The following is a 288,358-nucleotide window of genomic DNA, read 5'->3' as shown; positions in this document are numbered from 1 at the left end:
GTAGGAAGGAGGTTGAACGTCAAAGGATACCGGCACTACGGAGGGTATATTTTACTCTTATTTTTGTGAATTTATGTGACGACACCAATATACAGATTCTAGGTCAGATAATTTTAGGAAGATTTTGGATGCTGTTAAGGAATTTTATGTGCCACAGACTGAAGATGCAGAAATTTTTAAACAAGGTAAGTAGATATTTGCTTTGTGTACTGCTTAGATGCATAAGATGAATTTCCTTTTTTATGTTATTTTATTGTTTGATTTAAAATGTATTTTATTGAGATTATGTATCTTTTGTTTGGTTCTACTGTAGAATTGGGTGCTCCTTTGACTTTTAAGTGAAAATAGATCGATGTGTGATTGGACAAAGTCAAGGAAGTGTGTAATGCCAAGGGAGTGCGGAATGAGCAATGCCAATTTTTGCTTAACATTTTCAACGTTTGTGCAATTCTCTGATTTTTTTTAAGTGAAAAAAGGTCTATGTGTACATGGATACCAAGTTTGTGCAATTCTTTGACTTATCATTTTGCTTTTGTGTAGTGGTGATTTATGGCACAAAAATCGCTGCTACAGAAAGCCAAAATAACAAGTCAAAGAATTGCACAAACACCATATCCCCGTACCACCAAAAATCGCCATGGGCACTCGTAATTATATTTTTACCAACAATTTTAAGGGCTTTAAGGATAACATATTTTTAAACATCGTGAAAATACAAATAAAAAGTTAAAAAATCACCTTGGCTGCTGACAGAAGGAGAGGAATGTGATCCACTCTTTCCATTGGGTTGTCCAAGGTATGAAGCTGGAACCCATCCTTTCTTAGGTGTATCTAAAACACGAACATACCACCAACCAGCACAGCCTACTTTTTCCACTTCCACAGTTTCTCCTTCCTTTAGTGAAGCTTCCCCAACATCGACAGCTTCATAGTCACCCAGAGCCACATAACGACCACCAACCTAATAAAATACATTAATATACACCATAGATTGCAAGGAAAGCAAAGATATCCGATTCATCTGATTACTTTTACAGAAAATATATAATCAGAACTGTCAAAAAATATATAAATAATATAGAAAAATACATATCTAAGATTTATTTTAACAAAAAGATAATATATGTTAATACATATATTACCTTTCTGTCCACTGTGTCCACACAATTCCTAACCGAGCTTTTATTTCCTCTGGCCCAATTTTTGTTAAAACTTTTAAAACTTTTTGCTTAGCGTTTTCAACATATAACAAGTTAAGCACACACTAATTTAAAAAAAAAAAATTCTTCCAGAGATTTATTGAAATTTTAAGTCTTACTTTTCCAGTCAGTGAAAAGTTTGCTATTTGCCTATTTAGTCAATATGTCGCTTCACAATTATAAGCATGACCAATATTTCCTTCACGTTTTCTTCAGCTTACAGTTATCAATTCCGTTTCATTCAGAGATTGTTAATGTTCTGTAATGCTAGAAAGGATTTCATGAACTTTTTTCATAACTTTCAGAAGATGTACTTCTACCTCCAATCAGCTAACATTCCAGATAGAAGCCTCACTCATTTACAATCCTTTGAAGTCTACTGCAGAAGAAAAACTCTAAAACCAGTGTCTCACAGGTACAGGGACTGACGGATACGAAAATTTTGATCAAACCCATTTCATTGAATTACTACATCCACAACACGTTAAATGGATGAACAACGAAAAGTTCAGATATTTGCAAATAGGAATTCTGGCATTGAATAATTAATTCTTTTGCCAGTTTGAGTTTATAAGCTGCAGAGATGAATTTAATAACAGCAGATTTTCTATTGATTCTGTTTTTGTTTTGGTTCTTGGAAGTTTGAAAGTAATAAGTGTCTGAATTTATTAACCAGTGAGTTTAATAAGCAGCAGGCACTATATATGTCTATGATCAATGGTTGTGAAAACAAATTCAGCTGGTCAGGGTCAGGAAAGGCTGGGTCAAGAGTTTGGTAGACACTGCATATGTAACATGCTTCTATTAAAATTATGAGGAAGAGAAAATAAAACCTTTGTGCCAAATACAGATTTATAACTTGAATTCTGATTTTAAATCTAGCAAATATTTTAGCAGACAATTTTTGTTATGCTTCTTTGACTAGATTTAACTCGTTAAAATATCTACATTTCATAAATTTTTCTGGGTTAAAGATTTCTTCCATGAGATTTGTTCAGAGAAATGTTCCTCAAATAATAATTATTAAAGCACAAAACAGTACTAAAGATGAAAAATCTATAAAAAGAGATAGTTATGCATTTTCTAGAAAATTAGATTCTATTTCCATTCCATTTCTACAATACCTCAAAATTTTCAATATCTAAATAAGCAATTCTGAGCAATCAAAAAAGAAATCTATAATTTTATCTCTTTATATTAATTAACCTAGACTAATTACTTTATTTATCACTGTCACTTCATCAAGAATGTTTACTCAAAATAATCTATATTTTAAAATAGATTTTTAACAGATAACAAACTGTGAAAAGCACATCAATGGTTGAATGCCTAAATCTGCAGAAGATTGCTTTTTACAATCTGATTTCATTCTGCAAGTATAATAAACTGGTTAATCCTCGACAGACGCAAACATTCCGAAGCAGTTAGTTTTTAACAATTTTTGTATAATGGTACCTAGAGCCATCAAAATTTGACTAACGTAATCTTCCATAAAATATAGGCATGTGGAAGCCCTAATTTGAATTTGAAATTTGTTTTATTATTGATTTCGTATTTTGTAACACTTCAATGAATTTTTGATTACAAAACTAAACGATTTCAAAGCGAGCAATGGCAACGTTGTACAGGAAAAACATTTTTATTTCCAGTACACGAGACTGTGCATTGGAAATTATAAAGATATGATTAATTTAAAATTATTTTGCGATATTGCTCTTGAACTGAATTTTCAGTTTAAGAGCAAAGAACATGATGTTTAATAAATAAAGGTAACACACAATTTTTTTTTTTTTTTTTTTTTTTTGATCCTTTGGGCATAATTTAAAACCAAAAGTCTTTCAGATTTTCTTTTCTTTTATTCAATAAAAGAGTTATTCTAAGCAATTGGACCACTGTGTAAGTTTTATTTAAAGTGTCACAAGCCAAAAAAAAAAAAAACACTAGAAAGTTGTTCGCTGCTTTGCAAGAGAAATGGAGTAAGATTCCTGTCGAAACCTATCGCAAGTTGGTGGAAAGTCTTCCTCAAAGGGTTGCGAACATAACTGCAGCGAAAGGTGACCCCACATGATACTGATGGACTACTGAAACAGGATTAATGTACTAGTTAGGGGTGTCCGGTCATGAATGGCCATATATAGTCTATATGTATATATATCTCTCCTCTGTTATTTGGCTCAGTGAGCTCAGTTTCTTTATTCTTATACAGTTGTTTAAGAGTGGCTAAACCTAATTTGTTTACCATAGCAGGCATATTTGTTTACATTTGACACTTAGCAGAATACTGGATTTATTGCCAATCTATAGGAAGCAAGCTTCGCAACAACGATGTAATGCCTTCTTTTATTATTGTGAATTAAATTATGCTTAATCCATTATAGAATAATCATTTAAGTTATTAAATTAGCCCATATATTGACTCAGCAAAGCTTCCACAACAAATTCAATCAGTTTCTATATCTGCAGTGTCTTTTTGAAGAGTGAGACAAAATTAACTTCCAATTTCGTGAACCTAAAATTCTGTTATCTTGCCCGCTGGCCAAATTGCTTGTTTTTGCTAGGAAACTGTAATTTTAATTGTAATTTTTTTTCCTGTATCTTTCAATTTTTAATGAAATTCAAGGAAATAAGTGTTTCATATTAGCAGAAAATACTGTCATCGGTCTGTTTTGGACAGAGAAGAACGTTTACGAGTAGCGCATGCACATTAGGTAAGCAGCGCTGAATCGTCTGTGAAAAACTGTTTATTTTTTATTTGTTTAATTTCTTTTATATATTGTTTTAGATTTATCGTAGTATTTGAATAGAACATGCGGCAACCATTAGATAATTCTTCAGATAATATAATTTTTGTGCATTCCGAGTTATAAAATGAATGAGAAGTAACACTGTTAAATGAACCTAGCACGAAAGTATAGTGAATTTTAAAAAGCACATTTATTCTATTGTAGTTTATGCACTATTGATGAAGTAGATTTAACTCAAATCAATAAGTTTAAATAAAATTCAGGAAAAAATGTGTATAATTTAATATTCCGTAAAAGATGTACACTGTGCAAAAAAAAAGGGGGGACAGTTCTATATCTCCCGTTCTACTGGGTGACTGACGAAATTCAACTTGGGTTTTTCATGTCTCGAAAGCTCGACTTAGGATATGTATTAAATTTATATATAGCATTGTTCTAATATAGGTATTTTGACACAAAAACGGACTTTTTCTCAAATAACATACCAATTTTTTTTCCATATTTCAATTCTACGACTCAAATTAACTACAAAACTACCAAATTTTGTAAAAATTGCATGAGTAGTTTTTAAAAAATTAGCTCCTCAGTGTTAATTGAGCTTGGTATATATTTATTAATCTCTCTTTTTTTTTTATTAAACTTATTTGATTCTTCCTTTTACATTTCGAAATTCAGTTTCATTCCAAATAAAATTCCCCAATTGTTTATTATTTATTTTTAAAATTTGTATTTTTAAATAATTTTTATAAATTTTTCAAAAACATTTTTGAATTATAATCTTTTTACAGCAATTACTCATAATAAGGACTTGAGAAATACGTCAGTTAATTTCAAGCTCTCAAAACAAAATAATTTAATACATTAAAAAAATCCTAGACTATATAAATGTGTCCAAGAAAAAATATTAATAAGCTTAACAGACATATTAGAATCCTTTTAAAGCAAAAAATATAAATATATAAATTCATTCATGCCATGGTATTTTAAATAATATAAGTAATAAAAATATTGAACTAAATAAAGATAAATACAACTGTTCTATTTCCTTTATAACTTACTAAAAGAAAATACTTAACAAATAAAATCATGGACCTACCCCCTTTAAAGATCAACAATTATATTGAGACTGTTAAAAAACTTAAATATTGCACTGATTTCAAGTTGCTATAACATTAAAATTGAAATTAAAAACAAAATATCTATAGCCAACAGATGCTTTTATAGACTTAGAAACTAACTTAAATACAAATTCATAAGCATAAAAACCAAAATAAGTTTATATGACTTTGGTAAGACTTGTGGCTCTGTATGGAAACAAATGCTGGACACTTAACAAGACAGATGAAAATCTGTTACTGAAAGAAAATTCTAAGGAAGATCTTTGTACCAGTGAGGCAAAATGAACTATGAAGATTACTATACAACTGTGAAATCTATATCAAATACAGTGAACATGATAGTGTCAAAATTGTGAAGGCATTTTGCATTAGATGACTAGGCCATATTTATAGATTTGATGATGCATTTCCTAACGTTCTCAAAAATATAGGTGAAGCAACTAAAAGAAAGACCACCCACTAGATGGCAGGATAGTGTAAAAAAGAATTTAAAACTGATAGGAATAAACCGATGGGAACCTGTGGCACCGGATAGGGTCAGATGGAGAAAACTTGAAGAGGCAGCACTGACCTATAGTAGGTTGTAAAGATCAAGAAGAAGAAAAGAAAATACAGATTTAATTTTTTTATAAAATATCTAAAATAACTAAAAAACTACTAAAAGGTTATTTATAAACTAAATGAATAATCAGAGTTAAAATACTTTATCAATTTAATATTTATATTAAAAAGAATTCATTATTTGTCACCTCGGTTGTTATAACAAAAACATCGCCTTCATCATCCTCATCTTCAGTTTGGGAGAAATCATCAGCAGACGACCATCCATCATCAGAGTATGAAGTTCTTTCCTCTCTGCGATATGGAAGTGAAGCAACAGTGGCACGGCGGCCTAATTCTCCTGGCTGTCTTGTAGTTATAGGACTACTGCGGTAAGAGGCCGGCCCATTGTGCCAACTAAAACTACTGCGATTACTTCTTGATCTAAAATAAATTATTTACAATATCAGTATATCACAAAATAAATGATGAATGATATTATTAATATACAGAAATACTCTCTATAAACATAAATACTGCACAGAAACACTATACATACCATACTTATATACTGAAAAATCAAACGTTCTAAAATATTGCTAATGTTTGTGAATAAATATAGAGCCTTAAATATAGAATGGAATTTCAAAAATTTCATATTATACAAAAAGACAGTTTACAAATAAATTATTATTACAATATACTATTAATTGTTTCATTGAACATGCACATAAAAAGAGAGTTTCTCAAATAAATTTTTGTCTCTGAATTCACTACAGAGATGACACTTTCAGACTTTCCGATGATAATAAAAATTTATCCCAAATTTCACCTCTTATATATTCAAATAATTTAGCCATCCATTTTTCCATCCATTTTTGATGGTAATAAGGAAGATTTATCCAGATTTTATTGGCTATCTATTTGAATGATCCAGTCATCCAATTCACTTTTGAAACTGAATTTGATAATACCTTTCCCTTCTTTGATATTCTTATAATTCAAAGGAACCAGTTTTCAGCACTAGTGTTTATCATAAACCCTTTTCTGTTTGTTTGCTTCCCAGTGCTAAATCATGTCACCCATCTAAGCAAAAAATGGCTTTTTTCTACTATTATGTATTTTGGGCTCTTAAAGTTTGTTCCTCAGAATATTTGCTTTCTAATGAACTCAATTATTTGAAATCAGTTGCCATTGATAGAGGATTTTCTCCCATGGTCATTGATAAAGGCCTTTGAAAAATCTTCATTTTGATATCAAAGAAGACATTCCACTGTTAGGGATAAAATTAACAATCTTGTCATTTTCCCATTTTATCCTTCTGCTAGTTACAAAATTGTATGTATTCTTTAATAGTTATGTTCTGAAGTCATTTTCTTGCCAATCAATAAAATCCATGGTTTATTTCTTAAAGATTTCATTTGTAACTTTAATTTTTGGTGTCAGTGTGGTTTGAGATATATCAGATAAACTAAAAGAAGTGTTAAAGTTTCACATTAAGGAACACAAATCTTATGTCAAAAAAGGAGAAATAAATTAATCTTTCATATCTAATCATAATTAGAAAATTAATAACAGTTTTGACTTTGCAAAAATTATTTAAAAAGCTTTTCCAGTTAATGAATTGGATTTTCTTGAAGCTTTTCACATTCATAAAGATTTATCTTGTTTAGATAGTGACTTTAATCTAGACTTTCCTAATGCTTTTAAAATTCTAATAACTTATTTTTTTTTTTTATTATTTCTGTGAACAAATGGCACTACCTTCTCATTCAGTGTACTCCTTTGCTTTTGGTGTAAATATGGCCGTGGCTTTTCCCTTCATCGCAGATTTCCTTATTTCTGATGAAGAAAGACCTATACCTGTTCACCCTTGAAATCAATAGAGTCTTATTTAAAAACTATGCCAAATACAAGGTTGTTGTTTTGCCTAACTTTATGTTTCATTTTGTAATGTTTCTCTTCTCTTTTTATTACTATTTACCTAAAAAGTAAATTTAAGGAAATTAAAATATGATGGTAAAATGGCCTTATTTGCAATAAAACTTTCTTTGATGTGGTTTATGATCTCCACTGACATAAATGCAAACCCCAAATCTTGATTTCATAGACTTTACCAAAATGCTGTTCAAGAATTGAACATGGTAGTATGTAATATAGCATTCACATGCTTTACTTTTGTCCCTGATAATGAATATTTATTGAAACTTTCCACCAAATTTACTTAAGATTTTCCCTACAGCTATACAGAAGGTAGTAGGCAATAAATGAATCTTCCAGACATATTACATTCTAAATTTTTACACACATTCAATATATCAAAGTTTACTGTATTATAATTTCCTAAAAAGGGGCTTGTAACATTTCAAAAATATATTAAGAAACACATCTTTTCTTCTTAGAAATTAGGAAATCAACATATGCCACATTAAGTTTGCCAATTTGAGACAAACATGTTAGATGATATAACAGTTATCAGATCAAGAAATTCTAGATTGTGATTCATGATGCATAAGTAAAGTCCTTAAGGGCTTCAAAGAATGGGCTAAGACATTCAAGGGGATTTATGAATATCTATGGCAAAATTATAGAAGCTAATTAAATGGAAAACCAGTGCCAATAACTCTATTTTTATTTTAATAACACAATAGAAATTCCTAATGCTTTATATATGATTCCAACATTTTATTAACTTCACATAGTAAATAATATGACTGAATTGCTGATTTTATAATTTATCTTTCTCTAACTTTACAAAACTTGAAGACTGATAACTGAAGGTCTTCATTACGAATGATATTTTCCCAGCACGTATAGAGATACAATTATATGAATATTTCATATGTATTAAGGTAAGTAAAACAACCTTTTTAACTATAGCTATTCTACTAGAGGTATGAAAGCCTAAAATGAATGAAGCTTATAAATATATAGTGATGTATAAATCAACCTAAGCCTACAAATAAGATAAAACCAATATTGTCATCAATATATAATTTCTAAACATATAAAAGTAATAAATTAATTAAAACAATATGTATGTAATTTATAAATGAAGCATTTTGCAACAGTTCTGATTTCAGGCTTGGATTTAGATTTACAAAATGCTTTAGAAGCTTACATGAGAATATTCTCTTACAAACACATAACACACAATATTAAGCTATACATTATGTTCAATGATTTAGATACTTTAGACAAATATTAAATTATGCAAAACCATAAAAAGATCAAGTCAGATATATACCTGTGACTAACTATGGGAGACTGGCAAACGCCATTGATGTAGCTCAGTTTTTGTATTTTATCAGAATGTTGCTTCAAATTTTCATCTAAAAACAATTATGAATTATTTCTAAGAAAATGGCAATATATAAAACAATTGACACTATCCATAATTTATTATGCTACTGAAATGCAAAAGCATATTTTATCAACAAATTATGTTAGGTAAAATGATTCTAACAATTTTTACAGTTAAACCTCACTTCTAAGATTTTAAGATCATGTTCTTTTCATAAAAACAGCTTAAAAATTGTAAAAATTTAACCCAATTAATGAAAATAAAGAAATATTTATATTTTAACTGAAATTAAATAAATTTTCAATAAATTTAGGTATAAATAAAATATTTTTCAGAATCGATAGATTAAGTAAAAAAAGCTGAAAAAAAAAAAAAAGAAAAAAAGAAAAAAAAAAAGAAAATTAACGTTTTATTTTTAGATAAATGCAAACATACAACCTTATCTACTCAAAAGTCAATAATTTTGTATCGAATAAAATGTTTATCGGATATAGTTTTGGGCTCCAAAACTTGGAAATGGAAACACATGTTTAGTAACCCTCAAAATAAAACAGACACATTAAAAAATTATCATTAAAAAATTCTGAAATTGTTTTCTAACAAAATGTGTAATCTTCATGTGGAACATCATTAGTCACTTTCATAGTTTTAAATTTCTAGATTTAAAAGTTCTAGACTTCGATTTCAATACATATATTAAAATATCTAGATATTAGAAATATTTCAAAGATTTTTTAGCTTCAGAACCACCCTTTTATAAGTGTTAATTCTGATTGCTAATATATTATATTCGTATGTAGGAGGTACTAATCATTATCAAAGAGTCAAATTCCTAGGTCTTGTGGATTTTTGTTTTCAAATAGAAATTAAAACAAATAATTTAATGCATGATTTATTACTAACTTTCTTACTATTATGTTAAAATTTCTCTTCATAATGGATCGTCTTTATGAAGAGTTTGAGAACAAATGTATAAAATTATCTAAACAAGGAGAAAAGATATAAAGGCAAATCTCCATGAAAGAAAATTTTTCTCTTGCAGAACTCTCTTGAACATGACATTTTTTATAAGCAGCATTTTTAAAAGTAGATATTTTAATATAGAATTTTATTTTTTAAAATTCAATTAATTTTGTTGAATATTATAAATATTGAAAACACTGAATCAAAACAAATATTGCAAGCCCCTAATAATTATTTGAAGACTGAAATTTTGTCTAAGTCTTGGTTACACTATGAAAAGAATTAAAAATTATTTTTAAAGTGGATTTATTCAAACATAAGGTTTTAAAATTGACTTGGGAGCTAAGGAATCACAAAATAAATAAATAAATGTTAAATTAAAAAAAAAAGAAAGATAATTTTGAAAGAGATGATTAAAAAATTTTATGAAATCATGATTACAATTTTTTCATACATAAATATCACTATATAATTCTTTGAAACAGTTTTCTTTAAATCAAATCTCTGTTTATTCATTTATATCTTATTAATGAGACTAATTACAAAATTATATTGTATTTTTCCTCCAGAATTCTTTCCTAAAATACATTGAATTTTTCTTTTCTTTCAAAATTATGTAATTTCTCAAGAAATTTCTTGAAAAAGTATGTTGTACAAAATTCAAAAGTAAATTATATTTTGTTCTACAAATAAGAAAATATTACTGAAAATAAATTATCAAAATATGAGTCTGATTTTCAAACAGCAGAAATTAGAAATATCCAGGCAGCAAAAAACAATTGAAGAGACAATTAAAGGTATACTGAATATTCTAAAAGTATTTAAACATTTTCTTTTCAGCTCTCCTTCTCATTTTCTTATGTTTTACTACAAAAACATAAAGAAATGTTAAAAATTTTTTTCCATGATTATGAATTATAAATCAATAAGATGGAATGCTATGGGGATAATAAAGAATGCTTTAAAATAAACTAACTAAAATTCACTGATAGGCACAATACGAAAAAGGATTCACTAAAATTACTGAGATTTTATCAGCAACATTAAAGCTTGTTAGAATAATTAAAATAATTTCTAAACATGGCAAAGTTTTGGCAAAAGTTTGGTACATATATGGCAAAAGTTTGATACAGTTAATTGCATAAGAAATGCATAATTTTTTGTGCCCAAATTTAGAAAATGTTATCTATGAAATAAGAAACAGCTTCTTATTGAAAGTAAAAATAAAATATACAGATGAAACAATATGTAGTTCATATTTTCATTTCAAAAGATGGTGTTCAGCAAATAAAAAAAAATGCTGCCTTCACAGTCCATAGTAGAAATAAACAGCAGTCTGTGAGGACTCCAAACATCATTTTGCTTTCTTCATTTGTTACTCATATCTATCAGCACAGCTGAGATAGTCTCAGTATCCTTGAAGATGGTAAAGGAAATTCGAGGTCAAACTGGGAGATATTGCATTTAAATAAAATATCATACTGCCAAGCCTAAGGTATGCTTCAGCTTGCCCTGCCGATATTCTGATCTTTTTCCTGAAGCAAATATCTGATTGGTCACTAAGATTATTACACAGTCTTCTGAAAGCATTTTTAACCCTTTTGTGCTGACTATCACACATACATACCAGCAAGAAATGCCCTTATTTTCCAGCCACCATGCTGGCATGCCAAGCGTATTCTCAATCATTCCATTCTCATCCAATGAGCAGATTAGTGTAGGTCTGAATACATCTATCCTTATCTGCTTGAGTCAGCTCATGCGGCACCCAGCGATTGAACTTGTACTTCAAGTTTATGCGATGCATAGTTCGATTAATGGACATGGCACTAATATCTAACTCCTTAGCAAGCTCTTGAGTGGTTGTATACTTATCTTCTTCCACAAGTTCTCGCAGGCAGGCTTCATCAACATGAGTAGGCTGGCCAGAGCGCTATGCTTCTTGAATGCCATTGTCCTTGTTTTTCAACTTTTGGTATCAAATCTTCACAGTGTCATATGATACAGCATTAGTACCTAAAGCTGTATACATGATATGGTAATGTTCTGTAGCTGACTTTTTGCAATAGAACTGAAAGTAAATGATGGTTCTAATTTGGCAACATGATAGTTCCATTTCAGAAACCTTGTACTTAATGATAATGATAATGATACTTTTTTACAAATTTCACAACACAGTGTTCTAAAGCAAGTCTCTTTCTTTCAAAAAACCAAAAGTCATTTGACAAAATGTGATTAAACATGCCAATATGAACTGTGTGCGCAGACAATAATTGCAGTGGCAGGAAGCTTTTATTAAAACCTACTATTTTCATGTAAAGTAAAGGAAAAAGATTTTAACTGCTAATTTTAACATATATGATAGCTTAAGTAATAATCTAAAAAGTACCAAAACTTATGACATTAGGCTTATCAAAGCAAAATCCTCCATCCTTTGGGACAATTTCTTTCAACTCCTAACCACTCCGAGGGAACGTCTTATACAGAGGTGCACCATCTCACAAGGGTTAAAGTAACACTAGAGGATATGGCTAATCATGATTCAGCTCATGTTGAGGGCTTTATGCACAATATGTAGTTAATCACTAGGCTAGTAAACTGCAACTCCAATGTATGGGTATGCCTATTTGGGCCCTCCATTTCATTGTAGGGCATGTGACATCATTTTTCATTTTAATTCAGGTGGCATAGATGCATATTCTTATCATGTCTGGATCATCAGAGTGGATGTCCTCACTTAATTTGTTTTCTGCTGTTGCTCAAGGCACCATCTATTATCAGTGAGTAAGTGATTGAAAGTGGGTAAATGACCTCTGGCCCAAAACCAAACATCATACTGCCAGCCAATGGAAGACTGTGATTTGGTTGCATATTAAGTGGGATTGTATGTACAACTGTAACAGTGAAGTGTAATATTGATAACTAACATATTTACAAATAATCTGTGAAAAACTAAAAACAACATTACTGATAATACCAACAATAAATTAATAATCAAATATTAAATACACAGAAGTATTCTTTAGCTAACTTTCAAATATAAGTATAGTTAACTGTAATTCATTGTGCGAAAACATAATTTATGCATGCAGCAAGTCTCTAATTGAAAGTTTTTGAACATTTTGTTTACTTGCTTTGAGTGGTACATTTGCAGACTTAACTAGTCACATCCTTTTGGTTTTCCTGTTGGTTTGCTTTGGTTTATTTGATTAAGGCACATGAGGGCTATCTGTCTAAAGTGAGGGATGCCTTATGGAGGATTTCCTAAGGGAAATGGCTTGCATACACATTACACATTGGTAAAACCATGAAAACACCCAAGCAGCCAGCCCATTTGCAGGGATTCGAACCCCAGACCGACAACCAGTTTTCAGCAACTTAACTGCTTAGCTGCTGGCAGTTTTCCTACTGTATTTTAAGTACATCATAATGATTGAATATGATATCAGAAGAGTTGCATAATCCTTGGCTGATAAGCCTTCTTAAAAGAAGCAGACTTAATGACAGATAGAGGGCAGATCGTTAAAAACCCTCTGACACAAGTTATAAAACTGTAACTTTTGTAACATCAAGAAGAAATATTATTAAAAAAGTTTGTGCTTTTGTAACATCATGCTCACATTTCCTAATGGCTCGATTTCTGGTGTTAGCCTCCAGACTGTGACTTGTGAGTGAACCATAAATGAATTTCATGCCACTGTATGACCCACCAGAAGTTTATAACAAAAAAATTAAGAGAACTGAAATCTAGTGCTTATGATAAATCTCAGACTTTCACTTAATTCAATGTCCTCAAAATGACTTACAAAAGCACGGCAAAACTGAAAAAGTTCACGCTTACATTGTATTTACATGAACCAAAATGAACCCTATTTTATTGGCTGTTAATGATTTCATTACTGAAAAATGGCTAGTTTTAGATACGTCATATATTTAGAAAATTGGTTTTAAAATTAATGGGCAAACTCAAAGATTTATGTCCGTATTAATTTAGTCAAGTTTTTAAGTACAGTAAGTCAGAATCACGAAAACTTAGGTTTTATTTATTATTTTAAACATCATATAAAAATAAGTAATTTCTGAGCCTTCCTTAATCATTAATTTTTATTTCTTTTACAAATATATCTCTGATTCTGTAACATGTATGACATTTAAATAATCAAATATTTTTTAAACATTTTATTTTAAAAAATGTCTGGAAATAATTTTATCTAAATTAAAGAAAAATATATCAAAGAGTGTGCAACCAAAAAAAAAAAAAAAAAAAAAAAAAGTCTAAATGTTCTAGCATGAATTTGAAACAAAATCAAATCCAATTAAACAACAATAATATTCAAATTCAAAATAAGTTCAATTTTTGTTCAATTTTGGATAATTGAAATTATGAATTAATCATGAATTATTTTGAATAACATTCAGAATAAATTTGCAAAGAATCTCAAAAAGTGCATGAGAAAATCTTGTTTCTTGAGAAATGAAAAAATCAAGAAGTCAGAAACACTGCATGGAGGTTTTCATGAAAATAAATCTCACCTAGTAGCAAGCTCTTGTTTTTAAAATAAATATTAACCATCACTTGTATATCAGCTATATAATGTAATTATTTGTATAACTGATTTAAAATTAGAGAATATTTAAGTATATGCACAAAGTAACTGATTAATTCATAAATAATATATTAAAAATATATTGCACTAAGCTGATTCCTAAACAGGAAAAATTGAGAGTTGTTTACAAATTATTTATGATAAATGTAAATTAAAGAGATAAACTTACAAATTAAAAGTAAGTGAAAATACATAGCTAAACCAAATAAATAAGATAAAAAAGAAATCAAGTTACAAAAGCACCTGAATTTTCAGAATAATTATATTTCAAGATTTTTTCTTGTTTCTGGAACATTTGAAAATTATAATTTAATTAAACAACAAGACTGCATACAACTATACTGCATATTATGAATCATCCTAAATTTCAAATGGCTGCAAAAATTAATATAATTTATCATTTATCCATAAAATATAAAATACAGCTAACGCCAAATTAATATTGCTGTACTTTAAATAAACATAAAAAATGTCTTATGTCTCCCATATTAATACTTTAAATAAGTGCAATTATGATCATTTATATACATAATATTTTTAAAGAAAGGAAGTAGAATAAACATTTCAATTAAAAGTACAACTACATGAATAGTAAAAAAAAGGTTCAATTTGTTAATAATAAATTATTAAAAGTCCATCTCAAAATTGTGCATATTTTCCACAAATAAACGGACAGCATAGATCACAGTTTCTGTATAAATGTAAATGGATTATTACTGACTAAAACACTTTAATTTTAAGTGAGCAGCTCAGTCACATGATTAATTTAAATAATGTATTCAATCCATGTAATTAATGTTTGGACTGTCAAATAAAAGATGTCTACTATACAAGTTATTTTTCTCCTATTCACTATATCAATATCTATGTTTTTTATCAACTTTGTTTCATATATGTTCTTTTTATTTGTTTATTATTATTATAGCCAAATTATGCTATTTTAACTCAATATTACACTTGCTTTTATTCACCTCTGTAGATCTAAAAGTGAAAATATTACACTTGCTTTTATTCACCTCTGTAGATCTAAAAGTGAAAATATTACACTTAAAATGTTAGCTGATCACATCAATTAAAATTTTTAAAAAATTTGTCACAGTTACTATTCCATTACAATTTTATTATCACTTCATTCAGTAAAGTATTCAGTCAATCAGTATTATCACTTCATTCAGTATACAATTAAAGTAATAATGCAGTTCAGTAAAAATACTCAGACAGATTTCTCAATTTATACAAAATAACAAATAAATTAACTCTAAAATGCATACTAAAATGATGACAAATATAATTGCAACAACCTTTTAGATGTTCAAACTGTAATAGAAGAACTTTCTTAATTTCTTTCACCCAAACCTCTTTTACTTCAACTGAAGGTGCCTAAGAAAGTTTGATCAATAGAGTATTATAAATTAAAGGAAGCAATTAAAAAAATTTTCAACTTAGAAATTTAAACCTATCTAAAAATGTAGAATGTAACACATACATTTGATTTGAATATATAAAGAACTTGAGAAACTTAAATCAGAATAAAAAATTAGAAATATTTGATTTCATACTTTATAGTTAAAAGTATATAATCAATAAGACATTTGACTGTGATTTACAAGAAAGAAAATCACGAAAAATTGCAACTACAAGGAGAGAAAACTAAAACTAAGCACATAATTTTCCTTTCTCTGAAGCATTCAAACCTAATGTTATGTTAGCTATGTTTCATTATTTCTACTAAATTTTCTTACTGATTATTTTCCTATATATTTATCATTTTCTGCCAGCTAACTCAGCTGCTATTCATTAAATTGTTTAAGACAGTCTTTCATTTCATTTTATAAAAAATGTGAATGTGAATAGCACTTGAAAAAAAAAATCTGAAAAGTAACTTCTGTTTAAAACAGAGCCCACATATTAGTTAAAAAATTATAAAAGTCTGCTTTGCGAATAAGTTACTAATGACATTATTGCAGTAAAGGCCCAACTGCCTAGCATTCAACTAGCTGAAAAACTCAAGTAACTGAATTTTTTTTTTTAATAATTTCTCTCTTTTTTTTAAACATCCTATTCAAAAAATTAAGGAAATGCAAGATTTGTTAAGCTATGAAAAAGCGCAAAACAGAACTCTCAAAATCCCATCAATAACTTCTAAAATATGAATATTATTATAAGGCTCTCTTTTAGAAGATATACTTCTGACTCATCTTATTCCAAAAACTCATCCTTAGAATAAGACACACATCATAGAAAGAAAGGTGGGGAGTTACTACCAAAGAACTTCTAATGGGAACTTTGATTAAAAGTTCTCTGTTACTATGGCTACTGAAAGATTCCAATGCTCCCAATAGGCTAGCATGATAACCATGCCTGCCAAAAGGTGAGGGGAAGGAATCACTAGAGCAACAAGCTTTCTCAGTTCTATTAAATGCATTTTAGGCAAATGTCTTAAAATTATTTTAAAAACTTGGAATTTAACCTACTTTCCCCTTGACCATTTTTGACAAACAAAAACTGTTGCAAAATAATGTGATTTAATGACAATAGTATAAAAGCATAATGTCACCGCACAATCACAAGATCTTCACCTTAGTTTTATGTAAACAATTCATTTTTGATAAGCCAGTTTAGTTTTTTAAGAATATATATATAACTGGTATTTATCTGCTTGCTTGGAAAATGGTTACAAATTAGAATCTCCCTAATATGGAGTATTTTTAGAGTTACAGATTCCTAGCATCAAGAAAAATGTGTTTTATTGGAAACAATACATATTTTTATTTGAAAACCAATTAACAACAGCAAATGCAACATGAAAAATTCTGATATATGATTTAAGTTTTTTTACACGCTATATCTATGACTTGAATCTTATTCTAACTAAACAAAGAAGGATTTTTTTCCCTTCAACCTTAAAGCTTCCTCCAGAATGAATGGCCTATGTTTAGTGACACCTCTGCCAACTCTCATGATTTATGGTATTATATAATTGGTTAAGATGTTTTAATTTCTTATGCTGAAGGCTGACAAAATAAATAGGATTTTACATACAAAATAGATATTTTTTAATTTTACATAATTTTAAATGCAGGCTGATAACAAAGAAGATGACTGTATTTATAATTTTACACTGGAAATTTTTTTTCTTCATCCACATGGCTTTTCTACCATAAATTGCATTTTGTATATGCTCAACAACTGAGAACATGATTCTGTGCCATTCCATCATCCACATTGCTTGAGCTCAGCACCACTGCAGACATTGATGTCTATTACGTGGGGTCAATGGCAGTCTTCTTAACAGACGGCATGAGTGCAGGCCACTAGCTACCGATCGAAGGAAAATGGTTCTGGTCAATATGGGTATATACATCAAAAGTGTCTTGAACATGCTGCAGAATGGAGGAAGAAGTGGCCTGTGGGTGCACCACCACTTGTCAGTGATATCACTTTGACTGCAGCACCACTCGAACTTGCCTATTTCCTTGTTCCAACCATTGTTGACACAGCCGGTGCACTGTAGATGTGTCCAGGTGTGTGTCAGCTGAGATTTGCCATATGGACCAACCTGTCCTTCTCAGTCCGATAACCCTGCCCCTTGTAAAAATAGTCTGTCTGCTGAAAACTGCCTCCACTGACAATGGCCTGACATTCTCTGCTATTACAAGAGACAAGAGCAAATTCTCTACGATTTCCTTAGTAGAAATAATGGCATGAGAATTGAACATTCTACAGTTCCTTCCCTTATATCTTCTTCAACGAGTGTTGGAGAGCTGTGCATTTCGCAGCATTCATATAACTCAGTGACGTGTGTCTACTCGGAAATTTGCAGAATTTCCAGGCCACTCCTTTTTCATGCTGCATTTTCAATGTAGCATGTGTATATTTGAATATATACTATACAGCCCTTAAGATACATTAATATATGAAATAAAATAACACTTTCAAAACTTTTACTATGAGATTTATACTAATGTTTTGCTTTTAATATTTACATATTAAAAAAGAAATTAGATATTAATAAATCAAAAATTATTAAGTTTCTTTTTCATATTTAAATAGATATACCTCATCTAATTCCTTACCATCACTATAAGATTTCATGCCACTATCATTTTATACAATTTCAACATTTCTTTATCAAAATATTCAATTCAGTTTTGATATTCTTTCATACCAAAATAATTTCATGCTGATGTACAGAATTTTATATGCTGATGCATAAAATAACACTTCTGTTGTGCTATTTAATACATTTATATTCATATAAGAACAAAGGAAAAAACTAACATTATTTTTAAATATGCTTTGTCAAGTTTTGTTAACTCTAATTTTCAAACACTAAAAATATATTCCCTGTTCTTTATATTTATCTTAAAGTTTGATTATATCATTTTTTATCAAGACCATAATGTCTATCTCTAACATATATTCTGAATATTTATTTATTTTTTCATGTACATATAAATATAAATATACTTTCTAGCATAAATACACATATTTATAAGAAGTATTTTTATTATAAAAAGTTAAATTTTATTTAATAAATACTGCACTTAATAACCTAACAAATTTAGAATATTATATTAACAATGAAATTTTACTTTAGAAGATTTTGAGCATTTTAAAGGTGGTCTGGTGGTGTGGTGTATTTAATTATAGCAAAGCACACGAGGGCTATCCGCCTAAAGGGAGGGATGCCTTTCGTGGAGGACTTTCTAAGGGAAACTGGCTCGTATACACGTTACACATGGGGAAAACCACGAAAACGCCCATGCAGCCAGCCCGTTCGCGGGATTCGAACCTCAGACCGAACTACCAGTGTTCAGCGTCTTTACCGCTCGGCCGCTGGTGGGCTGAGCATTTTAAAGAAAAAATAATAATAACTATAGCATAATAAATTATAAATTAAAATTAAAACTTTTGTTGATATTTTCTGAATATATAACAAAATAGAACTACAAATTCAATTTACATAGTTTAAGGTACTAGATACATTTCTCACATCATTACAATAATACAGCTCAACATTAATCTGTCACTTAGGTGTGTGAACACATTTTCAAAATGGTTTCAGTAAAGGATTAAAAAATGTAAACATTGTGGAATAAAAAAAAATATTTTTCTTTCAAAGTGTTGCATGTAAACATGCTGTGGGTTGATGGGTATATTTTTGCCTTTTCTGAAGCAGAAAAGCATTTTCACTTAGCAATTCAAAACTATTATAAAACACAATATAAAAACTTCGAAGTGCAAAACATGCAAAACAATTAATCAGAAAGTGAATAAGCATCAGTCGTTACTTTTACATGCATACAAAATTTTATACAAACATCTGAAAATACAAGTACTTTTTCTAATGTGAAGACTCTGTTTACAACAACAAAAAAGAAAAAAAGTCTGCTAGTGAAAAAAGCAATTGTGTCTTCAAATATATCTGTAGCAATAATAAACAAAATGATAAACAAATATTTACAGCTTAAAAAGCAAAAATAAATAAATAAATAAAAATATTAAAATAAAATGCTCTTCAGCTTTTGGTGAAGCATATGGGTGAATTAAAAAAAATATTGCAGAGCCCCATATGAATACCAGTTAGCAAGAGCTAAGCAGAGATGTAATAATGAAACATAGGTTTGCTTAAATGACTGCAACAAAAATGTCTACCTATTATCAAACATGAGCTGAGAAAGATGTATAAACCTCGTTTCAATAATGCAAAGAAAGTTTCAATGAGAAGCTTATGGCTGTTGTAGATTTCATTTAAATGAGAAATTAAAAATAAAAAAAAAGCAGCAAAAAAGTGCTAAAATCAACTCATTGCGCTATCAGGAAAATATTTTGTGTCCAATATTTACAGAATTAGTCCCCCCCCTCATTTTTTGTTTTTTTTAAATCTTAGTGACCTTCAAAAAGTAAAACTAATATCAATCAAAAACCACCAATCATACCTAGAAAGTTATCACTGCATTCCTTAAAATAAATGACGACTGTTACAGGTTTAGCATATAATACCTTTTCAACATCATTTTTTCTCCATATACAGTACAGTCAAAAGTCGTTAATTCGGACACCCATAATCCGGACCTCAAAGCTAAAAACTTTCTGCGCATGCGCCGCGTTGGCACATGCGCACAGACGTTTTACGCGTGCGCGTAAGACCTTGACTACTGCGCAAGTGCAGAATACGTTTTCGCCTGCGTGTTTAATGTATAACGGACGGTGTAAGCTAAAATTATCTAATTATCTATTTCAGTTAATGTTAATGATTGCATTGTTCCTTAATCTTCGAATTGGGTCCCGCTTATTAATTTTTGCAGACTGTAAGAGCAATTTTATAAAAGTAAACTTGAACTTTCGATTATGTCAAATAGAATTTCCGATGCTGGAACTTCCAAAGGATCTACAAAACGAAAGTATGTTTCGATGTCCAACAAACAAAAAGTGGAATTGCTTCAAAAACTGGATAAAGACATGAAGAATGTCACAGAGAGGTTAGTGAAAACGAAAAAATTTCGATTGACAAGTTAGTCGGTATTCTCGGCACAGCAATTAACGGGACTTGAACAGCGGAACTTTGTAACTGAACAAGAAATTATGTCTTGTTATAGAATTAAAGAGAAAGTATGATCACATAAAACGAAGCAACTTAAACAACTTACATTGAAAGAAATGTTTAATAAATTAAACAAATAAATATTAAGCTTTTTTTTTTTTTTTTTTGTAAATTTTGATACCCTTTAGATCATAACTGTTCTTTATTTCATAAATTACGGTTTCATATTTTTAATTTTAGAATTTCTGCATGCCATATTACGAGATTTAAACTGATGATCTATAATCCGGAAAAATCGATAATCCGGAATCGCCGAAGTCCCGACGAGTCCGGATTAACGACTTTTGACTGTAGTTTGTCTATGGATTATAGTGACTTTGGCTCACTGAAAAAAAAAGCTGCTTTTTTAAGTACAAAGCCCAGCATCACCGAAGAACTCTAGCTAAAAAGTAACGGAAAGCATCACAGTTGAAACCTTTGAGAAAATTTTTTTCATTATGGAGAGCATGATGCAGGATTATAGTCCCGAAAAAGGTTTTCAGATCAAACATTTAAATAATAAATATTTACATTTTGAATATTCACTAAAGAGTTTTAAAAGTTTTACAGAAATGTGCTACTATCTTCTACAGTTAAAATTTTATCATGTTATAAAAGTTTCATTCAAGAGAATAAAATAAAATGCTTTAAAATTGTCAAAAATATTTAAAAAAATGTAGTTTTTTCACATAATTTTTAATATGCTACCGAATAATTTTTATTTAAACTCATTTTTAATATGTTTACAAAGAGCAAGATTTATTCATTAAGTGAAATTATGTAAAATGACCACTTGCACCTTTGATAGTTGTAAGTATTTTTCAGAACAATATATAAATGGTACTGAACATTGGTGACAATCATGTTCTTTAAGGTTATCACCACCACAAAAGACCACTGTATACTTATACAGTCAAAAGTCTTTAATCCGGACATCCATAATCTGGACCTCAAAGCTACAAACTTTCTGCTCATGCATCAACGCATAATGTGTTAAAGCATGCGCATAATACCTTTACACATGCACATATGCGTCTACGCATGCGCATAATACGTTTACGCATGTGCATTTAAAGTACAACGGACGGGGGGGGGGGCGACGTGGTGCGCAATGAACTGGAAGTTGATCTATCTTCAGGGCAGATGTTTTTATTTTATTCGGCTTATAATCCTTTACTAAATGTAGTAGTTCATCTCGATGTATTCCGTCTTTGATATGATTTAAATCAAATTCCTCATCATTATAAATATCATGAATACACATCAAATAGTTTTCTGGTTGTAATTTTCTAATTTCGACTATGCGTAATGTATGCTTTACGCATGCGTGCATTGAAAGAAATGTTTTATAAAAGTAAACAAATAAATATAAAGCTTTTTCTTTTTTTTGTAAATTTTGATACCCTTTAGATCAGGGATGGGCAAACTACGGCCCGCAGGAAGGTTCTATCCGGCCCGCGGATATAATTTTAATTTGCCGGTCAGAGGCAAATTAAAAGAAATATTCATATATTATATATCCATCTCCTTTTCTACTTTGTTTAAATATTATATTTTTTCTTTCTTTTTTTCAGAGAGCTGGTAATCCGTTTACATTCTCTATTTTTGTTCTACAAAACATAAATCGAAGGAAATAGCAAACACAGGCAGTTTTCAATCGGTAAAGTGTTAAAAGCGGAAATTATTTGTTAGTTATAATAGCTGTAGATTGGCACCAACAAGCGCTATCTTTTTCTTGTGGAGCAGACATATGGAAATTCAATATGGGTGAATTAGACCTCACATGTGGCAGACTGCGCATTTTAAGCTCCATCTAGCGGCTTTTTCTTTTGGCGCGAGTTCTAATATTATTGATTGCGTGTTGAAAGATTGTGGACATATAGCATCATTGTGAATAGTGGTGAAATTATTAAAAGTATAGCGTAGCTAGTGCTTGTTTGGGTTATTCGTAAAATATTTCAACCCCCAAAATGGCTACGAAAAAAGTAAAGTTGATTCAGAGTGCCGCGCTTTTAATGATGAATGGACATGGAAATATTTTTTTTCAGTTGTAAAAGATAAACCAGTGTGTCTTATCTGCAATGAAGCTGTAGCAATCTTCAAAGAATATAACATTTCCCGTCATTTCACATCTAAACATAAGAATTCCAATTACGAAGCAATGTCCAAATATGAAAAAAAAAAAAAAAAAAAAAAAAAAAAAAATGCAGAAAGTCTTTGTAAAAAATTATCAGGCCGGCAAAATTTTTTCAAGAAGGTAAACAGTATTCAAGAAGCAGCTACACATGCAAGTTACATTGTAGCATACAATATTGCTAAAAATAATAAAGCTCTCAGTGATGGGGAGTTCGTTAAACAATGCATGCTCCAAGTTTGTGATGTTTTATGTCCAGACAAGAAAAATAATTTTGAGACTGTAAGCTTATCTCGAAAAACAGTGACTTCTAGAATGGAAGCCATCGATAAAAATTTGGCATCACAATTAGAGTCAAAGATTGGCCAGTTTAAATTTTGTTCCATAGCTATGGATGAAAGCACTGAATATAAATGATACTGCTCAATTAGTATTATTTATAAGAGGTGTTGATGAGAACTTTGAAATTATTGAGGAACTGGCATGCATGCGTTCTTTAAAGGGAACTAGAATGGGATATGATATTTTTCGTGAATTTCAGGAAGGGCTTTTAACTTTGAAAGTGCCTATAACAAATATATGTAATATTACAACCGATGGAGCACCAAATATGATAGGAAAAAAATCTGGATTTCTTGGACTCTTTAATCAAAACTATCCCGGGAACAATGTTGTTTTTCTACATTGTGTTATACATCAAGATGCTCTGTGTAAATCTGCATTGAATATGAAACCCGTGCTTGATACAGTCGTGAAGCTTGTAAATACTATTCGATCTAGTGGGCTTACTCACAGGCAATTTCGAGATTTTTTTTCAGTCAGTGCAATCTGAATACTCTGATGTACTGTATTACATGAAAGTAAGGTGGCTTAGTGCAGGATGTGTTTTCGAGCAGGTTTGGCAGCTGAAAGACGACATTGTGTCGTTCTTCCATGAGAAACAGTGTTCTGCGGAGTGTGAAATGTTAGAAGATACAAAATGGCTTTCAGACTTTGCATTTTTCACAGATCTTCTTTGTCATATGAACAACTTGAATGTCAAGATGCAAGGGAAAAATTAATTTATCGACGATATTTGGTCACATCTCAAAGCTTTTAAACTAAAACTTAATATGTTTGCTGCGCAGCTAGGTAAGAACGACTTATCTCATTTCCCAAGGTTAAATTCAATACCCTCAGTAAATGAAGAGAACCTTAAGAATTATGAAGATAGCTTGAAAAAACTGCATTTTGAGTTCGAATGCAGATTCCAAGATTTCAGTGCCATTCAAGCAGAATTGGATATTTTTACCATGCCATTCAACGTAAATTGTGAAGCAGTGAGGTCAGATTTGCAGCTTGAATTAATTGAGTTGCAATCTAACAATCATCTCAAGCAATTGTTTCTAAATATGCCAAAGTTAGAGTTTTACAAATCATTATCGAAAGTAAGTTTCCCAAATTTAATATCTCATGCCCAGAAAATCAGTGCTATGTTTGCTTCATTTTATATATGTGAACAAGTGTTTTCAACTATGAACCTTAGAAAGAATTATTTCAGAAGCAGACTGACAGATGAGCATTTAGCCTCGTTCCTTAGAATCAGTACATCTCACTTCGAACCTCAATATAAGGAACTTTTAAAAATGAAATCACAATTTCATTCATCTCATTAATATATTAAATTGTAATACTTGTATATTGTTTTTAAAATTTTACAAAAATTCATCTTGGCCCGCCAAACTTTATTTTTTCGATTTTTGGCCCGCGATCGAAAAAGTTTGCCCATCCCTGCTTTAGATCATAACTGCTCTTTATTTATTAAATTATGGTTTCATTTTTTTAATTTTTATAATTTCTACATGCTATCTTACCAGATTTAAACTGATGATCTATAATCCGGAAAAACCGATAATCCGGAATCACCGAAGTCTCAACGAGTCCGGATTAAAGCCTTTTGACTATATTACCATTTTTAACAAATTTACTTGTAACATGTAAGTTGTATTTTATGTAATAAATTTGAAATATAATCATTACAACTGATCAAAGTAAATTAAACGTCTTACCTGTATTATAAATACCTGAGAACGCCCATGCAACCACAATTCAAATTTTCTTTTATCACCTCTATATCCTTTCATATTTTCTGTTAATCCTATCTGCGAGGTCTGGAAATATAAATAATCAAGAGCTGTTAAAAATAACTATTTAGAAAAAATTTGAATTTTAATTGAGGAATTTACTGATATTTTTTCTTAAATTACAATGATGCTACAAAAACAGTGAGCAAAAGAAATATTGAACTGAAAGTAATAAAGTTTTATTTTATTCACAGATTCTTTCTTTTTTAATTAATAAATATAATTTAAATCTCATTCCATAAATAGATAGTCATGCTGTTTTTATTTTGAATGACATGAAATGTTAAAATCTCAGGAGAACATTTGTAAAATACATTATTTCTATACCTTAATTTATCAGTAAGGTAAAGAAATAACAATTCAATAATAAATGGAAAGAGAATAAAAATCTCAGACTATATAGAGGAAAAAAAAAAAAAAAAAAAAGGGAGTGGTAAGTCTGGAGTGGAAGTCTTCAAATTTTTTATCTAATAAAATTATCAAAAGATGTCCTTAACCTAGTATAATAATTTCCCTTAAAATACTCATTTTATCAAAATCTGTCAGTGGAATAACTTTACTATTAAACTTATTTCCACTGAACTCGCTCCAATATTCAGCTATCATTTACTCTCTCTGTATATACATATAGATCACTCTTCCACTGACTTGCTCCAATATTCACCTATCTATTTGATGTTTTTATGCATATTATTTCAAGTATTAGTGTATCCCTCTACAGATTGCAAAAAGTATCACTTGAGCTGCTTCAGCTTTTGAAATATTGCATCCTGGTACAAAATAATCTTTGCTAATGATAAAACAGGACAATATTTTCTTAAGAAATATGTTCTTTTCAATGCATAAATAAATGCTAATATCACAGCTGAATTCACAGTACAACTGTGTCACTGGTAAGTAGGTTTAGTATACCAGGGCCCTAATTTGAACTAAAAATAATATTATTCTTTTATATTTTGTGATTTTTCTGGAATAAATTCATCTGACACCAGAATACACCCCCCCCCCGAAAAAAAACCTCAAAAGATTTAGAGTACCATATTTTGATCTGGGAAACAGAAAAATAGAGGAGAAAGTCTTTATACTTTTCTGATGAAATTTGGAAGGCTAAAAAAGAAAAGATTCATGAGAAGCAGGACTAATAATCACTAAAAGCCTAGGTTATTATTAAACATGACATTGTTTTGCTTTGAGGCAGCACATATTCTGTTATCACTTTAATGTCACTCAGCATAGGTCTTGGAAAGAGCATAGATGTGAAAACTATAATATATTTTTTTTTTTGTGTGTGTGTGCATGTGGCAACAGTACAAGACTAGTTTTAAGATTCTGTGTGCATGTGGTAATAGTATAAGTAAATAATGTTAGGGAAAAAAATTCAAACAACTTCACAGACTATAGTAGATAACTTATTCAGTTCTCTGTTAGCTAAAGGAGTGAAAAAGATTAATTCCAGCTAAAGAAGAAGTAAAGTTCAAATACAAATTATCATACTGCATAAGTCTTGCATAATTGTTTCTATGATCCATTTTATTTCAGTTGTAAATGTATATGAAATGTTGCATCAAACTGAAAGAGAAACACTCCAAAGTAAAGTTTTAAACTAAGCAAAAAAGCAATTTCAGATTGTAGAGACATTGGGTATTTTGGAAGCAGGAGAGATGAAAAATGAGCGACGCCTTCACCAGGACTCGAACCATGGGCTTCTCGAATATGCGCTGAGTGTGCTGACCATTACATTACGAAGGCATGCTAAGAAGATGGGAGAAATACCATATATACTCCCCCTTTTAAAGATAGACTGGGGTTTTAGGGGACGCAATCACCAAATCCTGGTGGTGAAGAATCATCATTCACCACCTTTTAGTTCAGGTGCCGCTGTAGAGACATTAGGTATTTTTGAAGTTGAAAAGATGAAAAATGAGCAATGCTCTCACCGGGACTTGAACCACTGATCTCTTGAATATGCATCGAGCGTGTTGACCTCTACACTACGAAGGCATGTTATGAAGGCGGGAAAAATACCTTATAAGGTTCATATTTAAAATATATGCTAACCTAAGATTGCTTTTTTGCTCATTTTAACACTAAAATGTTGCATGGTTAATTTTTTAATGAGTTTTATTCTGCTTCATTTTTTACATTAACAAAATACCATCTGATTATCCTAACATGATCAAAAATTTGTTAATATGTTCAACATTTTTAAAAGACATATTTAAATGAATAAAAATGCATTTTATTCATGAAAACATATAGATTTAAATTTGGAATATATCTAAAATAAAAATAGCATTTGGAAATTTTAATATACAAATCTATAATCAAGCAGTACTTTTAAAGTAAAATGATTGCCCGTTCACTTCATTAATAAAATAATACAGTACAAAGTCTTTAATCTGGACGTCCATAATCCGAACCTCAAAGCTACAAACTTTCTGTGCATGCACATATGCGTTTACGCATTCGCATAATACCTTTACGCATGCACGTTTAATGTATAACGGATGACATAAGCTAGGCTAAAATTATCTCATTATCTATTTCAGTTAATTTTGCAGATTGCGTTGTTCCTTAATCTTCTAATTGGATACAGCTTATTATTTTTTGCAGACTGTTAGAGCAATTTTATAAAAAGTAAGCTTGAACTTTCGATTATATCAAAAAGAGTTTCCGATTCTGGAGCTGCCCAAGAATCTACAAAGCTAAAGCATGTTTCGATGTCCATCAAACAAAAAGTGGAATTACTGCAAAAAATGGATAAAGGCATGAAGAAAGTGACAGAGAGGTTAGTGAAAAAAAAATTTCGATTGGCAAGTTAGTCGGTATTCTAGGCACAGCAATTACGGGACTTGAACAGCAGAACTTTGTAACTGAACAAGAAATTATGTCTGTTTATAGAATTAAAGAGAAAGTATTAGCACATAAAACAAAGCAACTTAAACAACTTACATTGAAAGAAATGTTTAATAAAGTAAACAAATAAATATTAAGCTTTATTTATTTATTTATTTATTTATTTTTTATTTTGACACCCTTTAGATCATAATTGCTCTTTATTTCATAAATTACGATTTCATATTTTTAATTTTATAATTTCTGCATGCCATCTTACCAGATTTAAACTTATGATCTATAATCCGGAAAAAAACCTAATCCAGAATCACCGAAGTCCCGACGATTTTGGATTAAAGACTTTGTACTGTATATATTTGAGTATAAAAATTTACGATACAAAAGTAAATATCTTAAATTAAAAAAGCATAAAGAGATACGACTGGAAAAAGTGTCCATCTAAATAATGTCATGAAAGTGTAAAAAACTGCATAAAATTTAAATGATTTTTTGGGGGAGGTTTCCAGAGTCACATGACAAATTTAACCATCCAAGTAACAGAATCAACTGCTATTTTAAATCCATCAAACATTTACTTAAACATTTATTTATGAATTAAATGGCAAATCATAAGGGAATTATACAGTAAAAATAAATGATACAACTTATTCTATCAATTTAAAGTTTGAAATGTGAATACGATTCTTTAAAAGGTGATGTTTAATATAAAATCAATAAATAATAGTTCATGTTGAGAATTCTTAAACTAACCTTTAGAGCATTTTTAAATGCATAACTAGGGTTGTCATCTCTACCATATTTCTTAGTAAAAAGAACTAACTGCTCGTATAAAAAAATGTAGCGCGAACGTGGCTTAAAGCGAAGTTCACGAATCCTTTCCTTTTTTCTTTCCATCCATACGCTAAATGCACTTTGAAGTAGAAGCTTTCCATAATCAGCCAAGCTGCCCTATAATACAAAAACTCCATTTTATATCGCATATACATTATTGTGGAGTCAGTTATACTTCGGCTTTACAGTACTTTTCTTATGAATTTATACATATTTCTAGAATTATACAATACTCCATAATTAAGATAAAGATTTTAGTCTATATAAATACTTCGTAACTTAAAATTTTAACTTTTAAAATGAAACATAGAGAGAGTTACATGAAATAAAGAATTAAATCTTACACAATTTTATAGTTTTGTGCAAAACTAGATTGAGAATTTAATTTGATAATCTAATCAAATTAATAAATGTATCTAACAATTAAATTGCACTAACTATAAAATATTTAATAAATATTAATGGTATCAAGAATAATAGGCAGCAAAAAGTCTTTTCACCTCAGTTAGCAGAAATGAACTTGATTAATATGTATTTAGTACAACATATTTGAATAACATCAAAATTTTAATTTCACTTTTGTCATAAGCATTTTTACTGTTGATACTAAAAAAATATTGTTTGACAATTTACCAAGCAGTAACACTGTTTCCCACTTTACACTTACTTTTAGGCATTTTAAAAACTTTTCTAAAAAAACAATTGCATTACATAATTCAAACACTTTTCAAAAAAACTTTAAACAAAGTAATTCAAACCTTGTTTGAAAAATTTAAATTATATTTAAAACACATTTAGAATAATTTATAATACATTGCTATTATTATTATGAGTATGAATGACTGACAAATGAATGAATGAATAATGTAAAAAATTACTTTCATGATAAAAATATTATATGATTTAATGTTTAGAATTTAAGCTACCCATATATCCAGATAATATTTTCTGCAGAGGAAAAAAATACAGAACTTACATAGAAACCTGTTATAGCAATTTGATGCATGCTATCATTTACATATTTCAAAACTTCTAACATAGCATCAACTGCTTCTTGAAGATCCGACTGGCCTGTATCTTCATCTACACACTTTAATAAATCCTGCAACATAAGACTATCTTTAGTAAAATAATCTACAATAATTCAGTATCAGAAACATAAAGAAGTTAAAAAAATACCTTTAAAAGTAATTGATACTTTGTTATCCTTTGGACAGGTTTTAATAAATAAGCTCCTAGAGGCAGCTTATGGCCTAAATTCCTTTGACATTCCTTTAAATGAAAGAAAAATAATAAGCAAGCAGATTTTAAGAAATCAAATTATTTCTTGCTTTTTAAAATCAGATTCAAAATCTTTTTTAGCATACTTTTTTTACAATATTTTGTGATTCTGTTCAATGATATATATGATTTCACATAACAAAAGTTCTTTATGTTAAGATTAAATTGCTTATAAAAATTCTCAAATAAAGAGCCATTCCAAAATTTTTATGCAAGGTGTATAAACGCTGCCCACTTTACAAGCTTCACAGATATGAACAAACTGCACGATGCTATACAATGCTATCATCACATTCAGGATGAAAGAAAAGGAAAACATGTTCTGACAATTTTAGACACTCACTTTCTTAAGAAAGTGACTTCAAAAATTGTCATCGGTGTATCTAACATGCCAATTCCCCCCCTTTCATACAACCTCCTCATCCCAAACATCCTCTTTACTTGTTGATGAGTCTTCAGAAGGCGACCATGTGAAGATTTACTAGCATAATCTTCACTCCATTCACACATGCCTCAAAGATAGTAATCCAAAGTAAATACTAGTATAATAGTATAGTGATTCTTATTTTATTTATAAATCTCTGTTTATACTAAATTTAAAATGTTTATTCATTTAGTATTTTTAATTGAAATGAAGAAGATTTAATAGTATTTATAGCTCTTATCTATGAAAATTGTTACGAGATATATGCAGTGAATTTAGTAACATTTTACAAACAAATTCATGCTGCAAATGGTCATTTAGAACATAACTCATTGGTAAGGTAGGGAGCATCTGTATATGCATCCTTTCAAACTCTCTGTAACACAGTTAGAAATATGCAAAAATGATAATAAATGTTACAGATGTAAACATAGACACATAAATGGTTGAGATAGTTTATAAATGGGAAAAAAAAAAAAAAAGGAAAACTAAATAAAAAATATGTAAAAAAAATTAAGTAATTTTCAGTATCAATTGACCATTTATGTTCTAAATTTACTATCATTCATATTCATAATTGATTCTCCTTCCCTTTGTGAAAAAATTTCAATAAAATAGAAAACTTGAACAATCGAGTATACCTTGAAAAATGGGTTATCATCGCCACACTGTCTACGTAAGGCTTCAGACTTGGGCTTGTTGAGACAGTAAGTAGTGTACAATTTATGGAAGGCATCCCGCTAAATATTTATAGAAATAAAATTTACATAATTGCTTCAAAATCTATCACACTGTAATGCCAAACAAAAATAATTAGTATCACTAACTATTTGAAGATATAATTTTAATAACAGTTAAACTTCTCACCCTGTTCACAAAACAATGCCCAACTAATTCTGGGGTACTACTACAGGCTTGGAGGTCTCTAAGGAAGACACTATGAAGAGAGGGAAAAAAATGAATTTTTACCATAATTTTAAATAATTATAAATTAAACTTCTATTTTGAGTATATGGAATCCTTTCTGCTAGAAATTATTCTTATTAAATTTCATTCACTAGTGTTTTCCAATACATGAATAAATAAATAAAGCTTCACTTCCAGAAATAGCATACAAAATGAAAAAATGTCTTTGTAAATAAGATAAAACAGTCTCAAAGTATGATTTTTTTTCAAACTGTGGTAGCAATAACTTTGTTTATTATCGTCAGAAAGTATATCTCAGAATATGAATAAACACCTTAACCAAATTCTTTATCTGAGTATTCAGAAATTAATTTTACAAGAAATTAGAAGAATATTTCAGAATACTAAAATATGACAAAACACTAAATTTCAGTATATAACACAGAGCAGTTATTTGTGTTCCTTTAAAATTTAAAATCAATAAGCCAAAAAAAGTAAATTATGCAATTTAAAATAAATTTTAAAAAATTGGCTATTTGAAAGATTTTGGTCTTGAAATTCATTTCTAGTGGATGTCTCAGTATGAAAAATAAAGATTCACATAATTTTTTTTTAAAATATGGTAATAATTATATATTGTTTCTCATAACAACACAATTAAAAGCTGAAACTCTAGGTCAATCAATGTAACAGAGAAGACAAAAGAAGACAAAAATTGCCCCTAAAAATTGGTATAATGTAAGTGCAATAAGAAGGAACAAACGGATGTCATCTCAAGAAGATTAAATATAATTTATTTCTGGATGATGAATTTTTTTAGCATATTATCTTTTAAACTGATAAAACACAAGGGGTGCTAAATACACCCCACAATTTTAGATATGTAACTACATCTCAAATAGCGGAGAACAGCTAGCAGAGGCTAAGCAATACATTGTCAGAAAGGCAAACTGATGAAAGAGAATGTGTAGTCCATTATGGTGCTAATTAAACTAATTAATAGCAGAGAAAGCTAGCAGAGGATAAGTGACATGTTGCCAGCAGGAAGGCAGAATGACAAAAGAGAATGTGTAATCCATTATGGTGCTATTTAAGCTTGGAAAGTCTTTGTTTTAATTCTGAGCAGTGACTGGGTTAAAGATTTCGCAGTATAGCAAAATTGCACGGAAAACATTACCTAGTTCTGAATTAGCTACATCATCAGCATTATTAAATCACATATATAGATTAATCTAGAAATGACGCAGTCAAGAGAAACAGCAGAGAAAGAATGACACAACATGAAGTAGTGTGGCACAAAATGGAGTATGGTTGAAGTAGGCAGGTATTTAATTAAAATTTATGAATTTAAAGGTTACCTGGTTCCTATTGTTACCTGGTTCCAATTGATGGTTAAAACATAATTTTTATTTTGAATAAAAACAGTTTTCTTGAGAAATACATTTCTCCTTAATTTGTACAACACTAGGGGTGCTAAATGCAGCTCTCAATTTCTATATACACAGCTTGCATTTAGTTAATAGAAAAAGAAGCTTAGTGAAGAGACATGACCTTTCTAAGCAGAGCAAACAGCAAAACAGTGACATAAGTAGCTGTCACTAATTATAATCTCAGAACACTGTTTTAATTCTGAGCAGCACTTGAGCAAAAATCCACAACAATGTGCTTACTGCAGGGAAAATGCAGAAGCCTTGATAGGGTTTGTGCTTTAATTGAAAATTAGAAATTTAAAGATCTGTTGTTAATTTGTTCCAATTAAGCTTAATTTGTTGATAAATTTTGGACACATTTTTATATCTTACATATATTTTATCAAAGGAAACAAGTTTTTTCCAGTATATACATGAACTATCATCTCTTATCAATTGTTTAAGTTATTAAATGCAGAAGAAAAAATCTGATGTGGGCACAGCATGACGTTCTTGTACAGCCTATTAAAAATTCTTTTTAGAACAAAAATAGGCTGATATTAAATATTGTTAGATATTTATAACAATAAACTGATATTAAATAATATTGTTGGATATTTATTATTAGACTAACTACATATATAAACTGTTATTATACACATAGTTAAATTTTGTAATTTGTTAAATATTATTTTTTAAAATTTAGTTGCTAAAACATGAATATTTTAACCATTTAAAATACTTCTGTAAATTGAAATATGTGACTATGACTAACCAGTGTGAAAATAAAGGTCAGGTAAGAGCTTTTGTGAAGGGTAAGTGGGTGGAAGGGTAAGTGGATATATGTGTAAGATAAAAAATACATAAATCAAAATTATAATTTAAACTAACAATAACCCCTTAATTTTCCCTCTCTATTCTAAAAGTCATAATAACTTCTCTGGACTACATCATTTCTAGATTAATTTACGCTGCAAAGTTTGCATAACACTGATAACTTAGTTAATCGGGAACCTAAACTCCAAGAACTGAAACTTTTCTAACATAAACCAAAAACTTTCTCTAAACAGACTGCCATATTGGGAAATGCATACTTTAGCCTCTCTTCTGTGTGCTGCTTGGACAGAATTTTGCTAGGCTCCCTTCCTACTGAAAAAGTATTAAAAATTTAAATGTTCTGGAAATAGGCATGAGAGTGCAAAGTTGAACTGTGGTCACAAATGTGAATTTAAATAAAAATGGAATTTAATCTTACTCGGCTGCCAAGTTTCTTCTTCAGTATGGATCTATGTTCTACGCCAAACAACACATTGCTACGTTTCTACGTCTGCGTTCCTACATCAGTACTTCTAAAATGTGCTTTCATTATATATATATATATGAGTTTGGTATATGACCAGCAACTGCAATTAAAAAAAGGTGGTACACGATCTGATATTATAACAAGCCCATAAACAAAATTTCAATGTTGTACGGCTAAATGTTATGCCAGACACATGCATTCATATATCTGCAAAATGCCCAGTGGTTTCCCTGCTAAGCAAGATTATAATTTTCAGAAAGTGGCAGAAAAAGGCAGGGTTGCCAGATTTAGCACGAAATCATTCATTTAGCAACAAAATTGGTGATATGTCATAGACAGAGTGAGAACATTCTACAATGCTTTCTTAGCAGTTTCTTTGGAAATATTTGTGAATTTCAGAGATTAATCTGGGAGCAATCGACCGAGTCGGGAGCTGTACTTTAGTGCTTTGTCAAGCTATCTTCACCATTACAGCCTGAAGGCTGTGTTGCTGATTGTCTCAGTGTGTTTATCATAGTTTTCGCCGACTGTAAACAAGTCTTTGGAACTCTCCTGTGTAATACTGGTGAATAAGTTGCGTTTTGATTCTTCACCAAGTATTATCGAAAGTAACTCCTAATTCACGAACCCATAGATCTCAACATTATATAAAAACACACAAATGTCACAAAAAAAAAAAAAGTCTCTTTTGAATCCTTTTCACAATCTGTTTTGGATGGTTTGGTTTAGCTGCTTATGGCAAAGAAGGACTATCTGCCTACGGGGAGGGATGTCTTCATGGAGGACTTTCTAAGGGAAACTGGCTCTTATATATGTTACACATCAGGAAAACCATGAAAATGCCCATGCAGCGAACTTGTTTGCGGAATTCAAAACTTGAGCCGAACTACCAGTGTTCAGCGACTTTACTGCTTAGCTGCTGGTGGGCCAATCTGCTTTGTACAAAAAAAAAAGTCCTTTATTCTGTCCATACGTCACAAAAACAAACTGTCAAAACAGATTTGAGAACAGTTAAAATGGACACTTCCATTAAAATATGATACCCAAAATTTTCCGTGATTACAATACTTCCTGTAATTTGAACAAGGAAGTAAAAAAAGGTTAAAAGCTTGGAATTTTAAGAAAAAAATTTCGATTTAAAAAAAAAGTTTACTCTGTTTATTACAACAGATAACATTTTTATAGAGTTTAAAAATCTTTAAACATGAATTAATTCTTACTTGCTGTGGAATGAATAGATATCCTCCATGTTTCCAAACAGGATGTCAGCCTTACCATAGAGAGAAGAAGGCACTAAATCTTTCATTGCACTATTGTTCATTTCTCGTTTATAACCCTGAAAAATTGCATGTCATTAGCTATATAATTTAGAATAAAAGTTTTAATGATATCTCTTGAAATAATTTTCAAGAAAATAATGATGATTTAAATTGCACAAGCAAATTTATACCTGCATTCATATTTATGAAGTACTTTTAGTACATAAAATAAAAATTAATAAGCTGGTTAGATTCAAGAAAATAATGATGATTTAAATTGCACAAGCAAATTTATACCTGCATTCATATTTATGAAGTACTTTTAGTACATAAAATAAAAATTTATAAGCTGGTTTAGATTAAATGACAAAGAATAATGATTCTCTAATTTATCTTCAAATTATGTAATTCTGGGTAATACACAATAAACAATGAATATAAATACAGTGAAATCTATAAAATATCTCATTTGTGGATATATTAAATAAAAGCTCTAAAACAAATAAGCTATTGAAAAGACAACAGAAACATTACAGGCTGTCATGCTTCATGCTTTTAGTTCTAAAGGTTACCTGAATTATGCTGTCTAGTTCTGTCACATACGCTTTCTCAGTCTCGATGAGCTCAGCCATAACATGACTAAGAAAAATATTATTCAGAAACATCACAAAGTGGGGAAGGAAAAAAGAGAGATTAATTGCTAAATAGATCCTATATTAGTTTTAAATGACATATATTTACAATATTTTTACTTTTATAATCCTTTCACATCTAAACAAAAAAATGAAATTTACAAATATTTTATCACAGTAAAATCAAAAAATAAAACTGCTTTAAATATGATTATTAATGATACAATTAATATAATTTCTATGACAATATTGATGTGATTTCAGTGCAATTTAAATAAAATGTGAAGTTTGGAAACACAGAAGATAAATTTGAAAACTGCTATTCAGTAGATAGACCATCATTTGCAAACTCTATAACATATATTAACTATTTATGTATATATACTATTTGCGTTAACATCTGTCATGACTGACAGCCTAAAATATATATACACATTTTAAGGGAATTCCAATAATTCTGTACTGAGCTATACAACATCTAGCATTAGAAACACCTTTAAATTAGAATACTTATGCAAATTTTCCTAATTACCAATTAAATATATTATAAACTAAATATATTAAAAATTATATCCATTAAAATTACTATTAAAACAAAAAAACTTATAAAAGAGTTTTTTGTTTTGCTTTTAAGTTATTCAGTTTGTTAAGCCATTACAAACTTGTTAAATTTGAAAGCTAAATTAAAGATGCTAAAAGGCAGCACATCATTTACAAGCTGCCTATTTGCAAACCATGCTGAAGGTTCCATGTTATGGCAATAAATGTGCATGATCACTAAATTTGTAAATATTACATCCATAGCAATGTAAGATAACATAGAGCAATATAAATAACAGTCCAAAACTTTTGGAAAGATTCCACTATAAACATTTTTTATTATCAAAAGTGGTCATATTTTAGTAATTAGTAATACTGATTATTATTCATCAAGTACATTGGGAGAGAATGAAATAATTTAGTCCTAAGAATTTATAAAAAGTGTAGATCAAATTAATTTTATACCTTTCCAAGCATTTTATTTTATTGAATATTTAAAGTTATATGACAAATATATGGTAGACTTTCCTAAAAGCTTTAATAATGAACAACTTTATTTCTTTATAGTTGTAACAATGATTTATAACACTAATTAAAACAAATTTACAGAGCTATATTTTACACCAAAGAACAAACATTATGCCCTTGATATGTTCCCCCCCCCCAGAATAGATGTTTAATTATATATAAAATGGAAGCTTTCAATATAAAAATAAATCAAGCAGAAAAGGAATACAAAATACTAAAGACAAAAGCATATAATTTTAAACAAATTTGCTTTCAAATAGTTATTCGTTGAATAGTAATTAACATGGACAGAAATGAATTGCATTCATTAGAAAAGTGTTGACTTAGAAAAGTTTACAATTTAAACTTTGTGTTGTAAGCTTTTAAGTACTAATCACTAATCACTTGAATTAATTTAAATTACTTTTTAAAAAATCAAGAAAGTATCAAGCAGAAGTGGTAGTTAGCTCATGTCTCTGAAGATCATTCACAAAAGTTTTAAAATACAAGAAACATTCTAAATTGCTAATGTTCAAGTAAAGTACTAGATAATGTAATTAAAGTCAAATTATTAAATAATGAGTCCCATTATAAAATACTTTTAAAAACAGAACACAGTTAAACAATTAGTTAAACAGATCAAGGCAAAGCAAGGACTGTTTGCCTAAGAGAAGGGAGTCTTTGTGGGTGATTTTTAATGAAAATTGGCTCCTGTTTATATTACACATGGGAAAATCACACAAACACAATGCAGTTGCCCATTCACTGGGATTTGAACTTGAATGGAACTACCAGCTGGAATTAAAACGCAACACACAAATGACAACATAAGAATTTCTAAAAATTTTATCAGCTCTAGATAATTTCTAGAAAATTTTAAAATCAGAAATTAATAATAATAAAAAAAAAAAAAAGAACAACTCTAAAAGGGAAAAAAATCAGAATAAAATTTACTGCAGAACAAAATAGCAGTCTAAAGAAATAATAAATATGCATTCATTTTTCAATTTATTTTAAATTTTAAGTTTAAATATTGAAGACAGCATTTCATAAGAATGCAATAAGCCACATAATGGCAGTTGAATGGTATTCATATTTTGAGAAAAGCTCATTGTCTGTGAACAAGAGGATGGAAATAGAGGCAAGATGATTCTCATCCTGCCTCTGTGTCCATCATTTGTAAAGAGTAAAAAGATACTCATAGCTTTCAGATGACTATGTGACTTAAGATACTTAAAAGAATGTCTTGTAATGCCTATGAGGTGATGCTTTCAGAAAAATGGCAGGAAAAGAGCAGTCTATACCATGATAAGGCTCATGTCATACATCTACACTGATAGCAAAACATTTTTGTCCTCTTCCCTCCAATAATAATAATAAACACCACTGATCCTTCTGTCCCATATTCATCTAATCTTGCTTCTAGTGATTTTCTTCCTGCTTTACAGACTTAAAGCCACTTTAAAATTGATATATTACAAGGATACATTGACATTATAGATATTAAACAAAACACAAATGAGAGTGCTTTACTGTATTCTAAAACAAATACCATAAGTGAAAACTTTACTGTATACATGTCTCTCTATTTAGCTAAATACAACGAAAGAAGCCAGAAAATAAAAGTGACTCATGTGAAATTAGACAAAATAAGAATTCTCAGAGCCTGATATAAAATTTAATACCTTCTTTTATTTTGGAGTATTTCCTGACAGCTTCTTGGTGATGGTGATCTAGATTCGCTACTGCAGTCAGGAACTTGAAGTAAATTATTCTGCTCACACGGAGGATCACCAAAGCGCACTTCAATTTTAAACTGAAATAAGACAGTCATAATAAAAACAGGTATAAAAATTAGAAGGCAATGTTATTTATTGCACTTTACAAACTTATGAAAGTTTTGTTCTCTTTATATACTAACACAGCCAAATGACTTTCAGCAAGTCACCTGCATACTACATTATTCTGCGTACCAGCACTTTTTTCTCCCTAACCAGTTCTTTCCATTTAAAGTAAACTGGTTATTAAATAATATCTGAGATCTGACTTTGGTTACCAAGTAGCATTTAAAGTTGTAGTATGAATAAAATTATTCATTGCCACTAAAGAAAACAGGTTTCTTTTTCACCAACCTTAACTTTCCCCCGATTTCGATACAACATACTTATAACTATAAGATGAAAAATTGTTCTGCTTTTAATTATATTTTCTATCTCTTTCCCAATAACCTTTTACTCTTTTATTTTTTATATCAACAACTTACAAAGCTTTTATTTTACTTAAACTACCTAATCTTTTTTGCTACTTAAAATAATTAATCATTACATAAATGATTTTGAAGGGTTATTTTCCTTAATTAATGCTTTCAAAACACTATTCATAAAATTATATTAATATATCCTGAAACTTATAATTTATCCAAAAAACTAAATATATATAAAAAATTATACAAAGCTAAATATAGCTCCTAATTCTCTGAAAGGTAACTCCACTTCACAAGCTCCAATTCAAGTTAATAATATTTAATTTACCACAAACACTCAAAACATATATTTTATTAAAGGATAAAATCCAATTCTATGAAAATTATGTTTATAAATGCAAAAAAAATACAAAATTACTACACACATTTCAAGAGCAATTTCTCCTCCAATTTTTCTAGGAATAGAACGAAAAATCTTATAAGCAAATAAGACAATCATTAAGGCTGAATATGAGTTGTAGTAACTAATGGTTTTGAAAGAATAAAATTTTCTACATCCATAAATACATAAGGCATTTCTAAACAAATAAACATATTGTCGCATAGAAACCAATTATCGGGCATCTTGCCGTTGATGGGTTTCGAACGCGGTACTTTCAGGTTTCGAGTCCTGCGTCTTCTCTGCTAAGCTATGAGGAGCTCGGTTGAAAACAGCGATTTTCGCTACAATATAAAATAAAAACACTATTATTAATCCATATACATCCTTGATTCTAAAATAAGGGTGAAATACAACTTCATCTCTTCTTAATCCAGTAGAATTCCCTGAGCCAGTCTCGTGAAGAAATAATAAATGTAAAATTACAAAAAATAAAATTACAAATGGCAAAATAAAATGAAAAGCAAAAAACTGAGTTAAAGTAGGATTTCCTACCACAAACCTGCCCCAAACTCACTCTACTAATATTACCCCTACATAAGGTACAGCAGACAATAAATTTGTAATTACTGTAGCAGCCCAAAATGATATTTGCCCTCAAGGTAATACATATCCTAAAAAAGATGTAGCTATAGAAAGTACTAAAATTCTTACCCCTCTTAACCAAACCTTATCAAATTGATAAAATCCATAATATAATTGACCAATATGAATGCATATAAATATAAAAAATAATCTAGCCTCATTAGCATGAACTACACATATTATTCATTTATAATTTACTTCCTGAATTATATGAATAATTCTATAAAATGATAAATTTACATCTCCTATAAAATGTAATGATAAAAATAAACCTCTAACAGTCTAAATAAAAATACTCCTAATAATGAACCAAAATTCCAAAAATATCTAATTCTTGAAGGTGAAGGTAAATCAATTAAAGGCCTATTAACTACCTCTACTAACTTATCTCTTTTATCTAATGATAATAAAATATCTCATTCTTTAATCTATCAAATTAACCCTTTTATCAGGCATATTTCTTAAAATCCTTGCACTGCTACTTCAATTATTCCTCTCACTCATACTGCTAATACTATTACAGCTAACACCATTCTAACTATAAATAAATATAATACCTTTTTTTATACAATTTTAATCTCATTTCATCCCCAACCACTACAAATTCCATCTGATTCCAATAACCTTTATATAAATATAAATAAATTACAACTGATAACAATGCTATTCCTACATATTCAAAGCTTCCATTAGGACATCTAATCTAGCTATATAAGTAAATAAAACTATTACTGCAGTTAATATGACTAGTAAAAAAGCATATCTATACCAATATAACCCTATTACAAAATATACCATCACTGAATAAAATAAAGTCACCAGAATCATTCTTATTACAATAACTATTGACTGAGAAGAACAAATAAATAATAAAGTTAAAATTAATAATAATACTATCAAAATTTATTCTTAATAATTTAAATAAAATATCTACTTTGGATGTAGAAAATTCTAATATTACCCTTATTAAAATCATCATGACTCTAAGAATCTTTAGAATATGTTGATGATGAAAAATCATTATTATAATACTTATAAGTTTAGAAATCCTTTTAATTTCATTATTTTCACTATTTTCTATTCTCAATCATTCCACTTCCTCAATATCTCTACTTATTATACTTTCATTAATAGTTAGAGCATCATTTTTAGGACTTAGTCTATTAGAATCTGATGTTCCCATAAATCTTCTATAAATACTTCAATTTGAACATTAACTTCTGATAAAATTAATCTTCCCTTTAATTTTACTTTTACCTTTCCTAAAAAACCTTATATTTTCCATTACAGTTTCTTCCTTTACTACACTATACATTATTACTAAACTTTTAGAAAATAAAGATAACATTTCTTCAAATAATTTATTTAATTTATATTTACTATCATTTAGAATAATCCTTTTATCTCTTATTGGATGTCTCCTTATTTTTATTTCCATCTCAAATTTTTGATTAATTCCACCTAAAATTTCACCTAACCTCATAATTGTTATTTTTACATTTTCCTTCTCAAACATATTTTCATTTTACGTTATATTTGAAACCACATTAATTTCAACTTTTTAAGTAAAATAAAGAGAAAACAACCAGAACGTCTCCAAGCAGGAATTTACCTTCTAATTTATACCATTACCTCCCTTTAATACTAGGAATCTTATATTATAAAAAATACTCTGAAATTCTACTTCTCTTACTCTAAATTTTAAAATTAACCTTCCCATAATCTTTATTTTAGCCTTTTTAGTCCTATATTTTCTCTTCCCCTACGGCTCTCGAAAGCCCACGTTGAAGCATAACTAGAAAGCTAAATAATTTTAGCCGCTGTACTTCTAAAATTTGGAGGATATGGATTAATCCATTTTATTCCTTTAATTTTCCAAAAACTAAATATATTCAGAGCTTGATTTATTAGAATCAGTTTAATAACAGCAACAGCTACAAGAATAAATTGTATCTGAAAAAAAGACATAAAATCTTTAATTGCTTATGTCTCTGTAGCACATATAGGTCTAGTTCTTGCAAGCCTAATAACATTTAATTATATTGGACTTACGGGAGCAATCATTATGATTATTGCTCATGGTTTATCTTCTTCAGCTCTTTTTTTTTTTTTTTTTCTTGTAAACTGAATCTATTCAAAATACCACTCTCGAAATATTATATCTTTTAAAGGATTAATTTCAATTTTTCCTAATCTCACTTTATGATGATTTTTATTTTTAGCTATCAATATTTCAGCTCCTCCAACTATTAATACTTTAAGGGAAATCTTTATTATATCTAGTCTTATCAACTGAACCCATATTGCTTTAATTATAATCTTCTTTGTTTCCATTACAACAACATTATTTTCAATTAATACATTCATTAATGGTTCTCATAATCTTTCAGAAATAGAATTCTCAGAAGAATCACACTCAAAACCTTTTTTAAGCTTATTCATTCATATTACCCCCTTAATTTTAATTCTTTTCAAAACAGAACTTATAAATCTTTATACTATTATCTTATTTAAAACACTGGTTTGTGGAACCAACAATCTAATTATCCCCCTTACTGCCATCTTCCTTAATTCCATTACCTTAATTTTTCTTCCTCTCTCTTTATATATATAGTAATTAACTCAATATTCATTTCCCTTTAAATCTCTCATTAACCTCTATTCCCTCCTTTTTATTTCCTGTTAATCTTCTATTCGACTGATTGTCATGTTTATTCTTAGATACAGTAAGTCTAATCTCTAGATTAATCTTAACCTTAAGAATATCTCACATCCCTAAAAAAGGAATTTAACCGTTTTTCCCTCCTACTCCTTCTATTTATATTTTCTATAATACTCATAATTTCAAGTGATAATTTAATTTTCATTCTTTTAGGTTGAGATGGACTAGGATTTTCATCTTATATTTTAGTAATTTAATATCAAAACTACCCCACAGCCGCATCAGGTTCAATTACTATCCTTTTTAACCGAATTGGGAATATTATAATTCTTATATCTATAGGTATAATACTTTCGTACTTAGATTGAAACTTCTCAATAAATAATGAATATTCATTATTTATTTTAATCTTCTTAATTATTGCAGCATGTTCAAAAAGAACCCAATTCCCATTTTCATGGATAAACATTAATTCATTTTCAGCTTGACTTCCTGAAGCAATAGCAGCTCCTACCCCAATTTCAGCTTTAGTTCATTCATCAACTCTAGTTACTGCAGGAATTTATTTACTGATCCGAGTTCTAAGCAACCCTCATCCAATATCCCTCATAATTATTATATCCATCTCCACAATTACTATTCTCATTGCCGGCTTTTCTGAAAACTGAGAACAAAATATAAAAACATTATTGCTCTTTCAACTCTTAGACAAATCGCTATAATACTCTTTGCTATCTCATTATTTTCTATTAATATTGCTTACTTTCATTTAATTTCCCATGCCTTGTTTAAATCAATAATATTCCTATGTGCAAGAATTATTATTCAATCATTATCATATCAAGATAAATGCCAACTAGGAATAGCTATATTTAATATCCTCTTAATACCCTGCATTTTAGGAATTTCTAACTTAACTCTCATAGGAATTCCATTCAAATCTGGGTTCTTTTCAAAAGATGCAATTATTGAAAATATGCTATCTTCTAAACTTTCCTCGACTCTTTCAATTTTAATAAACATATCTATTGGCTTAACAGCCTCCTATTCAATTCATAAATGTTTATTCTCTTTAAAACTTAACATAAAGTCTAATTAATCTGCCCTAACCAAATCTTTCTAATACCATTTTCCATAAAAATCTTTACAATCATAAATTTGTCTTTAGGAATTCTAATCGAATTGTCTTTATCATTCTTTAATTAAAAAATATATTAAATTAGGACCCCCCTTAATTTCATTATGATTTACCCATTCTATTTCTACTAATCCAACCAAACCTTTATTCCCAGCCATAAACACTTTCGCAAATAATGATAAATTTTGAAAAGAATCCTATGCACCAACTGAATTATTTTACCAATCTTACATCTCATTATCAATTCCAATTTTTCTTTCACTTTCATTTATTTCACTTATCTTTATTATCATAATAATCAATCCAATCATTTTAATAATTTATCTTTACAGCTTATAATAGAGCATTTTATTGAAGAAAAAAGGACTACATCTTCATTATGAAATAATGAAGTGATATTTCACTACTTTATCCATCACTTAAGTCGAAATTAAGCTGCTCCAAAGCTCCTCAATTTTTAGTAGCACTATCGCTTATAAGAAGTTAGCAGCCCCTTAACAAAACTAATCAAGGTATGAACATTTCATTGTAACTGATTGCAAATCAATTTCTAACCTTATACTTAATTTTCTCTCCATAATCCCTCACTACATCCTCACTAAATCTTCCACACAATCATCCATTTCCCCGATTCCCCCTGTAACCAGAAAAAAGGGAGAAACCTCCTCCTGATGGTGTGTCCTTCTATTTCATTAACAATGAAATCGCTTACAGCTTTATCTATTTGGCAGATCAGTGCACTAAGTTTAAGTCTTAGAAACAAGAACATCTATTCATTTTAATGATCCACAATAATATTCATATATTAATCCAACTAATAAAATCACAACAAACATATAAAACACTGTTACACCTATAACATCTTCTCTAATGAAAGGAACAGGTAATATTAATTAAATTTCCACATCAAAAATTAAAAATATAATTTCAATTAAAAAAAACGATAAGAAAAAATATATCCAGACTCCGACTTTATATCAAATCCACATTCATATGAAGATATAGTTTCTATATCTATTTTTACTTTGTAAGACATTAAAAGAAGAAAAAAAATAAACCAATATTAACAATACTAAAATTACTATTCCTACTAATACATATAAAAGTATTCTTCCTCTATTTAACTGGAAATCAAGTGTACTTATATAACTATTTTATGCTCCTCATCAATAAACAACCAAAAATTAAAATAATTAAACAACATCAACAAAATGTCAATATCAAGCAGCCGCTTCAAACCCAAAATAATATCTTCTAGAAAAATGTCCCTTACTGTTTGAACCCAAATTACAAATAGAAACAAAGTTCCAATAATTACATTAAATCCAGTAACTATATAAAATGTTTATCCATATACAGAACCACTAATTTTAAATCCAGCTATATAATATAATACTCAAAAGTTTGAAAGGATAAAAAATATAACATTAACATTCACGTAACAATCAATGATTTTCTTATTATTCCCCATTTTTCATTTAAAATAGATTGATGAGCTCAAGTTACTCTAATTCCAGAAGATAATACAGTCAAAAGTTGTTAATTCGGACACCCATAATCCAGAATCATCTATAATCCAGACCTCAAAGCTACAAACTTTCTGCGCATGCGTCGCGTTGACGCAAGACCTGTAGGGCTGCGAATATTACATGTGCAAAGGCCCAAAATACGTTTACGCATGCGTGTTTAACGTATAACGGACAGTATAAGCTAAGCTAAAATTATCTAATTCAGTTAATGTTGCAGATTGCATTGTTCCTTAATCTTCGAATTGGATCCGGCTTATTATTTTTTGCAGACTGTTAGAGCAATTTTATTAAAGTAAGCTTGAACTTTCGATTATGTCAAATAGAATTTCCGATATATGTTTACTAATATGTAAAGGATCTACAAAGCGAAAGTATGTTTCGAAGTCCATTAAACAGAAAGTGGAATTGCTGCAAAAAATGGATAAAGGCATATCCTTTGTTTATCTAACCATTCCGAAATCTGTTTATCAATTTCACGCTGCTCTGCGGCTGGGGTAATACTTACTGCTCTGCGGCGGGGGTAAAAAAAATACTTTTCTTACAATAAATAATAATATTCCTAATATTAATCCTCTTAATATTACTCTTGAATGATATACTTGAAATGTTCTTTCACAAATTACATCTCGTCATCATACTCTCGCTACCAACACCATTATTATTAATGCTGTAAATAATAATTCATGTTCACAAAATACAAACATTTGTACTATTCCAATAACTAGACATAATCTTCCAACTCTGGCTAATAACGGTCAAGGAGATATAGTTACTATATGATATCTATGAAAATACTTTATCAAAAGTTAATAATATTACAAAGCATACAATAACATTAAAATTCTAAATACAAAACCCTGAATTACAGATACACCAAACTCTAAACCAACAAAATTGTTTGTAATATTAATGTTGAAGCAAACCCTTCCCCCCCCCAACACTTAGTCTTCTAATTATTAATAACAAACCTACAATTAAATAACCAGCTATTATATTAGCTGCCAATCAAATTGATAAGGTGAAAGGCTGAATTAAATTACTAATTCTTTCAATTAATACTATTAACAGATCTAAAAATAAAGGGCACCCTTCGGGAACTAAATGAGCAGCACTAATTTAAAAGTCTTTTTCTTCATCCTATTAAAAAAAAGTAATTCAAAATAATTTCTAATCCTATTGTAATTATCAGATGAGCTGTAAAAATAAAAACAAAAGGAAATAATCCAATTCTATTTCTTACAACTAAATATAAAAAAGTAATTACACAAATATATACAATCCGTCAATAATTCGGATAAGATACTTCACTAAAAATTTTATTTATTTCCCCAGAAAGAGCTATTCAAATTCTATTATACCCTCTTTTAATTATAAAATACTTTATAGGAAAATAGGTACTATTCGGTTTCGAGGGCCGTAAAAAAATTGCAGCGAAAATGTACGCGCAAAAGCGCCGAATCTAGCAAATGTGCCCATTTAACAGTGCGCCAAATCTAGCACACGTGCTAATTTCAGATTGCGTAAGTTCATATAGTTCTATATTTCTTAAGACGCCATTGAAATACTAGTTTAATTTTTAAATCCTTTCTTGATTTTAAATCTTTTTTTATATCCTATGGATTTTCATGGGCAATTTGGGAATTGCCCATGATGAAAAGTCGGCGAGAATGAATTACATCTATTCTTGACACAATTATTCGCACATTAGTATTATAAGGGATAGTTAATGAATTATCTACATTCAACAACCAAAACATTGGTTCATCTTCTTTTGATACTATGTAAGAATCAAAACTTTTAAAATCTAAATCACTATATTCATAAGACCAATATCACTGATGGCCAACTACCTTTATAGTTAACTACAGAGACTCAACCTCCTCTATTAAATACAATAATCGTAATGACAGAAAAGCAATTACAAATAAAAAAATTGCAGGAAGAGCCGTTCAAATTCTTTCTATCTCTTGCCCCTCAAATAAACCTAAATTATAATTCCTATTCACATGTGAACTTACTAAAATATATCCAACTAAAACTAGCCATTATAACTATGATCACTATTATTCCCCATATTACAACAGGATTAGTAGTATCCTATTATAATATGGATTATAACTATAATCATCGTAGTACGATCATATTTGTAATTATAGTAACTGTGATCAGAGTTATAATTATAGCTATTTTTTCACTGTCTGGATATATCAATCATATTACTAATAGTCATTTAAAAATAAATTATAATAAATTATCAACTTGAAATCGATAAAAATAAGAGAATAAATTATAATTTTATCAAAAATGAAACAAATTATAATTTTATTAAAAAGAGTATTATAAAAGCTGAGTGTCGTTTTACATGGTGTTAACATTTAAGTTTTTATCACAGTTGAAAATACCTTAGGCACAGTCTTAGTCTTTCTAACAATTTTTCTTCTACCCTCTGGTGACTTTCCAGAAGGAGCTTGCAATGAAGTTGGTATAGATGAAATTGGTTCTGGAATAACAGCCTGAACAGGACCTTTGTTTCTTGAAACGATGCGCTGAAGACTACACTGCCGCTTTTCACACATCATCTGAACATCTTCTATTCGTTTAAGTACCTTAAAAAATAATTTTTCATAGTTAGACATGATAACTTCATTTATGCAAAATTATACTTTCTTTACAGATGAAACATAAATTTGGCAACTTGAATTTTTATAATTAGGTAAAATTTAACCTTACATTACATTATATTTGAAGAAATGCTCCCTGCCTCTCTTCTCATCAAAAAGTAAAAATATTTTCATTTCTTTAAGAAATTAATATCAGTTTGAGTGGAATTTTGTCTTTTCCCAAAAAGTCAGTTAAATAATAAATAGCAGCTTATTCTGCTAGTTTAGTCAAAATAATAATAAAATTAGACTTCAAAAAATTAAGTATAAATAAATATTAAAAAATTATATGACTACAGGCATTATTTCCTTAACTGATCTTACACTTATACAACCAATTATTTCTTTTTTTTCAAAATAACGTAGAATTTTTTACAAAAATAGTTACAACATTATAGATAAGTCCTTTCACAGAAAAGACAACACTAGAGGTATGTCCTTCAGTGCAGTAAAATGTCCAATTAACAAAATGTTCCTGATGTTTTTAATAAGTTCTATACCTCTAAAATTTAAGGAAATTTTTGTATTTAATTTTATGGGGCCAACTAAAATTAATGATTACTGTTTTACCACAAAAAAAGCAAATTTTATTTTGCGATTTCTCTCTGAATCTGATCAAAATCTTCTTAAAATTGCTTAACAGGCAGTGGAAAGTGATCATTCATATTTTAACATCATCCTGAATCTTGCACATAAGGGTATGAAGCATTTTCAAAACTTTTGATATACAGGAACCACACAAAATGCTACATCTTATATTCACAGAACTTTTCATTGTAAATTCTTCAGCATAAATTGAAAAACTTTATTACTGGAATTGCACATTGAAAATCAATAGTTAAAGAAATAGTTCCTAAGCACTTTCTTTGAATACTATGTACATATAACATGAATGTGTATGTATGAGTGTTGTATTCATATTATATTCATACTTAATTAGTTTGTATTATCAATTTTTTTGGGGGGGGAGGGTGTGAAAAATAAAACATCTTGTCTTTTACTTATGCACTCTAACTTTATACATTAAAATACAAAATGTAATGTTAAACACTGTATTAATAGGTAGTTTTGAAATATGATATACTAAATGATACAGATTTTACCTAACTCTAAAACTATACAGTTGAATTCTGCAATAATCAATCCCCAGATATAATCAATGAACTTTTTGGTCTCATCCAATTTTGTACACTATTAATATAATTTTATAGTGCTATAGCCTTGTAAAGTATGAAATTGGATATAACAAACCATGCTCATATCTCTAATTGAAATTATTTTGTACTTTGCATATTTTCATGAAAAAATTACTAATCCTTAAATAACCCACATTTAATATCTCAGCATCTACATTCCATTTAAAATAGAAAACAACTTTACATTACTTTTCTGTTATCTTCACCCCATTATTTTCAATGTTCTAAACAAAGTTTCTGCAAGACAGAGGTGTACCTAATTCTAGGAGAATCAGGACAAAATGAGCATATTTAAGACACCATACTATGGTAATAGTAACCACTGAATCAAAGAACATGAATAAGTTCTCTGATTCCATTCAAATTTCTTGACTGAGCTGCCAGACAGAGTTCTAATGAAGGCTGATGCTATGATCAAAATTTCTTCTATTCAGGGAAAGAAAAAGCAATGAATCGTGAGCTTTGGGGTATACAGTCAGTTAAGGAATTAAAATTTGACCTTTATCAGTTTGTTTTATTACATTTTAAATGCTAAGTTACATTCCTTCAATAACAGTTTTGCATTCTTCAAATCTTCTGCAAGATAAGATTATTCATAAGATATTCTTTAGGAAGCTTACTGAATTTTTGCTTTAAAACTATGGATAAAATTTTACCTGTATCATGCCATCAGAAAATTAAAGATTACTTTTGTACTCAACAGTTAAGCAAAAGTTAAAAGTAAATTCACAGTATTTTTTCTTATAAGCCCAAAAGGCTATTAATTTTGTTTTGACATTTTGTGTTGATTCACTTTTCAAACTGTTGTCACCAAATATTACAGCCCTGTATTATATTTAAAGAAATTAAATAATGAAGAATCTGCATAAACGTATGTATGTTTCTTGCACTGTGATAAAACAACGATACCTAAAGCCATCAAATTTTCAATAACATATTCACTGCATATGGGCATCTGAAAGCCCTAATTTGGAATTTGAAATTTGTTTTAATATCTCTTTCATATTTGAGAATTTTTTATCATTACAGATCAAATCACATTGACATTAAATAATTTCTGATTAACAAACTCAATGATTTCAAAACGAGGAATGGCAATAACATATGGAAAAGAGAAAAAAAAACATTATCTGCAGGGCACAAGTCTGTGCATCAGAAATTCTACAGATATGCTCATTTTAAAATTAATTTGCGATATTGCTGTTGAATTGAATTTTATGGCTTGAGTGCAAAGAACTTGATATTTAATAAATGAAGGTAACACACAAAATGTTAAAAAAAAAAACACCCGTTTGGGCGTAGTGTAAAATCTGAAAGCTTTCAGACTTTTTTCCTTCGTTTTTAGTATTTTTTGTTCTTACAGATAAAATAATTATTCATAGTTATTAATGGATAATTTGTGGGAAGGATCTGTACACTGATATTTAGATTAAGCAACTTATCATGCAAACTGATACAAGTATACTGAAATTGGAAAACAACCACCAATAAATTTAACAACTGTGAATTAATTTCTAATAATTATTGTAATTGAATGTCAATATGATTTGTTAAAATAAAATTTATTATTCATTTCTTATGTTAGACGCAGGCAGCAATGTTGCTATTTTCTTCAAGTCATCATTCAATTTTAAAATTTTTTACATGTTTCTTTTATTCAATCAGATATAACAAACCAAACTTCTGGTCCCTTGAAGTTCACTATAGTGGAGTTCAGCTGTATTTAAAGAATCCTAAAATTGCTAGCATTTTTTAAAACATGCAATAATCTTGGTGGAGCAAGTGGAGGAATTTTTCCAAAAGTTTCTCAAATAATGCAAGCTTCCTCTAAATAATTACCAGATTTTAAAATTCATTTAGATTCATTTTAAAATATGTAAAAATCTGATGAGCTTCCTGTTTCATTGGGCAAATTTCAGCAGGAGTTAAGGTTAGAATGTCATAGTTGTTGTCACTAAAAGAGCCATCCATTTTCAACACATACAAATGAAGTACATATGCCACATCAAGATTTTAAAATTCTAGTTTTGCATTCAATAATAAATTAATAAAATATTCACCAAATGTCTAAATGAAACATTCAGTAAATATAATACATGTATCTATAAGAACTTATATTTTACATTAAATCAAATAGAAAGAGAAAAGAAAATCAAGAAAGTCCAATGATTCTATGATCGAAGTTCTGTGATTGATTAATGGCACATGTGAATAAAAAATAAAGCTAGAATAAGTAAAACATGATAATAAAAAATACAAGGTTTGAAAATTAGATAGCCATATTGCATATGAGACAAATCATGTAGCGCATGCACACACACATACACACACACATACACACACACACACACACACACACACAAAAAAAAAAAAAAAAAAAAAAAAAAAAAAAATGTCATTCAGATGAAGCAGCTAAAGGCTTGATTTGATAACATATTATTTGTATTTCCGTATTTTTTTTTTTTTTTTAAGTTTCTGAACATTTTAAAATTATGCTATTAAATATTATGATTTAATATTGTACAGTCAAAAGTCGTTAATCCGGACTCGTCGGGACTTCGGCGATTCCGGATTATCGATTTTTACGGATTATAGATCATCAATTTAAATCTGGTAAGATGGCATGCAGAAATTATAAAATTAAAAATATGAAACCGTAATTTATGAAATAATGAACAATTATGATCTAATAGTTATTATGATCTAATCAAAGGTATCAAAATTTGCAAAAAAAAAAAAAAAAGCTTAATATTTATTTGTTTACTTTATTAAACATTTCTTTCAATGTAAGCTGTTTAAGTTGCTTTGTTTTTTATGTGATAATATATTCTCTTTAATTCTATAAACAGACATAATTTCTTGTTCAGTTACAAAGTTACGCTGCTCAAGTCTTATAATTGCTGTGTTGAGAATACCGACTAATTTGTCAATAGAAATTTTTTCGTTTTCAATAACCTCTGTCACTTTCTTCACTATCGGAAGCAAATTATAATGATGAGGAATTTGATTTAAATCATATCAAAGACAAAGTACATCGAGATGAAATACTACATTTAGTAAGGAATTATAAGCCAAATAAAATAAAAACATCTGTGCTGAACATAAGGATAGTGCTGACAGATCAACTTCCAATTCATTGCGCGCCGCGGCGTTAAAGATAAACAAAGTTTAGATAAACAAACGTTAAAGTTTAGATAAACAAAGGATATGCCTTTATCCATTTTTTTGCAGCAATTCCTCCTTTTGTTTAATAGACTTCGAAACATACTTTCGCTTTGTAGATCCTTTACATATTAATAAATATATATCAGAAATTCTATTTGACATAATCGAAATTTCAAGCTTACTTTTATAAAATTGCTCTAACAGTTTGCAAAAAATAATAAGCCGAATCCAATTCGAAGATTAAGGAACAACGCAATCTGCAACATTAACTGAATTAGATAATTTTAGCTTAGCTTATACCGTCCATTATACATTAAAAGCGCATTCGTAAACGTATTTTGCGCACGCGCACACACATATTCGCAGCCGTAAAGGTCTTACGCGCATGCGTCAATGCTACGCATGCGCAGCAAGTTTGTAGCTTTGAGGTCCGGATTATAGATCATTCCGGATTATGGGTGTCCGAATTAACGACTTTTGACTGTATAGCTAAATTCTGCAAGCAATATATAAATCATTATCATAAACATCAATAGTCAAAATTCTAAAAATTCATACATAAAGTCAAAAACCTTGCATGAAATTTGAATCTATGCATAAGAGATCACTAAGCATCACAGAAACAGACTAGAAATATTAAATACAAACCTGCTGAACAAGAGCTCTGGATTCAGGAGTAATTACCCCTTTAAATAATGAATGAATCTCCTTAGGGTCATTGAGGCGAAACTCATTTGAGCTTTCTAAAAAATATTCTATTTCACGTAAGGCAGCCTGAGCAAATGTTGGAGAGGAATATTTTTCTATTTGTTGACCAGCTAAAAGATTCACTCCTCTTGTACACCATTTATTTGCCTACATAAAACAATGCAAATTAAATAAATACAGCTCTTTTAATCAAAATAAAAGTTATTTTACATAACATTTGATATGCTTTAATAGCACAATTCCTGTGACACTCACTTCAGTTAACATTTACCAAATCATACAAACTTATCAAATTTAAATTATTTGATAAATCTTAATTACATGATGTATTTTAAATGATGTAATTACTATATCATCTATAAATTTACTCACCTTAAAATTTACAGCATAAAGACACAGAGTTTTGTGGAAAAGAACAGACATAATTAAACCTTTTTTACATTTCATAAACAAAAAATGAAAAATGGGAACTACAAGAAAGAATACTAAATTACTGATCATATGCTAAGCCTTTTCTTGTGGGTTATTGAGACAATTTTTAATGTATTAGAGTGATTTAATCACCTATTTTAACAAGAAGGAGCGAAAAAAAATCGGCTGGGTCTTATACTTCCTATTCCATATTAATGAGTCAATTTTCAACTTCCATAGTGTACTGAAATTTCTTGAGACACATTTAAGGTAGTGAACATGCAGGACAAATATATCCCAGCCTCCAGGAAAAGGTTAAAATGTAAGCTTACTGGAAATGTAATATTTTCTAATGAATAATTCGGTAATTTTTTCTGCACTTTATATGACAAAAAGAAAGACAAATGAAAGGGCAGTATCACTGCAGATGCTTTTGTGAAATATTGCAGGCTGCAATAAATCTAAATAATGTTTCAAATCTTCCTGAACAAATTTTAACTAATAATAATATATAAAGTTAAATATTTTAAAATAACTCAAATAATTCACATAGGTAAAGGTTTTGACTGCCTTCTTTAATGCAAAGAAATTGCTATACAACATACCTTGTTAGCCACACATATCTATCTAATAAAACTGTCTGATAAATGTTAACTTAATGATGTCAAAAATAAAAGAAAATAAAAGTAATTGATTAAATAATTAATTAATTAAGTACTTTATTAATAAAATAAAGTAACTGATTAAAATAGGATTAAAAAAATTCAGTATTTGCACCTTATTAAAAAAATACAAGCTTTTATCTGTCATATCCAGTACACTTATATTTAAAAATTATTTCTCTTGTGTTAGCTTAAAGAAAGTCTGACCAAAAAACATTTACCTAATATTATTCTTTTATATTCATTTTAGTTTTTGTCATTATGCATCCTTATTAATTTGTATGAAATATTAAAATACTGAAACTAGGAAATCATAAAATATTACTTTCTTGAGCTTTTTTAAAACATTGCTTTCAAAGATTAAAGCCAGTGAATGAAAAAGCATATTGTTGTTTTTTTCTCTTCTGACACCAGTTGTTACATTATTTTCTTCCTTCACGTTCATATGGGGTTCGTGTGGATTTGTAGTGAATAACGACGACATCTGATGAAGTATCGAAACACACTTTATTTAGCCAATATTAATCAGGACAGCTCCAAAACATGTTTTACAGTCGTTGATGAACTATTATAAACACGCTGACACGATCAGTGACACAGCCTTCAGGTTATCAGGCTATCGCGGTGAAGACAGCTTCACTGCAAAGCTCTTGACTCTGCTTGGTTGTTCTCGGAACTCCACGTACTCTCTAGACTCTCCATGCGATGCACTCGACAGGGTTCATAGCCACATTTTAGTTAAAAAAATAAGCACATATAAGCACTTTTCAAGCACATTTTAAGAAAAAAAATAAGCACCTGTCTAATTACATTATATACAACTGCATAACCTTAAAAATTAGACTTGTAATTTAAAATATGAGAAATGCAGTATTTATTAAGAGAGAATAAGCATTACCTCAACCATGGAAAATAATTACTTTATTTTTTAAATTTTAAATAACAGTTCAATTTACAGAACTAGTTTACAATGAGAGGAAAAAAAAAAACTATGCAGAACTAAACTATATTACAAGATTCAATGATGAAATTTCAGTTCAAAAAAAAAAAAGAAAATAAATAATAATAAGGCATATTTATTGTATTCACTTGGAACCTAATAATAAATACAATTTATTTTTCCACTCATACTGATATTTAAATAATTTAAATCTAAATTCTGAACATTCTCTAAATTTTCATCGTATATTAGTTTTCCCTTAACAGATATTACAAGCAAAGTAATTTAAGTAAAAAAGAGGAACATTTCTGAAATCAGAAGACAGAAATTTGCTTCATGCAGTCATCCTTTAACAGTAAAAGCTTAACTAACCCACATACTTGGATATTGGCGAATATTCGGACAGTCGAGCGTAACTTGAAAAAGAGGAGCGGAGGTGAGGTAGACTGCAGCCACTCTTTAGATTTTTCCGCTAAATAAGTGCTTTTGACATTTCGATATGTGCACCATATGAAAATAAACCAATGGTACTGAAAAATTTTCTGCTTAGCAAGCACAATAAAACTCTTTTAGGTGTTCATAAACAAATCTCAGACAGAACATCAAAATTAATTATCTCTGCAAAATATCGCAAACGTTATTGTGCAATACGTGCGCCGTAATTCTTCCCTATGTGGTATTACGCAATCGGAATCAACAGCTGCCGGTATTGGAAGAATAAAGAAGTAAATAACTGGGGTGTGTTTCATTCTAATTTTCAACACACGGCGTTAAATTTACGGAATAGAATCATTTTTCGCTTGTGTTGGCAGACTGCAGAACTTTCAGTCCTATTCAATCCAGATTGGAAAGTGACAAAAAAAAAAAAAAAAAAAAAAAAAAAAAAAAAAAAAAAGGTTCATTGCTTGTTTTGCAGCGAACTGTAACAGTTTCAATATTTGAGATTTTGCGGAGAAAGGGGAGAACCTCTCAATCTTCGTATTGTATAATGTATTGGCCAAAAAAATTAAATTATTTTGACTATTCGATTACTTTCCCTTTATTTAAGCCATTCCAAATATTATTCCTTAGAAAGCTAATCTGTGTTAAAACACAAAAATTTTTGGAAGTTAACTATACTTCAGCAGTTACTGCAATTATGTTATTATAAACATTCATACATATGCTCATAATATAAGCATAATGATCATAATAAACAAGAATATGAACTGACCAAGTGGAACGAGAATGCAAATTATTGAGATCTTGATAGAAATTCAAATGTGTGTAGTACTTGGGTGGGAGGAAAAGAATGACGAATGTACCGGAATTTTCTATTGCTTTCGCAATTCTTTGACCAATAGAACGACGGGCACCTGTCTGTACTCTTTGTGCACACCAAAGGTTATGTTAATGCAGAGAAAGGGGAAAAAGCTATTTCCAGGAGTATGATTGACCATCTGACATTCCACATTAGGAAGAAAAGTTGTTTATTTAGTTTCGGCTTTAGTACGGGGAAAAATAGCGCATTCATTAAAAAAAAAAGCACTAAAAGCAAAAAATAAGCACTAAAAACAAAAAATAAGGGCTTTAAAGAAAAAGTAAGCACCTATAAGGGCCTTTATATTTTATTTTTAAATATATTTTATTTTTATTTTTAAATATAAATAAAGGACATATAAGCACTTATAAGGACCGCTACGAACCCTGACTCGACGATACACAAGAGTATAGCTCTCGACTCAGCACAGTCTAAGACAAAACTCGATGATGCACTAAAAGACTCTCTCGATGCACTCGACGACCAACTCGGCGCTAGACTTCGAGATACTCGCTCAATGACTGACTATCAGCTCGCCAGATGAGGCACACACACACTAACTGACTGCAGACCAGCAGGGTTTATATAGCTTTTGGCTTGTGTTCAAGAACATTCTGGGCTAAACCGGTAAGAACTCGTTCCAGAAGGTTCTCCACCCTTCCATAGTATATCGCCAATTTTGTCGCCAAATGTGCGGTTTCTCGCCAAATATGGCAACAATGCCTTCCATTGCCATTTTACAGCAACCCTAAAACTATTTTGTGGGGAAGCCATCTCACCGCGCCTGTAAATTTTGCAACAATATTTCTTTGCCTTCATTAAAAAAAGCTACTTACATATATAAATCAAAAATTTCTCAAAAAAAGATATATTTTTATAAGAGAAAATTTTAATAGCTTATTTTTCAGTATGATATTTTGTGCCTTGATACACATTTCACATTGCTTAAGCAGCAAATCTATTCCCCAAAAAAGTAATCTGAAGATATTGTCTTTAATACATTAGATAAATGCTCTTTCACATCATCACTGACACGTTGCTGTTTTTTAATTGTTGAAATCATTTACAGTATCCATCTTGCAGTGACTTTGTTTGGGAAAAGACATTTGTGCAGAATGTGTAAAATAGTTGTTTTAGAGAGACAGGATTTTACTGATATCTCACTGACTTTTAATCTTATATTACTTGCTATTTCCTCATAGACACAAGCAACAATTTCTGAAGTCAGTGCCTCCAATGGCCAACCCTCATGAGAAACATTTCCTATGGATACTCCCCCCAAGTGAATTTATTTTGCTCATTCTTTCATGTACTATAGGAAGGAGACAAATCAGCATACACATAATCTAAGCATTGTTTTATTTCTTTAGGTTTAATACCTTTTTCATTGTTATTATAAATTTAATCACAGAACAATATTCGATTTTAAATATTTTAGAACAAACTAACACATTATTTCATTTAGTAAGAAGTCAAAAAAGAGAGCAAATGGTTTCTCTGATAAAACTTTCAAATGTATTCATTTAGTGATTACCACTACATGAATTTACTGTTAAATAATTTTTTATATGTGAGGCAGGCCAAAATGTCTTTGGAACTGCTATGTAAATTTAAATAATTATATAATAAAGAAAAATTAGTGGTTTTAAAGCCTGTTTTTCAATTATTAACTGCATTAACAAAGATTATACATAAAATTAATTAGGAGAATGCAAAATCCTTTTTTATGCTTTAATCAAAATTGCAAAAGTTAAAATGCAGAAATATCACATTCAATGACAAGTTTCAAAATTAGTTTCATACACTTTCAAAATCTGGTTGTTTTCTTTCAAAAATTCTATAATTTCAATTACATAACTTTGAACAATAAATATTCAAACAGTAAAAATCATGAAGTTAGGTATCACCAATAAGAGCATTTTTTCAGCCTGAAAAAGCAACAGAATATTTAAAAATAATAATACTTTTTCTATTCTTGCTTGAAGGTCTCTACTCTTCCTTAATATCTCTATACGAAAAGCTAGTTGCTGTCGAATATCAGCAGCAATCCTTTCAAGCTCAATACATTTTGGTGCAATGGAGTCTACAGCATAATGATTGGCAGCTATTAATTTTTCCCCATCTTGTTGTAGCTGATCAGCTTTATCCAAATCATCCTGTAACAAATATATCAGATATAATTATGAAAATATAGAAGCTAAAATGCTTTAAATTCCAATAGAATAGATCCAATAGAATAGATCAGCTTTAAATTCCAATAGAAAACTCACGAAAATGTGAGCATGTAAAGCAGCAACACCAAAAATTCACACAGAACGTTTTTACACCATCATGTTACATTTATTTTGCTCACTTAAAAAGCAAAAAAAGAAGGAAAATTTGAATCATTCCCAAGTATATTATTTCAAAATTAATATATTTTCAGTTATTATTAAAATATACACTAAAATAATTTATAAATAAATTAAATAACTAATAAATTCAAACAACTTATTAATGAATTATTTATCTAAATGAGATATATGATTAGTAAAAGCTACTTCATTATTCGGGAAAACACTTCATAGTACTCTTCATTATAAAAATATATGTCACAAAAAGTATCTTAAAAATACTTACAGGCCAAGTTTCATCAAATGAAAAATTTAAATTACAGTAATATTTTTTCATTTAATTTTAGGTTTCAGCACAATATTCAGTTTGCAAACAAAGAATTAATTATTTGTTAAGACCTGCAAAACTGATTTTTAACTGTAGCAAAAAATGCATGGAATGTAAAACAAACTCTATTCAGTATTTCTAAAGTTCATATTCTCAGCTATAATGGATTTCAGATCAGGTCATTACAAAAAATGCAATAAATATCCAGCATTTAACTAACCAAAATAACTCTATTCTATTTATTTATTTATTTTACCAAAAATTAAGCAGATGAGAAACCTTGTAAAGCCTTCATACAGAACATATCAACATATACAACTCAGAACAAGCAAAAGCTGTCATCATCCAGTTTGATTACTACCAATAATGAACAAACATGATGTCACAATACAATCATAAGGTCTTTACCTTGGTTTTAAGCAAACCTGATTAGCACTTGATAAGCCGTTTAAGTTTTTGTAAAGAGGGATATAAATAAGTTAACTAGTATTCATCAGTTTTCCTTTGCATTTTGAAAAAATAATGAAAAATTGATCAAAACTTGGACCAGTCCTAAATGGAACAGCATGCAGTAAAGTATTTACAAAATTTAAGGGATTCTGCATCAAGCAAAGTGTATGTTAATGGGAATGATATAGGACTTTATTTCAAAATGGATAAACAAGGGCCATACAGCACAAAAATTTATGACAAGCAATTTAAATTTTCTACATGCTAAATTTCCATAATTTCTATCTCTTGATTATCTAAAATAAAGACCAATAAGTTCTTTCAAACATTTGCTGGAACTCCTATTTAATATTTTTTTAACAAACACAGCATAGAATATTTCAGAATCAACTTACTTCAGTATCACTACGAAATCCTTCCAGAGCCGCAAGAAGTGAATCTACCTCTGAAACAGAATCACCTGTCTCTGGAATATCTGCTAATTCTCGAAGATTTCCAGAAAGAGTGACCTGTAACTAGAAAATTATCTATACTCAATTTATAATTCAAAACTATAAAAACTATACTATTAATTTTTCACTCAAAATTTATATTGAAAAGAATTAATAAAATACCAAACATGAGCAGCATTTTGCAAAAAAATATGAGCAATTAACTATACTCAATTTACAATTCAAAACTATAAAAAACTATACTATTAATTTTTCAGTCAAAATTTATATTGAAAAGAATTGGCAAAATAACAAACATGAGCAACATTTTCCTGATGCACTTTCTTACATCTAAACTTAGTTTTTTAGTAAAATTATATCTGTATCAAAAGTTATTAAGGACAATATTAAGAAATCTTTAACTGCCATGTGGCAATATAATGTGCACTGTATCAGAAAACTCTGAATCCTATGTTAATATCAAATGACAGAACAGTTTCACGAATTCAACTTTAAGATGCAGAGTGTTTAGAGTAAATCTGTATGCAGATCAGTTAAAATGAAGTAAGGTAACACTTCAAAAAATGATTAAAAAGTAAATTAGCTTTAAATTTATTGTAATTAATATTATTAAAAAACAACTTCTGAAAAATATTCAATACATTTAGGAGATAAATAAAAGAACTGTATTCAATATAAATGAGCTGTTAAATACTTGGATTTCTATGTCTAACAAAATAATTATTTTTAGTTAATCCAAAACATAAAAATTAAACAGAGCTAAAAATTTTTCTTTGATTTATTTTCAGTTTAATTTCTTGCACACTACCAGCCATTTTGCCCATGGATGTTACTAATTTTTAAGTAACAAATGTTCAGTGAATTTCAATATCAGGACAGGAAATAATAAACACAGTAACAAATAAATAACAAACTTTCATTCAATAGATTTAATTTAAGATCATTGCAATTTAGTTTGAAAATTCATTCATTAAAGAAGTCAAGCATTGCATAGAACAGCAAAACCTGCGTTTCAAATTTTCGTAATTCTAGAAAATGCTCCAGAACTCAGTGAAGCCCTCACAGCATTGCATCAATGTAGAGGTTTTATTCCTTTCACTGAACACCACTTCCTTTATGCAACCAATGGATTAAAGAATTATAAAAATATTCAAAGCCTATTATGTCAGACATATTTACTTCTTTGCAAATAAAGCACTGGATGAAGGAAAGTACCACACACTAATGGAATTTTGGAAGCAATTCAACATAAGACACTGAATAGAAATTATTAAACTCACATGGGAACAAATTTATTCATAAACAACAAATGCTTGCTAGCACCAGCTCTAGCCAGAAAGTGCCAAAAATTTTAAAGAATTTTCATTAATTGAAAATGAAGCCAAGAAAATCGTAAAAATTGCAAAAATAATAGGCACTGACAGATTTTCAGATAAGGAAGAAGGAGAAATCAAAGAATTAGTTGAGAAAGACATTTGGGAAATGAAAAATGAAGACCTGGATATCTTATTATACCAGCTGATGGTGAAAGCAGCAACAGTAAAGAAGATAAAGAGCATTTACTGTACAAGAAGTTAAATGAATTGTTAAAAAAGGCACGAGAATCATCTGATTTTGTAATAGACATAGACCCAAATAAAGAAAGCAGGGGACACTTTATGAGAGGTATTGAAAAACTTTGGACTCCTTATTGCAACCATTTAAAAGGTTGCATCAGATATTGTGCCAAGCAAAAATTCCCAGTTATTTAAAAAAAAAAAACTAACTGCATCTTGCATAATGATCCTATTTATTTAGTTATTTAGTAGTAACAGAAATCCTTTTAATTAGCATTTGTTTCATTTCCCCCTTTCAATTACAATAATATTTAGGTTTATATGAATTACATGTACTTTCTTGATCTGAACGATACCTAACCTATTTTTCCACATAGAAAGTTAACAATTCGAAATGTGATTTTGACGCACATGCAGAACTTAAATTCTGGCTCTGACACATGTTAATCTTTTAGATAAATTGTCTAGCTAGAGTGAACCAAAGCCCTAAATAAGAAAACTCCGGCATTTCTTTTATGTATTAGGCTAAAATTTCAGCAGAATTTTTTTTTTTTTTTTTTTTTTTGATTTCACAGATTTTATTTTAATGCTAAAATTAAATTAAAAATAGATACTAACTTCTGAATACATGCCTCTCGTTCCCTGGAAAACAAATCCTTCGATTGAGATTGAGACTTTTAAGAAGAAAAAAAAATGTTCCCATCACATGTCAAAGGGCTTATTTTGCAAAATTTGCAAACAATTTATGACAGAGGATAAACTTTTCATCCCAATGCTGGTGTCTTCCCATGGAATAGAGTACTAGCAAACCTTTTGGAACAACGTAACCATTTACAGAGGGAACAAATGGGCACTTTTTACTTTGTTTGAGCTAACACTTGGATTTGGGAAAACTTATTTCTCCTTCACATTCTGCTTGACAGCTAGAATTATACTGACAAAAGATCATGCTCAGGAAGTATTGCATGTTTCTCTCTTTGTTTTCATACTCATACATCCACTGTTAAAATTTCCACTATATTCTGTTATAGTTTATAGCATTCTCTCTATTCTCATTCGTGACATTTTAACTGTTTTTATTTGTGTGCTCGAAAAAGAATTGCCTTTGTTTTTCTATCATGCCTTGAAATAGTACATTATACTATATATTTAGAGCATAAATTCAACAGGAGACTTGTTGAGTTACATCTTAGTTTTTGAGGTGAATAGTAATTTCACAGCCCAAAATAATTAAAGGTCCAGTATTTTATTATTTAACCCTTTACCATCATTTAATAACTTATTTTTATTTATCTCTTTACATTTTATTGAATTCTAATATTAATTATTTAACTATGCCAATCATTAATTCTTTAATCATTTTAATTATTTAATTTTTTTAATAATTTTATCTTTTTAGTAGTCATTTTATTTACTCATTTATTCTTTTCCTCTTTCCTAATGATTTTCCTTAAGGTCCTGGCACATCTAATTTTAGAAAAATTAAGCCCTGTGTACATGCATGACATAATCCCTGCATTCAGCAAGGATTTACTGTATAATGATTTTAATGAAGCCAGCTACTGTAATTTCAGGAGTACAACTAGTAATTAATAATAATTTCAATGAATTAGCATTTATTTCTTTTAAATTGCTTATTTTTTTAATAATTAAATTTCTTAGTTTTTTAATAATGAATCAATCTGAAAAAAAATTAAATATCTTATGCTTTGCTGAATGATGACACTGTAGCATGGAAGATAAAAACATTTTATTTTAGGCAATGGCAACATATTTCTTTTAAATGACTGAATTTGTTGATTAAATTCAAAAGACAAATTTATTGCCTTTTGCTTAGTGATAACACCCTGTTTTTAATATCACTGAGCTTTCTGATTAAACTTGAAACATAGATATCTTATGCTTTGCACAGCGGCAATATAAAGCTTAATAATGCCAAGTTTTTAATTAAAAGTTAATTATATTCACATAAAATATAAAATAATTAAAAAACAAATTCAAAATTTGGACTTTGAGAAGTACTTGTTCAGAAGTAGGATTATGTATGTTCAAAATTTGGTGACTTCAGGAGCTTTAAAGAACATTTATACATACAGCTTCTTCATTACATAATGATACAGATCATACACAAACTTATAATCAACCACACATTTAGATTTAAACAAGTTGGTATATCAGATTTAAAGAGCACAACTGTTATATCAGAAAAAAACTAAATTTATATACATTACAACTTCAAGTTTATGCTAAACTAACTGACTAAATGCCAGACAAAAATAAAGTACTTAAGAAGTTAAAACTCTTATAATGTGAAGAGGATTTGGGTGATTGATCTAACCAAATCAAATCAATAATTACATAAATTTAAAAGCAAGTAAATTAATTCAGAATCAAAATTCAAAGTTATTAATTCTATATCTCTCTTAAAAATACCATTACTTCAAATAACCATAATTTACATACTCCCTAGAGATAGCCATAAATTCAGTGCATTAATACACAACCTCACAAACACCAGGGAAGAAATATTCAAACATATCAATCAATCAATTCCCCTTAATATTAATATATGAATAAATTCAATTAAAGTTCAATTACTATATTGGCATTCTTTAATAATTTGAATTTCTCATAAATCATTTCAATAAGTGGCTAATGCTAAGATTTTTGTGATGTATAATGTATTTGCGATGTATTATTTGCTTGGGCTTTTTATAAATAAGCCCAAGCAAGCAGAACTCCACGTTTCCAAGAACCTTCTGGTCAAACAAATGGACAGACTAAGCTAGACCACAAATTAATAACAAAACATACAAGATTTAATAAAACTCATTTATGAAATTTTAGATTAAATAAACACTAAGAAAGGAATAGCTAAATCTAGGTCTCTACTACACTTTTTCTCTTAAATGCCTAAACAACACACATTTTAAATCGCTAATTAAAAATAATTCACATTCTGAATAATGAACAATTTATCATTTTGCCCTAAAAGCAACTTCACTATAATTACCTATTCTTCATTACAAATCTAAATATCACAAATCATTAATTTTTTGTTACTGTACGACAATGTAATTAACAGAATTATTATTTCCATAGATACTTAAATCATTTTTAAGTGCAAGAAGTTTATGAACACATAATGATATAAACAACTGTAGAATATTTTTGCATTCTATGGGTTTGTGGATTTGAAATGATTGATGACAACACTTAATAAATAATCAAAACACAATTTATTCACTAATATTACACAGGACAGTTCCAAAGATGTGTTACAGTCATTGAAAAACTATGAAAAACACACTGAAACTATCAGCAACACAGCCTTCAGGTTATCAGGCTATAATAGTGAAGACAGCTTCATGGCAAAGCACTAAATTACAGCTCCTGACTCAATCGATCACTCTCAAGCTAATCTCTGAACTCGAAACACTACTACTGAACTCAACATATTCTCTACTCTGCGTACAGATATAGTATATATAGCTTTTGACCTGCCTTTGAGAACATTCCGGGGAAAAACGGCAAGAATTCATTCTAGAATGTTCTTGCTCTGTCTATGGTATATTGCCAATTTTATTGCCAAATGGGTGATTTCACCCCAAACCTGGCAACCCTACCTTTTCCAGCCACTTTCTGGCTACCCTAACCCTGCTTCGCAGGAAAGCTATCTTACAGCTGGGCATTTTGTAACAATACCAATTCATGGTAAGGGAGTATTCCAGAAAAAAATTCTCTCCCTGTTAAGAGCTAATATGCAAGTAAAACAAGTTAATTTTTTCTTCGTCAAGTGCACACAACAATTTGTTTAACTTAATTTTTGCTGAATCTGTCTCATTCTATTTTTGCATACAAGGAGGTCCAACTTATCATGAATTTTGGAACACAAGAACTTCAGCCACTGATTTAAATTGATATAGGAATAATGTGCACAGAAGAGGGGTTACGAATTCAAGATCTTCCATGCCCTCAACAACCGCTGTCTAAATGCTCTTCTGTTGGATATAAAAATGATAGCAGATAGAATCTTTATATTTCTTAGTCAGAAGATAAAGCATAAAAACCTTATTTTCAAAGCACATAACCCAGTGGTTTCCAACCTTTTCTTGCCAGATGTACCCCTTTCATTATTGTTAGAACATCACTCCCTTGCTTTTCCAAAATTTGAAAAATATATGTACAATTATTTAGATTTAGATAATTTTTAACAGCACAGCAGGAAGCAGGCCAAGTCAAGCTGATTACATTCCCCCCTGGAAATCTATGAAATTCCCCTAGTTAAGAACTACTGATATAACCCATTAAAAACCTTAGTCAAAAAATGAAGCAGAAGAATTTTCTAAAGACACTCAATTCCGAGGCAATCTTGCTGAGTAAGCTGGACTCACTGGACCATGCATCAGAATGGCTAAAGAGAAGAGGCAAACTTCGCACAAAGCAGCACCTTATTTAGGGAAAAAACAAAGGGATCCAGCCTGCTTGTGTGGAAATAAGGAAGGGGCAATCAAGCCCACAATGGGCAATATTGCCCCTTCCTTATTTAATTTAATTTTTAACCCACTGGCACTCAAATCCAATCTCAACCAAATTCTATTCCTGTAAAATCCTTCGAGGAAATCTCAGTTACCACACACATCAAATCATCATAGGCTAAAAGTAAACATAAAATTAAGTTCTGATCAGTTATACAAGATAAACTGACTCCATTTCTTGCTATTCCCCCCAAACAAACCAAAACACAACTGATGTCAACAGCTTGATATCAAAACTCCCACTGATGAGTCACCAAACACATTAGAACAAAATTCAACTCTTTACCTTTCAAAGTGGAATATCTCACTCTCCATATTTCAATTATCAGCTTAACAAAGCTCATCAATTCGCCATCTGATCACTAATCACTACTTGATTCTGTATTCACAAAAGCTCAAGAAGTGCAATTTATTTTTTCACACTGAAACTTTCCCATTCCAAACACAAAAGAAAAGTGATAAGATAACCTTTTAAACTGCTCGTCTCATTTAACTCCTATTCACAACACACTAAAAATTTTTGTTTAAGGAAAACTGAGCAAGTATTCAACTCTTGTTTTCTGTCCAGATGTTCAGAAAAACACTCTGTCTTCATGAGAAAACTAATATTAAGCACTGAAAATAATATAATGAAAACTTTTAAACGGTCCTTTGCTAATCTAGTTCAAACCATTTCATCTCTACATATAATAAAACAAAGAGTCTGTCTGTATGTGTCTGTCTTTTGTTTGCGTTGCGCGTAAACTAATAGACCCACGGCTATGAAATTTGGTACATAGGTGCATCTAGACAAGAGCCAGTGCACCTTGAAGCGATTTTTTCCAAATTCGAATTAGAATGTTTTTTATTTTATGTTTTGTGATGAAATTGCGTCATTTTGAGATATAATGGGCTATAGGAAAGCGAGATTTTACTCTACACACTCTATTTTCACATCGTCATGAAACATAGGCACTTAGCTATTTTACGAACTTAAAATAAATTTCGTGTTTCAATAAATCGATTAAACACAAATTTATTTAACAAAGTGAGCTTAACACCTTTTCAACAGGATTTTTTCTAAAAAAGTTTATGTTTAAAAATGTAGTTTACATTTCTTTGATTTCTGGACATGTTAAATTTTTATCCTTGCGACTTGCCTTTACCAGAAGAATTTTGGAAAAATGATAATATTTTGTATTTTTAAGAAATTTTTTAAATGAAGCTTCCAAGTACACTTTCTCACATCTCACATCTTTAAAAATGTGATTTTGGCAACAATTTTTCTTTCTTATTGTTGTTGATAGATTTTTGATGAAAGTGCATCATTTTGAATAGTTTCATTCTTTTAGAAATATGGGTTTGGCAAAAATTTTTCATTTGTTCTGCAGAGCAAAATTCTTTGAGGAATTTTTTGTTTTTTGAGGTTCTTTCATGTTATTTTTGCTTATTTCACTATTTGTAAGATATTGAAAAGTTGTGCATGATTTTTTTTTTCTTCAATGGAAAGTTAGTTAATTTTTTATTAGGATAATTAATATTTGCATTAAGGGATATAGCTTATTTCATTGTAATTTTTTTCTCTTGAAAATATAAGATAAAATATCATTAATTATACTTTGATTTTCAGATTTTTTTTTTTTTTTTTTTTTTTTTTTTTTTTTGTATTCTTTTATGTTATTTATTACTCATTTCACTGTCTTTAAGATATTGAAAAGTTTTGAGTGATTTTTTTAGGAAACAAAATTCTTAACCTCCTTTTTACCATTTGAGTTCTTAAGATTTTGCAAAGGGAAGTTGGTTAATTTATTTATTAGGATAATTAATATTTGTATTAAGGGATATTGCTTATTTCATTGTAATTTTGTTATACGTAATAACTTTTTTTTATGAAGTTGTTCTGCAGAGTAAAATTCTAAGCAGTTTTTAAATTTAACGTTTAGTGTTCCCTTCAACCATTTTTCCGGTACATTTAAAAGCCAAACGAAGGCTGGCAGCGAGGCTGCTAGTTTAAAATAAAATCCTCCACCCTCTAAGCATTATGGACGTAAAATTTTGTATAGAAGGAGGGTTTTCCAATTCATTCACACTTGAAAATTTTTTGCCAGATTCTAACGCATCCGATTTCAGGTTGGATGTATATTGAAAGTAAAGGAGTCAAGGTACAAAATTGAAGGATCCTTTTTAAATTATAATAAAGAAAATAATATTTATTCATGACATATTGGGAAACTTGTAAATTTCAGAAAAATAGCTAAAATCCTGAGAGAGTTAATAATTACTGATTTAAATTTTTGACACAACACAATTACATAATAAGTAAAAGTATTACCTCTTTGAATTCTTGTTCAAATTTTCTAAGTTCAAGGCACTGACTGAGCCGCTTTTCATGCTGTGACCAAAAGGAATCAAACCCTTTTTCTGTCTCATCAAGTTGCAACAGCAATCTAGCAAAAAGTAAGTATGCCATCATGCTCAAATATAGAATTATGCATTTGTTTAGATGTTTTAAAAGCATTTGAGAAATGAAATTTCATATAAAGATGTTTTTAACATATTACACTACAACAAAGAAAGCAGCCTATTGGCACTAATTTGCATAACAGATTGAGCATGGTATGACATGATAATGATAGCAATATAACACAGATGCAAATAAAAAGTGCACCCACTCAAAGAAAGAAGAAAAAGAAAAAAAAAAAAAAAGACGGTTGTATATCTCCTGCTCCTGCATTTTTCATGTCTCGAAAGCAAGAGTTAGGATATATATTAGATTTATATAGAGCATCATTCTAACATAGATATTTTGACCCAAAATTGGACTTTTCCTGAAATAATATACCAATTTTTTCTCCATATTTCGATATTCCACACCTCAGATTAGGCCAAGGCGCCAAGTTTTTTAAACATCACAGTTTTTAAAAACTTAGCTCCTAAATTTTCAGCTCTTCAGTATTTATTGAACTTGGAATACATTTATTGTTATATCTTAATATTAAACTTACTTGATTCCTTTTTTCGCAATTCAGAATTTACATTCAACCCAAATAAAATTCACACTTTTTTTAAATTTATATTTTAATTCGTAATTTTTTATACAATTTTTTTAAAAAAAATTGAATTATAAACTATAAAAATTGGTTATAGAATTATAACCTCTAAAAATTTTACTGTGATTTTAATACATATTTGTATGTGTACCTGCAAAAAAATAGAGTTTTATTCAAAATCTTAGAACATATAAATTAATATATTCACATTTTCAAGATTTTTAAAATTTGCCACCTTTGTTTTAAGCAATAATAACACCAAATTTGGTTCATAGATTTTGCTACATTCTTCAATGAATTGCCACAGTCATTTTTAACCTTAAATTTCCAAATTCTTACAGAGCATTAATCATATAGAATTTTTCTCAATTTTATTAATAATGCATAATTAAATATTTATTAATATTATACGAAAAGCTATATTTGAATTTAAAAGAATATTAATATTAAAGTTTTTTTATCTTTTTAAAAGTAAATTTTTACCTTCAGCATATTACTGTCTGCTACTTTACCTAATTTTATTTTTTATGTAAAGAAAAATTCATTTGCAGATTTGATATATTCATACACTAAAAATATTATTAATGAAACATGCTGTCTTCTAATACATAAATGTTTAAAAGCCCCAAATTTACTAGAACATAAGGTTTTTATCTTTTTTTCCGTGTACAGCAAAGGTAGCAAATAAAAATGATTCTGACGATGTTTTATGTCCAAAGATATTTCATGACATTTACTATATAGTAAATTTTTAAACTGTTACTTTAATTTGAAAGGGTCACTTATATTATCATAAAGAACTTTTTCTTAAAGCAAAATATATTTTGCGTCAACATGAAATTTAGAATAATCACATTTTTAGAAGCCAGACTGTGATTTGTCAAGATCTGAAACCTACTCATTAGTAATATAATAAAAGATGATTATTGCTACATTATTATTATTATTTCTGTTTCATTTACTATTATATTATAATTTAATAAAATTCATCTTGTAAAATACTTTCAAACATTTAAAAAGTTGCCCTTCTCTGTGGACATAATCCTAATTTTATACCAATCAAAGATTTAACATCTGCATTTCTGTTTCCATCAACTCCACTAAAAAGTAAAAATTAAGTGAATTAACTAACAAATGACAATCTAAGTAAAAAAAAAAAAAAGAGTATTGACAATTCAACTATTGGCACTCAATTTATACTATTCTTTCCATCCCTTCCATACAATGGAACAATGATAAAACTGCATAAAGCAATGAAGGCTAAATTAAAATGTCAGTTATACATCTTTCTCATTTATATACCTTACTTAAGTGGCACATTAAAAGATGTATTAACTGTGCTTCACTGTATATTCTCTTTCAATAAATGCAGTTTTCAGATACATCGTAGTTTGGGTCACAAAGTATTATTTTCAAAGAAATCAAATAAATAAAATCAAATTCTTGAAAATTTGTATAAATAAATGTACTTAAATACATAGTTCGAATGAATACATAGAAAACAATGCATCTTTTTTTTTAACTCATACACAATGAGAAGGAAAGTACCAGAAATTACAAATTTCGTCATGTGAATTATTATTGGTGCAACTGAAAAAAGTGCACCAAGATAAATTTTTGAATTTCTCCATAAGTTTCACCCTAAATTCTACGGAATTTTCTATTTAGATGGTTTAAATGCTGCTATGAATGCTTGAATTTAATCCAAAATGCTATTGTGTTTTGAATTATAAAAAATCATAAATTATTGCTTTAACTTTGCAGATTAAAAATAAATTTAATTGTCAAATCAAAATTTCTACACTATTTGTTAAGATGTAAAAATGATTATCCTCATAATCTCAGATACGCAGACAAAAAGGAAAGTCAATGAAAGCTAATCACCATCAATATATGAATTAATAAAATCTAACCTTTGTACAGCTGCTGCATTAATGAACCTATCGGAGCTTTTCATGTATGCAACACTTTGTACTGCAGGTCTTCTAATACAACTAAGCAGTGTTTCTCCATGCATGGCTGCATTCCGTATGTCCTCCTTCAAATTCTGATATTCACCTCCCTGATCTTCCAGAAGAGATAAGGTAGATTGAACATCATTCGGAAACTCGGTTTCCTGCAATCTTCGAGTCATTTCTCGCAGAGAAGAAGATATTTCTTGAAGATTACTCGTAAAATTCTCAACAGCCTGTGGCATAAAATATATTATAAACAATCTATTTTAGACCAAAAAAAAAAAAAAAAAGCCAATTCATAAGCCAGTTTAAAAAACACTAAAAATTCTTAAATATTTACATATTAGTTTAGCAATCTGAAGACATGTATGTCATATGTATCTTTTGCATATGAAATGAAGCTACTAAATTTTAATAAGGGGGGGGTAAAAAATTCTTCCTATCATCATACTTAAAAGAAAAAACCAATTTAACTTTTAAAATTTAATACATAAATAAGTTTTGCTAATTTTAAGATGTAAAATTAAATTAAAATAAGGAAAATGCATCATCTAATATTTAACTTATAATGATAAATAACTAATAAAATTACCACTCTTTGTTGAATCCATTCTTCATGGTTATAAGGTATGGTACCCCCTAAATCAACAGTTAATTGGCTGGGATCAATGTGATGATGTATATCTTCAACACTGCCACAAATCACAAGCTATAATTAAAAAAATAAATCTCTTAAATAAATATATGATAATATAAACAATTATAAACAAAGTCCCAAAGAATTTTAACAGTAGCATCTTTTAAGTGCATTTCAAAACATATTTGTCAAGTGGTTTACCTTGTAAAGTACAGTAGTGCTTCTCTGTTTGCAATTCAGTTATCTGCAGTTTTCAGCAGTGAAACCACCCAAAAAAATTAACATGTAAATTTTGAAATTTATAATATGGTACAATGATCCATAACACAGTTTAAACTTATCTAGTATATCTTGACATCAAACTGGGTGCACACACACTTAAATTTCAATCAGTATAAATAAACAGAGGGAATGGAAATATTCATTATGGAACTTCATGCATATTCTCAACCAATAAGGAGCAGCTTATATTCAAATGCTTTTTAACTCTCATTCTGACTCATGACCATAAATACATCAGCAGGGGATTATAGCTATCAATGATCAGGGAGTATGTGATTTTTCTTTCTTTATTTCCAGACCTAAACTTCTCTATTAAATTTCATTCACTCTTCTTCTAACATTTCTCCTATTCTCAACAGTACAGACTATACAGAATATGGATACTCAAAAAAGTATTGATGCAAAAATTCCCTCAAGCAAATGCATAGCTTCCAATCTCAAAACATGAAAAACTGGAAAGTTCTCATGTAAAAACCAGGAGTTTCTGGAAGTTTCAGTGTGGCATAGCAATGACATTTAAAAGAATTCCAAACTGACTTACATTCACTTTATTATGCATGACTCAGGTTACTAAACTATTTATAATATGATTCTGATTATAATACATATTAATATTTAACAGATGTTTTCAATTTTATCTTCGTTTGCTAATTTCATTTTGCAAATTTTTTTATACTTTTATACTGAGAAAATCCTGAGTAGAGAAGGAAAACTTATTTGCCAAAGTATTTTTTACATACAAAGAAAATAATTTTAACTATTAACGTACATACTATTGAATGGATAAATTTAATAATGCATCATGTACTGATGTAAAAAAAATCAAATACAAATATTAATTAATTAAACATTGCTTGAATTTTAAAACATTTTACAAATATCTACAGAACATTAAGGCAATTCAGGTCAATTTATTAAGGAAAATTATGCTGAAAATTATTAGTGGTGAGAAATGGAAATTACACAGTTTAAGTTTCAGCAATCCAATACAATTCATTTATTGCTGGGAAACATTTTTGTTAGTTTAAAACTTGGACAAATCAGTGATCTACTAGGAGACTGGGAGACATGATGATAGACCAGCAGAATTGGCAGTTATGCAGCTAATAGTAAGGAAAGAGGATTATGAAACCCTCATTTTTATTTCTCTTAAGATGATCTCAGTTAAAAATAAGACAGCTGTTGTGTGCTTTGCCTACATTAAATAATGCACTTTTTAAAAAGTTTCACATAAGGAACAATTAATAACTATCAGAAAAGGAATAAAAAGTACTTTTACTTGCTATGAAAAGTTAATAAGGGATAACAAAAAAGAGAGAAAGAGAGGGTCTTTTTTTACTTGGAAGAGTTTTTTAGTCATCTAAAATCTTTTTTAATACAAGCGCATCAACTAGTTTCATAATTATGATATGAATATATTTATGATATAGACATAATATAGTGTTACGAAATCTACAGGCGCAGTAAGGTGGCTTGCCCACAAAGCAGTTTTAGGGTTGCCATAAATGGCAAGGGAAGGAAGGAAGGGTTGCCACAGTTGGCAAGAAATCGCCCAATTGGTGACAAAATTGGTGATATACCACGGACGGATGGAGAATCTTCTGGAACGGTTTACCGGTTTAGTCTTACCGGTTTAGCCCAGAATGTTCTCAAACACAAGCAGAACCCTGCTGGTCCGCAGTCAGTTAGTGTGTGTGCCTCGTCTAGCGAGCTGATAGTCAGTCATTGAGCGAGTGTCTCGAAGTCTAGTGCCGAGTTGGTCGTCAAGAGCATCGAGAGAGTCTTTTAGTGCATCATTGAGTTTTGTCTTAGACTGTGCTGAGTCGAGAGCTATACTCTTGTGTATCGTCGAGTGCATCGCTTGGAGAGTCTAGAGCCATGTTTCCTAACGTGGGACCCATGCCCCACAAGGGGGCAATGTGACTGTTAAGGGAGGCAATTCGAAAATGGACTCCTGCAGAGTTTAAGGGGACAAAGGACTTTCTAAATGTGTTTCATGAAGTCAAAATTTTTCGAAATTTCATTTTTTATTCCCCAAAATAAAGAAAAAAAAAAGTATACGTAAAAAAAGTTTTTAAATTGTGGTGCATTTTAAATATTTTATAAAGAATTCTTGCTGTAGACATGGACATTTAAATTCTTTTAAAGACATTTAAATAACTGACACATTATGCTTTCCAGACGTTTTTCGCACATTTCAGTCAACAAATTTACTTTATTTTTTACTGTAGGAATGGCAACCGGTATATTATTCTTTCCTTGAATGGCAACAGTAGCTGCTTTCAGCTTTGTTTATATTGATCTTATATTTATTTCTTTCAGCCCTTAGTGAAATGAGGGGTGCAAGCAAGAAAAAACGTTTGTCAGTATTCGGAGGCATATTTAAAATATGATTTCATATCCGGTCCATAAACCGTCAACTTTTGTCCTTTTATGCCAATAACGCCTGATTAACAAATCAATGAAACTAGGTCATCTTGAGGCACATTTGAAGGCGAAACATAATGCTAATATTAATTCAGATTTGAATTATTTTCATACTTTAAGGAAAATTTTTGAAAAAAGAGTAATATTAAAGTGTCTGTTTACTGCTCATAATGCAACTGTTAACTGTGCTCTTGAGGCTATTTATCAAATTTCATTACTCATCGCTTAATCTGGGAAAAGCTGTACTATATTGAATTGAATCAAGCCAACAGTATCAGCATTTAAACCTGTTCTAGAAAATGATGACAAAGACGTTAAAGCTATGCCACTAAATAACAATACTATTTGCAGAAGAAAGATTAAATGAGTGAGTATATTGAAATACAACTTGTTGAAAAGCTGAAAACAAGAAAAGTTTCTTCGGTGCAAGTGGATGAACCAACTTTGAGAGACAGTGAGGCCGTACTTGTAACTTGTGTAAGATATATTCATAAAGGGGATTTTGCCGAAGAAATGTTCTGTAAATCATTAGAAAGCACCACTACCTCCAAAGATATTTATAGTAAGCTAAATTATAATACATCTTGTACTGCAGATGGTGCTCGTAATATGATAGTTGAAAAATAAGTAAAGAACGGAATAAGAAAAAAAGGTTGCTTAAAATTGATAAAAGATGAGAATCCAGAAATGCTTCTTGTGCATTGTGTTATTCGTAGAGAAAACCTGGTAGCTAAAAACAATTCGCCTGTTCTAAATGAAGTACTAAATTTAGTTATAAAGTGTATCAATGCTATTAAAGCTAGGGCCAAATGTGAACGTCTTTTCAAGTTATTTTATGAAGAACAAAATGAAGACTATATGAGACTTGTACTTCACACTGGAGTAAGAAGGCTGTCGAAAGGGAACTGCTTTGAAAGATTTATGGAACTATTTGATACTCTTAGTTATTTTTAAGCGACAAACCTGAAATGAAAAATCCGTTAACGGATGATAACAAGGCAATTGTGAGTTATTTAGCTGATACCTTTGAAAAATTAAATATATTAAATAAACAACTTCAAGGAGCAAATAAAACTTATGATGCAAAAGGAAGATATTTGGTTTCATTATCTTTGTTGAATTTTATCAGCCATATACTATTTACCACAAAAAGTTTGAAAAATCTCATTGGTTTCAAAAATGTGACGCGACTACCACTATACTTGTTATTGTCGATCATCTGAAAATTTTATCGGCTGATTTAAAAGATTCTGTAACTTAAAACAAATTGATTTTCTAACTTGGATGATGCAGCCAATGCTAGTGGATTTGGCTGACATTTCAAATATGTAGTAAAAAGAAGAACTCGCAAAAAAGCAAAACGATGAGTCAATTAAAACTTTATTTAATATAAAAGGAGCGATGACATAGCTTTGTGAGGAAAACAGAATCAGATATCCAAATGAACAAAATTTGCAAGAAAACTATTGTTACCGTTTCCATCTTCATATTTTACTGAATGCAGATTTAGTGCCATAAATGATTTGCTGCTAAAAAAAAAAAAAAAAAAAAAAAGAAAGAAAGAAAGAAAAGAAATCGGTTGGATATAATGAAACTCGGAGACTTGAGACTCAAGTTATCTAAATTGGAATCTGACATAAAATTTCTTTGCAGCAAGTATCAAGTGCAAGGAACTAGCTAAATTTAAATAATAAAAATTGCTAATACTTAAAATTAAAAGCTTTTACTAAAATCAGTTTTTCTTGAATTTTATTTCTCCATGTTTTGAGCAAACACAGTAAGTTCACTTACTGTGTTTGCTCATAAAATTTCGTAGTCATTTCTTCCTAAAAGCTATCATTCAAATTTCTTTCGTGAAAATTTCAATTTTTAAATATTAAAAATTATGTATATGGTAGGGGGAGCTTAAAATTTTTAGAGAGGATTAGGTGGGGCATAGCACAAAAAAGGTTGGGAAACACTGGTCTAGAGAGTACGTGGAGTTCCGAGAACAACCGAGTAGAGTCGGAAGCTGAACTCTAGTGCTTTCCAGTGAAGCTGTCTCCACCATGATAGCCTGATAATCTGAAGGCTGTGTCGCTGATCATGCCAGCGTATTTATAGTAGATCTTTGAAGACTGTAAAAGTGTTTTGGAGCTGTCCTGATTAAATATTGGTAAATAAATTGTGTTTTGATACTTCATCAAGTGTCATCGTTATTCACTCCAAATCTACGAACCCTGCCCGAATGTTAAAGAAAATAACATAGCAACTGGTGTCAGAAGAAAGAAAAACGTAACAATATATACATATGCAAGTATTAATAACAGTATTCCATATCACAGTCAGTAACTTTAATTCTATTGACATTAAATTTTCTTTATGAGGTACAAATAATTAGGTACAAAAAATTAAAAGGTTTAAATTAAGAGAATATTAACTGTGATGTCTTTTAGGATAGTATCAATAGATAAAATTTACCTCCCGTTATGTAACCTTGAAATAAATTACTATGTAACTTCATGATAATACTGTACCTTAGAAAAAAAAAATAAAAATCTTAATCCTAGAATAAAATTTTGATAATCAAAAATATTAAAAACTAGAGATAAATTATTCCCCTTGAATGCTTATTAAACACTTTTCCCAGTTCTATTGAAGTTTATTCTCAAAGTTGCACCTCTCAACAATAATTTTAAAAAATTCTAATTCAATTAAAATTCACATAAAATTAAGCACAGTATAATTCTACACGATAAATATTTTATAAACCTTTTTGAATTACTAAGATTTGAAGAGACTTGAATCTTATTTTCTGAGTTTTGCCAGTAAAATAGATCTACAAAAGCAGACACATGATGTATGAAAAAACACCATGGATTTTTTTCAATTAGTAACTGAAAACCCTAAGTGTATATATACTATGACAGCAGCAAAAAGAAATTTAGTTGGTATTAACCTCTTTTCATTTATTAATTTAGAAGTCAAATAACAAAAATCAGCATTATATTTTCAAATTTCCTGTGAAAATTTGAAAATATAACGCTGATTGTTGTTGTTTGACTTCTAAATTAATACTTGTTCTGTGTGTTTCTGTATCTCTTTTCATTTCTTATAAATTTCAAATCTGTGACTTTTTATCTCAATAATTCATTTAATTAATTACAGAAATAAGATTTTAATACTTGTGATTAAATTAACACAAAAATTTATTATAACAACAGGGAAAAAACAAACAATATTATAAAGATAAATATTAATATTATGGTAAATGTACTTACCCTAAACTCAAACTCTTCTCTAAAGAATTTATTACTAACTTCTGAAATAGCTTTCTGGAAAAAACCCAGTGGACGAAGGACAAATACCACTTGAATTAATCCTGGGAAATACCCCTATAAAGTAATGTATTATCAATATATGTAACAACTAGTTAAACAAAAAAAAAAAAAAAAAAAAAAAAAAAAAAACTTAAGGGATATGAAATTTTATTTGTAATTTAAAAAAAAAAATTACCGAGATTTTTAAAAGGACAGTTTTCACCGCACTCCATTTGTCATTCCTTCTGTCAATAACAAGAACAAATCCTAAATCTGCATCTTGCAACCTAAACATGTAAAAGAATTTTCTGTTATAAATTTAAAATCAGCTAAGCAATGATATATTGTTTAATTTTAAACATCACAATTTATGTCTAATATAAAATATAATGTTCTACAAAGACTATCTGGATAACTATCATCTCCTGCTGCAAACAAGATTAACATTTTTAAAAATTCTATAAAAATTTTTTAATTTCAGAGAAATTTTAAAAAATAATCATTTTGGGTAAAATTTTAGTTTTAATATTTTCTAATCTCTTCTTGGATCTCATCAATATCAAAGCATAAAAGTACCCAAAAGTAATTGCATATACAGTTTCACTACTGCTACAAAACAACTGGATTTTGCACTGATGCTTCAATCATTTAAAACTCACTCAGAAAAGCAATGAAGAAAAAACTGTTATGCATGTTTTATCCATGCAAGAAAAAATTAATTTAAGTTGCTGTAAATTTGAAATAAGTTGCAGCGAGCTAAGGGCTAAAAATCTTGCTTTTTTAATTTTCTGGAGATTATACTGAATATCTGCCTGAAGAATTGCGCCACTTTCAGGGAATATCAGTTGCAAAATACCTGTATGACATCATTTAAGTTAATAAATCACAAATACTAAAAATCTTGTGGGTTACAGAGGTTGCAATAGCAATAGGTATCAATCAATCAATCAATTTTAATTGACCTCTCCTGGAACAAAATGTAACTGAGATGACATCCATGATAAAACTCCGTATTAGGTGGGAGGGATGATCATTTCCACAGTTACATCTCTAAGAAGAGATATAAAACAAACTCAGCTTGCTATGCTTTGGAGGCCTCAATTCCACGGTGCAGACTTTGAAACGAACAAACTCTTATACCCCCAGGGCTAAAGTGGGCACCGGGCGCTCATCAAACCACAGGTTTCAGATATCACCCCAAGGGGAGGCACACTATGGACACTGTTATGACTGGTCATCGATAATGCCTCCGCCAGTACTATGTGGGCTGCCCGTCACCAGAGGACATTACCCAGAATACTCAGACCAGCCGAGCTACCAGTGCCCCCGGCTAAACGTCTTACGCCAATCCTCCTCGGTCTGATCATGTAAACGATCGTCCCCCTTGGGTTCTGGAACTGCCAGGTTTGTAATTATTGTTCCCCCAGAGTGCTACTGTCATGATAAGACCCAAGTCAGGGTATACAACCCATGGGATTAGCAATGGTTATGTCAGAAGTGTCATCTTCCATTTGGAAACAGCTGCCAAATAAAAGCTGCTTCTTTAAAAGTTTTGCAATACTTAGCATGTGTTCATACAAACAAACAGTAATGTTTTTTCCCCAGCTGGTAAACATACATATTAAGGTAACAATTTTTGTTTATGGATTTTCCTGGCGTATTTAATCACTTCTTTGCTGTTGCTTCAACAATAATCAGTCATTATATGTACTACATACCATATACCTTGGTATGTGTCTACATCACCCTAAAATCTTTGTGGAATTGTTCTCACTGCTCATCACTCATTGTAGCAAGATTTTTGGGGAAGTAAGCAAGCTAGCTATGTAAAAAATGCAATTTGATCCTCATGTTGCAAGCTTTCCAAAAACTAAAAAGTTGCTGGACAATTTTGCCATAATTCGGTGCTTGTGTATTTCCAAGGTTTCTGAATGCCAACCAGCCATTCTTTTGAAGTTTTGTTATTATTCTAATGAAACGTTCATCTTTAAGGAGCTGCTGAATCTGTGAACCATCAAACACACCAACCTTTACCTTTTCAAATGACAGGCTAGGAAGTGTCCAAATGAGATACTTGAAACAGTCTCCTTCAACTGGCAAAGCTTTAACAAATTGTTCCATGAGACCAGTTTCATATGTAGGGGTGGAAATATGGCTTTCTCTTGACAAGTGGCTGATGTAGAATGTTTGGATCACCAGGTTTCAGGTCAGATCTTGACAGCCAATTGAACTGTACCCAATGCTTCTCACGAGCTCTACTATCCCACAAACACACAAAAACAAGGATACTTAGTATATCCATGTTACTGGCCAAGGAGGAAGGAGACTATTTTAAGGTCAATACAGATGATTCATTAGTGCATGTGTTATTGAAACATATCAAAGGCTCTATATTTATGTCTTCATATTCTTCACACAAACAAACTGAATGACCTATTGGAATTGCACCAAATCAACTTCCACTGTGGAAGAAAGAGGGCAAGGAAGAAAGTTCCGTTTCAAGCTATTGATGAAAAAATTGCCATTGCATTGCAGGCTAGAATTCTCAACTCTTCCATTAAACCATGTACATTACGACAATACACAAATCAATGATCATTTTGAAAGTATTGCAGAAATGCACTGTTCCTTGAGCAAAAGTAGGATACCTTAGCTTCTTCTTTAACAAGTTTTTCTCATGCACTTTTAATGCTAACAGCTCTGAAGCCTTTTTGGATAACCCCAAATCTCATGACAAATCATTTAACTCATGCTGGTCACATCCCTAATGAATAGATTCATCCCTAATGAATTTCAAAATCTTCATCATTAGGGTTAATTCGATAATCATCAGAATAATATTCCTTTATTTCTAAACAGGGTCAGTCAATAGTAGAGCAGTAGTACTTCCTATGATCCATGCAGGGGCATGGACAAAGAGGGGCAGGGGGGACCAGAAGAGGTTCCTGGGCACAGCATCCAGGGGAAGCCAAACTGATGTTATAAAATTTTAGGATTATATATTTTCCATTCTTAGCAAACAGGAGGGGAGGCACGAAATCCTTCAACTGCCTCCAAACTTTGAAAACCCTAGGTACGACACTTGCTTCATCCCTGCTTGATGCTGCAGTGAGTGATCACATTCATAGAAAAAATTTGGTGTGGTAGAAGAAAATTAAATACAGTTTTGAAATCAGCATGCCTATTTAACTCAAAAACAGCTCAAAAATTGAATTCAAATTGTGTTACAAATTGATCCCCAGTGTATGCTGTCATTATGCATCGTGCCAGCCACGCAGTGTAGCAGCACTTACTTAAAGAACTTTGGACACTTTGTTTTTCTGAGGGGTTAGTAACGACCTCATACGGACTTTCAGAATTTCATCTTCTGGGTTGGAGTCGACCAACAAAGGGTCAATTTCATGAGCCCTAAAGGGACCAAACAAGGGTAAAGGTCATTAATAGACAGTTAGGGAATGGACTATGGTGTCAGATGTCACACTGTCATGGCACTGGAACCATGTTGCCATTTTCTTGTCTTTGGTGCATCTCCTCATCAAGTGAAATTAATGTATTCAATAAAATCAAATTGTTGTGTTTTCATCTGTCAAATAAATCGATGTCATATGAAGAAGCAAGTCAAAAAATAAGAAACGTATCTTTTCACATTTTTTATTGAAACTTAACAACACGTGCACAACATTACATCGGCATCCATAGCTCGCACACAGAGAAGAGAGAACTTGGTGTTGCCAATACGGTAAATACAAATGTACCAAATTAACACGCCTCCTTACATTTATATTTACTAATTACAAACAAACATAGATATAAGCAATCTTTTCATCTTTACCATTTACAATTAAGCATAGATATAAACAATAACATTCAACACTTAACACAAATTATTTTTAAAAAAAGTTTCTTTCATTAACTTGAATGTTAAAATCAAAGTTAAACACAATTTAGTTTACATAAGGACATTACCAAAATCTATTTCATTTCAAGCAAATATATTTAAATAAACATCACTTAAATGAACAGTATACAAAATTTATTTCAATTTCAAACCTTCTCTAAATTTCATAAATTTAATCTTTCCTAAAGACTTAGTAAAGATATCTGCAATATTTGATTCTGAATCAATCTTTACAATTTCAATTACTCCATTTTGAACATTTTCGTGAACATAATGATATTGAACTTCTATGTGTTTTGAATTTTTAGTGAAGTTCCCATAATTAGCAATGGCCAAAGCTCCTGAATTATCTTCATAAATTTTTAATGGGGTGACTTATATCAGCAAAAACATCATTCACAACATTTTTCAAGAAATTAATTTCTGTCACAGCCTCAGATAGAGCAATATATTCGGCAAAAGTGGAAGATTTTGTCACACAATTTTGCTTTTTGGATTTCCAGTAAATTGGATTACCAAATAATTCAATAACAAACCCAGTAGTTGACTTTCTGTCAACAATATCACCTGCCCAATCAGCATCAACATAACAATTCATAATATCAGTTTTAAGATTTTTACTATAGGTTAATTTTAGATGTTGTGTTAAGTACAAATACTTTAAAACTCTCAAAGCATATTTGAAATGTGTCTCATCATAACAATTTTGAAATCTACTTAAATAATTTACGCCGAAAGATATGTCTGGTCTAGTACCATGACTAATATACAAGAGTGCTCCTATTAGATTTCTATATTTGACATTTTGATTTAAATTAGATTGGCTTAGTTTAAGATTAGTCTCCATTGGTGTATCATAAAGCTTTGAATTTTTAATACCATACAGTTTAGCTAAAGATTCAATATAATTTTCCTGACTCAGTGTTAAGATATTACTTTTCTCATTATCATATTCAATATCAATTCCAATGTAGCTTTTTACTTTATTTAAATCCTTCATTTTAAATTTTTTATGAAGTTGTTCCTTAATATCATTAATTACCCAAGTATATCTGCAACATATCAACAAATCATCAACAAATAAAAGAATATATACAAATACATCATTTTCAGATTTTACATAAAGACAATAATCATATTTACTTCTACGAAATCCTAGACTCTCAATATACTCGTTAAAGCACTCATACCAAGCATGAGGGCTTTCTTTCAACCCATATAGTGCTTTCTTTAATTTATACACTCTATTCGAATTATCATTATAGCCTTGTGGCTGTTTAACATAAACCTCAGACACAACATAACCATTTAAAAAGGCAGTCTCAACATCCATTTGATGAATATTTAAATTATACTGACAGGAATATGAAAGTAACAATTTTAAGGTTTGCATCTTGATGACAGGGGAGTAAGTGTCCTCAATACTATCTTTTTGCTGAAAACCTCGAACCACTAATCTAGCTTTAAAAACATTACCTGGTTTTCTTTTGAATACCCACTTCACATCTAGAATTGCTTTATCCTCTGGTTTAGTCACTAGTGTCCAAGTGTTATTTTTAACAAGACTGTTCATTTCACTGTCCATTGCCTCTTTCCAATGTCCAGCCTCACTGCATGTTGTCGCCTCCTCAAAGTTACCTGGAACTGTAGCATCACAAAAATTTGCACTAACACAGTAGTACCCGAATTCTTCATGAAATCGAACTGGTGGTTTGATTTGCCTTCTTGGTCTCATTCCAATTTTTGTTTCATCTTCATTTATCACACTGTCCTTGGAGTTATCATTACTCGATTCACACGGCACTTCTTGAGGTTCATTCTTCTTATTTGTATCATCATTCTTATCTTCATCATCACAACCTACACACATTATGTCTTCTTCAATAATATCAACATGTCTGGCAACTATTATTCTGTTATTCATCAAAACTCTGTATCCAACTTCTGTATACCCAAGTAAAATTCCAAATTCAGCCTTTTTATCCCACTTCGACTTTCTCTTTTCTTCTGGTATTCTTACATACACTCTACTTCCGTATAATTTCAATTCATTAGCAGATGGTTTCCTATTGAAAAATATTTCATATGGTGTCTTCTTTACAATAGTATTTGTTAATGTCCTGTTTTTCAAATAAGCAGCAGCTTTAATTACTTCAGGCCAGTAACGTCTGTCAACTTTTGCTTCGGCTAAAAGACATCTTGCCATATCCATTATAGTTCTGTTGTAACGCTCAGCAGTACCATTTAATTCGTGTACATAGGGTGGGCATGACTTTATCTTGAAACCTTTTTCTCTTGCAAATTTGTATATCTTGCTATTGATATATTCACTATCATTATCACATCTTAGTTCTTTGATAGTCTTCCCTGTTAAATTTTGAATTTCATTTACATATTCAATTAAGCAATCAGAGACTTGATCCTTAGATTTGATACAATAAATTTTTGCCAACTTGCTATAATCATCAATAAAACTCACAAAGTATTTCTCACCATTACATCCAATTGTTCTGTGAGGTCCATTTACATCTGTATGTATAATCTCCAGAATATCTTCTGCTTTTCTTCTATTGTTCTTGAATGGTAAATTGCGCATTTTATTTTCAATACATATGGCACACTTCATATATTCGGTTTCTATTTCTTTAGGGATTCCTTCTAATAGCTGATCTTTGCACATAATATCCAGATATTTAAAATTTACATGTCCAAATGAACGGTGCAATTTTTCTTTTAACGTTAACTTATTGTTGGTCAAATTTGCAAATATTTTACTATTTTTAACATAACTCTTTACTTTATATAATCTTTCTTCTTTCTTTGCTACTGCTACTAATGAACCATTGACATCATATATTTTAGAAAACTTTTCTTTGAAAACTATTTTATGATTATCAGTAATCTTCGAATAACTTAATAAATTTGCTTTCATTTCTTTTACATAAAATACATTCTTCAATGTTACAATAGATTCAGAGTTATATACAGGAAAAGAAACTATTATATTGCCAACCTTTGTAGCTTTCAAAATCCTTCCGTCACCGACTTTCACTTGAATAGGATCCTTCAAAGTGACTTGCTCTTTGAAATTCATCACTGTTTATAATGTGATCTGTGCATCCGCTATCCAGAAACCAATCGATTTCATTTTTATTCGTCACAGTATTTGCACTGGAACTTGTCATGTTACTTTCAATAACAGTGGTGTGAAAACTATTGCCTTGATGAGTGTTTATTCTCTGGTTAGAGTATGCTCCACGTTCACGATGTCCACTAAAAGCACAACTACGTCCTCGATTGTTTGAAGAACTTCGACTGCGATAATTAGCGGAGCCATTACCACGATAGTTCCTTTGATGGACATGCCAACAATTCTTTTTAATGTGACCAGGTTTTCCACAATTATAACAGACATTCCCTTGTGGACCCGATTTGCTTGTTTCGATTTTGAACACATTTGATTTTTCTGCTGGTGCACAATCTTCATAATCATTTTTCTCTTCAAGTAATTTTGATTTGATTTTGCTCTTTAGGTAATCGACTGTTCTGTCCTTCTCTGGTAATACATCTATTAAGTCACCAATGTGACTGTAATTTGAAGGTAATGCTCTTAGCATATAGTTCAATTTTTCTTGTTCCGTCATGGTGGCGCCGGCATGTTTCAGTTCGTTCACATACTTCTTAAAATCATCGAAAAATATATTTACATCAGGATAATTTTTTAATTTCACACATTCTAAGTTATTTCGACAAACAATTTGTAGAGCTGTTGAAGTTTTTAAATACATTGCATCAAATTTCGTAATTATATCAAATGCAGTCTCACACTCATGAATATATTTCAACGGTTTGTTTGTTATGGCACCGTAAATGTAATTTGTAGCTTGGATATCCTTTTCTTCCCATTTTTCCAAGTCATCGTTTTCACTGACTTTTCGCTGAACCACATCTTTACACTTTTTAAATTGAAGAAATTTCATCATACGCACTTTCCAATTAAAATAATCCGAACCATCAAATAGTGGTATTCCGATATCGTTGCTTCTTGTACATGCCATTTTTACACTAGTACAGGTAACTTTTAAAACAAATTATAACTACTAAATTCTTCATTCATATTCACAAACCACGAGAACTGCTACCATGTCAAATAAATCGATGTCATATGAAGAAGCAAGTCAAAAAATAAGAAACGTATCTTTTCACATTTTTTATTGAAACTTAACAACACGTGCACAACATTATATCAGCATCCATATCTCGCACACAGAGAAGAGAGAACTTGGTGTTGCCAATATGGTAAATATAAATGTATCAACTAACATCATCGAGTAACATCATGCATGTTGACGATTTAATCTCTGGAGCAGATGAAGAATCAGAAGCATTCGAGGAATCGGAACATATTAAAAGCATACTGAAAGAAGGCGGATTTAACATGCAGAAGTGGAAAACGAATGAAACGAATTTACAAAGGGTATGGAATGAAGAAGATTTTTTACACAATTCGACTTGTTCTAAAGTACTGGGATACATATGGAATAGGTCAAATGATACATTTTTGATAGAAATTGAAGATTTGGTAAAAGCTGCCAAAAGGATAAATAACATACCAACTAAAAGGGAAATCTTGAGATTTGTAGGACGTTTCTTTGATCCACTCGGGTTTTTAAATCCATACACCATTCGAGCTAGGATTTTATTACAAGATTTATGGGAACAAAAGATAGCCTGGGACACTGAAATACCAGAAAATATCAGAAAGAATTGGCAATGCTGGTGTGATGAATTAGATCATATTTCTAATCTGGAAATACCAAGACATCAGTTTGCAGGTACTGGGAAAAGGGATATAAAGGATGGTCTACAGTTACACTGTTTCACAGATGCGAGTCAGAAGTCCTATGGGGCTGTTCTGTATTTTCGTTATTCGAAAAATGGAGTCATTCATACAAGTTTCATTGCATCAAAATCATGAGTAGCACCTTTGAAAAACCTATCACTTCCCAGATTGGAATTGATGGGTGCCTTGATAGGCTCCCGCTTGTCAAAATATATCCAAAAGAAACTTCGGGAAATTGATTTGATTGTATATATGTGGACTGATTCTAGTATAACGTTACACTGGATTAGAAGTGATGTGAAAAGGTGGAAGCCATTCGTTCAGAACAGAGTGAAGGAAATACAGAAGAATTCAGATGTCTTGAACTGGAGATATACGCCTGGTGAACATAATCCAGCTGATTTGCTAACTAGAGGTGAAAATGTCAAACATCTGAAGCAGAATAGCATATGGTGGGAAGGGCCCACGTGGTTAAAGGAAGACATGGAACACTGGCCAAAACCGAATTTATGTTCCACAAAGAATATTGAAGATTCCAAGAAAAAAAAGAAAAACATCAAAGGAAGTTTTCATAAATTCGTGTGTTACCGAACCTTCCAAAGATTTATTTAAAACCAAAAATTACAGCAATTTACATCGAATTTACCGAATTACAGCGTGGTGCTTAAGGTTCATCAACAGTGCTCAAAATACCTCGAAATTATCAGGATGTTTGCAGGTTACCGAATTGGAAATGGCAGAAACTTATTGGATCAAATGTGTTCAGAAGCGAAATTTCACAAATGAAGTACGGGCATTGAAGAAAAACAAGGAATTGGGTTCAAAATCAAAACTTAAGTCCCTCAGTCCATTTGTAGATGAAAGTGGTGTAATTTGTGTTGGTGGACAGTTAGAAAATTCAAATTTGGAATACAAACAAGCACATCCAATCGCGTTGCCTGACAAAGATCATTTGACTGATCTAATTATTCTTCACAGTCATCAGGTGGTAGGGCACGGAGAAATAGCAGATACTTTAAATCAGATAAGAGATAAATTTTGGTTGCTGAAGGCTCATCGAAAAATTAAAAGTGTTCTGTACAATTGCAATGTCTGCAAAATATTTTGAACTGAACCTGTCATGCAAGATATGGCACCTGTCCCACCAGACAGATGCTGAGAAGCCTTTCCGTTTGAAAACTCCGGAATAGATTACGCTGGTCCACTGTACGTCAAAAGTGGAAGAGAATTATCTAAGACATACGTTTTACTGTTTACCTGTGCTGTAACTAGAGCCGTGTATTTAGAACTTACAGCTGACCTTTCCACAGAAAAATTTTTTCGTGCATTTAGACGGTTCATAGCGAGAAGTTTGTTCCGAATAGTGTATACCGATAACGCCAAAACCTTTAAAAGAGCGAAAAAAGAATTAGAGCTACTGAACGAGGTGATGAAAAGCAATAAAGTTCACGATGAGTTCTCTAAGCAAGGAATCAAATGGAAATTTATAGTTGAGAGGGCGGCATGGTGGGGAGGTTTTTGGGAGCGTATGGTTCAGTCTCTTAAAGCTGTTCTGAAGAGAATCTTAGGCAAATCATCCTTGACATTCAGGGAATTAGAGACAGTCATAACAGAAGTGGAAGCTATATTGAACTCCAGACCTTTAACATTTACATACTCGGATCTAGGAGAGCCAGAATCTTTGACCCCTGGTCACTTCTTAATAGGAAGACGATTACTATCATTGCCGCAAGGAAACTCTAAATTAACTTCAACAAAGGAGAGTCTTACACGTCGATTTAGACATCAACAGATACTGGTAAAAAGAATCTGGCAAAAATGGAGGCAGAATTATTTGATGAATTTAAAATCTACTCATCATTCCAAGCTGGCGAAAACAGGAACCTGTTTGAAGAGAGGTACTATTGTATTAGTGCATGAAGATAAAATTCCAAGGCTGATGTTAAAGATGGGCATCATAATGAAAGTCTTTACTGGGAGAGATGGCAAGGTGAGAGCCTGTGCTGTCCGCTTGCCCAATGGCCATACGATTAAAAGACCAATGAAACTACTATATCCGGTGGAGCTGGAATGTAATAAGGACAATTACAGCAGTTGTCCTTTCGGGCAGGAGGATGTTGCAACTCAACTCTTGCTGAGATCCGATGGCTGAGTGATATCATCTCGAACTCTGAACTCTCGATTAGAGATCACGAGAACACGGAACTGAGAAGTAGCACGCTGCGTCGTGCGAAAATTAAAACCTTTTTAATTTATGTAAATATTCTGTAACCCGTTTGCATCTTCATTAAATATGTTTGTGTAAAGAAAGTATTTATCATTTATGGATTATTCCTCTCAAGATTTTGAAGATAGAGATGCACAGAAGAAATCAGTTTCAGCCCTGTGGCCCTGGCAGAACCCATTGGAACAAGGTAAGCAGTTTGGTTTTACCTTGATTAAGTTAGAAGTAACGATAACGATAAGGATATAAATAACAATATTGTGGCGCCCTAACGTGGGGCCATTGGGTTGAATTTGAACTGAAATTTAATAGATTTTGCATGGATTAGAAAAATTAAAAAAGAAATGATCTGCTATAAAAGCAGTAGTTACGAGGCTGATAAATAAGATAGAAACAGAAATTGCTAATGAGGGGGATAAAAATGTAATTGAAGAAACAGTTGCTCAGTTAATTAGTAAAGAAGAACTAATCTTAGCAGATAATGTTATTGAAACTTTAATTGATGTAGTAAATTTAGAAGATGAAATAATGTCTAGAGAAGAGTATAAAAGTAAAATTATTGTTTGGAAATTACGCACGAAAAGATATTTAGATACTAACCCACATAGCACTAATTCTACTTCATATGGAAGTGTCACTGAATCGCAAAACAAAATTAAACTCCCCAAATTGGCCCAGGTTTCGGGCAAGATTTGAGACAGCTGTACACGAAAACTAAAGTCTACATGCGGTAGATAAATTTAACTATTTAAAGTCAATTCTTACTTCTGATGCAGAAACTGCAAACAAGGATTGATGTTAACAGCAGAGAATTACGAAAAGGCTGTGAAAATATTAAAAGATCGCTTCGGACGCAAAGAACTAATAATAGATACCCATATGAAATATTTATTAACTCTGACTCCGGTTAAAAGGTCTTGCGATGTGACAGCAGTTTGAAAATTATATGATCGTTGTGAAGTACAAATTAGAGGAACTGTAATGCTAAAATTCTGTTATAACTGGTCATTGTCTTACTAGTGTTTTCCAATTAAATTTATGGAACACTCTATATTTTAAACAACATAGAGTAACACTTAAGTGCTTTAAGTATAGCATATAAAAAATGCGATTTGATTGTAAGGGAGAAAATCTTGGAATTTGGAGTCAAAATGCATTTAAATTAAAATTTTAATATTTCCAGAGAAAATTCAACAACCTATCCTTTTTCCACGTCACATATACAAATACAATCCACCTTTATATGCATCTATCAGAAACTAAATAGTTTTAATATTATTAAAGTATAGTGACACTACCAGATCCTTAATTGCTTGCAGTGTTAAAAATAAAAAAAAAAAAAAATAAAAAAAAAAAAATTAACATACATTTTTATAAGCTCAACGTGAGTCTCCTTAGAATACAAAACGTGTTAATAACGTCAGGAGTATAAAGACATTATAATAGGCATGGCATGCATGGGTGGCCCAGTAGAGTTCAGCAACATTAAAATAGTCAGCAACAGAGAAGTGTTTGCCTTGAAGATGAGGACACAACAAGATACCATTAAAACTCACACAGTCTCCTGTAGAACAGAGTGGGTAGTCGGGAAAGGAAACAACACCGATGTGGTCAAAATGTCCATATAAAAAGTTGTGAGCAGTGTTGAGTCTAAAGTTTGCAACCGCAAAGGTGCCTCGGAAGGTCTTGAATAGTTCTAGATAGAAGATTTTTCCAGGCCTTTCTTGTGGCTTAGGTATTACATAGATTTTTGACTGTCCCCTTTATTTTACTTTTTATCATGGCACAAAGCTCTTTTGAAAGGGTAAGAGTAAAATCGTTGAGGCAATTCACAAATCTCCTTAGCAAGCTAATCAGCATGTTTATCACCTGGGATACTGCAATAGCTAGGGATCTAATGATAAGTAATTTTCCAATTTGAATTCAGACTATTGCTGGCAAGATAACTGTAATATTTTTCTGGCACCAGCAAAGAAAGCAACAATAAATATTGTAATTTGAAAGAGTAAAAGTATTTTACAAATCTTTTGAATCAGTGGAAAACTATCCGATAATTATTGGTTTATGTATTTCTTTTTTTTCTAAGTGCATTTTAATAATAAGAGCTTAATTTGATGAAATGGCTAGAGTAAATACAACTTTTTGAAAATGAATATTTATATGATTTTTCTAATCAGTTTGTATTTGAATGGAGTTAACTGCCAACCATTCAGAATATTTAGCAAAACATAGTTTGTTGATATATTATCTGCATCTTAGATTACATATTTTTATTAACTCTATGACGACTCTCGGGGAAGCCTGTAACCCCTAAAGAGTGAGTCCTCAGGTGGCAGATAGAGGAACGCTTCCATTGGTTTTACTTTAAGTGGTGAAGAGAAATAAAATACTTTCCATGGACCAACAGGCAGAAGTCCAACCCTTTGGGCAATGGCCTCCTTTCTATGATGAGTTTAGATAATGCACTTCTCTAGTGTTAATTGACTTCCAGAAAGAGGACAAGAAAATAAAAAGCTCTGCCAAAAAATTGCTCCAGGAGGCAAGAAGGTATAGGATAATAAAAATGATACAGATATGATGCATTTTGAAGATGAACTGGAACAGTTCATTATTTTTAAAAGAGGTTGGAGACAGAGTTATTTTGGTCATGTATTTTTACATATTTCTCCCTTATCAGGCATTGAGGTAAGTATTATCAATCTTTCTAAATGTAAAAATTATTTAAAAAAAACTGTTTGACTATTCCAATTTGCAATGCATCTGAAGAAAGATTTTTCTCTGTCTTAAAAAGAGTGAAAAAAAAAAAAACTATTTAAGAAGTATGATGTAAGAAAAAAGATTAAACTGTATGGTTCTAGTATATATGGTTATTGAATAATATTGATATTTCGAAAATAATTTATGAATTTGGCAGCAAAACGTCAAGGAAAAAAAGTAATAAACCTTTTACTTAAGGGTCATCTAATAATTTAATACAGAACTATTTTAATTTAAAAATATTCTATTAAACATTTTAGCAGTTTGAAGTTTTACTTTTCTTTGCCAAAGGATACTTAATTTTGAATGCCAAAGGATAATTAATATTAATCATTGATGCACAAGAGGAAAAAAGGTCCATATTTCACTCTTTCAAATTATTTTAACAAAGTACATAAACCACATTTTTGTTATTATCGCTTTTATTAAATACACTAAAATGTAAATTCATATATACCTTAGGGAATTTTGAATAAAAAACTAATTTTTTGCAGATATGCTTAGAAACATCTACTTTAAGATGATTTTTAAAATGTTATAGGTCATAATACAAAAAATGTTTTCAAAAATTTTATAAAAATATTTAAAAATACAAATGTTTACATGCATGCACAAGTTTTGATATAATTTTCATTTTAATGTATTGTAGTCTTGATATGCAAAAGAAATAATGGAAAAATATTTAAAAATAAAAATATGAAATCAAAGTTTCATTAAATTATTAATACTTTTGAATCTTATGTGTATTTCATTATTTATTACACTGCAGCACTAACTGCAATATAAGCACATAAGTACCTAAACACTTTCTTAAGAGCTCCATAAATTTTATCATCAGGAGCCCCCAACTGGCTTACCCTGCTCGTGATCTTTCTAACTATCTGCACACGTATAAAAAGTCGGCAACTCACTGTGAATTTGTAACTTAGTGAAAACCATATGTTTGACTATCTTTAAGGCTCATACGAACTGTTTTCTTGATAAATAATAACATAACAAAATAAATAAATAAAAAATGTTATAAGCAAAAACAAAAGTCTATATATGGTTGACATTTACATTTTTACAGCTGTTCAACTGCACTGTTAGCAAAATGACAACTGAATGTAAAATGTAATCCCCATGTACTCAATCATAATGTGGTACGTTGCACAAAAAAAAGGGGGGGCAATTCTGTATCTCTCATTCTACTGGGCCAATTCACGCAATTCAAATTGCGTTTTTCATGTCTTGAAAGTGTAACTTATCACATGCATTAGATTTATATATAGCATTATTCTAACATAGGTATTTTGACACAAAATCGAACTTTTTCTGAAATAACATATCAATGTTTTTATAAATTTTGATTCTATGTCTAGATAGATTTGATAATTTATGCCTAGCTATTCAATTTTGTAATTTCTGGAGAGAAATTTATGGAGAAATTCAAAAATTTATCTTGGCACAATTTTTTTAGTTTGTGTCAGGAATAATTCACTTGGCAGAATTCTTAATATATAGTAACATACTTACTTTCCTTTTTTTCCATTGATGCACAAGAGGAAAAAAGGTCCACATTTCACTCTTTCAAATTATTTTAACAAAGTACATAAACCACATTTTTGTTATTATCGCTTTTATTAAATACACTAAAATGTAAATTCATATATACCTTAGGGAATTTTGAATAAAAAACTAATTTTTTGCAGATACGCTTAGAAATATCTACTTTAAGATGATTTTAAAAATGTTATAGGTCATAATACAAAAAATGTTTTTGAAAATTTTATAAAAATATTTAAAAATACAAATGTTTAGAGTAAATATTAAAAAATGAGCAAATTATTTGGATTAACCCTAAATTTCGTATTCTGGAAGAAAGAATCAAATAAGTTTAATAAAAAAGAGATATTAATAAATATATATCAAATTCAATTAACATTAAGGAGCCATGATTTTGAGAGGTAATTTTAAAAAAAAATAGTCTATGCGATTTTTACAAAACTTCGCAGTTTGGTATAATTTGAGTTGTAGAATTGAAATATGGAAAAAAAAATTGGCAAGTCATTTCAGGAAAAGTCCAATTTTGTATCAGAATACCAATATTAAAACAATGTTATATATATATCTAATACATATCCTAAGCTACGCTTTCGAGGTATGAAAAATGCAAGTTGAATTTCATAAATTGGCCAAGTAGAATGGGAGAAATATAAATGACCCATTTTTTTGGGGGGAGGGGGGGGGAGTGTACATGCATGCACAAGTGTTTATTATTGCAATTATACTCAAAAGTACACCAAAAACATGGCAGTTTTATTGAATGGTGAAACTGGGGGTGTTATTAATCAAGTATTTAATAATCTGAAATGAAGATTAACAAGAACCATATTTTACTAGTCCCACCTCAACAATAAACTTCAAAACTTCAACAAGAGAACAAACTTCCTTTAATGTGTACAAAGATATTTAAAAGTGATATGTGTAGTATGTGATATTTAGAAGGAAGAGGAGGAAATAAATTTAATAACTCATAGCTGGAAATTCTGCTACTTTTGCTTCAGTTTGTCAAACTATTTCAAACAAATCTATCTTCATAAGATTTGCATTACACATATATATATGAAGAAGATGTGCAAGTCTTTGAATAAATTTGAAAGAATTAAAACAAGTAAACAACTAAAATGCATATCACCATATGTAGCTTTTCTTAGAAACCATAATTGTGAAAGCTTACGTAGGCACATTGGTGAGGTACAGAATCAATTTATGGTAGTCTTCATCAGAAAGACTCCAGAAAGTTCCTGTATCAGGAAAGATGATGATGGGATAACCTTCAGCTGTTCTGCCACCTGAAAGAAGAATAAAAAAAAAATTTTATTCATAAAATTGTAATAAAGCATATTTTGAAATATATTTCAAACTGAAACATCTTCTGCAAAACATATATGCAGCTTTATTAAAAATTAAATTTAATGATTTATCAAAGTATTATAAAAATTATGCATCTCTAATATGCTGGTGAGAATATCTAAAACACAAAGCCCATTAATTTGAATAGTCATATTTTGTACTTTCAAACAATGGTGTTGTCGCACAATCACACACGTTCCCGAAATTCATTCACTAACTTAAAAAGCAAAATATTCTTATTTATTTCAATCTATAGATGTTATTAAAGTAAGAATTTTAGTTACTTTATTTAGCAGTATTACATCATCATTTGTTGAACTGTCACCATAGATTTTTATGATTCCAAAAAAGTGTAGTTTCCTATTATTAGCATCATCTCTGAAAATTGCCAAATATTTTCTCTCACATTTATTACTTATATTTCTCTTAAGTGAGACTAATTCACTATTTATGCGAATGTAAAAAATAGAAAAAAATAATTTAGATGAATAAATTTTTAATCATCATATCCCAGATTGCATTGGCACTTATAATTTATATTTTTTCATTAAATTGTCCTACTGCTTATGCATTTTAAAGGTATGAATACATGCATACATATACAGACATTCCACACCCTACAAACTTCTGCATATACAAACCTGTTCTCAAAGAGTGAAATGTCTTTCTTTCATTCAAAAATTCAAAAAAAAAAAGTCTGGAGCCTCATATTTTTTGAAAGTCAAGATCCAAATTCTGAGAGATTTTGCTAAGGTAAATCTAGTGTACATGATGCCATACAGTGCTATAATCTTATTTACAACAAAAGAAAATGAAAACATGTTCAGACCAGTTAGATACTTAGTTTCTTAAGAAAAACACTTCAGAAATCAGTGTTCTTGGTCCACCTAACATGCTAACTCCTTTCACCTCTCATACAGCCTCCTCATAACAAATGTTCCTTTTATTTACTGATGAGTTTTCAGAGGGCAGGTCAGACACTGATTCACCCAACCCATGGAAAAAAAAATCTACTAGCTGCATCCTCGCCTATGACATGCCTCAAAGACAATTTTATCCAATAATCCAAGGTATATATTGCATAGTAAAATAATTTTATTTATTTATAATGTACTGAATTTAAAATTTAAAACATACATTATTTTAGTATTTTCAATTGTTCATGTGATAACATTTATACCTCTTATCTCATGAACATCATTAGGAGGTATGCATAGCAAGCCTAGTTAATATTTACAAACAAATTCATGATAATGCTCATTCGGAACATAGCTCATATACAAGTTCGGAAGCACATGTAAGTGTGCAGCTATTTATATAAAAAATGAATAAATGCAGCTATTTATATAAAGAATGAATAAATACAAAGCAAAAGCAGTTGAAAACCTAATCTAATTTCATGCTGATAACAGCAACAAGTGTTGATAATAATGCAAAATAAAATAAAAAATTTGTTTAAAATTCAACACATAGTATTCAGTCTGGAATACATCACATGCAAAACCAAAAAACCCAGAAGCCCAATGGCAAAAAGCATAATGGCAAACTTCAAGAGAGGGGGGGCAAAATATGTCTTAACTAGAAATGAAATATGAAACGTACATCTTTCGCTACAATATCGTCAGGAGATTGGTGCAACAAAATAAGCTAAAAAAAGCCTGTCTCTGAATTGACAAGACACAAATTAAAGTTTAAAATTTAAAAATGATCTTAGAAAAATATAAAAGTAATTTGTGTTTTTATCAGTTTAACCTCTATATGCCGAAGTAAGCATAACAAAAAATTGCAAACTTATAGCATTCAAAAACATAAAATACACATATTAAAAAAGATTGCAAAATAACAGACAAATTTTAAAACTTATTTTTACTAGATTGGGTCCAAAAACAAAACTACATACAGTGTTTATTTATTTAAAGTGCCACTGCTTTATGCCAAAAAGTGAAATTATAAATTTTTGGCAATGCAGTCTGACTTTTCCATTTGAATTAAATGGCATCTGATGATGATTCATAATTTTGTGACAAAACTTCACTGAAATAATATTAATAGGAAAGTACTGAAAGAAACAGTTTAATCAGAATGTATTTGCAGTGGTAATTTTCTAACATGAAAAAATATAAACTGGAAATTTGACTGAATGTGAATATTGCTCGTAGATCTGACTTTGAGGTTACTAGTTACATTAAGCAATTATGCCAACTTAGCTTAGGGGACTTTCTAACAGAAGGAATTTGCATTCATATTCTGCCTGGGGAAACACACACACACAGAAGAGATATGCATTTAACGTATTCATTTTCTGAGAACTGAGCCCGAGATGAATTACTAAAGTACATTTTCAGCCAGCAGTTAGCCTTTAGAATACATTCCGAGCCAAGCTTCAATGTGCAGTCATTTTTCAACTGGGTTAATTTTAACATTGCTGTACTTTTGGCAGAAGATGAAAATAATTCCGTTCTAGTCATGGCCAAAAAAAACTGCAGCTTAGACATTATGGAATGGTGAATGATCGGATGGAATTTTAGAAGAAACACGACCAGCTTGATTAAACATCATTTATTCTTGAAAACATCATTTATTCTTGAATGACGAATTTCTTAACACATAACTGTTAGAAGACTAGAGGTGTTAAACATGCCCCATAACTTTAGATATGCAGATATATTTTAATTAATGGTGAATACCTAGAAGAGGCTGAGCGACACAAATGAATTTTGAAGAAGTCCCAAGCTTTATTTTCACACATACGAAGCCATTTAGGTAGACATTTATCTAATCATAATGAATTACAATAATTCTTGTATACACAGATAGAGGGATACTAAGTCATTTTAGGCAAGTGGGCTTAGCAGCGGAGATATGTTAGCAGTGGCGAAGCTAGGGAAAGGAATGATGTAGTTCTTGTGCCAAGAGTATTTACACAGTCAAAAGTCATTAATCCAGACTTGTCGGGACTTCGGCAATTCCGGATTATAGATCATCAGTTTAAATCTGGTAAGATGGCATGCAGAAGTTATAAAATTAAAAATATGAAACCGTAATTTATGAAATAAAGAACAATTATGATCTAAAGGGTATCAAAATAAAAAGAAATAAATAAATAAATAAAAAAAAAAAAAAAAAGCTTAATATTTATTTGTTTATTTTATTAAACATTTCTTTCAATTAAAGTTGTTTAAGTTGCTTCATTTTATGTGATAATACTTTCTCTTTAATTCTATAAACAGACATAATTTCTTGTTCAGTTACAAAGTTCTGCTGTTCAAGTCCTATAATTGCTGTGTCAAGAATACCGACTAATTTGTCAATCGAAATTTTTTCGTTTTCAATAACCTCTGTCACTTTCTTCACTATCGGAAGCAAATTATAATGACGAGGAATTTGATTTAAATCATATCAAAGACGGAGTACATCGAGATGAAATACTACATTTAGTAAGGAATTATAAGCCAAATAAAATAAAAACATCTGCTCTGAAGATAAGGATAGTGCTGACAGATCAACTTCCAATTCATTGCGCGCTGCGGCGCTTCCCCCCCCTCGCCGCCGCAGAGCAGCGTGAAATTGATAAACAGATTTCGGAATGGTTAGAGAAATAAAGGATATGCCTTTATCCATTTTTTACAGCAATTCCCCTTTTTGTTTAATGGACTTCGAAATATACTTTCTCTTTGTAGATCCTTTACATATTAGTAAATATATATCGGAAATTCTATTTGACATAATCGAAAGTTCAAGCTTACTTTTATAAAATTGCTCTAACAGTCTGCAAAAAATAATAAGCCGGATCCAATTCGAAGATTAAGGAATAACGCAATCTGCAACATTAACTGAATTAGATAATTTTAGCTTAGCTTATACCGTCCGTTATACATTAAATGCGCATGCTTAAACGTGTTATGCGCATGCGCAGCCATAAAGGTCTTACACGACGTCTTACGTCAACGCGATGCATGCGCAGAAAGTTTGTAGCTTTGAGGTCCAGATTATAGATCATTCCAGATTATGGGTGTCCGAATTAACGACTTTTGACTGTACTAAGTGTGATGTATAAGTACAGCTAATCTGTGATTGGTTAAATTTAGATTGTAATATAACATGGAAGGATCTAGAATTTGGGAGAACAAATGAATTTAGTAAGAGAGCACCAAATCTAGAATGCTAATTTTGAGATCACCAATTATTTTTAAAGCAGATATCGTATTTTGTTATCTTACATATACAGCTAATCTGTGATTGGTTAAATTTAGGTTATTATATAAATATAACATGGAAAGATCTCAAATTTGGAAGGACAGATGAGTTTAGTGGGAGAGCACCAAATGTTAATTTTGAGATTGCCAATTATTCTTAAAGCATCTATTGTAATTTGTTATATCATACATATGTATATCATTTTATATATTGCATTGCTTTACTATAGGTATTTTGACACAAAATCGGACTTTTTCTGAAATGACATGCCAATTTTTTTTCCATACTTCGATTTTATGACTCAAATTACACCAAACTGCCAAGTTTTACAAAAATCCCGTTAGTAGATTTTTAAAAATTAGCTCTCAAAGTTCTAGCTCCTCAATGTTAATTGACTTTGGCATATATTTATTAATCTCTCTTTTTTTATTAAACTTATTTTATTCTTTCTTTCACGTTCAAAATTTACTAAATTTTAAACCTCCATTTTTTATGATTTATTTTAAAAATTTGTATTTTTAAATAAATTTTATAACTTTTTCAAAAAAAGTTTGAATTGTAATCTATAAAATTTTTACCATCATCTTAAAGTAGATGCATTTCTAAGCATGCTTACAAAAAATAAGAGTTTTTTATTAAAAATTTCCTAAGATATACGTGAATTAACGTTTTGAAATTTCGCATAATTATTATAAGCGATAATAACGAAAATGTAGTTTACGCACTTTGTTAAAATATTTGAAAGTATGAACAATGATCTTTTTCCCTGCTCGTACACAAAGAAAATTATTTATTAAGAAGTTCGCCAACTGAATTATGAAATTTATCTTGCCGCAAACTGAAAAAATTGTACCAAGATAAATTTTTTAATTTCCCCATAAATTTCCCACAAAAAGATTACAAAATTTAGTATCTAGGCACAATTTGAGTCATAGAACTGAAATATGGGAAAAAATTGGCATATCATATCAGAAAAAGTCCAATTTTTGTGAATATACCCATATTAGAACAATGCTATATATAAATCTATTATATATCCTAAGTCACACTTTTGAGACATGAAAACCGCAATTTGAATTTCGTCAATCAGCACAGTTTAGAATGGGAGATATAGAATTGCCCCCTTTTTTTTTGAAAAATTTTTTATGAATTACATTGCTATAAGTATATGAAAGTTATGTTTGAAGCTGTTGAAAAGTAGATGTGTCCCTCTTGGGTTTATAGCACCTTACTGTGCTCATATTGCTACAAAGAACGTTTTAATAAAGATTATATGTGGAAACGCTGCAAACTTTCTACTACTAAAAAATACTGCCCCAGCTAAATTTTTATTTTATATGTATATATAATTATCTTATGGATCTTCAACATTATGAATAAAACTAGAAAAAATATTGGGAAAAGTGCAGTGCTTCGTGCATTTTGAGAAATCACAATCTTGAAAGTAACAAGTTAAAGAATTGCACAAACTCGGTATTCATATTCACATCCACCTATTTTCACTTAAAAAAAAAAAAAAAAAATCAGAGAATTGCACAAACTTGGCACTGCATACTACCTTGACTTGTCCATATACACATCGATATGTGCCATATACAGTGTCTCACAAAAGTGATGGGACACTTGTGCTTTACGAAAGGAAACTGTAGTAAAATAAATTAAAAAAAACATGTAAAAATTTTTTGTGGGTGTGTTTCATACTTAAATTTAGTAACAATTCTTACATAACATACATTTTCTCAAAATATTAAAATAGTAATTTAATAAAAATACAATTGTTTAGAACGGAGCAAAAAATGGCTCACATAAGTGCTGAGACACTTACTTTTCCATCAAATATTTATCCAAAAATTTTACTTCTTAAAATGTTTTAATATTCTGTTGGATTTCCTTTTACTTTTAAAACGTGATTTAATCTTCTTGGGATGGATTCGACTAATTTTTTTGTGATTTCTGGAGTGATTTTACCCCATTCTTCTTGAAGCAATGATTTTAATTGTTGTTTTGAAGAAATGGTGCGTTTGCGAATTCTTGATTCCAATTCTTGTCAAATATTCTCTATGGGATTTAAGTCTGGAGATTAAGGTGGTGTTTTTATTATTTCAGGACAGTTTTACAGCAGCCAGAGTCTAACGTTCAAAGCAGTGTGCTTGGGGTTCATTGTCCTGGTAGAATTTAAAATCGTTATGAAGGATCAATTTTCGTGCTGAAGATTTCAAATTTTGATTTAAAATGTCAATATACTTGTACTGATCCATTATACTGTCAATGATAACAAGATTACCAACTCCAGCGGACGACATACACCCCATACCATAACTCCTCCTCCACCATGTTTTACTGTTGGCACCAAGTTCTGTTTGCGAAATTCTTTCCTGGGTTTTCTCTACACCAAGATTCTACCGTCAGAACCAAATATATTAAATTTACTCTCACTAGCAAATATAACTTCATTCCAGTAATCAGAGTTCTTATTTATGTTGGATTTTTCTAAAGCCAGTCTGAGTTTTCTATTCTTTTCACTTACGAAGAATTTTTTCCTGGCTGCTCTACCGTGATATCCAGCAGATCGAATTACTCTTCTAATAGTCTCAGGATTAACAATTACTCCATATAATGCTTGTAAATCAGCAGCAACTTTAGGAGCACTCATTCTTGGAATTTTTTAAATATTTTGAACAATAATTCGCTTTATTCCATTGGATAGCTTTGATGGTCGGCCAGGTCTTCTTTTATTCTGAATCATATGATTCTTTTTATATCGTTTAATGATATTGAAAACTGTTGAATGACTCATGTTAACTATTTCAGCAGTTTTTCTAATAGATTTTCCATGTTCAGTATGCAAATTAATAACTAATTTTTGAATTTCAGGCAAAGTTTCTTTTCGTTTAGCATTCATGGCTGCACAGAGCTAAAAAACACAAAAATTCCAAAACAAACTGGAGAGAAATACTACAGACGATTTTATAAATTATTGCCAATTGCTTTTGAATAAAAATAAAAACCCCCAAAAATATTTTTATTGTAGTACGTAGTAGTATCTAATGGTGTCCCATCACTTATGTGAGCCATTTTTTGGTCCGTTCCAAACAATTGTATTTTTATTAAATTACTATTTTAATATTTTGAGAAAATGTATGTTATGTAATAATTGTTACTAAATTTAAGTATGAAACACACCCACAAAAAATTTTTACATGTTTTTTTAATTTATTTTATTACAGTTTCTTTTTGTAAAGCACAAGTGTCCTATCACTTTTGTGAGACACTGTAAGTGGGTGATTCTGCATCAACTTAAATATAAGAAGCCAAAGAATTGCACAAATTTGGTATCCATGTACCCATCAACTTATTTTCACTTAAAAAAACATCAAAGAATTGCACAAACTTGGCATTGTGCACTCCCTTTGTCCCTGTACACATCGACACGCGACAGATATGTGGGCGATTCGCCACTTTACTCAAACTATTAGCTACATTCTGGTAATAAAATGGGTTTTAATACTAAATATTTGTATACTGAAATTCTTACATGTGCATGGAGAATGTCAAATATTATGACAACAAAGTAGATCATTCTAAGAACTTTAATCACGTCAGCCTATTGCTAATCCTATGGAAATGTGTTGTGAATGTATTTACAGTATTTTATGTTATATATAAGACAATAACCAAAAATTTTTTATTTTAATTTTCTTTTTTGATTGATAACGGAAAATAATATGATATAATAGCAAACACTATGTAGTTAGAAGTCTAGGCAGTGGAATATTTCATTACACTTAATTAGTAGTTATACAAATTTTATTGTGACAATTCCAAATCGAGTTACTTAATTTCAAATGACAATGATACAACAACCATTTTCAGTATTATCCTCACAATTATTTAAGCGATATATACATTGCACACTGAAATTACCTAGGTTATAAAAGTGAGGCAAAACGAAAATGCACATTCAAATCATTTACCCAAACTTGCATTCATGATAGCAATTTTACTCTTGACTGAAATTACCGCCAATACCTCTGTAGCACAGGGCTAAATTGAAAACAAATAAAAAACACATTTTGCAGATATGCTCAGTCTTTTTGCCGTCTGTTAAAAATAAGTGTGTGTGATTATGGCAAAGCCTCGAGGGCTATCTGCCTAAGAGGAGGGATGCCTTCGTGGAGGACTTTCTAAGGGAAACTGGCTCGTATACACGTTACACATGGGGAAAACCACAAAAACGCCCATGCAGCCAGCCCGTTCGCGGGATTCGAACTTCGGAGTGTTAAAAATAAGAACTACAGAATTCGCAGAAAACTTACATTTGCAATTTTTAACTATCTTATTATAACTATAACTAATCTTATTTCCCTTTGGGGATATAGGTGGTAAAAAAAGGGACCAGGTTTAATTATGACAAAGGAAAAAAGGAGAAACTTTATGATACATACATTTTGTGCTCATATTTATTCTTCCTAACAGTACACATATAAAGGTTTAAAAATGTAAGGGCCGGATTGTGTTCAGCCAGATCATGCTATGAATATTTATTTTATGAAGTTATACTACACAACAAATTTCAGACCTCCACTACTTCATCATAAATCCTTTCTTATTCCATAAAATCGATTTATCTCCCATCTATCGCAGCTTATATTACTTCAACAGTAAATCAATATTTCTCCGTTCATTACATAGTTGTAAAAGTAAAATGGGATAAGGTTCGGAGAACAGCCTTAACGCCAAAATGGGGAGAAACAGCTTATTATGGTAGACCACGTTATGGTTGTCATCCGATGACGTACTTCTTCTAGGAGGACAGCGTGATACTTTATCCCTGCTAAGGGATTATCCGTAGAAGCAGATCGGCATACGTAGTATTATGTTTATATTTATTATACGTAAAATAGTATTATGTTTGCTATTTGCTTACCAAGCAAAGAGTATTAAATTAGAAATAGCACATAATTGAATAAAATATAAAATATTCAATGATCCAGTGTTTAATGGAAGATAGAAGAAGAAAAAGTCTAATAAAAAGTCTTGAAACTTCAGTTGAATTTTTTGTAAGTTTTAAGTAAAATCTAGGCTAATTTCTCTGGTATCCAATTGTTCTGTTTATTTCACGCACCTGGCCGATGCTATTCGCACCACCGGTGCGATTAGCCGCTTAAGCTATTCGCACCAACATTAACCACGCATGCGCATTGAATTGTCAGATCCGTCAATTGAACCCCATCAAAAGGAACGAATTCTGTGTATGCGAACTGTTGTAGTGAATCTTTTTTTAAAAAAATAGGCGGGTTTCTACCTTGGCGTAGTTTATCATTTTTTAAGTGTTGGCGACTTTAAAAAGTTTAGAAAGGAAAATGGGTTCCTTTTCTTGTAAAAAGAAGGAACACATTTCCTTTTATTAAAGTATACATAAAAAAAAAAAAGGGGGCAGATTTTTATGTACGAATGTTTTTCCTTTTCCTTAACGGTTTGAATAGTTTAAATGTCTGATTTGAGGGAGGGACAAAATTCTGTTTACATTTTTTGTACTTCTTAGAATACATTTAGCTTTAAAGATGTGTTTTGCGCAATCCAGACTTTAATTCATTCCTCTTTGAAAAATTTCGTCCGATAAAAGATACTAAAAATTAGACAGAGGATTTCTGTGTAGAAAATTTAGACATAAAATAAGTCAAAAGCGATCATTATATCAACTATTAAATTATATCAACTATTAAATGAATTATTCTGTATGCCTGCTTATTTTTTTTTATGGAAATACTTGGCATTTTCAGGACACAAAAAGTGCTTCAACGAACTTTGAAATATTAGTACAAACACATTAATCAATTAAATTGATATAAATAATGGGATGTAATTTAAAAGAAAGAAATAATTTAATGTAAGAGATTTAGATTTAAAAATCTGCACACACAAATGATTCATCGGATTTTTATTTCATAAATAACTTTGATTTTGAAATATGGCATTTGAACCTATAAACCTGTGTGGATACTGAAAAAGTGATGAATGAAAGAAAATTATCATTTTCAGTAAGCTTTCTTATTGAATAATAAATTCTGACAGTCCTATGCTATAAGAGTAGGGTCTAAGTTTGCATAAAAATTCCTCTGTTAAATAAAAGAATTTAATTTCTGTAGCCTTTTTGTCAATACACTAAAGATTTTTTAACTAATTACTCGTCCTCGCTTGCAATTAGAACCATCATTAAATACCTGTTTTATCTAATCATTTCCTGAACATTATCATGTATATAGATTGATCCCGTCTTTGTAACTAATAATTATTACTTGCAAATTATTCTCTTGCTGGTGAACTATTAACAACATTCGCTCTCACTACCGCCTGCCTTACCGAAATTGGCGTAAAATGCTGGTACCTGGGCTGATTGTGCGCATGCGCGGACATAGGTGGTGTGAATAGCCTGTTAGCTGCACGCACCCAAGCTGAACTTCCTCCTGCAGTATTTTGTGTATTCCACACATCCAACCTCATCATAATTGTAGAGGTTTTTCTGATAGCTTACACGAGTTCTTTTTTTTTTTTTCTTTTTTTTCAAGTGTAGAGAATTTTTTACACTGCTGCCGGTAATTTTATGCAAATCAATCATTGTTTGAAGAAATGCTTAATGGTTTTCCGACATAAAAGCGCCGGCATCCATATACAGGTCAGTTCCTAACTTGAAAAATAAATAAATAAATAAATCTGAAAGGTTTCAGGTTTTAAATTACGTCCAAAGGGAAGTTTTTTTAACGTTTAGTGTGTTAAGTTTATTTATTAAATATCATGTTCTTTGCACTTGTACCATAAAATTTAGTTCAATAGCAATGTCGCAAAATAATTTTAAAATGAGCATATCTTTAGAATTTCCGATACACAGCTCCGCGCGCTGGAGATAAAAAGTTTTTTTTTTTTTTTTCCCACCCGTACAGTGTTGCCATTGCTCGCTTTTAAATCGTTTAGTTTGTTACTCAAAAATTCTTTTAAATTTTACAAAATATGAAATCGATCATAAAACAAATTCCAAATTTCAAATTTGGGCTTTCAGATACCAATACTCGCAGTAGGATGACGTCATTCAAAATTTGATGGCTCTAGGTACCATTGTTTTATGACAATGCGAAAAATATACATACATTTAGACAGATTCCGGATTACTGAATATTTTCAAATATAATACAGGGCGATAATATTTGCTGGCAACAATTTGAAAAGTGAAACGGATTTCAGAGAAACGGAAACATTCAGAGTGATTCGACGCAAAATCGCAAAAAGAAAACAATAGTCCCTCAGGGACAAAGCCCGTCTGGACTCATAAGTAAATAAAAATTCAGAAACCTTCAGATTTTACATTACGCCCAAATGGGTTTTTCTTCAACGTTTTGTGTGTTACCTTTATTTATTAAATATTATGTTCTTCGCACTTAAATCGTAATATTCGATTAAAAAGCAATATCGTTAAATAGTTTTAAAATAAACATATTGATTGTTGTATATCTTTACATAGATAATTTACAAAATAGAGTGAATTTTAAAGAATACATTTATTCTATTGTGGTTTATGCGCTGTCGGTGAAGTAGATTTAATTCAATCCAATAAGTTTTAATGAAATGCAAGAAAAAATGCGTATAATTCAATATTCCGTACAAGGAAGTCATGTGGTGTACACATCAGATTTTTTTATATTAGGTACCCAGATTTAGCCTACAAAGCCACAAACTTATGTACTTTTTTTCATAAGGTTCCTTAATACTAACAAATTATAGTTTAACTTTTTCTAAAATGCATTGAATTTTTGTGTAATGTTTGTTTTTTAAGAAATGTAACACATTGAATAAGTTGATAGTAAAAATCTCAAATATACTGTATTTTTGAAAAGGTTAATATGTAATTTTTAAAATTGTTTTGTTTATCTAATAAAATCTAGAATTCTTTCCCAATTTCAACGCATAAGAAATGTACATAATAAGTATGGAAAGTCTTCCAATTCTTTATAGTACTTGATTTATATTTGATTTCCAAAATAATACTTTCTCACAGAAGACTAGGTGCAATACTTTTACAAACATAACAATTGTGAAGGATTAATGTATGTAACAAATAGATTTTTAGAAAAAATGTCAGTAGCATAACATGAGGTCAAATATGATAAACTTATTATTTCAAATTTATCGAAAGAATAGCAACATGATATTTGTGTATTTCATCTACATCAGTTTGGACTGCAACAGATACACACACACACATATACTAGTACATCACTGCTCAAAAAAAAAAAAAAAAAAAAAAATGGTACAGTCCTATATCTCCCGATCTACTGGGCCGATTGACAAAATTCAAACTGCGTTCTTCATGTCTCGAAAGATTTATATATAGCACTATTCTAACATAGGTATTTTGACACAAAATCGGACTTTTTCTGAAATAACATACCAATTTTTTTACATATTTCGATTCTACGACTCAAATTACGCCTAAATATGAAATTTTGTAAAATTTGGAGCAAAATTTACGGAGAAATTCACAAATTTATGTTGGCACTATTTTGTCAGTTTGCGCCAAGAATAGTTCACTTGGCGAACTTCTTAATATATGGCAACCTAGTTTCCTTTCCCGTGAGAGGGAAAAAAGTCACCATCGTTCCTTTTCTCCAAATAATATTCTTTATATTGTATTTTTAATTATAACTTATTATTTTAAATAATTTTTTCTTTTTCGAATTTCATTTTGGTTTTTTTCGAATAACCGTTTTAAAAATTTCTATTTACCTATTCGAATTGTGTAAATAAAGGTGCAGCATTTATTTTTTTTCAAATAGTTTTCTTTATATACATTTTTTGTCATAGTTATTATTTTAGGTAATTTTTAAATTCTTATACTTTTATTTTAATTGTTTGTGTTGCATTGTCTCTTCAGATAATTGTTTTAAAATTTTCTATTTATTCCTTCGAACTGAGCATTTTAAATAAATTTTCCAGAATTTGATTTTATTTATTTGAATTGCGTTTCTTTCGGAGGAATACTTTGTAACCCAGATTACGATGCGTTTGAAAACTGAATATATTAAAAGAGCAAATACAGTAAAGCATAGTTAACACGCCTTTCAATGTTCCGTTCAGAAAAGATATATATAAATAAGAGTAATGTATAACCGACATTTTAACTTAGGATGACTTGCATACACTGCTTTAAACACTTTTATCATTGTGCTCATTGCTTTACACCATTTTCTAGACATTTTAACTATAAACAAAGTATAGAGCAAAGTCCAAAGGATAAATAATTTTAATTAAAAGATTTTTTGCTAAATGACAAAGAAATAAAACTGTCCAGCAGTGTTTATTCTTCACCACCGAGTAACTCGATTCTTATATCGGCTGAAACAATCTAAATCATATTAAACATCATGTTTTTTTATACAATCTATAACGCGAGGGAAAAATTAGCTTCTTAAAACATTTTTTCTAAGAAGATTAATATAAAAGATTATATTTATATATATATATATTTAAAGCTGGGACTTGAATCAAACTGTCAAACTTTTAAAGTTTAATTTACATAGTGGTTATAACTAAAGTTCCAATTTGAAATGGTCATAAAAGGAAAACTACCGGACCAAATGTTATCAAACTTGGGAATCGTGTAAAGGAGGTTTATGAGAATTTATTTTCCGCGGAAAAAAAAGAGTTCAAAAACTCACCACCAGGGGGAAAATGGCGCTGTATACAATATTGTTAAATGAAATAAGACACGAAAACATCTGTTTAAAATGCGTTTAATATTTTCCGAAACGTGTTACAAAGCAGGTTCAATGTAGCGTCCAGCATTTTCCGAAAGTAAGTTAAATCCTGTTACTGCATTCTCGACGGCAGCTCTTAGCATATTAGGAGGAATGTTACGGACATGTCAGTGTATCACATTTTTCATTTCTGCCAAATTGTTTAGATTATCACCATAAAGAGTGCTTTTGAGATAACCCCATAGCCAAGAGTCACAGAGGTTGAGGTCTGGTGGGAAGAGGGGAAGTGTTGGCTTATAAGACTTTCATTCGTGAAATGTTGCCTAAGTAACTGTGTGACACACGTGAGGTGGGGCCCAGCCCTGCATAAAAATCGTAGTATCTAAAATGCCACATTACTGCAGTTCATGTATCACGAAACATTTTAACATTGACTCTAAGTGAGCTGCAATCACAGTGGTCCAGCTGTCGACTGCTCTTCAGAGAAAAATGGTTCAGTTATAATACTAGCTGTCATTCTACACTAAACGGTGTGGAATGACTGCTATGCAGTCGAATGCAGTAGGAGAATGCAATGGAACTAGATAGATAACATGAGAGATTTCTTTGGCCCAAATCGATTAAAAGCGTTTTGAATCAGTATCTTCATGTTTTAGTGCCGAATTCAGACTTCAAAAATTACTAATTAGCGATCTGTAAGAAAACGACTTCCAGATTGTACGCACTTGTGCGAGTGATTTGCGATCTCACATTTTCTAATCGCTAATTCGTGGTTTTCACGGACGAATTTCTCACTTACACGGATGGCGCACTCGACTTTTATCGAATTTAACGCCTTTAAATGGTAATTTGCCTACTTCAAAGTTTCTTAAGGGTATACAACATATTAAACCCGTGTAACAAAAGGTTAAGTTAGATTCCGACCCATATTTCGTTTAACAATATTGCATACAGCGCCATTTTCCCCTGGTGGTGAGGTTTCCAACTTTCTTTTTTTCGCGGAAAATAAATTCTTATGACATCCTTTACACGGTTACAAAGTTTGATAACATTTGATCCAGTAGTTTCCCTTTTATGACCGTTTCAAAGTGAAATTTTAATTATAACCACCCTGTATATTATTAAATTTTAATTTGAAGCTATGCGTTATATGTATACCATGCGTAAGATCTTCGCTTTTATGGAAAAAATAAAGAATCGAAGCAAATATACTTAGGATGTTAGACCAAAACTGAAAAATTTCCCCTCCCTCCGAAAATAAAATATTGAAACTTCGACCATGAATTTATTGAATTATCGAAATATTGAATTTGACTTATCTTCCAAGTCCTAGTTCCGACAACAATTCCGTCAAAAATTCCGAATTACTGAAGCTGAAGTAAAAGGTTTAGTATATATTCACTCTATGTTAATAAAGTAATAAGAGGGTAACAAAAAATAGATTATAGAATTTACGCTGATGCAACTATTTGTCTGAATGCACAACATGTAATGGAAGAAAAGGCTTGTAGAGATCTGTTTTTGACATGCCTCTAAAAGTAGATGCCATACTCCTTTTGTCTCTTCAATGTCAAAAAACTTTCCTTTGAGAGGCCTTTAGTTTTGGGGAGGAAAATATCATAAGAAGACAAATTTGAAGAACATGCAGGACAATTGAGTACACATACTTATTTTCGGAGCACAAGCGGTTCTCCGATTGGTTATTGAATAATGAAAATATGCATTGTCATGCAATACAAAATATTTGGAATACGTTTTCTGACTGAAAACGTAAGATTAAAAGTCATCTGCTTAATTCACAGCCATTTACAAGTCAATTACTCGGGCAATTGCAGAATCGTTTTGATCCTAAGCTTGTAAGACAAACGTAATATCACAGGATTTAAACACTTCTCTAATCTTCCGAGAACGTTCCTTCTTTAGCTCATATTCCAAGAATATTAAGTGAATACAATTACTGCAAAAGAAATTGAATATTCATTTGCACTACGGCTTGGTAGTTTACTAACAAGTTAACAAAACTTAAATTCTGCTTTTTGTGTCTAAGAATACAACAATATTTTAAATATTTACAAATAAAGTATTAAATTGGAGATTTAATTGGAGCCTCACCAGTTGCCTAGCATTTGAAGATTGTTGAATACTAATTGTTTGTTGCGAAGTCTAACCCAGGCTTGCATGGTTGGTTTTCGTAGTTTTCTAGGTTCTCTTTACAAAGGTTCTCTACGAAAGCATCTTAATGAAATAGCTCCCATGTTCTTTCTATGTTCAAATAACCAACTAACCTAGTTTAAGCGCGATTTCCAAGGGAAGTTACTAGCAAAACCCGAATACTCATAAAAAATCATGTAGCTTGCCAATCGGGAGTAACATAAAAGATACGGCGCCAATAATTGAATTGCTGTTACGGTACGCTGTTTCTAGACTTAGATGGTCATTCCTTAATTAAATAGCCCACCAGCGGCCGAGCGGTAAAGACGTTGATCATTGGTAGTTCGGTCCGAGGTTCGAATCTCGCGAACGGGCTGGCCGCATCGGCGTTTTCGTGGTTTTCCCCATGTATAACGTGTATACGAGCCAGTTTACCTTAGAAAGTCCTCCACGAAGGCATCCCTCCCTTTAGGCAGATAGCCCTCGTGTGCTTTGCCATAATAAAATAATCCAATCCAATCCTTAATTAAATATAATTGATTTGTAACTTCTACTGGAACTTACGGTAAGAATTGAAGTGCAAATAAATAATATTGTGTGCAATCTTGATTAATATAAAATTTAAAATATTTGCATAGAAAAATATTTGCATTCAGACAGAAAGTTTTTTGAAATATTTGCAATTACTTTATAAGAAGGATTTATTAATAACCGTAATAATTACTAATTATATTACTGATGATTAGGATCCAGTTCTTGACAATTACATTCTAAATTAGAATTTTAAGGATATAATGAAAATACGCTACGCACAAAAATACATTTTAGGATAAAAATGAGTTGGTTTTTTATGTTTTAAAATTTCTTAAATTCATTTAATAAACATCGTATCCTCGTTGTTAATTGAATCCTGAATGTTGGGTGGCGTTTATAGAGTTATTCTTACTTGTCCACAGAATCTGCTGACTTATCCAGCCATTAAGTAGCTGCAGATCATTTCTACATAACCATTGAACTTCCATTAATTCAGTCTCTAGAGGGCCGTATGTTTATATGATAATTTGACTTTTATAAAAATGATTATTCTAAATATTATGTTTCTATAAAAATATACTGTGCTTTAAAAATGTGGATGATAGTATCAGCCGCTCTTTCAGCCACATCAAAAGCAACAGTTTGTTTAGAAATAAATTATGCAGTTAATGTCATAAAATTCAAATAAATATCAAACGAAAATTCTTAGTTTTAGACAATTCGATTTAAACGAAGTAAAGTAGCAGACGATAAAACGTCGAAGGTAAAAATTTACTCTTATTTTTTTTTAAAAAAAAGGAAGATAGAGAGAAATTTAAAAAAACTAGTTAAAAATTTGAATAATATCATCTATAATTTAAAAAAAAATAGCTTTTCATATAATATTAATAAATATTTATTACGCTTCATTGAGGGAAAAAATGTTATATAATTAATTCTCCGTAAAATCTTACTTGAAATTTAAGGTTAAAAATAGCTGTGGCAATTCACTGTAACAAAAATCCATAGACCACATTTGGCGTTATTATCGCTCAAAAAAAAAAAGATGCCAAATTTCAAAACTCGAAAATATGTAAATTCGTGTATATCTTAGAAAATTTTGAATAAAAAAGTCTAATTTTTTGCAGATATGCTTAAAAATACACCTACTTTAAGATGATGGTAAAACTTTTATGGGTTATAATTCAAAATATTTTTCGAAAAATTTATAAAAATTATTTAAAAATAGAAATTTAAAAAATAAAACACAAAAAATGGATAAATTTTATTTGGAATGAACCTAAATTTTGAAATGTGAGAGAAAAAATCAAAAAAGTTTAATAAAAAAAGAGATATTAATAAATATTTGCCAAATTCAATTAACATTGAGGAGCTAAAATTTTGAGAGCTAATATTTTAAAAACTACTCGTACGAGTTTTACAAAACTTGGTATTCTGGCATAATTTGAGACGTAGAATCGAAATATGGAAAAAAATTGGTATGTTATTTCAGAAAAAGTCCGATTTTGTGTCAAAATACCTATGTTAGAATAGTGCTATATATAAATCTAATATATATCCTAAGTCGCGCTTTCGAGACATGAAAAACTCAATTTGAGTTTTGTCAATCGGCCCAGTAGAACGGGAGATATAGCACTGTCCCATTTTTTTTTCTGAGCAGCGTACCTTCAAAACATTGTTTTGATTTGAACGTTAAATATGGGTATCAAATAAATATCTGCTCTCTGATCAAATAAATATCTGTATACTTACAGATAAATAATATATTTATCTCTAAGTATATAATAAGGCTGTTTCATTACGAAACTTCTTTTTAATCAGTTTAAATATCAGTCACGGAGTTCGCTCAAGTATACCTTTCCATTCGATTGCATTAGATAAACATGTTGCAAAGGCGCCATATTTCTAAATAATGGGAAGCTTCAGTAAGATGACTGTTTAAGGAAACTCATTAGAAAGATACACCTAACTTCATTTATTTAATAAGATTTCTCAGTAGAAAGATATTTATAGGTGAAATTTGCTTTCCGGTGTAAATCAGAGCAAATAGTAGTTATCCCTTCCAGACAGAGGATAACACACCTAATAGGAAAACCATTTTTAAATAAGCTTCTGAGAATTGTTAAAGATTAAATACTATATAAATTATTAAAAATGCTGAGTATTTTAATGAGGAAGAACAGAAAAGAATGGATTGAGTAAGTATATTCTATTTGTTATGATATCGTCTTATTAAGTTTTCCTTCTTGTTATTCGTCCATTCATACATAATACTTTCTAAAGAAGAACGCGAAAATATATAAATGAAGATGTACAAAATAAAACAGCATGGGAAGAAAGGCCCAGAATATGTAAAGAATTGTAGTAGAAATTTTTGATAATTTTTTATCGCTTGGTTGCTGTATTTTCGTTTATTGCATTACAGCAGACTAGCTTCAATTGCTGATGGAATATCAAAATTCTGGAGACTTGAATTTGTTTTGTTTCAGGATAATTCACATTAAGGATTATTTATTGAGAGTTTAATTCAAAATTAGAAAATAATTATTTCATTCTTTTAAGTTATGGTTATTATCATAAATATATTTGACAGGCAGTTATGTTTAACATTTCACTCTTATTTAATCCACTTTGGAAAAACTCGACAATACTATATGACAAAGGGGCTGGATGTTTTCGTGGAGGTCTTTTTACAGGAAACTGACTTGTATCTTCTTTATACATAGAAGAAAGCACATACACACTCCAAAAACATCCATACAATCAAACTCTCTTACTCGGCTAGAACCCCAGTTGAACTGGCAGAACGGTTTTACTCACTAGATAACCATTTCTTAAACCCCCTTTTAGGATCGCTGCCCAAGCTGAGCTGAAGATTAAATTTACATATTGCAAAATACTACTAAGCGGATCATAAATAGCGGTTTCGCACTGGAATTTCAACATTCAAGTTATTTCAGAATCAAAATGAGCCGTAAATATAACTAACGTCTTGCGCCACACAGACGTAAAAAGAATAAGGTCGTAATCGTAATGTGCCATCGTGATCAACCATGATCATCGCGATATCACAGTTCTACCTATGATAACTGACAAATGTTTGACCCGAAAATTTCAGTAACCGAGTATTAGCAATGGTTTAATGATTTCTATTTCGAATTTTCAATAAATAATTGTATTTCAAGAAAAAAGCAAACTGCGACAGTAATAAGAAATAAAGGCCATGAAGTAAGAATAATAACAGATTTGAGATTTAAATTTTTTACACTGGCAATTAAATTCAGTTTTACTTTGAATTTAATTAACTAATCATCATTTAATTTAAATGATGATTAGCTATGCTTTTTCATTTCTTAGTTTTCGAAATTGCATTGCAAAAATCAGGATATGCAAATAAAAATTTACATGAAAGTAGAAAATGTGGTTAAAGATATAGCATCATATTCGGCTTTCTGAGCATCTAACCAATATATTCCTCTATCCTGGAGCTTTGCCCAGTTGTTACTCAAAGCAGTTTGATTTAAGATGCGTTATATTATGGCACTTGTCAAATTTCTGGTGTAAATTATCGGCCTTAGAAGTCAGGTTTTAGAGTTGAGGTCTAAAAGTCTCAACTCTCTCTTTCTCAAAGTTGAGGTCTTCTAAACCACAGAAAACATTAACCAAAGGGTAATCCTACGTATATTTTATATTGCTCTTTTTATATCAACTAGCATGTATGTTTCACTTGAATAATTAATTTCTCTTTCTGATTAATTTTAGCAACCACTTGCGAAGAACAAAATGAGCTCTTAATTTCACACAATAGATAGAAAATACAAGATGTGGTACGATTAAGTCGTTGAATATTGGTAGTTCGACTGGCGTTCAAACCATGGCGGATGTGCTGCTTACCAAGAAATTTTCGTGTTTTTCTCCATGTGTAACATAAATACGAGTCAGTTTCTATCAGACGTATGAAATAATTTTTGTCAACTACTCGCTATAAACAGTCCTCCATTAAGGCATCCATATTCACTTCAGATAATCTTATAGAACTTTGCTATAACCTAAATAATCTGATTTGATGATCATGCTAATTTTTTCTCATACTGAAGCCTGTGATGCTTTAATTAATGTTTTATTTATCATAAACTGTGTTAACTGCTTTAAATTAACCAAATCAGGATTTTTTTCTGTTAGATTTCCTTTTTGAAATTTTTGACATCAGTTTAGAAGCCTAAATATGTCAGATCGCTTTAGTAAGACGTATTATTTGTAACTGTTTTACATATAAGTACAGAGAATCTCATGACGGCGAACTCTAAAAGTGTTTCCTACAACATAAATAAACAGGCTTTTATACATTTGCCTCTCTAATCCAACCATCTATATAAGTGGCCTAAAAATTGCTTGAAGCGGCCGTTAGTGGTCGCATTAGAAAAGTCTCATTATATTTGCATTTTTGTGGCATTTAATAATTTCAGTTACATGTCTGCCTTATAAATTATAATAGTGATTTTTCAAGGTCGTGTAACAAATTTCAATATAAATTAGAATAGTAATAATATTTTACTTTCCATTCGGATTATTGTATTCGTATGAAGGCCTTGAATCAATTGTTGATCATTATTTTGTACGTATGCTTGTAGAGTTGCGCGCCTCCAACCTGCACGCAACAAAGTGGTGACTGCTGAAACTGGAAATTAGACAGAGTCTTGAGAAGGGTTTAAGTCCCTTTTTATTAAACTTTAGAAATTACAAATGCGTGCTCTTGACGCTCACAAACTACCCCGAACCGGCGGTAAAATAAAAATAAGAAACTAAAAAGAGATACTAACAAATAACTAACTACGAGGCTCTCTAAACGTAACTAACCTCACCGCGTTTTACAATACCGCTGATACTTCAGCAAACTCTGAATATTACGTTGAAAGATTAACAATTTGCCTAGGCAAGCACACAGGCCGAAACGCGTGGTTCTTCAATTTCTGACTAACTACCTCCACGCTCGTGAAGTAAGAAAGCACACTTCGAACTCGTTTCCTTTCTATTTAACTCAGAATACTTCCGCTGATAATTTGAATCCTTACGCGTTCTACTAAAATTTACATACTCTGGCATTGGCAGTTCCAGGGCAAAGTAAGGCTTGACAGGAAAGATAGTTTAAACTTAAAATAACTGTTAGTTAAAATAAATATAAACCCTACATGCTATTGCAAAAATTTAAAAATTCTTAATTATGATATTTTCCAATATTCGGGCTTTAAATGTCCAAGTTATTTAATTTTATGCTAAGATTTAAACGTTGTGCATTTACAATAAGAAGATCTTAATTCTGGAACTTTTTAACATCTGAAGCTGGTTAAAACTGGTTGAAATGTGTTGCAGTCGCAGTTCGTATGCAAAACCATTCTCGCACTGATTTGTTTTATGCTTAATTTATAGCATTTTCCCTAAGTAACCAAATTTTAGATTTATATAATTTTTTTTAAATTGTGAAAATAAACAAAAAGAAAGGAGAAAATTTTTCTTTCTTACATTATAATTATTTTCAGTTCATCTTTTATGATAATTAGTGTATTTTTCCATTTTTCTCAACTGTCAAATGTTGTTGTATTTCTAAATATCTTTAGATTATTTACAGTCCCTGCAATTTTAGAGTTTTTATGTTAAACTCTAAAATAGTTATTAGAAGAATTATTAGAAGCATTTGATGTAATTAATGACGCACGTCGCCCATGGATTCGCAAATTTTGAATTTTTAATATTGTTGCAAGCACTTGAGCAGAAAATTCGTCTTTTCTAGCAAATTGCAAATTTTAAAATTCAAAAAATTCAACTCCATCAATCCAATTTTCAGACTCAATTAAAGGCACTGAAGTTATTTAACATTTAAGAACTCTCGGTGATTTAGAACTCCCCGGAATTGGTACTCAAGAAATGATTTCAAAAATGCTCTTCTACATCTATTAATAATTGTTCTATCCCTTGAATAGCTAGTATCTACTGCATTTTCTCCTCATTTCCTCTTTGGTGGTTATTTGAATCATGGCAAAGCACGGGAACTGTCTGTCTAAGAGAAGGGATGCCTTCGTGGAGGACTTAACGAAGTATGAGAAAGGGAAACTTGATTGTATTTACCTTACACATGAAGAAATAACTAAATTATCTTCCAACCAGCTTGTTTGCTGGGATTTGAGCCCCTGTCGAACTATCAGTGTTAAGCGACCGCCAGAGTCGTAGCTAGGGTTTTCAGAGCCCAGGGATAACTGAAGATTTCGCGCCCCTTACTGCTTGCCAAGGATCGAAAACATTTAATTCTACAATGTCGTAACATCAGTTTGGCGTCCCTTGGATTCTGCCCCCTCTTGCCCCCTTCTAGCTACGGCCCTGGCGACCGTTGGAGCGCTGATGAGCTGCATTATTCTGCTTAAGAATATAGAACACAAATTACTGTCAATTTTATTATATCATCAGTGTTTGCTAACTTTCCCTATGAAAATAAAATTGTTAGAAATATGAGTGAAAAGACATGTAAATATTTTGAATTTGGATTCAATTTAATCCCCTTCATGTAACATATAATGCTGTAATTTACGTAATAGCATTTAAAATTTTTGAATATATTAACACAAAAGGATACGGAAATGCTGTTACGGCATTCGACAAAATATGTCTCGTTTACGTATATACCAATCTCTGCAGAAGGAAGAAAATTATAGCCAATGCAGAAAATTTCTAAATTCAATTTCGCCAGATAAATTTTACATAAATTAAAAAAACAATTTTCAGTACACATAAATAATTAATTGAATGAATGTAAATTTTTACTGCAGAATACATAAACTTATTTTCAGCTCAATGTAAAACTGCCCACGCAATGTTCCCACGCAAAATTTATATTATAAGAAAAAGTTAAATGTCTGTTATGTCGAATATTTCTTCACTTAGATTGCAGAGACATTCGATGTTTTATGGAAGCAGGAGACTTGAAAAATGAGCAACCCCCTCTCCGGGAATCGAACCGCGGATCTCTGGAATACGCGCCCAGCGTGCAGACCACTACACCGCGAAAGCACGTCAAGAAGGCTCAAGTCTAAAATTTATGCATATTTAGTATTAATTCTATATTTTGCATATTAACATTTAAAAAATGCCTGAATAAATTACTCCTGGACGGTTGTGTATAAGCCTATGGCTTGTTTGATCAAGTGCGACTCATTTTTAAAGTATTGAGTTGTGTACTCGCTTGAAAAACCTTGTGTATTTTGTGTTTCTTGAAAAATCGGCAATACTAAGTATGATTGCTAAATATTACATTCTTTTTAAGGGAACATTATAGTATAATAATAAGAATATTTTCTCCTGGGATATACTTTTATCAATGATATGTTACTGTAGCGCAGTTTTGCTAAATTCCTATAAATCAGTTTTAATTATTCTAAGCTGATTTACTAAGACTTGGAATGATGCTCAAAGGCCGGCGCTAGACGTTTTGCCGCAAGGTGCCTGCTTTACAACTTCAAAATTCTGCCGCCCAGCTCTTTCCAAAGTTCTAAAATTTAGCGTTCTCTCAATTCTGCCGCCCGGTGCGGCTGCACCGATTGCATATGCTCTGGCACCGGCCTTGATGATACTAGGAATGACTAGGAAACGATAATTCAGATAATACTTATTATCTGAATTGTCATTTACTCATAAACATGATGCTTATTAAAAATTACAGATGTTTTAATTAATAACAACCTTAAAAACTGGTTGATAGTAGCTTTAATTTTGACTCCATACACTTCAACAATTAAAAAAGCCAAAAGATAGGAAGTTTCCTTGTCAGCTCCTTTTGAGTCCTTTTCTAATACTGCTAAAATTCTGCATGATATTTGTTTTAGAACTGCTAAGAAACTGCTAACAAAATTTTAAATACAAAAGTTATGCTACAATTTTTAGTCTGAAAAGTAATTAATTCAGACTTGAAAGCTCTTGAAACATAGAACTAGAGCTCAAAACAATAAGAATAGAATTTTGCATTCATTTTTTTAATTATACAATTGTTGCTTCATTGATAACAATGTTATAAATAGTTCATTTAGAATTGCACTACAATTGCTGCATTAGAATTCATATTTCTTACTAATTATTTAAACATGAAAGATGAGAACTATAATATTTATATGTACTTTTTAATCTCCAAAGTCATAATAAAGTTTTCTCATAAATAGGAAATTGACTGTTTTCAACAGTTTTCACCTCTTCGTCAAGAAACATTTCTTTTACGGTCCTAATTAAAAATTACAGAACACAGAACATAATCTATCTCACGAAATTTGCTAAAACAAATTCTTTCGCATTAATTTTGAATTTTATTTAACTCAAATTTATTCAATATTTCGAGTTCTGGATAATCAAATTAGCGGTATCATTCTAAAGCTGCAAAATGTCATTAAGAAGCTCAGCTTCGTTTTTAATGATTCATTTTACCACCCCACTGGGGAAAAAAAAATATCTGAGTTTTCAGATTTTCAATTACGTCCAAAGGGCGTTTTTTTAATGTTTTGTGTGTTACCTTTATTTATTAAATATCATGTTCTTTGCACTTAAACCATAAAATTGAATTCAATAGCAATGCCGCAGCATATCTTTAGAATTTCCGATACACAGTTCCGCGCGCTGGAGACAAAAAGGTTTTTCCCACCCATAGAGTGTTGTTATTGCTCCCTTTTAAATCGCTGAGTTTGTTACTCAAAAATTCGTTAAATTTCTGCAAAATATAAAATCGATAATAAATCAAATTCCAAATTTCAAATTTGGTCTTCCACATGCCCATATTCGTAAGAGGATTATGTCATTCAAAATTCGATGCTCTATGTACCGTTGTTTTATCACAATGCGAGAAATATACATACATTTATGCAGATTTTTCGTTATTTAAAGGAAAATCTGAAAGCTTTCACATTTCATATTGTGCCCAAAAGGATTTTTTTAACGTTTCGTGTGGTACCTTTATTTATTAAATATAATGTTCTTCGAACTTTACCATAAAATTCAATTCCACAGCAATATCACAAAATATTTAAAAAGCGCAAAATTTGAGAATTTCCAAGACACAGTTTTGGGCGCTGGAGATACATTTCTTTTTTCGTACAGTGTTCCCGTTGCACGCTTTTAAATCGATGAGTTTGTTAATTAAAAAATTCGCTAAAGTTTTACAAAATTGGGAATAGCTAATAAAACAAATTCCAAATTCGGAATTCCAAGTGCTCATGTTCGGTTGGAGGACTACGTTATTCAAAATTGGATGGCTCTAGGTACCGCTGTTTTTTTAAAATGAGGGAAACATTCATGCATTCATGCAGAATCTTCATTATTTAGTTTCTTTAAATATAATGCATGGCAATATTTTGTAGCAACAGTTTGAAAAGTGCATCAACGCAGAAAGTGAAACCACGCCAAATGTCGTTTTGAGACTAATAGCCTTTGGGTCTAACGCCCCTTTGGGCTAAAAATAAATAAATAAATAAATAAATGTTAAATTAGCAAGTTAAAAATCGGAAATAGCAACATTTAACCGATAAGAAAGTCAGAACTCCTTACTACCTCGCTCGAAAAATGCAATTTTGAATAAAATTATAATTTTGCTTCTTTATTAAATTATTCTTGTAACAGGGTTTGCATGAATGGATTATATTCTACTACAAAAAATTTTTTATACCAATAAATTGCCACAGTTAGAGACAGAAAGTACAGTAAACCCTTTCTAAGATGACCACAGGTTCATAAGATTTTGGGCTTTTGCGAATTAAGAGAAATAGCTCTCAGCACCGATGTCCAAGTTCTCAGAAATACTGATCATCATAGGAAAATAATCACCAGAAGAAAGTTCACTGTTCACATTCTGAAGTGCATTATTCTATAAATGAAAGTACATTAAGCCGTTTCGATTGCGTGTATGACCGTATCTATTTATATATAGGAAATATTTTAATATAAAATAAATATAGTGTAAAATATACGTTACCGTTAAAGCGTATAATTAAGTTATTTCCTCGAATAAGTAAGTATTTGGCGGGGGGAAAACTAGCCAAGCCGGTTTAGCTAATTATTTTAAAATAACTATATTAATTAGTATAGAATATAATATTCTATAAACTAACTAATGACAAATGCCGCTCAGACGGTGTAGTGGTTAGGGTAGCCAATTGTGATACCTAATGGCTTGGGTTCGAATCCAGCGGAATGCATAGTTCTAATTGTCCGTCCCTTCATAGGAGGCAAAGGTGGCCCACCTATTAGGTGACTGCATAATAAAGTGACAACTGCTTCTGGTCAAGTCGGCTGAGGGACCATCATTCATATTAAAATTAAAAAAAAAAAAAAAAACTTAATAACAAACAAAAAATCTCAAAGGTTTCAGGTTTTAAACTACGTCCAAAGAGGTTTTTTTTTTTTAACGTTTTGTGTGCTACCTTTATTTATCAAATATCATGTTCTTTGCACTTAAACCATAAAATTCATTTAAATAGCAATGTCGCAAAAGAATTTTAAAAAGAGCATATCTTTAGAAGAATTTCCGATACACATTTACGCGCGCTGGAGATAATTTTTTTTTTCGTATAGTGTTGTCATTCCTCGCTTTTAAATCGTTGAGTTTGTTAATCAAAAATTCGTTAAAGTTTTACAAAATATTAAATATATAATAAAACAAATTTCAAATTTGGGCTTCCAGATGCCCATATTCGCAGGAGGATTACGTCATTCAAAATTCGATGGCTCTATGTACCGTTGTTTTATCACAATGCGAGAAATATGCATATATTTATGCAGATTTTTCATTATTTAATTTCTTCGAATATAATGCAGGACTCTAACATTTGGTGGCAACAGTTTGAAAAGTGATTCGCCGTTTATAGTGATTCAACGCAAAATCGCAAAACGATAAGAATAGTCCTCCAGGAACAAAGTCTCTTTGGACTTTAAAAAAAAAAAAAAAAAAAAAATATGAAATGTTTCAGATTTTAAATTACGTCCAAAGGGGCGTTTTTTAACATTTTGTGTGTTACCTTTCTTTATTAAATATCATGTTCCTCGCACTTAAACCATAAGATCCAGTGCAACAGCAATATCGCAAAATAGTTTTAAAACGAGCATATCTTTAGAATTTCCGATACAGAGACTCACGCGCTGGAGATAAAAATGTTTTTTCTGCACAACGTTGCCATTGCTAGCTTTGAAATCCTTGAGTTTGTTAATCAAAAATTCGTCAAAGTTTTAAAAAATAGGAAATCGATCATAAAACAAATTTCAAATTTCAAATTTGGTCTTCCACATGCTCATATTCGTTGGAGGATTACGTTATTCAAAATTCGATGACTATGTACCGTTGTTTTATCACAATACGAGAAATATACATACATTTATGCAGATTTTTCATTATTTAATTTCTTCAAATATAATGCAGGACTCTAACATTTTGTGGCAACAGTTTGAAAAGTGAACCGACATTTATGAGTCCGACGCAAAATGCCAAAACGAAACTAATAGTCCTTCGGGATTCAAATCCCTTTGGACTAAAAAACCGCCTAATGATAAACCGTTAAAGTGGGAAAAAAAATGACACTATAAAATATCTGCCGTTTTATAAATTAACTGATGATAAACCGTTAGTGTTTAGAAAATTATATTTCATATTACGGATAGATTAAATAATAACGGAATGCATAATATAATATTATTGCTAGATTCGTTAAACCGTAATAAAAAATAACAGACTATGCTACGCCAATAGTTCTGTTTAGCAGCTTTCGCGTGCCGTCTTTACTGACAATTCGTCATTTATCAACACTTTAATGTGAACAAGCTGTTAGCTTCCAATTAGAGATGGATGAAATTTGGTTTAAAGACCGGCAATCATTATTTAACAGAGGAGAAACATTTGCTCCCCGTGAATTCTTTCCTTCCGGGTGACGTGGGTCGGTTTCCTTAAGGAAACGGGTGAAGCAAACCACGGGGGAGAACATACGATTTTCCCGCAGGCAAGTTGGAAAACCTGCTATCGAAATGACCTTACTCAGCTGCAGCCAGCTCAACGTCTTACCCTTAAAACCTCCCTCAAGAGAGCTCGCTATAACCCTGCCCGTTTGGCAGGTTTCCCCATCTCCAATCGGCGACATTATTTGGCGAGATTTTAGAGTTCCTTTCTTTTCTTTCCTTATTTTCCGAGTGACATTTTTTCCGTTCCTTATTTTCCGGAGACATTCTTTCCGTTTCCCTTTTTTTCCGGGTGACATTTTTCCGCACCCCGAGACAATATGTCACTTCGACCAGAATTGAAGCCCCGTATTTTGTTGTGATTAATAGCTTATTCAGAAATTCTTGGTACAAGCCTCATAAACTTGTAAACTCTAAAATCTTAAACCACATAAACGAGCCTCCTTGGTCTTTGATTTGCTGTGGCACTGATCAGGGGGATGAATTAGAATATTTTTCATAAAGATATTTATGTCTAGGCAGATATGCTTCGAATATAGAGCTGCAGAAGATATTTACTTGCTTTTCTTTTCCGAATCTTTCCTGAATTGCAGAAGCAGTTTTAAAAATGGCTATTCAAAAACTAATTGAAAGTATGAGCTTTCATAGCAAGATAAAATAATTCATTCAACAAACAAGGATGATTTATCGTTTTGTACAAATTAAAATCCTTTTTTAAGGGAAAAAGTAGGCGACAGTGTTTAGTAGGATAATCTGTCATTATATTGCTTATAAAAAGACCTCAATGAAACGTGTCAGTGATTGAGAACAATCATTTAACTCTTAGCTCGCAAAATATGGGAAAGTATTCATTGGTGAAACTGATAAAACCGAATAACATATGAACGTGCAATTATGTTTGACTTGTTAGTGATCTGTAATCTTTTTGAAAGTAAAACCTCTATCTGAGGAGATTTTTTTTTTTTTTTTTTTTTTTTTTCGGGTTACGCATTCTGTTGAATTTTTGTTTATCACATACAATCATGCCAATCTGCGTATATATAATTAACTACTAATGTAGAATTGATAAAATATTAAAATATTATTCTAGTTAGTTTCTGCTTAAATAAAAAATTTTTCATACTTTTCATAGAGCTCTAACAAGACTAATTCAATTATATTAGCTAATTAATTAATAATTACCTAATTATGGAATATTACTGATACCAACTGATTTACAAGTATGAAAAGCTCATTTGCAGTAGATATTTTCAGTTCAGATGGAGAATATTTTTTAAAATGTCAAGAAAAACAATTTTTCTCTACCAGTATGTAATACAAGACATTAGAAACTGTTTGATTAATTAGAGCGCAGCATTAAATAATCATAGTAATTATCATGTATATATGTTACAAATGAAAGTGATTTTAACACGTGCTTTTTAAACACATGACTCAAATTTAAAATTAAGATTTTAACTATCAAGAAGTATGTTTATTACTTTTAAATCGCTCATTCTATAATTAGTAACAGAGATTAAATTTGAAAGATAAAAATGCTTCATATTTTGCCGAATAACTACATTCTGAGGCTTGACTGTGCATAAAAACGTGCAGGAGATAAAGGTCAAATGTTCCTCGCAGTTTAGTCTAAATTTTAGGAGTGTAAATTACTTATGAATCTTTAAAGTCGGGTTCCAATTAAGAATCATTTCGTGTCTTTTCTGGAAAGCATTATAGGTGAACTCCAAACAACAACTTGTGCATCAGCATATCAACTATCAAGATCAAGATAAAAAGGTTATGCTCTTCCCAAAGCTCGAATTCAGTGACGTCACTTGACTTACAGAAATGGAAGAAACAAATGTATAAAGCAAGTAATACCCGCCACTTATTAAAGTGACTGAGTAATAAAATCATTTGAGTTCAATTTTCTAGGAACCAAAACAAATGTATACCAGTTATAAGAACCACCTGTCTATCTTCTAACTGACAACTATACGTGTAGGAATTACACAGGAGAAAAGTTAAAAATACCCTTTATTAAACTTCACAATTCACAATGCGTCGACTTGACGCTAACACACTACGCTTCACTCGGGCGGTAACTCAAATAACAAGAATTAAACTAAAATTTCGAAGAAATTAACAACTAGTAGAAATCACGTTTACAGGGCTCAGAAAACTCTTATTACTTAAAATCGAGTAAAAAAAACTAGTGGCAGCAAGGTAATAGCCGTTATACCACGTAAACCAGCAATAAATGCAGAAATATAAGCTCAACATACAGAGGTAACGACGTTTGCCCGAAGTCTCTCACTTTGCTTCTAGAACTCGGTATTTAAACTTTTTCTCCTCGAGGTAGAATTTGCATTACTTCACACGCTCTACCAAATTTAAATACTCTGGCATTGACAATTAGGGGCACGATGGCTTATAGAAAAGAACATAAATTAAATCGGTTACTTAAAATAAATACAAATCCCTACACAGTCAATAAAAAAACTGCCGTTTATTAAGATTATCGTGTTTTATCTTAGTAGAGATTGTAGAGATGTGTCTTAATGCAAAGTATAAAGATAATATGCCTAGTTTTACATCCAATTACTTTAATTAAATTGGAAAATGTATTAGTTTAGCACATATACCCAAATAACAAAAATAAACATCAGATATAAGTTGCTTCGCATAGATAGTCAAAGGAAAGACTCCATCCCCCAGCAGTTACTTCTGAGCCCCCATGAATAGATTAAGTGTCCTCTGGAGGCTGTCCGGTGGGACGCCACTCCCTCCGATTAACCTATGGGGACTTTACATGTCAGACATCATCCATCGCCGAGCATTGACCGGGCATCTCCCCTGGACAGCCCTAATAAATCGACCGTGTAACGTCCCCACCGTCAAGGTCACAAACAAGACAATACCAGTACGGTCCCTGCCAAGCCTGAACCAACCACCGAATATACGATGGCTCTAGTCCTGTGAAGACTGATTATTTACCCTGCAGGCCGAAGCTGTCTAGACAAAAGTCCAGTAAGTTGTTTGTAAGAATCCCGGTCTCCTCCCATTAAATGGTCGGTTCCGGAAATTCCACCCAGTCGGACCACAGGGATGGTTGTCCAACATCATTCGCCCAGGCCAGCACAGCCGACCTGGACGCCTATTCTATGATCACTGGATCTGTCTACAACTTGAGCGAACAATATTGACTCAAAAGAACCGGTATGGACAGCCATCCCAACTTATCGGAGAAAGCCATTCTGTGGTCCTCAGTTGGAGGGCGGGTGGGTCCATTTAACTTTACTGGAAGGGGACAAGGCTTCAAGGAGCTTTAGACCAATCGCAGTACAGACGAGTGACGAAATAGCGCGCGCTGGCTGAAGTTCTAGGAATATTCTTCCATTATTTCACTAACTCACACGCTGCATTTGTAGTTCGAAAAAAAAAAAAAAAAAAAAAAAAAAAAAAATTGCATAAAACAGTATTATGACCAACAAGCAGTAGAATATGCTGCTGTGTTATGTGAAAGAAAATCTCGTTTTTTTAATGGGAAAGTTAACGCAGGAATTTAGAGCTAAGAAATAAAGATATGGGATACCACGAAAGCAATGGTAAATAGATAAGAATAAATGAATTAAGCTTACTTCAAATCCTTTTAGAAATAAACAATTTTAATTATTTAAATTTATAATATGATTAATTTACATTAAAATCTAATAGCAAACTAAATTTTTTTTTTTTTTTTTTTTTTTTTTTTTTTTCATGTTTACATTAAAACTGTTTTCCCGCAATTTATTTTACAGTTACTATTCGAAAAATATTTCTTTAAATAAGAAATTAGAAAGAAAATATTTCTTTCTTAATATTTCTTCCCCTTTTTTATTTTCTTTTTCTATGAAAATTATTTCTTTCAGGAAAAGAAATAAAATTCATTCGCTATTACAGTATGGCCGATTGCTCCTGCATTCAATTATCACACACGCATCAAAATGCTTTATTTTAAATAATTTATTCTATAATTAACATGAAAGAAAATTATTTTTTCAATATAAAATACATAACCAAAATTAAACTAATCTATCCTGTATGTGTGATTAATTCGTTTTGCAATTTTTGTCACACAATTACTAATACCTTTTTTTCAATATTACATTGCTGTTATTTTAATTGTGTATATATATAAGAACTGCTCAGTTTAAATATTCTTCCTTCTCAAAAGATTTTGTTCTGTGAAAATAATTAAAAGATAGTAATATTTTCACAATGGAAGTACTAAAGTAAAAATAATCAGTGTAGGTCTCCTGCAGTTCAAGTCCTTATCAAACCAGCGTTTCGACACATTTTAAATAGAAAACTAATAATAATCAATATCTCTTTTACAATATAAAAATGAGAATGCTATGAACGGTATTTTTATTATTTATTTATTAATTTTTTTAAGTTTGCAAAGAAACAATGATTTTTTAATACTATAATAGGTTACAAAAGTACTATTCCATGAACAAACCCTCAGTCTTATAGCATTGTTACTTTATAGCATAATACCATAATAATACAGTATAATTCTGCTAACAAGCCCACCAGCCGCCGAGTGGTAGAGTCGCTGAACGCAGGTAGTTTGGTCCGAGGTCCGAATCCCGCAAACGAGTTGGCCGGCGTTTTCGTGTCTTTCCCCATGTGTAACGTGTATACGAGCCAGTTTCCCTTAGAAAGTCCTCACTTAGAAACCAGTTTTAAAACGTATTAAAATTACACACACACACATACACACACACACACAAAAAAAAAAAAAAAAAAAAAAAAAAAAAATCTGAAAGCCTTCAGATTTTATATTACTCCCAAAAAGCCGTTTTATTAACGTTTTGCGTGTTACCTTTATTTATTAAATATCATGTTTTTCGCACTTAAACCATAAAATTCAATTCAACAGCAATATCATATAATTAAAAAAAAAAGCATATCTTTAGAATTTCCGATACATAGTCTCGCGCGCTAGAGATGAAAATGTTTTTTGCCATTGCTCGCTTTGAAATCGTTGGGTTTCTTAATCAAAAACCCATAAATGCTTTACAAAATATGATATATGAAATGGATAGTAATACAAATTCCCAGTTCCAAATTTGGGCCTCCAGATGCCTATATTAGGATGAAGGATTACGTTATTCAGAATTTCATGGCTCTAGGTACCGTTGTTTTATCACAGTGCGAGAAACATTCATACATTCTGCAGATTCCTCATTATTTAATTTCTTTAAATATAATAGAGTGCGATAATACTTGGTGGCAACGATTTGAAAAGTGAAACGCCATTTATCGTGAAACGCTACAAAATGGCAAAACGAAATTAATAGCCCCTCTGGGCTAAAACTTATTTTTAAAAGTATCACACTAATAGTAGTATAACTACTGAAAAAATATTATAAATCTATTTTATAGTTTTATAATTATTATTATTATTAATTTTTATTTTACAGTAGTGTGAATTTCGCGTAATAATGAACGACATTTTTGTGTTCACAGTATTATTCGTAAGGTATTTAACTGTTAGATTTTAAAGTAAACGTAATTCTTGCTGCACATAAATCGAGTAGAAGCTTATCGGATGTCTATATTTGTATTAAATGAAGAAGGTTTATGTGCTTGATAAACTTATTATCTTCTACATTTTTAAAGCGTACAATTACAATTTATATCTATAATTTCAGGAATAGTATAACCTTTCTTTTAGTAGAACTTGCGTTCTTGTTTTCTGAATGTGGCTCCAAATACTCTATCAGTTCATCCCAAATTAAAATAACTATAAATTTTGGCAATCTGAAATACGCAATGAAAACATCTTTTGGCAGAGCAAAAGCATCAACATATTTTCTATAAATTCGCCACCGATTCAGAGATCTACGATCGTATTCTTCGTTTAAATATGAAAAAATCAGCGGCGAAAACACATATAAAGCCATTGTCTACTTAGTACGTCAACTGGACAACCCTGATTGACGACGCGGCAACATTTTTTCACGCGCTTTCGACAACTTCCGTACTCAGAGAATATAGGATGTCGGGCAGACCTGTTTTTTACTAGCAGCGACATCTGGCGGCCCACAACTTGCTGTCGACTCTCATAGCGTAGAATAACCGTCCTGGTTACCAGCAGGGGCCACGAGAAGGCCGATGTTGAACTAGGGGAGGAGAGGCTATAAGGTTCATTCGTCACTCCCCCGGCAGCTGCACCCGCTCTCAGATTGAATCCCGTGTTTCCTACCGCCAGCGGTCAGTTCCGGAAATCAAAGAATAATCACAGGCGGGAATCTGCATTGTTAGCAAGTATGCTAGTTGAAGAAATGCCTGTCGGCATTACACGATCTGAGCGAGATCAACTCGATGCTTACAATGGCTTCCAGAGATTAACTGTCGAGGGTCAGTCACAAATTCTCTCCCATGCAGGACGAGAGGGAGAAAGCTGGTAGAGCCATCTCTTGGATTAGGATCCTCAGTTTCAAATCAACCTCAGTTTCAAAAATAAAAATACACAAAAATTCTAATTTGTGAAATAAGGCGCTACCATCATCTTTTTCTTGATAATTATACTCCCTACAATAGCCAACTGTTGTTAAGTTTCTGCAAGTGGTTCCTACGCCTTCGGATGTGGTCAAGTGGAACAGCTGGAAATGCCTCAGACGAGGGAGAAAAGCCATTTGGGTTAGTATATTTCTTATAAGGTGCATGGTGAACATACGCAACTATATCGGCCCCCAAATCACGTGATCTCTGACGATGTCATGTGCTACATTTTGCGACTTTTCGATTCTTCAGCTACTTTAGTTGAAAAATATCTAGTAACACTGGTCTCAAAGATCATATTAATACCTTTACCAGTTTATGGGGGAAAAATATTTCTTGTCAAGAGTAAACAGTTTTAAAAATTAGGAAGAAATTTTGAAGATTTTCAGAATTTACCAGTTATGATGGCATGACGGGCACGAAGAAGTTCAGCTACATCTTTAACGGTCAACTGGCAGCCAGCTTCATCCATAGCTTCATCTGCAAACAGAAGAAAAAGATCAAAATTATTCCTAAAGTAAATTATCGCTATGATGCAAAAAAATTAACAATTTATTGCTTAATATTATTTAATTTACAAACAATTTTAAATAGGAAACTAAGCAAAGTAATAAGAAAAAATTATTTAATGCATACTTATGAAAATATCTATGACTTACAATTAAATTAATTTTACTATACTCCTATCAGCCCCTATAAACAAAGCAACAATGCTGCAATACTTTTACTGAAGTGACGATGTTTACTGCCACTATATAATACGATTTTGGTTTTTACATTTTTACAGCACCTCGTATCAAAAGAGTATAAAAATTGTCTTTTAAATATTTATATTTTGCTTATAAGTGCTTTGTTATGAAGACTCATCGCCGGAAAAATAAGGTTACAGGGGCAAATCCATAACTAGATAGTGTAGAGAATGTTAGTTTTCTTAGAAGCGAGAAAACTGTCTCCTTGCTGAGATGTAAATGACTTTGAATTTTCTAACTGCGAACTATTTACATAACAAAAGCACGGAAGCATGGAAGAAGGTTATAATTTTTTACCTTCTTCACCACGTACCTTCTTCACCGCTGGAGAGAAGTAAGAGACCCAATTCACAAAATTCAGGTGGTCTTGAATTATTGGCTATTAGCTTAATTCGGGTGACATTAAACTTTCCAGAACAAGGGACGAGAAAAGTCAAAATGTACTCTCGACAGCAATCGAATCATGGATGTTCCAGTTTGATAGTTGGTTACGTTAATCACTTATACCATGAATGTACAAGATATTTTCCCCTTCCTTCTACCATGTCTACGTGATGTAACGATAGCACACTCGTCGCGTATTCGAGAGGTTCAAGGTTCGAGTCCCGGCGAGGGCATTGCACATTTTCCCACTCTCCTCCCCCCCAAAAAACCTAATGACTGTACAAATGCAATATTTAATTTTGTAGCAACATAAATATCGTATAATTCTGTCTTTTGAAAGAAAGGCATGATTCTTCCATTATTGGTGTGATAGTGATAGTTAAATTCGTTTAATGTATTCTGTAAGAGAAACACAGCAATATATTGTGAATTAGACTCTTCTCGAGATTCAGCAGATTCTTCTAGCAGATTTATTTTGCAGCGCCTGAACTGAAGTTATTTATAGCAACGGGAAAAGTAAAGGTACCTGATGGAAGTGTTTTATAAGATATATGGCACCTAAAAATGTACACTTCCACTGCTTTATACGTTTCTAGATGTTATTATGAATTTTGTTTATTGTAAATAGTGTTATGTAAATTCTTATGTATTTTATTTTTGTTGTATATAATTATTGCATGTTATTTTACTGTGAATTTGTATTATCCTTATTTTTAAATTAATGTATAATATTTAATATTGTTATACTTTACGGCAAAGCTCCCTTAAGTTTGGCAGAATATGTGTTACAGTTAAAAGGGCGCGGTTATATTTCCGTTTCTCACGCGTAGGCTTCTTTGGAGGTTAGAGGTCACTGTCCAGCTGCATTTTTCCCCTTCTTTCGCGGGGGTTGAAAACACGTGTTTTTCTCCTTCAGAGGCGAATAGTTCTAAGGAGCGGCGATTTTTTGACAGAGTTATAGGTTGGAAACATTCTTCTGTTGCGTGGGAAAGAAAGGGTATGTCTTCTTGTAGAAAGTTCTGAATTTCTGAGAATTTCAGTGGCGATTTATGACCTTTCTTCTAGTTGGCGAAAGGGAGTCCATTTTCCTTAAGATTGGCTAAATTTTTAATTTTAGTTTTGTTTGAACCAATAGTAATTTGGAGGCGTTTCTTGGAGAGTGTAAACCGAGGTTTCACGGTTGCACGGAAAAAGGAGGGATCTTTTTGGACTTGAAAAAAAAAAAAAAAAGCGATTTTTAGAGAAGACTTTTAAGAGGGTTTTTGGAGCCTTAGGGGTTTGCTACTTTGACGGCGGCCCCTACGGGGTCGGCCGCGGTCAGTGAGGTGCTGAGGAAAAACGCGGCGGTTCTTCGGTGGTCGACCGCGGTATACAGTTAAGTTTTTATCTCCGAGATTTCTGGGTACGGAGGGTCCGAGACAGTGTGGGTGCTCGACATGTTTGACGGCGGCGATTCTTGCGGCCTATTATTTTCAATTTCGTCGCTGAGATTTCTTTTTCCCATTTGTGGAACAGTCTGAACTGCTCGTTCGTGCTGGAGTATCTATTTTTCTTTAGAAAAGATGGAAATATGGAAAGTCGTCATCGCCTGAGGTCTGCTTTGGTCTTTTGTCTCCAGTTTCGACCTCTTTCTCTTATCTTCAGTGGAACTTCGAAAACGGGAAGATGATTGAGTGAAAGTGCTGCTTAACGGAGGAATTTGAAAACTTTAAACTGGAACTATGAAAAGGCTCCGGTTCCGGAAAACAACGATGAAGATTTGGCAGTTATTGTTTCGGGATTTGTAATTTAGATCGGGGCAGCTCCCTGAGTCTCTCAAAGGTGGTACGCCGATTTCGTGAGTGACTTTTTAATTTTCATTGGTGTTTTATTTTGATGCATAATCCTTTTAAATTTGGAAATGTTTAATACTAAAGCAAGAGTTGACATGTTAAGTAGATAAAAATTGAATATTTTTACCAAATTTCTAGCTGAGAAAGTAATTTTTTATTTAATGTTTAATAGTCAGAAGTCAATTGAACTAATTGGAGAAAGTGAATCTTTGTTTTAATGGTTAAGTGCTATGTTCAATATGCTTTATTCTAAATTAGTCCTTTTTAAATGAATTTAATCTTCTTAAGTTCCTGTTTAAAATGATTAAGAACTGTGACGTGTTTCGCTATGATTTTTGTATTAATGGATTAATGTTAAATATGAGATTGATTTGAAAAAAAAAAAAAAAAAACTATGAGTAACTTTAAAAGATATTTGTAGGGGTAGTCTGGCCAGCTATCTTAAGTTATAATGTTTGGGAATTTTCAATAAATGTGTTTATTATCTTTAATATTGTATGTTTTTTTTGTGTGTATTAATTGTGGTCTACTGTAGGTCACCCATGTGATCCTTACTGAAACATGGTTTTTCAACCGAACCTGGGTAATTATATTGCGGTAGTAGAAAAAAAAAATTTTAGTCTTGGTGAATATACGATCGGTTTGCTGAACTTATTTTGAGTTGAAGAGTAGACTTTCTTAATTGGGAGATTGTATCTTTCCCCGGTGTTTTGAAGAGTTCTGTGTGATATTTGAAATGTTCAAGGTTTAAGCTTATCTCTAGATTTAAGATTGAAATTTATGTGTTTTCAGGTTGGAGATATAAATTAGTTTTCATTTAGTGAGAGATTGCCTGTTAAAGATTTTGTTGTGGAAGTGCATAATTAATCGTGATTCTACTTAAACACCAGGGAGGATATCTTTCTTTGATGTCTCTTAGATTTTAAAAGTTTTGATTATGTATGTACAACTTTAGTAGTTTAGTAGTTTAGAGTAGTTGTTTTTTTTTTTTTTTTTTTTTTTTTTTTTTTTTTTTTTTTGTCGCGGCACCAAGGAGTCAGCTTTAAAGAGATAAAAGTTAAATGAAAAATATTATTTTTTTTTCTACATAACAATAGTTGAGTGGAATTATATGTAAAATTGTAGTGTTTCAAGTGTAATATAACATGGAATGACTCAAAAATGTGAATCTTCGCCAGAAAGATAAGGTTACAGGGACAAATCCATTTAACATTAAGGTAAATGGCTATCTCACCCAGTTTGAGAGATAGCGCCAAGCTGGCGATGATTTTAGCGACTTAATTTGGTCGCCAAACTTGGCGATCATTTGACGACACCATGGTTCGATGCTGTATAAGTCTAATTGATCTTATCCCTATGTGTAACTGTATCCGGCCTTATATGTAACTGCAACTATATAAGCCTTCCAGCAATTTCGAGAAATCGAAGGAACTGCAGATTTTTCGTCGGTTCTTGATAGTTTGAAGTAGTAATTATTGATTGTACTCTGTCATTCTGAGAAGAGCTGGAAGAGAAATATTGTAGAAAGTTCCAGAACAGTAAATAGGTTTTTTTGTGAAAATAAATTTTATGAAGCTATCATCGGTTGGGTGTGCATTCAATCCATTACGAACCCGTACGCACGTAATAATATTTATCATGAATATAGTCGGGAGATCATTAGAAACTTTAAAATGGTGGCATTCTTTATCAGTATTGACGCTACTTTTCAAATTTTCTCTGTTTCTAGAATAGCACCGAGAAAGTGTTGATACTATCATTGCATGTAAAATTGAACTTGATGAAATAATCGATCAAAAATTTTGAACGAATATTAGCAGAACAAAATGAGTTCTTCCCCCAGAAGGTTCTGGATTTTAAAAATCATCAAGAAAATTGCAATAAAAATATGAAAATAGATAAAACAAAAAAGCAATTTACAATACAAGTTTAAATTTCGTTAAATTTATAAACAATTTCTCCATTCATTGCTAAAAAAAATGTTAACTCTAAAAGTTTTACAAGAATTATGCTGTTATGTCCCACAATGGTCGTTATTAATATATGCATATTAAATTTTTGTTTTCACATTAATATACTATGAAAAGTTATCTGTATTCTTATCAGCAAAAATTAAATTTGTAATTGGAATTACAGAAATATTCTGCGATTGTAGAGCCATTAAATTATTTGGAAGCAGGAGATGTGAAATGAGCAACGTCTTCGTCGGGAATCGAACCACGGACCTCTGCAATACGGTCCCAGCGTGCAGACCAGCACACCACGATGTCATGCCAAGAAGGCGGGAGAAATACCTTATATACTTACAAGTTATAAATACTGGAATAATCATAATTTCTTCGAAGTTTTATAACATATAATAATGTTATCCACCTAGGAAAAATAAAAAAGGTAAGGTTTATTTCCTAATGTAAAATTTCCCCAAAAGCGATTGATTGCTGATTGATTTATCAACAAAAACTACCCACAAATTCAAAAGTTTGTAAAACGATGTAATACAGTAGAAATCTGGCAATTCAGTATCTAACAATTTGAGTACATCCTATAATCCTGCATCCTGTTGTAAGATAGAGCTACTCTCATTTAATTATGTATTTATACTCGACAGCTGTTCTTTTTGCGATTTTAGCTAGAGCTTTGTTTAAAACTTTACGTTTATGTATCGTTTGCTTTCTTTTCCTTTATTTATAGACAACATTTTCGACATTTTAAAAGGTATTTACAAGGGAGTAAAACGGAAATATATGTGACTTCATCAATTTACTAAAAGCTGACTAACCGTATAAAGAGGAAAGCATTATAGTGGAATAATATAGAATCATATATTCTGTTATTTATGAAGATTAATTTTCTATCTGGCCCTTCTTATTACTCAGCAAACATATAAATGATTCGCTGTAGAGGAGGTAAATGGCTTAGGTAGAGATGAGCTTAGAACTGAAGAAACTGAACAGTTTCATCAGGAAATAAATTTGTCAAAAGCTCTCAAATAGATACTTAATAATTTTAAAATAAGGCATGGTTTCTGTTTATTAGACATTTTAAGTGAACCAAAATCTACCGATAAAGATTCTGAATGTGAATATAAGGAAACGCTCGATGGCAAGAATAATTTATTCACTTGTCAAGTATACAACGCTAATGAGATCATGGCATTTTATAGCGTTTGATAGATTCTACATTAATACGGTTCTAAGAACGATTTTAAACTGAAGAAAGTTTAGCTGTCCTATATTATAGAAACGCTGCTTCTAAAAATCATGAACTTATTTTTTATCGCAAAGTATCGAAAATCCAGATCGTAATTTAGGGGTCTGTTGATTTGCCTGTAGATTCAATCAAACATTTGGATGATGGTGAAGCAATCGAAAAGAAGTGTTTCTACCACTTTTGTATCAGTTGTTAAAAAAATAAATATGAAAGACTTAGCCTTCCTAATAGCTCTAAAGTTCTGCCGCTTTTGGATAACCGAAAAGTCGTATCTTACAGCTTCTGAACTTAAGCAGAATATAATTCTTTCTGCTATATGTGATAGACTTACTCCAATCTTAATCATCAAGGAGTTTTCCAAAATTTTAAATGCAAATGTAAGAATTTGTTCGGGCATAAATTATCAAATTTTGTTTGCAGTGTCAAGGTCTTCCTTATTCAAATCAATGCAAAAGATGAAATTTCCACGGCAGTTATTGCTTGGAAACAAATAAAAAAACACAACGTTTCAAAAAGCTTCGCTGAAATCATGATCAAATGACATGAATTTTAATTTGAAAAACAACTCGCTAATTTCTGATAACTAATTCTCTGCATTAGAATATTTACCAGAGTATCTAAAATCATAGACAAATGATTAAAATAAAAGTGTTGAAATAAAATTGTTAAGCTTCATTCCTTATTAATTTTAAACAAAATTTCTTCTTTTAATGACCTTATCAAGGTTTTGATACTTCATCAAAAATAAATAACTGGGAGCCCAAGCCTCCTTATATAGATCTTCCTTCTTCTTATAATTAACTTAAACTATATACATCCTTACTGAAATGAATAAAAACGTATTTATTTCACCATTTACGAAAAAAGGAATTTTTAAATGTCTTTCTTGTTAGGATTCTTCTTACAATAGAAAAATTTTAAAAACTGACATCAAAAGCCGTCAAAAGTCTTTTTTCAGATATTTAAGGCCCATTTTTTGCTTTTTTTTTGTTCAGTTCAAACTTCGTGATACACTTGTTCGCCATACTCGAAGTGTTCTCCTATTGAAGCTATTTTTAACGATAACTTCCTGATGTTACATCAGATGGGTCTTCTCCAAATTTTTATTTTGAGTGGCTGTGTGAGAAACGAAAATAAATTCTGCTTTATAAAATAGTTAACATATTAATTAAATTTTAATAACAATTTTGAGCTTATTTTTTCCTTATTTTACTACTCAGTTTTCTTCTATAGCGACTTACAGGGTAGCCCAGCTGAAATAAATAACTTCCAAATAATGAGTTACAGTAGAGGAAGGAGAAAAAAAAAAACGTGGAAAGTTTTAATATTAAAAACATTATCGGCCGTGTAATGACTACATTTATCTAATGCTCTTTCATTCGCACTTCGCCGTATTTTTTGAACCAATATTTATTTACTACCGTTATCAGCATAATAAATGTTGCATGAAAGATGATATATTCTTTTCGCCAGGTACGCATATGGAATCTTTCATCTTCAGGTTTCTGAGACTTTCTTGATTAAGAGCGCGTGATTAATTATTCTCGGTCAGCCTTGCTATCTGCATGAACATTAAAGGGGACAGTTCAATCAATTTCTAACATTCAGCCGGAGCTAATCTAAATATTCATGAATGCAATAGTTTTGCTCTTAATAGCACAAATAAATTCAATTTGTTCCGTTGTTATGTTAATATTTGGCAATGATTACCTTTTAAAAAATGTAACGATAAATATTTGAATAGTTTTTTATAGATCGGTACTTGAATTTATTGTAATGTTAAAATACGCAAGCAACATTCAATTTATACACTTATAGTGAAAATCAGGAAATCTATGCATTAAAAGTTCTGATAATTTTAAAAAGTAAAGATAAAATATAAACAATTATATTTATTTCAATTATAATTTGTAAGACACGAAAAGTGAAAGAATGTGATATTTACTAAACGTTAATGGGCATATCATCTCGGATTAAGGCTATTAAAATAAAAATAAAATATTTTCGGATGGGATATAGACGTTAAATCTAAGTACTTCGCAACAATTTTGTATCCAGCTACTGTCTTTTTATGTGGGCGGTTTCATAGTTTTCATCATGTTTCGCAATTATGGTGCATTTTATCTCTGATAATTCTCCACGAAGGCATTTCTTCCCATAAGCAGACATCTCTAAGGTACTTTATTCAGAATAATATAATCCAGTACTTAAGCGAAATTTAAATATATGCGATCCAGATATCTTTACCAGCTAATAAGCTTAACAAAAATCACATATTGAAACGGGTTTATTAATATTCCAAAGACGAGAGTAAAATTAATGCTATCAAAACGAATTTGATATCAGATATTTTGCACTAAAATACAATTTTTTACCAACAGTATTAGGTAAAGAGCATTATTCACGCTGCACAGTGTACGAATTTACGAGAAAACTGTGCTGAAGAGACGTGAAAGGTTAACGGAATAGGATTTTGTTGGAAGAAATAAAAGCAAAGGTAAAGGAATTATTTTCCCGCAACTACAAACTCTTTTTCATGTTATTAAACTTAATGAATGAATACAGCAGTAATTTTCTAGGTTGCTAAAGATAACTCAGTATTAGATTCTGAAAACACACCTCTATGAACTTTCCACAATACTGGTTGACTTAAAAATTTATGGCACAGCATTATTTCTAACCGCAGCTGATGGCTTAAGAAGGATTCAAGAATACACTCATGTCCATAAATTAAGGATGATTCGGAGTCACGCGGAAATCCAACTTTAAAATAAACATATCACCTATAAAATCACTACACACATCTTCAAGAATCTTATGCAAATTTCAGGAAGTAACCAGATGACACCGATGGTACGTCACAATGACGAGAGTGTAAGAGAGTGATATATAAGGAATACAGGCAAAGAAGTAAAATTGTTCGCAGGGCGCTTTATAAGCATTTCAGTACAATAGTTATGACAATTCAGTACAATAGTTATGACACAAAGGACGCATTTGGAGAATTTTTTACGTGGTAGAATTATCGGCCGTCTGGAATGTGGGCGTACCCAACTGGAAGTATCAGACGAACTTGGAATTGCCCAGAGTGTCATTTCCAGGCTTTGGCAACGATTCCAAGATGATGGTAATGTGAGTAGACGTTACAGCACAGGTCGCCCCAGAGTTACAACGCCGAATGAGGACCGGTATTTGGCAGTTACTGCCAAAAGAAACAGGCGGAGCACAGCCTCAGGCTTTAGAGCTTGTGTGATGTTTTTCCGACGAGTACCGGTTTAGCTTGCAGTTTGATTCTTGCCAGACTTTCATATGGAGAGCTCCAGGTACCCGTACCACCAAGAAAACATCATTGAACGACACCGTTACGGTGGTGCAGGAGTGCTCGTTTGGGGTGGAATTATTCTGGGTTCCAGAACTGACCTGCATGTTCAAATTGGAACCATGACAAGCCAAATAAATTCTGGTACAACATGTACGTTTGTTTCGGGGCGCCATGGGCGTACAATTTGTGTTTATGGATGACAACACCCGTCCTCACCGTGCAAAAATCGTAAGCGAATGCCTTCAATCGGAGGATATCACCCGTGTGTACTGGCCAGCATTCTCACCGGACTTGAATCCAGTAGAGCACGTGTGGGACATGCTTGGCCGACGAGTTGCAGCTCGTCAACCTCCTCCTACATGTCTACCGGAGCTTCGGAGAACATTGCTTTTTGAGTGGAGTAATATCTCGCAAGATCAGATGGATAATTTGATATTCAGCATGCCTAGGCGTTGTACGGACTGTATTGCATCGTCTGGGAGACATACAATGTGTTAACAATCATACCAACCATGTAATATTGGTTTTTTGTAAATAGGGTTTTTTTTGTAATTTGCTCCAGGGAGAAAAAATCGCTAATTTTTTTAATAATATCAAACATACAGCATCTTATTTTGCTCTTTACCTTTTGTTTAATAAATAAGCTTTACAAATAAGTCAAATTTATTTTGCTTCTAACTCTGCCTGATTTTGCATAATACTTAATTTATGGACATGAGTGTAATTCTGGGATTACTAGGAAACCATTAGAATATGCTATGTAGAAGGATAATTCCCTTTCTTTACAGTCCGAAAGCTGTCGCTGTGATACAGAGCCAAGGAAGGACACTTCGAAAGACGGAATCAGGCTTAATCATTAGTATGTAGAAGCTTATGCAAAATCCTGTTTTGAGTTGGATTGAAGAGATTACAGTATCGAGATTATACTGTTAAATGCAATTTCAATTTAAAGCTACGTAGTTGAAAATCTTTAAGCGTCTGTAAACACTTCGCAGACAGTGTTGTAAATAATTACTAAGAAAAAGTACAACTACAGTTAAGTAGGATACATATAAACACATTTTCATAAAGTGATTCTTTTATCTTTTCAATTGATAAAAAATTCATATTTATGTGTAATAAGAGTTTTCATAATACTTATTACTTTACTTACTGCAAATACGGCATACTGCTTTGTTAAAAAATTTCGTGTAATTGGTTTCACATGTATTAAAACGTTTAATATTTGAATCTGAAGTTAAAAGACTTAAGCGTGCACTACAGGTGCAGGTAGAAACTAGGGCAGCACCTCTGTAGTATCAGAACTGATTGAGGTTGAACCTAGTTAACTGTTAAGCTTCTGCCTCAATTTTGAGAAACAACACCTCGAGGAGGGGCTATTCTAGAGTCTCCCACCCCTCTCACCAAACCGTTTTGCTGCATGGACCGTCTTGAGCGCATTTTGCCGCATATGTGCTATATGCTGACAATATCCATGCCTGCGTCGAGATTCGAACACGGTTCCATATGTGTGGTAGTCAGCGGCTTTAAGTATTGTATATCGGCTGGGCAGCATATATACTTCATAGTATACTTCATGGAACAAACGAGTTAACAGATATTCGGGGTAATTTTAAGATTTGACCCAATCCAACTGAAGTGAAGCTGAGTTAAATCGTGTAAAAACACTTCCTTGAGAGGGAAGGAGACATAATAATGCATTGCTAAAACTTCCAATGAAAAGAGGGTTTGATTAAGTAATCCTAAATTATTTCTATTAATAAGTACCCTAACTGGTGTAAGCCGATAAAACAAAAAAAGGAAGAGCATAGCTAAGCTTTGTACTGCTTTAGAATGTTTCAAAATGGTTGGCTCGGTTTCAAATGAGCATAAGTCTGCACCCCATAACACAGTCCGTTTGATGTGCATCAAATGAAAAGTTAAATCTCCGCGTTCTAGTATGACCTCAAAATGCAGAAGTTACGGTGTATGGAAAAGACTTCTATGGCATTGGATCCGCCGGCAGTAGATCCGATGTTTTACTGATATTTTTACCGGATTTTATCTAGTGTTATGTTTCTAGTCACCAGATATTTCCTTGAAGTGGTATTTGAAAGATCGAAATTTGTGATACCTTTCTTATAAAGTAGCATTGTCTTAATAACCGCACTGTTGCGGCTCTTACGAATAGACCTGGAGAGAGTATATGCTGTAGTAAATACAATGAGAATTCGATTAATTAAGGAATTCACACATAATTTCCTGTAAACGAGATCTAGGCAGTTTCTCTTCCAAATCACGTATTACTCGTCATTCTACAAATATAAATTTCAAAAGCAAAATTATTTCTAAAACGGATTAACATTTTTGAATATATTTGTGGGAATAAATCTATATGAGTACATTTACTGGTTCACTGGTTTAAAATTTTCATTAGTGCATAAGCTGATAAACTGCCTTTAAACATTCTGTGCACAAACACATAATATAACATTGTGCTCTGCATTATAAAGCACAAAAGATGACATCAACATCTTATGTCTGCTTTTCATACGCTATTCCTTCGAGTGATTTCGCAAATGGGATTATCGGGATGACGCTATTCACTAAAGCTCACCTCTTTTAAAGATAAAAAAATTACCTTCTTTATCGACGCTTTTATCCTTTATATTTAAAGTTTTGTTCTTAAGCAAGCAACTCCTGACACTATAATCTTCATCAAAAACTACCTCTTAGCATTATCCCAGCGGGAAAGATGAGTAATTTCACTGAAATGTCAACAACAATGGAACCGGTGGATCCTTGCCCACATCTACTCTTATTAACAACTTGTATGTGCGAAACTAGCCAGCCATTCACCGGTTGCTCATAAAACCTAAGGAAAGCTATCTAAAAAAATATTACTTTTCAGACCTTTGACTTCCTTTGAGCGTCTTAAGTAAGTAAGTCATTATTCAAAGTTACTTCTTCCAGAGCGGAAGATATTTAATTTAGGGAAAGAGGTGCAGAGGCGCTGTCATCTCTATTCAAAGGAATTCCGCAGAAAATGTGTTTTGAAAGATAACGAATAAATAATAGCTTTCCCAACAAAAATAGAGGCATGCGGGATATATATTAAAAATAAAGCTTCCTTCCTCAATAGGACACATGGTAGTCGGTCGCAGCTGTTCCTTTGCTAGAGCAAAATGGGAATATTTTGAATATTTGCACCATGTGGGATGTCAAAGCAAAGGCAAGCAGAAAAGGGGAGAAGATGTTAAAAGTGAATTTTTGATTTCAAGCTGTTTCGCAAATCATAACGTAATGTTGGATTTAAAAACCGCAACTAAGCATATTACAATACATGAGTCCACTGTTTTGTTTCATGACTTCTAAACGGCAATTCGTGATTCTTTCTGCTGAAGGTCTCCTAAATTTACCATCTATAACAGTTTTTTTATGCTTCTAAAAGTACAAATTATTTTCTCATAGGAAGCCCCACAGACCGACGGGTAAAGCAGCTGTCGAAAAATCCAGCTTGTTAATCCTTGAAAACATTATCTTCTGTTCAGTGCATTTTTCAAATTCTAAGTTCAAAGTTGCAACTCGAAAGGAAATCAGAAAGCAAGCTGGATGCATATTTATTTTTAATGACGCAGACACATATATAGCTACATAAATCTGTGCACATCACTGTAGATTACTTAATGTACAATTCTAAAGAAAATTATGAAATAATCAGCATAATTATTATACTTATCAAATGTTAGCAAGCATAGAACATTTTATGCCGTGATATCACACACACATTTCAAATCGAAAGTTTCAAGCTTAATTTCTGTTACCTGGTTAGGAATCAAGAAATCAAGAAATGGCATAACCTTTCCACTCATGTTTATTGACATACATTTTTCTTTCAAATATCATGTATAAATATAAAAGAAAATAATTAAAAAAGACAGTAAATTTGCTTTATATTTTTTATTCTTTTTAATTAAATATGATGTTTTTATATAGTTTTTGGATTTTCAAGTCTGCACTTTGAAAGGGAATAAAGTTATAGATATTTATCCCCGGGTGAAAAAAAGCCGTATCAGCAGCAAATATTTAATAGCAAAATTTAGTCAAATGTCAAAATTTTAACACTGATTTTGCATGATTAAGACTGATTTTGCAGATAATAAGCTGTTCTAGTATTGTAGAATCCTTAGGTTTACCGAAGCAGGAAACTATGATCAATGGTATCTTCACCGGAATTTGAACGCTGAACATTCCAATGCCAGTCCACGTGCTGCCAATTATACTACTAAGGCATGCAGTAAAGAGAGAGAAAATTCGCTACACTATTACATATAGAAAACGTATCAAAGTAGTATTTGTTCCGTCAATATACTCTGGGGAGGAAACTGTATAAATATAGTAAATTTTCTCATTACATCCTGTTTTATGTTGATTTAGAAATTGAATGTGCTGATATACGCGATTAATGAACGAAGTATTTGGTAAAAAATTATCTTTACTAAAAACTCTCTTTTAGCCGTAAGACTCAAAAACAATAAACCTTTTAAGCAAGAAAGCAGGAAGAGCAAGACCCATCGAGCAGAGGAGAATAGTTTCTGTCAAAGAAAACTGAATTCCTCCGTTAAAGTGAAATAACAAGCTTACTTTTGACCTTTTCATCTGAACTTTTACTCAAGATCGTAGACAGCAGGTGTCTATAGAAGTAATAGAAAGTGAAGTCAATGCGAATTCCCGATACTTTCTTTTAGAAGAGAGGCTTTGATGTCTAAAGCAAGAGACGCTAAACAGACGTTTATATTCACTTTAGCTTCAGGTAAATAAATACTTTTTTTGAAGGGGGGGGAAGACTTAACAAGCAAAAGAGACGCGATACATTCACTCTCATGAAGAATACCAAGAAAATTTACAAATTACTTCCATTTCTCCTCTATTATTTATATTTTTTATTCGGAGAAAATATTTTTACAGATTTTATGTATATAATATACAAGTACAAAAAGAAACGCTGTATTTGAGAAATTTTTTTTATTTAATCGAGTAAGGTAAAGCATGCAAGGGTTATAATTTATATAAACGGGTGGATATTTTCATGAGGGATTGTTTTAGAGAAACTGACTGAAAGTCCCATTACAGACAGAGAAAATCGCTCAAATACCCATACACAAAGAGCATAAAAATTATTTGGTTACAGGAATTATTAATACTTTCTAAACTTGCAATTCCAACAAGAAATTTCTGTTGAAATTTTGAAGAGAATGTTTGAGAGACAGTTTCATTACTTTGTTTAGAAGACACTGTGTAAAAATAAAATCTAATTCTTTTTTTGATAATCCCCGAAGAGTAACAATTCTAGTTAATAATATATTCACTGTACTCTGATTAGTAAAACCCAAAATACTTTTAAGGGCAAACTTCCAGTTGTTATTTGTAAATGAATTTATAGATTTTAAACATTTGTCTGCCTCTTACCGTCTTAATTCAAAGACTTAATTTGATTGCCTAATTATGGAAAAGGAAACTAGATTTATCTGCCTGTTAAAATATGACTCATTGGAGAATTTTCTAAAGGAAATTGATTTGTAATTTGTTATCCGCGAGAAGTACTACGAAAACCACATGCAACCAGCCCGTTCAATAGTCAGAAATACAGCCCGCTTAAGCTAATAAGTACTTCGTGTTTTCAGTTGCTCGGTTATTATTACAGTCTATTACTTTAGAATAATTACTTTAAGGTCCTAGCGACGCTTCTCTCGTTTATGATCAACTCTAATGTCAACATCACAAAATTAAAAATGTCTGATACCGAAATCAATAGCATCTTCCTTCTTTGGATAAATAATAATCTTACATAAGTTCGGAGTTTTGAGCGTTATTCTTTCCTTTTAACAATCAGAAACAATAAAGAAACAGTCAGACTAAGAATTATTCGGACAAGAGAAGAAATGGTATCATCTTAACTTCACAAGCAAAGAATTGCCCAGTCTCAGATATCACGTCCGGTGTTCGGTTATTTGTCTTATAATGTCCACCAGATGGCGTTCTCAATACAGTAGTTGTTCATGTGTTATGATTGGATTTTGGTTTATGGCCATATTGATTTGTGAAAGAAATATCGCAGTTCTACTTTTCTGGGGAGAGCCATACTACTGTTCTGGGATTATGAGTTAATACAAGAACTCGCTGACAAAAACACGGCGAACGAACGAAACGGCTGTATACAAAAGATAAATTATACAGAAATGAAGATATTTCACCTTCCAGATTATAAAAGAGGATAAATTATATGAAAATCATAAAAATATTTATCATTGACAAAGTATAAAGCTACATAACTAATACTCTTAATTTCATATTACAAGAACTAAGAACATAACCTCAACCTTACATCTAGTGCTCGTTATCGAATCTCAATAACATTATTTACGTAAGTTGATTCATTTTCGAAATACAATTAACCCTAAAACAATGCGGTGATTTAAGGTGTAGATTCTTCTCACATTGAAATATTTCTTTATAACGTAAATTTCTACTTGATTAACAATCAAAAGCTCTCTTTTATGGGACGCTGTCTAAATTTTTTTTATATATCAATTTTTATTTATTTATTTTTTGTAAATGAAACTAGTAAGCTTTACATTTACATGAACTTTTTAAAATCCTTGTTCCCGAATGCAAGATTTTATTTTCCTTCGAAAGAAAATTATTCTTCAAACTACGACATTTTAAAAATCATTTTCAAGTGATATTTGAATATTTTATCATCAGAAGCCTAATTTCAGTCTCAGAGCGTTTTGTGTTTATATTGTTCATTATTGTTATTTTAGATTTGTTTCCTCTTTTTCGTACTGTTAATTTTTTTGGAGGGGGGAATGGGATTCAATGGGTCGAACGAGCACTCAACTAGATGAATAAATACTCATGTTTATGAAACATAAATATCCGATAGGAAACCCTGCTAAAAATGCCCCATAGAAACCAGTAAAACTTTTTATGGGTACCCATAAGATTTTATGGGTTTCTATTGACTTTTACTGGTTTCTGTTGGTCTCTGTGGGTTTTTTTTTACTGGTTTTAAAATGACCCATAGAAACCAGTAAAACTTTCTACTGGTACCTATAGAATTTTTGATGGTCTCTACTGACTTTTACTGGTTTCTATTGATCTCTGTGGGTTTTTCTTACTGGTATCAATTGACACCCATACAATCAACATCAATGGCAGAACTTTGTACTGGTTTGTATAGGTTTATATTGACTTTTACTGGTTTTCTTACTGGTATCAATATAATAATAAATCTTCTGTTGGTTTATATGGGTTTATGCTATTTTTTTTATCTGACGTTAATATACCTCTTGCAAAGAATAAAATTAACAGAATGAAAATATGATCTCTTTAAGACCATCAGAGTAACCTGGAAACGCAGGTGGTCGTTTTAGAGAGGGTTTTTACTAAATATGCTTATTTATTTGATTTAATTTTTTTGCAGAAACAATAACACTAATCATATACACCACACACAACGAGGTCTCTCTAAGGCGACCAGCCGCAAATAAAAATTCATCGTTGCAAGTGGTCGCCTTAGAGAGGTGATTCTCAATACCAATATATACTCACGTTCTCAGAGATACGTTTATCTTTTAGAGGTGGTCGTCTTAGGGAGATTGCATCTACGGAATGAATCTCTCTAAGGCGACCAGACACACTTGCAGAATTTTCTTTGTGAATGGTCGCCTTACAGAGGGAATATTCAAAACCAAAGTATACTTATGTTTTCAGAAATACTGGTCTCTTTCAGAGGCGGTCGTCTTAGGGAGGTGGTTTTAGCTACGAGTTGGTTCTCTGAATACACACACATAAGCACTTACATTTCTGCTATTACAAATAAACACCGGTATCAACCAACATCTCTTTAACGCGAACAAGTTCATTCACAATCACAAAACTTTTCTCCCTGTTAATGCTGACGTGAGAAAAAAAATTCCCCTCCCTGCCCCCACTCTCAGAAGTTTCCCAAACAAGCAATATGGCGCCGCTCTAGTTATTGTTGTGCGATGGTGGTGTTATTTTCTTCGTGGTTGTAGTAATGCAATATATTATTTACTAGGATTTACTGTATTACAAATTTTACTATGTTTTACTGTTTAGAAATTAGTAATAAATAATAAAATACCAGCACTGACTATGAATATACAACTAAAGCCATGCACGTGTAATCGTGTCTAATGTTTGAGAGAACGTTGCTGATAACTGACTAGTTGTGAAATGGAGATTCTGTGCGTGAAATTGATTTTCCATCTTTACTTTTAACCTGAAAAACAATGTGCTTGAAGACTGAAATGTGATAATTTCAGGCTTGATAATTTGGTTCAGTGTGCAGATGCAGAAATATAGTTTTTGCATTCTACTGAAACTGTATTTTGGAAAATTTATTTTTTTGATTACAGTTTAGAAATACTTTTTTAAAGCTTGTTCATGTAGATGCTTTATCATTTGAATATTATGTACTAATAAATTTGAGCATACTTTACTTAAAAATGATCTTGCATGATTCAATTTTTCAACTAATGTGATGTGGCCGAGCAAAAAGAATGTTTTTTTATGTTTTAAAAAATGTACTAATTATATTTCGCGAGCAAAAAAAGGTAAGTTTTATTAATGAAATAAACATTGAAATATTTAATGTGTTTATTACTTATTGAATGAGGTAGACAAGACATACAAGCTTAAGGAATCTTTTTTTCCACTACTAAAATTATGTGAAAATTTAGATGATCATAGTAGCTTACATTGTTTTTTCTTTTTGGTCTATTTTTCTTTACAAGTATGAGACTAGAAACACATTTTTACATTAAATATTTGATGCCATTTTGTTAAAACATATATAATTATTTTTATGCATACTTTAATTTTCATTATTATTAGTTTGATGAAGAAAATTTCAAATGTGTTTTTCATAAATTGTTTTTGAAATAGAAGTAGATTTGTGAATAAGATTTATGTAATATTAAATGTACTAGTCTTGAGAGTATAAAAAGTGAATTATTTATTTGAAAAAAATTACATTAAGTTGAAACTTCATATAGTGGTTATTTTCTTAAATGACCACCTCTGATAATGGCACATTTGTCAGGACAATAATTAAATAACAGGACTTAAAAAAAAATCATTCATAGTTTTGTCAGGCTACAGGAAACTGGCATTATCTCGAATTGTGGAGTTGATTATTTTAGGAACGTTTTGCTGTATAATGCTACTTCGGTGTAGTAATTTTTACGTGGGTTTGAATTTTGCAGAAGTAATTGAAGGTTTTTACGAGACAATTAAAACCAAAGCTTTTCGGATCATGAGTCTTATAAGGGCAGTGTTATAGCATTGCTTTCAAATATAGTTAGAGTAATATTTAAACATTTATTTTCGGAATCACTTCCACAGGGAATCCGGTTGTTCTCTGCGGATGAAAACCCATATAAATAAATCTTCTGTACAGCCTTATACAAATGCAGTTAAAATTACTGTCATTACAATTAAGCGAATGTAGCTACATTTGTTTACAAAAAGTTATTATTGCTAAATACTGCACTATATAAATTTCATTTGGCATTGTAATTTCAGAAAATGCTCAGTATGAGGTATTTTTATATTATATAATCTACTGTCAAAAACAATAGCTACTTTTTCAGTACTTTAAATTTTAGTATTTAGAATTTTTATGGTTCAAAATAATATTTCTATACATTTTCTAAAGTATTCTTTCTACAATAGAAATCTGAATAACTTACACCTGAAACACTGGCTCAAATTTATTCCAATAATGCATCGCTTTAATTAAATTTATGTTCCTTTGAGATGATATATGAAAAACCTTGTGTAATAATAAATTATTAATATATATAGGTAAATGGTATTTTTATATATTTTTGGTGGTAAAGTGCAGAATCGCCCACTTATTTATTTGGCACTTTTTACAAAAGTAAAAGGAATTGGATTTTTTTCAATTTTCTTTTGACTTTGTAAGTGAAAATAGGTCGATGTCTACATGAATAAAGTCAAAGGAGTGCACGATGGCATTTTTGTGCAATTCTGGGATGTTTTTTTAAGTGAAAATAGGTCGATGTGTACGTGGATACCGAGTATGTGCAATTCTTAAAAACACGCCAAGCAGTGGGCGATTCTACACTTTCCCCATTTTTCTATAGGAATTTAGTTTCATTAAATTAGTTATTTAGTATAATTATGTGTATATGAGTATATTCATACTTATTCACATAGATGGAATTTTTACAGTATGGAAGTTGATCTTTTTTACATCAAGAACTACATATAGTATAAATACCCATTATGTTATAGATTTTATTTATATAAAATCTGTGGAAGATTATATAGCACTAAAAGTGAGATACGGAATAAAACATTATACGCTATGAGATATTTCCTTAATTCCCGAACTGTGCGTTGAGAATTGGTATTTGTTGAAACTTGTAAATTTTTTTAAATTCGTTTTGTTACAATATAATTTATTGTATTTTGGGTATTATTAAGTTTATTATATGTTATCTTCATGTTTCATTTATCTTTTGAGAGATACAGGTAACATTCAGAGTATTGTAATAAGGGATCGACACAGTGTTTGTATATTATTATTTCTTCACTGCATTATATTCTAGGATTCATCCTTTCTTCCACGCAAAACATCTATGTGTATGTGTGTCATAATAAGCTTCAGGGTGTTACTATCATTGGTAAGCGAGCTTTAAAGCACTGTTCCCACTAGGGTTTATCTGAACTAACGGAGTCAATTCCCTGCGTCGACTAGGTCCGCTACGCCTGCAGTTTAGATTTTTCAACTTGCTGCCCTATGGAGAAAAACTGGTTTTGGAGATGGGTCGACTACGTTAGTTGTGTTCGTTAGCTCAAATAAGCCCCAGTGGGAACGGCGCATAAGGGGATAGCAAGTATGCTAAATTTAAACTCTATGTTAAATTTGCAAGTCCCGTATTCTTTTTGCTTGCTTGTTAATAATGTTTCTCTTCCTGAAAATTTGGGTTTCTTCTAGTTTTGTTTTTTAATTTGGTTTAGTGCATTGTAGGTAACTTAAAATTTAAGCAGATGCTAGAAAGTACCATCCTTTGGCAATACATTTCTCATTAGGTATCACATTGTTAAACAAGCTGATGTGATTAAATACAATTGTTTAATTTCCCAATTAAAGAACTGAAATACAAATATATGCAGTGAGGTACAGTACTATATGTATATATTTATAATGAAATCAATAATATATATGCAGTCAAAGTAATGATTCGCAACCATCAAATGAAATGATATTATATATACATGTAATAGATTCTGTAGTTGAATACAAGCAGCTGAATCCATAATGAACAGCAAGAATTTTGATGGCTTAGAGATGTTGAAACTCCAATCCACAATGAATAAGAAATTTGGCAGTCGAGGTGGATTTAATTCAACTTTTCTTTCAGCAAATATGTTGCAGCCACAAACAAGTTGGCACATTATTTATGCCTATTCCAAAAATTAACATTTTTGATAAATGTGTAGTAAGAAACAAGGAGCAGACAGACTGCAATCCAGCTAGGCCAAAGCGTAAAAAGCAAATGCGTTATGTTAAGGGTGAAAGCTTAATTCAGACCGAGTTAATTTTGGTTCTCGATGCATTTTTACTCGTATTTGATAGTTAATACTGCTGTAAAATTACTATTGGTTGTTTGAGTTTTAGTTTCTTTTACAACATCAAATTATGTAAGAGTCATATGACATGAATTAATCTCGAAATGATGCAGTGCAGAAAGATTACTGTTTTTAGAATAGAGAAGGAAAATTAATTTTACGCTGCTAATTTAATCTTTTGCATATTCCTTATTTTTCTTACATATATATATATGTACATATATCATTCGATGGTTGTGAATCATGACTTTGGTTATTATCTTTCTATTCATTTTATTTTCAGAATTATATAAAGGTAGTTTAAAATTTTGTAAAGAGAATTTATACAAATATTTTGTAATATGTTTATAGATATTGACGTGCATTAAGAAGGACGGGCTCGTAGGCTTCTAGATATTTAAAAATTTTTATTTATTCGCATTGAGTTTTATTTAAAATTACTTTACATGCTTTCTCCGCCATGTAGTTCTGTACATTTCATCAGTGCTAATTATGTACTTCTGCTGGTTTATGTTTTTATGGAATTTTGATTTACAGTTCTATTTTTGTGTATTGTTTTTTATAGGGATTCTGTATATGGATACCCGTTTCTATGTACGATTCTATGTATGGATACTCCACTATGGTATAATGCTATTGGTTCTGTTTATGGGTTTTGTGCAGCGATTTTTCCAAGAGGTACCTTTATTGGTCTGTGGATTTTTGTGTAGTGGTTTTTACAGGATTTGGCGTGTAGGTGCCTGTATAGGTGTACATGCTTTTGTTTACTGGTTTTTACAGGGCATAGACCTACGGAATATCCATTTTTTTTAATGGAAATTTGGCCGATGGATATGCATATAAAGTTCTGATTTTTGGCTATGGGTTTTTGCTGGGATTTTGTTTATAGTGCCTACAGTCCTACAGGTTTCTACAGAGATTTGGCCTACTCGTATCCGTACAGTCGTACGGGTTTCTGTTTACAGGCTTTTTATGGGTATTTAGCCTACAGGTACCCGTACAGCCGTGCAGGTTTCTTACTATGGGTTTTTATGGGTATTTGGCCTATGGGTACCCGTACAAATGTACGGGTTCCTTTTTATGGGTTTTTACGGGTATTTGGCCTACGGGTACCCATACAAACGTACGGGTTTCTTTTTATGGGTTTTAACGGGTATTTGGCCTACGGGTACCCGTACAACCGTACGGGTTTCGTTCTATGGGTTTTTACGGGGATTTGGCCTACGGGTACCCGTACAGTTGTACGGGTTTCTGTCTGTGGTTTTTTACGGGGATTTGGCCTACGGGTACCCGCAGAGCTGTACGGGTACCCGTAGGCCAATTCCCCGTAAAAAAATTTTATGGGTTTCTACGGAGCATTTTTTGCAGGGAAGAAATTCATGTCTCATATATATATATATATATATATATATATTACTAAGATATATATATATATATTACCATGTTACGTACTGGCAGTAGCTATATATATAAATTCTAAATAAAAGTAATTAAGAGTAAATTAAAAAGTCTACAACCTGTGCTAAAGCTGCAAAACATTTTATATACTAGAATTTGTCTTCCTTGGAGATGGTATATGAAAAGTTTTCTAATTATAAATTAATGGTATGTATATATATACATAAAGGGTGCCCACTAATGTCCTGTACCACCCGTTTAACTACCAGACGGCTGCAGCTATATTCATAAAATTGGTGTCTAGATATAGTAAAGTAGCTATGCGCTACTTGATGAGATAGCTTACAGCGCCACCTGGTGAAAAAAAGGCGAAGTTAGCCTCCCTATCTCGAAAACGATACGATATTGGAAGAAAAAGTGAATTACAAAGAGAATAGTCGATGTAGTACGAATACATACTTTGTGGATATGAATACTAAAAACAGAACGCTGAAAACTCACATTTGTTTCTTTGCGATTTCCGAAACTGCAACGTCACGAAACTTGAACGAAAGAAGAAAAGATAATTTTCGTATTAAATACATGCTCGTATCGCGGCACAGTCATGTCGCTTGTAATTCACAGTCTAGGGGACTGTGGTTCAAACCCTGCAGCGGTACATTCTTGTACTGATTGCCTTTACAAACAGAGTAGGCAACACACAGATTGTGCACAATCTTGTCGCAAAACGCATCAACTCAACGCAACTTGTGCGAATTTGTGCATTATGCAAATAGTGTATGAAACATCACACTTGTTCACCTGAGACAGCTATAAAAGAAATATCTCCTCGTGGTTTGTATGTCGAGGCTCATGGTAATTAAAAAGCGATTTTTAAAAAAATATTATTGGGAAATGGTTCTACTTACGCTAAATGTGAGCGCAAGGCACGATCGGCAGCGTGGTTGCATCGGCGACGTTTTTTCTGTAGGCCTGCATCAAACTATCCTACAGAAAAAAACCATCTTAGAAGGACAAAGGCTGCGTGACTAGCCGACTTCGATCTGGCAGACCACCTAAAATAGGGTGGAAGTGCAACCGGAAGATGTCTTATCATACGGCCTCACATATCCAAACAGCAGCACAAGAGAGCGAAGTGAAAACAGTGATCTCTAAAAAAAGTCGCTTTTGCAAAATCATAAATGAATTAGGTGCTCATCCCTACCGACCAACACCTAATCAGACATTACTGAACGGGGATGCCGAGAGATGTTTTGCATGCTGCAACTTCGTCATGAACTAGATAGAGGTCCAGCCAACATTCTTAGCAGGTATAGTGTGAACGGATGGGCATGCTATTCGAGGAATGAAATGTGCAATAGGCAGAACACCCATTACTAGGCACTAGAAAATCCATCATGATCTGCCAACTTTTGACATCAAATACTGTTTTCGTTTAATGTTTGGTGTGAAATTTCTGCTCAATACTCGTATTTTACCAAGGTACGTTAACAGCCGCTTAATATTTAGAACTTCTGCAAGACATAATACCCGATTTTGTTGAAAACCTGTCGTTGCTTCAACTCCTAAATAGATGGTTCCGACACAACATCGCAAGTGAAGCAGTACCTGATGGAGGAATTCGGAGAACGAATAGCTGGTTACGGTGGTTTCGAAGATTGGCCTGAATATTCACCTGACCTGACTCCAATGGACGTTTTCTTGCGCGGATACCTCAAACAGCAGGAGTATGCGACCCCTGCACAAACACTGCAGGACCTTCAAAGACGTATTACTGATGCTTCTGCAAACGTGCCACCCGCTATGCTATAACGCTATGCTACTACATGCAGTTCTAACAAGGGTTCAGATGAGCATTTCGGCTGATGGAGAGAAGAGTAAAACATAGAAAAAGATAGATTGTGACAACTAGTTGTTTTTTCCTTTCTAAGATCGTTTCGTGACGTCATAGTTTCGGAAACATGGACCTTATAAGAAATATCCGGAGAAGTAGGGACGACTTGCAGAAATTTAATAGTGGTTGCCTATTGCAGCGTGTATAATTGTCAAGAAAAGCTGGTTGTAGCGCCTCATTTCACAAATTAGAATTTTTCGATATTTTTATTTTTGAAACTGAGATTGATATTTAAAAATTTAGCATATCTATCAAGCATAATTAGCGTTCCAATATATTTTTTTTAGCTTTTCCTATGCTGTAAGGAAATTTGTAACTACTTCTTTTAGAAAATAATATTTTAAATCTGAACTAAGAGAAAATTTCAAACAAGCAATTTTTTCTTGCAATTTTTATGCTTTTATTCGTGTAAATAAGTAAAAAATACTAAAATATTTAAAAACGAATTTTTGAAAGTTTTGTTTAAAATTCTAAATTGTGCTGCTTTTTTAAAAATATAGATGAGCATTATAGCACAATTTCTATAAAGGAATTTTATTTCAATTACATTACATAATACATCATAGAGATAAACACTTTTGACTCCTTCTTAATTTTTATACATTTAATTCTAATATTAAAATTGTATTTAACCGAAATAATTACTTTTACTAGTGATTATTTTTTTTAATTTATTTTTATTTACTGTTAATTTAATTTATTACCTTGAATCGGCATTTTGCGTTGTTTCACTATAAATGTCCGTGTCTCCTTGCAAATTGTTGTTACTAAATATTATCGCCCTGTATTATATTTAAAGAAATTAAATAATAAAGACTCTGCATGAATACATGTATGCTTCTCAAACTGTGACAAAAACGACGGTAGTACCTAGAGCCATCAAATTTTGAATAATGTAATCCTCCACCCGAACATGGGCAACTGGACGGCCGAATTTCGAATTTGTTTTAATCTATTTCATATTTTGTAAAACTTTAACAAATTTTTGATTAACAAACTCAACGAGTTCAAAGCGAGCAATGGTAACACTGTACGGAAAATAACATTTTTATCTCCAGTGCGGAAATTCTAAAGATGTGCTGTTTTCAAATGAATGCGGTTTACGGGCGAAGAGCATGATATTCAATAATTTATTGAATGTTTATTGAATATAGGTTACGCACAAAACGTTAAAAAAAGGGTTCCTTTTGGGCGTAATATAAAATCTGAGTGCTTTTAGATTTTATTTTATCTTTTTTTTTTTTTTTTTTCCTTCATTACACTCAGAAAATTTTATGCTCCGAATTTTAAAAATTACTAAAATAAATAATCCACTTTAATGTTAATAATTTAATGATGATATAATCAAATAAATAATCGTTTCGTAATGTTATTATAGTTTTGAAAATGTTCATTAAATTAAAAAATTATCAGATCTTGTTTAATTTTAGCTTTTATATTTCAAAGCATCACGTACTATCAATCTTATTTCATTTTACTTTATTTTTACGCAAAACTAAGTTCATAAATTTTGTGCTTAGAGTTTTTACCGTTTTAGAGTTTTTACCGCTTAGAGTTTTTACCAAAGTAAAGATGGTTGTACAAGAATTACGCGTTAAAAAAATGCGCGAAATGCAATAAAAAGTGCTTTAATGAGATATATTTAAATCCTATTTGAAAGAAACTGTGACTTTCATAATCTCATCACTATACTACTTATCACATTTAATAATTAAAAACAGTTATGTGATACAAACGCCATAGGTTTCAGTGTTAAAGTAAACCAGATCGTCCCTACTATTTCTTGCCGGACATGTCAGTGACGCGCCCCCCGCCCAATGGGTTAGTCTATCTCTTATAAGGTCCATGTTCGGAAATCGCGAACAAACAAATGCGTGTTTATAACTTTTTGTTCTTAACATTCATGTTCACGAGGTGTCTTTTGTACTAAATCAACGATACTCTACAACTTGCAATTCACTTTTTCTTCCTATCTCGTATCGTTTTCCAGATAGGGACGCTAACTTTGCTGCTTTCCACCATGTTACGCTGAAAGTTATCTCATCTAGTAGCGCATAGCTTTATTTACTATACCTGGACACTGCTTTTATGACTATAGCGACAGCCGTTCGGAAGTTAAGCGTTTGTGGACTTTAGTGGGCACCCTGTATATAGAACTCACCCGAGACCGAGAGGTGACACCTCGAGCCATCAGATGAGTTGCTGAATGTTGTCTGTTTGATCCGAATTCAAATCCCAAGGAACTGCTGGCTGCATGGGCGTTTTCGTGAATTTCTTCGTGTGTAACGTGGATGTGAGCCTGGTTTCCTTAGAAAATCCTCCACGAAGATATCCCTCCCATTAGGCAAATATCCCGTGCATGCTTTACCATAATTAAACAAATTAAATCACAGGTATAACAAAGATGATGAATTATTCAAACTTTTGGCAATAACTGGATTTATAGGGTAATTTGAAATATGATTTTAAATACATTTTTGTTTGAAATACATTTTTGTTTGAATCTTTGCTGTAAAACGTTATCTCTCAATTAATACACTATTTTTAAAGTGTGTGTGTGTTCGGAAATTTACAGCAGTTAGTTTTTTCAATAATTCATTATTATTTAATGCATGTAATATTTAATGCTGTAGTTAACTTAATTTTGGAAGATCCGTTTTGTACATTTGTGGTGCATGGGAGACTGCATGTGTTGTTGTTGTTGTCTTGTCCATATTACATGGAACAATGGTTGCCAAAGCCTTCCCCGAAGAGAGGTTGGACTTTTATTTTCCAACCCCAGTTTTGAGGGAGGGGAATCCGGGGATCTCCCACCCCTCTCTCCTTCCACTAATCCAAACGAGAGGACTTTCAGCTCGCCGCATATTCAGAGTGCCGCCATGCCACACTGACGCTATACATTTACAAAAATCCATGTCTTCTCCGGGATTTGAACCCGAGCCCTTCGGTGCCGTAGTAGGCTCCCCTAATCACTATACCGTATGAGCGACAGATTTCATGTGTTAAAATAATAATAATAATAATCCATTAAGATTACGAGGGTTATCTGCCTAAGGAGAGACATGCCTTTATGGTAGGCTTTCTAAGACAAACTGACTCGTATTGACTCGCGTGGGAAAAAACACGAAAACTAGCCATGCAGATAGCCTTTTCTCCCGGTTTCGAACCTGGGTCAGAATAAGAAAAACAGATATTTAAGTGTGACATTTCGAAAAGAATTAAAAAAAAAAAAAAAAAAAAAAAAAAAAAAATCTTACCAGATTATTATTTTATAACGATTTAAACTATTACAAAAAGTTTTAATCATTATTTAAAACTAGTTTCCGAATAATAAGCTGAATGGAAGTTTCTGAAGCAAGGAAGTTTCATCGCTTCTCTCGAAATGATAGGGGAAAATGAAGAAAAGAATTTCAAGCAACCTAACAGTCAAAAATTAAGCTATTTTGTATGCGAAAGATCGAGCGAGTGAAAGTTCAGTTCATTGCCGCAGGCTCTGATGTTTGTACTTCGAAAGTAGAAAAGAAAATTCAAACGATTACTGAGCGAGAAAAATGTCAAAAGATTCGATTTTTCTATTTTATTTTATGGTAACCATCTCTCGGCTGAGATCGAAGCTGTAAAGAAAATAAATTCGAACGTATCTTTTCGCGACGGGCGCATGCTTGTTTCTTGCATGGAACTAGCAGAAAGGTTCTATTCTGTTACCTTATGATTTGTTTTCCCATTTTGAACAGAACTAGACAGAACAATTTAAATAATAACAAAGTATTCGATTTATTGATACAAAAATTTATTTTATCGCATTTAGGTAAAATATTGTAAGTTTTCAACTTACGCGATCAGTTTATTCGAGATTTCTCTTTTCTTCTTTGGATTCAAATTTAGATTATGCTGTAATTTTGAGTTAAATTATAAATAACAATGTATTTAAAACTATAAATCCTCCTAGCTATTTAAATTCTCTGAAACAGTAGAAAAGAATAAAACAGCTCACTTAATTTAATTTACTTTAGTATTTATTTCCAGATCGGGAAAATTAGTAATGTAAATGAAATATCGCCAAAAACCATTGCAATATTTATATATAGAAGGTATAAATATTGCATACCTATATAAATATAGATATCAATATATATATCTATATTTATAGTTAGAAGAGGTTTATCTTCAATTAGCATCTATCTTAATAGAACGCTCAAACAACCAGCAATGTCTGAATGGCTAAGCACTGATCATTCAATATGGAACTGTCTCTCAGCAAAGCTAGTTACATGCGAGTATGTTTCAGTAGTGTTTCTAATCGCATGTGAAGTGAATACAAGCCATTTTGCCAAAGAAAGATCTTCGTGAATGTACTCCTCTTTTGGCAGATAGCCCTCGATTGCTTTGCATGTATTACAGTTGATCAATTCACGTCGCAAGTTTCAGTCTTTTTTACTTTCTGTCTGTGAACGCATTGAAAAACGATTGCTATATACTCCATAATTCATTCATTTTATTCTCTAAGAAGTGTGTCAGTGTTGACCTAATTAGAAAATTTGTAACCTTTTTTTTTTTATTTTTCGTATTACATTATTTTATGTTGCGTTGCTATAGTAATAATCTTTCTTGCGGGCTAGAAAATTCCGTGTGCATCCAAGTTTCTTATTAAGAGGATTTTAATATGCTTATCCTCTTAATAATATATTTAATAGTATTAATTCCTTAATAATATATTTTTAATCCTCTTAAAAATATATTATTAAGGAATAATAGGATCCTCTTAATAATATATTTTTAAGAGGTTATTAATTGCTTAGAGCTTTACACAGGTGATCGATGCATTCTAATTATAGAATGCATCGATCGCCTGTGTAAAGCTCTAAGCAAATTAAAATCTATATACGCATTTCATAATAATTTTTTATCTTTATTTTTCTTTTGTTGTTGCTTCAATTTTGTAGTGGCGCCCACCAGCGGCCGAGCGCTGAACACTGGTAGTTCGGTCCGAGGTTCGAATCCCGCGAACGGGCTGGCTGCATGGGCGTTTTCGTGGTTTTTCCCATGTGTAACGTGTATACGAGCCAGTTTTCCTTAGAAAGTCCTCCACGAAGGCATCCCTTCCCTTAGGCAGATAGCCCTAGTGTGCTTTGCCGTATTTTCAATAAACCAACCAAACCAACCAATTTGAAGTGTTAAAATACACAATGCATCATTTTTACTGTAATAAATTAACCTGAAAGGTATTTTTTTTATCTAAAAGGACATGCGTTTTCTTAATTTAAGTAAATATATACAATAAAGTATTTATGAATATTTGTATAGCATTATATAATATAACTAATAATTTATGTAATCATTTACACTTAAAACACAATTAATAAAAGATATTCTAAAATCATTATACCCTTCGGTATGAATTAATCGCTTGTTTATATGAACAATAAGCTTGCTTTCAAAAATACATTTTCTACATAAAATTGTTGCTAGCTGTATTCGTAACAGCATATTTAAAACGACCTCAATTAAATATTACTGTAACAAAATCAAAAGACATAATTTTTGCAGTGCAAATGCGCTATTTACCATGATCTCAAATTTTTAAGGAAAACAAGTTTTGTCCTAAAATAGTGCACCATCGACGGAAGTTAATTACTGGATTTATCTAAAATACTGTAGATTAAATACTGCTTACATTTAAACATATCCGAGCGGATATAGCGGATATACTATTTAAGTTTGTATATTACATTTTTTATATATTTTACGTTTCTGTGTTTAAATGCTACCAACATTTTATGGAATTAAAATATTTGTTTGGAACTTTTGAGTTGCTATATAATTCACATAATCGAAACAAAACTGAATTATTAAGACCTAAAACTGAATAATTATCGCTCTAAAAATTGAAAACAAAGTTTCTGAAAATTAAGGATTCCAAATCACATAATAAATTTTACTGCAAATATTATTCTCCCTATTCAAAATATTGACATAACTTCTTTGTTTGATAAGAACTCATTCGTGTTAAAAATATATTTTTATTTTATATAGTGCATGTCACTAGAATGCATTTTACTCAGGAAAGTGCCTCAGAATAATTTCAAACTGATTTAATCTAAGACATATATATACTGATTACTAATGAGCAAGAAACTTATAAGAGATTTTACCTTAATTTCATAGAATTCGGTTATTTTTATGAGCAATACACTCTCCTATTCAGTTAAGTAATAAATATTGACATAATTCTCTGTGGTAATTGTACACTTCCCGTCATCCTTTTCATCTAATTTCAAAAACAAATAAATTCTGTTTTCGTTTTCAATTGATGTTAATTTAGAATGCAAATGTACAATTTCATTTTAGAATAATAAAGACTTATTTTCTTGTTACGTATGCTAAAAAACTGTTTTTACCTCAGCCAAAATATTACAGTCTAAAAAGAAAGGACTCAAATTATTTTATTAATAACAAATAATTTTCGTTTACTAAGACGAGCAAGTAAAGAATACATAGTTTTCGCAGCGCATTCAACTTTCCAAGAATCTTCGTTAAATGATTCTGCGAATTATTTCTTTTCTTTTTACTTTCGATCCTGCTTTGTAAAGAGCGTCGTAGTTCCAGGAAACCTATAAATTTCCAAAAACTATTCTGGATCTTTTTAAAATATCTAAACAACTTTTTTTTTGTATTTTTGTTCCCAATTTTTTTTTCTGCATACTTCCGAAAAGACGTTGGGTCAATAAATCAATAGTCATACTCTTTCCTTAGAATCCAATGTGGTAAGAGGCAAGTGTTTAAAAACGAACAAAGTCGGGATCTCGAATAATTTTATATTTATTTGAATCGCTAATCGATAAAACTTTAGTATTAGCTTCAGTAATTTGAAATTACAAATTTAATGAATTTTGTAATTTCTGAATTGAACGAATGATGTCAGTTTTTATTTACTTAGTTGGCAACGAAATTGTTTGCCTTAATAACTTAGCAGCCAAAGTTAAGGATACAGCAATCATTATACATGATAAATTTCCGGATTATACGTATAAATAATGCCAAAATTAATTATTTTAATTACGCCCACAAGTGGCCCAACTGAAAAGATATCCAACTAACTCATCTGGCAACTTACATCGCTTTCAGTACATCAGTTCTTTCTCGCTTCAGAGGAATTTTTAAACCAACATTTGGGAAGATTTTTAATCTCTCTTAACATACTCATTATAGGCCTTTCTTCTTTTGTCATAGCGGTTAAGAGAGCTTCTAGTATCATTGTCACAATATCATATTTTGATATTCTCTGTCACTGACTGAAAAAAGTCTTCGTAGGTAATTTTTGAAATCGATATTTGTATAAGCTGGTACATCACTTCGGACGCCTATGGCATAAAATGCTTTAGTAATTCCGGTTTGTTTTTCTCTAGAGGATTCTAGATGTTTGTTTTTCGAACAGAAATGTAACTTCAACTACAAGTTATGTTGCAACATTTATTTTACTATAAGATCTACATATTTCTTGCCGATCATTCAAGTAATTATTGGAAAAGCTTGATCGTCGATTAGAGTTTCTAGTTTAATAGATCACAACAGTTAAAATTGCTACTTCCAAACCAGTAAATTATATTTCGGTAAAGCTAAATTTTATTGCATACTGTGACAAATTAAATCAACTACAGGTAAATTTTGTTGCGCACTGTTACAAGTACGCAACAAAATAAATCACACAATTAAATCGACTACCTGCATCAGTCGGAGAATAAATCCATATTTTACTCATTTTAATTATTGTTTTGCATATTCTATTTAAATTTTCCTCTTCAGAGCTTGGAATGGACATTTCACATTCGATTGCCTTATAAACATTGCAGTTGCACTTAAATCATTAAATACTACTTTAGTTAAGACACAATAACACGCCGAATAAATACTAATTCAGAAGTCAAACAACAAAAATCAGCGTTAATTTACAAAATTTTCACAGGACTAGTTTCGATGGTTTTACCGAACCATCATCTTCATTGCGGTTTTGCAGCTGAAGATGATGGTTCGGTAAAACCATCGAAACTAGTCCTGTGAAAATTTTGTAAATTAACGCTGATTTTTGTTGTTTGACTTCTGAATTAGTACTACTTTAGTATTATTCTTATAAAAAGAGTCTTAATGTAGTTTTCCGTATCTATTTAATGATTCAAATAAATACGCGATTTATTTTTGTTTTCGTCTAATAGTTAATTGTATCCAGATTAATCTAGTTAATGTGTATCTAGACTACATCATGATAATTCAGCACCCTAACCACAGTACACAATTTTTTTTATTTTGCATTTTATCTTTTATCCTTTTTACTTTCTTGTACGAAGTGAAAAGGAAGTATTGTAATCGCGAAAAGCTTCAGGCAGAATATTTCAACGAAAATATCCACTTTGACCGCTTTCGAATGCAATTTAACGATGTTTTTGCTTGATATCTGTACGTAAGGACAGAATAAAAGACCCTTTTCCTCCAAAGAAACTAAAAAACTGCTTTAAAATGAATTCTGAAGAGAATTTTTCGTGGCGTTTGTGCGAACGTATGTACGTACGTGCGTACGTACGTATCTCGCATAACTCAAAAACGAGTAGCCTCAGAACGTTGAAATTTTGTATATAAGACTACTATAACATGTAGATGTACACCTCGTATTTTGGTTTATATCGGCCGCGCCAAACGTATATAAATATATTTATAAATATATCCACTCTGTTACCCGGCTCGGTGATCTCAGTTTCTTTACTCTTATCTGTTTGTAAACTGTACATTTTTTGCTTTAAAAATGATTGAATTTTGTTGTTTGTATCTTCCGGTTAAGGGTTTTATGCCTTTAGTAAATCTGTATGCAATATTTTTAGAATTATCAACAATTTTAAAATTGTTTAAGTGCCGCTAAGCCTAATTTGATGGCGGCCATTGCTCTTCTTTACATTTGAAACAGCTGAGTAGCGGATTTGTTGCCAATCTAGAGAAACTTAGCTTCGCAACAACAAAGATAACGCCTTCATTTATTATATAAATCATGATTGATCCTTTCTGGAATTTTTTCGAGGAAATAAGCGTTTAAGATTTACTTCGTAATTTTTAATACAGATATTTTGAGTTTTTATGTATTTTTGCCTTGTCGCGAAGTGAAAACTGAATTAATTGAATGAGAAATACTAAATCGTCTGTGAAAAACTGTTTCTTTTTTGTTTTGTTTGCTTAATTTCTTTTATACATAGTTCTAGATTTATTATAGTATTTGAATAGAACATGTGGCAACGATTAGATGATTCTTTAAATGATATAAATTTTGTGCATTCTGAGTTATAATATGAACGAAATATAATAGTGTTAAGTAAACCTAGCGCCAGAGTGTCGCTATGGTAAACAAAGTGAATTTTAAAGAATGCATTTATTCTATTGTGGTTTATGCGCTGTCGGCGAAGTAGGTTTAATTCAATCTAATAAGTTTAAATAAAATGCAAGAAAAAATTCGTATGATTTAATATTCCGTACAAGGAAGTCATGTGGTGTACAGATCAGATTTTTTTAATATTCTATTAAAAAGAATCTGCACTATTAGCGATATCAACATGATTGAAAAGCTTCTTCTCGCTTCTTTAATGACTTTTTATCTTTCATTTTGTTCTTCATAAACATTTAATAGAGTTCCGCAGAGTCATAATCGATTGCAAATACACCAATTTATAATAAGTTTTGTTTATACCATGAATTGGATTTGTTTCATTTCGTATCAGAATATTTTCGAGAATAAAGTTTCTAGAAAACAAATTTATAGACATTTATAAAGTTATACGTATTCTATTTCCTCTCTCCTTTCCGCATGCCTTCGTAGTGTAACTGGAAGCATACTCGAAGAGTATTCGAGAGGTCCAAAGATCAAATCCCGGCAGGGGCATTGCACGTTTTTCACCTCTCCTGCTTCGGAAAAAAAAAAAAAAAAAAAAAAAAAAAAAAACCACTACTGGAAAGTCTAACACTGGAACTTCAGTCCTCTAACACTAATAAATACACAGCGAGTTAACGTCATGTCTGAGATAGTGCAACAAAGGCTTATGAAGATTTTAAAGGGCCTTCTATTGAACAGAATATTGAGTAATGCAGGACACGGCTCATGCTAGAGATAACCATTGCTTGTGACAATACAAATTAAATAACAACAATCAAATCAATTCAAACCTTAATCGGTAATCTAAGGCTAGGCAGTTAAGTAAAAAAAACTGGCTAAAATAATCTAATGGCGCGTAAGTTTAAAATATAGGCTGCTAGAGCATGCAAAGCCGAGATAATTGCATTTGGTTAGAACTGGCAGAAATTTAAGCACATTTCGTGAATATCAGAAACTCTCTCTTGCAAGATCTAAAAACCTCCGCTTAAATACACTGCCAGCTAATTTGCATCCTGGTGAAGAATACGGAAAGAATAAGTTAAGTAAAGATCAAAATTATAACAACTGATAGTTTAAAATAAGGAACCTTGCACATTTAAAAAATTAATTAAGTTCACTAACATTTTCGAATATTTTACTATACTGACTAATATTTTTATATGCACTTGCGTTAAATACAGGTAAATATATTCAGTGTTACTAAAATTGTTAAGGTTATTTAAGTTAACACAAACATAATATTGCACCGATTGCAATTCATTTTATATTTTCAACTTGAGCAGGTACATCTTCGTTTATATGCAATACATCTTCGTTTTCGTTCATTTTAATCGTTATACGCTCTTTTTCTTCATTAGAATAACAGTTCATAACAGTGATCATAATGAGTGATAAAAGCAAAATTCAATTAGATTTTAATAAAACATTTTAATTTGTTATATTTTAAATTTGTTAGCATCATATCAATATAAAAAAAGAAGCCGTTTTTTATGGTTTTCTGGTTAATTGAGTAAGTCTACCGTTCAGAATTCAAACCAGAATATCTTCAGAAGCAAGTTTTCTCATTACGTAATGTGTAAAATCACATTAAAATAATTTATACCAAATTTACGTATATATGTTTTTCCATCTGATCCATTTTTATCGAAATAAAAGATGTCTTCAATGAAGAAAAATTGTCTTTTCAGAAGTCAAGAAAATTCAAGACGTTGCATTTCAAGCATGTTTTTAGCTCCTCCCACCCCATCCAGAAAAATGCAGTTAAGTTGAAAGCACTTTTACTTCCCTAAGGACTCATTAATCAAAGCTCAACAATGAAGAATTCTTAGCTATTGTTCTGGGTTATTCTCTAAGAAAAAATTCTATGCCCTCGTTGTATTGTTGAGGTTTCTAACGATGTATTGAGGTAAAAGAACGATCCAGAATTGCTTGAAAATTAGCAATTATTACTCTCAGGTGAAGAATTCGACGGAAATTACCAACCACGTAAATAAGGGAAAGATATTGTTTTAACTCGACTCAACAGGAAATGATAACGAAACTTTCCCTGCAAATTTATTATTTCATTTTGTTTCAGCGATTTTGATTTTCTTGGAGAAAGAATAAAGTTAAGAACGCATTAGTTATAGGTACTCGAATTTTGTTAATTAATGTTATTAACTAGGCAAGGTTCTCTCATAAATATGAACCTTTTTTTTTTCTACGAATCGTTCACTTTTAAACTGAACGCACTGCATATAAAAAGTTAAAGATTAATATCAGTATTACTAATGATTAATCATTCAGAATACGAATGGACATTTATTCTGGATAACGGAATTTAGTTTATATAATAAATTCCAAGTAACTCCTCGCAGTACCTCATCTAATACGTTTGGGTTGGTACGTCTAATTATACAAATATATGCAAAAGTCGTGTGATAATTTTATGCTGTTTTTGTATTGTAATACAAAAGATTTCTTGTAAATAAGCAAAAAATCCAATTCTTATCTGTTTTTACAAGAAACTATATTTACGAAATTTATGAACATGATCTGAAAAGAAACATTGTCTTTTTTCCTGCGTAAGAACCTTATAATCTTTATCTGAAAACAGTCAAAATATCTTTTTTTTTTTTTTTTTTTTTTTTAAATACCGACAAATTTTCTTAACTTTCTGTTTTTGAGTCTTTTGAACCATCACTGCTATGAATAGCGGAAAATTTACTTAAATTATCAAATGATTAGAGAATTATGAAAACAAATTTTAAAGACCTGTAGCTTTATGTCAAAATCTGCTTCTTCCCACTGCTGTTTTTCCTAATCCAGAAAAAGGTCATAAAAGTAAATCATTATTATCCATCCAACAGAGGTATCGCAGCTAATGAAGATGATTATTAAGTGTTTGTAAGTATTTGTAAAAACACAAGATTTCCTTGAAGCTTAAAATATATGAAATGGAAACAATTTTTTTAATTGAGGCTTTAAAACGTTTTTAACTAAGACTTTTAACGTATTAAAGTAACAGGAACTGCTTGAATAAGTTTTGAAGACTATTTCCTTCATGCAAGTAAAGTTTACAGAAAACGGAATTTTTTAAGCATCTTCAGAGAAAATGCCGCATATTATTAACTATTTTTTTCATTTCCCATTACTCACTCCGCCTAAACTTTTAAACTTGTTTTGTTCATTCTTTTGCAGTTATCTAATATTTTTATATTCTCTTTTATCTTAGACGTATATTTTCCACATAGGAGAACTCTTATCTAGTTCTATTTGGACTTTTTTATTTATCCGGACATTGCATATTTCTAACATAATGAATGAGCTCTAAAAGACGAAGTTCAGAACTTTGGCATGCATAATGCTTTTGTTCGGAATCTAGAAAAAATTCCTCATCTAAAGTGAATTTATGAAGTCAGCGAAAGAACACAATGAAGTGTTTAGCTTTGAGTATGTACGGACTGCTTTGCGGTTATAGATGGATCGTTTGGAAAGAAAAAATTGTAATAAAATATTTTCATTTTCGCAAATTTGCTCGAATCGTTTCAAAAAACATCGAGAACATTTTTGAGTTTTCAAAATTGATCTGTTATTTTTCGGTTTGAGGGACTTCATTTGATAAGAAATAAAAATTTTCAACAATAATATTATCTTCTCTTTGTATCTTAATTTCAGAGAAATTTTCCACAATAATTTTCATTCAAACTAGGCTTAAAGAAGATCATCTTTGCGCAAGAACTTTCCTGGGGGCATTTCCCAGTCCATCTCAAATTTAAAGTTCATTGCAGAAAAATTATTATTGCGATTATTATAAAATCACTTTTTATTTCATCCGATGTTCAACATAATTGATCTGTGAGCCATTCTGATTTTTGTCTACCATAATCATCCAATATAATATTTTAAATTAGCGGATAAGACTCCACTGAAGATTTCCATATACGATCGAACCTCCATGGGTTCGATGGTATATGGAAATGTTCAGTGGAGCGAACGGGCGGTTCCTGATTTCTCAAATTTTCGAAGTAGGAAAACATTTTATCCCCATTTAGCGAAAATTCTGTGACAGCGGGTAAAAATTTCGGTCCGTTCAATGCTTGCGAATAATGCATTCTATCGTACATAAGAAGAAATGTTATTGTAATTTACGTTTTACAATGTAATTCATGTTTTAGTCTAATCTTCAAACAATTAAATTCTTGATCTATTCCTTCTTTTCTTTTCTAGTAATAGCTGGTGATACGCGTTTTTCTTCTTTTCACTGCAAAAAAAAGATAGAAGATGTAAGCTTTTGTTTGTATGAACATGCACCTACACTGAACGGGACGAGGACTGTATTAAAAGTATGAAGTATGCGGAAATTTGAAAATTTATTTGCGCCCATTGCATGACTAAAATTAATTAAATTAACGTTTTTCCATTTAAATAAATTGTGGAATTTCAGCTTTCCACAATTCATTTAAATGGAAATTAAACGAAATGCAGGTTAGTACAAAATTTCACAGCGATAAAATTAGATAAAATTCTGTTACTCTTAAAACGGTTGGCATATTAAAAGTGGCATGCCTATAAGCAAATTTATCAATAAACATTCCACTATCATACGACAGCGTTCGACAGACGACAGCGTTTCTTAAACTGTGCGTCTTAAACTGTGTGACCCGCAGGGGGGTCGCCAAAAATTTAGCAGTTTTGATATTTCTTTAACTTATTATAATATTTTGACAATTACCAAATATTTTTACACAATGTATCTGAAAATAGATAAAGATAAGACAATACAGATAACGAAAAAAGAAAAACGTTTCGACGGATTATTTTCATAGTATAAACGTTCATTTTTCTTGCTTTGCACGTGACGCAGCCATTTCTTCTGTTGCTTATTTAAAATTTTCCCATTGTTCGTTGTCTTAAATTATGACAATGTTAAAAAATATAATTATATGACAAAAATTATTTAGAAATTAAAGTTAATGACCTAAAACTGCTATAGTATATTACAGACAAGTGAAAAAATTGACAGTTTCACACGTGCGTGCGTCGGATTTGCGCAATACTTATTGGGCCCCACAAAATTTTCGTAAATATTATGGGGTCCTGGGAGTCGCGAAAGAATCTCAGTGATAAAAAGGGGTCGCGACTGAAAAAAGTTTAAGAAACCCTGATATACGAGATTGAAGTGAGTTAGTAGAGAGGGGGGAAAGTGAAATGAGAATGATCAACTGTTAGAAAAACTTTTAGGTTAAGCGTTCCAGTTTCATCCGAGAAAAAAATTATAAGTGGTGTTCACAAATGTCCTTACGCTCCCTTATTTTTCATCACCTTTGGGCTCAAGCCTATAGTCACTAGAGGCTATCAGTCACTGGAATATTTAAAATGTCCCAAATATTCATGTTTCGGCATTTTTAGATATTAATCAGAATTTAGTAAAAGTTATGTAATCTATTTTCCTACGCGGTCCTCCGATTTATATATATATATATATATATATATATAAACACAAAACATTTGATTTCCATACGAAGTTGATAAGGAGCTACCTTGAAGACAGACAAGTTCAAGTAACTACAAACGATGGAATAATCCAGCATAAACTGGAGAGAGGCTCCACAGGGTTCCTGTCTAGGGCCAAACCTGTGGAACCTAGTAGCTAATTCAGCGTTCCAAATTTTTGAGATGGAGAGCGGAGTACATCTGCAAGCTTTTGCGGATGATTTCCTTCTAGTAACTCCGGGAAGAAAGAATATCGAGAAAATTACACAAAATGCACTAAATAGGTTCTTAGAGTGGGCGCAAACACATAAACTTACGATCTCAGCAGAAAAAACTACCATGCTATTTATAGGGCGTAAAAGAGTAATGAAAATAAATCCTACCATTAGACTCAACGGTAGCTCAATAAAATGCACTCCAAACATAAAATACCTAGGATTTATCCTCAACAATAATCTCTCTTGGATTCCCCACTTAAAAGAATTCAGGAAAAGATTTATCGCACTCACAAACACAATGCTACGCACAACAGGACTGCAGTGAGGAGCACCACCATGGGTGCTTAAGAGGTGGTACCAAGCAATAACAGAAAGAATTGTTCTCTACGGCGTAGCGATCTGGGGAAATACACTCAACGTAAGCATGCGTAGATTACTCCTGTCCATGCAAAGGCTGCAACTCTTGCTCATCTGCAAGGGCTACAGAACTACTTCAACAACAGCTCTGCAAGTTCTAGCAGGAATTCCTCCGCTAGACCTGCAAGCCGAAAGGGAGTCGTTAATTGCAAGAGTGTTAAGGCTAGGTGAGGATGGAGTTCTATGGGAACAACACCACTTTGCTGAAGACTTTGAAAAACACAAGCCAGTGACGCAAGGACATCCGGCTGAAACACATCTAAAAAAGTGTATTCTAGGCCACTATGTGACACCAAAAGATAATCACACAGCTATATTTACAGATGGCTCAAAAACCGAGACGGGTACAGGCAGTGCCTTCTGCGTTCTAAAAGGTAATACAGTTGTGTATAAATGGAAAAGAAGACTTGGCAGTAGGAACTCAGTATTCCAAGCTGAGCTCGCAGCACTTAAAGCAGCAATTAATTATGTGAAGAGGAACAGACTTACCCACATTAACTATTTACAGTGATTCTGCCTCTAGCCTTGACGCAATCAAAGGTTACAAAAGCAGAAGCCAGTATGTCCAAGAACTTCTCCTCAGTCTTCTACCATCAGAAAGGCCATGCCTGTCGTGGGTTCCGGCTCACGTGGCATTAAAGGCAATGAGGAAGCAGACACCCTGGCAAAAGAAGCGGCAAAGGAGGTCTCAAGAACAGAACTGCCAGATAAATTACCTAGGTCTCATCTCAAAAAGATCACTCTAAAACAACTGATAGACAGATGGCAAGCCAGATGGGACACAGCAGATACAGGAAGGAGAACATATATGTTCTTCACAAAAACAACGCTAGAGTTAAATTGCAATAGTGGTAGTCAGACACAGTTTTATACAGGTCATGGCCCATTCCTGATATATATCTGCATAGATTCAGCCTGAGTGACACAGAAAGATGTCAATGTGGAGAGGTGGGGGATCCAGACTACTACGTCTTCCACTGTACAAACACGGCACAGTACCATATAAGAAAGCCAAGTCAAGCTTACTGACCACAATGGGCGGAAAATATGAGAACAAACAAAACAGCAAATAAAAAGCTACAAGCGGTAATCAGCCATTGTCAGAGAAAGTATTCTCTAATACGACAATAAGTGTCCCCAAATAGAAATAATCAAGTGCTTAGCGCTCTGAATTATAAAATGTATAAATCACACTAAATAAATCTGAGCACACACCTCGGACCTCTCAACCCAAGACTAACTTAGATAATTAGGACTATGGTAACAACCTGCCTATATTCTTTAAAATGTTTACTTTTGCAATTAATGTACAGGTATAGGACTCGCAAGACCAGATTGAGCCAGTAAAATCTTCAACAGCAATGAGTTTTTCCTATACTTACTAATCGTGTATTTAAATTACAAGTTTGTGATAAATAGGTTCAAGAAAGGCAAGATCAACTTATGTTATCACCTCAACTTAAGTTTATGAATGATATTATTATTGGTATGGCATTTTTGCCTTCTTAATTTTAATAAATATTCAATTTTTTATGCAAAATTTAGGGAAGAAATATCTGTATTTATGTGATCAATTGCATGTTTGATTCTCTTCCCTACTGATCAGCATTACGTGCTTAATTATGTTTTGTATAAATTATGTGCATGTTCTAAAGTGATAAAACTAACTATGGAATTAATGTAGGTAAATTTCTCTTTGTAATCATGTATCAGCATTATGTACTCAAGTGTTTTGAATCAGATATCAGTTTTACTGAGTATGGTGCTGTACTTTTCTGTTTATGTTCACTTTAAAGTACTCAAGTCTGTATTTATTCCTTCTCTGCATGTACTATGTGTTATGAAGAAATGTTTCGCCACCAAGGTTAAATAGTTTTACTTCTAGGTACCATGTTATATCTGAAATTCCTATATTGTTAAATGTTAAATATGAAACTACTTGCCGTTAAAGGTAGTAATCGTATAGTGAAACGTGTACAGCATTTTTGCGTTGTGAAAAAAATGCATTCCGGGACCGCGCCGTGAGAGGATCGAAAACATAAAACATATACAAGATATAAAGGAAAAGTTCATATTAAATATATAAAGAAAACATACTGTAAGAGGTTCCAGATTAAATATCAGTTTATTCAATTACAACACAATAAGAAAAATCTTAACCTCATCTGAGAGTTTGTTCATTTAAATTCATAAAAAAAACTTAAGGTTTGTCTGGTGATTTAAAAGTAAGGAAAGGGAAACAATTTAAGGCCTGAGAGTTAAATTTTAGATATGACGTTGTTTTTTTACTGCTAAGGACGTTTTTGAAAAGCTTGCCTAAAGTTCAAACACACCAAAAAAATAAAACTTATCTTGAAGGGACATCTTGAAGCGGAGGACTCTTATCTTATCCCGCGTTGATGTCGGCCGGGCTCATCTTGACACTGGTTCTAAAAATGTAGACTCCACTTCACTACTGTAGAACAGAAACAGGAGCACTGCTGCCAAGGACGGCTATCCGCTTGGTCCTGAAAGTCCTATGTCAACACGCAGGTAACTCGTTCAAATTTCGCCGGTCAGAAACGTTGTTGCTAGGAAATTACTGCTCGCCTGTTCTTACTCATCCCAAGAGCAAGCTTCACGGGTAACGTCCCAAGTAAGTTCCACCCACCAGTCAGTAAGGGAGAGAATCCAACTCCAATTTTCTTCAAGCCAGTTTTCAAGAGCAACGTCCACAAGTCCAGCAAACCCGAAAGTCAGCGAGTCCAAGAGTCAGTGAGTCCAGAGAAAGTGTGAATCCAACTCGAATTTCCTTCGTCTCCTTCACAAAACGGGCTCCCACTATGGCTTCACTTATCGCCCCCTTAATTATGGCAAAATCTTCGTTTTCAACTCCAGAATGCGGAAATAAGGGTGATCGCGCATGCGCGCCCTTCTTCACTTCGCCAACAACCGGACCCTCAATCGCCAAAAACCTGAATGACTTACATTGAAAGACAAGTAGCAACCTTTGACCTTTCCGTCACGTACTTTCCTCTCTTAAGGTCAACTAACAATGAAAATTCTTTCTCGAACATTCTAAAGCGCGCGAAATCATGACTTGGCGAAAATTGCCTCCCTTTCCCTGCTTCTTTCACAATGAATAAAAGTTTGTACAAGATTTACAAATAGAGGAAAATAAATAATACTCTTTTAAACTAAATAATATTTCCAGAAGCATCTGTTTTTCCCCAAAATTAAAGCCTTAAATTAAATAATTCAGAATCAAAATAAAATTTAAATTTCCATAAATCATAAAATCATTCACCTAATTTTTATAACGCTATCCGGTAATTTCTCTACATAACATTCCTTTCCCCTAAGGAATTAAATTTTGGTTTACCAAAATTTAGCAGACAGACACTTCTTGAAATACCATGACTCATACTGTGCAATAAGGCTAAAGGATAACATAATGTAACAATATTTCACACGACTCCTTGGTACAGTGACATTACTGACACATTAAATTTAAAGTCCAAAATGGGCAAGTAAAACAACAAGATTAATCAAAGCAATTACTAATTAAATACTCAAGGAAGATTATTAAAAAAACAATTAATCAAAACATCAATTAAATCACTTAATTAATTAAACCTAGAAATACTCAGAACACATACAAAAATAAAAATAAAATATAAGGCGTTAATCACAAACAAAATATGTCTAAGATCAATCAATAATTTTATGACAAAAAGAATTTCTCTTTTTTTTTTCCAGTTCATTGCGTCACATTAGTGTTGCAGTCTCTGTGTGGCCACATTTCTGAACGTTTATTTATCTATTCATTCCTTTTCAGTCCATTAATGTAAACAATTTCACCTGAGGTCGAACACATTCTACTATTGTGACAATTTCTGCTGAGCACAATCATGGAGTACATTAAATGAGTACGGAGTTGTCAATGCAAGCGAGGGAAAACCCTGTCGTTAGAAATCATTGTGTTAACAACCCCCCCCCCTGCAGCCTTCAACGCGAGAAAATGAAAGCAACCAACCCCGGAATGTGAACTCAGCACCACAATACTCCTTAGTAGAGGAACTTGACCTTAAAAGAAACCAGATTTCACCCTCCTACGTCTCACCTTCGACCAAGGAAGAACAATCACTCTTTCAAAGTTGAAGAAGACTTTATCTTTCAATTTTTCCCTTACGATAGATAAGCCACTGAATGTGTTCGAATACACACACCTGAAGAAAGAAATAATCTAATCCAATTGTTCACACCAAAAAAAAAAAAAAATGAAATAAATAAAAATAAGATAAGTAACGCGCCGCAGATACATAAAATAAATTCCTGAGAAAATAAACACACTAATAATTCAAACAATTCCAAATAAAATATGTCACATGAACGTATTCAAATAAGGAGTAAAGACCCCTAAGTACTACGAAAATGAATAACTTCCAGGAATGAATCCCAAACAATCACGTCTAAGAACAGAAGCGGCCTGATCAGGGCCAAGCATTAGAAAAGAAAGGAACGTTACAACACAAGGAACCTCGGAACCAGCCGAAAATATCCCACACAAAGATCAAAAAGAAGGAAAACGTGATTGTCCAAAAATTCAATTCAACCAAAATCAATTCCGAAAATAGCATAACGAATACGCTGTGCAAATACCAATTAGAATTTTATCCAAGACACACAAAAATAATAGTAATAATACAACCTAATGCATATACAAAATAACGTTTGGCCAAACTGAAAAAGTCAAACTATATACAACAAAAAAAAATTATATATCTATATGTATATATTTCGCTAAAGTCTGATTTACTGAGTCCAAAAATAAATGTTTGCAAAGCCCTACATTAGTAAGCAACAAAACCCTGCGAATCCCTACGTCTCAGGTTATAAGGAATATCAGCACATTGATTATGAATTCTCTCTGGAGCATCAGAGTTGCACGCCTGCAATGAAGGAAAGTTTATACGTTCAGGTACCTTTGTCAATCTATCCACATGTACTACCTGCGACTGCTGTGGGCTCGTAACTGACTCAATTTTAAAATTCACTTTGGTGACCTGTTCGACCACTCTAAATGGACCCTTATTAAACTTCGCAAATTTCTTAGTCAATCCAGGCCGCAACACAGGAGTATAAAGATACACCATATCCCCTATTTTAATATTTTTGAAAAAACAACCTTGTCTCTAATCTTTTCCTGTCTTTCAGCCGCTTCCGTTAAGTTTTTATTTACTAAAGAGAAAACCCTGCGGAGTCTTAAAATTAAATCCCTTGAATAAGTGTCTGTGTCACGATAAGTCTTAAAGTCTGTTTGTGTCAACAAATCAATAGGTAAATTTAAATCTCTTCCATAAAGAAAAAATGCTGGGCAGTCCAGTAATGCGCCATGCCATCCAGTTCTGTGCGCTAAAAGTGCGAAAGGCAAATGTCTGTCCCAATCTTCCTGCGTCTCACTCACAAGGTGGCTGAGAGAATTTATTAGAGTAGCATTTAAGCGTTCAACGACTCCGTCAGATTGCGGGTGGTAACTGGTGGTGGTGTGCTTAGTGATGCCTAATTTCTGATATACTTCTTTTATTGCATGTGAAATAAAATTCGAGCCCCTGTCAGTAACTACATGTAAAGGCACACCGTGAGCCGAAATAAAAAGTTCCAGTTTTTCTATGATAGATTCAGAAGTAAAGTCTTTCAAAGGATAAGCCTCGGGCCACCTCGTAAAATAATCAGTGATAACTAAGATGTATTTATTTCCCTGTAAAGTAATGGGTAAGGGACCAACAATGTCCATGGCTATTCTTTCTATCGGACGGGAAGCCACAGGCATTCTCAGAAGAGGAGCCTTGTGAGAAGGCCGGTGACCCCTCCTTCCGATACAGGAATGACAAGATTTTACATAATTATGAATGTCCCTATACATGCCTTTCCAATAAAAGGATTTTTGAATACGTTGCAGTGTGCGATGGAACCCGAAATGTGCCGCCACCGGCGAATCGTGGCGCTCTTGCAGAATACGTGAAACTAAAGATCGTGGAACAACCAACCTGTGCAGTTTTTGCCAACGGGTACGTTGCTTAGCATATTCACAATAAAAAATGCCATTACGCATAAAAAATTTCAAAAAACGAGGACTAGGAGTCAAATTTTTTTTTATATCTGAAATAATCTGCTTACAATGCATATCTGAACCCTGCTCTTCTTTAAACGTCTGTAATAAGTCTGGACTGACAGAATTTTGAACAAGGTGCGTTACATTTACTGCTCTAGACAAGAAATCAGCTGTTACGTTCAATTTCCCTGGTTTATGTATTATTGTATAGTCAAATTGGGACAAGCTCATAATCCACCTAGTTATCCGAGAAGTGGGATCCTTCAATTTTAGCACGTGGGACAGCGACGCCTGATCTGAATAAATTGTGAACCTTTTCCCTAAAAGGTACTGGCGAAAAAAGGCAGTAGCCCAAACTACTGCTAAAACTTCCCTTTCAACTGTACTGTATCTGGTCTCCGGATCTTTTAACTTCCGGCTTGCGTAACAAATTGGATGCAAGAACCCAGTATCATCCTCCTGACAAAGAACAGCTCCTAAGGCTAAATTGGAAGCGTCCGTACAAAGCGAAAACGGTTTGGAAAAATTGGGTAGAGTTAAAATAGGTTCCTTTAAAAGTTCACTTTTAAGAGTGTCAAAGGAATTTTGAGCTTCATTGGTCCATTTAAATACAACTTTGTCTTTTGTTAGCTGTGTAAGAGGAAGAGCCTTCTGTGCGAAATTAGGTATAAATCTTCTATAAAACCCTACAAGCCCGAGAAACCTTCTAACTTCTTTTCTATTCCGAGGAGGAACAAATGCTTGTACAACTTTTAAATTTCTGTCATCTGGTTGTAAGATACCTTTTGATACCTTAAATCCTAGATAAGTTATTTGGCTTTTGAGAAAATGACACTTGGACGGTGTCAACTTAAGATTATGATTTCTGAGTCTGTCAAAAACTATTTTAAGCTTTTCAAGGTGTTCGTCAAAAGTACTCGAAGCTATCACAATGTCATCTATGTATATGCCTATTTTTAACGGGGACAGATTGGCTAAGACAACAGACATGAGCCTTTGAAAGGAACTGGGTGCATTGCGCATTCCGAAAGGTGTCCGAAGCCATTCGTAATGCCCGGAAGGGGTCGAAAAACCACTTTTAAATGTGTCATCCGGGTGGATCTTCATTTGGAAAAATCCCGAAGTTAAGTCCAACATTGAAAACAAATTCGCATCACCCAATTGTTCCACAAGCTCGAGCATATTAGGAACAGGAAATGAATCTTCAACAGTTTTTTCATTAAGTTTCCGAAAATCCGTCACTAATCTATACGTATTATCAGCTTTCTTTACAAAAAGAACCGGCGCACTATATAGACTATCGCTTTCTTGAATAATATTGGAATCCAATAATTCTGTTATTTGCCTATCTAATTCCTCGCGAAGATGAAAAGGCACTTTGTATGGCTTTTGTCGAACCGGAATACTATCCTTAAGGTTAATATTGTGTAGAATTGTATCGCACCCCGTTAGCTGAGTTACAGAAGAAGCGAAAATGTCATTGTAATGGCTTAAAAGCTTAGTCAGGTGCTGCTGCTGATCCGGTGACAAGTGATAAAGGTCAAATTCTCCCCCCCACGACTCAAAATCCTCTCCTTTCTCCATGGTCGTCGTGTCATTCACGCAAGCAGTTTCTATTGAAGACACAGTAACAGGAAGAATAGATGCTAACTTAGTTCTTTTGTTAATATGAATAGTCTGTGGAGTAAAATTTGCTATCTTAACGTTAAAAGTCTTAGAATCATTATTTAAATTAACTGATCTTGCCACAGAGAATTTACTATGAGAGTTTTTATCAATCGGCTCTAATAGGACTGTGTCATGCGAATCATTAAACGTAGGAGCAATTACCTTTACTATATTCTCAGAAAACGGCAAAAGTTTATGTTTACGAACTGCATAGCAATAATCCAAGGAATCTATCGGTCTCGGAAAGAGACAATTTGAACTGTCACACCAACGTAAAGCAAAATTTTGCCCAAGTAATTGTTTAGTGCTAAAATCCAGCATGAGTGCATTATCAAGTAAAAACTGTGTTCCTAAAATGGCACCATAGTGCAAAGAAAAATCCTTGTCCTTAATGAGAAAATCAACAGGAAAAATCCTGCCTTGCAATACTACGGGAAGTGAAACTTTTCGTGTGATTAGAACATTCTGATTAGAAATTCCTTTTAAATAAAGTTTACAAGGAGAAAATGAAACTTTATCCCCTAACCCTGCAAAAATTTTTTCCTCTATAATATTAACCGTTGCCCCCGAATCTATCAAAAATTTAATTTCTGTCTGTAATATAGAACCCTCTACTATTGGTAATGAAGATTCTCCTGTAGTGACTACAAAGACGGATAGCACCTCCAAAAGGGCATTCGAGGAAGAAATGGAAGCGTGTTTCTCCCCACCCTTTTCTAGTTTAAATTAAATGTCTGAGCTTGGTGATTCAATTTGCTACCAGTTGCACCTCGATCCTGAGATGCTACCGTCAAATGTTCGGGTGCCATATGAGAATTAAGTGTATTCGCCGTTCCTGCCTCTCTTTGTCGAAATCTGTGATCTGATCTACCCTGCTCGTTATTAGACCTGCCATTTACATAACAATTTCTGCTTATGTGTCCTACCCGGTTACAACGGAAACATCTAGGCTGTAAGGATCTCGACCGAGGATTATGCACCATCAAAGATTGCATTTGGCTCTGCAAAGTATTCATCATCTGTGTCAACTGGGTTAAGTTCTGTTGTTGCAATCGAATAGCCTCTACAAGCTCTACATTATCACCCGAAACACAAAGAGTGTCCTTGGAATTTACCGTACTCGTAGTATGGACCGCCTTAACTTCCGCTGACTGAAAATCTGCCTCAGCATGGTTTTTTATCCACATCTCTTCCTCCAAAACTGCGTGGTTTTTCGCTGCTACAAATGATTTATGATTATGGGGCAAAAGCAGACGTCTAAGGTGCAAATGCAATCCTTCTAGAAAAACAGATAATAGCAATTCCTGTCTCTGAGTCTCTGCTGCCGGATCGCCCATCCTTTCTACTGGCACTGTTTTATAAGATAAAGCCTCGATACGCGCAGCGAATTGTCTGACTGACTCCCGCGGCTTTTGAAATGCCTGTATAAGGGAGCGAATATGGGAATGTAGACTTTGAACTGATGTAAACCTGTCCTTCAAGGCACCTACCAGGTAGGAAAAATCAGCTTCGCTCCTCAAACGCGGATTATTCCTAACAAATTCCGCGGCTTCCCCCCTCCCCAAGTTTAACCCGAATTACCGTAACTTTATCTGACTCCGTCCATCCTACATGTGATGCTATCAGTTCGAGTCTATCTAAAAAATCAGCTAGGCTAATGCTATTTTCTCCTCCCGTAAAAATAGGAACTGACTCCAGTGGGTCCAAGCCAAAAACTGAAGTACCCTTTACGCCCGGGGCTGTCTCTTCCAACATCTCTACTGATGGGTCAGGCTGTCTAGTAGAACTGCGCGTTTTCTTCGACATATCGCCCTCTAATAGTTTTGAATCATTCAAAAAGTTTCCAAATTGTCAAGCTAATTTAATCAGCTGCCAGTTACGCGCAAAACTTAAAAGAACCTCCACTCATTGACAACTCCGGTACTTTTACAGAAAACATAAGTATCGATCATTACATCTAAAACATACTGAGTATTTCGAAAGCCTCAAAATTTGAAATTCACAAGCCTTCTTAAAACCTAATACTTTTGTACTAGTAAACCACCTAACAGGCACAGTATGAAATCATTGAATCACACGTACTAAAACACTATCTTTTTGGTTAATATTATACCAAAACAGTTTAACTAATCTTAAATTCAAGTCTTAAATTAAATTAGAGAATTAATATCCTGCAGTAACCAGTAAGCAAACATAATTCAAAGCAAAACCTTAATTAGTCCTCACACATAAAATTTAACACTTTCATAAAACAGTAAGTTATACAAAGTAAATAAATTCAAAAAATAAGTTACTGATTCGATCCTTCACTAAGCAGAGGTCACGGCACCAATGTTATGAAGAAATGTTTCGCCACCAAGGTTAAATAGTTTTACTTCTAGGTACCATATTATATCTGAAATTCCTATATTGTTAAATGTTAAATATGAAACTACTTGCCGTTAAAGGTAGTAATCGTATAGTGAAACGTGTACAGCATTTTTGCGTTGTGAAAAAAATGCATTCCGGGACCGCGCCGTGAGAGGATCGAAAACATAAAACATATACAAGATATAAAGGAAAAGTTCATATTAAATATATAAAGAAAACATACTGTAAGAGGTTCCAGATTAAATATCAGTTTATTCAATTACAACACAATAAGAAAAATCTTAACCTCATCTGAGAGTCTGTTCATTTAAATTCATAAAAAAAACTTAAGGTTTGTCTGGTGATTTAAAAGTAAGGAAAGGGAAACAATTTAAGGCCTGAGAGTTAAATTTTAGATATGACGTTGTTTTTTTACTGCTAAGGACGTTTTTGAAAAGCTTGCCTAAAGTTCAAACACACCAAAAAAAAAATAAAACTTATCTTGAAGGGACATCTTGAAGCGGAGGACTCTTATCTTATCCCGCGTTGATGTCGGCCGGGCTCATCTTGACACTGGTTCTAAAAATGTAGACTCCACTTCACTACTGTAGAACAGAAACAGGAGCACTGCTGCCAAGGACGGCTATCCGCTTGGTCCTGAAAGTCCTATGTCAACACGCAGGTAACTCGTTCAAATTTCGCCGGTCAGAAACGTTGTTGCTAGGAAATTACTGCTCGCCTGTTCTTACTCATCCCAAGAGCAAGCTTCACGGGTAACGTCCCAAGTAAGTTCCACCCACCAGTCAGTAAGGGAGAGAATCCAACTCCAATTTTCTTCAAGCCAGTTTTCAAGAGCAACGTCCACAAGTCCAGCAAACCCGAAAGTCAGCGAGTCCAAGAGTCAGTGAGTCCAGAGAAAGTGTGAATCCAACTCGAATTTCCTTCGTCTTCTTCACAAAACGGGCTCCCACTATGGCTTCACTTATCGCCCCCTTAATTATGGCAAAATCTTCGTTTTCAACTCCAGAATGCGGAAATAAGGGTGATCGCGCATGCGCGCCCTTCTTCACTTCGCCAACAACCGGACCCTCAATCGCCAAAAACCTGAATGACTTACATTGAAAGACAAGTAGCAACCTTTGACCTTTCCGTCACGTACTTTCCTCTCTTAAGGTCAACTAACAATGAAAATTCTTTCTCGAACATTCTAAAGCGCGCGAAATCATGACTTGGCGAAAATTGCCTCCCTTTCCCTGCTTCTTTCACAATGAATAAAAGTTTGTACAAGATTTACAAATAGAGGAAAATAAATAATACTCTTTTAAACTAAATAATATTTCCAGAAGCATCTGTTTTTCCCCAAAATTAAAGCCTTAAATTAAATAATTCAGAATCAAAATAAAATTTAAATTTCCATAAATCATAAAATCATTCACCTAATTTTTATAACGCTATCCGGTAATTTCTCTACATAACATATGAAAGTCAGTTCGTACTTGGCTAGGATTTAGACTACATAGCATTACTTAATGATCAGTTTTATGTATTATGCTTATCAGTTTTGCTTTTAGTTTTCATGTATTGTGTATGAATTTTTAAGTGTTATGTATGCAGGCATTAGGGATCAGCTTTCTGTATTTCCATACTCAGTATCATGTTAGTTTTTCACTTTAATATTCAGTTTTGTACTTATGTATGTATTATCCTGTCTGCAAGTACTACGAAAGAAAATGTAGGTGAATGGTTCAATTTGTAAAACAACTACAGTTTAAGTATGCGCAAAGAACTAAATTTTTAGAATTTAGTTGAATTTGTTATCTTAGTTTAGCAGGAATTTGTTATCTTAGTGATAACAGGTACACATTCTTTTAAATGTTCTTACATAATAGTCAGGCTCATGGAAAGTAAACTGCGTTAAATTATGTTTGGGCGCTAGGATTTTTTTTAATCATCTTTTAATCTCTCTCTTTATTTATTTTTTTTTTTTAAGTTTACTATATGCGATAATTTAATAGGTTACAACTTTCCTCCATGCAGGACCAACGATTTCACAAAAGCCCCATAAATATATGACAGTTGTGTCAGGATAAGCACCCACATGTAGACATTTAGCGAGTCCAGAAAATCAACGACAGTTAATTTTTCAGGCAGAGTCCTCCTATCTTTACTTTATCTAACACAAGTTTCTGTCTATTCTAACAGCGATTCTTAACAGTCTTTTGATTGCTTCTTTGCTTAATTTTAAGTAGTTCCTAATAGGATACTCTTTCCCCGTACAACAATATTCAAGCTTATATGTAGACTTCCGTCTATTCGGCTGCGTTCCCGGAGCAGGAAGGAGCAGAGAGTAGATGGTTTCTGCCAGGAAGATAACACACTGTGAGGCTAAGGCCAGGTCAGTGGTCTTCCTTGGTGGCGCTCACTCACTCGAAACCCCGATTCGAAAAACCAGGGTTCAACGTCTTTTGCCGTTCAGACGCTGGTGGTGAAAGTGTCACCTGAGAAAAATATTTCTGATGTTGATAGATTAAGTGACGAGCAATGCTCTGCAGACAGTCATGAAAAGGATCAGGCAATATAAAATTATCCGAAAAGTAGATCTCATTTACACAGTTTTATAGAATTCGTGTTCTAAAAAATAATAGAAAGCTTCTGTATTGGCACATAGCCAGTCGCATCATAATTTACAGAAATTTTACATTATTTAACATTACTTACATAAATTTTATACATTTCTACTCCAATGAAATCTTTTGTATGAATATCAGATTATGATTCTGAAGTAAAAAAACTCCATGAGAATAATGCATTTTTAGCATCTGAAAATTTATAAATTATTTTGGTGAAAAGTTTTACAGCATAGCATATATCAGAGTTTTCCAAGTTTTTCTCATTGCAGAGTACTTTTAAGTTCCAAAACTTTTATTCCCAAGCTTTTTCCATCGCAGTTTACTTTGTAAGTTATAAAATGTTAAAAGAACACTATAGTAAATTTGGATTTTTAGTTATAATAAATGATAACACAGCTATATAAGATAAAATAAATATTATTCCAGTTTTTATATCATACTTATAAAAGAAATTTTTTTAATTTTTAATATTACATAAAACTACGTATAAAACTAATTAAATTAAACAAGTAAATATAAAGAATATGTAAAACATTTTTAGTCCTCAAGACTTCGATGTATTTTTTTATTTAGATTGCAATTCTTTTATTATCAGACACAATATAAAAAACCTGGATTGTTATACCAGATTCCCCATGAAAACGAATTTCAGAATTCAATTCAGCATGAAGTCGAATTTTGATGCAATTTAATGTGAAAAACCAGCCTCGTACAAATATGTTATCTCAAAAGGAAGTAAAATATGAGTGACTCGTCTTGTTAAGTTCGGATATTTTTTTGAGAACACTGTCTTAAATTTGTTTAAATTTTGCATGTATTTCTTCTGAAACATAAACCATCTGACATCGGGATACATTACTAAATTTATAACGCGTAGTTTAAGCTACTTTATTTTATGTTCTCTCTTTAAATTTAAATTGTATTAAATACATGAAAGACAGACGATGCTCCCTTGATCTTTAAACTCAGCTTCAGAATTATTCCAGGAATACTTAATGATTGTTTGTGGAGCAAAGTTTGAAAATTCTGACATTCTAAATAAAAAATGGGCAAATTATTAATTAACTGTTGCTACATTCTGGTAAATCACGAAAGATTACCATCGAATGACATAGCAAGGGAGGGAGAATCAATTTTCGAACTTTTCTAGTTAATTTTTTAACCTACCTCTCAAGGAAAACTCTATAAGAATTTCGAAAATTTTGAAATTAAATATCTTGTTTAAATTTTGCCGTATGGAAATCAGATGTTTTGAGTTTTCATTTTTGGAATTGGTTTAAAATTTTACTGAATATGGATAGGAAGACCACGTAAGTTTCTAAGGTATTTCTCCCGCCTTCTTGGCATGCGTTCGTGGTATGGTGGTCTGCACACTGGGCGCGTATTCCAGAGGTCAGTGGTTCGATTCCCGGAGAAAGGGTTGCTCATTTTTCAACATCTCCTGCTTTCAAAAAACGTCCTAATGACTCTACACAATTTATGAAATTTATTGCCATTTTTAGTAAAAAATACCAAAACATGAATATTTCTGTCATTTAAAACAGTTTTATACATGATTATTACCAACGGCTATGAAAATAAAAGCTGTGCAAAGATTTTTATGAATACGGATTATAGTCTAATATTTTGAGTTTTGGCTTCTTTCATATCGCTCCATAAGGTTTAAATATTTTGTTCTACTTTAAGTTTTAATGATCTAGAAATTATCAGCTGGATCTAAGGACTTTAAAAACTACGACAGTTTTGTTTATAAGTAAATGAAATTGTTTCACCAATCAAAGAGTCCAATTCTATGTAGATGTAAAGTTTCATAGGTGGATTATATTACAATTTTAAAGATTGATCATAGATAATTTGCATAATATTGCAATAATAAATTTCCTTTGTTGCTGAAATACTTGCTTTGCGATACATCCCAAGAGGCAAGAATTAAAAATTTAGTAATCTTGACTGAATTTAAAATTTAGCAAATCTGAGCTGACTTTAAAATTGACAGTTGTGGTTTGCCTTATTCTAACGCACATTTGAAATTTTAGCATTCAAACAAGGTTTAGTATTCATTTCAGGAAGTTTCAATTTTCCTTTCATTCAGATAATAAAATTTTATGCTCAGTAGTTATAAATGCAAACATTTAAAAAAAATTTCTGTGAATTTTCTTTTATTATTCAGTTTTCAATAATATCCTCAACTTTCTCTGTGAAACGTGAATGTTTCTATTCCATTTATCACACTTCACAGATGTAAAAGAGTTTCATACAACTTAAAAAACTATAGGGATTAAATAAAACTGAATTTCGAGGTTATTGGACACGAATAATAAGAACATCAATTGATTCCCCGTTACTACCATAATCAAGTTAAGCATCATCATAATTCACCAGGAATTGTAGTAGAGAATAACTACTCTCTTTTGTTTTGTAATAAACCACAGAAATCTATTCCCGAGAGAAAAATTTCATTTCTGGAAGAATAAATTGCATATACGTGTTTGGGAAAACATGTCTGAAAAGCAAGGCTTCCATGCTATAAAATATATTGCTATATAATCCTAACTCGAGATATTTTGAGTTTCGTTCCACCGCAAAAGAGTTTTCGTTTTATTATCATTTTGGTTTTATTATCATTGTAATAGCAGGCGCTTTTGGTTTCTTTTAAGCACTTTTGCTAAACTCAAAATTAAATATCCAGCTCGGAAGGTTTATATTTCTAATTGTCTAAGCTTTCCTTCCGTCATTTTCTCCTCAGTTAATTATTTCTAGTTTTAGATTTAAAATGAGAAAAGTGAATCTCCTTTTCAGTTGAGGCAATAGTATGATAATTGATAATTTTAATTTTAATGGTGTATTAGCAAAAAAGTTAGAAATACTTTCTCCCATCGCTCGAAGGACAGCTGACTATCTAGCCACATGTTACTGAAACAGGGCAGAGCATACGAGGGCTATCCGCTTTAGAGGAAGTATACCCAAAGAATCTCTAAGGAGAAGTAAAGGTTCCCCGAGGCAAATGTGGCTCCGTCAGACCGAAGAGACACATTGTGTATGTCCCTGAAGCTTATTTTAAAGGGGCAATCCATCCACCCTCCGTACCTTTCTGCGCATGTGCAAAATAGCATCAAAAGCAAAGAGATATTCTTTGGTATACCATTGTGAATGTCTTTTAAAGAGATATTTTCTTCTCGTATTCATATTACACACAAAGAAGTCTATGAAAACCAACGCTTTTGTCTGGGATCGAAACGAAGTGGAACTTTCCGTATTCAGCCACCGGTGAGGCTGCCCAACCAGAAAGGGGAAAAAGTTTAGCATTTATTACCTATAACTAATACTATATAAATAAAATAATAACAAACATAAGGTGTATTTTCAAAATATTTTTGGTACAATATCGTAATCTATAAAATAAAAATATAAGAAATAGTTCATGAGATACATACAATGCATGCTTTTTCTTAAAAACATTTTCTAAAAAAATTAATAATTTTCTAAAAAAATAATAATAAATCTTCTGTTTTCAGCAGTGGAATAATTTATATAATAATAATACACCAATGGAATAATAATGGCACATTTACGAAGAAATTATTGTAATAATAAAATGAAATAAAAAAGGGTGTGTGAAGACCAGGTTTTTCAGGATTAATGTCAGCGCAGACTGAAGGAACAGAGATAACCAGAGAGAAGGTGAATGCGCTAAAAGCTAACTAAAAGCTAATATATAATATAGCTAGCTGTTTGCGCTCAACAGTTTCATAGTTGCACTGAAGTTGGAGAAAATAAAAATTATATTGAGAGAAATAACAACATCAAATATAGGATTTTTATAGAAATTAACATACGGCAACACTAGCCATAATCCATAAATGCATGAAGAATGAGTATGGGGAATCTGATCATTAAAGCGTTAGGGAACTGGAAAAGCATGAAAAATGTGATGAAGGAAAAGAAATCGTTGACTGTTACTTTGGAGGGTGTGAATAAAACGTTCTTAATGGACATGAAGCTAATAGTTGTGCTAAACATACTTATTTTCATATGGACGTGGCAAAAAAATAACGAGAACGTTCTCAAAATATCTTATCACTTTATGTTAGTCTTAAAAACTTGCTGAATGTCCTCCGTGGTTAAAATATTACTATGCCACATATGATATCGTAATTTCTGTTTTCAGTGTGTTCTAAAGTTAAATTCAGCATAAAATTCGTTTATAATATTGATATTTGCACTAATGGAGGGATGCTTTACACTAATGGAGAGATGCTAACTTTTCCGAGGCAATTCAATTTTGTCAGTGCCTTTCAAATGCAAACATTTTCTCCAACTGGAATATTCCCGACTCGTTCTCAAGCAAGACATAACCGAACGGAAAAGAGGAAATGCGCTTCCCATCGTTGCCATGCCGACTGGTAACGATCGCTTTCCTGTCGGTGGTCATTGGACGGCTGGCAGAGAGAACCATCCCCAGAGTCCAAGTTTTGTTCGGAAAGAAAAAGTAAGATAATTTGAGCACTTGCCCGCTGCAACGATGGTTCTGAAAGTAGTTCTCCCGAGTATTGTCCAGTTCGACAAAAGTCTGCTTTTGGTACAATGGACAATAGTCACATTAAGCAGTTTGAAGCGGGAATTTCGCAATTCGCATCTTGTGCTGTTATGGACTGATTGAATTATATTTACAGCAAATAGGCGACCTGTACCCATATTTTTAGTTTAAATGAGCATATACGCAATTTATAGTTTATAGAACTTGTAAATCAGCCATCGTCTCAGTAATGAATAAAAAAAAATAATTAATAAAGGAAAGCCAAAGGTGCAATTTTAAAGCATGCTATATGCATTAAATTCAGTAAGTGTAGGTTAGAATAGATAGTATTAGAGTGAATGGAGAGGTGGGCTCAAAATTAAAAAATAGCTACAAACTCATCGGTGTTGAAATAAAAAATGTGAAAAAATTTGAATAATTACTTGGTATAAAAAAGAAAATTTCCAGCACACATATATTTATTAGAGAACTTTAGAAATCAATTTTACGAATTTCAGTTTATAAACGTAATACGTAATAAATACCTAAATAAAAAGCAAAAAAGATAATATAATTGTATGTATTTCCTTCAAGGATCTGCTAAGTATTAGACTGTGTATCAGCGTTTTCGTCCCTTCATTGGTCTTGCATTTATCGGTTTGCTTTCATAAAAATGGTGCGCGGCGAGGAAAACTAAAATTAAACGCCTTAACTGTCATGGCATATACTAAGAAAGTATTTTTTCCTAACATAAAAATCAAAAGAAATTAATTATTTGTCTCAAAATCCAAATTTTATCAGGTTTTAAATAAAGGAACTGATATGACTTGTTTAGAAAAATATATTTTGTTTCCAAATCTTATTTGCAGTAATATTCTTCTCTGTAAGCGTATTTCATACATTGTATTCACATGTTTATTACGGGAACTCTTTTCCCATATCAAGATTATCGACGTTTTTTGTTAAGGGTCCATATCTCATAAACTTATTTAAAAACCAAAGCACGGATATTTGGAATGAACATGATTGTAAGAGCGTCATAACATTTCATACAGTTTGAATTTAACAAAGTGAATACATTTTCCTCCGGAAACTTTCTCTTCTCGCGAAGCGAAAACTTTTATGTAAGTATTTACATGCACTGTTTTAGAAAGATAGTAGATATGAGCACCTGAAGACTTAGGTTTGGATATTATTAAACTGCCGCAAATCGCAATTCTAGACATTCAATAGAATTAAACTGCTAATCAACCGAGATTTTAGTTTTACGTTACTCATTTTCTAGAAAAGATCGACAATCCAGAGCGTTACCAGCCTTTAAGAGAAACCAGGAAGCTAACAACCCACTGTTAACTGAAGTAAGGTGTTTCATCTTACTGAGGATTACTAATGTGTGTATACTATTCTCAAATTAAATGTACTTTGTAAAAATTAAATGTACTATGTAAAAATACTATGCTCAAATTAAATGTACAAATCGTTACTGCCATTTATCACGATTCTTCCGCAGAAAAGCAAATAAAGCTAAGTCTCCCATTAACACTCGATCGAAAGGTGAATGCTGTATGTTCATTATAAACGGATTACTGAGAAATCTGCATCGAAACTGAACCTTGACTCACCACCAAAAAGAATTCGAGACCAGATGTTTGACTTTCCATGGCGTTGTGTGGGATACTATCGCCTAAACACTTTATGCTAGTGGAAGGAACACGTATAACACATAAGTTGCTTAAAATACAGGTTACTTAGGTATGTGCTGTATACTTAGGCATACATCGATATTAACAACAATTTTTAATGCAACAGTTTATTTAAGGTTGATGCGAGATAGTTGTTTTATAACTGAATGGATTTCGCCTGATCGACAGAAACATATAACAGTCTCAGTATTCATTCGACTACGACTGGCTAGTTTTCAGACAATTAAACACTAGCTACACCCTGATATTGGTCTAAATAGTGTCTTTGAGATAAAGAATATATAAATAGACACTACAGCGTAAATGTCTCTACAGCTGAAACAAATACACGAAACCTAACACGCATTTGGACATCATGTTCCCTTTGCTTTTCCCCATCATGCTTCTCTTATTATCCCATTATTTTCTTATTTTTTTGCACTAATAAACGCACAGACATATGTTTTCAGCATCAACAGTCTAAAATTAGGAAATTCATTTTCTTTCATAAAATTATTAATTGTTTATTCTGTGCTAAGTACATTTTCAAAAGTTATCATTTAATTTTGCAGATCAGTGTAACTTTGGCTCAGAAATTTAGTATAATGTACTTTCATAAAGTACTTTCTTGTTAACATGACACCTCTTTAATGTGACTGTCTCTAAAAATTATCAGTATTTCTGAAACTATGAATAAGTTTCCTTTTTTTACTGACTTTTTTTACTGACAATAAGGATATCCTTTTTTTACTGACATCCCTTTTTAACACAATTTCCGCTGACATTCATTTTTTAACACAATCACAATCATAGAAGACAAAAGCCATCTGCAGCGGTAGGTGGTCGTCTTAAAGGAAGTTCAATGTATTTAGTACACTGCTGGATACGGTTCACCTTTTATCTAACTTAACTCAATGCTTTGCTACTGAAGAAGAAAGAGAAAATTTTGACTTGCTACCTAGATAATATTTCTCTGTTACTTTGTGGTTTTCCGCCGTCCGTCTCCGATTCATAAAACTGCTTGACTTATTTTTCAAGTAGTAATCCTAGCAGTTATTTTTATACAGATTTTTCAAGCAGGGCCTTGCCTAACTGAGCAATTTAAAAGCATTATATCTATTTTTAAATTACTTATAACTATGCCGAATTTTACTCGAGTGCTACTTACACAATAAGAATGGCTTTTAAGAATGAATAAAAAAATATTTTCAAATCAATGCCAAAGCGGTTTAAATAGTAACATTCGAAGTTTGCAAATGACTCTGCTTCTTAATGCTATCAATTTCTAGAGTCATAAGTATTAAATCAATTAAATATAAGAGCAATTATCTGCACTCAAGAAGTTTCAGACGTTTTAAACCACTTCCTTCGTAATCTGAAAAGCATAAGATTAGGAACTTCACATTTTTGCCATTGAATGACTCCGACAAAAGTGCACTTAGAAACTTTCTTCAGTTTGCTGTATTTGAAAATGCTTTTACTCTTCAAGCAAGAATGCAAATATAGAAGAAAAAGTAAGAACACTTTTCTTTTGAAAAATTTTACGGTTTTATTTCTTTATTTGTACTACTAAAAAGAAATACACTTGTAATAAATTTAGAGCATTTATACTCGTTTCAGCTGCATTTGTAACATTCAAGAAGGAACAAAAATGACATTTGGAAAATATATTTTTTAAAAGGTGGTAGGTAGAATTTAAAACGTTAATGCCTATAAATAAGTTCAAAGTAATATTTATTCAACAGTTGACGTAAAAGGGCTATTTTTTATCACTAATTTTATTTTTCTCTATTTTAATAATGTTATATACTTTCTATAAACCAATAAAGCCGAATGTTTTCATAACTCTATTTAAAATTTAAATATACGTTAATAGCGTTTCTATGAACCAACGTCACTGCAAAGAGAAATTCCATCGAATTTTATAATTCCCCGTTTTTTATGTATTAAAAACAATAATGTAAAATCTAGTACCCCAAGAAATATTCAAAATACCGAGAAATTAAAAATTTTATATTACAAACAATTTTTTAAGCTTTCTAGTTTTAAAAAATAATTTACATACTCTTCGGCCAACAGACGATATTACTAAGTTTGTAGAGTCATTAGGTTATTTGGAAGCAGGAGATGTGAGAAATGAGCAATTCCCTTCCCAAGACTCGAACCTGGACCTCTCGAATAAATATAAGTAGTGCTAACCGTTACACTACCAAGTCATGCAGAAAGGAGGGAGAAAATAGATTGTAACTCCGCTTTTTAAAGATCACCTTTTGTAGTTCGGGCATCACTGTAGAGACATTACGTTATTTTGAAGCAGAAAACTTGAAAAATGAGCAATGACAAAGCCAGGACTCGAACCTGGACCTCTCGAATACGCACCGAGTGTGCTAACCATTACACCAGGAAGGCATGCAGAAAGGAGGAAGAAAATATATTATTATTATTATAGTATATTACACATACATATTAATGGGGTATCAGTAAGTTCTGCAGCTCCCAGAGGGCATGATCTGGTAGGAAAATCTCTTCGCTGGCGTACCTGCAGACAGAAGCGAGGTACAGACGAGATGTCAGACCACGCGAAGGTGGTGACAATGGACTTTGTTCTGATCGCAAGCGCGAGTAGGCGCTAAGTGACTGTTTAAACATAAAAAGTGATGCAAAAGTGTTCTTGTGTCCAACTAGAGCGAGAAGGCACTTATATCCCAATTTAATCTGTAGTTTTGTACGTAACTATTAAATGTTTCTGTGGTGTGGAAAAAAGGATTCCTCATTATTTACTGAGTGACATCATCTTCAACTTCTGTAGTCAAGTTTCCACCACATTAATTATATACATATATATATAGATACTACTTACATTATTAAATTTAACATGTATTTCCGTTCTAAAAGGCAAAACTTTCAGCATGGATACGTATAGTCAGATTCCATTTGTTTAATCTAATTACAGCGGAACAGTTTTGAATAATTTCTTTTATAGTTCTTGATAATTATTTTCGGCAGCTAAAGGTGAAAAAAATAAGTACCTATAGCATTTCTTGAACAAATGTTGTATTACAATAATCTAATATATCTATATTATAATATATTTATATATCTGTACTAATTAAAATAATGAATGATTTTCTTTTGACCTTCCTTAACCCTCTGAGCGTTATGACCGGCTTTATCCGGTCATCAGAAGTTTTGCCACTTGGCATATATATCACTGCTAGCATACTTGGCATATATACTTGGCTTATAATTTAAGATATTTTGCTTTCTTACTTTCTTTAATAATGTAAATATCATCTTAATGATTGTAAGTTTGTGAAAATACTGACTAAAACAAGTAATTATACAAACTCAATAATAATCACTCAATTAATAAATACTCTTAAAATACCGGTAATACTAATTTCTTTAAATATTAAATAATAGCTGTACAGCAATGTTGTCAATTCGAATTCTTAGTTTGAAGTTAAAAAAGGATGACCTCTTCCTGAAAAAAAATCATTGGAGCTACTTTGGAACACACATAAAGCTTTCACACGCAATCAAAATGATAAATGAATGCTTTCTTAAGAAAGTTTTCATTTCAAATAGATCGACTCCACTTGTAATTATAGAAGAGATACCTAAAATTTAAAAGAAGTTTGCCTCACCAAAGAATAAAAAAGTACCTCAACTGCGTTAATTTAAATTCAATGCTTTTCTTTTTCATGTTATGTTACCGCATTATTTTTTCAAAGCTCTAATTAGTTTGAGCTTATACAAAACCAATTACTTCACCTCCATAGTTCTTTTTCACGACGAATTTTAGTTTTTTATGCCAATACTGTTTATTCGCTCCATTTCATTAGAACTGCTTCTATTCCTTCTGCGTATTGAACATTAAACAGAATGTAAGACAACGGAATTTTAGGCTTAATGTTTACTACGTACCATGCAATTTGCTTGAGAAAAAAAGATAATATGTATAACTGCGTAGTAATGACACACTCTACAGATTGTGCTACTGTATTTGTATTAACTGACATAGAATTTCTCAAAACTTAGTCCTGGAAAAACCCTTGAAACACTTTTCAGATTACTTGGAACTTCTCGTAAAAGTATATTTAATTAGTAATATATATGAGATACAATAAGCTATATATAGAGTTAGCCATACATAATATACAAATTAACTGTACATATAATTATGAATCCCCATAATGCACAAATATCTGCATATGCAATTAGCTATATGCATGATGGACTGTTAACAGTACTTAATATACTATTTGTAGCATACATATATATGCAACTGATTTTTGTTAGATAATCAGTTAAATGCAAAAGTAATTGTTATATTTCAGCCAAAATGTCCGCTGATGTTCTTTTCCTTTAGTTTTGGTTGTCATGCTTTAACACACCCTTGCTCTGAAACTGCAAAATAATCGAGTGTTTAAAACTGACGCCTCGAGCCCTGAATCTGTGAAGATTAAGAAGATTTTGAAAGATGGTTAAATTTAGAAAGTTGCATATAGTAGGTTAGACCTTTTTGTGATATGCACTTTGCTGGTGATTCCGTTTCAAAGGATTTATGTAATTTGATCACTGTCTGCAATTTTCTCATGGCGAATTGGGACGTAAACTGCTTGAAGAATTAGAAATTCGTGAGAGTCTTAGTAAATTCTAACACACGATCATAGCAGTTTGGTTTTAGCATTTCTATTTCCTTACTTACTAACTTATAAGTTCGTCTTAAATTTTCCCTCCAAGCAGCAATAGACTGTTTCTTTACTGAAGACCATTCTGATTCTGCAAGATTTTAGAAAAAACGTATTTGGTTTGAAATTTACTATTGTGGTATTTATTTTCTAGCTATAATAATTCTGGAGTAGTCGAAAACTAACCAGTAATCATACGACTTTAGTACAAAATGCAAAACTTTTACCTTGTTTAGAAGTTGAGTGGAGTGGAATTCTATGTAATAACCCAAAAATCCCAGCTGTAGTGAGTAAAGAAGTTTACCTTATTCTGGTCAAAATTCTGTAAAATAAACTAGCAGTCAGTGCTGTCGGGAATAAGTAATACTGTTGAGAAAGGACCTCTTTATATGATCCTCATCCTGAAATCCTCCGTAGTAGGCGGGAGGCGAGAAATCAGATAATATGCCACCTTGGAGAGCAATACTGTAATCATTTACTGTTGCCACTCCCACTTACTCGAATTTCACTCCACTTACTCACCTATCAGCAACAGGAATTTTATATTTCTCTCTACCCATCCTCCGATTCGTTCACGAGGGGTCTCAGTTCTCGGTTCTCGAGTCGCATGGCGAGATGCGATTTTATTGGCCTGAAGATGTGACTGGTCGTCAATGATGTTGCTCACCAGTACTATGAGGGCCATCCCGTCCTGGGGGAATTACACGAAATTCTATGGACAACGGACCAGCCGCTGCATCGCTACCAATACCTCTAAAAAAGTTTGGAGAATTACCACCAGTCCCCCTCTTGATCCAATCGTATAGGAAGATCTTCGCTTGTGCTTTTGGTCCAGCTCCGAGCCACTACAATAAACGACTGTCGGGGGGATTAGGAAAAGGAATGTCCTAAGACAAACTGTTATTGTTAACGTTAAACTTTGGGAATAAACCATTAAACCAGGCGTTCTTCTGGTCCTTCGAAATGAAACTAATGTTTTAGCCACTTCGCTTTAGCTGATTTAGTTTAGAAAAAATATTCGTATTTTATGGAAAAGAATTAAAATGTGTTAAGCAAATGAATGAGACATTATAGCTATTAAAAAATAATCAGAAAAAAGAAGAGTTTCTCAGAGGTCGAGTTCATTTAGCGCATTTATAGCTTCCAGTCGACTACTGATTATTGCGCATTTTGCGCAAAATCAGATTTTAATTTATCATATGCCTTCTGGTCATGGATAAAATATCCTGAAAAAATTACAATAAATAGATTCACTTTCTACTTTTGTGACTGACACCTACTCTAGCTCTGACTATTAAATACTATACTCATTCATACAGTTGAGTTCAATCTGTAATAGTTGTTGAACATCTAGTGTGTGATTAATACTGTGACAAAAGACATTCTTTGCAGGAAAAAAGCCTTCACAAGTTATTCATCTCACAAAAAGAAGGAACTAGCAGACCTGCCAAAGCTTGAAATCAAAAGATAAAATACGTATTTAGACGCTGTTCTGCTGCTGCCGTTTATCATTTTCTCTCTGCTGCAGATTATACGTGCGCTTTCTGTCAAAGCATTTTGAATCCCGCTTGTATCTTATTGCGTCAATAAAAATTTTTGAAGGACTATGAAAATCAAAAGCACAGGTATAACTGATTACAGCTTGTATTCCTTCTTTAAACCTTCAGGAACAAGATTTGAAATTCGCTATCGGAACAAATGAATGTTTGAGGAATAAACGAACAGATAAGTTATTAATGCCCTCCTCCTCGCAACAGACATCCCGTCGAACGATTTTCCTGCGATATAAACGCGATTTTAATTAAATACTTACAAGAAATTCTCGACGAACTGAAATTGCTTGCAATTTGCAGAAAAAGTACGTGATTGAACATTCTGATTTTCCGATCAAAGTAGTTTTCTATTTTTTCTTTCTCAATTTAAACACGACATCTTAATTACGCGTTTAGAAAAGTGGCATAGAAAGAAAATTATCTACTTGAAAAAGAAATTAAAAGTAATTTCTCCAGGGAACCAGATTCGTTCATTAGTAACACTGAGTAACTATTTTAAGGGAAAATCAATTATATTGATTTTACACGGGAGTTTTGCCCTTTCTGGAAATCTTTTTCTCTGTAAAATGAGCATTTAACTGTTTTATAAAAAATTCTCAGCTTAATGACAGTAATTCAAAGGATAAATTCTGGTAAGGCAAAAAAGAGCTAGAAAACAAAATTAAGATTTGGCATCAAGTATAAAATTTTGGGTATTTATCAAGATTATGTTGCTAAGTATTCCTTTTGGCCACAGAATAAATACTTAAAATGCGTCTTTAATAGACATATACGTATTATAAATCTGTGTTACCATCGTAGACAAGGAAGCTCCCGAAAATGGGACTTTTGGCTTTGATCTTTTAGTTTGCGATGATTACATAGAAAATAGGCATTCAGAAAAAATAATTAAAAAAAAAAAAAAAAAAAAAAAAAAAAACCCACAGAAGTTCGAAACGTGTTGTTTATTTAACGTATTATAGAAAAGTGTGCGAGGATTATTTGTTTAAAGAATTTCAGGAATGCCTTTCTCGAGCACGTTTCAAGGGCAATTTGCTCGCATTCACGTAACACAACAGGGAAAACCACCGAATTCCAAGCAGCCAGCTTTCTAAACTTGAATTTTGTTCTTTTGCAGATGCATGCAGGTTATAGGGAGTAAATAACCAAATGCTCTTACTTGCAATTTAAAAGAGTCAAGCCTCGAACTTTAAAGAACACTGTAGCCGATGATATTGCGTTGCTGACTAAGCAGGATTTGCAGAGTGCGTGCTCTCTGTAGTAGCAGAAAAGATATTGTAGATATTGTATGTAACGTCTGGAGCTGGAACATTTTTTGACCTAGTAGCTTTCATGATAGGCACTTATGAATTCAAAGATCCGCAACTCAGTATAATACTGTGTTGCGAAACGCCTACAGAGGGCGCTCTACCTTCCTTAAGTCTCCGAGTTAAGATTAGAGTTTTAATTTAACAGAAGATTTAAATGCCTATGAGGTAATAATTTGCCGGCAACAGAGCATTTATACTCTATTTTAGTAACCTCAGCTTGTAAATAAATTAATTATTCTATTTTTAGAGTGGCACTTTTATCGTATATTATTTTAAATCTGAACTACCGAACAAATTGTTTTAATTGCTTACTTTGGTTGGATTTGTTTTTATGAACGAAACACGGCGCTTCCAATTTTCAGCGATTAACAGCATTCATCACCGTCCAGCTATCAACAACAACGCAAGAATTACTTCAGAATTGATAACGAAAGATTTATAATCTATCTTGCTCCTTCTCTCTCTACCTTCGAAATGCAAAGTTAGCTTACAATGTCACGTGGTTACATCTACCACGCTGTTCGACTCAGTTCGCTCACACATAGGTTCGCTTAGATCAGGGTTCTCAACCGGTGGTACGCGAGAGAAAAATAGGTACTACGCAAAGAAGCAAAGTATTTTTAACTATTAAATTCCCAACATCCTAATTGAGTTTTTTATCTAATACTAATAAATACAATCTGAGCTTTGTTCAAGAGTGGTGATAGTAGTAGTACTTTGTAGGTGTGGTTTTCAAAAAGGTTGAGAACAGCTGTCTTAGATAATAGTAACTAATAATCTTATGGTTACAACTATAAAGCGAAATATCGTTGTTGTGTTACCCTTACAAAACTATTAATTGAAAAAACAAACAATTTTTTTAGTTTCTTGCTCAGTTTGATTAAAATCCCATTAAAATTATTAGAGAATATGAACCAAAAAGAAAATTAAATTAATAACCTCATTATAAAATATCTTTAAGAATTTTATATAACAATGTGCGCAGTATTTTGTATTCAACTTATTAAAGCTTGATGAATATTTCATTAACTACCCTTTGTATAATGGATTTCTGTAAAAATTATATTTCAAAATTATGTATCTTTCCCACTCTTAATGGTAAATTATTTTTTATTAACTTATTTGTTTTGTAATTAATTTAAAGCTTGATGAACTCAAATCCTTTTCTTTATTTGAAAAGCTTGACGTGGAGTTAAGTAAGCATTATAATCAGTGAGTCCAATAATCCGGCATCTGCTATAACAGGCGCTACTAATACTCGGAGTTATTTGGCCAGGCTGGCACTTGCTTGCTAACTTTTCCACATTTTAAGTTAGTCCTTTGCTAAAGGTTTTATATATCGTTTGTTTATTTTCTTTGTTTATAATATTTTTAGAAGTTGGATAAATATCTTGATAAAGGGAAAAAAACGAAAACATTTGCGAAGAGATAGGTATTATTTACCTACAAGTAAAAGATGAGAAATTTGGAAATAGATCTTCTATTCATTATAATAGCAAAAAAGCTGAAAGAAAAAAGCAAAGTATCATATCTGTGTCTTCTACGTTCAAAAATATCGATATTTGGCAAATATTAAGAAAGCGTGAGTTAAGTCAACTGGGTAGTGTGTTATATATATAATTCAATGCAAAAAAATCTGAAAGTAAGCTAAAAACATGATTTATATTTATAGAAAAAGTTAAGCAATTTCATCAAAAAATGAATATGCCAAAATTATTCATTTCTTTCCATAACGAACCCAATCTGTGAAGGATGTAGTCATTCGAATTTTAAATGATTACATGCACTGATAAAATAACGATGATTTCTAAGGAAAAATATGAGCTAATTATAAATATGAATTAGGATGAATTGTATTTATTAATGAGTCTGGTACAGTAAATTTGCTTGCATAATTACTATATGCAGTTTGTTCCATTTCTCAATCTATTCAATAACGCGAAAAGTGTCATTTAGTGGCATCCTACCTTTTTAGTCCGAGAATCTCTATAGTTCCGAACGTTCCAGAGTTTCGGACTTTTACTGTATTTAAAGTAAATGTTTAGAATATATGTAAAGTCATTAGGTTTTTGAAGCAGGAGATATGAAAAAGGTGCAGTGCCTTCCATGGGATTTGAATTTCGGATCTTCCAATATTAAACAACACAGCTTCTAATTACATCACAAAAGCACGCGAAAAAAAGAAGAAAATACCTTACATTCTTCTCCACTTAAAAGGCAACTGTGGAGGAAGGGCTACAATCGCCTAATCCAGATATAACGAATTTATCGGTCAACACATTTTAATTCGTGCACCACTGTACAGACCATTCGGCACTTTTTTACGAAGTAGGAGAAATGGAAATTGCGCCATACCTTCACCGGGATTCGAACTCAGGACCTTTCGATGCTATTCGGATATCTTTCAAACTGCACAACGAAGAAACGCGGTAAGGAGGGAAAATATAAATAAAGCATGTAATCTCATTTTTCTAATTTTTTGTTTATTGGTATCAGTTAATAAAAGACATTGGTTTGACATCTTAACCAGCAATGTTTTCATACAACAAAACATTTTGTCCCATTTCCTTTTCTCTTATTCACTGGGAAACATTTTTCATCAAATTGCTACAATTTAAAACACTTTGCTTTTCATATAATCCTTTTTTTTTTTTTTTAACTGTCATTCTTAATTTTAGAAACCATATTAGGCGAAAATGATTCTTAAAGACATCAATTTAACTTTTCGCAGCATGTTTTTTCTTTTATTTATCAATTCATAAATGACTAAGATAAAACTATTAATGTTTAGATTAATTTAATCTAGGTTCTATTTTCAGTAAACGACGCTAACATAAATAGGATACTGAATAGCATGAATCTAAGTACTAAAATGTTAAAACGATTCGCCTAGACAGTGGATGATAGCCACTTAAATATCTAAAGCATATTTCTAGTTTGTTATATAGTTGTTATATTTCTAGTTTTGATAACTGAAGAACCTTAAGTACTTTTAGTTTGGATGTTTTAAGAGATTACGTTTCTATTCCTATGGCATAATGTATTTTCTTGAATATGAATCATATATAAGGAATTATATATAACTCAATATTTCAGGAAAATACTCCTATCCTCTTTAATTTGGAATTACTATCAAATCAATTAAAAAATAATTTTCGAGATTGAAGAATAATGGACATTAAGTGAATACGATGGTAACTGCTATTAAAACTGACGCTTTGTATCAATTTAGCAAAAAACATTCTGTTACCTGGGTTCCTATATTTATTCAAGTAACTGATAAACAAAAAGATAAATAATTCCTTGTTCCATAATATTACCGTATTTTACTTCGCCTTCATAATTTTTTTCTTGGGGAACAAAATTACGAGCAAAGTTAGCTCTCTAAATTTTATATTGCGTTTCACATCGCCTAATATGTTGGTAGGAATACATCATCCATTTTAGCTCCGCTGGAGATCGAATCAATGTCCGAGGGATTCTTCGCAACATGTATCTCCTGGAAAATTTAGTCTGACATAATTTAGCCAATCTGCAGAGGGAAACCTTTATTCTGCAAGACACGGAAGTGATTAATTTACAGACGGCTAACTTCCTGGAGAACAAAGCCTTCGCATCTCGGAGATAGAATCGATACCAACTCCTACCCACAAAATCGATGTTTGAATCTCTCCATCGATATTCTGAAACTTAAACCCCGTGGTGGCTTAATTAATGAGCGGGAGGATTAAGTTTAAAAGAAGATAAGAAATATCGAAGATAGATCAAGATGTAATTAACGTGAAAAACAAATAATTAATTCCGAAATTATCTGTAAGTTGCTATTTTAATGCATCGTTCCCTCATTCATTCATCATTCCACATTCTTCCACATGCTTAACTGAAAAGAAAAACTAAAATAGAAATTTAATTACATAATAGTTCACAATATTAATTATTAAACTGAATACTAATTTGAAGAAATTAAGAAATTCGTTTCATATGGAACCGACTTGAAAATTCTAAGAAAAGAAATTATTAAATAGTATAAAATGCAAATATATTTGCAAATATATTGCAAATAGGAATTATGTGTTCAGTTATCAATTAGTATTCCCTTCTAGTAAAATAGCATTTCAAATAGAATACTAAATAATTGATAAATATATTGACAACTAGTTCACTACTATTATTTATAAAGTTTAAACGACAAAAGAAAGCTTAAAATGCATCAAACGTTCAAACGACTTATGATGAAATCAAGTAAACTGACAGTTTTCTCTTAATCCTCAGTATTTCGACCTATTGCCCAATGCTTTTGTGATATAATCATATCTTCAATTTCCGGAAAAGGCTAAGACCAGTTTTGTCATATTTTACGAGAGTTCTCAGTCTAGACTTTTGCTAAGCTGTTAGCGAGATTGGTAATCAAACATTAATGGTTGCTTTAGATTTTGAGCTTTTGAATTTCAGAGTTCTTTTGATATCTGTATTAATATTTCAGAACGTTCAAACTAATTTTGCTACCATTTATGAATATCATTTATTATTTACTCCAGCGTAATCGCACTACGAAAATTACTGCTTGTTGGTGAATCTAATCTATTTTATGCTTAATATAGAAAACCCTAAATTTTCCTGCAATATGAATCAACATTCAGGGCAGAGCAATGAAACGCATTAAGGGAATACTGTTGGGAAATATGATTAATGATAATATCTTTACTACCAGCATTTATACGTTATAAGAAGTTAAAAATACATATGTTTCTGCTTTTCAGCAAACTGTTCATTGTAGACATGTATACAGGACATGAGATGGAACAGGCCCGAATGGAGGAAAAATTGAGGGCTGCCTGCATCATTCCAATTACTATAGAGTATGCGCCTTAGAATAGAATTCTTATGTCTGGTACTAGTCATATCACTTACCTTTCGAAAAGAATTTCTTATGCGCAGATTTTGCATGCCGTCATTTCACAAATACACTGCATATAAGGCAGTCAAAACCAGCCTTCCGACGAAGGGGATATGATACGAATGCAATCGAAATCATATGATTCTGAAGTTTCTAGAGATTGTAGTGAAGACGCAGAAATATTTGGAATGTAGCAATCTAAGAAAGAGGATCTATGATTTCGTTCAGTAATCTCCAGTCAGTAGAAGTCTTTGAATGAGAAATTTACTGATATATACTTTAATATATATGTAGTGGTACATAATAACACTATATATATCTATATCTATATCTATATATATATATATATATATATATTAAATTAACAAAGTCTAAATCGTACTGCTAAAGAGACAGTGAACGAATAATAGGACTATTAAAGAAACAGTAAGATGATTGAAAAATTGGCTAAGGAATATAAAAACTATTGCAGCCATCTGATTCACAGAGTGATTTCATAATATTTTTGTGTGTTTCTTATACACGCGTGCAGAGTTCCTTGCCATCAGCTCAATGTAATCCACTTAGTGCCTTTCACGGTGCAAAAATGAATAACTGAACATTTTTGCGTTTAAATGCTTGTGCTAAATCAGGATTAATTTAGAATACACGGTTTCCTTTTTTCTAATACTGATGTCTTCTGCTTTCTCTGTCTTCATTTTAGGTCTATTAGGCCTAATTACGAGACCCATAAATAAAAAGTTTTTGGAGACATTATATTTCCAGCTTAAAAAAGGAATGCCTTTACATTTCAACAACTCCGAGTTTTAATAATGCTCCGATTCTCAGCATCTTAACCAGCGAGGGACCCTTATAGGAGTATCAGATTTTGTCCATTGCAAACGAAAGATGTGCATGCAGTATAAAAGTGATTAATGGATATTTAAATGACATATTTATACGGAACTATAGCATTATGGCCATGCGTCTGCCATTGTGTAAGTGATAACAGCTGACCGATTGGAAGATTCGTTGTTCGAATGTCGTCAAGAATGTTGCTGATTTTGAGCGTTTCCTGCTTTGGGAGGAAAAAACAATATAACTCTATAAATTACAAATTTTTATTTCACTACCAATATGCTTTTCTAGAGTATTCAGTAGTTAAACATACGTATTTGGTGCAAAGTATGAGAACATCAAAGCTAAACATCCAGTTTAAACTTCAGATTATGATGACAAGCTACCTTTCCTTACAACAAGACAAGCAATTGAAAAACGAAATTTTATGTACTAAATATACATGAGAGAATTTCTATAGTTTCCTTTGAGTGAACTAGTTTATGTGAGCAATTTGGAAATTGACAAATAATTTTACAATTAATATTTTATTTTATTCAAGATGTAGATGATATCGTGTAAGTAAGATGATTAAGAAAGTAATTCGACAGCAGAATGCTGCAATACTCATATACGATTATGGAACGCTTTTTTATCAACTAAGTTATATAAATTTAATAAAGTTTGTTATCATTGAAAATTATCATAGCATTATTAAGAATTAGGTATTGTTTATACTGCTACACTTTGTCTCTCTGATAAACAAAAAAGTACTAAAATCTCCCTGTTAAATTAAATATATCATATAGCACAAACAAGCCAACAATTTTCTATTTTCATCAATAGTAATTTCCTTCTCGCGGAAGCGCAACATTTGCATTTTAGTTCTAAGAAAAACAACAAATAATTTTCTTTAAAATGGAATCGGTTGACTAAATCATATTTTAACAAATAGACATTTCGCATTACTCCACTAAATCAAGGCGAACATGAGTTAAATTTACCTAGATGATAAAGAATGAGGCTAAGTAGCGAGTGTACCATGTATAAAATAATTCGTATCAAGAATTGCTTTCAAATTATTCGGTGACTGGATATGCTGCTTACGTAATTAATGAGACATCCGAGTTAGCAGTAACATTCAATCAGCTAATGAAATGAAGTTATTTAAAGGACTCAAGAGTTTGCCAAGGATATTTATTCATTAATTTTCGAAGAACTAAATACGTCCAAATTATAAAAACAACACAGTTTTTATCATTTTGAATTCTCGTGAAATAATGAGGAGTAACAACTTTGTAATTTACCAAAAATATACTGGAGCCCATTTAGAATAACATATTGTATTAAATAAATTAAATTTTGATTTATATTAAATTACTAATCAATATTAAAATATAAAATATCAATAACTAATCAATATTTAAATAAAATTTTCAAGACAAAGTACCTTAATAGTATTTTTCTACTTGTGAAATAAATGTAATTTAAGAGAAATATTAAGCACTAAAATTTTTCAAGTTATGAAAAATACTGTGTAGATATAATATTAATATATTTGTAGCCATAAGCATTCATTTTTACTGAAAAAGTATTTTATGCTTCTATGATAACTAGAGTGAAGACATTTAAAAGGCTTATAAAAACCATAGGAATGCATATATGATGAATAATTTTCTTCGCTTATTTTTTAGTGACTGTTTATTACAATGTAAAGTTGAAACTCAGGGTTTAACTCCTCTTCTGCTACAAAGATCACTATGTTAAGCTGAGAGGGAAATGGAAGCAAATATTCGTCGACAATTAGGATTCTGTGCAAGAGACGACATTTGTCTCTTGCACAGAATCGAACTTAGGATCTTCATATTATCTGAAGATGAGATTTTCTTTGTATCGAAATTGCATATGAAAGAAATCCTTTAATTCATTTCGTATTTTCTGTCATCGGAAGGGTAGAGGTGGGGATGTCGATCCTCAGACAAGTAATCCAGTTCTGACGACAAATAAAATGTTGGAACATTTTAGTGCATACAATTTGGTCCGGATTTAAAGTAAGCCAATTATTCGTAGAAACTTTTTCTCCATTAGAAGACATTCATTTTTAGATTTCAAGTATGCGCAAAAAGAGAAACATTTTCCGTTCAGAAAAATCTTTGAGAATATGAGGAAAGTGAACGAAATATGCGGTAACTGGAATTAAACGATTGAACTTTCAAACATATTGTGAAAGATTTTATGGTTGCTCCATGAAAACTTTCACAATATGTATGTACCTGAATATTAGACAATTTCTTTTAGAAAGTACGAAGTCATTCCTTCTCTTAGGCAAATAGCCCTCGCGCGCGTTTTACAATAATATATAAAACCATCCTTCAAACTATTATCAAAACCGAATTTGAAAACTGATTATGCTGGTAAATTAATTTTGATCCAAGAATTGTTTCTGGTGACATAATTTTTAAAATTGTTTCCTTTTTTTAATTATTCTTGTTCGTTGAATAAAATGCAACTCAGCGCTATAGCAAACCATTTAAGAAGAAGTTAAAACTCCTGAATGTTTCATTCTTGGTTTAATTCCAATGGCAGACCCATTTTGCTTCACATAGGCAGCGTTAATGGAGATTCTGTGTTTCATACAGAAACTGTTAATTTCAGTAAAGCGTTAAGATATTTTTGAGAAACATCCTAAGTCATTGTTTCCTAAAGGGGTCGATATTGACCCCATGGGGGTCAGTGATATCCAGGGGTTGACAGCCGAATATGCACAGGCAATTGATCAACAAAATGAAGACTGCATTATTTACAAAAATATTATTAATAATGTAAAATTGGTAATCAAATTTTGAATAACGTAGTTCTCCACCCGTATATGGGCACCTGGAAGCCCAAATCTTGAATTTCGAATTCGTTTTATTATTTATTTCTTATTTTTTAAACTTGTACGAATTATTGATTAAGAAATTTAACGATTTCAAATTGAGCGGTGGAAGCACACTATACGGAATTAAATATTTTTATCTCTAGCGCGCGAGATTGGCTATCGTAAATTCTAAAGCTATGCTGCTTTTAAATATTTTTAGCCCAGTACAGCGTAAACCCAAATGCTCTCGAAATGTGTATGTATGTGTAAATGAGACAAACGCCTCTTTGGGCAGTAATATAAAATCTGTAAACTTTCAGAATTTTTTTCATTTGCTATTTTCGTATATGCATTTCATTTATTTTACACTAATTACGTATGTTTTCACAGAAGATTGGGAGTATTTACTCGTCATTTTAAAGGATTTTGCTAAAATAGTTAGATCTTAAGAAATAGTAAAATTTCTCGTTGATGAAAGGTTTTGGAGAGGATCAAAAGGAGTTGTTGGAAATGATTAAACTTGGCTGCTGCCGATAAATGGAGATGACACAATACTCCTTTAAATAATCTTGTCAAACTATTAAATATTCTTTATTCTACAGCATTTTTCACATCAAAATCTTTATCCCTAAAACCCACGAATTCTGACCTGTTAAAACTGCTTTTACAAAATCGTCTTTCCTATTTTCTTCAATAAGATTTTCAGCATCTCTAAATCATTAAAATAGCAAAATCCTTCTTTCAAATTTTTTCATTAAAAGTATTTAATCGAAATTCAACACATATATTTAAATACTTCAGCTATTTAATTTCGTAATGTCTACTGCTAGAATTTCACTCTCGTTTAAATACATTTCAAGACGGCTTCAATTCTCGCTCCTAAGTATACATTTTATGCATCTAAAATCTGAATATTGTTTGTTAGATTTATCTTTTCAAATAGTGGTATTTGTAATACATTAAGTTTTCTTAAAATATTTCACGATCCTTTCATTTTATTTCATAATGGTGAAAGTTTCGGAATGGAAGCGCTTTTAGAGAAATTGCTATTTGTACTTGGAACGGAGAATATCTGGCCTCACCAAAAGTCCAATGGACCAGAAGGTTTTTTTTTTTTCGTACAAGTTTTTACCGAATAAGAGTTGAACAGTTTTCAACAGATTTTTAAACTAACACAATTTTTGATTGGATAGGGCAATTTTAAGAGCTATTGAAAGAGATTTGGACTTGCTTCAAGTCTTTTGTGCAGCTGCGGTAGCGGCAATGAAGATGTCAAAGTATATTCTTTTTGAATGCGTTCAATCATGTCTAGCAGAGGATGATATTTCAGGCAACTTTGAAACGCCTGTCTGTATCTTGGCCACCAAATTTTTCCGAAAATTTTCAGGTCTTTTAGACAATTTCTACTTCATTCTCAATTTAGATTATAGAGTTCTGTTTATTTTATTACTTTATTAGCCCAAAGGGACATTAGCCCAAAAGGGTTATTAGTCTTGAAACAGCATTTTACGTTAAATCAACTGAAAACGTTGTATAATTTTTCAGCTCTTTGCCACCAATTATTATCGCCCTGTGTTATACCAAAAGGAATTAAATAATGAAATATCTGCATGAATTTATGTATATTTCTCGCACTGTGAAAAATCATCAGTACCTAGGGCCATCAAATTTTGAATACCGTAGTTCTTCACCCGTATAAGAGCACCTCGAAGCCCGAATTTGGTAATTTGCTTTATTGTATATTTCATATTTTGTAAAACATTAACTAATTTTTGATTAACAAATTGAATGATTTCAAAGCAAGCAGTGGCAACACTGTACGGAAAAAACATTTTTATCTCCAATATAATTCAATTCAATAATTTTCAATAGTTATAATTCAATAATTTTATAAGGTAATTTTCCCCGCCTTCTTAACATGCCTTCGTGGTGTAATGGTCAGCACACTCGGCGCGTATTCCAGAGGTCCGTGATTCGAGTCCCGGCGAGGGCATTGTTCATTTTTCATATCTCCTGCCTCGAAATAACCTAAAGTCTCTGCAATGTAAGCCTCATGATATACTATGTGGAACACGAAGAGTTAAAATTAGAATTAACAACAAAAAAAAAATTCCTTGTTATTACTCAAGTGGAAGTATTGGTCATTTGATGGTAAAGGTAACAGAACATCTAGCGTTTATAAAATAAGCAGAATTTTAATTTAGCAAATTTAGCGATGTTTTTCTTGCCACTAGGTGAACTTGAGACGACACAATAATATATGGTATCGTTTGTTGTCTGCCTTCAGTCACTCGCCCACTAGCATTAGCTCAGCAAGGGTGGAGATATAATTTGGAGGAGAGAGAATAATTTGTAAAAAACATTATTTTTTCCGGAAAAAGTCTTTAATATATATTTTCTCTTTCTTTCTAAAATCAATCTTAAAACTATAATAATTTTTTAAGTACACTCGCAAAATCTGAGCAATCAATTTTGACAACAAATTCCTTTCATTCTCAAAATATATCATATGCAGACTACACATACTGATCAGACTACACATAACTGATCAGATGATCCCGAACGGACATTAGCCCAAGTGCTCTCGAAACGTGTCGAAACGTCTTCCTGCTTCTAGTGATATTTTGGGATAACCAATAACTGAAGCAGGTACTTCTTTCTTGACGACTTCGTTTGATGCACCTTACGTTGCATGGAAACAGCAGAAAAAGGAGAAAATTATAATAATAATCAAGAGAGCCCAGAAAATTTTCCCATTCCCAAATTTTTCCCTTTTTAATGTCCCTTCCACCAGACTAATGTACCCATTCTTCCTTAGATCTTGATTCGATAAGAACGTCTGGCACTTGATATTCAGAAAAGACTTATAGTGCTAAAATAGTGGGTATGATACGTTTAGCTTGCACTTAAATATATTCATAATTTTTTTAAAGAATTTGTTTTGTTCTACTGATGCGTAAGGACAAAAAAATAAGTAGTTTTACTGCGATCGCTCAATGCACATGTATTGATTTTCTCAAATTATTGTGAACCTTCGACGTACCTCGAGAGCAACAGAAACGTTACGATGAAACGCATTTTAATATAAATTGAAGATTTCTCGGAAGAGCATTGCATATATATGTCTAAATAGTTCTTAATATGATATTTCAGTTGCTTAATTATCCATTATACATTATCCTGTTTAAATGGAAGTTAGTAAAATATTTTTCCATTATTATAATGTAATAAACCATTTTTTTCAACTCACTTCCATTTATACTATTACCATACCACGATCAATGTAATAGCAAAACTGCAAAGAAATTCGTGCATGCACAAATTTGCCAGGAACCACGATTAATAAAAATTTTAATTACTTGCTTAGAGTCGGTTCTCAGAGTAAATAGTTGAGATCTGAGCGTATATTTTAATTACATTTTCAGTTTAAATGAAATTTTTCAATAGAGTGAAATAATTTATTATAAATTTAAGAATTCACGTTTAAATATTTTTACGGAAAGTCTTAAATTTACATATTTTTTCCTATATTTTTAACTCCAGTTTCACCTTGAGCTTCGTAAAGAAGGCCTGAAGCTCAAAATAACTACCTCAGAAAATGAGAAAAAAGCGGACATAAAATGAGCGGAGAACGTTTCATGATATCATTTTTTGTTTTTAATATCATATATTTTATTTGACATATTTTACAATCGAAAGATAAGATAATTTTTAGCAATGGAAAAACATGAAATTGCTTCGAGTTCAAGTATTTGCTATCTTTGCTATCTGTTATGTCTGAGCTTGCTTAAAAATAATTCAGGAAAAAAAAAGGCTTTGACTCCCGTGAAGAATCTCTTAAGATAGTTCATGCAGTTCCAGTTGTTTATTACAGACTTTGCTTTTAATTCGTTCAAAATCAATTAAATGCTCACAGGTGTGTTACAAAACTTTAATGATTGAACTTTTATTCCTGCGCATTCATGTACAAATTTTAACTCCCATAGTCTTAATATGATTAGTATGGATCGAAATATATTGTACAACCAAAATTATGCTCCTGTCTGGATAAAATATTTATAATTAACCAGATAATTTTGCTGGGAAAATAAGTAGGCCGTTACAAAGGTCAACAAATCAAAGTGTTATAAAAGTAGAACAGGAGGAGTAAAAGCTTACTTAAGAACAGTTTTGAAGCATCTTAATGATGATGTCTAAGGAACTACCTTTCTTTCAACTCGTTGTTATGATCTATTGCTGTATTGGCTGGACATTCAACTGATTTTCAGAGATAGAATCAAATAATAATTAGTCATGGAAGAAATGAAATAATTACTAAATTACCTATTGCGTTAAACTTCAATAATTTTAAATAAACCACGTGATTTTTGTAATTTCTCGAAGAAGAGTATTATGCGTTCGTTATATGAGAAATTCTGAGTGCACACATAAAGCCGCTATCAGAATATGCATAACTAATCAAATTTCTAATCAATTTCGAATTACTTAGTACTTCAGAGTCGCCGTATTATTCTGTATGACATCGAATATGTGTTTCTTTATCAAAACAATTAAGATTTGTAATAACTCTGGTTCCACATTGTACCATGCACTGTCGATGGCTGCTTTTAAGGCATTCACGGAAGTAAACTGCTTTCCATTCTCGTAAACTCTCCAACACAAAATATTCCACTCATTCTCGATTGGGTTAAGATCAAAGGTGTCCATTCAAGAACAGTGACTTTCCCACGTCTAAATAATATTTTGTAGCATCCGAGCTATGAATGGGAGCATTGTCATATTGGTACATCTAATTCTGTCCTCCAGTACTTTCCGAAAATGGCATGAGAAGTCTCTTAGTGTTTCTATGTATTTAGACGAATCTTAGGAATAAGAATTCCATATATTCTTCTAGTGTTTCTTTACTTTTTTTCTCCTATATTTCTTTAAACTGCGCATTATCGGTTATCGTTTACAGTTTTGTATAAACGTTTGACTTACGAGCCCGTAGGTGGCGGAGCGACAAAGTTACTGAACGCTGGTAGTTTGATCCGGGGTTTGAATCCCACAGAACGGGTTGGCTGCATGTGCATTTTCATGGTTTCTTGTCATGTTTAACGTGTATAAAAACAGTTTCCCTTAGAAAGTCCTCCTCGAAGGCATCCTTTACCCTAGGCAGATATCCTCGAGTGTTTTGCCATAATTAAATAAACCAAAACCAAACTCTTAACTGCAAGTTCATGGCTTGAATACCTACTATAATTCATTTAACTTCTCGTTTTCCATCAAAAGAGCTAAGATTTGTAATAACTTCATTTAACTTCTATCGCTCGTTTTTCATATAAATGTTTTTGTCATTATACTCTTATATATTAAAAGATATTTGAATTAAATCCTCTATAACACATTTATACTGATTTTAGACATTTCATCATATCGCTACATATTTGAAATCTCAAATATCTGTATTTCCAGTATATAAATTTTAACGGACTAGTAGATTTTGCTAAAATGGGTATCCCTTTCCAATTTAATTTCGAAACCATTAAGGCTATAGCGTACTGATTTTCAGTCAGTAGTGTGGGAATAATGAACTGAGCTTACTGAGTTTATTGAGTTTTGTAAGGAAGTGGTGCGTAAATGCAAACCATAATAGTAAATATTTCTAAGCGATAAATGGTTTAGTTTCGACATAGAATAGATGGTTCCACAGATTACGATAAGGCTTATTCTAAATATTCCTGCTCTGTGAATTTCACCAACGATATGACTATCATGTATCGAAACCAGTTCATTCATACTTGACGCATCAAATTAGATTACAAGTTTATTATTTATTCAGCATGTAATAAAATGAATTATTACTTCGCAGCCAATTTAAATTGTTGAGACTAGAGTAGAAGTAGTTCCTGAATTAAATTTGTTGAGGCTAGAATGTCAGTATTTTCTCTAGGTACTATATTACATGAATTATCAATAATACTATTAATTTAATATTCTGAGTAACGTATATGTATGAGAAAATATGCAATTTACCGGGTGAAGGAAAAATAATAAATCAAATATTTTTTTATCAATGTACGCTGTGATAAAAAAATCAATGTACGCTGTTTTATCAATGTACGCTGTGATAAAAAAATGAGCATTTAACTGAGATTTTTGCGGTTTACAGAAATTTTCGAAACAGATTTCAGTTTTAAATAAATGATAATTGATTGCGCATAGACCCATGAACGTCAATGGACCTTCATGAGTCCATTGATCAATAAGGACGAATCAAATAAATTATGCTTTCGTATTATGACAGCCCTTATCAAGTTGCACTGTTCATTAAAAATATACAAAATTTAAGTCTTACACCGACATTTTATGGAGAAAGTTTGCAATTCGTTTCTTTTCCTATTAAAACTTTCTGGAAAAGTTGGTTCTAAACTTGAAGAAAACTTGAAGATGACGATATTGTCAACTTTACAAAATTTTAACTTGCCATCCGGATAAACTAATCCGATTACAAAAAAAATGATGGAAACTGATTGTAGTAATCACATAAAAATTGAATTATAGAAAAATTTTTAGTTTTAGCTTTCTTACACATGGGAAATTTAAACTCTTGCTTTCATAAATTTTTGGCTTAAAAAGAATTATTTAAGTATTTGAATTCTATAGCACGCATCAGCAGAATTTGTGCATGTCTTTAGGAATTCATATTAATGATATATTGAACAGTTTTGATTGTATGTGGATTTCTTAGCTTATTAGTCTAATTTTACGAGAAAAGAATTTTTCTAGTGACATTTTATACTCAACGAGAGTGTTTGACGTTTTGTGAAAATTTAAGTTCTATGTATTTTTGTTAAAGGTTTTTGTGTCATTAGGTTCGTTGATGCAGGAAACAGGAAAACGAGCATTGCCCTCTCCGGGGACTCGAACCTGGACCTCTTGAATATGTTATTGAATATGCTACTGTTACACCACGAAGGAGGGAGAAGAAAATACCTTATAAGGAATCAAATAATCAAAACTGTCACATTCTGAAAGCTTACCTTCTATGATTCTGCAAATTGGAAGGGGGTGGATCTAATAAACTATCAAAAATAAGCACTCAAGAGATTAATGTTTCATTAATATTTTTTAAATTACTCTGTATATTTAAATATTATAGTATGTTCATAAAGATCCACAAATTTAATTTCTTACGCATAAAATCTTTGTATGTTTTTTAAACTGCAGTACGTATCATTACAATAGATATCCACTGTATCTCAGCTTATAATGAACGAATCTTTCGGTCTCGTCAAATTTCTTATGCAGTTAACGTGATATTTTATACTGCTACAGAGAACTTCCAAAAGTATGGAGGTCAGATATAACGAACTATACGGGAGTTTTCGATTGAAGAATATAAACTTAAGAATTTTGTTCAGAGCTTTTGTACAAAGTGAAATCGTCCGTTGAATTCTATTGGGTAATTTCAACGACAATTTTCTCTTAGTTTGCAGCAATACGAGCATTCTGAGGGAATTTAGAGGAAAATTTCAGAATTATTTCTTTCGCCAAAAATGTAAAATGAGATGCAGGAAAGAGCTCAGTTGAGAAAACATCAAGGAGTTCAGACTAAATACTCAGTAAGACTGTTTTGAACTGAAGCTCTTTATAAAAGTACACATATTGCCAGCAGAACTCACAAGGATGCTCCTACATGTTTGAAATCGAAATTGAAATATTTCTTTCATTTTTAATCAGAATTTGGGCTATATTTCTGGCACTCCTGGGGTTATATGTTGCTGTACTTTCTTTATTTATATTAATTGTTAGTTATATGGCATGGGGGAAAATATGAGATTTTCTTTTCTATCCGTCATCTTATTATTGTACCAACAGCTGCTGATTTACATTCCATTCAAAAATAAAGTAATAAAATAATTAAAACAACATGAAGAGTGATATATTCAAATTGAATTAGAAAATAAGTTTCCAAAGATTTACTTACCTAATGATTGTATATCAGATATGCAAAAATTCAAATAACTTGTACCCTAAATATGGTTTATGCATGTGTGTATCTGTATGCATTTAAATTTATTTAATTAACACGCATTACGGAACATCGCCAAGTAGATATATTTCAAACTTGGCTTTTATATCCTTTAGATAAGCATACCTGTTATGCGGCTTGATCCACTGTATACATAAAATATGCTTTATGTGGATGTGCCCTAATACTAATATGGATATCAATCGGCTATCCAAAAAGTGTTTTGTATGAGAATCATTAGATGCAACGGATGTGAACTATATATCAACAATATCCAGGAATAATATCCAGAAGTAATCGATTTCCACTGCTTATCATCTGGATACTAAATAACTAACTGTCGAAGATCGAATACGAACCACTCACTCGCAGCAAACAATATTTAACAAAAGCCAATACACTTAAATCTGTCCAAGATTTATGTTTATCGTAATTAACTCTATTTCCAGTAAAGGAAACAGGCATTCATTAATCTAATATTATATGAATTTTCTTTAAGGGGAAATTTTCAGAAATAGAATATTTTAATCGATGTTTGATGTTGGTATCTTTCTGAAAGACAAAATGTCATTTGAAATGCCATATCTGGAAACATTTCCCTAAGTATGGGGAAGTTTTTTTTCCGCTTTATTCTGTTATTCTTTCAATCTCTCTGCGCATGATGAGCGAGAAAGTTATTGACTTTTATGCCTCATCGCAAACAAAGGACGCCATAAAAGGATGAAGTTTTTCCGAAATTTTTACGGATCAAATAATATGTCAAGGTGAAAAGCATGCGAGATTCGCTCATATTTCATATTTCAAATCGAGTTTTAATGGGAGCACTTTAACCGAAATCGTGCTGTAATAAAAAGGATGAGTTACTTCAAAGAGAGACATCGATATGACAAAAGGCAATCAGTGTATCGGGAGGGATTGATCTGCAGAATTCCTATTACCGATTTTCTGATGAAAATTCTTTAATCACTTTATATATATTCTTATTCATAGTTATACTAGCAATAATATACACAACACAAAGCTTTATATTTCTGTGCCTTAGTAGGAAAAAGATGAATGGTCAAAAAGGACCAATTTTTTTAGACTATTGTACCAGCCGCATTTAAAGTCATGAATGTTTTAGAGTGCTTCTACTGTTGCCCCTAAAGCTAAACTCAGTATGTGATGTGCATTGAAATAAAATGAGTTTATATTTTAATATTTTAGTGAAATGTGCTTTAAATTAAGAAGTAATCACAAACCTTTTCAGACGTAAAAAAGTTATTAAAGCTTGGAAAAATAGTTCTTTGAATTCTGTAGTTACGTTTCAAAAACGTATAATATCTAAACTAACGTAGCTACCTCAAAAGTTACAAATTGGTTCTTCGGCCTTTCCCTAGCAAGATGCAAATTGTATGTAATTAAAATTTCAATAAAATCTCCGTTAACACATAAAAGTGAAATATTATACTTCTCATTCGTGTAAACATTATTCAGAGCTCTGACTCGACATTTCGCACATAATTATTCAAAAGCTGCGTTAGAAGAAAAGTCACCAGCCGCCCGAATTCCCATGAAAGACCAAAAATCTGCTTTCACGCGTTTACTTTCAGTACTGAAGACTTTAAAAGTCTTTAAAAATCTTCGGTACTGAAAGTAAATGAAATAAAATGTTGTACATATTTTCTGTTTAATGCATCTCTTTCTCAGTACTGTGCCACAAGGCATACATGAAACGCGAATTACAGTGCGGTGAAGTCACGTTTTTCTGTTCGTCTTCTTACGAAAGAAAGTGTAATTAAAATAATTAAAATATTCTGAGAAAAAAGAATTTGAAACGTATCTGGCAACAAAAGGAAAATAAAATGACTTCGTAAAATGTTCTCTAAAGCTGTCAGTGATGCATAACCGCAAGAACATAAAAGAATTTTAAGCATTTATTTCATGGAGTTGAAAATCTGATATAGTTTTACTCACACTTTGTAACCCTAAACATGTAAAGTAGAGCACTTATTAACCTTTAAAATAAAAAACAAATTTATACCTATGTTCAAGTTTCAAGCAATGAAAATTGCTTTGAATTAAAGAAACCATACCCCAATTGAGTAAACTTAGATTTGGAAACAGTATTCGCTAGCAATGCAGTATCTACCTAGGCGCAGCCAATTTAGACATCTAGTACCGCGTTATTCATAATTCCCTCCGGGTTTTCAGAAGACTATCGGGAAAAAAAAAAAAAAAAAAAAAAAAAAAAAAAATTGTACTAAATACAGAAACAATTCAAGTTTTATTTACAGGCCTCAAGGTGTTCTATATATGAACCATTGATCACACGACATACATCAATGCGATAGTCCAGCTCATGCCAGACTCTATTCAACATGGTACTATCAACGGTATGCTGTGTACCATGGAAATTAAGTATGCCATCTTTGAAATCTCGCCAATCCAACGATGATTATATGTTAAGGTACTCACGCACATTTCGCAGAAAACAGGGTGCAGCTCTATCTTGTTGAAAAACAAAGTCTTCATCATCATGTTCATGTAATTGCGGCATTAACGACGATTGTAGCATATCCAATATGTCTACTACCAACTCCCATTAACAAAAACTTTTATTATTTCTGTATTTATTGAAAGGTTCGTTTTTTGCTGTATTCCTCTTAGTTTTTGTCTTGCTACAGCGTTTTGTGTGTGTGTGATTATGGCAAAGCCTCGAGGGCTACCTGCCTAAAGGGAGGGATGCCTTCGTGGAGGACTTTCTAAGGGAAACTGGCTCGTATACACGTTACACATGGGGAAAACCACGAAAACGTCCATGCAGCCAGCCCGTTCGCCGGATTCGAACCTCGGACCGAACTACCAGTGTTCAGCGACTTTACCGCTCGGCCGCTGGTGGGCCCTACAGCGTTTTGAAACTCCAGTGGTATTACCCGGTGTTTAATAATTTATGTTATATATAGAAATGCAAGTGTAAAGCTAAAAATGCACAGAGGAAATTGTTGAGATTTTATACATGTTTCTTCGTCTGATTCTACTAATTTAAAGGGCAGCACAAAATTTATTAGATAATTGTGTTTTGCATATACAAAGGAATTTTAATATGTATTTAGAAAGAATAAAGAGAAATTGCTGAGGAATTCTAAAAACGTTCTTATTTCATATCAAATATATGTGCATTGACTGCACCAAGTCTTGGAAATATTCTGTGCTCTCGGCAAGGCAAATGCTTACATGAAGTGCTGTATGTTTTCGGCACGATGATGATCTGGCCCAGAGATACTTCCAGTACAAATACGAAACACGTCACACATACTGAAAGTTGCTAATGAAAATATATGAACTGTGAACCCTGCATAATTTCCAAGACCAATGCATTTATGCCATCTGATCAGCCAGCGACTATTTTAATTTCGTAACAAGCTACAGGTATTTGAAGGTTGAGATAAGAATATTATAAATAACGTTCGAAGTAAGGATAGTACGACACAACGCCGAGTTACCGTCAAGTTCAACTGAACGCTTATACTTATTGTCTGCAGCAAGTAAAAACACATATATTTATTTATAATAGCTTTATGTAAGTTTTATTAAACTTCTAAGAATTCATCGAGTGTAACTGACCATACATCCAAAAAGTATGAAATGTGTATGCACTTCACTTAAAATTATATTTTACGAAAATGTGATAAGATTGTTCTTTCTTTTTTATTTTAATTTCATTGAATGGATGAGGTTAAATAAATTCATCAAAGTATTTATTTTCAATTAAACCCAGTGTTACATAATTAAAAGATATTATTTGAAATTGCATTTATAATGAAGAAGCGAAACATTGGATTAGTATTCATATCAAGATAGAATTAATCATCGACCCACTTAAAATTAATGTCTTCACTCAAAGATATAAATTTTATCATGTTTATTAAGTTAGTAAGTATATTATAGCACTGAGAACATTTCGAGTGATTTATTTGATTTTCTTCTTAAAATGATTTACAACTGACATTTTCCTTACAGAGTAAATTAATTTATTATAAGAACAAAGGATCAGAAACAAATATATTCTTTATCATCAGTATCTAATCTAAATAGAAACAATTTAAAATCTTGAATTCGGGTTAAGCTAGTAAACAAAGAACCGTGCAGCTATTTCATTGGTTATCGATATTATCATTAGCTATTTTCCTCTGCATAATCTAATTGTTCCACTGACGATGAATGTGTTGATTAATAACATGTTTGAGTACCATATTTGCGCTAATTTCAATATGAATGTGCTCGCTTTTTAATTAAATTAGATGGAGGTGAATTGAAACGCGAATTTTAATGGGATATTGGTTTGGGATTATATGTTCAGCGTCAATTCTACAAATATCCTAAATTTCATGAATTGTGGCTTTGACCTATATGTCTTTCATATTATTAACACAAGCATCAATTGGCTTGTTAGTTAAATCGTATTTACGTAGTCAAATTTAGATTATCTAAACTCATTAAAGCATAGTTCGAGATATACATTTCTAGAAATATAATGAATGCTTATTTTATTTTCCATGTTGTCAGTAACAAAGACACTGTATTCATTTATCATACCTGAAAATGGATGGATTGGATTATTCAGTTATGGCTAAGGGAAACTGGCTCGTATACACGTTACACATGGGGAAAACCACGAAAACGCCCATGCAGCCAGCCCGTTCGCGGGATTCGAACCTCAGACCGAACTACCAGTGTTCAGCGTCTTTACCGCTCGGCCGCTGGTGGGCCGCCTGAAAACGAGAGACAGCATTTATTGACGCTACTTGAAGAGAAAGCACTGCATGTAGTCTACTTATAGTCTCCCTTTCAACACAGATATGCAACTTCGCCTTCCTGGCTCCCGTCGCTGTTATTTCAAAACTAATCCTTTTAATTGGTAATGCGACACAGGTTCGACACATCGCACCAGAGTGAGAGACACCCAGATCAGCCTTACCACAGTTTTCATGTGCTCACACTCTGGAAGCAAGTCTGAAAGGCCGAAGCTCTCAAAGTCCAACTTTTAAATTATTTAGTATGCAGCGATCTCACAGCCCGAGACAGACCCGAAACCCTTACAGTCTCTGCCGAGCCTGAAAGAATCACTGTATAGACGATGATTTAATCATTATGAAGGCAGCGAGTCTTCCCATACTGTCTACTCCCAACACCTATGAGTTGCCAGTCGCGAGAAGGACAGATTCGGCAAAACGTAAAATTAACAGGTTTTTCAGCGGCACCGGATCGACACAGTTCAAAAACCGGCTTCGATTCTATGTTAATGTTGATAATAAGCCGGTGTCGATCATGCACACATAGCCTAAAAACTAACAATTCAATAAAATTCTTACCCTTTTTATTATGATGCTTCACTGCTTATAAGCCTTGAATATGCTATATCAATATTTCTTATCCAGTATCGATTTTATGCAATGTCATGATCTTCTTTATCCTTAAGCTGTAGACACTACGCAGTATAAGTCGTATGTTAGTGACGACCGTATGGAGGTGACAGGTATGCATAATTAACAATCATTTATTATAATAATTTATAATAAATGATTGTTAATTATGCAATTTAAGTAAATTTAAGACCTCTTATTAATTATAACATATGTTGATGACGATTCTATGCCGTTTTGATAATTTATAAGCCGTTTTGATGCATTAGCCTTTTTATTCTGTTCATTTCAGTCTTTGAGTTGTGAGAAATAAGCTTATTTTGTAGGAGTATTATTTCCAATTTATTAGTACAACGTTTTGTGAAAGTATTATTTTTATTTTGCGAACTAAGAAGCGAAAGAAATATTGTTTTAGCTGAAAATAAATGATTGTTAATTATCAATTGCTTGAAAGGGGGAAAGTAAATGCATCAGATATAAATCACAATATAGAAAAATTAAATGTTCATCTGTTTGTAACTGATATTTTATTTTCCCGTTAGTTTTGCTAGAAAATATTATTTAATTTTGAAATAAAATGCGAAATACTTTAAGGTAAATATCCAATCAGTGAAAATGATAAACATGAACTCTCTGAAAAGGTTAATTTATATGAAATCGACATTTTATACGCGGAAATCAACTCTAAAAACCTGTCTTGGAATCCATTTGGTTCAGATAATTGATACTGTTATGTAATAGGATTAAAGTGCATGCCTAAATTGAAGGAGAGGATTGTACAGTTTTCACCAGGCAGTAGATAACTTTATATATATACATAAAAATAGCATAAGTTGGACTTTGATTTTGACTTTCGATGTAGAGCAACGGAATACAAAATTTTGATTTTATGCCTGATTTAAAACAAATACAATCCTTTGCATCATTTACGTTAAGTAGTAGTTATTCATTCTCTCCAGTTAAGTTTTTTTCTTGTGCTTAATTCTTTTAATAGGTTTTCTTTGTAAAGCAAATTTCGATCGAAATACAAATACTGCGCAATTGTTTACATCAATGCTACTTTCTCATAAAAATCCTGATGTAAATCTCATCAGGTGATTGTCTCTAAATTTATATTTTTCTTTAAAATTCTCGACAACAAAATCCTATTAATTTACTTATTCAAGAGCGTTCTGAAATTGTTCCATCGAAATTTAAATATAATTTGAGTAATAAGAAATTCAAGGAACGAAATCTGGCAAGTTAAGTTCTAAACTTTAACTCAAACTTAAAACCCCCTTTTTTATCACCAAAGTATACTCAGGTCTTATCATTATAATAAACCCAAAACGGTTTGGAGACTTACTAAGTATTCAGTTACAAATCAGTTAACAATTAGAATCATTTCAGTCAGAAGAAAGTGAAAGAAACTAACTCCGTAGAAAATGTCATACATGTGGTTTAAAGGAAGCTAAAATTTTAAGCATGATGGTCGTCGCGTTTATTCGTCTTCCCACGGCAGCTAAAGGAAGTAAAAATAATAAGGCAATTATAAATAAGTCTCTTCTCAGCAGGATTTCTTTCCAATAAAAGAAACAATCTCTCATTTTTTTCACCAAATTAATCTTCAATGGGAACACAATAAAAACATTCTTTAGTGGTTTGGCCTCCAGCTTGTCACCACGTTGGCCGGAAATAAAAAAGAATGCTTCAAGAAACTAAGAGAATCTCACAAAAAGGTGCATACTCGGAACAATTCTTGGCCGCTAGCGTAATTAAATTGTCTGTTTAGCAGTATGGTGCCATGTCATGTACAGCCAAACACATTTGCTTAATTTACGCTTTTCAAACGCGTAACGAAATGTTTCCGACATTTTTAACCAGAGAGGAAACCTACGGCACTTGTTTACTCGTTATTCTTCCAAAGATTCATCCATTATACAAAATTAAAATAAAAATTTTGCGACGGTTATCAAATTTGCTTTGTCGAATGAAAATTCAAAGCAATAAAATAGATGCGTGATTTTAAAACGAATTTTATTTGAATTTTATATAACAGAGAGAATATTTATTTACAGGCAGAAAAATTTTGTTTTGTATACATCAAATAAAGCAAACAATGCATACTTTTGTTTGAATTAAGCTTCGTATTTGTTTTAAAGCTTATTTATCTTATAAAGTAATATATTCTCCGAATCGTCCAGAAATGATTTGTATTTAGTAAGACTCTGTATTCACATTTCATACGAAGACAGCTTTTGAAACTTTCACTCATTTTTCAATATTTGATCCTTATTTGCTATACAGATTGTCAAAGTTTAAGATTTATTCAAGCAGTATCAAAATGTGTAAAGGAATGTTTCTCTTGCTGTCGATCAATGACTTTCAAACTTTTGCCTCGCTCCTTATTTCAGATCATAAGACAGTTCTGTCATGTCTTCCCAAGATATTTTGATTCAAGTGATGCGCTCCACATAATATATAAAACTGAAAATATTTTACTTTTGTATTATTATTGCTCATCCTCAAAGATGAACAGGGCTAAATCAGGTCCATGACATACTGCACTCTAAAGAAATTCAGAACCAACAATGGATTCTCAGTAAGATCAACTTTTGTTTATTATAAAGGTTCATATAAAATTAAAATTCATTTAAAAAGTGTTATGTATATATTTATTCATGTATAAAATACCGTTCTGTTTAATCAATCTAAGTGAAGCTTCTACTTAGTCGTATCTCTAAGCTTTTACAAGATCTCCGATTAACATTTTCAGCTCTTTTGAGTCACATGATTTCAGCCGAGCAACAGCCGGCCTTTTCCTCTAAGTCTTCTGTTTAATACGAAGTTAAATACTCGTTTTAAAATCTTAAAATTGCCTTTTACGGGAAATTCTACCCCTCTCCTTTATAACCATCTTATAAGTATCTTCCTGAAAGAAATGAGACGTAGAAAATTAATATTTAAATCACGTACTCTAGAAGTTCTAAAAGAAGGGGATCTTGTTTAAAAACTCCTCGAGATAACAGAATCGTTTTACAATAATGGGTATTGTTCTCTTTGTAAGTAATGTGTTTACGTGCTCTCGTATAGTTTACATATAAACCATCTCAAGATTTGCTCATTTTTAAATTTCAGTTTTTGGTTTCGCGTTACGAAGTTAAATTTTAAAAGATTTATTTATCTTTAATAAGCATTTAGAAGCATTATTTCCCTTGAATTTTAAGTTCCGGCAAATACGTCTTCACTCGTACCAAAAGCTCTCCTGTGGCCGAACGGTTAGAGCTGCGAAGTAAATGCAAGTTGTTCTTTTCGATTTCTGTTTCCGACATTTGAATGCGATGACCACGTGAGGTTTATTATTTTACTCTGTAAGAATTATGTTAATTTTATTAACAGTTAAATTTTAAGTTCCTTTCCTGTCAAATTCTTAACTTCAACTTACTACTTCCAGCCAGAACGTAGTTTTGTAATCACTCTGAATACTTAATGAGGAGGAGAGGTATTTAAACCGCGAAGTCTACTTGCTGAGTTGGAGAGAATCAGAGTTTCTGATTTGCACGCGTCTGCCTTTTGGCTACTCTCTCTCTCAAAGCTGTTATTACGCTCGGCATTACTCAAGCCCTTGATAAGCTTCGTAGTCAAATAGAGTTAAGGGGCCAACTCGATTAGAATCTTGATAGCTGCGGCTGTATCTCTTTAGTTAATCTTAGTTTTAGTTCATTTTTTAGTCTTTTAAGTTCAAGCCCAAGTGTCGGCTTTGATTGTACACTCCAAGACGGAGTTTTGTTAAATCTTATTGGAATAATAAAGGGTTAGTTACCCTTCTATCTTGTTGCTTCTTGTTACACGAACTTAAGCGATTATTCGCTAACTAGTTCTTAAGATTCGTCACTTTCTACAGTAACTGAGAAATACACTAGTGAGAATCTTACAACTTATATGCAGTGTAAGATATGAGGATAAGGACATGAGCTGGTTTCCCTTAGAAAGATCTCAGCTAAGGCATTCCTATTGTGCTTTGACGGAATTTAGTAATCCATTACAGCTCAGTCACGAAAACGTTAGATAAGTTTTACACGTGTCCTGATTCGACACCACAAGTATTTGGCAACTGAGTTTATTCCTCCTCAGTCGTCGCTAAGTGAGGGGGGAGAGTTTAATATTTTTCTCCCTCCTCATCGTGTGCCTTCGTGGGGTGGTTGGAAGGCACGCACGGCTAGCATTCGGAAGGTTCGGAATTCGAGCTCTGGCGAGGATATTGCATATTTTCCCATCTCCTATTTCAAAAAGAAAAGTGTCTATTAATTTCTATTATTCTTTTCGTCAAATAAACTAGTTAATACGTTTCGTAAAGTCGTGGTACAGACCATGGTTTCTGTCATTTGCAGTGGCGCGCTATAGTGGATTAGACCGCTGAACGCTTGCTCAAGCTTTCTTCAAGTTCCTGTGGACAAGCCAATCGTATAATCGTATCAGTGTTTTTTTACTTTTTCTCCTATATATCATATGTACCAAAACATTTTCCCTGAAAAGTACACCGTGAAGGTAAACTGAACGATTTCAAAGCGAGCAGTGGCAGCACACTGTATAAAATAAAATATTTTTATCTGCAGCTCGCAAGACCATTAATCTCAAGTGAGTACAGGTACCCTAATGTCAACAGGTTAAACCAGATATGTTAGTATAAATCTAAAACATTTTGAGATAAGGTAAGAAATTTGATTTCCTTATTGTTAGTTCGTTTCACTCAAAAATTACTGGTCGACCATAAAAACAAATAGAACATTATACTGATCTTTAATATGCTATTCTTATAGCACAATATTCTTGCGTTCTACGGGTTTGTGGCTTTAGAGTGATTGATGACAACACTCGATGAAGAATCAAAATATAATTTATTCATAGTATAACACAGGAGAGTTTCAAAGAAGCGTTTACAGCCGTCGAAAAACTACGATAAACGCGCTGAAGCAATCAACAACACAGCCTTCGGACTATCAGGCTATAAAGGTGAAGATTGCTTCTCGACAAAGCACACAAGTACAAATTCAGAAGTCAAACAACAAAAATCAGCGTTATATTTTCAAAATTTTCACAGCATGTTGTTGTTTGACTTCTGAATTAGTATTTGTTCGGCGTGTTATTGTGTCTTAATCACATAAGTACAGTTTCAGACTAGTTTCAGACTCGGTCGATCGCTCTGGAGATAATCGCTGAACTCAAGGCACTACTACTGAACTCAACATATTTCCCTATTCTTCTTACAGGCAGGGTATATATGGCTTTTGACCTGCTTTCGAGAACATTCTAAGGAAAACCGGTAAGAATTCGTTCTAGAATGTTTTCGCTCCATCTATGACATATTGCTAATTTTGTCACCAAATGGGCGATTTCGCGCTAAATCTGGCAAGCTTGCCTTTACTTGCAACTTTCTAACAACCCTAAAACAGCTTTGCGGGTCAGCTATCTTACCGCATCTGGACATTTCGTAACAATAACTATTCAATTATTGGATTAAATGTGCTACTGTAAAGCATGGGATAGTTATTTGTCTAAATGGTGGGATGTATTCGAAAAAGACGTTTCAAGCCAAACTGGCTCGTATTCCCGTTTCACATAGATGATTTGCATGAGTACGGTAAGACACATGAGAGTTATCTGCATCAAAAAAATTGCAGTCTATATATGTAGTAGATGGTAATTTGTTCCATCGAGTTTTGATTTACTCAGTCTCGTGGTCAGTTCCCGGTTATCCTTTAAATGGGGAGAATGCAGGGAATTACCTCATTTCCTGGTGCATACTGTCGACCTGTAAGTGGTTAAAACATGCAACTGGTATGCGTAAAATCTTTGTTGATATTTTATTTTTCCTATTCCAAAAAACCTAATATGTTTCTATGAAATGTTGAAATTATTTGGTTATTTCACAGTTTATTTTGCAGCAATAAAAAGTAAATATTCCATACATATTTACCTTAAATCAATTACTTCTTCATCATTTGAGTGCATTTTTAAGAAAAGTATATCACTCACCTGAAAGGAAAAAAAAAGCAAATATATATAAACTACCAAAAAAAGCGTTATTAAAAAATATTGCTATAAACAGTACGTGAAACAAGGTTACTAAATTAAAAGGAAAATTAATGCACAAAATAAAAAGTGCAGCCAAATCTATATGAACTTATACATTTTTTAGATCTGTTATAAACTACAATAATCAGATATGTTACAAATTAACAAATTATCTCATTTGGATATTATTAAGATACCAAACAAAGAACTTTAAGCTGATCGGTTTGTTGAGCAATGCTCGGTTTTAACTTAATATGTTAAATTAAGTTTCTTATGACTCTTGAAATTACGCTACCTCTCAGAACTGGTAATAATTTAGGTTACTTGGATGATAAATCCCATGTGGAATAACAACACCTCTTAGAACTGACAATTTGCCACGTCCTGTGGAAGATTAAGTTTTTGGTATTTTAGTGTGACACATCAAAAATTAAACAATATATCATAAATGTTTCCAAGATTTATGTACATTATCTTAAATTTCCTATACTTTAGCATAGTCTCTACTATTATAGTCTTCTATTATATATGTAGATTAAAGTAACAACTTTTTGTCTGAAAGGAAGTTGCAGTTGTTATAAATTCTTATACGGATGACGTCCCAGAAATGGACTTTTCTCTTTCGTTGAACTTTGAATTGTTTTCCTGTCGATGCCGTAGCTCATGGTAAATGGTAGGAAACTCTTCAGAATTTGTCAGAATAATTCGTTCTCTTCAACTCAGACTCTGCCTGAATTCAGAAATTCAAAAAGGAATACTTAGGTCATAGTTCGAAGAAAAATGTAGTAAGTTAAGTTTTATAGCTGAGTTATTCATAAACAATATTCAAGCAAAATCTACTTTTTCAATATGAAAATGCCTTTCTGACAGTTGATAAAAAAATGAGTCGCAAATTACATTGCAAATTTCTTAAAGACATTGCTGTAATAAGATAATTCATGTAAGTTAAGACGAATCCCAACATTGTTAGGTTTTTATGACAAAAAAGGTTCGCCAGGTTGATTTGTTTAAAGACTGCGAACTCAGTTGACCTATTGATTTGAAATGCATTGCGTATCATCTTCATTAGATTATAACTCCATAATGCTCTGAATTGGTTCATAATTTATTACATATCGTCAAAGAGTTAAAATTTTTAACTCTTTAACGTTACGACACAGTACTTTGACTTATCGACATATATTCTTCGACATTTACTAAATATAATTGTAACAAATGTCCAAGCATGGCTCGGTCGCAAAGAAATGAAGATCTAATTTCGAGTAAATTTAACATTATTCAATTAAAAGAGAAAAGCAAACACTTATCATTATTATTAAATTAAGAGAACAAATCTCTTTGCCCGCTTTGAGGCAAATTTATACTCCATAACCATCAAAGGTCACCATCTGTTTTGCATTCCCACAAAAATAGTCATTTATATGATGTAAACAAAAAAACGCAAAAGAGGTGTATAGAATTGTGAGAAATATTATAGCTAAAACAGGATCAAGGAATGGGAAAATTATGTATAGGTAACTATCGTTTTTTAGTAAAAAAATAATTAACACGTACTGTTGAATGAATTTAAATTTACGAATAACGTTTCAATAAAAATAATTTTTCGCCAGTTTTGGAATTTATTCTAGCAAACTTTTGAAGAGTTTAATGGAAATGTAATTACTTATATTGTCTTCCTTGGTTGTTATTTTCTACAGCATTTACGAATTCCATTAAATAATCCTCCTTTAGTAGTTCTTAGTATCTGAGGACCCAAAGACGAAAGAAAAGAACATGCTAAAAATAATAATGATAGTTATGACGATGATGATAATGATAAACAATAAATAAAATAAAATTACTAATCCCATATCTAAATTATAAAACATTTCATGAATAGTCAAAGCGGGAATTATGTTGTTGACTTAAATCTTCGTTTATTAATAGCTCTGAGACCTTCAACTTTCTTTGAAGTTTTGATTAAAAACCCTCTTTGGATAATATACAAGTCTCTCCTACCCCTTTTCATGTATCACTAAGCTTACAACAATATTTTCAGATCGACAGACTTCAGGTGCCTTCATTGAGCAAAGATACTTTAATTACAAACTCTGTAGTTTAACCAGGATTCGAATCCTAACCCATCGATTGGTACAGCCTCCGATGACCATCATATCGTTCAAAAGAGTAAATAGTTATATGATTATAATAGTAACAATAACAAATCCCGAAGTAAAGAAGTAAAGCAATATAATAATAGCCTACAGTGTAACATTGTAAATGATAGCAATACCTGGAATTCATCAAGGAGTTTAAATGTTTTGACAAAAATGATAGCAGATTGATATTAATTTTCGCTTGCTTCGTTTTTTAGCCATTTTGTAAATTTAGTGACCATTAATGGCGGACGATCATGTTTCAGTATTTTGAAGCTTAGTGCATCTGCTGATCGATTCTGAGATACAAGACTCAATTTTCTCGTAAGGACAAAAATGTTACAAACGAATAAAAGTAAAGCAGGGAAAAAGTTACTCCAACAACAAAGGAGGCTGCTTAAGAATAAATTAACTGAGGACTGCAGGAAATGAAGCGAAGTCGAGCCTCATTTGCATACTTTTTTAATTCTCCCTCTTTGTTTTCCAAGATGGGATAGAATAATAATACAAGGACCACACGAAAAAAATCAACTTATATTTATTACGAGATCTTGGCTAAGTGGAACAGGATTAAAACGAAGTAATTTTTTAGAGAAATTAGCATTTGAACATATTCAAGAGCCACCTATCTGAGATGAATATTTGTCTTAACATAGAGCAAAAGTTTATACTTTTAAGTGAAATTTGATAATTATCGCTAATCTCTCTCCTTACAGAGATAAACGATATATAAAAGCGTGATATTTTATCATGCCTAGCATCTTAATTTAGGTTTTTTTAAGTCACTCGTTAAGCACGTTTTCGGTTAATATATGATTTCAAGATTACGAATTCCTTTCAACTGTATTATTTTTGCATTGAAGTAAGTCTTAGTGTCAGAATAAAAAAGTAAGTTTCATATAGTAAAAATATATTAATATTAGCTTCAGTAATGAGTAAATGAGACATTCATTTTATATTACAGCATCCACTTTAATATCAGAGTAAATCAAACAGTTTTGTACATAAAAGTTTTGGCATTAGTTTCATTGCTAGGAAGATTATCTTAACTTAAATAAAGAATAACTAGATACTAGTTTGCTCTGAAAGCATTGCAAGTTGAAAACTGGAACTGATTGCCTTTCGTTTGCACTTAAATTTCGAATGATTACACGAATTCCATCTCAGGTATATAAATTTTTATGTGACATATCAAAGTTTAAGAAATGTTAAGACAAGATGATTTATGTAAAACTCAGCATAACGTTATTGGTACAAATCATGATTAAATGGACAGAAATTCTATTTATCTTCTAGGAATTTACCATGTCTCACATTGAATACGTATTATCGCATCAATGTCCGGAAGTGATAGATTCCTATCAACCTCTAGGCATAATATGATCCAGTTCTGAGTGATTTTGACAACCCGAAGTAATATGAAATCAGTATTCCTCTGATACCATCATAATACTCTTCTCTAGATTTCTTAGTATCCACTGCTTGGTAAGAAATGTTACAATCTTACATATAGTTCACGAAATGAAGCATGGGCTGGTGAGCCGAACTACTGTGTTATCCACAGATTCTGATAAAATATGCGATAGCAAAACCTTCTTGTATGAGAATGAAGGAATTTTTAAAAAATCTCGAAATGAGTCCACCTTGGGACTAATTTTTTGAAATAAATAAAAGTTGTGGGACCAAGAAGTACCCCGCAACTTTTAAATATTTCAAAATCTCTACACCAGAGTTTTAAATACCATGAAGAATATGAATATTTTAAATACCATGAAGAGTTTTAAATACCATGAAGAATCTGTACGATGCAAGAATTAACAGAAAACGTAAAGTGGCTAAGGAGTTTATCAGAAACAGGAAGCGGCAGGAATGCACCAGAATTACCAAAAGCATAAGTATGTAAGGTATTTTATCCCTCCTTACTACGTGCTTTTTTTGTGTAATTGCAAAGCTCATCCGACTAGCAATCGGAAAGTCTGGAGTTCGAATCCCGGCGACACAATGAGTAATTTTCACGTTTCTCAACTCCAAAAAATCATAACTGTTCTACAGTGGGGCCTCAAGTAAAGTGTGGGAGCCAATAATTTGTCACTAGCAGGATTTGGTGATTGGGTCTGTTCTTTCCAGTTGCCCTTTAAGTAAAAGATAATGTAAAGTATTTTCTTTTCCTTATCATGTGGCTTCGTACTGTAATTGAAAATCACTCTCAGCTAGCCATCGGTAGGTCCGAAGTTCGAGTCCCAGGGACGTCACTGCACATTTGTCACGTCTTCTTGCTCCAAAATAAAATGTCTGATGGTCACAAGTAAGTGGACTACATGTAATTAACATATTGCAGCTGGTACAGGTCAAAGATTACTTCACTACATGGAGTGATGCACGCGTATTAGAAATCAGACTAAAAAATTTTCACAAGCTCTTGACTCTTTATAGCCATTCTTCCTTAGCATTATTGAAACCTTTTATCTATATCCTAATCGCAAACTCTAATGTACCATATTCCGTAGCGAATAAAAATATATCTGATTACTTAAAATTTTATTCATAAAATGTAAGCTATGAGAATGTTTTTGTATCCGCAAAACCAAATTCTAATTATTAGGTTATTATAGAATATACCAAAGCATGCAATAACTTCTGCCTAAAGAAAGATTTGCCTGAAGGGAGAGCTTCCCAAGGAAAGTGGCTCGCATTCACGTTATACTTGGGAAAATTTTGTCGAAAAACAATCATGCAGCCAGACTGTTCGCGAGGGATTTCAATCAGGTTCGCGAGGGATTTCAATCCCAGTATTCAGCGATCTTAACCACTCAACCACTGATGGGACAAATAAAATTTGTTAGCATTTGTTTCATTTATCTTTTGTTGTTTTAATCTTTAATTAATTTTTTTGTGTTTACAAACCGTCTTCGACACTTAGCGCTTTCTTCCGCTCTCGAAAAGGATTCGTGATAGGTTTGTTATTGATACAGAATTAATATGCCAAATAGGGCTCTTTAAACATTATAGACAGTAAAGAAGAGAGTAAAGGTTGTAAGGATCTTAAATTTTACTAACGTTTATTTTATTTTAAAACTGTAATATAATATCTTTTCTTATTTTTCACTTCCGGCCAGAATTAAAAATCATAAAGTTTGGGAGCCAATAATTTGTCACTGGCAGGACTTGGTATTGGGTCTGTTCTTTCCAGTTGCCCTTTAAGTGGGAGGACAATGTAATTGTTCTTATGCAAATTGTACTTGCTAACGCCCAAGTATTTAAGTTGTGGCTTTTTGCCAAGAGTTAGAGAGAGAGGGGAAGTGAGCTGCCTTGCCACTGCATTCTTACGAATTTTCAATCAGTTGCTGCTTGCCATTAAGGCCAGAGGTTTAGTCCTCTTGAGATTTAAAACGTATTGTAGCTTCGGAAGTTTGAGTACTATATACGTAAACTTTTAAATAGGCCAGTCTTAGTGTTAAATATTTGTAAACTAATTCAAAGTTAGCTATTAGTTAGAATTTTAGTTAGTAGTTTTATATTTTTACGTTCAGACCACAAGTGGCTGGTCTCTGTACCCCGAAGAACGGGAGTACCTGTAATCTTATAAAGGGTTCAGTACACCCTTCCTGCTGGTGTTGTTCCTTCCACACATTTGAACATAGCTTGAGTAAGCTCCCTGTTCCTATTCAGGACACGTAATGTTTCCTAAGCAGATCACAAGACATACCAATCCTGACAAGGTAAATTAGATAACTTGAAAATAACCACCAAATTTATTCCATTGTTAACCACCAATGTTCACTATTACCGTTTTTAGATGTAATGATGAGGAACAAAAATGTAATTTTTCTCGCCATATTTTGAGTCATGTATTAACTCTATAGGCATCAACACCACCTTTAGTTACAATGCTTGGCGCCTTTTTTCCCATGTAAATGATATAGCTTTTAAAGAATTATCTTCTTGCCATCGTAAAAGGCAATTGTATATTAGAAATAATCTTAATGAAATTGTCGACATACAACTTTATCCTTCTCTCAGTTACAAAATTACTCGGATTCTCCAGAAGCTCGACTTTCTGGTCATTTCCTAATTTATCGGTAAAACTCGTTGTTCTGTTTCTAAACGTCAAGTCTCTTGTTTTATTTCTTGGCGAATTCATAGTGGTTCAGTGTGGTTCGACATATATACCGGCCGAACTAAAACAGCATTAAAATTTCCCGTCAAAGAACGAGAATCTTTTGTTCGGAAACTAGTAATAAACAAATTTTCCCTCACTAATTACAACTGGGCACTTAATAATCATAGCTGAGCAATCATAATTTTGAATTTGTGTCTGAAACATTTATCCCTAAAACGCCTTCAGCTAACGAATGGATTTTTTTGAAAACTTTTACATTCACAAAAATTTATCTTCTTTGATTAATGACATTCATTCCAATCCACTACTTACAAAATTTTAACATCTTAATTTTTTCATGTTTCGTAATTTTCGTCTACAGCGGCGCTACGTTCATTTTCGTTTTACTGCTTCCATTGCAGAAAACGTCTTTAAAATTTCCAGTTAGCATGTTTATTGCTCTCACAAAATAAAATCCTCTGCTGAAAATGATAATTTCTTTATTAATTACATCTCTACGTGGCGATAATTTATTATGAAATTATGCCATAACAAGTTTTCCCCACCTACCATTTACGATGCCTGTCTTAATAGTTTAATTTAGATATAAAATTTTATGTTCTGTATCTTTAATTTTTGGAGGACTAAATTTCAAACCAGTTGGCTTACCTAAACGGCTTAGCTTAAAATTGTTTCAAAGCGTTTAATCAAAAGCTGCATACAACAACCAAACACTGTTAGTATACTTTAATTTTATCGTTTTTATATTTTTCATATACGAATCTACACAAATATCGTTGCTTGTATAACGTGATTCACTCGCGACACAATCGCATCTTTAAAAACATCCTCCTACATACATTCGTGAGGACATGGGAAAAAACAAAGTTCTGAAACTTTTCCTAATCTGTAAATGTGCTATAAGTTTATTTAAGGAATTGATATACATAATTAATAGCAGACTTAGTATACGGAGTTACAAATGAAATAATGAGAGTTCGTGTCTAGCACCTGCATTTTCTGCCATCATTGGCGACGACCAAGGAATCCTTGCATAACCAACTTTTCAATTATTAAAAACCAACCCAAGTATCCATTTTTTTGCCACTTGAGTCCATTGATCAAATATCAGGGTGAACGATAAAGATATATTCATTTATTGCGGACTGTTGACTGTAAAAATTAACACAACAAAATTTTATTAACTTTATATCTTCTCATTATTTATGTTTAAAAAAAACTATAGCACAATCTTTCGACTTTTTGCTCCGCAATCGGTGATATTGCCAAATGCCATTTACTTACATTATCCACGCATTTTAGCAGCTTCTGATTCTAAGAACTGTTGCCATTCCATATAGTTGAAAAAAATTATTACTTTTAGACTCTAAAGAAATCTTGATTGTAACAAACTGAATGTTTTATAATGAATATACATAATTAAATAATAGGCACATGCCAAAACATTAAAGACAAGCATCACTATGTAAAACTGATTAACGACGAATCAGCTTGTTGGAATTCATGTAAGGAAAACGTTTCACAAAAATCGAACTGAAAATAAGTTTGGAATCGCAGAAATTGTTATCTTCAGGTTTTAGGCGATGTTTCATGGGACCAAAAATCTATTTTAGAAGCGATGAGCTATATCGCACTGCATTTATCTCATGATTAAACATTTCTAACATCAGGTATTTTATAATCTACACAAAATAAATATTAAATATGGTAGTAAAATGCAGCTTCCTTTTAATTTCATTCAACTGAAGTAGGATTTGATTTTTGTTTGTAAAGTAATGGAAATATGATCGTCTCATTCAAATATCAGATTCTGTAGCTCTCAAAACATTATTGTCTGCATTTTAAACTACAAGACACTAATTCAGAAGAAACGTAATTTTCTCTTCTGTAAATGGATGTGCGTTCAAAAATGCAAAACTTTACTTTCTTATTTATTTTTCTTTCAATATATTTATTTTAAACTCAAATCTAAAAATTAGATAAAGAAAAAAGAATTCATTTCTCCAGTGAAATTTTCTTTAATCTCTTTTATTTTTCGATATGACTTTAAAAGACGAGATTCATTAGTTTAACGGAAATCACACGCTCAGTAAGTTTGATTTCCTTACGTTGTCAGAATTCGAAATTTACATTCATGAAATTCATCACGGTTCATTCATGGTGTGTTTAAAATAAAACTAATTTACATTTCAAAGTTGCGAATAATTTTTGGTTCGATGTTATTTTTGGAATTCCAAAGCCTGAAGTATTCGCATAATGTATTTCACCGACATTTAAAATAACTTAAACAGAGTGGAAGGATATTAATATAATTTCATACGCACGAATGTTAGCTTTTTAGTTTAGTTTTGTCAAGAATTTTATCTTATTGTTGCTTTTGTTTGAATGCATTGAATTAGAATAGCTAAGTTTCTTTTAAGGAATAAGAAAAATTAATTAAATATATTATTTAACAAATAAATTATAATCAAGCAATCAGTTAAAGCATAATGACAAAATTTAATAAAACATGAATGGAAATACGAATAAGCACTTTTTTGTTACCTAAAATTCCTTTTAAAACTTACCAAATAGTTGAACGAAGAGGAAACCAAAAATGCTAATAAACACATAAAAAGCCTTTTTACGCTATATGTCTTTTATTAAATTCCCTAAAAATAAAACTAATTTTCTTAGCTCTCATAATATTCTTGGCCGTAAGTGGCTTAGAATAAAATCGTGGGATTCTAAGAATGAAAAATTTTGAAACAAAATTATCAAAGAAAAATTTAAGCAAACTCATCTTAATTATTCTTAGATATGGAATTTCTATATTTCCTTGAAAGTATGTTAATTTCTTAATATATTTCATAATTGAGGGTAATTCGTTTTTATTTCTAGTCACAGGTGACTGAGAATATTATGATAGGTTAAAAGATTTTTTTTATTTCTGTGTATTTCACTTAAACCATGTAACCTAAGAACACCTTTTTATATATATCCTATTTGATATTTTCAGACTATAGAATGCAAAAATATGGCAAAATATGGCAGCTCAACAAACAGAAAGGCTTTGGTTTACAAAGATTTCAATTTTAATAAGTTTCAATTTTGGAATCACTACGTCATCAGCGTTGCGCAAGCTTTGTGGCATAGGTTAATCTAGAAATGACGCAGTCTAAAAATGTTATTATGATTTTTAGAATAAAGAGGAAATAACCAAATTAAGAATGAGGAACTCTGAGGCTATTATTAAATTAGATTATAAAGCTGATTTATATTTTTTTCTTACACACACACACACATACACACATATATATATACATACAGTTTATGGTATCATTCTCACGCGTAACGTACCAGATGTGTACCAGCTGATTTATCACTTAGTTGATCGATTATCATGCACTAAACATAAGGGATCAGGGAAAAGTTGGACGATCAGATTGACTAAAATTATGTGTTGATTTGAGAGAACAGCGCTAGGAATAGTCAATCGTTGTCCTAAAGAAACATGAATTCTTGATGCTCTGATAAAAAATATAAGCTAATTAGCAATGACTTTTAAGCTAATTAGCAATAAGAAAATTAGCAATGAAATTCTGTGCTGCCATGAGGATGGTACAGAAGGCGACACCTCTTATGTTGGGCTACTTTAAGAAAGCAGCTTTTTAGGTAGTCACTTTTTGTTTAGAAAATGACGTTCACAGTAAAGGAACATTTCTTGTCCTGCCTAAACTTCGATCAGACCATGCACGCGAGGCTCATCGGTGTCTGTTGCGAACATCGAGGCGCACGCAACTAATTAGCCTATCAACAAAACTTCGTTGATCGGAATACAACATCAAGACAAGCTATGTCAAAACTTGTAACTGTTTTAATGCATATATCCATTTTTCTAAACAATGTCCTGAGGCTACGAATAGTGAAAAACACAGTGATCGACGTTCCATACTCTTGACCATCGACACTATGGAATATCAGGATTACGCCTTACATAACTATTACTTTTAACATCTCTGGCTGTCATTTCATAGCGATAAATAAGACCTTGGAATAAATCAGTTGAATATAATGATCTCGTTCAGTGTAATGACACAACATTTTTACTCTTTTCATTTAGTCATATTGGACATAATTAGATATCAAAGCATTCTTGCAATTTGAAAGGTTTTATGCAATTATATTCCCCTGTTCATGAGTTCAAACTTTGCTTTTGACATGCTGTTCCTGATATTCACTATCCATGAGCTTTAGGAAGCATTATTCGAGCTCTGCGCATGATATTTTAAGTATTTGCGTACTGGATCCTTGAGTACTTGCAAACAAAATTTCATGCAGACCGAACGTTCAAGCTGCTCCTTAAGAAGCATATATTTTTTTAATTTATATAAATAGTGAAACCATGCACATGTAATGTATAAAAATATTTCTTAGAATTCACGGAATATGTTTCCATATTTCTTAAATTGTTTAATCAAACTTATAATGTGTATGAACTTCCTTTAAAATTGGAGATTCGGCTTGGGAATAAATAACGTAATTCTAATCTCTGAATAGTTAAGGAAGTCTTTTATCGCATAGAAATATATAGAAAAGAATTCAAATTTCTTTTTGGATTCTCAGTTCTCAATAGTTTGTTTTACGGAAGAGTTGGCATAGAAATTTTCAGCTTGTCTCTGAATGCGTTTTATATATCTAATGCAAATCAACTAAATTCATAGTTCTGAAATTTCTATCAACATCTGTTAAGTAGATAACTCACATAAAATTCGCTTAAAATTAATAGACAGAATATATTTTCTTCTACTTTTATTTATGCTCAGATACCATTTTTGGCAGAGCTCTTTTTTCAAGTCCGAATGAATTATGGCATAAGAATTATCAGGGTTCTTTTCTGTATAACAAAGTTCAAATTAATTGAAGAGGAAAATGCCATTCCAGATTCGAATCTGACGATGCTGACGTAATTGGTTAGTGTTGCAACGCGAACGACCAATCACGAAACGAAAGCGCAGTTTATTGCAAGCTACAGTCTCATCTGGAAAGAACGAAAACACGCCATTTAGGCGAGATTATGCGGATCTTAGGGGAAAACGTTTGGGATGAAGCGAATTTAAAAGTTTGACGCTATTTCTTTCTATTACTTGCGAAAATTCGTTTCTAGTGGGAAGATCACAGTGTAACGATGCACGCCACCATTAGCACAGATGATGCATTTTTACAAACTTTCTACATTCTAACTTTATATTGAATTTTTATATTTTACGTTAAATATTTAAGTTTTTTGCTCATGTAATGTCTCGAATATTACTTTTGTTTTAAGACGGTATTTTTTTCACATTAATACACTTTTCTGTAACAAAAAAGGAACTTTTATATTTGCATATCTAATATATACTTCGGAAAGAAGAAATGGAAGCTGTATATAACTGTGCTATAATGTGTATCATTATTCTTCGATTTAAATTGACGAAATTTATAGCTATTATTCTTTACACCAAATTTTAAAATATTCTCATATTTCAAAATGTAATTTTTAAAAATGAAGCAAAATGACTGACAAAGTATGACTATACCCAAATATTTCAAAATATTTATTTCGAATTAAAACAATTTTAAAAGGCTTAATATGGCCCATTGTTATGCTGAAATGTTCTTTATACTGCTGTTATTTCACGAGTCAAAATTACTATAATTAAAGTCGTCAATTTTCTTTTATTACAGCTTGAAGAATACGTATTTTTTTTATTTTTAAGCTGTGAAATCTTGTCCCGTTGAAATGAAACTCGTGGCACAATCGTGCCGGAAACTTCACTCGAAATCGAAATCACTTATTCTGGTCAGTATTCCTGCATATGAATATTATTTGCTTTCTTATAATTCCCACAATGTTTCCCCTGCTGTATGACGATTATGAGAAGACTAATCCTTCGTTCGAAGTTCGGGAATTCCGTAAGCGAGTTTTACTCCGTTTGAAACGGCTTGGTGGTTATTTGAGTGTGACCTTTCCTCTTTTTAACGAACATATATATTAGTTTACCATTTATTGCGCATCCTGGGCAACGATGCATGATGAGATGGCTAAAAGACCAATGGATGGCCGTTCCCGATTGACTGCTCCTTAAATAAGGGATTAAATAAAAGCCAATGGATTAAATAAAAGTTCCATATAAATCTTTTTCGAATTAAAAACTATGCACTGCCATGAGAAAAAGAAACTTCACCATTTTTCAAAATAAAAACTGTTCCTTGTTCGCTTGCATGTATTCACGGCCCAGTGGTTCGTATATTCTGATAATATCAATGAAATCAGAGTGATGACTATTTCAATTATCATAAAAATCTAGAAATGAGGTTCAAAATCTCTTTTTAATGAAAGTAACTTCTAAGGGCTTTACTGAGGAGGCCAGAACCGTTAACGAGAAATCTGAAAGCCTTATTTTGGAGATTTTACAGTTGAAATTTGTGAATTTTGATGGCAGGTGGCTACAAGGAAGAAACGGAAAGAAATTTCAATTTGATTAACAATAAGTACAACTATTTAACATCGATTTTCAGACTCAATCTGACACTAATATTGAGCATATATTCATAAGTGCTTTATGGCACTTAACCTTTAGTATAGATGATATGCCTTTAGAAAGTAAGCTCGCAGCCGGGCAGTGATATATTAAGTTTTTGTACATGTAAATGTTATCGTCCCTTATTCTATGTTACTGGAATACGTTTTATGCCATTTAATGACATCTTCAATCTTTTAAACCAGTCCATAACAAAGGGAATGATATTTTTAAGTATTTTTTCTGAACTTTTACAGTTCTCCTAGAAGGCCTTACTATCAGTGTAGTCAGCAATAATGATATTGATTGAACTTGAAAAGACATCTATGCAAAGACTGAACAAAACCGGGCAGACAGTAGAACTTTGTGGAAGCCTATATTTGATCAATTTAATATCTGAAATAATCAATCTAAATTCTGACCCAAAATTTCGTTTCTTGTAAAGAGTTACGAAGAATTTTAACTATAACAGAATTACGTTTACAGCCGGGGAGATTAAACAAAAAGCCAGTGGTTACACTTTATCAAACGTTTTATAAAAGACTCCCTGCGTTTCCTTTTAAAAAACATTGAATACTTTTTTCCTCTAACTCCAGGAAGTTGGTATAGATTTGAGTGATCTCGCCTGAAACCAAATTGGATTGGTTTGAGCTCATATTGCACCAAAAAACAGTATTCCATTCTTCTTTACCGGCTTTATTTGTGGCTTTTAATGTCACAGACGATAGCTATTCTCCAGGCAGCCTTGAAGATGCGTAGCCAAAATGAAAAAGAATTAAATTTATTAGGCATTAACACCCCACATTCTAAGGCGAAATTTGTAAACCTTTGTTTGGAGTATTATTCTTTTCTGAAACTTTTCGAGGATGCAAACTTTCAATAATAGTATAAGTTTCTTTCTGAGTTGAAATCTGATTAAAAATATTTGTGCTTGTTTATCAGTCCTTAATTCTTGAGTGTTAGATTAAGAATAATTTTGAAATTGATTTTTGAACTGATTTGTTAATACTTTCCCAATTTCTTCTAGCGTATGAAAATTTTATCAATTTATCGAAATCAGGTAAAGTTGTTGGTAATAACTGTCCATATTAAATAATGTCTATGTGAGTCCCTGATGAAATTTTGTTATCTTTTACTTTGATATATTGAGATTTCAATGCCTTTGCCGACTATATCTTATTTTATCTACTGGATTATATCTTACTTTATGCTTTCACTGCGTTATTTTCTCGACAGTATCTTATTTTATATGAGGATTTTCCGCTAGACTTTACGGATTTTTCTTCCCTTGATTCTAGTACGAATACTTTTCGGAAGTCCAATTGCTAGGAACATATGTTGCATTGAAGATGGCATGTTTGAGTTTTGAGAAAAGAACATTTATTGCTTTCCCTTCATCGCTTCAGAAATCTTTATTTAATCTTCCACGTCTCTCGCACATAAAGCGATTCTTACACTGTTGTCACAGGGAAACATAATATTTTAAATTTAACTGTGAAATTTATTCAGTCTGCTACTAATTAATAAAATGGACAGCGAAGTTAAACCTTTATTTTACCTTTTATAGAATACTGTTCTACTTTTGTGCATAGATAGATGATTTTAGTGCAGTTATATGTGAAATTGTTGGATTCTGTTGCCTTTTGCTCTTAGGTAGCTAGTTAGTCAGTTGCGATTTGTTAGTTACGCGTGAACTGTGATGTATCCGAATTAGTTTTCTTTTTAGATGCGCTTTGCACTGCGTTGAGTGTAAAGTTCTTAGTAGTTTGAAGTGTACCTACTGATTGTACTCTGTGATACTGTGAACACCTGTAAGAGTATTTCTGTAAAAAATTCCAGAACTTTGAACTTCTATTGATAAAATAAATTTTATTAATCTGCCATCAGACCTGCGTGTATTCAGTCTATTACGAAACCGTACGCACGCAACACTACTTAATCAACAAAACTGACATACATAATGAGCACTTCTGTCCGCGCGGAACAGAAGTTTTTAATTTACTTTCTATGGACTAGACTATACAATGGACTTACAGTACCATACTATGGATTCTCAGAGTGTTGCTATTCGGCGAAAACTTGATTTGTCTGTTATTCATCAAAGGAAAACAAGATTTAAGAGTCATTAACGCAATTATTATTTTATCATCATATTATTTCTTTATTTCTTTATTCATCATATTATTTTTTTATTTATCATCATATTATTTCTTTATTTAAATGATGTAATTTAAAATACGCATTTCAATATGTTCATCTAATAAAAATCTACAGGCATTTTTAGGTCTACTGTGATAAATAGGAGATAATTTAATGTCATCATATGTTATGCAACTGGCAAGCCGATTTTGGAATTTATTGATTTATTATTAACTCTAAGGAGCACGTTGCCCAGAAGGGCTATTAGTTTCGTTTTGGCATTTTGCGCTGATTCACTATAAACGGTGAATCCTTTTTTAAATTTTTGCCACCAAATATTAAGCCCTGTATTATATTTAAAGAAATTAAATAATGAAGAATCTTCCTAAATGTATGTATGTTTCTCGCATAGTGATAAAACATCAAAGAGCCATCAAATTTTGAATAACGTACGTCTGCACCCGAATGTGGGCATTTGAAAGCCCAAGTTTGGAAATTGTTTTATTATCTATTTCATATTTTGTAAAGCATATATGAGTTTTTGAATAAGTCTTTTCATTCATACAGAGGCAAATATTTACTTTTAAAAACAATAACTTATTGATTTGAATAACAGCATGGCTCGAGTTGATTTTTAAATAATTTGTTTCAATGGGAAAGTGTTATAATATAACTTTACAGCTTAGTAAAATAGGCATTTAGGAACAGTTATATTCAAATGAAATAAATATGTTTCTAAACGTGCCCACAAAGTCCTTACCGAGCCTTTATTTTCGCAAACTTTGATTATAGACATATATACACTTTCAAAAGAAGGAAACACTGGAAATTAAGGAGAAAAATCTAATTTAATACTTCGTAATCATTTAATGGATTTCAAAGCTGGTATTTATGATAAGCTGGTATTATGCGGTACAAATGAGTTCTTTAATAAAAATATTGCGCTTAAGTTATATACATATGCTCCTTTCAAGTGGTTTCATCTCATTTAATTACGGCGTCAACACGGTGGGGGTATAGTACGCAAGGGGTCCTTTATAAAGGACTTTCTAAGGAAAACCGTTTCGTATTCACATGAGGAAAGCCACAAAAACGGCCATATAGAAAGACCTTTAACCGGGATTCGAACCCCAGTCGAAGTAGCAGGGTTCAGCGACTTTACCACTCGGTCACTAATGCGCATCCTCCCATGTAAATAGAAGCAAAAATAAATTACAAATTTCTTCCTCATAATACTTTGTGCTTTTCTGTGTGGCATGAAATAGAAAATACAAGATAATTATTGAAGTTATAACTGTAACTGAATTTGTCGCATAAAAAATTATATAACTAAGTGACATATCATTATTTTACATCACAAACTCAGATTCGCAGGAATCTTACAATAGAGTTGGTTCTTTTCAAAAACGTTTATCGGAAAGAAGAAGCAAGAAGCATAGTATCTCGCAGATGATATCACTCAAAATACAATTATAGAACAGTTTTCAATAAATAGCATTATTATATTTCACATAAAAATCATCATATTTTATCATAATTTTAATCATCATATCATTATATAAATATCATCAGATTTCTATTTTATATAAATAAACTGTGTTTCGGCAGTTGACAATATCATATTGTGATAGCTAAAAAGTATTTATAACCAAATATGCTTCTAAATCTCCGTAATTGTAATTAAAACACACCTCAGCTTTGAAAGTAGTCTGCAACGAAAATCAATTTTCACAGTAAACAAGCTCAGCCAGAGTTTTTTTGGGTTAGTAAAACTAATTAATTGCTTATTGCTGCTCCTCTTTCGAAAGTTCAGTTACCTTAATAAATTGCATTCGCTCTTGACTACGGATAAAATTCATCGAAATAAAATTAAATATGCATACATGTGCTTAATTTTTCAAATCGGCAGCATCTGGCTTCAAATATTAGTCTACTCTTCTATGAATTATCAATCCCACGAAGCAAATAAGTCCATTCTGAAATTTGCGAAAAATTTCGGACTTCTAGAACTATAGGTAAACGGCATGAACTAAATATCAGCGGACTCGAAATAAGGAGACAAATATTATGTGAATAATTTTGCGATGTTTTGAATAAAGACACGATGTTTTACGATGCACTCAAACTTCTTGGAAACGAAATCTATGACATATGGAAAAGAATAAAAAATTACATATTCATGAAAATGTCAAATAATTAACGTTCCTCTTTTTATTCTTGTATATAAGTTAACAATATCGATGGAAAAATTATCACAACTCACGTTAATCTTGAAAGTAAAGATCACAGTCGTCTAGAGTCTTAACATCGGCGATGCGATTGCGAGCAAGCAAGGTGGACATTAGCACGCATGCCGTATCTTATCTTTACTAAATCTCCACTATAAAAAAGTCAAATTGGATTAAATTGGACACCAAGACACTCATCGCGTCGGCACGCCATCTGTTTACCTGTATATATTATTCAGCATTGTGACATTTTTTTATTTGTGCCATATTTTTATTGACATGCATTCATAAATGGTTTTGTCGAAAATATCGAATGATACACTCTGGCACGTAGTCTGCATAAGAGCCTATAAGAGGTAATGAGCCAGACAATTTTCCTATTAAAAGAGGTAGTCATTACTTTCGTTCAAATATGGCATCAGCCAGCTTAATTGGGAGTATGTCCAGGTACACACTGCCCGTAATTCACAAATATCTGGCGTATCGACATATTGAGAGTTAGCGAAATATGAAAAGAAAAAAAGCTTAATAATTTTTCAACGAATCATCGCATTCCTTTATGAGTATTGTCGTAGTGTAAGTGATTTGCACGTTCAGTTGTCAACATAGGATCCACAGTCTGAATCTCAGTGAAGGCATAGTTGAGTTTTCATATTTTTTGCTTAACTTAATAGACTATGAGGTGGTGACAGAACTAAAACTGATGGACGATAGTTCATCATTACCTGAATTTGATAAATATGTCTCGAGCGTCTTCTCAGTAGTCCTTTAACTGAGGAAGAATACAAGCATTTTTCCGTATATACTCTTGTCATGTAAATGGTTAGCACATCTAGTTATCAATAGGAAGATTCGGGATTCGAATTCTCATAAGGGTATACTTGATTTTTCAAGTTTCCTGCTCTGGAAGAAATCTAGTAGACAAAATTGACCTCCGTCTCAATGTATCAATTTTGTATCAGAAGAATATTTTATTTTACATGAAGTTTTAAACTGTTTACAGTATTCTTAATAGCCTTGTACATCAATTTACTTACAAGCTAACGGTAATAAATCAGCACTATATAAGTATGATACTAATAGTCGTTTTATTAAAATTCTAAGCGAAACTATAGAAGGGAAATGAAGTATCACGAAAGGAAAGAAACTGAATTTCCATGTACCTAAAAAACAAGGAAAGGTCAAAGATGTTGTTGAAATGACCAAATAAATGAATATCTTATATTTCTTGCAATTTTAAAGAAATGCACGAGTGTTTTGACATTAATGTATCAATTTATAGAAAATATAACACAAACATCATTATATTACTTGGTGCTATCTGTATGCTTTATGAGTGTTTAACAGTTTTGGTTTCTGCAGCCAGCGCAAAGTGAACAGAAAGAACGCCAGAAAGTATATTATCACATACAATACACACCGACATTAGCAATTTGCTATCAGTTTAAGATTCTTATCATATCGATAAATTATAATCTTTTTTAAGGTTTTCAGTACCGACAGACCTATAATTCAATTCGAAAGCCCTTCTTCTACTCAGAAAACTATAATTAGTAATTTCGAATCAACATAATCACGCCAAGCTTGGCTTGATTACGTTGATTCGAAATTACTAACTAAATTCTATTGTAAATTGCACAGCAATTGTATTATAAACTTAAAACCATTTGCAAAGAGAATGAGTCTTGGTTTTCCTTAAAAGTAAAAGAAAATGCTGTCATGCCTGCAAAAGATCTCTGGTTTAATCTTTCTAAATTTAAAAAAAAAAACAGAGTGTCCACGTTCCCCAATAATACTTTAAATAACGAAGTTACTCTTAATCCTCAAAAAGAATCACCTCTTATTTAATTTGAGAAAAACGTAAGATGTTAAATAACGATACAAACTAAAGGTGTGTTACATCCTTTTAGAGTAGAGTATATATTGATTATTTCTAAGCCAATTAGACAATTAATGACTCGCCTCTAGAGTTAATCCATTTCATTTTGTATCAAACTCTGGACAAAATTATTTCTACACGATGATTTTATTTGCTAAGCAACCGTTGTGCGTTTTCTGAAAGGGATATTATCACATTCAAATTTCTTCAGGTTAATACGTACCATAAAATTGGCACCTTTTCCAATTGAGAATCAATCACACTTAGTAACTTAAATAATTTTAATCCGATCAGCCAAATTCAAAGAGAATTGTTTGCGAAATCATTATACAATAAGCTGTAAAGTTTTCAGTATAGAAAGAAACAAAAAATTTTAAACTAACTTTGTAGACATTTAAAGCAATTGTTCAAAACTAAGAAGAATAACCTTTTGACAGAAAATTTTTTCATGTAAAAGGCAATGTTTAAAAGGTTAACACTGTCTTTTATTGTTTAATAGTTTAATAGTTTTTCCTGCTTTCAAATTAATTTTATTCAAAGACAGCCTAAGATCTGACTGGAAATTTAGGCAACTCCATTTTCCCTTTAGTCATACTATCTTAAACATCACTGAGTTTAAGTTTAAAAGCAGAGTTCACTTCCATAAAATATACGCAAGAGTTAACTCCAGTTATAATGAAGTTTCAAGTTCTGTTGTTGGCAATAATATATGATGAAAATGGAGAAAATATTTTATTCAGGGAATGTTTTTGACATATAATAATAGGGTTCAGCCAACTGCGTATTTAGACAGAAAGCTTAAGATTTGTTTTTAAACCTTTCTTCCTTTAAATATTAACTAATCTGAAGAAAAATTCAAGAGTAATATAAAATTAGGATAAACGAATTAGTTAACGAATTAGTTACAAAATGGTGCATGTTAGATCCTTTCTCATTTATCATTTAAATATTTGGCCATCAGTAGGAGGCATCATAAATGATAAAATGGATGATAATGATAAAATAGAACAGTATTAATTTTTACTAGCGGGCAAGCCCGCCAGATGAGCAGGCTACGGCCAATGCAATATTTGTAAATTCTATGCACTCAAAAACTGAAAATAAAATGAACTGTTAATTTAATGTACTGTATACAAAGTTGGTATCTGCGACCACAGCAAAATTTACGAAATCTACGTACACCTGACAAAAAAGTGCATAAAAACATTTCAGTATGAATGAAATCATTTCATTCTAAGCAACAACCAATTCGTACATCATTTTTTGTTAAAATAATTAAATCAGGACACAAAATCTTTGGACACTTCTGATTAATACGTATATGTATGACCTCATGATTTAAATTTAGTGTAATATCACAACTTTTTCTCAATATAAAAAAAAATATGATGTGTACACCACATGACTTTCTTGTACGGAATATTAAATTATACACACTTTTCTTGCATTTCATTTAAAGTTATTGAATTGAACTAAATCCACTTCGTCAATAGCGCATAAACCACAATAGAGTAAATGCAGTCTTTAAAATTCTCTATATTTATTTACCATAGCGACACTCTGACGCTAGGTTTACTTCACAGTGTTACATCTTATTCATTTTATAACTCAGAATGCACAAAAAATATATCACCTGAAGAATTATCTAATGGTTGCAGCACGTTCTATTCAAATACTACAATAAATCTAAAACGATGTAAAAAAGAAATTAAACAAATAAAAAAGAAACATTTTCCACAGACGATTCAGCGCCGCTTACCTAATGTGCATGCGCTACTCGCAAATTTCTCCTTTGTCCGAGACAGACTGGCGACAACATTTGCTGCTAATACAAAACACTTATTTCCTCGAATTTCATTAAAAATATATTTCTCATTCAATTAATTCAGTTTTCATTTCGCGGCAAGGCAAAAATACATAAAAACTCAACATATCTTCGTTAAAAATTGAAAGATATATAAAAATATAAAATACCAAATACAGTTAAAACAATTAAAAAATTAATTTTAGATTTAAAATTAGAGTTTCTGAGCAAAAAAGCAATTCGGACAACAGGCAAGAAGGCATATTTTTCGATGCACAAAAATAAAAGTTTCCTTTTGGTCCCACTCGACAAAAAGATACTCAAGGTGCAGAAAGGCTTTCACTGTTTCGCTAAGTTTCAAATGTAAACAAGTATGGCTGCTATGGTAAGAAAATTTAGGTTTAGCCGCACATTAAAAACTTTTAAATTGTTCATAATTCTACAACTATTGTATGCAGATTAACTAAAGGCATTAAAACATTAACCAGCAGATAACAGCAACATAATTCAATAATTTTATAAGGTAATTCTCCCGCCTTCTTAACATGCCTTCGTGGTGTAGTGGTCAGTACACTCGGTACGTATTCAAGGGATCCGTGGTTCGAATCCCGGCGAGGGCACTACTCATTTCTCACATCTCCTACTTCGAAATAACCTAATGTCTCTACAATTTTTAAAGCAAAAAATGCAGTTTATCAACATATAAGAATAAAAGCCTGAGCTCACGGAGCCGAGTAACAGAGTGGGTATTTATATATAATTAAATATTAATTTTATATTAGCTTTATACGAATAGAAAATATTTGTTAAATTCAAATATATATATATACACTTTTGGAGCGGCCAATTATACAATACAATACGCAATTTTTTCCTGAATTTCATTTAAATTTACTTACTCGAATTTCATTACAGATATACACTCATGTCCATAAATTAAGGAAAATGCAAAATCAGGAAAAGGAAGAGTTAGAAGCAAAACAAATTTGATTTATTTGTAAAGCTTATTTATTAAACAAAAGGTAAAGAGCAAAAAAAGATGCTATATGTTTGATATTATTACAAAAATTAGCAATTTTTTCTCCCTGGAGCAAATTACAAAAAAAACCTATTTACAAAAAAACAATATTGCATGGTTGGTATTATTGTTAATACATTGTATGTCTCGCAGACGATGCAATACAGTCCGCACAACGCCTAGGCATGCTGAGTATCAAATTATCGATCTGATCTTAGGGAATATTACACCACTCGAAAAGCAATGTTCTCCGAAGCTCCGGTAGACATGTAGGAGGAGGTTGACGAGCTGCAACTTGTCGGCCAAGCATGTCCCACACGTGCTCTACTGGATTCAAGTCCGGTGAGAATGCTGGCCAGTACACACGGGTGATATCCTCCGATTGAAGGCATTCGCTTACGATGTTTTCACGGTGAGGACGGGCGTTGTCATCCATAAACACAAATTGTGCGCCATGGCGCCCCGAAACAAACGTACATGTTGTTCCAGAATGACGTCCCGATAGATTTGGCTTGTCATGGTTCCAATTTGAACATGCAGGTCAGTTCTGGAACTCAGAATAATTCTACCGCAAACGAGCACTCCTGCACCACCGTAACGGTGTCGTTCAATGATGTTTTCTTGGTGGTAACGGGTACCTGGAGCTCTCCATATGAAGGTCCGGCGAGAATCAGACTCAAAACTAATCCTGGACTCGTCGGAAAACATCACACAAGCCCACTCTTGCGGTGTCCACAATGCATGCTCTCTACTCCAGGCTAACCGCAGGCTACAGTCAGTTGCAGTAAGTAGAATGCATCTGACAGGTCTACGAGCATATAGACGAATCTGCCCTAAGCGTCTGTACACGGTCTGCCTTGAAATTGTCGTACCAGTGGCTGAAGAGAGCTGACGAGACAGGTCTGAGGCTGTGCTCCGCCTGTTTCTTTTGGCAGTAACTGCCAAATACCGGTCCTCATTCGGCGTTGTAACTCTTGCGACCTGCGCTGTAACGTCTACTCACATTACCATCATCTTGCTGTAACGTCTGCGCTGTAACGTCTACTCACATTACCATCATCTTGGAATCGTTGCCAAAGCCTGGAGATGACACTCTGGGCAATTCCAAGTTCGTCTGATACTTCCAGTTGGGTACACCCACATTCCAGACGGCCGATAAGTCTACCACGTAAAAAATCATCCAAATGCGTCCTTTGTGTCATAACGATTCGGTTATTGCACTGAAATGCTTATAAAGCGCCTGCGAACAATTTTACTTCTTTGCCTGTATTCCTTATATATTACTCTCTTACACTCTCGTCACTGTATATCACTTTCTTACACTCTCGTCATTGTGACGTACCATCGGTGTCATCTGGTTACTTCCTGAAATTTACATATGATTCTTGAAGATGTGTATAGTGATTTTACAGGTGATATATTTATTTTAGAGTTCGATTTCGGCGTGACTCCGAATTATCCTTAGTTTATGGACATGAGTGTATTTCTCACTCAATTAATTCAGTTCTCACTTCGCGACAAAACAAAAATACATAAAATTTCAAAATATTTTGATTAAAAATTGAAAAGTATAGAAAAATATAAAGCATAAATATAGTTAAAACAATTTAAAGAACCATTTTTACAATTAAAATTAGAGTTTTTACGAAAAAACAAGCAATTCGGCCAGCGGGCAAGGAGGCAGATTTTTCGGTGCGCAAAACTGAAAGTTTACTTTTGGTCTCACTCGGTAAGAAGACACTAAAGCCTTAGAAACTGAATTAAATTTTTGTGGACGGTATGCTGAGTCAATACATGGGATAATTTAATAACGTAAATATTAATTCCAGAATGTATTAAGCATGATTTAATTCTCAATAATAAAAGAAGACGTTATCTTTGTTGTTGCGAAGCTTAGTTTCACTAAATTGGCAACAAATTCACCATTCTGCTCAGTTTCAAATGTAAACAAATATGGCTGCTATGGTAAACAAAAGTTAGGCTTAGCCTCACTTAAACAGCTTTTAATTTGTTGATAATTGTACAATTATTGCATGTAGGTTAACTAAAGGCATAAAAGCCTTAACACGAAGTAAGAACAACATAATTCATTTAATTTTAAAGCAAATAAATTGGCAATTTACCAACATATAAGTATAAAAAAAAACTGTGCTTGTAGGATTTTCCTTATTTTGCATAACAAATTTATTTTAAGCTTGATTACCTGTTCTAAACTTCTCAACTTCCCCTCAAATTCTCTCGTCAGGATGTAAATTTAAAGTTAAGTGAAGTGCTATTTAAATGCGTGAATATCTCAGTTTACTCAGAGCGTGTTTCGCTAGCCAAGCGCACGTTTCGTTGTTATTTCGCGGTCACGCTAGTAAGACTCTTGGCCTTATCAGATTAGTATCACACCTGTTAGATTCCTGTGAGTCCACCTCTTTCCTGTGAGTCCACCTTAAGTGCGCTCTTGCACTATTTATTTCAGGTTTGACTTGTGTTATATTCTACATTTTAGTTTCCACCGCAAGTGGACGGTGTCTTTGTAACGTACGAAGTCCGTGCCTTTCTGTTAAATTAGGCTGAATTAATAAAGGGCTATTTTCAACCTTCCTCTGTGTTGGTTATTTAATTCAGAATTCGCCGGGTTCATTGTAGGATCTAATTTATTTTATGTGGAATAACAGAGACGGATCTTAGAAGCTCACTGAGCCGCGCAACATAGTGGGTATATATATATATATATATATATATACTTTTGGCGAGACGGACTGCTACCAAAAAGGGGGTGCACAACTACATAATATAGCAGTCCTATCTACAAAATTTCACCGTTTGAGGCTACTCATTTTGAAGTTATGCAAGATACATATATACGTACATACATACGTAGATACGTACGTACAGACGCCACGAAAAAAATCTCTTCTGAATCCATTTTAAATCTGTTTATTATTCGTTTGGGGGAAAAGAGTCCTTTATTCTGTGCTTACGTGCAGATGTCATACAAAAACATCGTTAAATTGCATTCGATAGCGGTCAAAATGGATAGTTTCGTTGAAATATGGTGCCCGGAATTTTTCATGATTACACTACTTCCTTTACTTCTTACAAATAAGTAATAAAACATATTTTATCTCCAGCATGCGAGACTGTTGCCACTCGGAAAAATTAGGGAGAAAATTAGCGTTTTCAGAGTTTCTAGTTAATAAGTCGGCTGATTAAAGTCGTACGAAGATGAGAATGGTCGAAATGGTTCCCCAGAAGTTTGGGAATCCGGGGGTGCCTCGACACTCTGCCGTTCCGGAGGAGATGATGCCTCAAAGAAACAAACAAACAGACAGACACTCACAGGTTTTGATAGTATAGAAGATAGTTACATTACAAACGTTAACATTTCTGATAATCCTAACCACTCTTAACCAAATGCACGGCCACGCTTTAATTCATTTTAACAATGTGCTTTAATTCTTTACCTATTCCTCCTCCATTTGATTATGGTCTCCCATATAGAGTTATACTGCGAAAACATCTGGCTTACTAGTAATAGAGTGAATAAGACTGCTGAATAATAATAATTCTTCTTGGGTATAGTTTTTAGCGGATAGTTTGAATTTTTGTTTATCATGATACATTTGATTCATTTCTCAATTCATTCACATCATTATATATGTTTAGTGAACAAGATATAGCATGTGATCCTAAATTACTCAGTACATTAATGTGACAAACAGTGAATGATCTAAAATGAATACAATAATTTGAGTTATACAGCAACTCACAAACATTTGAAACACACGTTAAATCTTGAAGCAGTTCAATTTGAAGTCATTCAGAAGTATATAGAATACTGCAGGTGATATTCAGTTTTTTGCAAACAGCATTTCGACTGTCATTATTTTAATCATTCGAAGAATTCATTTTTAAAATTTAACACTGCGTCATAATTTTTATTTTAAACATTGCTTTTTATAAGCTTCCTACATATACAAAACTTAGGGGTATCATGCAGAATGATTTCTTTGTCAGTTCGGACTCCTGGTATAACACTTCTAGATATCTTAATATGACAATTTATGAAAAGCCATATGCTGTCAGAACTACATTACATAAAACTATTGAACTTAAATAAAAAACTACGGAAATTATTATCCTATAACATTGAGATTTCGAAATGTCAGAGATGCTGGAGAAAGTTCACGATAGTTTAAAAATGGATTGGAATAATTTATGTAACACAAAATCAGCACTTATGAGAATGCTTTAAAATTTAGTAGCATTTGAAACGCTGCTTCTAATTCTACATAATTTCATATAAAACACAAACAGTTAAATTTTTAATTATATTAACTATTCATCATTGAAATGAGCTCCCTAATTTAGGAATACCCTATATTTTAAGAACGTTTGGAGACGATTCAGATGGACATGCTCGCTAAATAGTAGATATGTATGCCAATAAATATCTGATACCAAATTAGCCAATATTCGGTGTTTAAAATTAGCCAAATAGGTGTTTTCGTTTATGAACTTTGTTGTAAACATAATGAGAGTAGAAATAGGAAAGAGACGACTCATAAAACTTTCTCTGAACAGTAACTCTGGAAGATAAATTCTTAACGGAAATTCTCCGATGTAAAGTTCAGATCCTGGGTGACAAATTGTGCGGTTTAGAGCCGGAAGATGTCAGGCTACGAAGTTCATTTATTTTGTGAAGTCGGTCGGAGGGGAACAACTTGGAGAAAAATGAATATTTTACTAACGCAGTTACGTCTGACTTAAAACATGAATCAAAATTTGCCATGCTGCTTAAGACTACACAAAAGCTTACTTAAGTTGTAAGAAACATTTTTTGCACAGACATGGAATTTATAATACTTTTTGTTTGAAAAGGAAGAGAGTTAAGAAAATTCCCATTTTTTAAAAAAAATAAATGTTTTCTCTCCTAATGTAACTTTTTAATTAATCAACAGCAGTATCTTCTAACATTTGATTATAAAGTTTCCTAACCATCTCATATATTCATAATTGATAACAGTATTTACAGTTTTCTAAAAATAAGATTTGTAACTAAAAAAGTCATTATAAAATAATTTCAAATAATAACTATAAAATACGTTGAATTTTGATTACGGATTCTGTTGAAATATTTACATTTAATTAACAGTAATTTCTCATTTAGTTGATATTACTTTATTAATACATTTGAAATATAAATCTTGGGTTGTAAATGTTAAAAATTATGCTCGCAGATTAATTAAATGAAACTAACTGGAAAACAAAATTATGTCAATCGCTTCATTAAATCGCTATGTCTGTTGCTTTCTTAGAAAAAAAAATGCATGTTCTTTGTCTCTCGAAACTCATAGCATATAATCTGAAATATATTGTTCTGAATATAAAGTGTAACAATTAAAACTGAAAAAATATTTTATTCCTCCTGTAATTAAACTTTGAATTCATTTGTACGTTTTTTATTTGTAAATAGATTTTTCTCCCTAATAAAAGAAAAAAATGTAAGTATTTTCATGTCCTGAAAGTTTAGATATTTCTAGTGGTTTTATTCTATGTAATGCCATGAAAATTTTGAAATATTTAACAAAGCATTTATTATCGCTTATTCAACGTCGATAAGAAGACAGACTACAGGATTGCGGAGTAAATTCGGTTCTCAACCTTGGAGGTTCATGAAAAAATTATCAGTAATAGCGGAAAAATAATAGTTTCATAATAAAGAATCATGGAAATCAAAATACTCAGAAAATTTAAATTTGGCGTTAAATAGAACGAAAATTAACGTGACACATTCTGGTGTGAATATTGTTATTTGTAATATATTTAAACGCAATGTAATAAGCTTTAGTTAGTCCCACTGTACATATCAATTAATCAATTCCGTTCCGTCTATTTCCTACCGTTTTATGTCACATCGTATCGTATACAGTGACTACATTTAGAGAGTTCATTAAAAATCAAGTGAGTTATGTAGCTGTCTTTTCTTTAAATTATGATATGAACACTAGTTTGAGTGTGGAACTTTGTTTTAAATTCGTATTCTTTTATAGTTACGAGTTGTACAGTGTTGTTTATATAAAAATTAGTAATTAAGAAGTAAATCTTTAAGCAGGATAGAAAATACTTGTCTCAAATAGTTTCAATTTGGCGTCCGCGCCAAGCAAGTTTCTGAAGACCAGCCGTTTTAAATAAACTTGAAAATTTACAATGATGAATGGTTTCAAGTAGTTGCATAACTATCAGAAATGTTTTCAAAATTAAATAAACTGAGCTTAAGATACCCGAGGAGTTCTATAACTGCTTCCAAAGTGTCTGAAATAATTGATTCTATGCTTAATATGCTATAAAACTTAGACTTCTAGGAACCATGCATTGCACACAAATGAGACCAAAATATTCGAGACACTTTCCTGTCTGAAAATTTAGCTTTAGTTTATAAAAAATGTCAAAGAGATCATCAAATTCCATTTCATTTAAAGCGTCCTGCAAGGGTCATTCAAACATTACTTGCTCAAACGAAGTTAGAAGAACAACTGGATTAAGATCTTCCCAATGGAACTTCCTTTAAAACAGCCTTAAAATTAACATTCTCAGCAAACGAAAAACTTAGACTTTTCGGACTTTACTTATTGCAGTTTATTAATTTTAGGGTGTTAAAATATAATCATTGTTAATATAGTCTGCGAGAATACTGAAGGTGCATCAGGGGGTTATAAGTTCTTAAGGTGGGGTTTAAAGTAGTTTAAATAATTATAGTCTTTCTCATTAAGAGGTACGAGAAAGAAAAAAAAGCTGATAAACGCTAGTCTAAAATAAAGATTTAGAAATCTGTACTTAGCTGGGTTTGTAAATATTAATAAAATGTGTCATCTTTATTATTTTAGAGACAAACACTATGACACATGTGACTCGGATTATCATGAGAATTGCTTAATACTTTATAAAAAGGCCTTTTGTTTCTCGTAAGCGAAAAAGCTCTAATTCTCTTTCAGTATACGAATGAAATATCGTATTGTTTAAATAGGAATTGTAGCCAAATATTTGTCAGAAAAGAGGAAAGAGAGCAAAATGTTGTTCCCAGCACTTGGAAATTCACAAAGATGATCATACTAATGTACGTATTATAACATTATCATATGACAGAAGTTCTGGCGTACTGTATATAAATCAAAGTATGAAATTAAGTGGATGTGGCGTAAATACAGAAATAGATGTGGCGTAAATACGATTTATGAGAAATAAACTAAATAATCCATTATAAAATACATCGAGATTGTTAACATCAGATTTTATTGCCAATATAATTGAAAATTAGGAAGTTTTAATCGTGAATTTTCGTGGTTAAATTTCTGATGCCTATAAAGAATAAAGAGACTTTAGGTACCAATTACAACAAGGTAAAGCCTTCAACTTGCTTGAAATTTTCCATTGAGATCTAAAATCTATTTACTGCGATGTATGATTTTGTGTTGAGCTATTGCCTATTGCTGGGCTCGTAAAATGGAAACTCTTCTATGACTTTCGAGTAAAAATTCCTAAAATTAAATTAATTCGAATAATTAAATCTTTTATTTATTAAAAAACCGAACAAATTTCCTCGTAAAATTAATTTATGAGAAAACTGTATAATAAATAATTTTCCCTGTCAGTTAACTGACCCCTTTTCAACAGCATTTCAAATAAAAGGCATCGTGTTCGCCATTTTTAATTTCTGGAGAACAGATCAAAATTTTGAAACATACGTAACTGATTAGTTTAAAACGCTTTAGGAAATTAAATTGAATATGCATACCAAGACTTATTTCTTTTTAACTATGCGATTTTCATTTTTTATATTTAAACTTATTTTTACTTTAAAAATTTTGGAGTCTTCGATGTATTAGACCATATTTTTCAGATTGTAATTCTTTTAATTTATTAAAAAACATTCAACATTTAACGCTTAATTTTGCACCTCTCCTCTAGTAAATATCGATTAACGAAAATGATATCCCCACTACTCGTATTTTCCTAGTGCTACACAAAAGTTGGGAAATATATAGTCCTTCTTCCTTTATCGTCTTCCAAAGTTTTATGGTATATCTAATCCGAAGGGAAAAGTAAAAAGATAGAAAGGAAAAGAAAAGGGACGACAGAAGTATAAGTCTTAGTTGCAAACGTCATATCATATCCGTTTCATCTTGAGCTTTCAGGTTGCCATGGGAACTACTGAATAGTTGTCAAAGACAAGAGAATCCTTCTTCCTGATTTAATAGCCTACTTTTGAGAATTGTTGCATTTTGGAAAGAGAAGTGGAAAAGAATCCGAGTAGGTTTCAGAAGATTCATGGACTCAAGAAAATAAAAAGAATGCATAGATAAATATGAATATATATTGTGTCTGAACTGTATTCATTTCAGCTGCTCAAACACGCATGTTGATCAATAAATGGATTGTCCCATAAGAATGAATTGCCCACATATTTTTAGACGTTTATTTGCTCTCAAAAAACATGACACTAATATTTGATACTTACAAAAACTCGCTAAAGTTTCGCTTGTGAATATTAAATGACATGGGTTAGATTTCAGTTGTATATGATCATTAAGACCACGTACGAAAGTATTAACGTATTCCTGCTAACTATACAGAAGCATCTCATAAAATGTGTTCAATTATATAGCTAAAATTCGATAATATCAAGTAAAGATATGTACTGTTAAACAACCTATAATTGTACTTAGCAAAACCCTGTGCCAAATTCTAGGTATCTGTCTCAAGCATAATCAAATGAGAGTATAACTCATAATCTAATTTACATCACTTCTTCGCATCTAATGTTTAGCTTTCAATCATTTCCTCAAATCAATACACTTTCTGCCTTACATTTTATCTACATTAACTGTTAGTATTTGTGTATCTAACATTTTAACTTTCAAAATTAAGAAAATTACTCTACTTTTACTTAAACGAAACTAGATAACCTTATTAGACTGTCGAATGTTATTTTATATTCTTAAGTTTCGGAATTTCCGAATAACAGAATTGATAATAATAAACGTAAATTGCAACTCAAGTACGTTACTTGAACTTAAAGTTTACAAAGCAAAGATAACAACAAACTCAACTTACGCTGCTTGCAGCTTTGCTAATAACATATTAATTCGATATTTACAAATGAAAATATTAAAGACCTAAGAACACGGCTTCTCTTGCTAATGCACATTCTCGTAGAACAACAACTGTAATATTAACTTCTACAGTTATTAGATTTTCCTGAAACAGGAGAACTGAAAAATGTGCAATACCTTTCCCGGGACTCGAACCTGGATCTCTCAAATACGTACCGAGCGTGCTATCGTTCCATTGCGAAGGCATGCAGAAAGGAGGGAAAATTTTCCTTATATATTCCCCCTTTCAAAGCGCTGGGGATTAGGGGACCCAGTCGCCCAATCCTGATGGTGACGATTATTGTCCACAACCTTTTAGTTCGGGAGCCATTTGTAGAATCATTCGGTTTTTTAAGGAACAGGAGAAGAAAAAAATGAGCAATACTCTCGCCGGGACTCGAACCTGGACCTTTCGAATACGCGCCGAATGTGCTACCATTAAATCCCGAAGGCATGTTGGAAGGAGAGATAAAATATCTTATAAACTCATCAATGATCAGTAAACGAGCCGGAAGAAGAAAGATCACCGCATATCGGGTTGAGATTGCCAAGGCTGTCACTCTTAAATCTCAGATTTTCTTTCGTTATTTAAACTAATTTAATTTTTATTTTCTGGTAGCGTAGACGGAGTTATAGAAATGCACGAAACATTCAACATACTAAATAATATATTAATTAAAAAAAGCCTTGCACATTATTAATTAAAGCTGAATATATTCCCTCGTACGTACATGAAGAGTTAATCTCTAGCGTACATGAAGAGTTAATTGGTCAGAAAGTGTTACCATGAAAAATATGCTTTTCAAAACTTCTGTAACAGCATGTTAACAGTATGATTAATGGCAGTAATGCTTTAGATTCGGTTAGGTTATTTACTGAGGCAAAGTATTCAGTGCTATGAACTGCCTTAGAAACGCTGTTTTGATTAAAGACATGTTAGAAACTAAAGTGGTAAAGACAGCGAAATAACGATTCTACGTTCTATGCAGAACTACGTTTTTTAGACTTGTATCCTTGCGAAATTCCTAAAGTAGTGCTATTCAACTTGGGTTGCTAAAATTCATAGTGGGGTAGCAAGGTGAATGAAAATCCTGAAACATCTGAATTCTTAGCATATAACTAAAAGTCGATGCTCTGATTTGGGTCGCAAATCTGTTCATTCGGGTCGCAGTGCCATAAAGTTTGAATGCCATTGCTCTAAAGTGATATTATTGTTTAACGAAACATTATATATGATTATCTTATCTACTGCTAGGCTTCCAGCGAATTCTGGCTGAGAAAAACTAATATTAAAAGTTTCTTATTCGTGATTGCTCATTTGGTTTCAGAAATAACTTAACAGATGTTGTCTGCAAGGAATTATTCATTTTAAAGAACTAACTCATTGAACAATTGTATATAAAAAGTCATGTGTTAAATCAGAATAAGAAGTTATTTTCCCTCTTAAAGTTCTTAGGTATCATAAAAATTTATATGAAAACTAGACCTGCTCTGTAAAATAATTGCTATCTGAAAATTTCTGATTTCAGTCTAGCAGAGTGAAGTGTTTATTATCAGAGTTTTAAAAAATATTAAAATATTTTAAAGTAAAATTGCAAGATTATCTTAGTGTAAAAATTTACGTTTAGCGTCTGAAGTATTTTTAAGCTAAATAATTACGACAGGCAGCAAGTTTAATTATTAAAAGTCCAGATAATAAGGAGAACAAAATCTTGCATTTAAGCTGAACAGTTCTAAGTGGTAAAGCCAAATGGTAGAACAAAATTTCCTACTATATCATTTTATTACAAATTATCGCCACGTAGACTTTCGTGTGCTTATTAAATAAAGAAATGCTTTAAGTATTGAAAACATAACTGTGCATTTATTTCACTGCATCGCTTGTGCACGAAACTTGCAACATATATTTCTCTTAAGCAATAACAACTGCGTCTTAAGCGATAATAATTGCTATTATGCCTCTATTACGCGGCCTGAAACAATAAACTCTGGTTTCCATCGAGGTGTTTACTAACCATATTCAAGACCGCTCTTAACACTAATAAATAGCTGAGACTTATCATATATATCTTAGCATAAAAAAGCATACATTGTACAAAGAAGATAATTTAATTTCTTTTTTAATGAATTTAAATAGCGCAAGGAAACAGAAAAACATCTAACCGTTAAATATGTAAATATTATCGTCAAAATTTATTTCAATGCTGTGAAGTGTTTAAAATATTTTATTAGTTTTGTTATAGCAGACGTAAATTAAATTTATACCTTTGGAGATAAAAACGAAATTGCTCAGATATGCGCTAGCGCCTATGAATATTTTAAACATTTAAATAATACAGTAGGTAGGAGAGAAGTTTTCGCCATATTTGTCTCAGCGTAAATGCTGTGGATTTATTTTCCTTATCTCTCTGTGAAAATACTAATTCTAGAGAAAATGTAAAACCTCCACACACAAAAAAAAATTATGCACGCTACGAGTTATCGTTGAGAATTTATTTACTTATGCTTGACGAAATCTTTTATTTGGATTAATTATATATTCCCTCTTATAAATAATCTTTTGCAATAAAATGTTCTCCGTGCGCATGTCGCAAAAAAATTCTGGGTACTTAATTAGCATGAAGGATGATTACAGATTTTCAATCATTTGTTTTTCATCTTGTGGCCTTTCGCGTATATTTCCAGATATTTACTGTCTTCTCGGATTCTAAAAGCTGCATACGAAGCTAGAAAACTGACTATACATTCTCACGTGTTTAAAAATTAATCATTTTTAGAACATTTTATTTAGACAAAAGAAATTGAACTCTATATTTCTGTTTTACAACTAAAACAAATTTTGTATAGAAATACTTTTCTTAATATATAAAACAGGGGGAGGACTTACCATTTTTATCTTCATTTAAAAAAAAATTAATGCCACATTTTATAGAAAAGTGATATAAAAATGCGTAGCAGTTTAGGCAATTTTTTAATTAATAAAATGCAAAAATAACGTGACTGCATGAATACTATTACTATTTTTAGTTGAGCTATGTCGGATAAGTCATCAGAAATTATCCGAAGAAAAGTTTGCGAAAGTTATACCGACTACACAATAAAAACCAAAATCTGATAGGGACACCATACAACTTCCTTATATGGGTAAATAAATTATACGCATTTTTTGATGCACTTCATTTAAACTTATTTCCTCGAATTATTCTAATTTAATTAATCTCCCAGGGAAAGTTGGAAAGGACATCAAAAATTTCAAATTTTGAAATTAAATATCATGGTCAATTCTTGTCCTACGGAAGTCAAACTTCTTGTAATTTTATTTCTTCATAACGAGTATTTAACTTTCCCAAACATCAGTACAGAAACCGGGAGACGGCATTAAAAGTTACATTTCGTTATTTGCCGAAATTTGTTTTTTACGTTTCACATTGCCGAAACATAAATATTTTCGGGATTTTAAAGACTTCTATAATTGGTAGTAAATATGACTATGACCAACGATTGCGAAAATAAAGATCGGATTATGGACTTTTAAGCCGGGTAAAGAGTTAAACATGTATAAATATATATTTGGTTCTGACGAGTGCAATAAAAAGAGAGATGCACTTACTAGATGTTACAATAGTCCCATACAAAAATTTTCAACGTTCTACGGCTAATCGTTTCTGATTTACGCAAGGTAAATGCATACTTAACGTACGTATGTACATACAAAGCTCGCGGAAAAAACCTTTTCGTTTTGGAAAAATAAGTCCTCTATTGTGTTCGTACATACAGACATCACGCAAAGAAAATAGTCCAGATAGATTCGAGAATTGTAAACTGTTTCTGTTGAAAAATATGATACTCGAAATGTTTCGAGATTATAATACTTCCTTTACTTCGTACAAGGAATTAAAAAAAGAAAAGAAAAGAAAAAAAAAAAAAAACAGAAAGAAAGAAAAGGAGAAGAGGAAAAAAGGGCGGAATTACACTGAAGTGACAAAAGTCATGGAATACCTCCTAATATTTTGTCGGTCCTCCTTTTGCCCGGCGAAGTGCAGCAACTCGACGTGGCATGGACTCAACAAGTCGTTGGAAGTCCCCTGCAGGAATAATGAGCCATGCTGCCTCTATAGACGTCCATAATTGTGAAAGTGTTGACGGTGCAGGGTTTTGGGCACGAACTGACCTCTCGATGATGTCCCATAAATATTCGATGGGATTCATGTCGGGCGATCTAGGTGGCCAGATCATTCGCTGGAATTGTCCAGGATGTTCTTCTAACCAATCGCGAACAATTGTGGCCCGGTGACATGGCGCATTGTCATCCATAAAAATCCCATCGTTGTTTGAGTACGTGAAGTCCATGAATGGCTGTAAGTGTTCTCCAAGTAGCTGAAGGTATCCATTTCCAGTCAATGATCGGTTCAGTTGCGGCAGAGGACCGAGTCCATGCCATGTTAAAACAGCCCAGACCATTATGGAACCACCACCAGCTTGAGCAGTGCCTTGTTAACAACTTGGGTCCATGGCTTCGTGGGGTCTGCGCCACACTCGAACCGTACCATCAGCTCTTACCAACTGAAATCGTCACTCATCTGAGCAAGCCACGGTTTTCCATTCGTTTAGGCACCAACCGATATGCCCACGAGAGTCGCTGCAGGCGATGTCGTGCTGTCAGTAAAGGCACTCGAGTTGGTCTTCTGCTGGCATAGCCCAAGGAAGACAGTGGTCGGCCACTGCGCTGTCCATGGTGGGATGTTATGCCTGAAATTAGATACTCTCGGCACAATCTTGACACTGTGGATGTCGGAATGTTGAATTCCCTAACGATATCCGAAATGGAATGAGCCATGCGTCTAGCTCCAACTACCATTCCGCGTTCAAAGTCTGTTAATTCTCGTCGTGCGGCCATAATCACGTCAAAGCCTCTTCACATGAATAACTTGAACACAAATGAAAGCCCTGCCAAAGCACTTCGCATTTATACATTTTCTACGCGATACTACTGACATCTGTATATTTGCATATTGCTATCCCATGACTTTTGTCACTTCAGTGTATATCCACTATTAACAGGGTTAAGTAATTTTATTTCTGGACAAGAGCAAACTGTAACAAATAAACGTAACGAAGACACGAAAATAAAACTAATGCTGGCATTCTTGAATCATAATTAATTATAATTTCTAACACTAATAGTTCGAATTTCCAATACATTCTCTACATATATTCTAAAGTATGACATTTCGTCATACAGATTATACTATTATGCATGCAGCGTATCATCATTCGTTACAAATTCTGGTGGTGCACGGTAGCAACATCCAAGACAGCTTTGACCTATTAGCTTCTAATGTTGTCTTCTGCATTTTCTAATGAACGGAACTTATTTTTATAATCTATCATTTGTTTATGTTAACTACAGCTTTGGTGAAGCCTGGCTTTTATGTTGATCGGTTGTTTTACTATAAACCTTCTGATATCATCCATTGTTAGTATATCAAGTAATAACAATTATCAAATTTTCCTAAAAAATATTATCATTTTTATTTTACTGTTTTCTCAGGTTTGTTACAATTTGCGTAAATTCTAACAGACGAATAGCTTGAAAATACACTCTTTAACAAAAAGAAAAAAAAACTCGACGCACCAAGAAGGTATCATCCGATTGCTTTGAAATTTCGTATGCATAAAGATTTTGACCAAATAAATAAATGATTAAAATTTGGTGTCCAGTGAATGAATAGTGAGATCTCCAGCGCATCGGAACTGCGCATCTAGCAGATGTATATAAAGAACTCTTCTTGAACTGTTGCATTGCGATTTAGGATACCTTTCAACGACTGAAAAAAATGATTCGCCGCAGGATTCGAGCTCATTAGGAGCAAACGTCAGAGTTTGAAAGAGGTCATACTATTGGATTAAAAAAGGCAGGTTGGGTAAATCGGAGAATCGCTCCTCATATGAGTCGAAGCGATGCCGCGATTAGAAGATGCTGGCAAGAATGGGCCGACAATGGCAGATTTCAGCGTCATAATGGTAACGATCGACTTACGGCCACAACAGATCGAGAGGGAGAGTAATTGTCAGATCAGCTGTCACAGCGCCTGATTCATCGCTTTCAACCATCAGACGTGCGACCCGCACATGAGTGTCCACCATGACCATTCACTGACGGCTGATAGAGCGAAATCTACACTCGTTCCGACATTTACTCCACCTGCCACTCGCGCCTGCATACTGACGAGCCAAATTACAGTGGTGCTTGGCTCGATCAGATTGGAATGATGCTGAATGGGGACGCATAGTCCTTAGAGATGAATCCCGCTTCCAACTGTGTCGAGACGATCATCGAAGACATGTCTGGAGACGCCCAGAGCAGCGTGCCGATCCTGCTTTCATTGTTGCACGCCACACAGGCCCTCAACCAGGAGTTATGGTCTGGGGTGCCATTTCCCTTGATAGCCCGATCTCTTTGGTCGTCATTAGAGGCACACTTACAGCACAGCGGTACGTCACGACATTATGAGACCTGTTTTGCTACCGTTCCTTTTGCAGTACCCTGGCCTTATTTCTCAGCAAGATAATGCCAGATCACATACGGCACGTGTTGCTATGAACTGTCTTATAGCTTGCCAAACATTTCCTTGTCCATCCAGATCGTCAGATCTCTCTTCCATCTCGAGTACGTTTGGGATATGATGGGAAGGCGACTGATTCTACCAGGAAATGGTGATGACAATTGGAGCAAATTTGGCAAAGAATACCGTAGGAGACCATCCGGGAGATTTATCAGTCTATGCCACGCCGTGTGGCAGCTTGCATCTAGGATAGAGGTGGGGCAACATCTTCTTGAGCTCGTTACTTTGTAACTATGTAGAAATAAATCATTCAATTGTTCTGAAATTTTAATCGTTTTTTATTTTACATAATCTTTCCTATGCACCAATTTTTGTCTCCATCGGACAACTCCTTCTTGGTGCTTCGATTTTTTTTATAGTGTACTTCTTGTCCTAAAATCAGGAAAATTGTCGAATGTTTGTTTTGCGCATGAGTAATGAATATTTGTACTATAAAAACAGCAGCTATAATCAGAAATCATAAATGCATTTAAAAATATAAATATGTTTCTAAATAATTTTACAACCCCTGGCTCTACTATATATATATATATATATATATATATATTGTTACGAAATGTACAGGCGAAGTAAGATGGCTTCCCCTCAAAGCTGTTTTATGGTTGCCATAAAATAGAAAAAAAGGCAAAGTTGCTACATTTGACGAGAAATCGACCATTTTGCAACAAAATTGGCGATATGCCATGGACGGATGGAGAACCTTCTGGAACGAATTCTTACAGGTTTAGCCCAGAATGTTCTCGAACACAAGCCGAAAGCTATATAAACCCTGCTGGTCCGCACTCAGTTAGTGTGCCTCATAGAGTGCGAGATAATTAGTCACGAGTTAGTCAGTCCGTGCGCAGTCGATCGAACGACAGCTGGGAAGCGAGTGCCAAGTGGATGGTCGAGTGCATCGAAAGAGTCCCTTAGTATATCGCGGTTAGTGCATTGTCGAGAGAGTGTGTTGAGCTCCGGGAACGACTGAACTGAAGAGTCGGGAGCTGTGCTCTGTGTGTAGTCGAAAGCATCGCGAGTTGTAGCGCGGAGAGTGTCGAGAGTGTGTGGAGTTCCGAGAGCGACCGAACAGTGTCGGAAGCTGTACTCTGGTGCTTTGCAGGGAAGCTGTCTTCACCGTCATAGCCTGATAACCTGAAGGCTGCGTCACTGATTGTTCCAGCGAGTGTATAGTAGATCTTCGACTACTGTAAAATGTGACTTGGAGCTGTCCTGATTAATATTATCTAAATAAAGTGTGTTTCGATACTGCATCAAGTGTCGTCGTTATTGACTCCAAATCTACAAACTCCACACAAACGTGAAGGAAGAAAATAACGCAACAACTGGTTTCAGAAAAAAAAGGAAAAAGGTAACAATATACATAGTAGAGCTCTCTCTCTCTCTCTCTCTCTATCTATCTATCTATCTATATATATGTATGTATGGGTGTGTGTGTGGGAAAATTGATAAGTTCAAACTGAATTTACAAATATAAATCTTTTAAGAGCAAAAGAAATTTTGTTGAAATCCTTCCAGAAATATCTCGAATGAGTATAATTTGTAAAAGTATAAGGAATTTCTCCAGCCTTCTTAGCATGCTTTCGTGATGTAGCGATCAGCACACTCAGCACGTATTCGAGAAGTCCGAAGTTCGAGTCCCGGCGAGGGCACTGTAGATTTTACATGACTTCAAAAATTTCAAAAAGAACCCTAATGTCTCTACAGTGGTGCCCGAACAAAAAAGGTTTTGGACGATGATTCTCCACCGCCAGGATTGTCCCCTAATCCCCAGTCGCTTAAAAGGGGAAGTATGTAAGGTATTTCTCCCCCTTCTTAGGATGCATTCGTGGACGTAATTACCATTGTACTCGAAGCGTGTTATAGAGGTCCGTGGTTCGAGTCCCGGCGAGGGCATAGGTCAATTTTCATCTCTCCTGCTTCGAAATAACCTAATGTCTTTACGAAAGAAGACATTAGGCTCTACAAAAGGAGTTTTGAAATTAAGATCCCTAAAAATATGAAATTAAGAAGTTAGTGAAAAGTTTAAACAGAATTTAGTCTTACATCGAGTGAAATTTTAACTAACAATGTAGGCTTCAAGAAAATCTGCTTTGGGCTTTAGGAATTGTTTTAATTTCAGCATAATTAAATTAAAAGGATAATTAAGAGACAAAAAATATTAGCCTCACAAGATTTATTTCCGCCTACTTCTAACTCAAGATTAATGTTATTTGATATTAAATAATAACTGCTCCGTTAGTTTAGCCGATATATCTGAAGACACACACCTAATGAGTACTACAAATTCTTCACCAGTTAAAGTAATCATGCAAAAATGATTAAATTAAAATAAACAATATATTTTGTGTTAATTAGGTAAAAAGACTTTATTAATTATTAGAATGTGTTAAAGTAATTATCATGATTAATTAATAATATGGTTAAAATTCCAGTATGAACCTATACAGGACTCACAAAATATCGTCTAATATGATTAATTTTGCTTTAATGCTTATTCATAGAATACTCACTACTACGTTTTATCAAGCATCGTCAGCTTCACCGTTAGAGTATTTTAAGGCTCCGTTCTATGTATCTATCACTAAATACACAAAACAAAACTTCTAATTAAGCGGTATGATTCCATCTTGCAATCTTTGTGGAAAATAATTTCCTCTCTGTGAGGCCTGCTACCAAAATTGCTTGCATCCGCTTGGATCCGTGACAAGAATCGGCTCGGGCAGCAGACAACTTATCAGCAAGCTCAACTTCCTACCGCGAACAGTAGAGAAATCTCAGCAGCAATCCCTCGAAAGACATTATGCCCCTCAGAGGGCTAAGTGTGGTGATAATGATACAAAGTGCTCACGTTGTTGGAAATCTTGGTATATTTGTCATTCAAGCGTTATTCTAAGGCTAGACTAATGTGCTGGTTGCTCGATTACTTGGCACAAATGTGTACTGTGCATTTAAAATGTAGTTTGAATTGTTCAGTTGATTATAAATACAGGGTTAGCTCGAAAGGTCTTGTAAATCAATGAGCGGTGTTTTAGATATTTATGCAATTGCGGTGACAGTTAATTGAAAACTAAATTGACAGGGAAGTATTTTACAAATTCACTTAATGCATGCAAAGAGCCCCTAAACCCGTAGGTTACCATCTGAGGTTAGCCGTTACATTAAAAGGTTAGTTTTAAGTTACTTCACACCACAAGAATAACAAAATATAAGGAAGTAGATGAATTTTTTTCTGCGATATTTTTTTTAATATTTTTATATATCAGGCTCTTAAAATCCTATCTCACAAAATTTTATGTTTTTACCTTTTTAAAGGTCCTTTCAAGCTTTTAAAAATTGATAAAAGTAAATAAATAAAACATGTAAGTTTTAAGTTATGAAAAACGTCATATACATCAAGAGTATCGAGAATTTAAAAATAACTAGTACATAAATACTTCATTAAAATATAGCTTAATTTATGAGGAACATTTTCACAATATTAAATTTAAGTGAGTTAAAAATAGCAAATATTCTAAAAGTAAGATGTCGTAAGCTTAAAATAATATACTCTTCGTGAATAATGTTGACATTACCCCAAGTCCTGCCAGTCATCTCAAGAACTTAGTTGCAATTAATTAACCAACTATTTAATATTTTAGCTCTCAGTAGCTAAATTATAATGGCAAACGTCTTTTCTGTTAAGCTGCTTAGTGTCAATTATTATAAGCGTTTAATTTATTGTAGCTTAAATTAAGGAGTCTCACCTATTTATATCAAGACTTAATCATTAATACGTTCTCACTAAGCACCTTGCTGTGCCTCTAGAGAGTAATTCTTCAAGCAACAAATGAAAGCATAAATTTTTGAAATAAACGTAGATACATTTTAGCCACAGAATAGATTTTACAAATTAAAACGAAAGAAAAAAAATATTGCGACTTGTAACCTAATAATGCATGGCAGCTTTTCTCTTAAATCTATTATTTAGTAACAGCGAAAATTAAGTTATTACTCTAAATCACCCGACTGCTCGGATCTTATGCTAATTAATTTAAAATAATATTATGTAAATTAACGTAGAAAGAGTTTTAGTTCAATTAACCATCTCCATTACTCTGATTTTCATTTAAATTCAACCTTGTCCAGAAAACGAAAGTGGTTGTTTTATTTTATTTAGTAATTTAGATGCACTGGACATCAAATTTGAAAAATGCGAACGAAGCTTGCTTAAAATATGCACATTTACACGTAATAATTTACTTCTTTACACGTAAATTTCATTTCATCCCTATACATCTACATAGAAAAGGCAGCACCGTGAAAGACTGGGTAGAATGTGATGTCAATTGATACACAGACAGAGCACTCTTATGTAAATATATGTTATGTTATTTATAGAAAGATAAATTTATACAGTGTCGAAATATGCGCAGTAATATGTATGACTAACTCTCACGCCGACACAAGCTGCAACCTTAAAAGCTACAGATTCAATAAGTGTACTCGGTCCTGAGGTATGAAAGCCAATATATTCTAAACCCTCTTCCAAAGTTTGTCTCCCGATAACGGCTGGGATAGAACAGACAGATGACGACCAATCACTTAGATATGCTTGATTGATCGAAAGATCAGGGAACATCTCAGATCAAGAAATCATTGGAATATGCTGCAAAACTTGTCCGCTAACGAATGGAGTGTATGGTGTCGCGTTGTCCTGATGTAAAGTATACTTTTACGGCAGCTGAAGGTAAGGTAGCACAACCAGCTGCAGCACCTCATTAACGTATCGTCGTACCATCAGTGTGTCTCTGATGCGTAGCAGAGGTGACCTGCTCTCATGATCTATTAACTGCTCTCTATAACTGTATTAATACTCTATTAACTCTATTAACTGTATTAATACTCAGGCCTACCTGGTCCGACAAGACGACCCCATTACGAGCAGCGCAGAGCCAGAGCAGTGTGCCCACTATCGAGTACTGATTGGTGAGTGTAAAGTTTATCTGTACCATCAAAGATCTGCTCAAACCGTCCATGTTCGGAAACCACCCGCAGCTTGATGGCGCGACAGTTAGCCGCCCCTCCACTACGCCGGCGTGGACTCGCTACGAACGGTTGGCCGCTATAAGCCAGTTATCCCTGCGGTAACTTTTCTGACATCTCTTACATAGAAGGAAAATAACTCGTAAAATCAAAAGGACGGGTAGATCCTGTTTTCACGTTCCGTATTTGTACTGAAAATCAAGATCAAGCCAGATTTTTCCCTTTTACTCTAAGCGAGGTTTCTGTCTTAGCTGAGCTCGCCTAAGACACCTGCGTTACTGTTTGACAGATATAGCGCACCAATCAAACTCCCCGTTTGACCCTGTCTTCAGAGTGGATCATGAAGGGATCATAGCCCCCATACTAAGTACTAGAAACATGGTCCCTTTGGATCTTTTACCGCTGAGTCAGTAAAGATACGATGAAAGAAGTAGTATTATGTGAGTGAAATACCTAAGTCAATGCCTGTTAATATTAAGTACACTCAAATTGCTACTGTCATAGAGAATATGAGTAGGTGAGATAACGAATTGCTTATGTTCTTCTATTTTTGACCGAAATTTAGCTTTTAGTATAAAGAATATATTTTAGCATGCTTTCGTGGTGTAAAGGTATCACACTCGGCACGTATTCGAAAGGTCCAGGTTCAAGTCCAAGAAAGGGCATTGCACATTTTTCCTGTCTTCTGCTAAAACAGTCTAATGTCTCGACAGTAATACAATTCAAATAGCTGCGACAGTTTCAATGTACTCTGAGTCGTTGATTTATTAATTTTTGTAAATATAACAGCATATATAACTAAAGTATATATAATTAAAGCCTATCAGCTATCAAACAGTACATATAACTAAAGCCTACTAATTTGCTTTTCTATCTGAGTTTATTTCTAACTTGCGAAAATTATGACATGAGTAAAATTCACCAATAAGCCAGTAATCACTGGATATTAGCCCTTTGAAAAATAGATTTTAACTTGAATTAAAGTTTAAAATATTTTCGATACTGCAGGCTTCTCCTCAACAATTACTTTTCTAGGTGATGATATCTTACTTTCCTGTGAGCTTTTGACCTTTAACTACCGATTATTATATTGCATTAAGCTATTGAGAATTAAACACAATCATATAAATCATTAAACATATTCGAGTCTCTTTATAACTTTTTTTTATTTCATCATTTATATTTATCAGAAGAGAAAAGAAAGAATGGGAAAGAAAGTAAGAATTGCTGGCCTAATAAAAAAAGGAAAATAACTTGCTTAAGTAATTTTTTTAAATATTTCAAATAAAATTCAATAAAATACAGTAAAAAGACTTTAATAAGAGAATATCGAACACAATATTTAAAATAAATGTACCACAAGACTTCCTTTGCTATGTATGATGGTAGTCTGTTTTTAAAAGTGCATTCTCATGTAGTGAATAACGGTATTAAAATGTCAGTGAAGAAAAAGAAATGCGATATTCAACACGCATATTTCAAGTTGTATAGAACTTTAGATTGAAGTCGTCTGTTTTCAATAATGATGGGTAAGCATGAAGAAGGAACCAATATCTAGGCAGAGCCAAAAACGCATAGAAAACTATCCTGAACTTTATTAAACAAGTGTGCCTCCTGAAGGCTATCTTGACAACGGATCTCCATCGCTATGATGAGGAGCCACACAATAGAATGCCATTTAAGAATTCAGATCGTGCTGTTGTGTAAGAAAGGAAAAAAAATAAAACTACTCCTTTCCTAAATTCCATGGCATTCATATCCTCTTTTCATTAAGTTTTGAAGATCGTTGTTGAAGACGAAAATATGATGTTCGGAGATTCTGCGTGGAAATATACTAGGATGTTCCTTAAATGCCAGTTAAAGGATATTGAAAATATAGAAAAAGGATAATTTTATGGGAACATGCTCTAATAAATGTTTTACATTTGATAGATTTTTTATATGTATTTGTAATACATGTAAATATCTATTCGTTTTCAAAAGTAATTATACATATAAATTCTGTTTTATTTATATGAATATATGAAGTACTCTTCTAAGTTTCCTGTGAGGCTGTTAAATTTTATTCGGATATATTAATAGAAAGAGTTTCTGTTTTTCAACTCGAATGCAAGCTTAACATGTATAAACATGCTTAACATGCCATTGTATAATTGCATGATTATTCATAATTCGGTGAAATGGATTAAAATTTTGTAAAAAGTAAACTAAAACTAAAAACTGCAAATTTGATTATACTGAAATAGAGATTAATACTTAAAGTTATACTTTACTAACGAGAGACTTTTAAATACGAGGAGGAATTTGTCAGCTAAACTTTATTTATTTACTAATACAATGAAATTATTCAAAAGCTTTTTCTTGTGTAATCACATGATACCTCAGTGTATCTGTTACAGCTCACGGACGTTTCTTATTTGCAGAAAGAATAAAAGCTTCATGAGTGCATGTTAAACCATGTTAACTCAGCATCAATAATCTGCTCACTGAATGTGATTTCTTGCCATTAAAATGATTCTTAAAGTAAACGAAAGATGAAAGTACGATGGTAATAAATGATCTTCAAACTGATTTTCAATTTTAAATAAATCTAAGATAGTTAAAATGCAATGACGATTAGCTGGCGCAGCGCTGTTGTTGACCTCAAGCTCCCACATGTTGATAACAGCTGAAGAAGACCGAGCTCTACTGTCTGCAAGTTCAAACATGTGCTTGCCTAGTGAGTCATAATTGTGCTGAGCGTTAACAGTAACGGGGCATAAACATTATTGCTCGTATTTGAACGTCACTTCTGTTTCACAATTGTTTGATGGGTCCACTTTTGCTAGCAAGGCAGACATCTGTGCGATGTTCTGTTTTGCGCATTGATATTTCATCAAAGTCGATTGTCAATTAAAAAAACAGTGTAATAAAATTTTAGATCAATATCGTTGTTTACTAAAGAAAGACTTTTAAATTCTATGAACTTTTAAGATATTTCATGGGATTATGAGTAGCTTTGTAAGTTTTTAGATTATGTATGATTTCAAAAATCATTAAATACAAATACAAAAAATAAAATATTTTTATTTCCTTGAAACTAGAAAACATATTTTCTTGATTAAAATAAAAAATAAAATTATTTTTTATTTATCATCACTGGAAGGAATAAAATGAATAAATTACTAGCGACGGCCTTATATTTTAAAACAAAACTTCCATAAGCCTTATATTTTAAATCAAAACTTCCATAAGCGGGTGAAAAAATGTTATATTATTACCCTGTTTGTTAGTCTACTTTTAGAAAACGTGACACTTCTCACAGCCAATTTGAGAATATAGGCGACAGAAAACAGTACATAACGTTTTCGTTTTTGTATTAAAGAATATGCACTATGTATTGCAGAAAATTTCATCTAATCGTTTTGTTGTACAAATTCATCTAAATTAGTTTAACGATTTATTAAAATAATTCTGTATCGTGTTATCTGTTTATATCGTTTAAGTCAACAAAAAGTTAATATCGCTTAAATACATTAAAATTTAGTTTAATTCCATAAAACCCTGGAAAAACCAGCAAGCTATCCGAATGTTTGGCTTTTATTCTCCCCTCCCTTTTCATTCGTAACGATTCTAGATTTAATAAACGAAAAAGAAGCGGTAAAACAAAAAATCTGATGTGGCCAATGCATGACTTCTTTGTACGGCCTTTTAAACTGTACACATTTTTTTGGTACACTTCGTTTAAACTTATTTCCTCGAATTTCATTACAGATATATTTCTAATTGAGTCAATTCAGTTCTCAGTTCGTGGCAAGGCAAAAATATATAAAAACTTCTTCATTAAAAATTGCAAAATGCAGAAAAATCTAAAATAAGTTTAAAAAAAGTTTTTGCATTTAATACTAGAGTTTCTATGCTAAAACCAGCAATATGGTCAACGGGCAGGAAACAAAAATTTGCAGTACACGAAACTTAAAGTTTACGTTTGGTGTCACTGGATAAAAAGACAGTGAAGTTGCGGCTCCAATTGTGGACTTATTTCGCTATTGTACTAAGAGTTTCAAAACCGACCGTGTTAGGTCGGCGGTTAGAATGGCGGTTACTATGGCGTCCTTGTTACGCCTGGCGTAAAAACCTTAACCAGAATATAAGAATAAAATAATTCAATCACTTTAAAAAAATGCATGACATGAAGGCACCTGATTAAGTGGGAACGGTATTTAACTCCTGCTGAAGAAGGCAAGGGATCATCTATCATCGCGTTTTTCCCTCAGAGGAACAAATTTAGGTTTTTTACATCGCAGAGAATTCTCTGCGTGGAATGTCTGGGAATTATGGCTTAGGCAATAGAAATGGAGAACGACACAGCAGTATCGTAGTAAGGAGTCATTCTTGAACTTACTGAGTGACAGAAAGACTGCTGATCTAAGCGAATTCGATAAAGAGCAGATTGCAATGGCCCGCGGACTTGGAACGAGTATCTCCGAAACTGCACGGCTGGTTGATTGTTCGTGATTTGCTGTAGTTAATATTTATGCAAAGTGGATAAATGACGGCGAAACCAGAAGTAGGAGCCAAAGTGTTGGATGGCCACGCGTCATTAAAGAAAAAGAGCGTCAGAGACTGCCCCGCTTCGTACAGCAAAATCGGCCCAGACGGTGGTCAGCTGACAGCCCCATACAATGCAGGTCCAAGTGTAAGTGTTTCGGAATGCACAGCTCAGCGGATATGGAATTGGGCAGCAGATGTTCCACTCATGTGCCTCTGCTGACTAAGCGTCATTGTTAACTATGCCTACGGTGTGCCCGAGAACATCGAGACTGAACCACGGATAATTGGAAGACAGTTGCATGGTCGGATAATCACAATTTCTCATTCATCCTGTTGATGGCCATGTCAGGATACGCTATCCTTCAGGTTAACAGTTGCCCCCCCCCCTGTGCAGCAGCAAGTAATACACAGGATGGTGGAGGCGGTGTTATGCTTTGGGGAACGTTTTTGTGGGCAATTATGAGACCCTTAGCTGTGGTAGAGCAGACCATGAAATCTGCGGACTATTTGAAACTGCGGATCAATTGAATATGGCGTATATCCTCCCAATTAGAAATGGAACCTTCCAACAGGACAAAGACCCATATCACAAGGCTCGAATTATGTTGAAGTGGTTCGAGGAGCATAAGGATGAATTACAGTCAATTTCTTGACCACCTAACTTGCTGGATCTTAACACGGTAGAGCACATTTGGGATGTCATGGAGCGGCAGCTGAAAACTCAAGCACCATCATATTTGGATATCTCGACTTTGCGTTACCGCGGCTTAAACATCTGGTATAACCTGTCTTCAGTCATTTATCAAGAACTTGTAGCATCCATGACAAGGTGGGTTGCAGCTGGTTTGAAGGCCAAAAGTCCCGCAATGCGTTATTGAGTTGATGGTCATAATATTTTGGCTCTTCAGTGTACTTTCAAAAGCAGTTTCCATATCATAAGGATACTGTTTCTGTTTTCTACTGCAGCATAAATTAGAAGAGTTCTGAAGTCATCAATTTCTATGAGAGGGACAAATTCTTGAGCATAATCTTTGCCAAATTGTTGCGAATATCCAAGTGCAGCTAATCTGGCTTTGTGCATTTCTGCATTGATTTTTAGAATTTTATTACAAAATTCATTTTGAGTTGATTGATTTTGTTTCTTTAGATAGTTATATGATATTCCACACTTTACATCTTTGTACGGAACTAAATACCGAATTCATAGAGTTTTCCTACAAACTGGCATGTTCACTATTCGTAATTTCTTTGTATGCACTTGGAATCCCTACTTCTGTTTTTACAATGAAAAACTTGTAATAATATCGTGCATTAAAAAGCAAACATATTTGTCTTTTCGAAGAAGAATGCAAGGACATTCAGATAGTTTAAGGTTTGACATCCAAAGTAACAAATGCTTTTAGACGCTGTCATCTCAGCCCCAAACATGAGCAGCATCCTGATTCTCTTAAAAGTTTCCCTAATTAAATTTCCTGTAGTCATAGATAAAAGTTTTAAAAATACCTTTTCAGCAAAGCTTAGGTGACATATTCTATTTTCTCTTCTTATCTTAACAATCTCGGAACTGCCGAAGCAAGAATTTTGAAAGGAATTTATTAAATTGGATTTCAAAATCCTTTCAGCAAGTCTGAAATGACGGAGATGATGGAAATAGTGGGCCGAGGAATAAATCCATCTGCAAGGTACGTGTTCAGCTAGTTCCCTTCACGAATTATCCCCGGGAAAAGTCATTAAGCGAGGAAATATTTAGATGAGATGAAGATCGAGAATATTTCCTCAAAATTGTTTTCCTCTCGATTGTTTGTACGTCCTTCTTTTTATGCCTTTATTACAAGTGAATTATTATTATTTTTTGAGTAAGACTGAAAACAGTGGTAAGGAATGGATCAGAGAATAGTTAGGAGAAAGAAATTGTATTGACATATTGTCGATCTCAATGTCAGTCAAATTGTCGGTAATTCAGCTCTGTTTATATTAAGCTTTGTAAGTTGAAAAGTTTCATTTTATAAAAGAAATATTATGAATATGGTGATGAAAATCCTTTCAATAAACTTTGCTAGCTAGCTCAAAAAGTAATGAGCATTAAACTGAGCCTTAGAAGTACATATTCTTGCAAATGATTGGAAGGAAACATTTAAAGGAATTCGATTTCTAATATGGAGTTAGAAAAGATTAAATCTACATTTAAAATCGTTTCGTTAAATTCAAAATTTTGCTTAGAAAAGCAAAAAAAAATATTAATGCATATTATGTTTTCTTTTTTTAAATAGTCATTTAGCTTTGTACTAGTTATCTAATTTTGTTTTTTCAAAATAATTATCTGATATCAGAATTTGTACTTAGAGCAAGATTAATATATTAATATATCACAGTTCTTGCCTATAATAGAACGAAACAGAAGAAATTGGAAGCTCAACGGTGTGAAATTCCCAGAAGGAAGCATTTCGAGAAAGTGTTTAACTGTGGTACTTATGTATTTCAGCACATTATGTATGGGTTTAAATATTCAGCTTGGGATTGCCGCCTGAGCGGACAGTACACAACGGCATCCAAGACATATCACCGAACAGCCCATTTCGAGAAAGAGAAGCTGATTTGTTCTTTACGTGTAACAATAATCTTAAACATTTGTCAGCATACTGCGTTTTCAAGTGGTAAGGGAGATGATAAAATAATTTAGGTTATAACACTGTCGATTCTTTGCGCAAGATTGGTTGAGTACCTTTAAAATATAGATGGTTTTCTCACAATACAATGTAATAATAAAATATAACTGCAAATTTAAAACGTCATTGCAAGCAAGTTATTCTCTAAAAAAGAAACAGCAGAAACGAATTAATTTGTATGGATGCATAATTGAGATGTCTTTGAATATTGAAAAAATGGTCTACTGTTTAGATGATAATTTAAAGGCGTTTGCTTGCATTATTCTAATAAATGATAGTTTTGCTACATGGCTACCATTAGTTACAAATCATTTTAAAGTTTATATATCATTTTAAAGTTTTTGCTGCACCTTTATAAATATAGTTCTGAATAAGATGGATGATTCTGAACTTCAAAATTTAACACTTTCTGTATCTGAAATGTTTCACGTGAAACACGAGATTTTACATTTAAGCCGTTTCGATCCGCTGTTGACCTCTCAGAACCGAGAGTTTTGTCGCTTCATGTCATTTTGCTGAGACTAATGTTGTTGTTGATAATGCCCACTTGTATTACATAGTCAGCCCAAGCCCGCGAAATTCCTCGTGGCAAGGAGAACTAGATTATGCCTGCCGTTGACAACAGCCTTGAACACCATTCAGGTGACAGTGCGATTTAGCTCAGTTTCGCTCCCAGTTTAGACGGAGAGCACCCTAGGGTGAAGAAGGGTCCGAGTGTCTCCCACCCCTCTCCCCTTCCATCAAACCACACGAGAAGATTTTCGGCTCGCCGCATGTTTAGAATGCCACCATGCCGAAACGACACTATACATTTACAAAGATCCATGCCTTCTCTGGGATTCGAACCCGGTATGGCAGTCAGCGACGCTAACCACTATGTTGGTTGGGAGGCCGCTGAGACTAATACTGTGCATTAATGATTTCATGCATTCCTAGGACGCTGTAATGAGAAACGCTTTTCAGCTTTCACAAACTACCACCATTGATTTCCTTGGCTGCGGGCTTAATTTGGATTTATGTTTTCACTTTTAATTTATTTCCAGCCATCGTACGGAATGTTTTCTGTAGTCATACAGCGTCCACTTATCATCAAACGTGACTCAATGGTCGAGATAAGACAATTTTCTATCTACTCTTAAATGATATGCAGAACTCCCTCCTATCTCTGAAGTTTGTCCTTTTGGATTAAATAATATGGAAACCGTTGTCAAGATTTTTCAGTTTAACATGAGGTGAACGATGTCTAAACATCTAAGCCTACTTCGTGGTCAGCAGCAAATTCTCAAACAGTTATTGATATTTGTGAAGTTGGGTTCCAAAGTTCTAAAGCTCAAAAATTAGAATTTCTTATTATCTACTATATATCCTTGTACGTTAACATATTTTTTTACATGAAAAAAATGTACAGAACTTACAGTTTTACGCAAAAATTCTTACAATTTGAAAACAGACACGTTATTAGAATTGCATTATAATGGCAACAGACCTCGCACTTAAATAAGCTGCTAAAGTATTTTACTGTCAATAATTCAAGAAATTTTGAGCTTGTTGTTGCAGCAAAAACATTTCAGAAAAATAAAGCAAGAATATGATTTTTAAATTCCTCTACTCAGCATTCAAGAAAGAATGGTTGTTGCTTTCTTTTTACGATTGCATAATTTAACTAATTAATCATTTGTAATGAGCAAAGCTGCATAAATTAATAAAATTAAATTTCCGTTTATACTTAATTTCCTTATTTTCTTTAAATTTATTACTTTCTGTCTTTCAGCTCCGCTGAAGGTGAAGAAATACGAGATCGTCAAATACCGAAGAAAGAAATTATTTACTTAGCTATTGCATATGACGATTTATTTAAGTTGTGCGCCACAGCATAACGGAAATTTTGAATCCCAATGGATCATAACCGGGAAATAACTCTTCTGCTCAGAAATGATTTATAATTATAGTAATACGCAGCCATCTTTAACTAGTCATTAAATTTCTACAGAAGCTGAAATATTTACTTAACAATTACAGCTTTCTTTTTATCGAATTTGAGCAAACTCTGATTCTTTAATTTAATATTTTCCTAAATGTTTTATGTGATACTATATTTGGTGCATAAATTGTTTTCATGCTTTTTTAACACTTTGTACGAAGCAAGGGAAGTATTCTAATTGCTAAAAATTTCGGGTATCATTTTCAACGAAAATATTCATTTTGACCGCTCTCGAATTCATTTGAACGATTTCTTGCGTGATATCTCTACGTATGGACAGAAATGATTTTTCCAAAATGGTTCGTAAAATGGATTAAAAATGGATTCGAAAGAGATCCTTTTCTTAACGTCTGTACGTACGTACAAATGCATGTATATATCTCTCAGAACTCAAAAACGAGTACCCGTAGAACGTTGAAATTCTATATATGGTACCTCTAAATCTTACGTTTTCGTTTCAATCGGCTGCACCGGTCTGTTCGCTGCAATAGGCCGTAAATACACTTCCTTCCAAAAGTTAAGTAACAACGTGTTTTTGGTGTCTACTTTGAGAAAGAAGCAACATAGAAACAAGAAATTTAGCGGACATGCTCACAAAATTCTTTAATCAGTGTGATGTAGAATGCTTCTTAAGATCAAAACAAACATGAATTACAATAAAAAACTACACTCTTGGCAGAGAAATCCAGTCTTGGAGAAACAGTATATTACAGATTTTAGAGGAAAAATGTGGTGATAACATTACAAAAATGGATTCTAATAAGGAATGTGTTCACCCCTAGCTGCAATACATTGGCAGCAGCGACGTTCCATGCTGCCAATTAAGTTGTCGGTCAGTGAAATGGGAAGCAACGACCACACACGAAGTAATCTTGTTCAAGCTCACCCAATATGCTGCTGTAAATCATCCTCCAACATGTTGTAGGAGGATTTATAGCAGCAACCTGTCTCCCAAGGCAGTCCCAAAGATGCTCTATTGGATTCAGGTCTGGTGATTGAGCTGGCAATTCCACTCGCTTCATACCGTGACCCTCAATATATTCTTCATCAACCTGAGCTCGATGCGGTCGCGCGTTATTGTCCATTAGAAAAATGCAGAACCAATTGTAAGGATCTTAAGTTTTACTAACGTTTATTTTATTTTAAATCTTTACTATCACTTCTTATTTTCTACTTCCGGCCAGAATTATAAGCGTTAATGTATTTATGCAAAGTTTGTCTGGCGAACGCCAAGTATTTAAGTTGTGGCTTTTTGCCAAGCGAGAGAGAGGAAGCAGTTAGTCGAAGCAGGCCGCTTACCTTAGAAGTTTTACTCAGTTGCTGGTTGCCTTCCAGGCCAGAGGTTTTAATCCTCTTGATAATTTTAAACGTATTGTAGTGTTCACAGTTCTCTGTACTACATACGGCTTCCTGTTAATATAAGGCCAATCTTCCACGTTTATTATTTCAAAGTCAAATTAGAGTTTAGTTTTATTTTTATATTTTTACGTTTAGACCACAAGTAGTGGGTCTTTGTATTCCGAAGTACGGAAGTTATTGTAAATAGAGAAAAATAAAGGGTTTTGTATACCCTTCTTGTGTATCCTGTCTACTTCCCACAGTTATTGAACATAGCTTTAGTAAGCTCTCTGTTCCGAGTCAGGTCCTTGCATGTTCCCGAAGAAAGTAAGACGGAACATTGAACCTGATAGTGGCGCCCAACGAAGAAGAATAACCATGGCCGAGTTTCAAGAAGAACCTGTGCTGCCTGCAGAAGCGGCTCAGAATTCAGAAATGCCAGCTGCCGCCGTGGAAGGATTTGGTTACATCGTCCAGACCATGCGCGCTTCGATGAAACCAGAAGCAACATTTAATGGAAACTCACCGGTAACCAGTTTTTTGGAAAAATTGGATGACCACTTCATGCTCTACCCCGTGCACGAATTTCAAAAAGTTACCTTAGCTAACAGCGCTTTGAGGGGACAAGCGCTTAACTGGTTCAAGTGTATAGGCAGAAGTCTCTTGGGTCAAGCAGGAAGTCCCACCTATACTTACGAGAATTTCAAGACTGCCCTAGTAAAAGCCTTTCCTGTTGTAAGGGATCGTGCGAAATTAGAAACGGAACTTTTCAGTATATATCAGCAAAGAATCGAAAATCTCTCAAGCTTTATTTTAAGAAAAATTCACGTCTTTAAACTCTTGTATGGAAACCGTCCGGATCCTGAGATAATTCAAGTGATTTTGCCGAGGTTACTGCCCCAAGTGCAAGACTTTATTGAATTAAGAAATCCGACTACACTGGAAACGTTATTTGAGCTAGCAATCCAGTTTGAAAGTAGAAGAACGGCGGACATTGAAAGAAGACGCCAATATCAACAGCGAAACCAATTTGGTGCGCCAAGACTACAGCAAACTCAAGCACACGGCTGCGGAAGCAAAGCGAATCAGTGGGCAAGGAAACCCAAGCATTCAAAAACAGCCGGCGAACGTCGACAGTTTAATAGCAATCCAGGAAAAAAGTCTCAAGGCCAGTGGAAAAAGAAGGAAAGCACGGAAATGAAAAATAATTTAAACTAAAACGGATTTCTGCTGACGGGAGGGTGCGGAAATCCGAAGGCCACGAAAACCCCTCTTCCTTCAAGTTAAATACTGTAATGGTGAAAAATTTGACTCTTCCGAAGATTGAAGTGTTGGTGAATAATATCCCAGCCACCGCACTCCTGGATACAGGCTCGCAGTGTTCCTGTGTGGCAGAAAATTTTTTTAGGAAGTATTTTCGGAAATACCGCATATATAATTCGGATAATACGATAGTGTTAGCGGCGCAAGGAGAAAAATGTAAGTGTATAGGTAAATTACCGCTGTATGTCCGTATCAAGGACGAACAAGTAAAGATTATGTTTTTTATAGTAAAGAATCTGCAAGCACATATTATTTTAGGAATAGATTTTCTTTCAGAGGCACAAGCAACGCTAGATTTTAATGAAGCGTCCCTTAAGCTGACAATGAAACCAGTTCGTGGAGAAAAGGCTGAACCGCCGATGTTAAATCTTGCCCACCTGCCTAATGACGAGCAAGGAAGAATCCGACAAGTGGTAAGTGAATTTGCTTCGTTATTTAGTGATATTCCAGGATTTACTCAGGTTACTAACCATAGTATTGACACCGGAGATGCAATGCCAGTTCGCCAAAAACCATACCGGTATGATAAGAATAAGGAAAAAATTATAGAATGGCATATCACCGATATGCTACGTAAAAAGATCATAACTCCCATCTCAAGTAGTTATGCTAGCCCGGTGGTTTTATGTAAGAAAAATAATGACTATCCTTTGACACATCCAAAAAGGTGGAGATTCGCAATTGACTACCGTAAATTAAACTCCATAACTAAATATCCGGTATATCCGTTACCTATTATTGAAGAAATTCTAAGAAACATAACATCCACTAAATATATGACGACTTTAGACTTAACGACTGGTTATTTTCAAATAGGGATTAGGCCTGAGGACGTGCCTAAGACTGCTTTTATAACCAAGTCTGGCACTTATGCATTTTTGCGTATGCCGTTTGGCCTTTCAGGGGCGCCGGCAACATTTCAGCGATGCATGGACATTGTGTTAAGACCTGTTCTTGGAAAGTCCACATTTATCTATTTAGACGATATCATTATTACTAGTGATAATCTCGACCAACATGTACAGGATTTAAGACAGGTGTTTTCTTTATTAAATGAGGCCGGTCTAAAAGTTAATGTCGAAAAGTGCAAATTTGCAGCCCCTGAATTAAAATATTTAGGTTACAAAATATCTCAGAAGGGAATCGAGACAGACGAATCAAAAATAATCGCTGTACAAAAGTATCCGACTCCAAACACGGCGAAGAAGCTCTCTTCTTTTCTAGGACTTTGTTCATATTATAGGTCCTTTATAAAAGATTTTGCAGCTTTGCCGAGCCATTGTTAAAATTAAAAAGGAAAAAGGCAAGATTCTCGTGGACGGCCGAAGCCAATAGTGCTTTCGAAAAATTAACACAAGCATTAACGCAAGCCCCTGTGTTGAAATTTCCTGAAAAGGATGAGAATTTAAAAATTTCAGCGGATGCTTCGGATTATGCGGTAGGAGCGGTACTTTCTCAAAATCAGCAGCCCGTGGCATTTTTTAGCCGAACTTTAAATCAAACACAAAGAAACTATTCCGCGACCGAGAGAGAGGCACTTGCAGTTCTGTTAGCAGTGCAAAAGTTCCCAGTCTATTTTGGAAAGGCGCCAATAACAGTGTACTCTGATCATGCGGCGGTAACTAGATTGTACTCAGGGAAAAACTTATCCCCAAGGTTAATAAGATGGGCTCTCAAGCTACAAGAATATAATCTGGTAATCAAGCATACCCTCGGAAAGGAAAATATCGTAGCAGATGCCCTATCCAGAATTAAAATAGATGAAGAAGGTAATACTGTAAAGGTGGCAATGCTCACAGCATGTACAATAAATTCCCGAGAAACTGTAATAAACGAACTGGGTAAGGATCCTGAGTTTGGAAGCATTTATGAGTATTTAAAGGATCCTGAAAATTTTAGCCACCAAGATATTGTGGCGATAAGAAATAGGGCGGCCCTTTACGAACTAATAGATGGTCTATCATTTTATACAAAAACTACGAATTCCAACAACGAATTTCGACCTGTTATCCCAGCTAGTCTTAGATTAAATATCCTGCAGGAGCTCCGTGACAGCCCTTTAGCTTCTCATGCTGGTATTCGAAAAACTATCCAACGCGTACGCGAGGCAGTCTATTTTCCTGAACTGCAAAAGTTAACAAGGGCGTATGTCCAGTCCTGCCCAACATGTCAAGCAGTTAATTATATTAATTTCCACCCAGCCGGGTTTCTAAATAGTATTAAATCCGAATTTCCAAATGAAATAATTGGCATCGATTTATTGGGCCCTTTCCCAAAAAGTCAATTAAATAAAAGTCGCTATCTCCTTGTTATGGTTGATCATTTTAGTAAGTGGACCGAAATTCTTCCCTTAAAACGAGCCTCCGCGAAATTAGTTACTGATTCTATTTTAAATAAATATATTTTAAAATACGGGGCGCCCCTAAAAGTTATATCGGATAATGGTCCTCAATTTGTAAGTAATATATTTGAAGACATGTGCCAAAAACTGGGCATACGTAATTTAAAAATGGTCCCGTATCGGCCGCAATCAAATATAGCGGAACGAGTCAATAGAAATATAGTGAAAATTATCCGTAGTTATGTTAAAAATTTTCATAAAAGCTGGGATAACTATGTCAATGAATTTGCTTTCGCCCTTAGGACCGCAAAACATGACACAACGGGCAAAACTGCTGCTGAGTTATTTTTAGGCAGAAAGATTATAACGCCGTTAGATAAATTATTTTATGTGCAACAAAGAGCCCCAGAATTTAAATGGTGATTTAAATTTAAATTTAAATAATGGTGATTTAAATAAAATAAGTGATTTAAAATGGGTGATATAGAAAAACTAATTAAGGAAGCAAAGAAGAATACTGAAGTAGCACAGAGAAAACAGAAACTGTATTATGACTTGAAACGACGGGGAGTAACTTATAAACTAGGGGATGAAGTTTTAAAAATTAAGCATTCACTTTCTTCAGCACCAGAAGATAAAAATGCCAAATTTTTTCCACGATTTGAAGGACCATATGTCATAGAAAAAATAACTCACGCTGTAGTAGTGTTAAAAGCCAGAAATGGTGAAACCTGCTCCGCAAACATTGATCAAATCAAACCCTACTATGATCGTAATAAAATGCAAATATTTACAGATCTTTTGCAGGATCCGGCACGGCAGACACCCCAGGCACAAGCTCCAGAGGTGGAACAACGACAAGTACAAGGGCAAGCCATTAAGAGGCAGGAGCAAGTGAAAAGAAAGTTTCCCCGAGGAAAAATTGAAGGTAGCAAGAAAAAGAAGCCGTTCCACCGTCCAGAAAAGAGAGCTCACGAACACCCCCAGAATGAAGAAGGGAGAAGGACGACGTATGCAAAGAGAGCCAGGAGAAATGACGGCAACTATAACCCGGCTCTAAAACGGAAGATCTACTCATCCGACAGGACTCACCGCAGCAAATGTCGCCGAACTGCGGAAGGGCCACCAGCGGCGGAGGAAAAGTTACAAGGAAAATTTGAACGGCCAGCAACGAGGTCCAAGCCGGAACACGAAATAAGTTTTCCGGTTCCGCCAAGACCAGCTGCCATCAAACGGCCAAGACCACAGGCAGAGGCGAAAAAGAAGGTATTCAAGGGTGACCGAACTGGAAAAAAAAAGAAAGCTTCTAGAGGAAGGCACTGAAGGGCGAGCCCGCACACGAAGGAGGATAAATCAAACAACAATCTACGCTACTTTCCAAGACTGGGCTCAGAAAAGAATGTCCGAATATCACAAAGATAAGTAAAATTTTATGTTACTTTGCAAACTAAAGTTAATCTTTCATTCTTACTGCAAGTGGCAAATTTCAAGAAGTTTTACCTCATGCGAGGTCTACCTTTGTCGCCAAAAGGGCGAGAAATGAGTTCTTACCGATTTTGGTATTATGTTTTTCAATTACTCGCGTGTAAAACTAAAGTTGATGTATAACAGCGATGTGTAAAGACTTGAATATTGTAAAAATTATTGTATAAATTTTATTTAGAACTTTCTGGCAAGAAAGAAGTTTTAGTCTGAAAGACTTTTTGAAATGTAGTATTTCAATGTAGAAAAACTGGCACTTGCTTTGAAAAGAATAGAAGTTAACAATGTACTACTAATGTATGTTGTCAAATGCGTAAAATTAACGGCATGTTAATATGTTCTTATATACAATGTGAAACGTTATTTCAAATGTTAAGAAATACCGTTATATGGTAAAAGTGAAAGTAATGTTAATTTTTTTTTTTATTCGTGTGACTGTAAAAAGACTAAATCATGGTGAATATGTGTTAAAGGTTGAATGAATGTAGTTAGGCTCTCTGACGCTACACTTCAGAGTTAGCCACTTTCAGAATAGTACCTCAGGGTTTAGAGTTGAAGTTAGGGTGTGTTATGAGGTCTTGGTATGTTGAATTTTTAACACGTTAGTACTTTGATTGTAGGAGGAAGTGTTGAACACATAGACATAAACACATTTGTGTTTGGTGTTCTTTTACAACACATGTCAGAGAGCACGGGGAGAGATAATTAAAATAGTCATGAATGAAATAAGAATGTTAAGAGAAAAATAATTATACATGTTACTTGCCATTTCATTGTGTAACATTTCATTAAACTAATTTTCCTTCCAGATCTCTGGAAGGAACCAGATTTGAATAAAAGCTCCTGTGTAGATGCAATACAGATGAAAAAAATTGCGTATCCTGGGAGCTGCTATTGTGAAAACAAATTTCTTTCTTTTAAATTTCTAGTTTCTAGCGAAAAATGTTTGTAAAAGATTGGCCTCGCGTTAGATTCTAGAGCTAAAAGTTTTCAACAAGGTCGTTTTAGACCTCAGTTTCAAACTAATTAACTCTGGCGGGAAGTATGTAAGGATCTTAAGTTTTACTAACGTTTATTTTATTTTAAATCTTTACTATCACTTCTTATTTTCTAGTTCCGGCCAGAATTATAAGCGTTAATGTATTTATGAAAAGTTTGTCTGGCGAACGCCAAGTATTTAAGTTGTGGCTTTTTGCCAAGCGAGAGAGAGGAAGCAGTTAGTCGAAGCAGGCCGCTTACCTTAGAAGTTTTACTCAGTTGCTGGTTGCCTTCCAGGCCAGAGGTTTTAATCCTCTTGATAATTTTAAACGTATTGTAGTGTTCACAGTTCTCTGTACTACATACGGCTTCCTGTTAATATAAGGCCAATCTTCCACGTTTATTATTTCAAAGTCAAATTAGAGTTTAGTTTTATTTTTATATTTTTAAGTTTAGACCACAAGTAGTGGGTCTTTGTATTCCGAAGTACGGAAGTTATTGTAAATAGAGAAAAATAAAGGGTTTTGTATACCCTTCTTGTGTATCCTGTCTACTTCCCACAGTTATTGAACATAGCTTTAGTAAGCTCTCTGTTCTGAGTCAGGTCCTTGCATGTTCCCGAAGAAAGTAAGACGGAACATTGAACCTGATACCATAGCAACGGCATATGGGCGGATATATTGATCAAGGATCTAGTCTCGATATCTCACACCGGTCAAAGTTCCTTCATGAAATACATGAAGGTCAGTGTGACGATCGAGAGAGTTTCCAACTCAAACCATTATTCCACCATCTCAGTAACTGTGTCATTTCACAATGTGGGATTGGCTGTATCTGGTGCGTTGCTCCCTCTAGATAAGCTGGCTAACTGAATTGCTATCCCATGTGAACCTAGATTCTTCTGCGAAGAGAACATAAGCCCATTGTTGAGTGGTGCAGGAGAAGTTTTCCCCTGTCCAAGATAAACGGGCGGCTCTGTGTCTTCGGAGTAAAGGGACACAAACAACTGGTCGTCTAACATACAGGCCTGTATTGTGCAGGTATCTTCGCACTGTAGTAGCTGAGATTCTTGTTCCTGTGAGCACTAGATAATGTGCCATGAGCTGAGGCACAGTAATGTCTCTCCTCCTTCAGGCCGAAAAAGCTAAATAACAGTTTCCCGCAGGTGTTGTAACTGTCGGTCTGCCTGGAACATGTCTTCTAGACACAAAATCCCCAAATTCAAACTGATTCCATAGTCACTGGACTACACTGCTAGAGACATTGAGACATCCAGGAGCATCAGCTTGTGGCATCCCCATTTCTATCCATTCGATCGCCCGCTACCTCAACAAATTAGCAAATGATTTCTCCTGCACATCCATAGACTCTCCTGGATATTCTTAACGAAATTGCTAATAACAATTAAATATCAACACTTGTGAAAAAAACTTATAATTTTTGCATTTTTTCTACAACTCTTATATACGCATTCGTTTTTATACAATAAAAGTGCTAGTTTTGCGTATATTTTCTTAAACTTTGTTACTGTCATGTGTATAAATTGTAAATTTAAATGTTACCGACATTTTTGTAATGATGAGCTTTGATAAACACACTGCTCCTTAACTTTTGGAGGGCATATATATATATATATATATATATACTGCTCTCCAAAAGTGTATTTGTATAAATAAATATATATATATTTCCTTTCTGTTACCCGGCTTGGTGAGAATTTTTTTTAATTATTATATATATTGGTAAATAGTGCACTTTTTGCTTTAAAAGTGGTTGAATTATGTTTTTCTTATGTTCCGGTTAAGGTTTTTATGCCTTTAGTTAATCTGCATTCAATAGTTTCATCAACAGTTATCAGCCTTTAAAAGTTAAATTACGCTAGGCCTAATGTGGCAGGTATCTGTTTATATTTTAGTCTTTATTAGTTACAGTATATTAAGTCAGCTGATGCACAAACTTTAGTAGCCTTTTGCCCTGTGAACCAGAAGTTAACTTTAATAACTGACAGTTTTGTCTGTCACCGGCAATTTTGTCTTTCTCTGCGTTGGCCAAAATACTTGTTTTTGTGTAGGAACTCTTATTTTAGCTCTAAAATTTTTTAAACTGTTTTTAACTATATTTAATCTTTTAGATTTTTCTGTATTGTAGAATTTTGAAAGAAGATGTTTCGAGTTTTTATGCATTTTTGCCTTGCCGCAAAGTGTGAACTGAATTCATTGAATGATAAATATTTCTTTAATAAAATTCGAGGAAATAAGTTTAAATTAAATGTAGCAAAAATGTGTATAATTTACTAGGCCGTACAAGGAAAGTATGAGTGTCCACGTCAGATATTTTTTTATGTAATGTTAACATGATTTACTATATTGTGAAACATAATATATTCTTATGTTTTTTAATCTTTGCGAAATAATGCTAACATGAAAATAAATTTACATTATATGTTAAAGTTATATGAGAATGAAATATTTAACTAAGCCTGCACTTTTTGACACTTTATAAGTTACTGGTATTACATTCGATACCCTGAAGTTTGGAAATTAAGAGTTGCTTAGATGCCTCAAGTTTAAAAATACTTTATTTCCAAAAATGGCTTAAAATAACATAAAAAATTATGAAAGAATAGCAAGATGAAATTTATGTGGTCTTTGGTATAGGTGTTAATTTACCACAAGATACTGTATGGATTCATGTAACAATAAATAACAGCAATTGATCTTGTATATTTTGATAATATTAAGCCCATCCCAATAATATATAACCCAATAATATTTTATTTATTTATTTATTTATTTATACATTTTGCAGACAACAGATTACTTTGAAACTTCTAAATGACATTCAGTTTAAAAGACATTTCATATATTTTGCCGATACCTTGCACTTTTCAGTGAATATATATTGCTTCAAAGAATGATTTAAAACAAATATGAAAACTTCTCACGGAAAAAAAATTACGCATACATTTTTTCACAAAAGCAAAAAAGATTAATTTCTGGTTTCAAACTTTCTGATAGTTTCTCGCAATAAAATATTGAGTACCATCAGTCACCTAGCAAATTTAGGCTATAAAGTACCCTTCTTTTATGAATAGTACTCGTCGTTCCTTAATAATACAACCGGACTCGTTATACTGGTAGTAATGATAAAATTATACTTGCAAAGGTTTGGGTATCTCCATTAAAGATAAACAAAACTATTATCAGAGAATTTATGAATTGTATCATTTTCTGCTTTTATGTATTTTTAAAAATGTTCTATGTTTAGTGTTTTCTCATGTTTTTGCTTTTGTGCCCCTTTGGAGACGTAAGTTTAAATATTTCAATTATGCACATTTTAATACTAACAAACTAATGTGTGCGTTCTTGTTTTATAGATACACCAAACGGTAATTGTTAGCAGTGGAAAGAATCGAACATTCTATTTTGAACCACCGTTTGAAGGATGATTTATCGCTGCACGTGCTTGAAGAAGTAATTCCTTCTTTTCGAAAGAACATTTATTTTTGACACATTGACAGCGAAATCTTTTCAAAAGGACTCCATTAAAAACGTGTTTGATGCATTTTTTTTACCCTTTACTCGAAATTGATAAAATCAATTTCAAAAAATCGATCAAAAATCAATCAAAAAATTACTGAATCAGTTCTTCATACATCAAAATCGTATGCCTGGTTGTTGCTGAAAAATGTCTGCACCGTCAAAGTCTGGCCCGATATCTACGATATATCATCATTTACTAGATTTAATACTTTGGCTTTTGTAACGGAAAGCGATGTATGTGTTGAATAATTACGAATCTAAAATTTTACTGTACATTTTTTTTTGTTTTGTTTTTCCGATACAAAATAATCTAACAAAAAGGTAAATGCACTAGTTATTAAAATATAAGAAACAAATAGATTTATGTCGTTAACTGTCAAGATAAAGAAGATTTAAACATAACATTTAGCACAGATGTAGATTATTGAATAGTTTGATTTAAAGTGTAGCACTTATGTATTTTATAACTTGAAATAAATATTGTCTTGAAAATGTAACATGAGCTATGAAGAGGCGTCAACAACTTAAATAAATAGATGTCCAATTTTGATGACAACACCTATTTATGCTAGCAGTCAAATAATCAGACAGATAAATTGGAAGAAAGCTTTTGCAGGAATTAACTCCTGCTGCAGTTTATTTAATCCTTTTTGGGTAGGGAATTTTCTGTTTTACCATATAATCTCACGAATGCTTATTTTTATTGAGAAAATTTGATTAAATCAAGTAGGCAGTTGGCTGAAACCCATGCTTCGCCTGCTATTATCATCCATTGAAACAAATAAATTGCCTGCAGGGGTAGGTGACATGTGACGGAGGACGAGAGCACCTAGCGTCTACCAGAGGTGAACAGGTAAATGATCTTCGTCCTCCACTATCCAACCCTTATTGAAGAATTTAAGAGTTTAAGTAAGATACATGGCTATACAAAGGCTAAACGGCTGTACAAGGGCTTACAGATTTGGAAATAGAGAATGCAAAAAATTTATTGCAGCGCCAGAACATAAAACAGAGAACATGAAGTGTAAAACAAATACAGTAAATAAGCGGTACAATATAAAAGTACAAAAAAGTACGAAAGTAGCAAATATATAGTAAAATA

At 32.2% G+C, this 288,358-nt stretch overlaps 1 protein-coding gene and 1 long non-coding RNA gene across 2 annotated transcripts in view; one reads left to right on the top strand and one right to left on the bottom strand.

Annotated features, from left to right (window-relative positions):
• Positions 1-94,719, bottom strand: part of LOC118189891 (guanine nucleotide exchange factor DBS-like) — a gene marked incomplete at its 5' end in the record, with an annotated part of 97,301 nt that extends 2,582 nt beyond the window's left edge. The window contains 23 exons of the mRNA XM_085819701.1: positions 739-961; positions 5,811-6,045; positions 8,849-8,933; positions 15,777-15,855; positions 25,244-25,345; positions 28,925-29,122; positions 29,982-30,107; positions 30,185-30,277; positions 31,352-31,450; positions 31,578-31,647; positions 35,549-35,664; positions 36,160-36,226; positions 38,952-39,082; positions 48,225-48,428; positions 53,492-53,698; positions 58,829-59,020; positions 60,371-60,490; positions 68,833-68,947; positions 71,464-71,738; positions 72,098-72,214; positions 78,112-78,225; positions 78,347-78,437; positions 94,592-94,719. Coding sequence (XP_085675827.1) covers positions 739-961; positions 5,811-6,045; positions 8,849-8,933; positions 15,777-15,855; positions 25,244-25,345; positions 28,925-29,122; positions 29,982-30,107; positions 30,185-30,277; positions 31,352-31,450; positions 31,578-31,647; positions 35,549-35,664; positions 36,160-36,226; positions 38,952-39,082; positions 48,225-48,428; positions 53,492-53,698; positions 58,829-59,020; positions 60,371-60,490; positions 68,833-68,947; positions 71,464-71,738; positions 72,098-72,214; positions 78,112-78,225; positions 78,347-78,437; positions 94,592-94,719 — 3,187 coding nt within the window. The remainder of the gene's footprint in view (positions 1-738; positions 962-5,810; positions 6,046-8,848; positions 8,934-15,776; positions 15,856-25,243; positions 25,346-28,924; positions 29,123-29,981; positions 30,108-30,184; positions 30,278-31,351; positions 31,451-31,577; positions 31,648-35,548; positions 35,665-36,159; positions 36,227-38,951; positions 39,083-48,224; positions 48,429-53,491; positions 53,699-58,828; positions 59,021-60,370; positions 60,491-68,832; positions 68,948-71,463; positions 71,739-72,097; positions 72,215-78,111; positions 78,226-78,346; positions 78,438-94,591) is intronic.
• Positions 94,720-113,244: 18,525 nt separating this feature from the next.
• On the top strand, positions 113,245-287,753 carry LOC146996875 (uncharacterized). Its single transcript, XR_015041745.1, has 2 exons — positions 113,245-113,596; positions 287,091-287,753. It is a non-coding gene; the product is annotated as an uncharacterized LOC146996875 (long non-coding RNA).
• Positions 287,754-288,358: the final 605 nt, after the last annotated feature.

Source organism: Stegodyphus dumicola, chromosome 6 (assembly GCF_044657685.1).
Source record: "Stegodyphus dumicola isolate Sdum_Otavi_A_Nest chromosome 6, ASM4465768v1".
In the NCBI taxonomy this organism is placed as follows: Eukaryota; Metazoa; Arthropoda; class Arachnida; order Araneae; family Eresidae; genus Stegodyphus; species Stegodyphus dumicola.
Note: the sequence above shows the minus strand (reverse complement) of the source record. Positions and strands in the feature narration are given on the sequence as shown.